This window comes from Astyanax mexicanus, chromosome 8, assembly GCF_023375975.1.
Source record: "Astyanax mexicanus isolate ESR-SI-001 chromosome 8, AstMex3_surface, whole genome shotgun sequence".
Lineage (NCBI taxonomy): Eukaryota > Metazoa > Chordata > Actinopteri > Characiformes > Acestrorhamphidae > Astyanax > Astyanax mexicanus.
In genome coordinates, this window is record NC_064415.1 from 30,182,501 (window position 1) to 30,416,587 (window position 234,087).

The window sequence follows — 234,087 nt, forward strand, 5'->3', positions numbered from 1 at the left end:
TATTGCGATAAAAATAATAATGCATTACTGATTTCAAATGAATTGCGTGCTTTAGCACTTTAACACGACAGCCTTAATATTTCAAAATCATGAGGATTTGTGTTCAGTATATCAGCTTTATAAAGCAATAGCAGCTATTGCCATTAGAAACTACATGTATCAGAGAAGACAGGCTGAGAATTTTGGTGTTGGAAAGTTTCTCATCACTCATTCGTGCTCTCTTTCCTTCTCGTTGTGTGTGAAAGGAAAACGCGGTACAGATGTTATCGTTTTAGTGTAGATCCAATTGTGAGTTAATGTTAACAGGCCTTAGCGTGACACCTTCTCTTCTAGCCTACTGCAAACTGTGTGTATGTGTGTGTGTGTGTGTGTGTGAATGTATGCACCTTAAAATACCTATACTTGGTTCTCTTCTCCTAATGTCTGAGTAGTTGTGGAGGAAATTGAAATGATGTGAAGGCAGGAGCTGGAGGGAGCCGATCCTCTCAGAAGCCCATGTGGAAGCGTTTGTCATTTTCCCCATTAATCTATAAACGTCTTTCTGGGGAGAATTCAGCACACGATGGCTGCTCCTGTGTCCCTGACGTCTGCACACACCCCTCTGGCTCTAATAGTCCAACCCAGTGCCAGATGTCAGACCCACTGACTTGCACATGTGCTTACACACACACACACACACACACACACACACACACGCACCTGTAATCAATCTCTATCTGTCAAGTAACATTGTCATGGTGGGGTCTGAAATTATGGCCGGTCTTCCCACATATTTGGCTAATAAACAGATTAATTACCCACACTAATGTCTTTTTTAGAGCGGAGCAACACGATATGGACAGAATGCCACATTGTGGTTGTATTGCTGGCTGTTGAGAGCTCAGTATGCTGTTCAATATGTTATCACTACTGTTATCACTATGGGTTTAAGGGTGGCTCATCAATTAAGGGCTCTTTAGTATCTTTACTATAATTTCTTTTAATAACATTTTGCGTGTAAGGGGTACATTACTTTGTGCTTGTGTGTACTTGTTTATACACACAGTATCTTGTAGTAGGGTTCTAATACGATGAGTCAACTGATGAGCATGAATGAAGAGATAGGATAGGGGAAGAGATTGCAAAATTCCATGGAAATGCATGAATTCCAGCTGTTGCTAAAAATATCCCTATAATATTCATGTATATTCGCCAAGGGAACTACCTGTGCACTTTCAAAGTACTTAGGGCTCTCAGAATTCTACCAATGAAGTGTGGAGCTACTATGAGATTGTTAAAGGTGTAAAATAGTAATTTCTTTGCATGGGCAAGGCTATGCCCCAATCACTAGCATTGTAAGCCATTGTAAGCCTGAACGCTGGGGGTAATTGAAGGTGGGCTATATGACAAAGGTTTGTAGTCGTTATTACGTTTCACTAAACCTCAAGTCCATTTCACACCAAATTTCTCCTTTAAGGCACGACTTAACCATTTAGCAGTGTTTATTACAGTTACAGCAATACAGCAAACAACTAATGATGTCCAAGACTGATCTTATATATGATACCATACAAATATTTGAAGAGTTCCTTTAAACATGTCTTCATCTGTTTTTGCCAATTAACTCTTCATTTTATGTTCATGTGGATTTGCCATCCAGTCATTTCAAAGCACCTTTCACGGTTTTCTATATTCTTTAGAGATTTTAGAGTCTTATAGTTATATTGGCCAAAAACAGTGAAATCAATTTTAATAAGTGATTGCATTTCATTTTAGTTTTTAAACGACTGAAAAAGATATCGAGACTAACACCTAACAACCCGTCATTAGCTTCAACAGGTGTCTATTTAAGCAATGGAACATGAGAGGGAGCCTAAATCGACCCTACATTTTTATAAAATTCATAATGAAAATGCTTTAATTAATATGGACTGTGCCTTCAGCTCAAAAAGTAGTTCCACAACAAGTGAACACTTCTCAACAAATCAGATTGTGAGATGGGAACTAACTGTTGTATAATTTACTATAACAATAATTTTTTTTTTGATAATGATGGGTTGTGGTAATGATAGTTTTCCCTTTTTTTTTTTTAGGAATTTTCTACAACTAATCAGTTTTTATTGATATACATTACTGGCATGATGGTATGATTATCAGGAGAAATACATGATTAAATTACTCCGTTCCAGACTTCAGATTGTCACTCTTCTTTTACAGGTGATACAGCCTCCAAAAGTGTTTGAATAGTTACAACATAAAAAGTGTTACATTGTCATTTAGTGTTTTTCTTTATTTCTGAATTAAATGTATTTTCTACATTGCAGATTAATATTAAAGATATAAAAACAATTAAGGGACACATGGAATTACGTAGTAAACAGGAAAAAAATGTTTTGGCCTCCTCAATTCCCTGACCTAAACCTGATTAACTGAGATGGTGATCTGGGATGAGCTGGAGCTTCACAGCATGAAGGAGAAGCAGCAAATGAAAATGTAGTTCTACTATAGACTCCAATGCTACGTTACCTAATTACCAATCCAATCAGTTTATTAAGTACCTTTGCTGCCTTTCAGGCTCTTTCTCCCCGCCTCCTTCCCCACCATCTTCAGTTTGGTCCCGTTTGCATGCCAAGTGGGATGGCTCATCCCTGTCTTTTATTTATAATATAGACATATTTTTTTTTCATTTCAACATTCAATATTTCAACTAGTCGTCCGGAGTCGTAATAATAGAACTATTGTTCAGCACCTCCAGGAACTCCTGAGATGAGAAAACTATTTCAGGTGACTCTACCCCATGAAGACACTGAGATACCAATACCAAGAAGTGGGCAAATCTGTCCTCAAAACTTGTGTGCTACTCAGACAAATATAAAGTATAAAACTTCATATTTGGTTTTCTTTAACAATTTCTTTGTCTAATTGCAAATTAATTAAACAAAATTCAGAATAATTTCAAATGTATAGCTGTAATGTCTTCAAAAGTAAATTTACAATGTAAAAAATAATGTAAATTAAAAAAAATATATATACATTAAATGAGAAGAGGTTTAAACTTTTGACTGGTACTGTCCACAGTGAATTTGTTAGTGTTAAATTATTACTTTTAGTGTGAAAAATGCAACACTCACAGATGTATTCTAACACAAACAGTGTTGATTTCACTCTGGCAAATGTGCTGTGCATCTATGAATATATATATATATATATATATATATATATATATCCATCATGCAGCTGCATCGTATGCATTATGGGTGTGAGGAAAGGCTGTGAAGGAAAGGAAAAACCTACTGGAAACACAACACAAAGCATGTGTCACATTTATAATAGGCCAATTTCATGGCAGATTACAAAATGCTAGATTACATCTGTGGTCAGATTAGAGGTGCTGATAGTTGTGTGTGTGTGTGTGTGTGTGTGTGGGTGGGTGTTTGACTGCACATGTGAGTGTGTGCTCATCTGGTCATGCCTCCGCTTGAGAGAATAAAAGGAGGGAATTGATGATAATGGTGGTCAACACTGATGAGATCACACACCTGGACACCTCATTTGACACGGCTGGCGTGACTCCTTACAGTCATTAACATCATCCTGTGCTGATGTTGAGGGATGTGAATAAAAATGACTGACACTCAGCACTTTAACCTTTTAAAACCCTCACTGCAAATCTAAAACCTGAGCCAAAATAACTAAACGCTGCCACTGTCCAAATACTGGATGAATTGAATGATGATGAGTTAGGATAAGTTTGGGATGAGGTGATTAGTGATCATCCAACATTCTGACCTGACCTCACTAATGCTCTTGTCACTGCTTGCAATTAACTGCATGCAGTTACTTCTACAAAATCAAGATAAATACTCTTTTTTTATTCAACTTTATTTCTTTATTCTGTATTTAGTACATTCCAGTACTTTTGAACCAATAACTATTGAAGATTGAAGAAATATGTGCTGTTAACTTGAGGTTTCTGAGGCTGATAACTCTGATCATCCTATCCTGTGAAACAAAGGTAACAGTTCCAGGTGACTCTACCTCATAAATCTGACGGAAAAAAGAAAGCAAAATATTCTTCCTCTTCTGATGAGGATCTTTTTTATTTTATAATTTTATTTCTAATTTTTCCCATTTTCTCCCCAATTTACACGGCCAATTACCCAACCCACTCATTAGGACTCCCCCTATCACTAGTGATGCCCCAACAAACCAGGAGGGTGAAGACTAACACATGCTTCCTCCAATACATGTGAATCAGCCACCGCTTCTTTTCGAGCTGCTGCTGATGCTGTAGCATTGCCGAGTAGCATCACAGCGCGTTTGGAGGAAAGTGCAGCGGCTCGGTTCTGATACATCAGCTCACAGACGCCCTGTGCTGTGGAAATCACCCTAGAAGTGATGTGGGGAGAGAGCGCCATCCACCCACCCAGAGGGGGCAGGGCCAATTTTGCTCCCTCTAACGCCGGCAGCTTGATGGTAATGCTGCATGAGCGGGGGTTCGAACCTGCGATCTACCGCTCATAGTGGCAGCGCTTCAGACCGCTGAACCACTCGGTGCCCCTGATAAGGATTATTTTTGAATAAACAGGAGCATCGCTGTATATAAATAGAGGGGTTCAGCTTTAACTAGGGAGGTCGATGAGTAAATCTCCCAGGAGAATAAAAAAAAAAACCTAAAACAGGTCTAATGATGTCCATGTGTAAAAAAAAACAGTTCTGTTGCATTGTTGTTAACTTCATGGTTAGACAGGATAAGTGTTTGCATTCATAATTAACAAACATTTTATTATGAATTAAATCTTAGTATTTTTTTATATTGTGTTTTGTCAACACTTTACTAGAGTCCTGACATCATAGCATTTTTTTTAATTAATAAAATAAATCTAATTTTACTTACTTTTTTTACCCAATTTGAAAGGTCCATATAAACTCCCCTTATAAATAGTAATGCCTCCCAAATCTAGCAGGGTGAAGACTAGCGCATGCTTCCTCTGACACTTGATGCATATTTTTGAACTGCTGCTGATGCACCATCACTATGCAACCAATGCTCTTGAAGAAAGTGCAGCACCACAGCTCTGATATAACAGCTAACAGATGCCTGTACTCACCAACATCATGGTGGGAGTTATGAGGGAAAAGGGAAAAGATCTTCCTACGCAGAAAGAGCAAGGCTGATGACAGCAGCATGCGATCCTCAATTAATAATGCTCTGATCTGCTGGACCACTCATAACCCTTTATAGCATTTTTTCACCAGTTCAAATCTCTTATGAAAACCTTGGCATGCTGATAAAATCACAGTAGAACAGAAAGCACAGGAGTGTACCCACAAATACACTACACAGAATTAAAGTCTTTGATTTATTTAAAGTTACCTATATACATTTTTTTCTGATTCTCAGATTCATCATTAGAAAGCCTGCTCTTTAAAAGAGTTTACATCCCATAACCTGACCCTAGCATGAACCTCTTTCCATAATCATTAGCATATAAAGACATTCAGCAATAATAATGCAGTTCGCAAACCCCAAACAAACTCATAGCATATGAAGAAACGAGAAGGACACCCAGCGCCAAACATAATGGTCTTCAGTCTAGTGTGAGAAATGACATTTGTTCCGTGCTTGTTTTGTCTGTGTTGTAATTGAAAGCAGGGCTGGGAGCTGAGGGGGGAAACACATGGCAGAGACAGTAAAGCGTGGTAGCCCGGCGTTCGGGGCCTGCAGTGTTGGCTGCAGTGTTGGCTGCAGTGTTGGCTGTCCGCTCTGATCATGTCACAGGCCCACTGCAGCACAGCCTCATCCATCACCGGGCCTGTGTTTCTGTCAGCATCGCAATATTAGCTGTCTTTTCTCTGTGTGAAGAGGAGCATGTAAGAAATCATACACACACCCACAGTGTATATATGGAGCAAGCATGCACGCTGTATATCATCATTGTCGTAAGAAAACCTAGTATCTTCAAAATGCTTACTTTACAAAAGAAGGAAAACCATTCTGAACTGTTTTATTAAACGTTAACATAATGTGATTTTATGTTTATGTAGATTTTGTAAAGTACTTTTGAGCATATATATCAAATCAAATAAAATTGATTTATAATACACTTTTACAACTGATGGAAATGTGATCACATTACAAAGAATCAGACAAAACATTTAACATACAGAACAGACCCCCAATGAAAAACAGAGGAAATAAAAAACATCCCTTAGAGCTTAAGGAGGAAGAAACTATGTTAGAAACCAAGGCTCACATGTCCCTTACACTAGCACAGGGGTGTCCAAACTTTTTTTGTTGGGGGCCAGAAGGAGAAATATATTTGAAGTCACAGCAACAGACTCTGTAATAAAACAAATAATGAAATATACCACTTTAAAATACCACTTTAAATAATACATTTTCCTGATTATTTTCATTTACACACCATTTTACTTGACTTACTATCTTTGTCTATCTAAACTCCTTAATTACGGCAACTTTTAGACTCTTTGGTCCGCTTTTCTGCGCTAAAACTTCACCCTCGCCGCCTTTAGACTCTTTGTCCCGTTTTTCTGCGCTACAACTGAGCACTCTCTCCGCTTTTAGACTTTTTGGACTGTTTTTCTGCACTACAACTTCTCTTTTGCCGCTTTTAGACTCTTTGGTCCGTTTTTCTGCGCTAGAAATGCGCACTCTCGCCACTTTTAGACTCTTTGGTCCGTTTTTGACACCTAGCGTTCAAACTTTGAATCTCACATTATAAAAACCTGCTTAACAGTGGGCCAACTTTCATTCTTTTTCTAAAATACCTCGCCTCGTCATAGTTTGGACATCACATATATTATCATATATACTATTAAAGCTAATATGTAAGGGGGGGACCCATCCTCTTCTTGTCAGACAATTTATAAATGAATGTTAAAAAGTTCTTATACATCCACATGGGTCTAATATCTAAAATCCCCATTCTGTTGGCACATTTGTCAAAAAAGGAACACGTTGTAGAGAATTACTAACAGAGTTATTACAATTTTGATACGACAGCAACAATATATGACTACATTATAGCCATGCCCCTCATAATGCACTGCCATACTGACTACTAGCAAGCAGGAATTTTGAAAAAAACAAACAAACAAAAAAAACACCTTGTTACAGTACTGAAATGACCTGTTTCACAATTTGTACACACTAAGAAAAATAAGCTTGTCTCTGGGGCTGTACCTTATATTGAGGTACAAAAAAGTACCTTTCAGTGAAAGTCCTTTTTTTGTACCCGTGGTTTTTGTGCCAGTAAAGATTATAAAGATTATAAACATTATCATCAACTGAATATGGCTCAAAAACTTGATGATCCAAAATTGTCTGCCTTTCAAATAAAAAACTGTGCAATTAAAATATATATTGTTCTGATACAAAATACTGAATGTACCTTTTGGCTGATTAAATGGTATACATTTGTACTTATTGCTGTTAGGAAAGACTTTGTACTTCAGAGGGAACGATTAACATCTGACCCTGTAAAGACCAATATTGTACCTTTGAGGATACAATTATGAAGAGTGTACCTTTGAGTACAAAAAAGTACTCATATCGTACCTCTATTTTTTAGAGTGTATGTAAAAATTCAAGTGTAAAGCCTGTTATAAAAATGTTGTGTTGAACTACAGAGTCTGTATCAGGTAGGACACTGTCTGCAGGATAATGTCATTTCAAAGCTTTTAGAAAATACTCTCTAAGGACATAAAATAGTGAAAACTTTGTTCTATATTTTCTGTGCTGTATGGACGCAAATATTTTGAAAAAAAAAAATAGAGGGAGAGAAATCTTAGTTTTTATTAAAACTGTGGAAAAGGCTTAACAAGAGGCTTATCTGTTTCTGTTCAAGCTTATTAGCTCTGGCTGTATAGGTAGAATTATAAATACATCTACAGGTAGGCAGGTTAGGCAGGGATTTTTTAATTGATGAGAATACTGTAAGTTTCAGTGGATCACAATAAAATCACCAAACTCAACCCATCCATTCACTGAAAAGATCTTTGAGATTAATTAAAATCAAGCAACTCAGATGACAGCCCTTTTAATCAGCAATTACTACTGTATATCTGATGTGTCAGTCTTTTCTTATCATTTACTTATAAATGCCATATAATGACCTATGAAAAGATGTAGGAAAAGAGCAAATACAAGCGAGTAACTGAAATTTCGAGCTGCAGTCATTCAGTTTGAGTGATGAATAGATCTGTGAACACCATGAAACATGCCTAATTGAGACTGGAATCCTGTCCAAAACGTATGGCAAGGCCAACCGCTACTAAAGATTTGGCGCGGCCGTCGGATGAGATGCCCAAAAACACAAATGAGCATTTTAAATGTCTAATTATTTTCATATGAAATTGTTCACATCAAATTCTAGCTCATTTTATTGTAATTATATATATTTTAAGCACATTTAAATGAGTTCATGGCTCTTATGAATGTAATAAAGGTCATAAACTCTTCTAAACATTTCTGTGCAACAGAACAGTCAATATGAAAATGAAAAACATGAACGTACAGAACTCACTCAGTTTGGACGGTTTGGTACATTACTTTTTTTATTGACAGGCTTTAAGTGTCATTCTACCGTTAAAGAGTTTCTATATAGGAGTAAATTGGGGCATCAGAAACCCTTTGAATCAAAAATGCTCATGCAAGCTGCATAACTGGGAAGAAACAGAGGATCAAAAATAACAAGATCTTTCTTGTTTCTTGACAGGAGTCACGAAAAAAAAAAAGTCATGAAAGCATACATAAGAACTGATGCGATGCCATATGATACATGTTATTTATTTTATTTTAAATGGATATCTGCAAAAAAAAAAAAAGCAATACAAGTTCATGACCTCACCCATGGCTTTGTTTTAACCTTGTGTGCTGTGCTCTGATTGGCTGGAGCTTGTCACTGCTGTAACGTCTATTCAGAACACTTTTCATACTTCCGGATTTAGATAGTTGCAGATAGTCCAGATATTAAACCTGCTAGATAGATATTAAACCCTGTTGATGGCTTGTGACATTTTTTCGCAGCAGTTTTGACATATATACAAAGCTTGTGCCAAGCAAAATGCTGATTTGCATCTGACCCTGGGGGTTAAGTCTGCAATCTCCAAAAAGAGGTGCTTAAAAAACTTAAAAATCAGGGCTAAAATCTTAGTTTAGCTGTTTGGAAAAAGTATGGTGGTCAAGTCTTACAAGCTGAGAAAAAGTAAGTTTACCTGTTTTTATGTGGTACTTAAGAATTCTGTTCTTGGAATTACACATTAGCATTAAACTGTTGCCAAAAGTACTTAAACTGCTGAACAGAAGTCTCTGGACATCACGCTTTTTTTTTCTTGAGGAAGTAATGGAGACATTTAAAAGTGAATTTGAAAGTGAAATCAGTGCATTACATTTTCTTTAATGCGGCTGTAGAAATTTAAATGTGCTAGGAGCCACTGGGGGTTTGTCCTCAGGACCTCAGGAGGCCCCCCATCTGGCCCGGGGTATAGAAGGTCTGCTGGTTACTGTATTCATTGGGCTTTATTCATGGGCCAAACTCCCTCTGCTCTGTATTCTGGCTAGCTTTGCTTCCACCCTCCCGTCCACCTGAGAATCCACCATTCATCAGAAATGAAATTAGCCCAAAGTACAGCGGAGAAACGCAGAGTCGTCCAGTTTCGACACAATTTTTATGGCCCCAAAATGAACGATCCGTATGCCATTGGATACCGCATGGATTACAAGTGGAAACTGTACAACAGTGTGAGAGATGCCACACGCAAACATTCAGCCGTAATGGAGCACCTCATTCTCTGTGCTCTTGTGTGAACCTCTTGAACTCTCTGAGGGATTGGCGTTCCAAGAAAACGGACCCAATAGGTAAAACCTGTGCTTCATTCCTGGTAAAAAAATGTGGTGATGACTGCGGTGATGAAGACTTAAGCACTCTAATTGCCTGTAATGCCCGACCACCCCTCCCTGTGTCCAGCGTTTCAGCGTTCAGCCCCGGTTTCAGGAGTTATACAACACTTTCTCCACACATCCCCCATTTTCCTTCAGGATATCCCAACAAATCCCATGTAGCGAAGCCCCCCTGCCCCTTGGAGGTGATATCATATCCTCCCTGGGCATAATGACTCAAATCAATCTGCTAGAGCGTTCTGAAAGAGAGGGAAAAAGAGAAAGAGAAAGAGAAAGAGAGAGAGAGAGAAACGGACCATGGCTGTAAATGCAGCCACATGTTGGATTGGACCCTGGAGGCCCCTGTGTTGAGGCTGTCAGGCTGTGGGGTTTACAGGATGGCGCTACATTCTCACAGAGAGAGAGAGAGAGAGAGAGAGCAAGCTAGAGAGAGAGAGAGACAGAGAAAGAAAGTGCTGCATGTGGTATTAATACTGTAACACAAGGGGTGGAGGCATGTGAGGTGGGCTACATAACCACACTGAGCTGGAAAAACGCAGAATTACTCCTTACACATGCTGCATTTGTGTGAAAGTTTGTGTTTCTAAGATCTACACTTAGAAAACGGTGCTGAAAACCATAGAAGAACCGCATTAAGTGCCCTAAAGGCCCGAAGCAATACAGCCCAACAAACACCAGCGAATCCAAAAACTTCCTTGGTGATCCATGTGATACTCTACAGTGAGCACATTTCATTTTATTCACACTAAACTAGATTATTTCCCAAAATCACACTGTCTCTTCTACTCAAACTGTTTTTAAATGTTCTCTCCACACATACTGTTCTAGATTAGATTTACTATAAATCACTGTTTTACATCTATTACCTAATCATTTTTTTCTGTTCACACTGTTCCAGGATGTTCTCTCTCCTAAAACAAAATTCTGGAATGGTCTCAATTACTCAAACTGTTTCAAATGCTCTCTCCACACATACTGTTCTAGATTACATTTACTAAACAAGATTATTTTCCCAAATCACACTGTTTTAAATCTATTCCCTAATCCATTTTTTCTGTTCACACTGTTCCAGAATGTTCTCTCTGCAAAAACATAATTCTTGAGAGGTCACTACTCCTCAAACTGTTTTTAAATGTTCTTTCCACACATACTGTTCTAGATTATATTTACTATAAATCACTGTTTACATCTATTACCTAATAAATTTTTTTCGGTTCACACTGTTCCAGGATTTTATCTCTTCAAAAACAAAATTCTGGAATGGTCTCTACTCCTCAAACTGTTAGCAAATGTTCTCTCCAAACATACTGTTCTAAATATATTTACTAAACTAGATAATTCTCCCAAATCACACAGTTTTAAATATATTCCCTAATCTATTTGTTTCTGTTCACACTGTTCCAGGATGTTCTCTCTTCAAAAACATAATTCTAGGAAGGTCTCTACTACTCAAACTGTTTTTAAATGTTCTCTCCACACATACTGTTCTCAATATATTTACTAAACTAGATTATTTGTCCAAATCACACTGTTTTACATCAATTCTCTAATCTTTTTTTTCTGTTCACACTGATCCAGGATGATCTCTCTCCTAAAACAAAATTCTTCAGAGGTCATTACTACTCAAACTGTTTTTAAATATTCTCTCCACACATACTGTTCTAGATTAGATTTACTATAAATCACTGTTTTAAATCTATTACCTAATCTTTTTTTTCTGTTCACACTGTTCCAGGATGTTCTCTCTCCTAAAACAAAATTCTTCAGAGGTCACTACTACTCAAACTGTTTTTTTTAATGTTCTCTCCAGACATTATTTACTAAACTAGATTATTTTCCCAAATCACACTGTTTTAAATCCATTCACTAACCATTTTTTTTCACACTATACCAAGATGTTCTCTCTCCAAAAACATAACTCTGGAATGGTCTCTACTCCTCAAACTGTTTTTGAATGCTCTCTCCACACATACTGTTCTAGATTATATTTGTCTGCATTTACATTTTTTTTAGAAGGTATTTTTTCCCTGAACACACTGCTCTGCTCTAGAATGTTCTCCCCTACTTACAGTGTCTAATTTTAATTTGTTGTATATTCTGAAGCTTTTCACAATTTTCTTACGCATTTACTCTATTTTAGATAGTTTAGATAATTTAGTTTTTGTGGTTTAATAATGTTTTTCCTGTACTGCATAGTTTTAGAATGTTCTCTGCATTTTCACACTGTAAGAGCAGAGTGTGAAGGTTCAATTAGCAGGGTAGGAGCACAGTTTTGCTCAAAATATTGCAATGCACACAACATTACAGGTGACATACCAGAGTTCAAAAGAAGACAAATTGTTGGTGCACGTCTTGCTGGAGCATCTGTGACCAAGACAGCAAGTCTTTGTGATGTATCAAGAGCCACGGTATCCAGGGTAATGTTAGCATTCCACCAAGAAGGACCAACCACATCCAACAGGATTAACTGTGGACGCTGTAAGAGGAAGCTGTCTGAAAGGGATGTCCGGGTGCTAACCCGAATTGTATCCAAAAAACATAAAACCACAGCTGCCTAAATCATGGCAGAATTCGATGTGCACCTCAACTCTCCTGTTTCCACCAGAACAATAAATTATTGTGGTCTAAAACCAGGTATTTCAGTTTTATTTTCCAACTCCTGTACTTACTTAATTAATATTTTATTTGCCTACTTAGTTAACATTTTGTTTTTGGAATAATTGGGTCCTTCTGATGCCAAAATTTTAACTTTAAAAAGTTTAGTTTTTATACATATTAGGTCCTATTAAATCCAAGTTGCTAGCAGAAATGAAAAAGGCAAACCAAGCAAAAATCTGGGTCTCAAGAGGTTAAAGTACATCGAGGAACATTCAAGGAGGCTTATTGTGCTTCAGACAGACATTTTTCTTTTTCTCCAAGCATCTTAAGAAGCTCCTCCGCAGTTTCAAATTGAATTTGGCCTTGAAGAACCTTTAAACGGGCGATTCTTTTGAGAAAGCGGTTTTGTAAGTGAGATGTGAAGAATTGTTGTAAGGTGAAAGAACTTCCATGTAATGTGCTGTTTCTACACCACCATATACTTCTTTTGTAGAACCACACATCCAAGCCAAGAAGCTTTAGAAACCTTTACTTTTACGGCTGTAATTTGTCAGGAACTGTATGCCTGAGTAAATGCACACTTGTGTCCTCACTGAATTAAGACTGCCTGTGCTGTCCTGTGTTTCTTATGGAGTCTCTCATATTTCTGAATGCCCTGCACCCTCTGTACTCAACATTTAGCCAATCAGAGAGCAGAGGCGTTGACTCTTCGGCTGTAATGGGGCATAATATGACTCCCCTCGTCCTCTGTGCTCCCCCAAAAACCTTCCCATCCATTACAGTTTACCTTAAACCAACCCTCTACGCTAAACCTAATCCACTCCCCTTTTCCCTCGGCCCATAATTGGTTCCAGAATGCTGGCACGCTCTCCAGATAGCTGCTCTGCATCATGGAGATTGAAGGAGAGCGGTTCCTCCCTTCAGCTGGACGAATCCTTTATATACAGTATGTTTATATATGCATATATATGTATAAGAAAAAGTGCGAAAGAGGAATTAAGGGTGAAATAAGTGAAAGGGTATGATCTTAATGCTGTGAATGATAGTATGCTGCATGAAGAAGAGTCTTAATGCTGTATGCAGTTACTGCTACAAAGCAACAGGCCAAAATCCTATTCCAAAGTTTTGCACTTTAAAATGCACCACAGTAACCTTCCAATAGCGAAAAGAGCACAGTCCCAGTGGCAGTAAAGCCTGCCTTGTGGAATACTACTGTATGTTAAAGGTATTTCATAACACGCTATTATGGAACATTATGAGCTTGTGTTCCTCCTTCCTTGGTGAGAACAGAGCTTGGACGGCTCCCCGGAGAGCCAGAACCCAAAATAAAACATGAAACGCGACGGAGGTGCTTTGAGGCAGTGGTTTAGTATAACCTTGGCTTTGATGAGCTGGCGCTAGAACCAGAGCCAGACCAGAGAGAGGCACCGGCGAGATCTTGGCGCGCTCGCGAAGCTCTTGGATGGAGAGACGAACATGCATTAGGAGCTTCCACACTCTCACCCACTCCCATATGGTGTGTGAATCTGGCCTCCGCTCACGCTTGGGAGCTTAAAAAAACATCCCATATGTGTGCCTGTTTCTTTTCATTAGTTCCCGAGCCTAACAGAAGCCCCATCCTCAGCAGATTTAATGACATTTTGCGTTCTGTATGTCCAGATACGTGCGTGCTATTTGCATAAGGATCTGTAGACGTGAGAAATGCGTCAACGGTGTTCACTCTTTGTCCCGTACGCACCGGCTTTGAACTTGGCTTTGTAGATGTGAATGTACAGTAGATGGGCTGCATATCTAGTCGTGTCTGTCTAAGGTTGTTATATAATGTGATATACTGTATATCTTCATTTAGGCATGCACTGATATAGGACTTTTTGCAGAAATCCAATCGTTTCTGATTCAGAATATTGGCAGATGCAATTACTTAAACCTGTTATCTCTTGATGTTCTTGTGCTGGAGACGGCCACTGCCAGACTACAAGTCCAACATTGGTCATTCATAAAACATACAGTCATATTAAAAAGTTTGGGCACCCCTATTAATCTTAATCATTTTTAGTTCTAAATATTTGGGTGTTTGCAACAGCCATTTCAGTTTAATATATCTAATAACTGATGGACACAGTAATATTTCAGCATTGAAATGAGGTTTATTGTACTAACAGAAAATGTGCAATATGCATTAAACCAAAATTTGACCGGTGCAAAAGTATGGGCACCCTTATCATTTTGTTGATTTGAATACTCCTAACTATTTTTTACTGACTTACTGAAGCACAAAATTGGTTTGGTAACCTCATTGAGCTTTGAACTTCATAGCCAGGTGTATCCAATCATATGACTGTAGGTTATCCTGAAATCCTGAGTGCGGATTGAGTATTTGTAGGTGTATGTATGTATATGCGTCCATGCATTGTAATATATATTTAGCAGTTTTTCAAAAACTATAAAATGAATTAAATCAGTCTGATGATTCAATAAAACAAAAATGGTATATGTTAGATAAAATATCATATATATTTTGGAAATTCTGGTCAAATCCTAATATCTGCCCCATGCCAGTACTTTAAAAAAAAAATACACTGACATGCCAAATGTCATGAGACAGAAACTATCCAGTCCTGTATCATATTCCATTACACAATGTCCCACAATGTTTTAATGTCCCATGGCAGCTATAGAATGCTGTACTGGGTTGTGGGATTTGTGTTTTGGGTCTTGAATGTATTGAATGTGGTCAGAGTCATTTGTTTGCACAGCCAATTCTGCGCTGTCCACTGCAGGTGGTAATGCCTTCTATGACACTGTGGATCGAGAATTGAATTCTGATAGTCTACATTGCCTTGCCATGAACACTCTGGCCAGTGTTCATAGCGCTGTTCCGTGACTTTTGTCATGTTGCGGCCGATATGATTTATATACTGATTTGCTATGATTTATATAACTTAGACAACACTAATAATAACACTTATAATAATATATTATAATTATAATATACTCAATAATACTTATTAGGTTAATTTATTATTGAAACTCCACACTTGCACTTTTTTATTAAATTCATCTACATTACACAGTATGTAGGTCTACTCTCTTACTCGCATGAACTGATGCATGAACTCCACATGAACTCTGAAGGTGTCTTTCTGTATTTGGACATTAACCAAGATGATAGCAGCAGATCCTTTAAGTCCTGAATGTGGATGTTTAAAACCTTCATGGATCCGATTAATGAGCCTTGAGCACCCACTGACCCTGTTACTGGTTCACTCGATTCACTGGTTGTCCTTTCTAGGAAAATCATAGGTATTTACTGACCCCTGCATTCTAGGAACACTTCCCAAGACGTCTTACCTTATAGAGATGAAGATCTGACCCAGCCATCTAGCCATCACTATTTAAATCTTATCAAAGTCACTCAGATCTTTATGTTTGCCCCTTTTATCTCAGAACTGTTGTCAATGTTGTTCGCTTCACCTTTCAGTTTTTTTTAATGTTGTGACTAGATATGGAAATTTGCTACTAAAAAGTCAAAATGTATCGGTAATACAGAGAATCAAAAGGATCTGAAAAAAAAAATTGGTGTCAGTTTTCGATACTTTGCTTGAAACCAAATGCAAAGAGCACGCACAGCGAGGTAAAAAAAACCCAGAGGGCGCCATGGTGCACACAAGCAGAGAGCGCACTCAGAAATGCAGTGATCATTCAAATTGTCTAGACACTGACTGATTTAATTAATTTCATAATTTCTGAAAAACTACTAAATATATATTACAGTGCATGCATACATATATATATATATACATACACCTGCAAATTCCCAACCTGCAGTCTATTTCAGGATAACCTATGTTTTACGATTGCAGTAGCTTTTTACCAATGTTGCTGTGATAAAACCTCTCTCTCTCTCTCTCTCTCTCTCTCTCTCTCTCACTCGCTCCTGAGATATTATAACACAGTAATAAAGCAATATTGGTGGGAAAAATATCTGTAGTTTAAACACAAGCAATGATTTTTGTTCTTAATAAAGCGCCACAAACATGCTCACTATTTATTCCAACAAGATATAAAAATATGGAGTTTCTCATGGTGAAAGTATAAGAATGAGATTACTTATGTCGGCTGTTAAATAAATATGTTGTGTAATAATAATACCCAATTAATAATAATTGGGTACAATTTAGAAAAATGTATAGAAAAAATATAGAAAACTATCGACTATTTAAAAACGACACCCAGCTCTAGTTGGTGCACTGTATTTATCCTATCCAACCATCAAATGAACAAATGAGCATAATCACTGTGCCTCTTTTCATCCCAGCTGAAGAGTAGTAATGATATACTGTTACAGTATTGTAAACGCCTATATACCTAATTAAACACATGCAGATTGAATATATTAGAGTGTATACACAGCACATTACTAATGTTTCACACACTAAGCGGCTTTAAAGGCGGTGAATTGCATCCAGACTGTAACAATTAAAGCAGTTTACAAAGCCTTGTTTGTGGGATTTTAACAAATGCATTATGGGCCCATATAGAAACTGACATTACCACAGATTTACCAAGTTTAAAGCAGCTCTTAAGCCTGTGCTTACAAAATAAGTCATCTTTAGTACATTGAGTCATTTTTGCTGTATTTGTTAAATATTATTCTGATGCACTGAACATTTCATTTTGCTGCCAGAAGCTTCCTCCCCGCTTTAAGGGGAAGGCTGTGTGTTTTACGAGGCTCCAAAGTGGGTTGGAAATCCAAACTGTGTGCGTAACCACTGGCAGTGGCGTCAGACCTCATAACAGTGAAGAATTCACCACACAGTGTCAAACACACAGACTTATACGCTCAGCTCATGAGAAACGAAATGATGAAGTGCTCCTACAGTCACACTCACAATACAACACAAACGATCCAATTCACAGAATTGGCTCTAGAAATAAAACAGATCACATAGCGGATGGTTGTTTTTTTTGTATAAATGTTTTATCAGCTAAAAAAGAAGCAGTGTGGGCTGATCTTTTTTGACACACTATTTATAGGCATATTGTCAAGAGTGAGCTAAAACTGCAGTCAAATTCTACTTGAAGTTACGCTTATGACTTAAAGTTAGAGTAAATAAGCTGTTTATTAAACAAATATGTATAAATTAATTTGAGTTATTTTATATAAGGTCCAGTTCTAAATGGTTCATTGTTTTTTTGGAAGCTTAGCTACCTATGCTAACTCATTAGCCTTAAAAATTTCATTTCATTAGCTAAACAAGCTAGCAGGCACTCAGATAAGCAACAGTAATTACTAGGGGTGTGACGAGACACTAATATCACGAGACGAAACGAGACATGATACTGTGTTCCCGAGAGCGAGATGAGATTTTAAAATAAAATTTAGAGTTTTACTTCACAAAAATCATATACGCAAACTTAACAGACTCTGTTACCGTTTATTGTTTCCAATGGAAAGCCAAAATGCAGCCAGACATACAACTTAAAAGTAGCAGGAGCACCTTCTATGCAAATGCCCCAATTTTCCTCTTCTGCTGAGAGCTGCTCTCACTGCTTAGCCACCACACTGGCTGCTATCGCTACTGTGTTGCCAGATCCCACTTAAAAAGCCCACACTAAACTGTTTTTTTTCCCCGCGAGACAGGTTTAAGCTTGACGAGAAATATTGTCACGAGATCTCGTCACACCCCTAGTAATTAGCTTAAATGAAAATTAAATAAAAAAATTAAATTAAAGCTGGTTGAACACTAGTATGATAAGCTTGACAAAATTGGCCATCCAGTATGAATAGTCTGATCCTGAGTTAGTTGACTTTTCTGGAGTAAACTCAGAAAAGGTAACAAAACATTTAAAAAATTTGCAAAAAAAAAAAATCACCTTAGCGCCCTATTGTACACCCTGTTTAAGACGCGTCATGTTGCTCTTTGCTATCTTACACCCCTGCGCGGGCACCGTTCGGATAGCATCGAAGTTTAGGAATAAATCTACACTGATGGGCGTGGTGGTCTGGGGTTGAGGTGTGTTTAGGTACATTTCTAGAATGTTGCTATTTTGGCAGCAGAAAACACAGGTGCACCACTGACTGAAATGAACCTAGACAACAGTCAATCATCGGAGTCCATTCCTATAGAATAGAATAGAATAGAATTCAACTTTATTGTCATTGCACATGTCGCAAGTACAGAGCAACGAAATTCAGTTTGCATCTATCCAGAAGTGCTTAACAAAAAATAAATTTGAATATCGCAAATGTACAGTAAATTGCTGAATGTGTTGTAGCTATGTATAAGTATGTACAGGTTATGAATATGAATATATAGACTATAACAGATTATAAACATGAAGTGGTATAAACAGAATAGGTTTATAGGTGCGCTATGTACACGTACACCCCGACTCGTCTCACACAAACACACAGATGTGCTGCAGTGCAAAACCCAACTTTTAACAATAAACAGAATAAAAAAATATAATAACATTGTTGCTCCCTTAAATCAGAACAGGGAAAATCTGCGTTTAGCTACAGTGCACCAGCGAACTGGAATTCACTACAGGAAACTCTAAAGCTCAGCTTGCTGGTGTCACTGAATCATTATAAACTCCTAGTCTCTAACCACCTTCACACAGCTCGCCACTGTTATAGTTGAACCTTCCTTTTATAGTTTCTTTTATTTATTGTTTTTAGTTGTTTAATTTATTTTTACTCTTTTATCTTCTTAGTTTTATTTTTTCAGGTGTAGTTGCAGTCTTAATTTTTTTATGATTTTTATTATTTTATTATTCCTATTAAATTCATATTTTTTCAATCTTATTTGTTTATACCTAATTTAAAAATATCTTATGTCTTTTTTAAATTTCTGGGTCTTTTTATTTATTTATTCTTTTTCTTTGACAATCCATTCCCTATATATTGGCTCGGCTACATTGTAAATGAGGGCCACCCTTAAGTTAGTCTGCGTTTAAATAAAAGTTGATTGATTGTTTGATTGATTGATTGATTGATAGACTGAAATTAACTGCTGGTGTACCTTTACAGTGTGAACATGCAGGTCAGTATCCTCTGTCGAGATGCGCAAAGCACTGCGCTGTTAAGATGTGAACGTGCCAAAGTCAGAGCGCACCTGCTTCTTTTAGGCAATGTTGATTGGCACACTGATTGGTTTGATTCCATGTTACGCCCAAACACACCCATAATTAATTAAAATAATTAGTACATGACTTTTGTGTATTTTGAGCTTTGCATATTTTTTGCGCCCTCACGAAACCAAAGGCACACTAACACCCTAAATCCAACTGCACAATGCGCAATTGACCGGTGTGTTCAATTGATCCAATCAGTCATAAAGTACCTCAGACAGTTGTAAGATCAGCAAGTCCAGTGGTTAAAACAAAAGCCATCGATTTAAAACCACATTAATCACATGACAAAACCAAGCCATTCTTTTTATATAATTAAATACTGTGTATTCAATATCTAAAATGTGAAAGCAATTGCCATAACAAAAGCAAAGACAAAAGGCCTTAATTTGCATGATCCTTATCTAAATTGTATTCAGATTGTCTGCTCTGTTCTCAGAGACACAGCAGGAGAAATGTTTGTTCACTGATCTGTTCTGAATCCCAGCTCATTTCATATCATATATTACACTATACAAACACACACATACTGCAGCTCATATCATTCCAAGCCTGAGACATACGACAGATTTCTCTCCAAACAAACACCAAATGTGCAAAACGGCTTCAGTGTATCCAAATCTTAAAAAGATAACACTTGGCACACAATAGAGAACTGTAAGAATGTTAACATTTTAATAAACATTATTAACGTGGGATATTTGTAATAAAATTCCAGTGTGCTGGATAAAAAACATTATACAATGTGACGTGTATTATGAGCAGGGATGTATATTAATAATTAAGGTAAAACTACTTCACTACTAAAGTACTAAAGTGCTGTACCTGTATTCATCTCTATTAGAGTATTATTGTTTTTTATCCATCTTCCACTTTTTCTTCACTGTATATTTTCCATGAGTTTAATACTTTTACTATGGTACAATTGGATGTGCTGCATCCTTAGAATTATAAAAATGTTAGAAATCATTCCTAACCCACATTATTACTGCCACACCGACACCCATTGACACCAGGTTTGATGAAGCTGCTCATCATTGAGCGAATCAAGCGATCGTGCTGACCTTACAAGAATACCTTGCTGCTCTCATTCTGCCTTTCACTCTGCAAACCTTCCAGTGGTTTCTGTAATAATTTCAAAACACAGTACTGTACTTTTACTTTTCAGTACTTGAGTAGTACATTTTAGAATAAACTGCTTGCAATATTGAAGTACAGAAAATGTTGAATACTTTAGTACTTCCACTTAACTGTGGTGCTAAAAAAAACCCTTAAACTTCTACTCAAGTCACTTATTTGATAGAGCGCTTGTACTTTTACTCAAGTCTGGGTCTCTAGCACTTTATACATCTCTGATTGTGAGCAATCGAGTCATTTTTTACTTATTTAATAAAATTGCCATATTTTTCAGACTATAAGGAACATTTAAAAATAATAGTAGGCTGCTGCTAACCCTGGCTAGCACTGCTGGAGCAGCATTAGCATTATCCGCTAAGCACTAGCACTTTCGCCATTCAGAGGTGAGTATTAGCGACTGCTAACCCCGTTGTTTATAAAAATAGACCAGAAAATAGACGTTTGCACCTTATAACACGGTGCGCCTTCTAGTGGGAAAAATACGGTATACTTCTACAGTTTCCCATTTTCATATAAATTCAAAACTGTGAAATATGCCTTCCAGATATTTCAGTGTGATAAAATGAGGTCCTCTACTATGCTAAATGCCCGCTATCGAAGAACATTTTAAGATGCCATGAAAGAGAAATGTTACAGAACAAAAAGAAAACAGGCACTGATGAAGCTACGCTAGCTCTGACAACTCCCCCTAACTCTCCACCCTTTTTCCTTGTAGAAACAGTTTTTAGTGGTTTCCAAGAGGTATGACAGCATCTGACTGATTTAAAAAAACATTGAAATGTATAGAACATAAAAGAATAATGTGCCAGAAAAAACATGTTTGATAAACAGCTCTGCACACTGAAAGCTTGTACAAGTTTACACTGATCTCCTGTCAGTCATTTGGTGATATACTACACTCATCAATGCCCCATGACTCCTCCTCCACCTCTGGCTGTTTCTGTAGAAATGATGGTGGAATATGAAAGCTACCCACATCGCTGTGGGCAAGACAAAACACAATATGCTGCCAAAGCCTGTGACAATAAACATGAGTAAACAAGAGTAATATTCCACACAGAGGAAACAAAGTTTAATGGAAAATTAGAGATATTATAAATGCTGTAAAAGACAGACTTAGTATACAGTATTAGATGGCGTAGATACATATTTTTTCCCATAGAAAGCTCAGTAAACGAATGCTTTGGCTGAATCAACTTCAGCGAAAAATATACGTAATACTAATCAGCTACAGGTAACGATGCCCCCTAACACAGGTAGTGACTGATAAACTCATGGGTGGTCATTACATTGGATAAATCTTATAACAGTTTTATTATTAATTTCACTTACAAGAAGCTACATTTTTCCTCATGTTAATCATTACATTACATTACATTTGGCAGACGCTTTTGTCCAAAGCAACTTACAATAGTGAAGTACAAAAGTAATAGAAATTAAGGTAAAACATCTTTAGACAGGGCCTAAAGGAGGTCAAATTGAAATAATGGGAAAGAGGAGTAAAGGAGGGGAAGAAGGAAATGAGGTTAGAAGTAGTTAGTGTGTTAGACGTGTTAAGAGAGTAAGTGCTCTTTGAAGAGCTCTGTCTTCAGGAGTCTCTTAAAGATAGTGAGAGATTCTCCTGATCTGGTAGTAGAAGGTAGTTTGTTCCATCATTGGGGAACTCTGTATGAGAACAGTCTGGATTGCTTTGTGTGAATGTTTGTTTGGTAAAGCGAGGCGACGTTCATTGGAGGAGCGCAGCGGCCGGGAGGTAGCGTAAGCCTTCAGGAGTGAGTGCAGGTAGGAAGGAGCTGTTCTGTCATCACCTTGTAGGCGATTGTAAGAACTTTGAATTAGATGCGAGCATCAACTGGTAGCCAATGGAGCTCAATCATCACATCCCTACAAGTAAGGTAGTGATGATGATTATGGTAGTGAGGGGATTGTGACTAAACAATCTCTCTAAAATAGAGATTTTAGGGATGAACGTGTTATGTTTTTTTAATCTTATTGTAATGATCCAGACTGAACTCAGATGCTTGCAATAAAGAGTAAATGAGGCTTTAATACTAGAGGCAAAAAACAAGAGTTTACATCAGAGCCAAAAACGTTAGACAAATAGAAAACCTGAGCCATAAACACACTCCAAAAAAAACAGACAACACAGTACAAACAGAGCAAAAGGGCTAGCCAAAACTCTAAATCAAACACGAGAGAAACAAGGGTCAATGCATTGAAATACAATCAGAAAGAGAATGCTCGATATGTCGCTGGATAAACAGGGGCAATATTTTGCGAAAAACCATACAAACAAACAGGTTTATATACACATACAAATTAGTAACAGCTGAAAACAAGTCTAGAGTTCCGGGGAATATGAGCGTGAGAAAGTGATGTGATGTTGTCAGAGGCATGCTGGGGATTGTAGTTCTGGAGAGGCGCATGCCCATTTACAGGAAGGGGAATGGGCATGCGCCTCTCCAGAAAATATATTGTGTTTGGATTTTACCATGTTATCTCAAAAAAAAAAGTGAAATATTTCGTTGATTTTTCCTTAATGAGGGCGTTTAATGGATAATGTTTCTGTTTAGCACAGTAAAGATTTAAATAGCAATTGTGAATGTAACTTTGTATTGTTGTACTACTTTCCTAGATTTAAACAGAGGAAGCCTCATATTGCATTCTTCAGCAGCACAACTCTCTGCTACAGTTGAAGTCACGAACAAAACTTTCCACAGGTATAAAACTCCAAACTTGACATGAAAACTGACTAATGTCGTTGGTCAACGGATATGCTGGTCAGGCTCTGCAGCACATTGCTGACATCATGTAATGTAGACCTCTAATGTATGCGACCACTGTAAAACATCCACTGCTGCCCTCATGTTACCATAAACAATGCAGTGAATGGGATGGTGCATACTGGGCCAGAACTTGATCAAATCATCTGTGGTGTGTGACCACATCTTCAAACCACATTGAGAAAATTCTACAGGGGCCCTTCAAAACCCACACAGCACAGGCTGAGGACAAAAGCTGCTGTTCAATCTGTCACCGCACACTTAGGGAAAGAGCGCTGCGGTTGGGTGAGTCATAAATCTGCTCACAGAGAGCCAGAACTCAAGTGGAACCCCCTAAAGCGCCCGTGGCCATTTTGTCCTGCATATTGTACTTAACTAATCTCCGGCCTGGAGGAAAAAGCTCGTTGTTAGACATGGGGTGCAACACGGAGCTTTGAGCGGAGCAGTAGCAGCCGGACCGCCAGTGTGTGGAGATTACACACTGATCCCTTCAGACCGAGCCTCTGGCCATCACGCTTATGGTCACAGAAAAGAGGAGAAATGGCAAGAGGGAAGAATGCGCTCTTTCTCTGGCACTCCTTCACACTCTCTGTAGAAGCCGCATTGTTGTTTTTCCTCTGTGGCGCTAGCCTGTGGGTGAACTTCCCCGCCATGTAGCAGACATACCATGCTGGAGCCGTGCCTGCTTGTGGTGGGCCGGAGTTGAGGCGGTAAGCGAATAAAGCATGATGGGGGTGGAGTTCACTGGATACCAATTTGTCAGGAGTTACAGACATAAAACAAACAGAAATCAAACACATTCTATTTATTTTGTGCATATTTATTATGTTCTTTATGTACTATGTACTCACCATTTTAATGTTTGGTTGTTGACATGTCAAGATGTTGAAAATGTAAAGATGCTCCAAAATAAAGAGGCCACACAATGTAAAGATTGTATAGTAGCTTTATTAGTCTTCAACCTTCCTTCTCTTCCTGACCTCTATGTTCCTGCAGGTTTCACTGCAAATAATTACATGCATTATTACAGTGTTTCTTTACATTTATTTAGCCTTTTCTTGAATAATAACAGACAGCGTACATCAGTTTTTCTTTGTTTTTTTCTGATCAACTTCAATCTGTTTTTTTTTTTCTCAAATCTACCCATTCATGTACATCAGAAAGGCTGGAATAGTAAAGCATGTACCAATTTCCAATGTAGTCATTTTCCTTCTCACAACACTTGATGTTGATGTTTTGGCACCAAAGATACCAAGCGCTAAAGTGTTTCGGGTGGGGGAAGAACTGCAGTCAGGTCAGTCCAATACCCATACACTTATCTTCTATCATAGACAGACCTTTATAATATGTTCAGCATGTGATTTTGCATTGTCTTGTTGGAAAATACATATGCTACTCTAAGATCCAAATGTGCTTTTCTGCATTAATGCTAACATCACAGTAATTTTTTTAATTAGCATTTGGGAATGTAACTCCATGTCGCAGTGACTGAAGTAATCCCTTGCCCACGTGTTTCTATAAACTATTGCTGAAGGATGATTATTGATGCAGTGCTCTTGCCTGTTACACTCTTGAATAACTTAATAATACATTTATCTAAAATCCTTCCAATTTTTTTTGAGGATCATTGTTTTTAAACATCAATAATCGACACATTTGTTGGCAAACTAGAGATTCCTTGCACCTCTTAGCTCCTCAAAGACTCAACATTTTGTGGATACTGCATTTGTATTAAATCATGATTACCATCACCTGTACATGTCACTATCATTTTTTTGTTTACCTTATTACTATTCCTTTTGACACAAATTAAGTTTGGAATGTCTAGCAGGCCTAAAATGCAAGAATAGATGTATATTAACTAATGAAATTAAGTGAAACAGAAAAAATCAATGATGTCAAAATTCAGTGTGAATGTAAGAAATACTGCATTGTTCATTTTTTTTCTCCATACTGTACCATCTTATTTGTAGATATACAAGTTATATAAAGATTAGAACTGAAGTCTAAAGCATTCCTGGCCCCTTTTTAATATTTTATAGCTTTTTCCTAAAACCATCCCTTTGAACCAAGTATTAAACTTTTAGGAAGTTTTATTTTATTTTATTATTATAGTATTTTGGTTACCAGTTTAAATCAAGATCATTTCCTACCCAGTACTTAGGTCTCCATCTATCACATGCTGCTATCAAGCTGGACAGATGAAGGCTAGCATGTGCTTCTTTTGAGTCACACGACAAACTACCTCATCTTTTTCCAACCGCTGCCAGCACAATGTCATTGGACAGCTCGACGTGTTTGGAGGGGAATGCTAACTGCCAAAAATACATCAGCTAACAGACACCCACAATGGCTAGCATCATGCTGAGCGATGGGAAGAAAGAGCAGAAAGCCAATTATCCTTTCTTGGACTCCCAGCCGACTGGCTGACTGGGGCACTGCTGAGAATTGAACTCACAATTGTGCTTTTCTAGAGCCTGGGACCTTTATTTTGATAAGTTTTCTAAGTAGACAACAAAACACTTCTGTTCGTGGCTCTGGATTAGTGCATCATTCGCTATAAAATTGATTCCATGGCTAAAAAGATTAATTTCTTTGAAGATCTCAGCGTAAGCTGTCCATGTTGCTCTCCTGAACTCTCGTTGCCTTTCCTCTGCGATTCTGAAGGAGCACTTAGCAACATGCTAATGTTCAAGACCGTTGCCAGGTCTTGCAGACCATGCTCAGCCTTGTTTGTGGTGCAAGCAAAGGCTGACTCTGGAACTGTCGGTTTGGCTTTGATTAAAGGGAACCCCCGGGCTCGTCACTTACCCCCACACACACATACACACTCACACACACGCGCTCTCAGTCTTGCTAACATCCTCTCCTGGCCGAGGTTCGCGTCCAGCCCGGGATGGCCCCCTCCAGCCAAGAAATGGAGGAGCATTGATGCCAAAATAAATGATTTGAGTGAGGGAGAGCTAATCCATTAAATAACGATTCCACGCCACCCAATCTCACACAGGCACATCAGAGCTGGAAGCGTGGCGGTATTAAAAAGCACGAGCCAGGCCACATCTGCAGAGTCATGATTAACAATAGATTAACTTCTAATGTGTTCTCGGCTCTTTGTGACCAGCCAGCACTGACTACAGCCTCGCTGGAGGAGATGTTTAGTCGTATAGACTTGGTCCATAACCAGTCACAACTGACTACAGCCTTGCTGGAGGAGATGTTAAGGCTTGTACACTTGGTCGAAAAAAAGTCAGCACTGACTACAGCCTTGCTGAAGGAGATATTTAGGGTTGTAAACTTGGTCCATAATCAGCCAGAACTGACTACATCCTCACTGTAGAATATGTTTAATGTTATAAACTTGTTTCATAACCTCTTAAACTGAAAAAAGATTCCTATTATATATAGACTATGTTGACACTGCAGACTAATTGGATTTGTTTCTCAAATCAGATCTGTTGAGATAAACTTCTGAACCATTATTTGCAAGTGCTCAGATTGGATTTGTTTCTGGATATCTGGTAAAGAGGTCGGTATTTCGATTTTCTTGGACCCCCACACTTCTGTCACTTTGGATTTGACGAAGTTGTTGTTTGTCGCATTGCAAGTGAAGCAAAAGACAAATTGAAATCTGATTTGACAGAACAAATCTAATTATAGTCTGTCATTTTAAACCACCTCCAAAAGTCGTTTGGATCTGATTTGTAATGCTAGGTCCAATTGGATTGGTCAAGGCAATACTTATTCATCTCATTCTTACACAGAAACAATGTTTTCAGGTTGAAACATAGAGTTTAATTCTACATGCTACAGCCAGAATTAACTGTAAATACTAGGCCTGTCAGTATTAAAACATTATCGACTAATCGTACAGCATATTGGCATGTCATGGTGAGCACAAAATTGCAGACATGTGCAGATACTGATAAAACAATTCGTTTATTATAAAAATAAACAGATGTAAGACGTGGTTGATACAGAAAATGGGTAATCACCAGAAACCAGAGCAATGTAGACAAAACCATACCATAAACGAGAGACAGTCCAGAGTTCATACACGAGAGATCCAATGTCAGAGGTAATCCAAGAGGCAGTAGTGAAAACACAGTCCAGGTAATACACAAGTAATCCAATATCAGAGGCAAAGGCAATAATCGGCATCGAGAAAACAAAAGCAAGGTCATACACAAGATAAACTGAGACAAGAGATAAAAGTAACGCTTTGTAATGAGGAGAACCTACAATACGCGGCGTGGGTGTTTGTGTGGAGTGCTCTTATATAGTGCCAGTAATCAGTATTCGGGACTTCCTGGAGGAAGCAGGTGAGGTATCACGTGATCAGGTGAGTGCGTGATGTCAAGCGGGTGGTGCATTCTGGGTAATGTAGTTGTTGACCTGAGAACCTCCATTAGAGCTGGGTGTGGAAGGGACAGAGGAGCTAACAGCACCAGACGTGACATGGCAGAATATCAATCATTTTATTTACAGAAATTATTGAATGTAATGAACTGGTATGTCAACAACAAAACACTGGTTTAGTTTGCTTTAATTTGATTTATATAAGATATAGGCAATATAATAATTAATAAATGTCATTTTAGCTGACCTTAATATCACATTATATCATGATTTTCTTAGCCAGAGGAGCAGAATGTTCACTTTAAAAACTGTGGTTTCATTTTGATTATGCGTGTTTTTTTTTTTACTATACTTTTAAAAATGTTTCATGTTTCAGTTTGCATGTCTGAATTTTCTTACAGGTTGAAAGTTCATTACTGTTGAGAACTAAAAAATGTCATTTTAAGTATGACACTATAGAATTTTCATTATATCAGTGGCATAAAAGGGTCTTAAAATGACAAAATTATCATTCTTATTGCAATTTTTTATGGAACAATATTTCTTCCATAATTTTTTTATCATGACAGGCCTAACTCTAAGTGGTTCTTTTGGTGGTTCATATTACTGTACAATAAATACATATACAGTTGTAGTCCCAATCTTATTTAAAAGTAACATTCACTTTATAGACAAATCTCTTGGGACTCATTTATTGTTTTGACTGAAATAAAGTGTATTTAAAAATAGATTATCCTGCTTTTACTGAAGTAAATGTTTCTACTGGGAATCCTCCAGGGAATAGTTTTTACTTGATCTTGGAGCATTGCTGTGAGGATTTAATTGCATGAACATCAACTTATTCCCAGTGGTTGGTCGGCAGCGGTGGGGGCTACTTAAGGCCTTACTTAAGGCCCTAACAGTGGCAGCTTGGCAAACTTAGGCATGGAACCCATAACGCTGTCATCAATAACCTGGTTCACTAACCACTGAGCCACTACTGCACAGATTTGGATGCATCACCATCATTCCAGAGAACACAGTTCCACAACGTATTGCTGGGTGGCTTATATCATTCTAGCCCACACCTGGCATCAGATGTCCATGCAACATGCATGTGCACATCTGTGTCAGCAATGAGTGACACCTAAAACAACTGAAATGCGTTTATTAGAAAGTGTGTTCACAAACATTGTGGCATATAGTGTAAGTATTGGGAAAACACCCAAAATGTGGATTTGATTTTGTAAAGAAAGTGTTAGAAAAGTTAAGACTGGGGGCTCAGAGTGGCCCAGCGGAGTAAGTGCTGCCACTATGATCAGAAAATAGCTGGTCTGAATCCTGTTCATGTAGCTTGCCATCAGCTTCCGGAGCCTAGAGAGCACAATTAGCTTTGCTCTCGCTGGGTGGGGGGATGGCGCTCTCTCCGAACATCACTCCAAACAGTGATGTCGGCAGTACAAGGTGTCTGTGAGCTGATGTAGCAGAACCGAGTCACTGTGCTTTCCTCCGAGCACACTGGCTACATCTGCAGCAGTTTGAAAAGAGGCGGAGTCTGACTTCACATGTATCGGAGGAGGCATGTGCTAGTCTTCGCCTTCCTGGTGTTGGGGCATCACTAGTGATAGGGGGAGACTTAATGTGTGGGTTGGGTAATTGGCCTTGTATATTGGGGAGAAAATTATTTATTAGAAATAAAGAAAAGTTTAGACATTGAAAAAAAATATAGCACATAAGTTCAATAGTTTCACGATAACTGAACATCTCCCTTCATATTACCTTCATGTTCAGCATAAACTTCTAGCAATCAGGTGTTTTTTCGAGTTTTCTTTCGTCCAAATATTCAAAAGTTTCATGCTGCTATATTCATAACCCACATTTCTTCAATTTTCTACATATTTCAGAAAATACAGTGTTAGCTTCTCACTTGTATTTTTAAATCAAAACTATTTGGCCCAGCTTAGCAGAGTACGGCATAGCGGATAGGTGTTAAATCTAACATAGGTTGATGAAGACTGGCTTCAAAAATGCCACATGCGTGGGCATGAAGGGGGCTATGGAGTGTGTTAGCATGTGGGGGTGGCTTCAGCGAGATGCCAGTCAGCGAGCACATTATATCCACACACACACACACACACACACACACCTCCCCTTGAGGGAGCCATGAGTTCTCCACACAAAGTGTTCATTGTCCGGGTGCCTTCATTCATATGCAGCCATCATTAATCAAACAGGAGCCATGTTCCCAGAGGAATGCCCACCACACACACACACACACACACACACACACACACACACATGAACAAACACTGCCACAACCAAGCTCCCTAACACTAAGACAGGTGACTGACAGGCCGTGTGATACGAGCTCTCGCTAACACTGTCACTTTACATAAAGATGGAATGGCAGATATGTCCCATATCAGTCAAATCTAAATCCCACAGGATTAGGATTAATACGTACATGTCATAAAGCTGATATCTGATACAGTATTTAGATAATCTGACATAGACAGCTGGGTGAACAGGTTACTGCTGTTTTATGAACATGGAAAGAACTTATCTATTAAGTTATGTAAAGTTTCTATGTAAAGTTACTTTGTAAAGTTTAAAACTACATGAATGAACATGTTTTACTATATAAATGTACCATGTAAACGTAGCATGTAAAGTTACCATGTAATGTTACTATATCAAGCTGCTATGTTAAGGAACTTTGTAAAGTTACTATGTAAAGTTACCAGGTAAAGTTGCTATGTATTATACTATTACCATAAAAAGGTTGCTATGTAAAATATCATTATAAAGATATCCTGTGATGTTACCATGTAGTTACCATGTCTATTTAAATTGTATAGTTTCTATCAAATGTAACTTTAGAAAGTTACTATATGAAAGAAAATTATTTAAAAGTTGTTTAAAAGTTTAAAGCAGATTAACAAACATTTAGGTTGATAGATCATACACTTTATATATAATACATATACACAAATACTGTATGTGTAGTTGCTATGTAAGTTAACTTAATAAAGATGTAATTATGTAAAGTTACTATAAATACTTGCTTTATAAAGTAACTTCATAAAGATAGTGTTACCATGTAAAGTTTCTATGAAAAGTTACTTTATAAAGATACACTTTCAAGTTACTATGTACAGTAACTATGTAAAGTTGCTAAGCAAAGTAACTAGGGCTGCCACGATTAGTCGACTAGTCACGATTATGTCGACTATTAAAATAGTCGACGACTAATTTAATAGTCGATTAGTCGTTTTTTTTTTTTTTCTTTGTTTTTCTCTCCAAACTGCTGCGACTGCCTTTCTGTCCTGGACGCACATGCGCAGTAGTGGAAACCGGGGTAGGTAGTGGACGACATCTCAGGACATTATACAGACAGGCTCTGGTTTCATGGCTACCCCGCTACAGAACTCAAAAGTGTGGGATCACCAAGAAAATAAAAGTGAAACGCGTGCAATGCAATATCTGCAATGAAGAACTTGCCTTCCTCGGCAGCACAACCGCGATGCACGAGCACCTGAAAAGGAGGCATGTTGTGGCTGATTAAATGACGAAGAAGCTAAATTGCTATTTAGCTGCTAAAATTTGCGTAAACAGAGCGTTAACTTAGTACTTAACTTACTCATCTTGATAGCTTTAAAACAGAGGTCACTAATAGGCGGACCGCGATCCGGATCCAGACCCAGACGTTGTCACAAATGCCGTCCCAAACCGATAAACTACAGAGAAGGATTTCATTCTGACAGTGGCTTCTGTTTTCAGTGCTTTTCGGTGCAGTAAACTCACAGATCAGTCATGTGTGGTGTAAAATCACCAAACGCTCTCCTCTGCCAATCAGATCTGTGCAGACCGCTGCCCTGGCTAGTGAATTGGGACGTGGACGGGGAAAAACGCCTTTATAAAGAGATAGGGAGCCCAAGAACTGGCAGAAAAACAAGATCGGGCAGAAACTAAAGACACACTGAGTGCGACAGAGAGACGGTAATGTACACAATATCTGGACAGAGAGGCATTTTTTATTAATATACTTTTTTTCATAATAGTTCAAACAACCTCACAGTTGAGATGTTTCATAAATGCCAGTGCCTTATCCTTATTTTACACAGTTGTTTACACTTTATGCTAAACAGTAAAATAATTGTCTGTTACAACAAGCTGCATATTTCATTAAAGGTTTAATGAACTATGATTTTAATTGTTTTTATTTTTAGTTAGCATATAGCTGAAATCTAATGTTGGTTGTATAATAGCAGCTGCATTCTATTGTGATAAACTGTGTTTTATATTCAATTAACGTATGATCCGATTAGTCGACTAATCATAAAAAATAATCGGTGATTAGTCGACTATAAAAATAATCGTTTGTGGCAGCCCTAAAAGTAACTATAAAGTTATTACATGAAGTTGCCATGTAAAGTTATTATGTAATGTTACTGTGTAAAGTTCAAAGAGTATGCATATGCATAAATGTTAATACATAATACAAATATATACACAATTCTTATGCACCACATTGTATAATTGTTATGTAAAGTAACTTTAATAAGATACAATTTAAAGTTACATTGCATGTATAGTTACTATGTAATGTAACTTTATAAAGATGCCAAGTAAAGTTACATGTAAAGTTACTATGAAAAGATACCATATACAGCTACTATGTAAAGTTGCTATGGACATGAATATGAACAAATGTTAATACATAATACAATTTATACATAGTGCATATACATAACTATGTATAGTTGCTATGTAAAGTTACTATGTAAAGATACAATTAAATGTGCATAACTATGTACAGTTACTTTGTAAAATTACCAGAGGTGGAAAAAGTACTGAAAAATTGTAATTAAGTAAAAGTACCTTTACTTTGCTAAAATTCTACTCAAGTAAAAGTACCCATCTAAAAATCTACTCGAGTAAAAGTAAAATAGTACTCAATTTAAAATGTACTTTGAGTAAAAGTTAGTTCATTTTTTTTTTTTTGTAAAAAAGTAAAAACAAACCATAAATGGCTTTTTATGAACTATTATTCCACATAATTTGGATCTTTTAGGCAGTATTTGTTCAGACCACCCCATAAAACAAGAGGCATAGGTTTCTATCATACATTTTTTTCTTTACTGTTAAAATGTTATGGTCATATATGTGACTATAAACTGTAATTTTATAGTTTTACAGTTCATTTTTATTTTTTAACTTGCAATTGCTCTGCTTTAACTGCTATTTACATGTTTTTCTTTACATTTAAGCAGATTGTTTAATGATAAAAGTACTTACACCACATGCTTTTGCAGGTTTGATGTGGAAGTTTTGAAAGCTGACAGCTCTGTCCAGTGGGGCACATTTTGTATTGCATGAGGGCGTTATTGCCTCATTATTCCACTCGCAAGCATCCGCAATTTTTTTTTTTTATTTAGACAATTGTTTTTTTCCCCCAGCATTTTATTTTTTACTCAGTAATTGGGAGTTTTCTAATGTAGCACAGTAAATTACTTGTGTCAAAATGTACTTGAGTAAAAGAAAAATTACCTATTTTAAAAACTACTTTAAAAATGACAAATTACTCATAAAATCTACTCAATTACAGTAACTTTAATGTAAATGTAAATGTAATTCATTACTTTCCACCTCTAAAATTACCATGTCAAGTTCAAAGTACAAATACTACAAAGCGTCAAATGTGTCAAATCAGGAACATTCTGGAATGCAAACATCCAGTTTACTCCATTCTCTCTCCATCATTCTCCTTGTTCTGCTTAGACTATTATGCTCAAATGCCACAGCACTGACAAACATCTCACACAACACACACACACACACACACACAACACACACACACACAAAATGAAGATAAACCTGAGAGATCCGTCTGCACAAGCTTAAAGCCAGGATCATTTTAATGCCCCCTCCCTGCTTGCTCTCTCTCTCTCTTACACACACACACACATACTATGCCATATGAGGTGAGGTAGCGTATGAGGGCGGAACCCCCATCTGCTGAAGGCCTGTAGTGGCAGAAGGTGCTGCTAATGAGGCCTGATCTGCTGCTGCACCTGCCACTGATTTCAACACACGGCCGCTCGCTCCCTCTCGCTCTTGCCCTCTCTCTCTCTCTCTCTCTTTCTCTGATTCTCTCTCTCTCTCTACCCTCCAGGTGTAATCATTGCTTAGCTTAACGGGGAAAGCCCAGGATTCTGACCTGGGGAATTCATTACTGGACGAGGGGGGCTGCCAGAGGTTCAATCCCACTGACCTAAACCTCTTTCCTTTAGTGTGTGTGTGTCTGCATGTGTGTGTGTATGTGTGTGTTGGAGAAAGGTGGTGTGTTGGGGGAATCTAAACAGAAGCACAAAAGCTTCCTAAATAGCCTCACTAGAACTCACTTTAGATTAAGTTAGAAACTGTGAATAACAGTTCTGAGTTGGTTTGCACATTTTAGAAATGCTTCATCTATCTATCTATCTATCTATCTATCTATCTATCTATCTATCTATCTATCTATCTATCTATCTATCGTTGTAAGAAAAAGTATGTGAACCCCTAGTCTAATGACTTTTCTAAGAGCTAATTGGAGCCAGGATGTGACAAGATTGGATGTGTTGGTTAAAGCTGCCCTGCCCCATAAAAAACACACCAGTTTTGAGCATTGCTTGATGTGAATCATGCCTTACACAAAAGAGCTCTCAGAGGACCCACGTTCAAGAATTGTTGACTTGCATGAAGCTGGAAAGGGTTACAAAAGTATCTCTAAAAGCTTTGATGTTCACGGTAAGACAGACGCTTTACAAATGGAGAAAGTTCAGCATTACTGCTACTCTTTCTAGGCGTGGTCGTCCTGTAAAGATGATTACAAGAGCAAAGCGCAGAATGATCAATGAGGTGAGGAAGAATCCTAGAGTGTCAGCTGAAGACTTACAGAAATCTCTGGCACATGTGAACATTTTTGTTGACAAATCTACAATAAGAAAAACATTAAACCAGAAAGGAGTTCATGGGACATGGGAGGACACCACAGAGGAAGCAATTGCAGTATAAAAAAATAAACATTGCTGCATGTTTAACGTTTGCAAAAGAGCAACTGGATGTTTCACAGCAGTACTGGCTAAATATACTGTGGACAGATGAAATCAAAATTGAGTTGTTTGGAAGGAACACACAGCGCTAAGTGTGGAGAAAAAAAGACACAGCACACCATCATCAAAACCTCATCCCAACTGTGAAATATGGTGGAGGGAGCATAATGGTTTGGGGCTGCTTTGCTGCCTCAGGGCCTTGAATGATTGCTGTCATCAACGGAAAAATTAATTCCCAAGTTAACCAAGACATTTTGCATAGACAAAGTTATTTTTAATCCTCTGGTAAGTAAATGTAAGAGAAGTGTGGGACTGCCATACAGATTGTATTGATATTGATTTTTATAGTCTGGACAATTCGAAACCACATGAAATCTGATTTATGCAAATCAGATCTTAACCGCATTTAAATGTGGTCTGAAATGCTATTACAATTGGATTTGTACAGATGCATTCACTAATACTGAACTCATTCCCACAGCAATCCATTCAGATTCTTTTGTGATGTTCAGACATGTAAATATGATCTGATCTCTTGCAAACAACACTGCAGACAGTCATTTCAGCAGATCTGAATTAAGAAACAAATCCGATTTGCCTGCAGTCAGAACACAGCCTATGAGCTCACTGCTCATCAGGTCACTGAAATCAGACTTTCTGCTTTTCTCTCTGTTCTACAGCTTTTGTTTACTGTTCTTCTAGCAGCTCTTCAGATGAATAAGCTGTAAAGTGCAGTCTTGGAATAAAATGGCTTTAATAAGAGTTCTTCCAGCCCATAACTGAACCCAAGCCCATTAGCCCACATCAGTATTTTAAAACCTGCAGTACTCAGCCTAATGAGGGCACTTACCCTTCTCCTTTATAGACTACATCAACAAACAAACAGACAGATAGATACACTACTGTACAAACCTTCAACACAATATGTCCCATATGCTAAACAAACCCAGCTTATTTTTATTTAAAAAAGAGTATTTTTTATTATGTCTATTAAGCAAAAAATATTTAAAATGTCTGAGCAGTAAAAAGTTGTAAGTTCCTTGAAACTATGTTAAGATTCCACCATCAAATCAAGAGGATTAGTTTTATGTTATGACCCTTTGTTGATAAAGTTCCATTAGTATATCAGATTACTTTATATTAGATTATATTGGATTCAATTTATAAACAGGAAATTCATTGCTTTTCTTCCTTTAAAAAAAGGGACAACCATGCCAAATTACAAGAAATATAAATCTGGCTTTTATTATGTACTTAGCACATGGAATGTAATATAAATATTGTAATTTAATATATGTACATTATCAGTCAAAAGTTTTAGAACACCCACATTTTTTTCTTTCCTTTACGTTTTTTTTTTGCCATTTAAGCTCTTTAGGTCCAGTGAATAATCTGAAATGATACAACAATTTATTAAACCAAAAAACTATTTTACAGTAACAGCCAGAGGTGGAAAGTAATGAATTACATTTACTCACATTACTGTAATTGAGTAGATTTTATAAGTAATTTGTTATTTTTAAAGCAGTTTTTATATAGGTAATTTTACTTTTACTCAAGTACATTTTGACACAAGTAATTTACTTTGCTACATTGGAAAACTCCCCATTACTGAGTAAAAAATAAAATGCTGTAAAAACAATTGTCTAAATTAAAAACATAAATAAATGGCGTGGAAATCTGGAGAAATCTAAGCTTACTGTAAATAAACTTGTCTTATTTGTGCAATAGAGCTTTTGAGAAATATCTTTTTGAATACTTAAACATTGAGTATTTTAGGTCAATTTATAGTGTTTCAGGAACTATTTCAAATATTTCGTTTTTAAATAATTGGTGCGGATGCACCGTCGTACAGATGCTCGCGGTGGAATAACGAGACAATAACGTCCTCATGCAATGCAAAATGTGCAGAGCTGTCAGCTTTCAAATCTTCCACATCAAACCTGAGAAAGCATGTGGTGGTGGTAAGTATTTTTATCATTAAACAATCTGCTTGAATGTTAAAAAAAACATGTAAATAAAAATATGGTTTATAGTCACATATATGACCATAACTTTTTAACAGTAAAGAAAAAAAAATGGATGATAGAAACCTATGCCACTTGTTCTTGAAAATGGTTTATGGGGTGGTCTGAACAAATACAGCCTGAAAGGTCCAAATTATTATGTGGAATAATAGTTCATTAAAAAACGATTTAATTTATGATTTGTTGTACTTTTTTTACATCAAATAATTAAAAGTAACTATGTAACTTTTACTCAAAGTACATTTTAAATTGAGTACTTTTTTACTTTTACTCGAGTAGATTTTTAGATGGGTACTTTTACTTTTACTTGAGTAGAATTTTAGCAAAGTAAAGGTACAATTTTTCAGTACTTTTTCCACCTCTGGTAACAGCTTACAGCAATTTACAATAACTTACTTGTCTGTAGCAATGGAAGTAACCTGGGGATGTAAAATATTACAATGTACAAATCCTTTGTAGTAAAGCAGTGTTGGAACAGATTATGTTACTACACTCTCTATTGAAGCATTTTTTTACAACACACAGCACATTCACACTTTAATCACAATAAGTAGAAACAGAAACACAGATAACTCTGTAACTATTAAAAGTATAAGTTAGAGATATAATAGAAAATACAAATAAAGCCAGGGTACAAAGAGTATGGTTGTAAACTGGAGAAAACTGGTACAGAAAGAGGTCCGGCTGACCCACATGGAAACAGCACCTTTAGCTCTGCTTAACTTTGGACTAAGAATCAATTTTAGCCTCGAAGGGAAGCTTCACGTAATAATAAAGCTTGTTTTGGCTTTATTATGCAGGGTTCAGTTTATGGTAGTGGATAACACTGCTGCCCAACCATGCTGACCAATAATAGAACTTTTTTGGTGTTATATAGAGTAATTTTGCAAGTATGGGCCATGCCCAAAAAGATAGAACAGTGAGGTGAAGATGATTTTTGGGCTGGATTTTAGGGCGCTATTTCGCCGAGATGAGTATTAAGAGAATTAGAGGAGGTTGTTGGTAGGTGTTGGTTGTTTTTAAGTATGATGAGTTATGATAATGGGGGTAAAATATATACATCATCTTAACTCACCCTTAAAAACAGGACTGGTGAGGAGTTTGAGGCATGGTCCATCTCCCAAAAGTCAGTTAGAGGGTAACTGGTTCTTTGTTGCTCTAAGGTTTATTGTTATTGAACTATTGTCTATTTTTATCAAAGAACCCTTTTTAAGAGCGTAGCTAAGACAGGCACATGTGTAGCACACCAATTAGAATTCTTGTTAGGGGTACATTCAGTTGCCTACATGCCGTTGTATCATGATTTAAATGACAAAGCGTTGTGTATGTCCGATGCTGTTATAGTAAAAAATATAATGCATATGCTTTCATAAGAAAAAAAAGCTAGATATTTTCAGAATGATTTCTTACATTTACTTTCTTTTATATTAGTTTTATTGTTAATTACTGTAACTTTTATTTTGTCTGCTCAAATTCATTTCATTTATTAATATACATACATAAATTTATGCACTTCAGACCTGCAGCTTATTTCAAACGCAATTGGAATGGGACAGTTTAGTGATGTGATTTCACAGATGATGTCAAACAATCCATTGTAATCATGATTTGGTCCAGAGGCCAGGATCTGTCATAGTATAGTATTGTGGTAGAACACTTCTGATATTGCAGCATCAGTGCAAAAAAGAACATTCAGCAATATGCCACATTTTTCTCAGGGATGTTCATGCACTTTTCAAACGAAACAATGCAAAACCACATGCTGCACACATTACAAGGGACTGCTTGTAGAAGAAAGGGGTATGGGTACTAGATAACCCTGCCTGCAGTCCTGATCCGTCCCCAATTGAGAATGTGTGTAGAATTTTCAAAATTCCTACTCCTACTAAATGTGTTGCACACCATAAGACGTGTTTGCTGGAAGAATGGGACAAAATAACACTTGAAACACTTCATCTCTTGGAATAGCAACATTACGAGGTGGTAAATGCTTTGCTGTCCTTTTTTTGGAAAGTGTTTCAGGCATGAAATTCAGAAACTGAAACATATCAAAACATAAAATATCTTTCATATGGATCATATGGTTTTTATTATTAAATGTATTTTTATAATTAAATATTAAACATTGATTCAATAATTATTGTATAAAAAGAATAATATACACACATACAAATAGACAGCTAGAAACACTGTTGATTCCAAACTAGTTCCAACAGTCACCGAAAGCTGGAAAGCCATCACCACAGTCTTCTCCAGCGTGGAAAGATCTGACTTTACTCTCAAACCATCACTGGTTTCAATAAATACCATCTCCACAAAAATAAAACACGCGCAGACCCCATAACATTATCACCACATAAATCAAGCGCCTCCAATGACAGCACACAGCAGCCACACTCAAACGACTTGGGAATGGTTTTCAAATGAAGGCGAGAGAGACAGCGAGCCTCAGATCAGCCTCTGCTTTATTTGTTTGCAGTTAAATTCTCCCCCTCTCTCTCCCACTGAAGGGGGGCTGCAGCCTGGCTGGAGCAGAGACCAGCTGTGCCAAGTGTGTGTGAGTTTGTGGAGTTGGGGACTGCCCTCTTCTGGACAGCCTCTGATATAGCCCATTACTTCCCAACATTTCCATCCCTGCAGGACACCAGAGAACAGGGTCTGCAGTACAGTACAGGACAGATAAAGACTAATAAAACAACACAGCCCCCACAAAAAAGCAGACTGTGTTAAATGTGTTAAATTAGTGTTAAAAGCAGAATGTGTTAAAGACAATAATAAGAAATAGTGATTTCTGGGTTTTCCAGATGCAAAACTGGACATCTCGGCTGGATTCACTGCTCTTTCTTATCAGTTATTTTGTTATCAGACGATATCGTCACTGTCTAATGAAAAATATGTATCTCTATTTACATTTAGATAAAAATGGTCACTAAACTTTGAATAAATGTTACTGTAAAATAATATAATAAAGTATATTTCACAAAATTCATAAATTTTTGTTGGTCTACATACACAGTGTAAAGAGGGGCTACATGGTTCAAACGAAGGCAAAAAAAAAAAAAAAATATATATATATATATATATATATATATATATATATATATATATATATATACAAAAATGGAAATATTACACTGTGCAATGTTTTAAATTGGACAGCAGCGACACATATTTACATATTTACAACTTCAGGGTCTTCTTAACCCTCAAGCAACAAACCCATTTTCTGGAGATGTTTTGGGTACTTATTTGCTCTAAAACTGATTATATAAAATCTAAATTTAAGGTTTGCTATATCCACAGGGACTCCCAAGACTCCAAAAATTATATTATCCCTCACACAAAATATAACTGACACCATAGAGGGTTAATGAAATGTAATTAGCTAGTTTTATATAAACTTTTACAGTTAACTCTTCAGAAGTTACACAATGAAACAATTAATTGTTATTGTTGCCTAAATAAAGTACCTCATATAAAATGTGTAATAAAGGGCAATTAATATAACTAATGGTTTGTTAGCTAGCTAGCTAGCTTAACAATTTCGCTTCGGTTGGCTATGAGTGAAAACAGCTTAATTGCTAGCTAGCTGGAATTAGCTAACTAGCTGGCTAACTTACCACAGTACCTTCAGGTTTAAAATTAATTCCAGGTCAAACAAAGAACCAAAAAATAATGTCCTGTAGTGTTAGTTTCATTCTAGTCTAGCCAAGTGTTAGCTAGCTAACTAGTCTAAGTTTAAGAGCTTAACAGACCATGTTACAAACGCAGCTAAATTAGCTTGTAGTTAATGAGGTTAAACAAGCTCATATTACCACAAAAGTGTTATTCCAAGTAAAATATAAAAAATAACATGTGCGCTTTTTGTTATTACCATACAGATGAATGTCCAAAAAAATCATATATTTGACTAATACTTACCAAAATGCTGTAAATAAATCAGGAGGAGGGTGTCTGGGAAGGCAGCACTGAGATAGAAGTGAGGTGAGGGGAACTGCATAGAGTAGAATTTTAACTTTAACTGAACTTTTTGTCAGACATTTATTAACATCTCTTATGCTAACCATACACTAGAGGACTTCAAAACAACTCTGAAAAGACTTTAAATAGTCTGACACCCTCTCACATCTAAAAACAAGTCACAGACATTTTAGTCACAGACCTTTTAGTCAAAGGCTAAGATTTTGCAAAGACTGGGGATCCTGCAGGGTCACTATTTTTCAATACTGCAACTAGATTCTTTCTAAGATTAATTTACTTTTATTATTTTATACTTTTCCACTCTCTCATGGCATAAATTGGAAGACACGTCAAAGAGACACTCTTGTTCACTCCACAGCTCCACCAGTTTCTCCCCCATTTCTACACTCCAGGAAAACCGCGGTATCGCCAGAGTCTCATCCATGTCCAGTTCTGCAAACATTACCGCACTTGCCTTGCGTCTTCCCATAGCTCTCCTATTGGTTGTTGACATTGTTCACGTTACTTTGTGCGTGAACCGAGTCTGAAGACTTATGATAAAATTTAACATGGTTAATTTTATCTGAACACCAGGACAAAAAAAAGACTGACTTAAGCCTTCAATCTTAACCACCTTACACTGAACGATCGAGATGACGCGACCACAACTCAACTTTAGCATGAATTTATAACGACACCGGAAATTTGTTTGCAACAGTGAAATCGCTTACAAATCGTTTGGTATAAGGTCAGTGTTATCAGACTGAGAGCCATCCCCAATAGTTGAGTCTCTATTTAGTGCTGGATTAATTCAGGCAACAGTCAAACTGATGACTGTTCTGCATAAATGCTCCTCAGCACTCGGACACTCCACCCTGTACCTTTATGTGGTCTGGCACTTTGTGTCTGAGCTGCTGTGATTTTTACCACCTTTAAATAATACCTCTCACATCTGATGATGAAATATCTAGACAAGGAGAAATGTCACCAACTGACGTTACTACTATGTCATCCTGTTACAGGAGCATGCTGGACTTCAGTGAGCTCTTTATTCTTTCACTAATGACCGTAAATGCAGACTACATGGATAGCTGCTTATACTAGAGTCTAGATTCTCTATCAAAGCCAGAGCTTGACCCGTTAGCCAACCCGTTTTTTAATGCATTACACATGGCACATTACATTACATAAATTACACTGTGAACATAAAAAGTGTTGCACAAGTTAGAATGTTATTATCATGCAGCACAGACCTGAATTGTAATTATAATATAAATATAATAAGGTTTTAACGCTCTTCTTACAATAAAAGATGGGTTTAAATCAGACGGGCTCAGACAGAATGTGCACAAACTCAATAAAACCCTGGAATTCAATGATTACATCATTTGAGTGTTTGGAACAGTCAGGAGCAATGAAGAAAAAAAGATCAAAAAGGTCAAAAACACCTTGAAATTATTTTACATTGTTTAATAAATGATATTTTATGTTACATAGTCTGTTAAGTTCAACCCAACCACCTCTCACTTACATTAAACAGGAAAAGTTTTTTTTATTTTAAAAAGAAAATTATGTTAATTAGCATGTGTGCTAAATCAGGAACTTGACCATATAAAGAACAGTGACATTTACCACCTCACTGTATGCCACCCCATCACATTTTGTTATGAATAAAAATAATTTAATAATATTTATTTTTATTTCTTAGGCTAAACTAATCTTTTTTATGTCGTGGATTAAAGAGGTGGTTTGCTATTTATTGAAACTTTGAAACAAACTGCAAAGTGGAAATGGCACCTTTTCAACAGGACGTCTCAAATTAGATGTGCGAAAAAAGAAGCTGGTTGACTCAAGTGACTTATCGTCACTTTTACACAAACATTGTGTATCATCATTTTTAAACTTTTGATTGTTTGACATAAAGTGAATCTGAAGTTTCTTCATTTTGGATTACAATTTCATGATGAACGGACCAATAAAAATGCTCCCAAATGGCTCGAAATAAAGTATTTGTACAGTGACTGCCATTGAAAGTTGATGTACTGCCTGTAAAGCTGCTGTTTTGGAAAGTTTTTTGTCCAATAGGAATGGGCATGGATAGAGCAGTTAGCTAAAGCTAAAGTGAGTTTAATTTCAGTACAGTGTGTGTGGTAGTTAAATGAATGGTGTAGATTATGTGGTTGTGAGTCAGGGTTTGGGTTGTAAAATGCTGGATTGTGTTATTATTATTGTGTATTTATGCAGTGTAATATGAGCTCTAACGCTGCAGTGTTTACTCATAGGGTCTGAACTATTAATCTCACTCACCCTCCGCCTCTCTCTCTCTCTCTCTCTCTCTCTCTCTGTTTTTTCGGTGTTGTGTGTTTCAGGTGGAGGCCGGGCTGCACACTGAGCTGCTGATTCTCGCAGTGTGAGTTCAGCTTTTGGCACATTGATGTGTGGATCCTGGGCAGCGCTGGGGAAGATGCTGACTGTGTGCCTGAGCACTTCTCAAGGGCAGCAAAGGACAAAAGCTGCCAGGGGCATAAATCTGACCATCGCCCTCACTCTATCCCTCAGCCTCGCTCATTCATGCTCTCTCTCTCTTTCTCTCCCTCTCTCTCTTTCTATCTCACATACACTCTCTTTTGGCCTTATCCAATTTCTAACATAACCTATTGTACACTTTATCTGTTTGCCTGTTTGTCTCTTGCTTACTCTCTCTCCCTCTCTTTATCAAATACTCACTCATTCTCTTTCCCTTCTTGTACTCTCTTATCTGACATTTACTCTCTTTTCCTTTCTGAAAATTCTGTCTTTCACTCTTTGCACCTCTCTTTCTTTTCACCTCACTTGCAACCTCTCTCCTACTTGTTACACTTTATTTCTTATTCTCATTGTCTTTTCTCTCTCTTTCTCTGTTTCTTATAGAGAATGTTACCTTAACCTTCTCTTGTTTCTTGTTTCTTTTTTCGCTATGCCACTCTCACTTTCTTTATATCATGCTCACTTTTTGTTTCTTTTCTCCCACAGATTCTCTCTCTCATTCTTTTCCTCTTCTGCTGCTTTTGTTCTATTTCTTCTGTTTCTTTCTCTATCTGTCTAGCCCTCTTTTTTCATCACTTCTTTTCCATTTCTCTTTTTGGCCTTGGTTTTACTTTACCTTTTCTGTTTCTCCCTCTCTATCTCTATCCTTTGTCACTCTCTTTACTCTTCCATCTACATCTTTCAATCTCACATTTTCATCTCTTCTCAATCTCTTTTTTTTCCTTTTCTCTCTCTTTCTCTCTTCCTTTTGTACAGGGTCTGAGATAGAGTGATATAGAGTCATAGTGTGTACACGTTTGCAGCGTTGTGTTTTGCATGCGCTCCTGATAGGATACAGATGGTTTCCCTCTAACCAAACACGGTAATAGAACCCGTTTCTGGGCAATTACGCTTAACACTTTTACTGAACGCTGAGAGCTGGTGCTGTAGACCAGCTTTAACTTTATGTTGTACAGCATGTGTTCCTGAAGAACGGCAGAGGGACCAGCACTAAAACATCAACTCCTCGCATCTCCAAAAGCCTCCTGTACCGTGTCTCTTCTCCAAAAGAGCTCTTGAATTACTGCCCCAGCCCCCCATTCATAATCAGCTGCCACTTGGTAAAGAGGTAAGAGGGTGGGACACACACTCGTACACACACACACACACAACAGCTAACGAGGTCTTTGTGGAAGCCTGATCTCCTCACAATGAAAGAAGAGAAAAAACAGATGACTTCTCAGGGCCTGGCTCCTCTGTGCAGCGCTAACGTGCCTTCAGGCGAACGCTCCAAAAACAATCAGGCCTGATTTCCAATTCTACACTCATTAAGACGAGAGTGCGTTCGCACAGAGGGGAGGGCTGAGAGGGTGCTGGGTGGGTGGGAGTGTGTGTTTTGGGGGGGAAAGTGGTGGGGGGGTCTTGATTCATGTAGCTATGGGAATCTTGCAGTGATGAGGTTTACAGGGAGGAGCATGCAGAGTCACTTATTCACGGCTGAACCACAAGTGAACCTGAAGGCCCGGTCTGAAGTATACAAAGTCTCCAGGTGTTTGGAAAGCCATTGGCAGTGATGGTCATTTGGAAGCCTATGCAACTGGTCCATATGGAAGATGGATGATCACAAGCCATCAAACCAAGCTGAACTGCTTGAATTTTTGCATTAAGTTATCCAAAAGCAGTGTGTAAGACCGGTGGAGGAGAACATGCCAAGATGCATGAAAACTGTGATTAAAAAAATGATTATTGCACCAAATATTGATTTCTGAACTCTTAAAACTTTATGAATATGAACTTGTTTTCTTTGCATTATTTGACGTCTGAAAACTCTTTTGTTATTTCAGCCATTTCTGCTTTTCTGCAAATACATGCTCTAAATGACAATATTTTTATTTAGAATTTGGGAGAAATTTCAGTAGTTTACAGAATAAAACAACAATGTTAATTTTACTTAAACGTATACCTATTTATAGCAAAATCAGAGAAACCTTTGTACAGAGCTGTATATAAAACATGCTTTTAAGCTTAATGGAATGACTTTATTGTGATTTATTTTTAAATGACGCAATGTAAAAAAAGCTGCTGCTTTATTAAAATCCAACAAGTAAGAAATAAAGAAATGCAGATTGTTTTTTTGGTATGACAATGCCAGTGTCATTTTCTTTAATTCAAAGTTATTACATTATTATTACAGTCTATATAAAACACATTTAACTCAAGTGTTAACATTAAAGGTTATGCTATGCTATTTTATTACAGTAAGCATTTTTGTGTTTGTGTATTTGTATTATGTAAAGTTGTGATGTAATTACTTATCACAATTAAATCATTTTCTGAATCATTTACAGTAGAATCTGACTTATTTATAGCAGTCACATGATACTTTATAATAGATAAATAATTTTAGCAAATACTGACTCATTAATAAAATAATGAATTGTAGCTACAGAATCATTTACGGCATTTACTAAATCTATATAGTAGATAATGAAAAATAAATACTGCACTGATTCAGTTTACTTGAATCATTTATTACGGTTACATTATCACTTATAATGGATACTAAATCATCTACAACAGTTACTTACTATTAAGAGCATAAACAATCATTTATAGTAAATACTGTCATTAATAAAATTAATGATTTAGATACTGTATGATTTACAACATTTCCTCAATCTCTTAAAGTAGATATTGAAACAATTATATCACTGAATAATTTATAATTCATAATAAATTATATAAGACACTGAATCAATTACAGCAGTTACTGAATCAATTATAGTAGATACTGAATAATTAATAGCAGATTAATTCAAAGTTATTACATTATTATTACAGTCTATATAAAACACATTTAACTCAAGTTTTATCATCCAATGTAATGCTATGCTATTTTATTACAGTAAGTGTCAAGATGAAGGTTAAGGGAAACACACCCCTGCATACATTCCCAGATACATAGCATGTAACTGAAACAACTGAAAGCTTTAAATGCTTTAAATTTAAAAAGTTAACTTGGAATTATTATGGCACTGATGAACAAACAAATTGCAGTTACTCAACATTTTTACATTATGCATTTTTTGTTTGTTTGTGTATTTGTATTGTGTAAAGTTGTCATGTAATTACTTATCACAATTAAATCATTTTCTGAATCATTTACAGTAGAATCTAACTTATTTATAGCAGTTACAGGATAGTTTATAATAGATAAATATTTTTAGCAAATACTGACTCATTAATAAAATAATGAATTGTAGCTACAGAATCATTTTCAACATTTACTAAATCTATATAGTAGATAATGAAAAATAAATATTGCACTGAATCAGTTTACTTGAATCATTTATTACGGTTACATTATCACTTATAATGGATACTAAATCATCTACAACAGTTACTGAATCATTTATAGTAGATACTGAATTATTAAGAGCATAAACAATCATTTATAGTACATTCTGTCTTATTAATAAAATGAATGATTGTAGATACTGTATGATTTACACCATATCTCTAAAAGTAGATACTGAAACAATTATATCACTGAATCATTTATAATTCATAATAAATTATAATAGACACTAAATCAATTACAGCAGTTACTGAATCAGTTATAGTAGATACTGAATAATTAATAACAGATACTGAAACATTCATAGTATATACAGACTAATTAATAGAATAATGTATATCAATTTATTGTAGCTACTGAATAATTTACAGTATTTACTAATTTATTTATAGCAGATCATTAACAGCAAAAACTAAACAGATTTTAACTGAATCACTAATAATAGATACTGAATTAATTACAGCAGTTACTGATTAATATATAGCATATACTAAATAATTAAACAAATAAAACAGCAGATGCTAAATCATTTATGGTAGATACTGATGTAGATACATCAATTACAGTAGACACCAAATAATATATAATAACCACAGAATTCTTAATAGTAAATACTGAATAATTTATAGCACATACTAAATCACATGAGTAGTTACATAATAACAGACCCTTAGTTCTGTAACAATTGAAATTAAAGCTTAAAATAAGTGTCAGGTTGGGCCGGGCAGGGAGACGAGGAGGCGGACGCAAGTGCAGGTAAGGGCATAATGATTAATTTATTAAATAAATAACAAAGATAAACAAATAACAAGCAAAAATGTGAGATAAAACTAACATAAACAAACTGGGAGTGATAAACAAAGAAACAAACAAGGAACAGAAATAAACAAAACTAAACAAGGCTGGGATATATACAAGGAAAAACAACAAGGAGCTTAACTAGACAAAGAATAACTAAACTAGACTTGAATAAATAAACAAGGAAATGAACTAGAAACTAAACACTAAGCAGGGGACTAGGGAATGCGGAAATAAACAAGAAACAAACGAGAAGAACTAAACAAGGAATAAACAAAGGCAATGGCTACAAAAACGAGAAAGCAAACGCGGGAAAGACAAACAACAGGGGTTAGTGCAAAGACCGACGAACACAGATTGAAACACTAGGGCTATATAACACACACGGGAAGTAGAAACACCTGGGGCTAGGGGGCGGAGCTACAAATGAACACAGGTGGAAAGGTACTGACACAGAAACACAGGAGCACAGGTCACGTGGACAGGATGTGACAATAAGAGTAGGGTTTAAGAATCTGTTAAAAGTTTATTCCAAAGAAACACTTGTTAAATACTGACAAATGGATTTGTGATAAACTAATCAATAAAAGTAGGGTTATGTTGAATTTTCCCTTCTCTCCTCTTACTTTACTGTTTAGGAATATTCAGAAAGTTTTCTTACAACAGCAACAACTTTCTCTTAATGCTGTACCTTAAGCTGTCAGCGCTCTATAGCTCACATCACCTCCCAACTTTCAATTACATGAAACCACTGATCAAACCATTACTTTATCACCATCTCTGGTGCCAAGATGTCACCTTCCATTACTGAGCTTCATGCATGGCATGGAGGCTACTGCTAATGCTCAGCTAGTCTAATCAGTGATATTAACAGCGAATGATAAGTGCTGTGCCATCCCTGGCAACCTCCGCTGCATCTATAATATCGTCACCATTGGGCAACATCAGCGAGTGTGGCATTAGTGGATAGCAGAGTGGGTAGCTGGTCCCAGCTCAGTGGCCGGTGACATTGAGGCAGGAACTGGCACTGCGCGATTAGCCTATCTGAGTCTGCAGGGGATGGAAGAGCGAGGTTAGACAAGTGTAAAATGAAAAAAAAAAATGCAGAAGATCTGCTAACATGGCCCCTTCTCTCAAACACACACTCTTACACAAGTGCACCACACAGCTGTTAGGGGTGAAATGCTAACCTTGGAAGTGTGTTTTAAATTGCATTCCTACCATTTTAAACAATTTACATCAGCCCAGAACAATCCAAATTCAACACGTATTGAGATGCATTAATGGAAAACAATAGCCGAACAGCTTCTCAAACTGGGCAGCTTTTACTTTCTGTCATCTTCGGTTTCTACATTCTTGTTTTGACTGTTAAATAAAGCATAATGGTAGTGCCCCATGCTGTGATCACTTTCAGTTTGAATAGGAAAGCAGCTTTCCCAACTGCAGTCATACACTGAAACACGGGGAAGAAGAGGAGCACTGAATAGAGTGAGACAGTGTGTGTGTGTGTGTGTGTGTGTGTGTGTGTGTGTGTCAGATTTGTGAAATATTCTTCCACTGCAGGTTGGAAACATGTTTCTGGCAGCTTGCCTCTTCATTCTCTCACACAGGACAGAAAAGTGAAAACAGATTTAGTTTAGCTCTGGTTTAAACCTGATCTTGTTATTATGTATCAGTTACACACAGACATTTTTATTTTCAAATGTTTAATATATCCAAACTGAAAATTTTACAATCAATTTCCAATAAAATAAATGGGTCTTTTAGTGGTTTGTGCACAGAGGTATTTATCAGAGGTATTTATCAGTGATCTGTCGATTCATCTGTTTAATATATCTGTCTGTCTAATCTGTCTGTTTGATGACATCTGTCTGATTGATCAATTTATTTGTTCTGCCTATCTTGTCTGATTGATCTATTTATCTGTTCTATCTGTTTGATTGATCTATTTATCTGTTCTATCTGTCTGATCAATCTATCTATTTGATCTGTCTATCTGTCTGATTTATTTATTTATCTGTTCTATCTGATTGATCTATTTATCTGTTCTATCTGTCTGATCTATTTATCTGTTCTATCTGATTGATCTATTTATCTGTTCTATCTGTTTGATTGATCTATGTATCTGTTCTATCTGATGTATCTATTTATCTGTTCTATCTGATTTATCTATTTATCTGTTCTATCTGTTTGATTGATCTATTTATCTGTTCTATCAGATTTATCTATTTATCTGTTCTATCTGTCTGATTGATCAATTTATCTGTTCTATCTAATTGATCTATTTATCTGTTCTGTATCTGTTTTGTCTATCTGTCTGATTGATGTATTCATCTGTTCTGTCTTTCTCTCTGATTGATCTATTTATCTGTTCTATCTATCTATCTATCTATCTATCTATCTATCTATCTATCTATCTATCTATCTATCTATCTATCTATCTATCTATCTATCTATCTATCTATCTATCTAATCAATCGATCTGTCAATCTATATTTGTGTAATCTATTAAAACTACCAAATGACCATTTCTGTCAAATTTTATCCCCAGTAATTTTAAAATTGATTAAAATAAAACACATCCAAACTGCATGAGAAGGATTATCTCAGAACACCATTAGGAACCTCTACAACTCTATGCCTCTTATATGTTGCATTTCACATTACACAAACATACATTACACATGCGTTACACACTTCTTCTGTAAGTGCAGCCGATTTAAAAAATGTGTCCAAAAGTTTTTCTATATCAGTATACATTTGTAATAATGTATTATTCCTGATAATCTTTAGCTTCCTTCTAAGTAGCATTGCAATCCAACACTACCTTCTGGGAACTAGCTTTTTTTGGAAGCCATTTCTTTATGATTTATACATGTGTTTCAGTGTGTCTATTGTTGTAAAAAGGGCAATAAAATAGGCCTAATTAAAGCTTAGATTATACACAATTGCTTAAAATGAGTGCTTTTACTTCTACATTTAGAATGTATAGACCTCAATTTCCATCCATGCCTTGCTGCCAGTGAGCATAACCTGGTTGGCATGACCTGTCTGTTATTCTCTGCTTTCATCTCAACACAGCTGCCGGCTGGACTCTCTCTCTCTCTCTCTCTCCCTCTATTTCTCTCTCTCTCACACACTCACGCTGGCAGAAGGTGGCATGGTGTGCCCATATGGCTGACCTGGTGCAGGGGGCCAGATGAAACACTTACATTTGATTGGTTATTTTCCACTCTGCAAGTGTCCCTGTCTGTTTTGATTGGCCATTCATTACACACTGATTTCCCTCAAGTGAGAGAGAGGCAGGGAGATGGATAGATGAAGGGAGGGTGTAGATGGATCAGGGAGAAAAGGAGAGGGAAGGGAAGAAATGAATAGCTGAGCAGTGCACATTTGCTCTTGGGCCCAGTGAGAGCAAAAAAGCTCAGGCACACTGTTTCATTCACACAGCCTGACCCACGCCAGCACTGCTGCGGTCAGGCCCTGATTGCCTTTGAAGGTATTTAATCCTTGTGAGATAGGGGGTTTTAGTACTGAATATGTCGGCCTGGAGTGTGACCACAACATGCGCTCTGTTCTTTGGGGAGAAAAAAAAAATGAAGAAAAAAGAAGTCTCAAATCTTCTTAAAGTTTGGAGTATTGTTTTCTTGTATTAGAAAATGACCATAAAGCTCGACAGCATCGCGCAGAGCACAGCACTAATCTCCAGATCGAATCGATTTCCAGACGTCACAGCAGCAGTAATGAGCACTGCAGAAGGGAAGAGACCATTCATGTTGGCAAAGGTCAATCCAGTCGATGAGGGGACACACCCCTGAGAGCGCTAAGACGTCTCCGAGCGCTTCACACATTGCAGCATTTCACACACTCTTTCAAGTACAGACAGGAGAGGGGTTTCCCCCCAGTGGGGGGTGCTATTGAGAATCACCCCCTATTCTTCCTCCCACCTCAATATGATTCCTGTATAGTAATCTTCTCTCGCTTTCCAGTATAAACCCAGGGAGCTCATCCTGCAAACGAGGAAGGGAAGGAAAAGGAGCATTAAAACTAGGAGCATTAAAAAACACTGTATCAGTGAGTCATAGTTAAGAGTGTAAAAAAAAAAGAAAACTCTAGATGTTTATTACAATAGATCTAGCTTATAATAACATTTTTTTGGGCCTATTTCATAAGCCGATTAAAGACGATTAAGCTGTTTGACCTGCTAAGCTGTTGATCAGCATAGGCTTTGGTTTGGTTTGGTGGTTTAGCTGATCTACAAGCATGATCAACCTGACCAAGCGAGAACCATCAGAATCACCAAGGATCATTGATCATACTGGGAAGGCAATGCAAAATTAAATTTTTTATAGCACCTTTCATACACAGGGGAAAATTTAAAGTGCTGTATCACAAAATACAAAGATACAAAAAGTAAAAGAAATGTGGAAAAAAGCAAAGACAAAAAAAAAAGAATTATTTAAAATCATAAAAAAAGAAAATATAATTAAATAAAGCATTACTAACCAACAAGCTTGAACAAGCTGGTCAACTAGCAAGATCACTCTGACCAACCATCATCACCAGCAAGTCCAGCATCTCCAAGCTGGTTGACCAGCAAGACCAAAATCAAATGCAAAATACTCTGAATATACTCGAAACACACTGCCTGGCCAAAAAAAAAAAAAAAAGCCACCTGCATTTAACTTAGTAAATGATCTGGTGTTGCTGCAGTTGGTCAGGTCTAGGTTCAGCAACAGTATGTGCTGAAAGAATGAGGTCAGCTGACTACCTGAATATACAGAATATAGACCAGGTTATTCCATCAATGGATTTTTTCTTCCCTGATGCACGAGCATATTCCAAGATTACAATGCCAGTATTTATCAGGTTGGATTCGTGAAAGAGTGTTTCAGGGAGCATGAGATCATCATTTTCAGACATGGATTTTTCACCACAGAGTCCAGATCTTAACCCCATTGAGAATCTTTGAGATGTGCTGGAGAAGGCTTTGTGCAGTGGTCAGACTCTACCATCATTAATGCTGCAAGAACTTGGTGAAAAGTTAATAAAACGCTGGATTGAAATAAATCTTGTGACATTGCAGAAGCTTTTTGAAACAATGCCACAGCAAATGTGTGCCCCAATCAAAGCTAAAGACAGTTCAACAAAATATTAGAGCGTGTGACCTTTTTTTTTTGGTGGCAACCTTTTTTTTACCAGGCAGTGTATTTACACTGATGGACGTGGTGATCTGGAAGTGACGTATGTTCAGGTAAATATATGACCTCTTACTATCTTGGAAGTGGGAAATACAGGTGATCCACTGACTGATTAAAACCCTGACAAACACCCAATCATATCTCAGCCATGCAGAAGCTCTGTGTGCGTTGCATGAGCTTAGAATAAAAAATAAAATAATATTGCTGTTCCCTTAAATAAGCTGGCATACTATGAGGTCAACTATGAGGTAAAAGATAATAAGAACAGAAAAAAGTATACTAATACTAATATTGTATACACAGCTCTGGACAAAAATTAAGAGACCACTTCAATTTCTGATTTTGCTATTTATAGCTATATGTTTGAGTAAAATGAACATTGCTGTTTTATTCAATAAACTACAGACAACACTCCTCCAAATTCCAAATAAAAATATTGTCATTTAGAGCATTTATTTGCAGAAAATGAGAAATGACTGAAATAACAAAAAAGTTTTCAGACCTCAAATAATGCAAAGAAAACATTCATAACAAAGTTCATATTCATAAAGTTCAGAAATCAATATTTGGTAGAATAACCCTGGTTATCCACAGTTTTCATGCATCTTGGCATGTTCTCCTCCACCAGTCTTACACACTGCTTTTTAGATAACTTTATGCCACTGCTGGTGAAAAAAATCAAGCAGTTCAGCTTGGTTTGATGGCTTGTGATCATCCATCTTCCTTCCTCTCGATTATATTCCAGAGGTTTTCAATTTGGTAAAATCAAAGAAACTCATCATTTTTATGTGGTCTCTTATTTTTTTCCAGAGCTGTACGTGTACGTAATATGTACAGTATGATTATATATTATGTATGTAATGATGTAGGTGTGTATACGACTGGATGTACATAAACTATTATATAAGAAGTTCTGATCCCCAGAGGGTGTGGTGGTGCACCATACCGTTTACACATACGCAATAGACTTTAAAAAGGAGAACGCTTCATACATTTAACACCAGTCTAATGTTAGTCACACTGGATGATTAGGTAAACAGAGTATAGGACACTTTAAGTATTGCCTGAGAAAAAGCACCCTAATTTTCACACAACACAAACAAAGCTGAAAGTGGTTCATTTGTGCTGCTGTACATAGCGTAAAAACACAATCTGTGGCTGAATGTGGCTGGAACAGAATAGCAATCATTCAATTCTGCAGTGAGACTTGGAGAGGCAATTTACAAGGGAGTGCCTTGAAGCTCTGGCCCATACATTATACAGACACTTGTGCACTTGCCAACTTTAAATAAGCTGCTCCTCCAACTCTATCAGTTATCAGAGACAGGGTGCCCACAAATCGCTACACTGTTTTTTCCCCTTTCATAAATCCAGTTACATAATGTGAATGGTAGTCCCTGTCTTAATTCTTCTTAACCCACTTGCAAGGTATGATGGTACAATGATAGAACCTCCTAATGCTTTCTCAAGATCATGTGCAGCACCCCTACATATTTTAACCAACCATATTTTAACCAGGTAGTTGAGGTATTCTGTTTTCCTACCAACATAAAAAAATAGGCCTTATTTACCAATATCTTCCTACAATATTTAAAAATTCAGAACAAAAGTATATGGGCCCTATTGTATACCCTGCCCACGTCGCAATGCAATTTGCTACCTTAAACCCTAAACAGTTAGCTTAAGGTTTTAGACTTGGTTAGTCAATCATTAGTCAGTGTTCTTAATACGAACCCAGACACAATGTGTGTGTCCCACTTTTTATGTCCAAAATTGCATGATTGATGAAGTTGATAACAATGCATTATACAGTATATTGTGCATCCAAACATTTCCACAGATAGCCATTGGACAGTACTGTGTGTATGACTGATTTAATCAGATATAAATAGATAGAAGTGCTTCTTCTCTCTTTTATCTATTCCATGTTGGAGTCTAAATGGACTTGTGGGGATGTGCAAGTTTAAATTTCCGAATTGGAGCATGGAAATTCCTATGTCCCAGATTAAATGGAACGTAGCATCACATTCAAACAAAATCACCACTGAAAATGTAAGAGCATTACATTTTCCAAGGTCCCCCGGGGGTTGCGAGAGTGATGCTAAATTAATTCTTCCCTAAAAGCGGAAATGGTTTAGAACAGCAAGTACTGAACCCTATATACTTACACAACATACATATGAACAGGCATTAATGAAAACTGATTGGAGGGCTCAACATGCTTGGAGGAGAACTCTAATTGCCTGTTGTTCAACATGCTTTTCAACACATGCCCAGTTTGACTTGCCCCACACTGGAAGTGATGTGGGCTCGAAGAGCAGGGGAGGGTCTTACCCACTGAGAGAGAAAAGAAAATTTCTTCAAAGCTTCTTCAATTTTGGAAGTCCTCCAATCACTCCACACCTAGAAAGGGAGGCTGACAGTTGATGTTTGATGGGTTCCTCGTACGTTCCTCACATTTGACCAGATCTTAGGAAATGTGTGTACTGTTCGTCTGGTTTACTGAAGGCACTTCAATTTAGACACCAGCACACATTTTATACAGCTCTGGAAAAAATAATTAAAAAACATTTTAGTTTATGAATCAGTTTCTCTAATTTTGCTATTTTGCTACGGATAGCATTTCTCTCAAATTCCAAATAAAAATATTGTCATTTAGAGCATTTATTTACAGAAAATTATAAATGGCTGAAATAACAAAAAAGATGCAGAGCTTTCAGGCCTCAAATAATGCAAAGAAAACAAGTTCATATTCATATTCAAGTTTTAAGAGGTCAGAAATCAATACATTTGGTGGAAATTGGTTTTTAATTACAGTTTTTATGCATATTGGCATGTTCTCCTCCACCAGTCTTACACATTGCTTTTGGATAACTTTATGCCACTCCTGGTGCAAAAATTCAAGCAGCTCAGCTTGGTTTGATGGCTTGTGATCATCTATCATGATCTTTCTCTTGATTGTATTCCAGAGGTTTTCAAATTGGTAAAATCTAAGAAACTCATCATTTTTAAGTGGTCTCTTATTATTATTATTTTTTCTAGAGCTGTATATAGGGCAGAGGTGAGTGGGCAAAACTTTGGGACGGTGGGCAAGCTGGTGTTTGTCCAGCCAAGCGTGTAATTGCACTAGACCACAAACCCAGCTATTTGGTGACGTGATCATTTCAAGACTTTATGAGTTGATGTGGACAGTGTAAGCGCACCATTAGCCACTCTCTGACACACACACACACACACACACACACACACACACTCACTCACATACGTGCGCCAACACACTCCTACCCGGCTGGCATAGGTAGGGGACAGATTGGCGAGAGCTGTGCGCGAGTGGGATGGAGGGATGGGGGGGATGGAATGACAATATGTTGAGTGGGAATGAGAGAGAGGGAGAGCCAGATGGCTCGGATGGAGAATCACACGCACGGTGAGAAGAGAGAGAGAGAGTCCCAGGGTCGAGCTTGATGTTCTCCGTCCCCTGGAGCTGTTCCCCCCTCCTTTTTCCATCTCTTTCAAACGTCCACGTGCGAGCTGGCCTCTTTTTTTTTTCCTCCTCTGTCTTCCCCCCGTCTCCCCTCCAGTTCTTCTTCTCTCCAAACGTGGCAGTGGCTTCAAAAGCGTCGTCTAAGCGCCCCTGCTCTCTCTAGTCTAGTCTTCTCCCAGCCGAATTCCAGACATATGTTATCAGATATGATGATGAAAAAGGCTGAAAACACTCGTGCTGTAACATGCCGCCGCCGCCGCCACGGAAAACCAGACGAGGACACACACACGTGTCCATCCCTCGAGCCGCTGAGAATTCCCCTGTTCAAGGTCAGAACTTCAGTGAAGTGGAGGAACTGAATTTTTCAGCACCCCTCCTCCCCCCCTCCTCCTCCCTCAGCACCCCCACATCTCCCCTCTTTTCACAGTGGACATGTGGGATGATAGTAGCTTCTCAGAAAGCGTAGGCCAGTCTGAAGAAGAAAAAAAGAAAAGAAAAAGAAGAAGAAGAAGAAAAAAAAAGGAAAGAGAAATGTGCACCTGTCTTTGCAATGTGTTAGGCTGTAACTCACACCAGATTTATAGCCAATTATATCAGAAAGAGACTTAGACCATCTGGATGGTGAGATTAGGGTTCTGAAAAAAAAATATATATATAAAAAAAAAACAAAAAAAAACATTCGAATTTGGAGTAAAAATATGCTTTGAAACTTCCGATTAACAGCAGGGCAAGTGAGAATAATCCTTTTGTCGAATCCCAGGAACAAATCACTAATTAGCAACAAAAAATTCAGATTCGACACCTGCGCTTGCAGCTTTACAGTGATTTCACCCCCCAAACATTCGTTAATTGTGCGCCTGTAATTGATAAGCCGGGCCCGTTTGAAACGGACGCTGAAGGGAAGGTGTAGGTAGAGACTTTGGCACGGAATCTCATTTCTCATACTTCTCACACTGTACACTTCAAAATCTAGCTCATAAATAAAAGTTCTTTATGTTCTTACACAAATACGCTCTTTTAAATCTATAAAAAAAGTTTCTTTGATCTACGTACGTCATACAATGAGATCAAATTGATATCGTTAAATCGTTGGTTCTTTGTAAGTGATTGTGAAGAACTTTTGTTTGGAAAACTTCCCTATTATTTAGATTCCTAGAAGGATTTTCCAAAAAAAATCTTTAATTGATAGAGAACTCATTTCATCACATTACATTTCATTGTGTCAAGATTCTTTGTAGTTTTTAGTTCTCTACACTTCCAAAGGGTTCTTCTACAGCAACACATAAGAAACATACAATGTTTCTCTTGTGTGGCACCTTTTTTTTGTAAATGTATGCATGTAGACTTAGAGAATTACAACATCTGGAGGGTAAAATTATTGGTTGTATGTATTTAAACAGTAACTGCACTTAAAGATACTTTCCAATTTCTGTTTTTTTTTTTTCAAATTGATTGACCTTCATTTCTTAAAGTATTTTTTTCTTTACTTAGTTGAGTAGGTCTTGCTATAATATGGATAAGAAAATTATTTATTTATATGTTTATTTACTGTATACCAACTCTACCTCTTTACAACTTCACAACTGATGCTCTGAAAAGAAAATCAAGTAATTAACTCTTGATAAGTTCAGCACAGCTGTTAACTGAAAGCCATTCCAAGTGACTCTCCCTCATAAAGCTGACTGAGAAAATCCAGCCAAGATGTGCAAAACTGCAAAACTGTCATCTAAGCAAAAAGGTGCTACTTTAAAGAATCTGAAATATAAAACATATTCATGCAATACCTTATGTTTTTCTTCATAGTTTGAGTGACTTTGGTATTAATTGTTAAACTATCAAATAATGTAAAGCCACTGAATTTAAAAAAATATTAACAAAAACAGCTTTACAATAATTTGACCCCTAAGCATGCAATAATTGGGTACTACTTTAAAATAAGTCTACCCTTATAAAGGGTTTATACATGGTTTATGAATGATTTTTTTCATTATTATTGATAAGGTGGTAAATGCTTTAAAAACCATTGATAAGCAGTTACAACAAATCAGTTGAAAAGGCAACAGTGATTTGATGTTTGCTTATTCATTTAAATCAACTAATTTAAGTATTTGGAAAGGTTTGTTTGACAGTTTGACAGTATAAATAATGTGGAACCAAATTTGAAAAAAATTGCCATTTCTATTTATGTGTTGTTATATATATTTTTAACTGCTTATTAGTGGGTTTTAAAGTATTTGCAACCTTATTATTAATAACCATTAATAAACTCATTCATAAACCTTTCATAAACCCTTTATAAAGGTTATAAAGCTTATTTTAAAGTGTTACCAATAATTGTGTGTCTATAATTGATAGACTGATCCTGTTGTTTGTAGATACGTTGACCTTGATGCTTTCAGTTTTATTTGTGAAAAAGTGTGGATATGTTGTTCCAGTTACTAGTTTCATCTAGGAGAGACCAAAGCACTTGAGTCGTCATACTGTAAAATAAGTTAGGGCCACATCTATGAACACTTAAGACTGCACGCTTTAAAATAAACTTGCGAAGAGTCTTCAAGTAATGTCAGAGAAAGATGACTTCCACCTGTTCATTTGAAGTTTTGCACTTTAAAATGTGTAGTTTAAAATTTAAAAAAATTAGCTTAGTAATATTGTGTGAGCAGACTGTCGTTCCAAGCATTTCACTGCAGGTCATAGTGTGTATTACTATGTATGTGACAAATACATTTGAAATTTGAAATGTTAAAATTTGTCTGTCTGTTTCAATCAGGCAAAAGACAAGAATTCTGCCTGGACAGTGCATCAGTCTAAAAATCATATATTTACACACTCACACCTGAGGGCAACTCACCCACAGTGTAGCCAACTCACTTCTCACAAGTGTTTTTTAGAAGCCTGGATGAAACCCAGCAGACACAGGTAAAACACATTTCGGGAGAACTCCTCACTGACAGTGACTAGAGCAGGAATTGAACCCACACCCCAGGCCGTGGGAGCTGTGCCTCATACGCACAACCTACAGCACCACTGTGCCACCCAAAGGAACTTCTGGTTCTTTAAATATCCTTAAATTTGGTGGTTCTTTGTAAATGTGGTTTTTGTGTGTGAATATAAAAAACTCTTTAAAAAAAAATAAAAAACTCAAAGAACGTCTTCATAATGTAGCGGATTAAGGACTAAGGTTTTTAAAGACTCTTAAAACCTTTTTAAACTGTTTTGTCTTCAGTATCCCTACAACATTCTTTGTGGCATATATTCTACATACATGTAGAGACTTAGATCATCTGAATGGTGAGAAATCTGAAGCATTCTGAAAAATATACCTTGGAGTAAAAAAATATGCTTTAAAACATCAGATTAATTACATTGTGGGGGATCAAGGAAGAACCATTAAATTACTATGGAACATTTAATTTGTGTGAAGATGCTTTTTTCCCTTAAGGCTCCTACACTTAAAAATGGTTCTTTGTATACAGTATCACTACAATATTGCATTTATAGCAGACTTTATGAGTGCAAACAGGATAAGACAATTTGTAATGAAAATCAACCTTCTCTTATTTTTGTAACTATTGGTAACCAAAGTGGTTTAGAATAAAATAAAAGGTCTCTGCTGTGACTGGATGGCAGTGATTGGACTACTGCCCCCTTGTGGTTGAGGCCCCCTTTTTCCCATTAAGCAGTCAAATGTGTTGGACAGACTGGTCATCTCTTTGCAATAATTATGATTATGAAAGACTCTACATCTAAAAAAGACAGTTTTCCTTGTAATATCTTTCACATTTTCACATATTAGGCATATCAGAGAAGTGTAAACAGTAAGTGTTTCTTACTTACATGTCCAAAATTGTCCCAGAAGCCAATGCAATTAGCTATTAAATTCAGCTACTTTGAGGTGCACCCAATTCTCACATAACTGTTCAGTTGTATACAGAACTTTACAGTTATATATTCTACACAGAAAGCTCTTGCCAGCAGAATTTGATGCTCTGAAGCAGCAGTGCATTAGCTTAAGATCACCATGCCCAGTGCCAAGTGGTGACTAGTGGGTTGTAAAGCCCCCCAGTGTTGGACTGCACAGCAGTGGACCCAGGCTTTCTGATTAGATGAAGATTCATCCAATGCCTTTCCAATGCCTTTGGAAATTAATTGGAGTTTAAGTAAAGACAGTTGGTGCCAGATGGATGGAACATTTTATTTCAGTTCCACAGAGTCACGTGTGCCAGGAATATGCAATAGAAGGTATTACCACCCACAGTGGACAGAGCAGAGGGTGGTAAGGATTGTGATGAGAATGGTCTGTGCACAAGTCACACCCACATTCACTTAGTACAGGATTCTTTAGCATTCATGGTACCTCACACAAGTCAAAAGGCATGTGATGATGTCAGGGCCCTGAGCACATCACCATCCACCAAGAACCCCTTATGTACACTGTATTAAGGAAAATATAAACACACATTACCACAGACACTACCACAGTACTTACCTGGCTCCTGTGGAAATGGCGGCGCGTGAGCCACCCAGCCACTTAAGGTCTAGGTAGAGACCAAGAATATAAAAAAATTGTTTAAATGGTTTATTATTGTACCTATGTATATACTTACCTGGATATCCTTCGTCGCATGCATGCCTGTATTGTCTATTGTTTGTATGTCCTGTAAATATTGCGTGTTTGTTTATTAGTCTACCTGCTTGTAATGTAATTTACCTGTTGGTTTAGTCCGGGGAGGGCTATAGGGTATTTAAGGCAGGTGAGCGAACTACCTGGGGACACTGGGGTTAACACGGGACACAGGCGTCTCGCAGACCTAGCCCTCTGGTATTCTCCTGACCTCTCATTCCCACACTACCACAAGACACAATACCAATTCTTGTCCCATAACGTTTGATATGTTAGTGTAGACTACTTGAAATCTCCACTCATAAAAAGCTGAAGAGTTAAACGATTTTGTTCTAACAGCAAAAAGATATGTACACTTGAAAGTGTTAAGGTCCGTTTTTTCATGGGGTGGTCCTGATGAGTGCCATTTTTATCATAATGTTTTAAATGTCTTTGCAACTGCACTTTCAAGTTCTTTACTTAGTTGAGCAGTTCTAGCCATAATATAGATTAGATCATTACTCAAATAGGACTATTTACTGTTTTCCAACTCTACATTTTCACAACTCAACTTTCACATCTTTTTATGATTTTTTTTACATTGTACATCTAATATGGAAGCCTTTAAAGCTATACTGGAACACATGCTGAATTATTTTGTAAATAAAGAGTGTTAACCCTTGTGTGGTGTTCATATATTTGTTACTCGTTTACTTTGTTACTTGTATTTAATTCAGCAAAATTAAGCAATTTTACATTAAAATGCTTTACACATGCTTGCTTCACCTAAATTGCAAGCAATATAAACAGCTTACATGGTTAATATTTGCCCTTTACCTTTCTATGTTACATTTCTTTTAAAAAGTGCTACTTTTATTAGGTTTTTAATAAAATGTAAAAGAAAATGAATTAAACTCAAGATATGAGTAGAAAATTTGTTTAGTTTCAAATTTACAAATGAAGCAATGTTTATTAGTCCTTAGCCAAACATACTGTATGTAATATAAATGTGTGTGTGTGTGTGTGTGTGTGGGGGGGGGGGGGGGGGTACAGTGTGTGTTTATCGAAAATGTGTTTTGATATATGTTTTTCACAAAAAATGAGCCAATTCCAATGAGTTTGAGTTTTTTTTTTTGTATCATTTGATGAAAAATGAAAACGGGTCCCACAGACCAGAACACCACACAAGGGTTAAACAAATCAGAATCAGTACCACATTTAGCTTTGAGGACAGATCTGCACACACCAGGTAGGGTCACCTGGAATAGTTTCTTCAGCTCATCCCAAATCACCTCAAATCACACATCTCAGTTAGGATTAGATCAGGGGATTGTGGAGGACAAACATTTATTTTTTTTGTTTGAATATTAATTCACAATGCAGAAAATAAATTAAAGAAAAGAAAGAAAGATAAACATTGAATGAGAAGGTATCACTGGTACTGTATATCCTCTAAACCCAGAGCACAGTCTCATCTCATCTCATAAAGCCCAATCTTCTAATAGCTCTATTTGTTTAGTTTGAGTTCATGAATAGGCTAAATTGGCCTATTTGTCAAGGCAGTGAAGTGTTAATGGGAATATTTTCAGAGCCTCTTTCCCATGTGTTACCGTATTTGGTAACAGAGAGACATTACAGGTTTTATTTTTTCCAGGCAAGCTCTATTGATAGTGCTTATAATGCAGAGAAGTAGGTCTACCTTAAGGCACTGTGCCTTATTGCCGTGATTAATGGCTGAACGTAAACAGACTAATTAGGCGAGAGCCTTCGTGAACAGCGACACACTCAGAGAACACCTGTGGGGAGGAGAACGAGCAGCTTTGTTTGAGTGCTGGACGAGAGATACTCCACCGTTTACAGCACTTCACTTCAGCTAGGCCATTCAAACGTCCTTTACACTATAGAATAACACAGTTTGGGGGGGGGGGGGTTTGCAGCTCATCCACTCGATGAATTAATTTAAGACTAGTCTTTGTGAACGCATTCATCCAGCGGGGCTCGGTTTCTCCAAAGCCTTGCAGTGTCAAGATGATCTCAACTGGTGGAGAGAGTGTTCAGAGTGATACTTGTTCATCCGTTTCACCATTATCTTTGTGCTGCTCGCCGGGTCCTGATTGTTTGACTGCTTATTAAGACCCGCAGACATAATTGACCCAGACATTGTATCTCCTCATCTCCTCGTCTAAACTAACGCTCTTTAGAACATACTGTGTCTGCATTTAATTAGCTGGTTTTGCTAATTTGACACATTTTCTTATTTTGAAGTGGTGAATCCGCGATGGTCGTGTCGGCTGGTGCCAGACATGAGGACTCGAGTTAAACTCTGCAACTGTGGGGTCGTGTGACTGAGAGTTGAGAGACTGAAGCACTTTATGCAATAAATTTTAAAATAAGACAAAAACATTAAGAGAATCCCAGGCTGCTTAGACTGTAATTTGGATGGTATGTTATCTAATATGATGTCAGTTGGAAAAATAAGCAATATGTTTGTTTGTCTCGAGATTTGACTCAGATTTGCACCACACAGATTTAAGACTTGACATGGAATTGCACTCAAAGCTTGAAATTGGTTTACATTTCAGAGACTCAAGAGCCTCACATCTCAAAAAACTTGAGACTTGACTCCAATTTGCATCTTAAGTGATGTCGCAGACAAATTTCCAATATGGGGATAAAATCATGAGAGTCTTGCTAGAGTCTAGTTGTGGTCGCATCAACTCGATCGTTCAGTGTAAGGTGGTTAGGAATGAAGGTTTAAGTCTTTTTCTCATCCTGTTCAGATAAAATTAACCGTGTTTAATATAATCAATTTCAACAACTAGTATACAAAAACAGGAGAATCTGATGTCTCTTTAATGTTTCTTTATATTTATTTTTCAACAGAGTGGAAAAGATCATAATCTTTAAGTAAAAGACAAAAAAAAATATTTATTAATATTCTCAGAACGAATCTAGTTGCAGTTTTGCAAATAGTGACCCTGCAAGATCCACAGTCTTTGAAAAATCTTAGCCTGTGACTAAAAAGTCTGTGTCTTGTCTTTAAATGTGAGAGGGTGTCAGAATTTAGTCTATTAAAAGTCTTTTCTGAGTCTTTTTAAAGTCATCTAGAGTACGGTCAACATTAGAGATTCAAGACATAACTCAGATTTGCACCACACAGACGTAAGACTTGACATGAAATTGGACTTAAGACTTGACTTGGATTCACACTTCAGAGACTTAAGACCTGGTTCAGATTTGCACCTCAGGGACTAATGACTTGACTTGGACAAACGCCTTAGCAACTCAAGATGTTACTCAGATTTACACTTCAGAGAGTCAAATCTGACTTGAACTCAAGACTTGACTAAGACTCGTATTTTTGAGACTTGACATGGATTCACCTCGAAGTCTAAAGACTTAACTCAAATTTGCACCTCAGGGACTTATGGCTTGACTTGGACCAACTTGGAGACTCAAGATTTACCTCTTCAGATTTGGCTTTGATTTCAATTTGGCTTGGACCCACATTTCAGAGACTTGATTTGGAATCTCTTCTCTAAAACTCAAGACTTGACTCCAATTTACCTCAGAAACTAAAAAAAAAACACTTCAGAGACTCAAACCTGACTTGAACTTGCACTCAAGACCTGACTAATACTCATACTTTAGAGATTGAGACTTGACATGGACTCACCATGGAGACTCAAGATTTAACTCAGATTTGCACTTTAGAAACTCAAGCCCAACTTAGACCTTTACTTTACTCTCAACTAGAACTCACACCTCAGAGATTCAAAACTTAACCCTTATTTGCACATCAGAGGCTCATCACTTGACTTGGACGTGCATCAAAATGGCTCAAGACTTAACATGAACTCACACCTCAGACATTCATGAATTTACACCCTGTCTTTGAATTACATCTCAGAGCTTTAAAACTCAACATGTATTCTAGTCTTGACTAAGATTCACACCCTAGAGACTATTAACCTGGCTTGAACTATAAACATATCCTTACCATAACCTACGAGACCTGGAGTTTTGCTTGGTGTGCATTTTTATGTTTTCCCAGCTATTTATAGGATTAGTAGGACCTGACAATATAAAAACCTGTCTTTGTACAGGAAGTCATTTTGGCAAAAAACAATGTCCTCATTTGGGGACACTAGTTTATTTTTAAATTAAATTATGATCCTTGCCATTTGGGATCAGGAGGAGCCAATAATAAAATTTTCTTTGTTTAGCTCTCTACAATAAGTAAATAAACCTGTTTTAAACATAAAATTCATTGAGAATATTTACTTGGCTTATGTTCCTGTCTGGACTGGCTATAGAAACTGTTGACTGGGATTCCCACCATCTTGTTTTCAATCAATTTACTGTAATACTGTCATGTGTCCACTAGATTGCAAGGGCGGTGTGTCCATATGATACCTCTCTGAAGCATGTGCTTGTTTAGAAATGCAGTTTCTAAATATCACATTTGAATTTTTGAGCAATGTTCTGGAGGGTTGGTATAAGAATTTGGCGAAACCTGGTTTGTGTGCGCTGCACCATATTTGATAATAATGTGATTATTCCTCTCCTCACTCCAAGAAATGATTAGGTTTACCCATATGGATGAACAGCCATGGCCTCCCATCAGTCTGACTCATTTTGGTGAAGGCTGGTCTGCGTTTCTCTAAGAAACATGACTGTTCGTTCTCATCAGGTCCAGCGCTCGATCCCACCATTCATATTCAGGCCAAGATGCCATCTTAGCTCAGATTAATTGTCCATCTGTCAAATTGGCAGCCGTGCCACGCTCGGCGTCTTGTCTTGCATATTCAGATTAGCGCCAAACCCCGAGTGGTATCTTCTCTTGCCCCCACCCCCCCACCCCCACCCCCCATACTGCTCTCCATTGTAATGTCAGTCTTGTGCTGGCAGGTGGATTGTAAGCTGGTAGTGCGGAGGAGAGTTTGTATCTGTGTGTGTGAAGGCGGATCTTCTCCCTTCTCACAGAAGGAGGAACGTCACCAGGGAACTCTGGGATTTGGGCTGTGGAGTAGAATGGAGTGGCATGTGCTGGAATACGGGGCTTAATTTCATCATGTTTATTTCATAACCCTAATTGATGTTATCAGAGGCATGTCAATGCCTGGGTGATGTTGGGTTAGGAAGGCTTGAGTTTATGAACAAATTCCACACAGGGACTTTTATGTAAGTCAGTGTGTGTGGTTGTCCGCTGATCGCAGGTTCATTTTCTAACTTTTGGCAACAATGCTTTGAATTCTGGACTGGGGGAATAGCCTGCAGCTGATAAGTTTATCAGAGAGAGAGAGAGCTCTGCTTCATAGTGAAGCACAACATATAACATCACCTTGTAGACAAGTACACTGGAATTATGACTCTTATGACTTAAGAACATTGATATATCACACTGATTGGTCTATTTAATTGACATTTAATTGTATCAACTTTTCAAATAACTTCATGTTCACAATTAGATCAGACACAACTTTAAAACAACTAAACAAAATTGTCGTCTCACACAATTTTAAATAATATTATTTATTTGTTTTAAAATCAACCATTGTTAACTTCAAAACAAATAAATAATGTCATGGTCATCCTTTAAACAACTAAATAATTTCTTGGTTCACCTTTAAACAACTATATATTTCAATGGTTGTCTTTGAAATGACTAAATACTCTCATGTTCAAACTTTAAAACAGCTAAATAATGTCATGGTCAACTTAAAAAAACTTAAAAAAAAATAATAATGGCATATTTAACCTTAACTCAACTAAATAACTCCCTTGCCAACTTTGACTAACTAAAAAACATCATAGTCAACCTTAAATCAACTAAACAACATCATGGTGAACTTTAAAACAACTTAATAATGTCTTTGTCATCCTTAAATCAGTGAATTAACTTTCCTGGTCAACTTTGAAATAACTTAATGACATCATGGTCAATGTTCAAGCAATGGTGAACTTTGAAACAACTTAAAAATGTCACACCATTCTTACATCAACAAAATAACATCCTGGTCAACTTTGAAATGACTAAATAATGTCAAGGTCAAATTTTAAGACAAATATGTTACTTCCCAATAAAATTAAACTTTCCAGTATTCTGGCATGAAAGCTTAAACACATCTAGGTTTAGGTTCTAGAGATTAAACATTTTTTTTGCCATAACAGAGGATCACATCGATTTCTATTTTTCTTTATATCTTTCTTTCTATAATTTCATGATAGTTTCTACTATTGTACTGTTATTGATTTTAGATTGCCCCTAATTAATTAAGCAATAATACAGGGAGGAAGTACTATATTGTGTAATATTGGCACTGCTGTGCTGCGGTCGTAGTTAAGTACAGCAGTTCTAATATTACACGTTAATTCAGTGTATTATTGCGATTATACCACAGTTCCATTATCACTGTTTATTAAAAGATTTTGAGTTGAAGAGGACGAGAAAATATGATCTTTTTGATTATAAAAAAATGAAAATAAACTGTAAATAAACTGAAGCGCTTTACTGAACTATATAAACGGTTCTGAGAAGAGAAATCTGTGTAGATTTAAGTCCAGTGCTCATTTGCCTTTTTAAAAAATTTTTTTTTAAGAATTAAAGTTTTGTTCACTTTGCAAGACCTTAAGAATCCCATATTTTCGGCCACTCTACATTTAGCTTAAAATACCCTATATTAAATGACAAATATATACACTTAAGCTTTTATTTTAATAATAAACAACTGTTAACCTGATATTAGTGGCTGATAATGTGTGTAATAATGTGTATTTTTGAATTGCTGGAATTATTTATTTGTTTGTAGGTCCACGTCTTTGCCTGCGCCGCCTAACGGAGACATAATGTTTCTTCACTGTTTCTCTATGGGATCCAGTGCCCCTCAGTGGTGTATAATGACATCACATTTGGTTTGTATTTGTTTTGTAAGAGCTACATCGTTGCTAGCTTACCTGTATGTGGCGGAGTAAAACTTGGAGAGCTTCGGTTACACTGCGTTAAATCTCAGCCAATCACATTGCAGGGTCGGAACTAAATGTGGTATAATGCACATTATAGTTAAGAATGTTTTTCTCTATATGACCAGATATTTATTTCCATATACACTAATTTAATGAAGCGTTAAGCGTAATCTGACCACAGTGCTCAGTCTGCACACTGTAGGCTAAGTCTAGTCTGACCCCTGAGACTCAGCCTGAAATTGGAGCAGTAATGGGAATCGTCCTGCTTTTCAGGTCAGGCTGAACTAAATGACCTGGGGACTTGTTATTCAATTTTATGAGCTTAACTGAGTCGACTGCAGAGTGCTCAGTACACAGACAACATAGTGAAATGCTCCAGAGGAATTCCCTCTTGTTAGAGAGATCAAAGAGGCGTGTACGACCCTACCAGTGGGGGCCCTTATTGTGTACACCGCCACGTGCCAAACTTACGCATATGGTGAGGGTGGAGTGAACGTTTGAAATGGAGCGCAGGCTTTCACCCAGCCGCTTGTATACGTGATTAAAATGAGGTAATGTAAGTAATACGCACATCACTGTTTTTCATTTAAACTGTCTAATTCGAATTTTAGACCTGCAAGGCTGTTCCTTATCTTGTAGCCCTTGCAGTCAGTCCAGTGGGATGCATAAAAGCAGTTAATAATGTGAGTTTGATTGTGATAAAATGATTTAATATATGAATTTTCCCATCCTAACTAGTGGACTAAGATATACCCCGATCCAAGAATATTTTCAAGAAATGAAAACTACTATTTTCAGTTTGATCTAGATCCGATCCTTAGTTTTTACCACTTTGTTCTAGCAGAGTGCTTCTTAGCATCCTCAGTGTGCCATTCCTAGATATTATTTGTAGACTGCAGCAGTAAGGAGCATTCTTATAAGATAAAAATGTTTTAAAATAGACCATGAGTATTAAAACAAATACACTTCCGCTACATCTATACTATTGAATCATTTCTAAGACTTTGAGACTACAGCGAACCACAGTAAGAGCTATCATTTACAAATAGAGATAACATGGAAGACTGGTAAACCTTCCCCAGATTGACTGGCCTACCAAAATTACTCCAAAAGGGCATGGACAACTCATCAAGGAGGTCAAAAAAGTAGTCAGAACAACATCCGAAGAACTGCAGGTCTTCACTGTAATTCACTGGAACCATGAATTCTTCTTTCTACCAGAAAATGCTGACATACTTGGGTTCTGCAGCTGGACAATGTTTCAAACATGGACCCCTGCTAGTCTAAAAGGTTAAAAAAATGGTTTTGGAGTGGCCTGGTCAAAAACCCTCCAATCTAGCTGAAATAAAACTTTTCTGCAAAGAAGAGGGGGCCAAATTACTCTACAGTGATGTGAAAGACTCTAGTTACCAGTAATCACCAATGCTTGATTGCAGTGTCATATGTTGTCTAGTTTTCAGGTTTAGGGGCAAATACATTTCTCAGAGGGTAAGGTTGGTTTGGATATTTTTTTCCCCTTGAAATGATCAATTATGAACAGCTTTTTTGTATTTAATCAGGTTACCTTTGTCTTATATTAAAATGTGTTTTTTAATCCAAAAAAAATGTTAGTATCATTCTTTTTTTACAGCACTGTATATATTAGTCCAGAATGTCAAAATTTTTCCTATTATTTTTAAAGAAGGCTAAGTTTGGAAATAAATGACCCCTGGTCGTTTTTTTTTCTTTTGTGTGCCTGTCTGTGTTGTTTGTGTGTGTTTACTTATTAGGTGCAGGACCTTGATTGGCCACCAGGGGCACCCTCTATAAAAGCACCAGGAAAAAACTGCCCCAGGGGTTCTGGGCTCCTACTCTTTCTTGGCCTGGAACAACTCCTGCTCAGAGCAAACTTGTACCTCCATTTTATTTCTGTTTCTTGCTTTAGTTTTTATTACAGTTCTCCTTTTTCTTCGGGTAAAGTAGGCGGTGAGTGCTTTTATGTTTTACTACATTTTCGGGGAGTTAGGGTATTTTCTTTCTTCTTTATTTTGCAGGTTTAGTTAGTTGTTTTTGTTTGTTAGTTGCCTTTGTTAGTTATTTTGGTCTATGCTCACCCCTGAAGCCATATTCTCATTTTTTGTCAATAAAAATCATCCTGGATTATTTCATTTTCTATATTCAGTGTTCGGTCTGGCAGAGGGTCTGGGTGGGGAGTGAGCTTACTCTCATTTTCTCTTGTGGTCTGACTCTAGACTGGGTCGGAGGTACTGAGGCTGTGATTGAGGAGAAACAAAGCTGTATTAGCTTTATCATAGTAATAGTGTTAGTAATAGCTTCTAAATCCACTACTCTCTTTAGACCCTGGAATATTCTGCATTCTATAAGTTCTGTAACGAATAAAATATCAGGATTAAAAAATCAGAAAAGCAAAGTTTGTGTTCACCTCCAGCACCCCCTTTTAAAGCGCTCCAAAACTGTTTGTTTTCTGTTCATTATCACCAACTACAGCCTCAACAAAATATGAGCCAATTATGAATAATCAAGAGCAGTGCATTGTGGGAGAAAGGATTTGGACATGCTGGAGGCATTAGTCAATTAAATGAATGGAATCACTGGCATTGGTTCAGTCCTATATAATAGAGTCTAATGGTCTGTGAGTGTGTTGCTGTTGTTGTGAAAGATGCGGAGCGAGTATAAAGCTGCGCAATTTCAGCGCGCTGCAGAAAGGCTGGCTGAATAAACTAATGCTGATGTGGATGTTAATGTTAATGTCACTTGTTTGTTTAATAAGTAAAGTGAATATCGCTCCTTTCTGCTTTTCGTACACGGTGTCGGCTGTCACTTCTACACCTGGATAGACTTGATAGGAGATGGATCTTCAGTAAATGTGATTGTAAGTATGACAGCACTCAAATTCATACATTTAAAACTGAGAGGTTCATAAATGGTTCTTGGCTTGGATGTGCTGTACAAATCTGAGGGGTGCGCGGGACTTTTACTGATGTAGAACATTTATATATTGTAGATGTTAAAGTTTGAAAAGTCAAGAGCATTCATTTTCCTGTTATGTAAATTTTTCATAATTATGGTTGATCATTGCAAAAAAATGCAGCTTGACCCGACCTGAGCCCATGCACTTTCTGCCCGAGCCTGACCCGACCTGCTCAACCTCATAAACTGTCATTATGAGCCCGATTTAAACCCGACATTTTTTTACTAAGTAGAGTGTTAAAACTAATCTTTTAAAACCATTTTCATGCTGTTTGAATGAGCAAAATCTGTTCAGAATGATGTTAATTAGGAATTGCAACACAAAAGAAGCATAGACCTATTTTTTAAGAACAATGTTTATTAATAACAGCCACACACAGCGCTGCAAGTCAAATACGAACAGGTAGAGGAGCTCCTGTGTGCGCCACAGATCTGCATGATAATAACATTCTAATTTGTGCAGCTTTTTCTTTTTTAAAAACACAGTTGGATTTTTTACTGTGCTATCGTGTGATTATCACGCCATAGCTTCATTTTTATTTAAAAATAAGAATAGCATTAAAAAACAGATGCCTACAACACAGATCACTTTTCTTAAACACACAACCTGACCCGGCCCGAAGAAAAGTGGAGAGAAATCTCGGTTAGACTAGTAGTACTTCTGACTGCTATTTCTCAGCTGGATTCCTTACATATCTCATCCAGCAGTTTTCAAGATATCAACACCTTTCCAACTCCAGATTGTGTGGTCAGATTGTTGAAGTTCCCATAGGAATTAATGGGGTGCAAAAAAGGGATGTCATAATAGAAACTGCCTAAAATACCATAGCAACCATTTGCCTAGCAGCTTGCTACCAGAAAATGCTCAACTATCTTGAACTTACTTTACTTTCCTTTTTAGACGTTTTAACTTTTTAAATTTTAGAATTTACCAGACTGTTTCTGTTACTTTTCTTTAAGACTGATGCATGCAAATGATCTCTGTTCTCACTGGCTTCTTCAGGTTTTTAGAGTACCGGACACTTTAAGTTCAGTGTTTTTTCATTATTTTAATGCATTGTAGATTAATAGTAAAGTCATCCACACTATGCAATTATTTCGTATATTAAAAAGTGTTAAACAAACCACAATATGTTTTATACTTTAAATTCTTTAAAGCAGAACCTCTTGCTTAGATGACAGCTTTGAACATCTCTGTACATTTTCAGTCACCTTTATGACCTAATCACCTGCAATGTCTTTCAGTTAACACCTGTGATGAACTTTCCAAGAGTTAATTACTTGAATTTCTTGCCTCTTAATGTGTTAGAGAACATCACTTGTAAACTTGTGATAGGGTAGAGTTGGTATACAGTGAATAACACTATTTGAATAATGTTTTAATTCATTTTGTGGCAAGAATTACTTAACTAAGTAAAGAAAAAAAATACTTTAAGAAAAAAAAAGAACTTTAAACGTATCCTCACAAAGTGCAGTCACAAACACTATCAAAAACATTATGATGAAACTGGCACTCATCAGGACTGTCCCAAGAAAGGAATTCTAGGAGTTACCTCTGTAGCACAGGAAAAGTTAATCAGAGTTACAAGTCCAATAAATCACAAGTTAAAGCAGCACTAGGTAGGATTTCCTTGATTTTTGATCTTTTTAAAGAAGTAAAATTACAGCTTGAAACTTACTGCAGCGCTGCATTGAGGTGTAATAGGAGGAATAGCGGTGCTCTCGTGTCTGTGCCGGAGCTCCTCTGAGCTCACACCAGACTCTGTAAATTTTCCGAGGCGGCCATGGCCAACGCTCACGAGAACTGCGACCTGCTTTCCGGCCTTTTAGTTCTTAAAGTTCTACAAGGACTACTGGTTCATTCTTTACAAACTAACATACAGATACTCTGGCAGAAGCTGGAAAGAGACCGAATATGTCTGTGAAAGCCAGAAAACGAGAAAGAGAAACTAATCCGTCTGAAACATTTATTACACTCTACAACTGTAGGGGGAGCCCACGAGCACAAAATCTCAATCCTACCTAGTGGAGCTTTAACAGCACCCCAGATAGGAGCCACCTAAATGCTTCACAGAGTATTTTGGTCTATTTAACACTTATAAGTTACAACTTAATTCCTTATGTGTTCCTTCATAGTCTGGATGACTTTATTTTTAATTTACAATGTATGTAGTAGTGTCCAAACTTTTGACTGGTACTGTACAAACATAAGAAAACTTTACCGATGATTTTCTTTTACTTTTATCAAAACTTTAAAATTCAGTTATGCACCATATGAATGCTTTACAATGGTTCCTCAAATCTGCACTTCTCATTCACAATGATGGCTCTTTTAAAGAGTCGTCTTTTAAAAGTTCCTCAGGGAACCAAAAGGAACCGAAACCTTCTCCGATGGCACAGTTCCAAAGAAGCCTATTTGCTACCTTTTTATTTATAAGGGCGTATAGATGAAATGCAGCGAGAACATTTACTGAAGCACTCAGCAGTAACCCCTGGACGAGGCCGAGGCTGAGAGTCCTGTGTAAGTATGGCTTTATTTGCAGGCGGGCGCTGGGCCAGAGAAAGCGTCTTGCCTCTCTGCCTCTCACCTTAGCTAACCTCAGCCCAGGCAGCCTGTCTAAAGCAGTGTCCTCCCCTGCAGCCTCACATGCTAAAGCAATCACCATCAATCCCCGCTCGCCTACCCCACCGGACCGCTCCCTACCAGAGCCCCAGAGGCCCATCCACCACCAGCACCGGGCTGCACTGAAAAACCGGAGTGGAGCCCAGGACCACACGGAAAAGAGTGGGATTTAAGTGTTCGTGTATTTCATTTTATTCCAAATATTAAACATATTACATCAGCGCTATTTTTCCTTTTACTTCGCTAATGTTTGGGTTACTTAGTATGTACAGAACAATGAGCACATTAATGAACACAGTTGAATCAAGTCAAATTAATAGCTGGACAGAGCATCGTCTCTCAAAAGTGAAGCCACCACAGGTCGGGCGCCCCCTGCTGTTCGGTTGCAGAAAGCTGTGTAACCCCACCCATCCCCATAGGTTTCAATGGCAAAACAGACAACTTTCAATCACGTTTTTTCCAATATACTGTAATTCTACCTCCATTATTTAAATGCAACAGCTAGTGTAACCTCTTCTTATATTGTCAATTTTTTATATCCCCACAGAATTCGTTTTTTTTTTAAAGTTATTCAGCTCTATTCAAAAAGGTGTAGTTATTGTAAAAGGACTGGTTATGGGCGGGACCAATAACAGACCGTCAGCTCCGCTCTGCAGCCTGTGACCTCGAGGCAGCCCTCAGGGGCGGGTTTATTTAAATGAGTTGGCTGTCTCTCCACAGTCTTTCTCCCTCCTCTGGTCTCTACTGTGCAGACTCTGGTTTCAGGATCGCCAACATGGCGGAAGATTTTGGCTTCATTTTCATTGAATAAATGGGAACGGTGAAACAGCGTCCATCTTTTTTACAATCTCTGGGTGAACTGGCTTGATATAAAATAGAAAATTAAATACAACAAAGGGGAAAACAAAAGAAAGATATTCCAGATCAAAACAGGAAGTCAAACACAATAAGCATCAAACATCACTGGGCGGCTCAGTTTGCAACAACAGGGTTGGCAATACTTTGCAAAGTTACAATGGAACAGTGTTTAAATACAAACACAGGGCAATTAGATATAAATGTACAGTTTTTTTTACAAACAGGGGATCATGGGAATCATAGTTTCTGTAGAAGAAGGCAGGATAAAGTGTGATGATATAACTTTCAGCTGCAATAAAAATGTATAAAGGTAATTAGCCAAAAGTTATTTGGTACTACTTTTGCCTTTGTTCTTGTACTATTAAACCTATTGTTATACCTGCTATGTCTTGGTGCTTATCCTCACTATTTTTCATGAAGTTACTCCACAATACAATGATAAGTTCAGAAGGTAAGTTTTGTTCAAGTTATGTTCAAGAAATGTAAAGCACAACTGCATTTTTTTTCTAGAATCACTGATAATGCAATTACAGTCACTGAACAGCTCTACATGCTTGCAGGAGAACAATAATCCACAGTTCTGATACCTTAGTTAACACAGGCTTGTGCTGGTTGGTACTGTTTTTGGTAGAGTGGGTGCAAAAAAAATATATATATATATACAGTTGCAAGAAAAAGTATGTGAACCCTGCACTGTGAATGTGAATATGTTGTGTTTAATAAAATCATGCACATATATAATGTTTTGCGTGGTATTAGTTTTAGCCGACTGTGTTTGTCTATTGTTGTGACTTCAATGAAGATCAGAACACATTTAATGCCCAATTTATGCAGAAATCCAAGTTCACATACTTTTTCTTGCAACTGTTTTCTGAATTGCACCATAAACTATAGAAAATACATCTACATGGTCTAAATATATAATCTGTGTTGGCAAAATTTACAAATCTTAAAAAAAACTACTTTGTATATGCTCATATGTTTGTTTCTTTAATTGAAAGGGGTCTACTGATCAATTCTGCAGGGGTTTCACCTAATGTTTGTCATGCTATTTGCATATTGGGTATGTCCTCCTATCTCTCACTTACCATCGGGGTGTAATCATTCTCCACAAGCTGCCTTTACATACTGTATGTGGGTAACACTTTATAATAACTTTCATTAATATACCATTAACTTATGATTAATAACTGTTATTTGTCACATTTTTAGAAACTAAAAAGTTGCTATCACATTTGTAAATACTAAGGAACACATTGGCAACATGAACTGCAATTGATAAACATTTGCCCGGTTTAAAATTCGTATTTACTAGCAAGTTATTAATGTTCAGATTCTGATGAGCTAATGATTTGCTAACAATTTTAATATAAATATCCATGCTGATAAGTGTCATGTGTCAAATTCTGATTAACTACTACTTTGTTCACATCTACTGATCATTAGTAAAAATATACAGTATTAATGAAAGTTATTATAAAGTGTTACCCTGTATGTGTTATATAAAAGGTAACTGCCTGGCCTCAGTGTTGAAGGCTATAAGAGCAAGTTGCTTTTTACAAATGCTTTGGGTTTCTGACTGTGAATATGCTGAATGCTGAATGGGTCCAGCTGCTCATATTCGAATTACCTCAAGCTTATATGATTTGCAATAGGTAAGACAGTTAGGTATGTAATAGTCATAAGTTACCCAGTTACTAACTTAAACTAACAAAATATACTGTTGAGACCACTATATTATTTTATTAATGTAAAACATGTGACTGACACTTATTTTTTTTTATTGATCCTAAAGGATAGTCAGCAGAACTTACAATACACATTTAATAGAGCTTACAATTGGGTTTTATTGTTTATATATAAGAAAGATTAATTATCTGAACTAAAGATTTCTAGTTGCCACAACTGGTTGTCATTTTCATCAAAACGTAAAGGTTTGAGTTTGCCAAAAAATCTCAAAATAGTGCAGTAAGTTGCCTTGATGACATTTTGAGTTTTCTAAACATTTTTATTTTCAGTATGTCGATTAGATCATCACACCACCCATAATTAGGACCCATCCAATAATAAGGTAGTTGTTGACTAATCATTGTGTTTCACCACCAGGTTTAATAGCCATTGTAGATATCAAACAAACACTTTCCCTCATGTGCTTCCAGACAGTCCTAAAAATATACTATCCACAAGCCACAATCTGAATCAACTCAGTTTTTAAAAACCCTCCATTCCAAAGTATCTCCATCCCTTCCGTGAAAACGTGGATGGCTGAAGTGTTTGTCGGGTGTTTGCTCTCTCCCCGTTTCTCTCCCCATGGCTGCTCTGGGTTTTGGGGCGCTGCCCAGCACAACATTATAAGATGAATAATGGCTGACAGAGAGAACGGCGTGAGATGGAGAGCAATGATGGACGTTGCTCACAGGAAATGGCCTTAAAAGCTCATTCCCAGCCAACAGTGGGCTCTTCTCACCACTCTGTCAGGAGCTTGTTCAAAAGAAAATATTCACATGGCGCATATTTATGGTGCAGCTAATGCAGATAGAGTTTAGCTGAGGACTTAGAGCTTTATGCGTTTCACTTATGAAAATGAAAATGATCTACGCAATAATATATTAAATGTATTAGTCAGGCATTACTTTTATGCTGTATATATATTAGCGGGGATTTATTATGCTTATAAACACGAGGGTAAGAGATTGCCGTGCTGAAAGTACATGCTGTAGTAATGCGGAGAAATGTGGGTGAACAGCACAGACTGTGTTCATTTAGTCAGTTGGTGATGTTTATTATGTCTGGGAACAGGATGCACTGACATGGAGAAGATGTCTGTTTTTAAAGCTGACATGTGGAAGAGGCCCGAGATCTAATATTGATGCCAGATTGCCTGACTTTTACAGTTTTTCCCATATGATTCTAGAATGTTTTTATGGATGAGATAGCTCAACTACAGGTGAATGAATTCAACACACTGCTAGAAACACAAAAACACAAAAAAGGTATAATAAAATAGATGGAAATAAGTAGGGGTGGAGTCAGCTAAAATGAGCCCTAATATAAAATCAGTCAGACAAGTTTTTGTAATGTCAAGCCCAAAAAATAAAAGAGCAATAAGCGACAGACAGCACTGGACTGCATAGGTTGCAATAACAGGGTTGGCAATACTTTGCAAAGTTACAAAGAAACAGACAGGGTTTAAATACAAACACAGAATAATTAGTCACATGTGCAAACAAGCTTGAGGTTCAAAGTGTGAAATATACTTTTCTTTAACTGCTAAAGACGAAGAGCACTAAACGCGGATGGATCTCGTGCAACTTCACTGCAGAACAAGGTGCCTGGGTATTAATTCAGTGATCAAAAATAGTAAAAACCAGCAGCACCTGTTGACTGCTGAATTTCCAATTTAATAGAAATACAAAAAATAACTAATGTGTTTCGGCACTCGGGTCTTCATCAGGGTTAAAAGACACAAAGTTTAAAACATCCTAGTTTAAAAATAACCAATAAAAACACTCCAAGTGCTGAAGGTCACATAATTAGCCAATAAGAGGCTGACAGGTCAATTCCACAGGGGAACCACTTCCATTCAAAACGTCCTAAAAGCCCTTCTTTCTTAAAAATGATTCTTCCTCAACAATGTTGGAATCATCTTTGTGTAGTAATGTTTTATGGGAACCCAACCCTGTGTAGTATCATTCTACACATAAAATACTGAAAAATGTACTGAAATATATATTAGAAATATTGTATCAAACCTAAAAATGGATATAACTTTACCTTTAATGTCTGCAACACTAAGTTGGACATTTATGGTGGATCATGGGTAGGTCAGTTCCCTATAAATACTGTATATTTCAACAATAAGGCTTTTCATTAGTTTTGCTTGGTGCTGCATGTTGGTCAAATCCTACTTCAGCAGCTCTGCCTCAATTACTGTAATCTGAAACTCTGAAACTCTAGAAACAATCTCACATTACTCTAAACATTCCCTCATCACCAGCATTAACTCATTTCACATCATTTGGTAAAGGCTGCATGTTTCTCTGGCACTCGTGTTTTGATCGACTTGGCATGATGATGCGCCTCCTTCCACTTTTTCACCTCGGACCCCCGTCCCTCGCTCGCTCAGGCGCACAATGCCTTCACTGTACTGCCGCTCTTTTCCCCCTCCTGGCTCCAGCTGCAGATGGTAAAAGAGCTAGAAAAATATGCGTACTGAGATTATGGCGGCATCTGAACCATCATTACTATACGTCTCTCTAGGGCTGTGTTTTCACACTTACAAAAAGGGTAGTTTTCAAGAGCACTTCTCACAATTACAGTTAAGCTGCGAATCGCACTTCTATTCAGGTGTTCTTTGCATTTTGAAGCAGAGGTAAAGTTGTCAGGGCTTGTGAGCAAACCCACCCACAGACGTAATACAGGTTTTAGATCACTTCAGCGAAAAATAATGGGCCTTGTTCACCAACCAAAGTCTAGAAACAGAATTTTTATACACAGTTTTTATTAAGGGCCCTATTTAACATCCTGCACAAGGTGTGTCACAATGCTCATTGCTATTTTACACCCTGCCAACGGTCTATTTGTACCTACAGTATACAGTATATGTGATAATATTATCGCTGTCCAAGGAAAAACAAGTATCTCTAAACTTTTCAGGAGAGGAAAAAAAACCTTCTAAACGTTCAAAGGAAGTCAATGTAAAAGAGTTGTTTTTCAGATAATTCTAAAGCATTTCTTTTGGTCCGTTCATCAAGAAATTTTGACACAGTGTAGGGAACAGTTTGTGTGTTCAAAATATGTAGTAACATAAAAATGACAACGACAAAAATGCAGATACTTGTTTTTAATTGGACAGCAACAATATATCTACACTAATGGGCGTCATGGTCTAGAAATAAGGTGTGTTTAGATCAATTATGGTGTATTGCCATCTTGGCAACAGAAAACACAGGTGTGCCACTGATTGAAATCAACCTAGGCAGATGTCAACGGTCAGATGTTTACTGCTATTTTGGCAGTGAAGTACACCACTGCCTGTTATGCACACGTGGACACACAGCAGTGCACAAACCCAACTTTTACATCCACAATAAACGGAATGAATGAGTGTGAACAAGCAGGCCAGTTTCCTCTGCATCAGACATGTCCAGGTAGCTGCGCCCCTGAAATAGCAATGTGGCAATGACAGGGCCCCCAGTGTTGTTTAAAACTAATTTTAATAGCTGCATATGATAAAATGATCTAATATGTATAATTATTATTATTTACATGCTTATGGTAGCAGTACGAGTTGCTAATGTTAGCTGACAGAAGCCTTTAGCAAATCTGCAAATCTCAGACAAACCTAAGTATATTCATAGTCTCTTTGCAGTCAAAAGCGCTGCCACTATGATTGGGAGATCGCTTGTTTGAATTTTGAATTCTGGTCATGCAGCTTGCCATCAGCTGCCAGAGCCCTGAGAGAGCATAATTGCCCTTACTCTCTCAGGGTGGGAAGATGGCGCTCTTTTCCTTCATCACTCCAAAGGGTGATGTGGATCAGCACAAGGCGTCTGTGGGCTGATGTATCGGAACCGAGTCACTGCCTTTTCCTCCGAGTGCGCTGTGATGCTACTCGGCAATGCTGCATCAGCAGTTTAAAAAGAAGCTCTGGCTCACTTCACATTAGTCGGAGGAGGCATGTGCTTTTCTTCACCCTCCTGGTGTTGTGGCATCACTTGTGATGGAGGATATACAGCTGAGTAATTTGGAGAAAATGGGAGAAAATTAGAAATAATAATAATAAAGAAAACATCCTGTGAGTGTTTTTTTCGGCTCCTTCACACCAGTTGCTCTGTGCAGCTGATTGGGCTCCTGTGCTCTTTTTCCGCAGCGTCCGTGCGCCGTGCTGCATGCGTATATTTCACTCAGGTATTGTTGTGATTACAGCAGCTGTGGTCTTGTGGTGGGCTCGTGTATGTAATTGGGAGTACATGTCTAATGGATCTCAGTGGTAGGCCCGATGTACTGTGCCAAGAAAGGCGACTTAATTAAAACTTGCGCAGTTCATGACCCCCCCTGTGTATAAACGCACGCAGCAGTCTCCTCCAGGGAAGCACGGAGAAACGTTCTCGGAGTGTGCGCACATTTTGCTAAACGCGTGAGTGTGTGTGTGTGTGTGTATACGCTTTTTCTGTGAGCGCCAGTGTTTCCTGCTCCTTTTGATCAGCCTCCTAAACTCCTAAACTAACCTAATTTACCTGATCTAACTTTAATAGTTGGAGGAATTAGTTTATCATCTGCGGAAAGTGGGTGATTTGCAGCGAGGCTAATGATAGGGACGTCTCAGGGCTAACTGAAAGTCCCCTCATCATGGAGGGCTCGGGAAAGTTCTGGAAGTGATTTTCAGATATCTCAGTAATGACTGCTGATTAGGACAAAATGCCATATATGCGGTGAGGTCATTTGAATGAAAGTGCGTCTCGCGTCGACGAAGAGCTTGCTGTTAACCCTTACTGTTAAATAAATGACTTGAATTACTTGCAGGGAAATGTGTGCTGTAGTTGTAGAAGCTTTGGAAAAAGTGGTACTGGCATGAAATGAGCCTGTAATACTGCTTAGCGCTTAAAATATATATGTATATATATATACATTAATGGCATACCTTTTTATTGCTGCTGGCAATAAAATTAGAAAGTGCTGAAACATGTTCGGATATGAACATTTGGGGACCACATGTTCAGAAAGCCTAGCAGTGACAGGCTAATTTTCTATACTCACTATTCTGAATGTGCAGTATATAAATAGGGGGGAATGTATTCAGTCATTTGACTGTTGTGGTCCTGTTTTGCATCTCTGAAACCAGATGTTTAACTGCCTTTCTGATTAAATGCATGTAAAAAAAAAAGCTTTAAAGTCACGATAGTCGTTGACAAACATCACTTTAAATGGGGCAGGTGTGGAGAAAAGCAGGAGAGAGGAGAGAGTCGATTTATTCATGTATGTGTGAGAGCATAGTATGGGGTTGGCGGCTTTGGTGGGAAGCAGAGGGGGGCTTAAAATTACACCCTTAGCCCCAAATCCTCTTCCCCCAGCATGGCAGAAACAGGCTTAGACCGGGCAGGGACGGATGCCAGGCCTTCTCCCCCTTGGCTTTTGTGTTTTAATTAACCTGCGCTCGGCCTGCTTGCGCTAAATGTGCTTCAGTTGATAAGGTGCCCTGGATGATTGATTCATTAGGCACACGTGCTTCCAATTTCCATAGCATTAGAGCTAGAGTTAGCATTAGCATTAGGCGGCGATTGATGCAGGAGAGAGTTGAGAAGAATTAGCGGCTATGCCGAGTCTGCCTGCGCATACATTTCAGCTGCTGTAGCAGCAACAGCAGCAGAAAAAACAGCAGTGGTATTGGGGTGCAGCAAATACAGCATACATGCATTTTAAACATGGCTGGATCCTTGAATAGAAATGAATCGAAGGACTTGACTGCTTCCTTGAGATAGTATAGAATGTGCTGTAGGCTGGCCAATCAAAAAATGCCACATTAGATACCTCATGCTAATCATGTGGAAATTAAATCAAATCGAAGTAAATAGTGGCAGTGATGGATTTAATTGTCTCACTTTCTCATTAAGGCTTAATCTCAGACATTGGTGTCCCCTGTGCCACTATATGTTCCACTATAGGCCACCAGGCATTAGCCAAAAGGGCTAAATACAGTAGCTTTGCGAACATACATCTCTCTCTCTCTCTCTCTCTCTTATGAGAGACCTATATAGTGCACTACATTAATCAATACATTTTGATTAGGGGATTATTAAGGGATCTGCACACCCAAATATGTATGTATGTATTTATATATGTCCGCACCATACAGGGCCATTTGGGATTTAGTCAAGGCCTGGCTACCTCCCAGTAACCCACTCGACATCTCCATCAGCCCAGTGCTGTGGCAGTGGTGTGATTAAAATGGGTGCCGCTGGCACACCCAGATGGGCCATTGTTCCATATGTGCTCCACCTGCGCCAAACCAATCTGGCGCCAACCTCCGTGGCACTGCAGCTGACGATTGGCCGTCGCCTAGCAACTTCGAAGCCGGGCAACGTTGGGAGGGGGAGTCTAAAAACCATCAACACAGGGGTGTTTTTCGCTCTTCTTGCCACCCCCCCCTCCGCCCCTCTCCTAATAGTGAAGATTGGCACAGGACACTAAGTAAATGAATCACCATTAATAATAATTTGCATATGGTGCCTGGTGGAAGCGCGCGAGTTGTTGGCTGCAGGTGAGAAAAGCTCAGCTTATCAGAGCTAATGCACCAAGCGTGCCACCAAGTGAACATTAGCGTGCTGTCATTAGCTCTGAAAAGAGGGAGACAAATCGAGGGACCCGAGAGAGGGGGAAAAAGTTTGTAAATGCACCAACAGAACAGAGGACTGAGAGTCCTGAGTGTTCTGAGTGTCCTGGGTGTCCTGGGTGTAATGCGTCGAAGGGAGGCGTCAGAGAAATGAAAATGTGTGATTTGTATTTTTGATGTTAGCGAGAATGCTTGCGGCTTTCTATTCTTTCGAACTTCACCCATCAGTTCGTTGCTCAGGCTCAGGCATTTCGCTTGCTTTTAATGACTGATCCCATTAGCGGCGGTGATTAGGTTAAGGAGCAACGGCCTGCGCTCTGGGTTTCCCCTCTTCGTACTAAACCTGTCAGCTTCTTTCCTCCCCTGGCTTCGCGTTTTATGATTCCATTTCTTTGGAGAGTATTTCCGTGGTTTTTCTAATTCCTTGCGGCACTGGAGGGCGATGTGTCGAGGCTGTGTTCAGCACGCCTGCAGGTTTTAATAACGCCATGGCGGACGTCCAGCAGCAGCACGCTCTCGGATTGGACGGGCACCTGCGCGGGGGGGAGGGGCGGGGGTGTGACGTGATTCAGCTGGAATGAGGCTCTCTTCACCTGCATCCGAGTGGAGAAAAACCATTAGAGCTGCCTCGGGCTCGGAGGAACTGGGAAAATATCCCAATCGTTTTATTCCTCACAGATTTTCTTCCCTCTTTTTTTTCCCAAGCCATAAAATTAGTTTTTGAGAATTAATGTTTGGAAGTTTTCGCATTTTGCCAAGCTTTGATCCCGCCGCATTGACAGCGTGTGTTCATCATACAAGATGAGAAAGAGAAAGAGAGAGAGAGAGAGAGGTAAAAGAGACCCAGAAAGAGAAAGATAATATAGGCAGAAACAGAGAGACACAGAGAGACACAGTCAGAAAGAAATACATGATGAACGAGTCTGTGATGAAGTGTATTGGGTGTATTGGGACTTTGAGAATAGTGCATTAGGAAAACGACAAAATGCATTTGCCCCGTCTACACACACAGGCACACATATACACACACACATATATATACGTCTATCCCTCAGAGATGGAGCTGCACTGATTACTGCTCACCGCAGTGAATAGTCCACTCTCAGTCATAATGCTGACAGAGAGCATTCAGGCACACTCCTATTTGATTAGTCAATGCCCCGGCTCCTATTTCCACCACATCCCTGGCACAGGAAGCCCCTCAAGGCAATATTACAGGCGGCTCTCCTGCAGCATAAGATGATGTCTTTATGGCACGATGTATGCAAGGCAGTGCTTGCCAAATCACCTTGATTACTCTATGGACTGGCATTGTGCACTCCATTGGTTGGGCATTGAGTCAAGCTATTATTGCACATGTGTTGGAACAATTAATCTCTTTTGTTGCTGTGAGGAGCGGCGAGGACGCTTCTGCCGAGAGGAGCTTTCAAGAGTACGGGCATATCGCTGTCACGTTTCACGTTGTGTGGTTTTCACGCTTGTGATTTCACCTTTTTTTTCAGGAATACATTGGTCAGTGTGAAGAACAGCTACAGCCAAGTCAATTCCCTGAACACTTCCTTTTCTTAAGTCCTTTAAGTCCTGTTTGTTATTTTAATGAGATAAACATGATGTTTTCATGCTGATTTTGTAGAACATTTGATTCCTTGGTTAAATCTTTTAGGGGATATAAATTTTTTTTTTCATTGGCATTTTTTTATGATGGATGTTATCAACATCAGCTATATTAAAATATATTGGTAATGCTTTATAATATAGTCCGCATTTTAGAGGGTAAGTACTGTGTACTTTTAGAGTAAGAACAGTAAAAATCAGGTGATGTGTGGGCTTATTAACCATTAATATAAAACCTTGTGATGTCTGTGTTATAATGAATACATTTTCTTTAAAATCTCAGCATTACTGATTGTGTTATTAAAGATATATAAATATTAATGTATTTTAGTATTGACAGTACAAACTATACATTTCTTCCTACTCCACCCTTGACAGCTTTAAAAACTTAAATCAAATTCTTATCATCCTAGTTGTTACACTCCTGTTCCTGGTTAAGTGCCTGTAGGATCCGGTAAGTATTTTGAATGTACTGGTTCATCCAGAGAAGTTACACAGTAAGTAAAGGTAACTTACCCTCTAAAACGCAGGCTGTATTATAAAGAGTTACCAATATATCAGTATACATCAATATATGTCTAATATAAGTAACAATATCGGAAAAAACTCACTTAAAAAAGAGATGAAAAATGGGAATTTTTATGCTGCCTATTCTAAAGAACGTCCTGGTGCCAGTTTTCCCTTTTGGAACAAACATTTTAGAAGATTTTAATCTCTATAGATGCAACTTGTTTGGAAATGAAATGGATTAGTCATTGATATTAGTTGTTGAGTATGTGTGTATAGTACCAGTCAAATGTTTCCACACACCTCTTCTCATTCAATGTGTTTTTTTTGTTGTAAACTTAAAGAAACATATGCAGAATTATTTTGCAAACAAGAAGAATTAAACAAACCAGAATATATTTTATATTTTATATTCATACCACACTCATCTTTAAGGACAGAGCTTTACACTCTTGGTATTTTAATCTCAGTGTCTTCATGAGGGAGAGTCACCTGGATTCGTTTTCTCAGCATCTTAAAGGAGTTCCTGGAGGTGCTGAACATTAGTTGCTCCATCTCAGTTGGGTTTAGGTCAGGGAATTGTGGGAAAACCCTTTTTTACAGTTTAATATGTAATTCCATTGTGTCCCTTTATTTGTGTATGTCTTTAATATCAATATACAATGTAGAAAATAAATGAAATAAAGAAAAACACTGAATGAGAAGGTGTGTCTACAGTTGTGACTGGTACTGTATATATACACTGTGACCCCTTTTGATAAATCCCTTTGCTGACACAGATGAAATAGACCCTCAAGAGTTTCTTCTGTTGCACTAGATAAGTTCATCAGAGTTACCAGCCTCGGAAAGTTAACAGCACCCCGTATACGAGTATTTTGATTTGTTTAACACTAGATTTATAGTACGTTTACTACATGACTCCTAATTTGTTCCTTCTTGGTCTGGAAGACATCAGTACTCATTTACAATTTAGGAAAAAAATAAAAACATTGGTGTATCTAAACATGTTACTGTTACTGTATTTCTGACTCCCTGGTAGCCCTTCTAAAACAAGTGTGTAAGGGGTATGAAAGTTGAGAGCTTTTAGTCCTACTTTAGCAACATTCTGATTGGTCACTGCTTGATATACAGTATATAAGGAAACAATTAGGTAGGCTTACGATTGGTGATAACCAGTCCCAAGTGTGAGTAATGAAGTGTGCATTTGAATTGGCAAGGTTTACTGTTTTTATGTTAAATGTTATGTGGGGCTGAATGTAATCAAAATTGGTAAGTGATTGTCCAAGAATGTGTAGTCTTCTAAATTAGCCAATTCACCTCCATATTAGTGAACCGAAACTTCAGGAATTGTTTGAGCAGTAATGGTGAACTGGTCCAACCCCCAACCCCCAGTACAGTTGGTTCCTCCAGCATAAAGGAAGCCACTTTGACACTGTCAAATAACTGAGAGTGGTTAATGCCTCCAAAGCCTTTCAAGTTAGAATGCGGTCTAAGACTCTAATACTTTTTGTATCTCTGCTCGAACAATAGTTTTTGTTTCTGTTACATGTCTTAAGATCCTTTCTCAAGAACAGATGGAGTTCTAGTTGAGCCACTTGAACCTAATAAGGGGGTATTATCTAAAGGGTTATTACTCCCATCCTCTGTAATGTTTGCAGTAAAGGAGTTGGTTTACGTTCCTTTAACTAATGTGAGGTCCAAAAGTAGTGCTTGCTGGAAGCTAGCTTGAGTTTATCCTTCTTTAGCAGGTTATGCAGATTATTTTTTCAACATTTAGTAGTCTTAGGGCATTTTGACACCTGTAGTCCATTTTTATTGTCCGGATCAGTTGATGAGTTTGTTTACTTGTAGCATTTTCTCCCTCTGTTTGGTTTGGTTTTACCAAAATATGCACCAATAAACCACGCAAGCACGTTGTCTCCTCTGATTGGCCAGAGCTGTCTGGCATGGAAGATAGAAAGTAAATATAGCGAGAAGATTTTGTGAAGTTAACACTTTTAAACACTGTTTTCAATGGAATATGCACTGCAGATGTACATGTAGTAAACAGTAGTCCCACAGCTGTGAGCAGTGAATGCAGCACAGACTGTGCATGTAAACAGCATGGAGCAGAGACAGCATTTGTTCATAGTTGTGGTAAATAGTGCTATCCGGCTAATATATCAGATTAAACTGTGCCCTATCAACAGTTTAGCTTAAATAAAAGGAGTATATATGATTTCTTGGTCGGATTGAGACCGGATCACGTTCTCAACACAAGCGAACTGCTCCAGAGTTCCCCGGATGCTCCAAACCAAGACCACCTCCACTGATTGGTTGTTTTGATCCACACTTAAGTGCGATTACTGTTTTTACACCTGCTCAATTGAACTGCAATAAGGGTACAAATGAACTAGAGTCCATTTTAACTGGACCAAATAGTGCTGGTGTGAAAATATGCTAAGGGTGCTTTCTCACCTATCTTGTTTAGACTTTCTAAGCTTTGCTCAGACCAAATTAGCTGGTGTGCAAGGTGTGACCAACAACGGTCTGGACCAAAAGAGGAATAATTCTAAATCATCTTCAGTTGTCTTGCAGTGTAAAAGCACTCTTCTAGATAATTCAGACTTTTAGGCCCATTGCAGGATTCCCAATATCAGAAGAAGAAACTATAACTGTAGATTACAATACATGGAAAGTAACTTGCCAAATTGACAACCTTCCACAAACCAATAGGTGTCCAATATAGTTACAGTAGATATAACGTGTGTAGGTGATGACAGGAGGTAGCATAGTTCTTTAATCTGCTCACTAAAATCCAGTGTGAAAACAAAACAAACCGGAATAGATGTATTCAATGTGCGATCACATGAAACTTGGTTTAGACTCTTGTCCAGACTTTCAGGTGTGAAATGCCCTATGTGAAAGCCAATCCAAGCACTTTTGAATAGATAACTTTCTTTGTCAGCTAAGGAAGATGTTGATATATGATGTAAGTAGACTTATTTCCCATAACATGGATGAGATTCCATGTACATCAGTCTAATAAGCATTCCCCTTGCTCAGTATAAAGTGGTCGAGGCTCATTATTGGGGAAAGTACATCCACTTCTGCACTGGAGCAGAAGAAGAATGGTGGCATTAAAAACCTTGTCATTAGATGCCCCTAGTGGAGAAACATCTAAATCCGATGTTTCCTACATCGGATTTAGCCAGTGCGTAAATCAGCTTTGGACTGTAATCGAATTTGAGTTTAACCGAATGCCTTTTGGACTTTTGCATGTTCCGCATGGTTTCTTAAAAAGGTGACTAAGAATGCATTTGTTCAGTATTTTAAGTTCTGTAATTGTATGTATCTAGTAAATATTTGACTTTGAGATTGTAGCCGCTCCATTGAGTTTATATCCAAGCACCCACTCGCTTCACCACCTTCCCATGACACGTGGCAGCTTTCCAGTTTCCACTAGTCAGTAGTTTTTCCTTTGTCGTTTGCCCATGCATTAACCTTTTTAGCCATGCTTCTAGCTTCCTATTGCATACTGCATGTCACAACACAGCCCCCAGCTTCTCTGATCAGTCCTGCACTCACTTTTACACATATTCTCCAAAGGTAGTCGATGCATTTAGCATCCAATTGCTTTTCCTAGTGGGTTGTGTATGTAAGAAATCAGAATGAATAAATCAGTTACTCTTAAATAGCGCATTTCTAAACGTTATTTACACGTAACATTCATCAGCACACACACTGGTGAGAAGCAACAGCCAATCACACACAGTTTACTCTCAATCGGAAACAACCGTACACCTGAAAGACTGCATCAGGCTCTGACCCAGGACAGCTTTTTTTGCCAATCTATGTCTAGGAAGGCACATGCACCTAAGTATCCATTTTTTCTAGGTAAATTTATATAATTAACCTGATCTCCATGTTTTTGGACTGTGGGAGGACACTGTCCCCAGAGAAAACTCCCTGCAGACATGGGGGAACATCAAAACTCCACCCAGATAGGACCTTAAACCTAAGACCCCAGTGCTGAGAAGTGAACTTTATAACCTGTGTGCCACTGTGCCACCCAAGCAGAACTTAAATAAAAGCAACAGTCAAGACTTTTTCTAGTAGGTCACTTCCATGTTACATCCAACTATGCCAAGGTAAATATAGTTTTTCATTTTAGAGCAACTTAAAAACTATTCTGTGTTCGAATTTAAAGAACATTTTTTACAACTGAAAGAACCATTACAATTCTGCCATAGTAATCATGAGATAAACAATACGATAATTGCGAAATATACTTTTGCGAATGTTTTTCGGACCCTGCCAGTTCACACTGACGCATCGCCCCAAGTTTGTCTCTTGTGGGTGGGTTCTTGGCTGCTTGCCGTGTCATGTGTGGGTGTGTATCGGCATGGCCGAGTCTAATCTAGCAAGCTACCTATTGAGCCATCAGCTGCTCTCATTCATGCTTCATTTTTCTTCAAACTGTCCTGTATTTGAGCAAATCATCTAAACAGGAAAGGAATAATCAGAGGCTATAATCCTCTTTATTGTGTTCAGAACCACACTGCTGGAGATATGAATGAGATATCATCCTAACGGCAAGTCAGTGTACAATGTTGCTTCCCCACGTCATAATTAATTTGCATAAAGTTTAGAAAATCTCAGCTCTGTTTGTTGCTTGCTGCTTTTTGCCATGTCACAGCTACAAATCGCACCCTCCTATAGGAAATAAATGGGTGCCTGACGCTCTGTCGCCTGTTAGTGAGGAGAGACTATTAACATGTATGTGGTCCAGTGTCAGAATTTTTTTAATAATAAAAAGTTCACTGCTCTTTAAAAGGGTTTAATAGCATTTTTATACTATTATACGATCATTACAGTGGCATACAAGGACCTTAAAATTACAATAACATTATTGATGTATTGCAGTTATTGCAGAAATGTTATTTCCAGATCCGTACAGACAAAATTTTATTTATTTTTAAGAATGTTTTCTCCCCCCCAAAAAAAGGCTCTGGTTGGTACAGTTCTCATGATCAAATATTGTGGTGTTCTTTAATTACCATGACTGCCAATCCAGGCACTTCTCTTATAACATGAACAGCAGTGATATCCCTCTGGTAATATCCCTCTATCCTACTAAGATTAAATTTCAATTCTGGCCTTGTGTGCCCTCTTTTCCTTTCACCCTCCATGTTTGTACTATAGGTGGAATAATGAGATTAGTCTTAAGAATCGTGACATTTAACCTGAAAAATGATCTGATTTTGGCATGATCTTAAAGCTGCCGCAAACTTATCACACTCTTTAGCTCTGACACTACACGCACTGTGAAACATGCCTAAAGCGAGGGAGAATCCGTGAGATTTGAAAGCAGGCCAGCCATTCATTAATGATGAATATGCACTGCTATTGACCTCTCTGTGCTTTACAGTGTTTGTCCAAGCGCGAAGACTCTTGCAAAAATACCGTAAATCAAGCGCCCCGATACAAAATAACAAACCCCGGTCCGTCTTTTTCGAAGACACATCGAGCAATCAAAACATCCTTACGAAAACAGAACCGTCAGCTTCAAAGGCTCAACTCCCTCTTGGAAGCATTGAAGTGCTGATAAAAGATAAAGCCTTAAGCCTTCCCTGTATATCAACCCGGCCTTTGATTCAGCCTGAGCGCCGGCTTTGCGGAGTGGGAGGAGGAGGAGGTGGGTCACCGGGACTGTGCCAGGACGATAATGCCCACTCGTCTGGCTTCTCCGCGGCGGATGTGACCTTTTAGGAGCCGCTTGAAAATGCAGAGCCGCTGACCCGCGGTGGAATTAGCGCATCCCCGCGGCCGCAGACAGCTTGACCTCGCCTGGGCGCTGCCGCACAAAAGCCCTTCGGTGAATAGCGCAAGCTTAATCTGCCCAAAGCTCCAGCCCTGGGGCTCCAGGGCCACGGATGCAGGGGCACAGCCTGCACCCTAGGGGCCTCATTTGGCCCCCGATCAGATGATTGAGGGGCTGGTTGGGGCCGCGGTTGCCCCATGTACCCTCGTCCTCTGATGCTAGCAGATGCTACGACCCGGTTTCTTGGGGGGGTAGTGGTGGTGGGCACCAGCATGGCATAGCCAGACACGGATGGGGCTCGCTAAGCTTGAATAGCTGCACCAGAGGAGACGCCCGAGTGATGGTGAACTCTTCAGACAGAGGCTGCTGGTGAATCCTTCAATGCGTGGACCCTGGTCTTCCCTCGCTTTCACGTGGGGCTTACACACAGCGCACAGGCAGAAACAGAGGCCCAGCTGGAGATATCCGAGTAGGATGAAGGGGGATATCATTGGAGACATTTCACTCTGTTCCTGACTGTCACCCTGCTGCTTTCTGCACTTTAAAGCACAGATTTAAAACTTTATGTGCTTAAAATATATACATGCTGTCCTGTCTACCAATGATTTTGGAAAAATAACAACATGCAAGTTTCCAATGAACAATAAATAAGTTCATTTTGGTAAAAAGGACAGAGCTTATTTCAGCAAAACACTTGTTGTAGTCATATTTATGTCACATTTATGTGTAGTATTTAGTGCTATGCTACAATATTACAGTGCTTACACATGTGATTCATCTTTTAAGATTATCTTTTAACATTTTTTGTGCAAATTAATCATTTTACCAAGTTTTGTTCAAGTTTCATCCCATATTTTGCTTTTAATTTTACAGAACCTAAAGAGGTTTTAATGGGTTTATTTCAGGATGTAACCATAGCATCTTTACTTTTGAGTTCACAAAGCAGATTACTAGATTAATTTATGTTTTGAAATATAGATTAAATCTCATAACTACCGTAATTCTCAGGCCTCTATCTTACACCCTGTGCAAGGTGCCTTGCGATTCTCATTGCTATCTTACACCCTGCCAACAGTCTATTTTCATGTCATTTACATACATCGTTTAAATAGCAAGAGTACTTGTCAATTACACTACACCGATGGGTGTGAGGTGTGAAAGCTTTTTTTTTTATAGCTTTCTTACTCACAAACGTATGCATATACACACAGCTGCTGCTCCTTTGTACAAAAAGTCGCTTTTGTAAAAAAATAAATACAAAAAAAAAATATTTTCCTTATATGGGGACAGTAGTTTATTTTAACATTAAAAAAATAATCCTTGTTTTTTGGCTCATTCATTGATATCTTAGAGAATATGGATTAATTACAAGTGTTACTAGAAACAGTGACTCTATAAGTAATCCTCGGCAAAGTTCAAAATCCTTAAAAAATATTTGTTTTCCTCTCCTGACACAAAGAAGTAAGGCAAAGAAACAAGGGTCCATAAACAAGCAATATTCTTTTTTATTTATTAATTTCTCTCTTTCTTCTCTTTTTTCCCCTCCCTGAGTTACTTAAGGGGTAAAGGTTTGTTCTTAACATTTAAATGTGCTAAAACAATAACGATGATGTTGGAAAAATATATAAGTCCTTGCCACTGGTAATTAGGAGGACCCAATTAGTCCAAAAACATAAGGTTCCTACAGTAAGTAAATCGTTTTTAAGCGTAAAATTTGATGATAATTTTTACCCGGCCCATGTTGTGTTTGGACTGGCTGTAGAAACTGTTGACGGGGACGCCATCTTGTTTTCAATTAATTGTAATGTTGACATTTGACCACTAGATGGTTTGGGCCAAGTCTCCATATGTGGCCAAAGGGTCAACATTTTATTTATTTAAGTATCATAGTGCAGAGAAGCAGAAATGTAAAAGACGCAGGGTCTCAAGAGGTTATGGATATTTAATTGTATACCTTTCAGAAACAAAATTAAGAGTACTTTCTCAAGTACAATAACAAAAAGCACAGCAAATATTAAGTTCACAGACTTCACAGTAACTTGTGATTTGGGGTGTATTATATATTTTAAGGCAAATTAAAGCCTTTTTGAGATAAATGTAAGTAAGCATTTTGAGCCTTTTTAACAATCTGAGAAACCCTGTAGTAACAGAAGATTAATGTGAATTTTATTATACAATTCATTGACTCCACTACTACTATATTTCGTCTAATTAGATTTTTTTTTCATATAAAGTTAATAGCTTTATATATATTGTAATCATTTGTACTAACAGTAATTCTATGTGCTCTGTCTTTTTAATAAGCTAGCATTTAAATGAGTAATAGAAGCACACGAAAGCTATAGAAGAAGGTTCCTGGGAAATATCTATCAGGGTATAGTCCAACCTACCACCTGGCTCTTATGCGCCCTGATTGGCAATCACTCCAGCCCTTTCCTGCTGCACTACAAACACTCACAGCGGAGACGCTGCACCATTAGCAACATCCTAATGAAGATGTTTTCAAAGCCCTGAAGATGCATAGCATCTATATGGTAAGTGGTTTGCCCTTCTGGTTAATTTGAGTTAATTTATGGACTAAGCCTGGTTCAAACAAACATCTCCAGTCCTTCTAGGTGCAGTTACCATGTTTACGCTTGTCGTACCATTATTGTGTTGATTAAGGCAAAAGACGTGTTGTATTTTTTTAACCCTCAGAGAGCTGTGTTGAATATTTTTAGAGGTGAGAGGAGTATAATTGGTTGGCTGATGCCATTTATATCCATAACCCCTTAAAACATAGGATTATTATTCAGTTGTTAATCCTAATGAAGAAACTATTGCGAAATATTTGCCATATTTTGTCATAAATCTGGTTTAGCATATCTTGTGCCACTGGCATCTATTTTGGGGTCAATTAAATTCATGTTAAATATGACAGTAATGTAGTTATCAGATTAAAGAACTGAAAAGTAGGCTTAAAAAAGAGGGTCTAAATGGTTAAGTTATAGTAAGGGGAAACATGATCCATATAGGCATTTGAAACTATATTTTTATTGTGAATACTAGGGATGTGCAGTGCAATATTTATCGTCAGTGTTAAATGTTTCGTGAGACTTCTGCAGAGATTACAAAAAAATAGTTTTGTTAACTGCATGGTCCGCCGGGCCTCGTTTTCCTGCCCACACATTTCCACCTTTACTTTTTAAACTGCGGAGGCAACAGCCTGATCATGCGCAGAAGTAATAACTTTAGAGTTTCGGTCATAGGTTGCCAGATCTACATAGAACACTAAAGGATGACTGCCATCCCACCCAGAAGGATCCCTCTTACCCACACTTTTTGTCCCGCTCCCATCAGGCAGGAGGCTGCGGAGCATCAAGTGCAAAACCACCAGACTCAGAAACAGCTTCATTCCAGAAGCTGTAAGGTTTTTAAATTCCACCTAAACAACACACTGCACTGACACTTTACAAGGACAAATTACTGTTTACAAACATGCTGCTATAGGAAACTTGCATTCTGGACTTCATGTTGCTGCTACCTGTCTATTCTGCCTATTTATTCTTTTTTGTGTATTTATCTTTATCTATTTTGTTCTATTCTATATTTTATTGTATTTTATTTTGTATCTCTTTTATTTTGTTATCCTATTTTACCTATATATCTATTCCAACAACAACTCTTGGGTGAAAACTGAATCGTGAGATCACAATTTCGTTCCACCTCATGTACCACATGTGATGCAAATGACAATAAAATCTCCTTGAATCCTTGAATCATGCATGCATTCTCCTTCCCAAAGTTACAACATGCAAGATAAAATATATAAATATAAAAAGTATGAGAGACACTAAATGTACAATACAATAAGTTCACAGATATAGACGTACCCAAGACAAGAGACTCAAGACAATAGTGCATTAGTGATGAGGGAATTAAGAAGAAATGACTAACATTGTAAACAGAACCCGCATAAACATTAGTGCAAAAAGAGGCTCATGTGAGATCATACAGGAGAGAAGTTGTTGGGGGTTCTGGTAAAACCGGCTGCAGTACGTAATGCATACAGTTCTGTTTTTTACTGCATATGATAAATCATACATAATTTATAATCAGATTAAAAGTTGATTGACATCAAGATAAGTACTTACCAAATATATATTTTAAAGCAGTTTTGCATTTTGTGAGTTTTAGTCAAATAAAATATAAAAATTGTATTTTAAATCGTAAATTTAAAAATGAACCCAATATCATGTCTTGTCTCGTGAGATAAGTGCATTTAAGTGTAGACTTAAATATAGTTTCCAAATATAGTATCCCTAGTATTAGGCATTAATGTTTGTATTCTGGAGCATGTTACACACTTAAACTGTAGAATAACCACTTTTGCATCATAGCATTCAGCCTATACAGTATGTATCTTTTTAGTTTTGAAGTCTTGATCAATCAGACACTGCATGCAAAATAAACATACTTACACATTGACACGCCACATGCCAAGAGACAGGAACTCGTGTCATGTCCCATGACTTTTGCCATCTCCAAAAGATGCTAAGGAACACTGGCACACATTAATTTAATCTCTTCCCACAGACAATTCAACCAGACTCCGCCAGTCACGATCATTGCCACTGTGGATGGTAATGCCTTCAATTATGTATTTATCACCTGAACTTGAAGAAAACCTTAATGACACACATTAACTTCATGTACACACTTTGGCATGCCAATGTAGAAATAAAACTTAATATGCTTTATGTATGTATTTATTTATTTCTAAATGGTTCAATACAGAACCAATAATACAATCCAAAGGATCCTATAAACAACAACAAAAAACTATTTAAGCATTCAAATGGTTGTAGGAGTTATTTTGCCATGTGGATTGTAGTGGTGTTACTTGCTATTCTACAGTGCTCAAATGTAGTCTTTAGACACCTGTATCTCTCTTAACATTGTGTTCAGTAATACACACTGCCCCCTCTGAAACAGTGTTAACTAACTTGTTTCCAGCTGAAATATAATCACCCATTATCTAATGGGAGGCTTTTAGCTATTCGCTGAGTTACATTCAGGTGCTAACTTATTTTTGGCCAGGCAGTATATTACAAAAAAAATGCTTTATAAATACAAGCATGTGACACGTACCTTATTTATCAGTACTTCCAAAACTTCAAAATGTGTCACTTCACCAAAACTTTACCTGAATTGCCTTTATTTTTTTTTTGTAAGCAAAGATACATGTAAACTTCCATAATAAAGAGTGAAAAATAAAAAAAACATGAAGCAGTGAACAAAGGTAGAGCGTGTTTAAAAGCTGTTATGCACTACCTATCCTTTAAACAAAAGACTTAGGATCATTTGAGTAACTTATGTTTTCTATGCTTAGGAGAGACAGGTAGTAGCTGGTCATTATTGATAGGTGTTATAACTTTTCTGATGAATACAAAATATGAAAAAAACAACTTAGCTTAGGCAGTAATAGAGACATGATAAAGTGTAATGACAGTGTCCAGAAACACTTGTCTACCACATTTGGCATTCTATAAAATGTTCTATCCAAAAATAGTTGCTTAAAGAACTATTTAAAACATGCATGTTAGGTTTGTAAGAACCTTTTTAAAGTTTATAGAATTTGTATATTGTTCTTTATTAAATGTTTGTCTTTATTTAAATGTTTATTCAGGTCATCTCCAACAGATGCTAAGATATACTGGCACAGATTAATTTGTCTCTTCCCACAGACAACTCAACCAGACTTCACCAATCACAATCATTGCCACAGTTGCATTTGTCATCAGTAAATAGTTGCTTAAACATTAAATATACATGTGAGGTTTGTAAGAACCTTTTTTAAAAGGTTATCGAACATCTGTATATTGTTCTTTATTAAATGGCTTCCCCAATGTGTATTCAAGCCAAGAACTATTTGAGAACTTTGCTTTTTTATACATTAAGAGTGTATTAAACCTATTCTAAGACACATATAAATGAACTCAATGTGCTCCACTTATTGAGACCTGGTTCTTGTGAAGCCCAAGGAACCCTCAAATCAAAGCCCCTCTCCCCAACCGGAGGTGCCCCAACCGTGGCCTCGGCCCTTTCCTGGGGAGGGTCACGTATACTGTACACATGCCGGGGGATTAGGGGATGAAAGAATGCCACTGACTGTGAAATTGCCCGATTTTATCAGGGTGCAGAAAGGGGAGCAGCTGTGCATAATTCGGGGCCTTAATCCGGAGGATGGAGACTGAGCTGGAGGCGTGTGAGTGTGTGCGAGTGCGCCTGTGTGCCTGCTTGAACTGGCTTTAACCAAAGCCAATCCAAATACCTGTGTTTACCGTCCACCTTTTCTCCTCCATCCCTTCGGAACAGCACAGTTCCACCAAGCTTCCAGTTCATGGTAGCCAATCAAGAAGCGTTAAGGTTTTGAATGATTTGGAGGGGACAGTTTGAGTTTTGTGTAATGCCACTTGGGTTGATGAATTCTCCGGTTGCCTCTTGGTGTTGGGAGTGTGCCTCAGCTGCAGCGGATCTTTATCAGTTTGAGGTTTTTGTGACAGTATTGTTGATGCATCTGCATTCTAATCCTGCCCTCCACTCCCTCTGATAAAGCTCTATACTTCGGGGAAGCCTTAATCTTTTATGCTGGCTTTATCAACTCTCTCCCAGCTTGAGAAAAGTAGGAACTCCTGTGGCATCTTTCCATAAGAGGCCGTGGACAAGCAAGCAGTCATTAACTTTGTTCACTGCGGCGACAAACAACAAGCGCTTCTGATTCTGGCAAGAGACAATAGCTGCCTTTGAAGTGGCCTGATTTCGATCGTACGCGAAGGCCTCTCGAACACGGCCCGCTCGAGATCCTGGAGCCGAGGAATATGCATGAAGGTGAAAAGGGGCACGGCAAAGCTGGAGCAGGCCTAGGATCAGGAAGCTCTCCTCGCTCCCAGAGCAGCAGGTGATGGGCAAAATACCCGCACTGCAAATGCCACCAGGGCTGCTGGAGCCGGATCATCTCCAAAGGCGAGAGCTGCTGCTTCCAAACGCGCCCGAGTGCGGGGGCTTTAATACATATTATTCACAAAGAGCATGATTGATCATGCAAACGTGTCCAGCTGCTAACTTTGGCAGGCGCGCCGACTTAGCGGTAGCATCGCAGCATCGCGGCACCCGGGCGCTCGGCCCCCTCGTCGCAGGGCCCCGCTTTAGCTGTCCCCCGACGCCACCATAGCCGATCCGGAGGCTGCAGTGTGTGTCTTCACACACAATCAGTGATCCGTATGCCACTCGGAGAGTCTGCTGGGAAAACTGGGGCGTGCGAGAGCCCTCTCTCTGTCAAAGGGCCTGAGAATTAATCAACACAGGACCACGGTTTTCAGCCTGATCCACATATCTGGTAGAATTGCACCCCCTTGAGGATGTTTTTACAAATACAGCACAGACTTGATGCTTAATATATAGAATAACGATGTGATTTGTCTCTGTTTTCTTATGTAAAGATAACTGTAAAAAGCATGAGAAAGAAGAAAAGCTTTATGAACAAGATAACTTTGGATAATTGTTCTGTCTTTTATTTCAAAATTAAATAGTAACTTCAAGACTGTTTACATTTATATATCATAGATATATAGACAGTTTGTTGTCAAGTATAACTAAAAAGCATAACTAAAATACATAAAAAAGTATAAAAACAGACATACAGTGAAGTAAACAAAGAAAAAAAAAGATTTAACTTATTAAAACAATGTGTAGAAGTTTGTAGATTTTGTAGCATTTTTTGTAGATTCCTTAAATTATATATTTATAAAAAAAGATATCTCTCAGCTAGGCATCAATTTTACAGCAGTACTAGCACATCCTATCCATCCTATTCCAAATCTCAAGTTGTACTTCTCTCAAGTAGTACAATAAGTTCTGGTGTCCTTCTCCTCATCTTCTCCTCATCTTCTTTCCTCCTTTCTAAAAAAGAAAAAAAAAAGAAATAGAAACAGAAGTCTAATGTGTATTCCAATCTGGCAGCTGTTTGCAGACAATCCCAATTCTCCACTCTCACACAGTGCTGCTACTGCAATTAAACACAGTTACAATGTACTTTATAATGTAATACTTTTTAGTTATGATTTCTTTTATTCTCACTTCAGTCAAAAATAATACAAAAAATAAAAATAAATAAAAAATCAAACATTTCTGCAGGAAGTTGCGGATTTGATCATACTCACTTTCACCGCTTGTCTGCCTTCCAAAAGAAATTGGACTGCAAAATGAATAATGACCAAATCAGCTGACTTATTTCATTTTGTACGTATTATCAGGAGAAATAAACAACAATTATGAAATGGAAGAGAGCCAATTAACCAACATCTGCTGGGAGATTAATGCTGTGTGCTTTGAAAGGTAGCTGAGTGTTCCAGAAACTTAATTCAGAAACTCACATTCTGTCCTTTAAGGGGCTTACTGTAGAAATCAGTCTCCGCTTGTTGGCTCCCTCTCCGGCATTCGTCTGTGGTCACAGCTGACCAGAGAGAAAACCTTCATTAGTCTCACACAGCGCAACACGGACGCAGTTGTACTCGTTTACACTGAACATGTCTATTAAAATTCAACTGCATGGTTTTAATGATAAATAAAATGAGATACAGTACATTCTTTTCAACTGAAGTTTGCAAAAATAAGAACTACTTTCAGATTTAATAAGAAAATAAGAACTACTTTCACATTATTTTTTAGCTTAAAATCACATTTTTTTTATTATTATTTTTATAATTTATTAAACATTTTTATCCCATTTTCTCCCTTATTTACACAGCCAATTACCCAGCCCACTCATTAGGACTCTTCTTATCACTAGTGATGCCCCAACACCAGGAGGGTGAAGACTAGCACATGCCTCCTCCGATACATGTGAAGTCAGTCACTGCCTCTTTTTAAACTGCTGTTGATGCAGCATTGCCGAGTAGCATCACAGCGCACTCAGAGAAAAGTGCAGTGACACGGTTCTGATACATCAGCTCAGAGATGCCTTGTGCTGATCAACATTATCCTTTGGCCATGTATCCACCCAGAGAGAGCAAGGCCAATTGTGCTCTCTCAGGGCTCCTGCAGCAGATTGCAAGCTGCATGAACAGGATTCAAACCCACGATCTCCCGATCTTAGTGGCAGCACCTTAATCCTTGGCGCCTTAGAATTTTATGTTTAAAAAGGTGCCACTAAAGGAGGGTTTAATGCCACATAACAAAAGTCTTTAAACCTTGACCTTGAATCCAGTTCCAGTCCCTGATAGGTAGTGTGATGCTTGTTTTGTTTGAAGTAGTCCATGGTCTATATTCTATAACTCTCACTAAGACAAATTGTTTGTACCATATATTTTGCACTATAAGGCGCACTTAAAATCCTTTCATTTTCCCCCAAATCATCAGTGCGCCTTATAATCCCTTGCACCTTATATATGGATTCTATCATTCAGGTTTTAAGCAGCAGTAAAGCCACTCCACTAAAGTACAGAGTTATACAGGAGTTTCAGTTAAGCCAGAGGCACAGAGGCTGGAGCAGTACTAGCATTAGCTGCTAACCATGCTAAGCTCTAGTCTTTTTTGGCGTTCAGAGGTAAGTATTATCGGCCTGTAGTCTGCTGCTAACCTTGGCTAGCGATGCTGGAGCAGCATTAGCATTAGCCGCTAACCTCGCCAAGCACTAGCTTTTTCACTGTTCAGAGGCAAGTATATCAAACTGTAGTCTGCGTGATTACTGTGTTAAAAAACAAGCTATGTGGGACTGAATACGAGAAAAACAACATAGTAACGCCCCTGTTCCTTACTAGAGTGTCGCATAATGTGCCTTATAATCCTGTGCGCCTTATGTATAAAGATAAATCAGAAAATATACATTTATGGATAATCTGCTGTGCCTTATAGTGCAAAAACATAGTATGTATACAAAATCAAAGTGATTTTAATTCTTATTCTGATAAACGGAACTTCACTTTACCCATCAAAATAAACATGGTTGGTCTTAACTTCTTGCAAACCAATGACAAAAACACTGTCTTTCATTAATCAAATGTTCTAAAACTTTTGACGGACAGTGCAGACCCAAGAGTACATTAAAACACTTTTAAAGCAGAGTGTGTTGATATGTAAACAAGCAATATGGCACCTCAAAGAATGTGCTTGTAGGTGTGTGTGTGTACTATCACACACCCTACCTCCCATACACCACACACTCACACACACACACACTGAGGCCTTGTGTGCGAACCTCCTCGTTAACTGCTCCCCTGAGACCCAGAAGTTATACTGCTATTTGAATGAAGGCGAATGCTGAGATAAAATAACCACCCAAGGAGATGTTCTCCGCTCTAGCTTTCGTAAAGAAGCGTAGCAGCGAGGCACTTACATGGCGTGTGATGAACAATGTTGATTTTATCTGTTGGAGAGAGAAGAGGCTAGTTAAGACACTCTGTTGTCGTTGCCCAGTTGTTTTTTCCCCTCTTTTTTCTCCCAAGGTCACGTTCCACCAGCTCTTTCATGTTCTCTGTCTAATCCTCATATTGAAGAATCTATCATCCGCGACTCAGAGAATGTTTTCCCAAATGATGAAGTTCTATTCTCGGACTGATTCATCATCGCTGTGCGTGAGGAACACAAGCTCCGTTTCTGCAGAGAATATGTCTTTTGATGCCACTCCAATTACAACTTTGAAAGAACACTTTCGCCACTTTTCTAGTCGTGATTCAAGCCATCAAAGATAAAGTTGGGAGTCCTTGTACCAGATAAGCATCTTAAAAATGTTGCAGTCCACTAAAGAACCACTAACCACCTGGATAATAGGAAGACGACTAATGACTGAACACAGATTTAATAAAAAATCTATGTTTGAAGACATATTTGCTTGTTCTCACCTCCACCTTCCTGCTACTGGTCCATCTGTATTTGTTCTCTGCATACTTTTTTAGTGCCCTTTCACCCTTGACCCTTTTCTTCAGTGGTCTGGACATATTGTTGGTGTGTTAGTAGTGTAATAGTGTTGTACTGGTAAGAGTGGATCAGACACAGCAGTGCTGCTGGAGTTTTTAAACACCTCGGCGTCACAGCTGGACCGAGAATAATCCACCACTCTACTAACAGCGTCCAATAGATAAGCTTATTTATCTGATCCTGGACAGTGAGTGGACACAGTGTTTATTATCTGATTTTTGTGGTGGTCTTTTTAGGCCATGTCCACTGAGGAACAGGGTGAATGGCAGATAATACAATATGCAGAGAAAGAGATAGAATACAGTCTATAGTCTCTAGAAAAGGAAAAGGAAAGTTGGCTTAAAAACACTGAAAAAAATGTAAAAAAAAAACAAATAACAGGATTATTAAATAAATGGCTTAAATCCAGTGCTATTAAAACAAAAAAATGGAAATAGCGGTTTAAGTAGTGTATAGTCCAAAGACATTTGGCTAAATAGTGGCTGTGTGAGAGAGGAAAAGAAAGAGAGAGAGAAAAAAAAGAAAGAAAGAAAGAGATGGAAATAGAGAGTGTGACAAGTAGCAAGAATGACAGACAAGTAGTGAGAGAGAGACAGAGGTAAATAGAGAGAGAACAGAGAGAGAGAAGTTGGGAGAGAATCCGATTGAGAGAGAGACGAGGAAAGAGAAAAAAATAGAAATGGAGAAAAGTAGAGAGAGAGAGAGAGAGAAAAGTAGAGAGAAATAAGAGAGAAAGAGAAAAAAAGAATGAGAATGACAAGTAGAGAGAGAAGAGAGAAAGAGGGACAAGTAAAGGGAGAGAAATAGAGAAGTACAGAGAAAGAGGGACAAGTAGAGAGAGAAAAATAGAGAGAAGTAGAGAGAAAGAGGGATAAGCACAGAGAAAGAGGGACGAGTACAGAGAGAGAAATAGAAAGAAATAAAGAGAAAGATGGATAAGTACAGAAAGAGAAAGAGACAGAAGTAGAGAGAAAGAGGGACAAGTAAAGAGAGAGAAATAGAGAAGTAGAAAGAAAGAGGGACAAGTAGAGATAAAAAGAAGTAGAAGTAGAGAGAAAGAGGGACAAGTACAGAAAGAGAAATAGAAAGAAGTAGAGAGAAAGAGGGACAAGTACAGAGAGAGAAATAGAGAGACGTAGAGAAAAAGAGGGGCAAGTACAGAAAGAGAAATAGAGAGAGAAAGTGGAAGAGTGAGAACTAGAGAAAAAGAGAAATAAAGAGAGAGAGAGAGAGAGAGAGAGACATAGAGAGATAAAGGGTGAAATATACAGTCAAACCATTTAAAGTTCCCATCCCAATGGTGAAAAAGCCAACTTAATAATAGAACTATAAAGTGCTGCTTTTATAAGCTGAAGAGCGATGGTAGTAAAAACTACAACTAAACTCACCATAGACGCTGTCATCATCTTCTCTGTTGCTGATGATGCTCTGCCGTAACTGCTTAAGCTTCTCCTAGAATGACAGTAAAATTATATACCATCACTGTCCACTTTATCAGAAACAGCTACTTTGTTCTTCTACTCAATCTGTATTTTAGAGGTCAACTTGCTTTATCTGAATTTCTAATTGGTGGACTATTTTAAGCATATAGTAGTTCTCTGGCTTCATCTATAATTTTACTTTTTGGTTAATTTGTTTCCTTTAACCCTTTCAGACTCTGCCTCAATTACAATTAAGCAACACTACACTCGAGGTTTGTGCTATAACAAGTAATATTGGCACTGCTGTGCTGATCTACTGCACGAGGCTGCATGCCAAGTACATGAAAAGTGTACATGAAAATAACCTGTGTGGTTATTCATTTATTTTTTCCTTTTTTCTTAGGTTAACCTGCTTTGAGTTAAACTGTTCTGCAATTGGGTTCAACAACCCTCTGGGCTGGAGAGCTACTAGCCATTTTTTTTCTGTGGCCCGCCAAGTAATGTAAAATATCTGTCAGAGAAGCCAAACTTAATTGCCGACCCGTGCTGTAGGTCCTGTAACAGCACTGTGGATCTTCTTCAGATGTTTCCAGTTATTCGAAAATAACGGCCTACACTGATTGGTCACCTGTTGGATGGAGTCCAGCCCTCGCTGAAGTCTCTGCCAGTCAGTGAATCTGTCCAGTGCCTCGTCCATGCTGAGAGAACCTTTCTTCACCTGCTCCTGCAGTTTGATCAGTTCATCCAGTCCTGGTGGCTGGTTTGGCATGAATGTGTCATAGGTGCAAGAGATGCTGTCCCGACCCCGATCTGTAGCATTGGCACCACATTCAGAGTGACAAAGATTATATTAGTTATATTAGCATGATCTTAGATTGAGGATGTACTAAATAATTTTGACTGTAAATATGTGAGATAGTCGCAACAGGATTCAGTACATTTTTAGAAATAGAAAACAGTGGCAACAACTGAGTAAAAATAAACAGATCAGCCGTAACAATAAAACCACCTGCCTTATAAAGTGTAGGCCTGATTTATTTCACCAAAATCTGCTCTGACCTGTCAAGGTGTTCTGTGGAGTCTGGCACCAAGACATTTCAGTAGCAGTGCCATTTAGTCCTGTATCTAACTTGGTGGGGCCACCATGAATCACATCAATGAACTGTGTGTGGTTTAGGTAGGATGTTTACCATGTGACTCTTGTCACAGACACTCAGATTTTTACATTAGCCCACTGACTGTTCACTTGCTGCCTAATACTGTATGTACATTAGAGTTAAGATTCTCTGCCCAAGCCCGACCCAATGCCCAACCCAAACTCGGGCCTTTTATTTGATATAAAGCTATGGCGTGATATTCACGATATAGCAAGTTAGAATGTTAAAATTACACACAGTGTATGTTTACACATTTAGGCTACATGCTAAAAAAAGTGTTTGTTCAGAAAGTATTTTATATATTCCTAAATATTGGTAATTATTTTAGAGTAGATGAAAGTAATTGTAAATTATGTTATTGTTCTTGGTCTACATCAGTTTAATAATTGTGCAGTGTATAGTGTATTACTGTTTTTTGTATATTTTTGGACATAGACTATATGCTAAATATTAAAATGTTTGTTTGTTCAGATCGTGTTTTATATTCTTAAATATTGCTAATTATATTAGAGTAGATGAAAGTAATTGTAAATTATGTAATTTTACTAGGTCTATTTCACTTTAATGATTGTGCAGTAATTAGCATTTATACAGTTTTTTGTGTGTTTTTGGACATAGGCTATATGCTAAATATTAAAATGCTTGTTTAGAAAGTATTTGATATTCTTAAACCATGTTGAATTATAATAAAATAGAGAAAAGACATAATTCTTTAGCCTAATTTAACAATGTTTAGGCCTGTGGATCATTGTTCACATTGTTTGTGTTTTAATCTTTTGGAGATCTGTTCTTAATAAATGCTTTTATTAAATAAAAGGTCTTCTTAAGTGTTGCATTGATTATTAAAATCATTCTGGACAAATTTTGCTTATTCAATCAGTCTGAAAATGCTCTAAAAGCTCAGTTTTAACGCTCTACTTACTCAAAAAATATTTGGTGTTTAGGCTCATAATGACCGTTATGTACAGACAGAGATATCTGTCTGTGCTGTGTGGTAATTTCATCTGTATCATTTTTCTTTGCGCCATTTAAAGACGTTTACATCATTATTAAAACCCATTTGTCCTTTTGTTGTGCATACATCATTTGTTGTCAAAAATGTTGACTGTGAATTTCCTCGAAACACACACATTCCCTTTTGAAAATTATTTCTATATTAGCTTAGATTTAGTTCATCAAAAACTTTAACCTAACAGCATCACATAAAAAGTAGTGATAAAATACATCTTACTCTGCTTTGTAGAGAAGGAGTAGAGAGTTTCAGAATCGGCCTGAGATTTCTTCTTCTGGAACACTAAAATAAAACAAAAGAATTGAAGTGTGTTTTGAAGTTGTTCTCCTATTTGAATCTCCTCTGAAGAGTGGCATCATGGGCTCATCAATCAAATCAAAGATTGTTCAACATAGTTGTTCAGAGGAAAGATACAAAAAGTTCTCTCAGAGATTTAACCTGTCAGTTTCCACTGTGAGGAACATAGTAAGGAAATGGAAGACCACAGGGACAGTTCTTGTTAAGCACAGAAGTGGCAGGCCAAGAAAAATATCAGAAAGGCAGAGAAGAAGAATGGTGAGAACAGTCAAGGACAATCCACAGACCACCTCCAAAGAGCTGCAGCATCATCTTGCTGCAGATGGTGTCACTGTGCATCGCTCAACAATACAGCGCACTTTGCACAAGGAGAAGCTGTATGGGAGAGTGATGCGAAAGAAGCCATTTCTGCAAGCATGCCACAAACAGAATCACCTGAGGTGTGCTTTTGCCACTCTTCAGAGGAGATTCAAATAGGAGAACAACTTGCAATTGGCCTCCTTAAATACCTTTTCTCATGATTGGATACACCTGGCTATGAAGTTCAAAGCTCAATGAGGTTACCAAACCAATTTAGTGCTTCAGTAAGTCAGTAAAAAGTAGTTTTTATTGAGTATTCAAATCAATAAAATGATTAGGGTGCCCATACTTTTGTTTTAATGCATATTGCACATTTTCTGTTAGTACAATAAACCTCATTTCAATCCTGAAATATTACTGTGTCCATCAGTTATTAGATATATCAAACTGAAATGGCTGTTGCAAACACCCAAATATTTAGAACTAAAAATGAATAAGATTAATAGGGGTGCCCAAACTTTTTCACATGACTGTATATGGAGCTGAAACTAATGTTAAACAAATGTTAAACATTACAATTTTAATATAACATTATAATTATTATGGCTTTAAGAAAATTGTGTTAAGGATAATACTAAATGGCATTATTTGCCTCCAAATTAGTTGTTAGTAGTTTTGAACGCAGTAATTTTACACTTTTACTTGACTAAAAAACTTGAGTTGATACTTTAACTTCTACAGAAGTGTTTTAAACCCTAGTATCTATACTTCTACCTGAGTAATGACAGTTAGTACTGTCAGTACTTTTCACACCTTTGTTAAGCATCAAATAATTGTATTCTCATTAGAAAATAAGTGCAGATTTGTACTAAAAAGAGTATAAAGCTTGTCGCTGGTGCTGTAGCTTATATTAAGGTACAACAGATAACCTTTCAGTGAAAGCCTTTTTTTTTTGCACCCATGTAAAGATTATAAAGAATATAAACATTATCATCGACTAAATATGTTTTAAGAACATGATCATCCAAAATTGTCTGGCTTTTAGATGTATAAAATGCAAAAATATATATAGTTTATTAGTGCAGTGATACAGAATACTGAATGTACCTTGTGGCTGATTAAGTGGTACCAATCTGTACTTCCTGCAGTTAGAAAAGACTTTGTACTTCAGAGGGAACATCGGACACTCTAAAGACCATTCTTATATATTTAAGGGTACAATTATGAAAAATGTACCTTTGAGTACAAGAAAGTACGGTAACACTTTATAATAACTTTCATTAATTTATTTTTAAATAATGATCAGTACATGTGAACAAAGCAGTAGTTTGTCAGAATTTGAATATTAACAAATGCTCAAACATGACACTTATTTATTAGCATGGATATTCATATTAAAAATGTTAGCAAATCATTAGCTCATCAGAATTTGAACATTAATAAATCGCTAGTAAATGTTCATCAAATGCATTTGATGTTGCCAATGCGTTCATTAGTATTTACAAATGTGATAGCAACTTTTTAGTTTCTTAAAATGTGAAAAATAACAGTTATTAATCATTAGTTAATGGTATATTTATGAAAATCATTATAAAGTGTTACCGAAAGTACTTTTATAGTGCCTCTGTTTTTGTTGTCAGTGTGTGTCAACAGCACAAACTATTATGGCATTATTCCCAGTCTACCACCAGAGGGCACCATTTAATAAAGAACACTTCCTTTAAAATGGGCCGATCTGTTGCTGTTAAAACCTGAAGGTCTGAAAGTAAAGCCTCACTAGACAAAAAGAACCCACTAAAATAACACAATTTGGCAGCAAACATGAGCATAAGCACCAGTAATACACTGTAAGAGGCCTCGGGTCTCTTGTGAAGGCACTAAGACGAAGGATAAACAAGAGACGGGGCTCTTAGGGATCAATGAGGGGAAGAAAATTGAATTAAAGTGAAGAATACTCCTGGTGATAGTATTGATTGGCTGGTAAGTGCTCTAAATGAAACGTTGCAGGCTTTTCGCAGTTCACTCTAATGTCTCCACACTACCCAGCCACACCTCCTTCTCTACTCTTCTTCCATTCACACGTTTTTACGGGCTGATTTCTCTGTTTATATGTCGCACCTTTGGAGTAAGGACCACGAGAAACGTTAGCCCTGTTCCACCCTGTTCTGCATCCACATTTACCTCATTCCAAAAGGCCACATGCTGAACATAATCCCGCAGCTTTGTGGCCTCGACAATGGCTGGAAATTGAACACAAGGAGTTGAAATGATTTCAGTGTGCTCTGGCTCCTCCCCCTCGCAGCTCCCCAAACATTGTGAGTGGGCGGAGAAATCCGATCAGTGTGTAGGCGGAAGATCCCAGTGTTGAAGGGGGTGGAAAAGTCTCTCTCTCTCTCTCTCTCTCTCTCTCTCTCTCTGTAGTTTTAATGTTGTGGGATGGGTGAGGTGGAAAACATGTGTAATGCATGATGCCGGCAGTGCTTGGCCCCCTCGAGCTGCTCAGATTGGTTGCAGATGCACAGAATCGTGGCTTGGGTGCTCTTGTGCTCTCTCTCTCTCTCTCTCTCTCTCTCTCTCTCTCTCTCTCTTTCTCTCTCTCTTTTTCTGGTGAAAGGCTCAAAGGCATCCCTTATATTATCTTGATTTTTCCTCCTGGGAGAAAACTAGCTACTTGGTTGTTCTTTGCTGGAATGGTCTTGTAAGTAGTTGAGGTTTAACTGATCAGCATAACTATGTTTGCAAAGCAGATTTTAGTTTCTGACTCCCATTACTGTTATACACACTCACTGACGAATAAAATGCTGCAGAAAACAGCAGAAAACTTAGATGTACAGATATAAAAAAAAAGATAATATTTCTGATTTTCCTTTATACATCATTGGTCGTTCATATCAGCAATTTTAATTAAATATATCGGTACCACTTTAAAATAAGACTGCCTTTATAAAGGGTTTATAAGTGGTTTACAATTAGTTTATTAATGGTTACTAATTAGGTTGTAAATGCCTTAAAAATAATTAATAATCAACTAATAACACGTACGTAGAAAGGGCAAAAATGATCTGTTGTTTGTCAAATAGTGAACACACAGCCATCTATACTGTTGCCCTTTCTACGTATTATATATGCATTGATTATTAATGACTTTTAAGGCATTTACAACCTAATTAGTAATCATTAATAAACTGAAACATTGTAAACCATTAATAAACCCTTTACAAAGGTAGTCTTATTTTAAAGTGGTACCAATATATCATATAGCACAGGGGTGACCAACCTTTCAAACACAAAGAGCCAGAAAAAAAAAACCCAAAAACTCATTACTACCAAGAGCCACATGTTATGATACACAAATATATGCAAACAAATATCTTACTGTCTAACAACAACCACAACCGATTATGACCATTTTTCAAAGTCTTTTCCTGCCTGTCTTATACAGGACTTGGACAATGAAACTGAAACACCTGCAATTTTAGTGATTTAGAGGCTTCATGGCTAAATTGGAGCAGCCTGGTGTCAATCTTCATTAATTGCACATTATTGCACCAGTAAGAGCAGAGTGTGAAGGTTTAATGAGCAGGGTAAGAGCACAGTCTTGCTCAAAATATTGCAATGCACACAACATTATGTGTGACATACCAGAGTTCAAAAGAGGACAAATTGTTGGTGCACGTCTTGCTGGCGCATCTGTGACCAAGACAGCAAGTCTTTGTGGGTAATCCAGGGTAATGTCAGCATACCACCAAGAAGGACCAACCACATCCAACAGGATTAACTGTGGACGCTGTCTGAAAGGGATGTTCGGGTGCTAACCCGGATTGTATCCAAAAAATACATAAAACCACGGCTGCTCAAATCACAGCAGAATTCAATGTGCACCTCAACTCTCCTGTTTCCACCAGAACTGTCTGTCGGGACAGTAAATTATTGTGCAAGAAAGGGTTAAGGAGCCAATTGCAAGTTTTTTTTCCTCTTCGCATCTTCTCTGAAGAGTGGCAACATTGGAGCCTCAAAAGTAAACTCTTAAATGACCTGAAAACAAATATTGTTCAACATCATATTTTAGGAGCTGTCTGTTTGCACTGTGAGAAACATAGTGAGAAAATGAAAGACCACAGACACAGTTCCAGTTAAGAATCAAACTAAGCAGACACCCACTTGATCTTAGTCACCTGACTATTGATTGTTTTCACTCATTTCCCTGCCTATATTATACCCTCTCTTTTGTTCAGTTCACTGCCATGTTTTGACTAGCCCACTAGCATTACTAAGCAGTCTTGTCATTTTTGTTTGTTTTCTTATGTATGCCCTTAGCATCTCTTTTTGATTCTAATCAAGGGCATAAGCAGACGTGCTCCGTTTTGCGTATAAAAGTCGTTAGTTAAGCAGAGCTGCTGCTGGAAAGACACAGTGGAGATTTGGGCTGGTCTGCAGGAAGGAAAGGAAGTGAGAGATGTGCTGAAGGTAAAGATGGATCAGAGCAGGATCTGAGGAACATCTGCAGTGCAGTGGAAATTGTTTCCATCCATCATCCGTTTTAATGAAGTTTCATTTTCAGCCGTTCTTCCCTCTGAACATGGTGGTGCTGCTGGTTGAGACTTTGACTGAGTCAATAAAAAAGCAATCATTCTGACTTCCAGCTCTCTGCTCAAACGCTCAACCCAGAAGATAAACACAGACACTGATCTTTCAACTCAATGATCAACCCAAGAGCAATACGCAACACTTTAACAGAGAGAGAAAAATCAGAGACAGAAGATGAAAAAGAGCCACAGAAAGACAGAAAGAGAGGAGAGAGAATGAGAATAAAGAAAAAGAAAAAATCAGACATAGAAGATAGAAAAAAGCAACACAAAGAGAGACAGAGAATAGAAAGAGAGAAAGAAAGAGAAAGTCAGATATAGAAAATGAAAAGAGCAACAGAAAGAAACAAAGACAGAGAGAAAGAAAGGGAAGAAAATGTCAGATGTTAAAAAGGCAACAGAAAAAGAGATAAAGAGAGTACAATAGAGAAAAAAATTAAAAGAATAAGGCAAAGATAGAAAAATAGGAAGAAAGAGAGGAAGAAAAAAACGTGTGACAAAAAGAGAAAGAAAGAGAAATAAATGATGAAAAAGAATAGGAGAGAGAAAAGAGAGAGAAAGAATAGGAGACAAAAGATAAGAAGATAAGAATGTGACAGACATAATGAGAAAAGAAAGAGAGATTGACAGAAAAAGAGCAGGAGAAAGAAAAAGAGAGGGACAGAAAGAAAGAATGAAAGAAGAAAGGAAGACAGAAAGAGCAAGAGACAGAAAGCTCTGGAGAAAGAAAGAAAGAAAGAAGAGGAGAGAGTAGGGGGAGATTAAGTGACTGAAAGTATGGGAGAAAAAAAAGAGTGACAAAATAAGAGAGAATGGGAGAAAGATGATACAGAGATGATGTGACAAAAAATGAGAGACAAAGAGAGTGGACAAAAAGAGAGAAAGCTCTGGAGAAAGTAAAAGAGAGAGAAGAAACAGAAAGAAGAGACAGAAAAGGGAGGCAAGAGTTACAGAAAAAGTAAGAGAAAGAGAGAAAGTGAATGAGATGTGGAAGTAAAGAATTACAGATGGAGATGGAGGGAGAAAAGAGTTACAGTAAGAGTTAGAGAGAGAGAAATTGAATGAGAGGGACGAAAGAGTTACAGAGTAAGAGAGAGAGAGAAAGTGAATGAGAGGGACGAAAGAGTTACAGAGTAAGAGAGAGAGAAAGTGATTGAGACGGAGGAAAGAGTTACAGACAGAGTAAGAGAGAGAGAGAAAGTGAATGAGACAGAGGAAAGAGTTACAGACAGAGTAAGAGAGAGAGAGAGAGAGAAAGTGAATGAGACAGAGGAAAGAGTTACAGACAGAGTAAGAGAGAGAGAGAGAAAGTGAATGAGACGGAGGAAAGAGTTACAGTAAGAGTTAGAGAGAGAGAGAAAGTGAATGAGATGGAGGAAAGAGTTACAGACAGAGTAAAAGAGAGAGAGAGAAAGTTAATTAAATGGAGGAAAGAGTTACAGACAGAGTAAGAGAGAGAGAGAGAGAGAAAGTGAATGAGACGGAGGAAAGAGTTACAGAGAGAGTAAGAGAGAGAGAGAGAGAGTGAATGAGACGGAGGAAAGAGTTACAGTAAGAGTTAGAGAGAGAGAGAAAGTGAATGAGATGGAGGAAAGAGTTACAGACAGAGTAAAAGAGAGAGAGAGAAAGTTAATTAAATGGAGGAAAGAGTTACAGACAGAGTAAGAGAGAGAGAGAGAGAGAAAGTGAATGAGACGGAGGAAAGAGTTACAGACAGAGTAAGAGAGAGAGAGAGAGAGAAAGTGAATGAGACAGAGGAAAGAGTTACAGACAGAGTAAGAGAGAGAGAGAAAGTGAATGAGACGGAGGAAAGAGTTACAGTAAGAGTTAGAGAGAGAGAGAAAGTGAATGAGATGGAGGAAAGAGTTACAGACAGAGTAAAAGAGAGAGAGAGAAAGTTAATTAAATGGAGGAAAGAGTTACAGACAGAGTAAGAGAGAGAGAGAGAAAGTGAATGAGACGGAGGAAAGAGTTACAGAGAGAGAAAGAGAGAGAGAGAGAGAGTGAATGAGACGGAGGAAAGAGTTACAGTAAGAGTTAGAGAGAGAGAGAAAGTGAATGAGATGGAGGAAAGAGTTACAGACAGAGTAAAAGAGAGAGAGAGAAAGTTAATTAAATGGAGGAAAGAGTTACAGAGAGAGTAAGAGAGAGAGAGAGAGAGTGAATGAGACGGAGGAAAGAGTTACAGTAAGAGTTAGAGAGAGAGAGAAAGTGAATGAGATGGAGGAAAGAGTTACAGACAGAGTAAAAGAGAGAGAGAGAAAGTTAATTAAATGGAGGAAAGAGTTACAGAGAGAGTAAGAGAGAGAGAGAGAGTGAATGAGATGGAGGAAAAAGTTACAGACAGAGTAAGAGAGAGAGAGAGAGAGAGAGAGAGAAAGTGAATGAGACGGAGGAAAGAGTTACAGAGAGAGTAAGAGAGAGAGAGAGAGAGAGAGAGAGAGAGAGAGAGAGAAAGTAAATGAGACGGAGGAAAGAGTTACAGACAGAGTAAAAGAGAGAGAGAGAGAGAAAGTTAATTAAATGGCAGAAAGAGTTACAGAGAGAGTAAGAGAGAGAGAGAGAGAAAGCGGCTGAGACAGAATGAGCGACAGAAGGAGAGTAAGAGTCAGAGAGAAGGAGGGAAAGTGAGAGGGGGATCAGATGAAGGACAGCTACGGCACTGCTGGTGTTTTCATTGCCCCTGTATTAATATATGAGAAATGAGCTTTTCACGAGACAGCCGTAGCAACACGAGCTAGTAACCATCTGTTTGGTGGAAAACAGCATCTGATAGAGCTGCAATAGATCTCACAGTGGGATCCAAACAACACATCAGCTGGCTCTTCTCCACTAATATAACACACGCTATAGGCTGTTCACTGCTGAAACGTGCCACGCTCCGGCTTCACGTTCAGAGCAGCGCTGCATAAACACATTCTCTTTATTTGTTAACTCTTGTGCGATCTTAACATTCTGTTTACTCCCCTTGTCCTTTGGGTCAAAAATGACCCACCCTACCAAAGCCCCAAAATAAAGCAGCCCCAAATTTCCTCCAAATCCTCCAAATTTGTTTCTCCAGGATGATTTTTTGGATGGCTGGTGTGATGAACAGGAGAAAGGTGGATGGGATGAAATGTGTTGGAAATGTGCAGGAAGGCAGAGTTGGACATCCAGTGCGTCCAGCTCCGCCCACTTTGTTAGCGTCATTCCACCTAGTCCCGCCCATTTTGTCAGCATCATGTCTTAGCTCCGCCTCTGAACGGAAGTAAACTATGTACAGGGCAGTAAGCGGACTTTAAATATAATAATGTGTTGCGTCGTTCGGCTTAAATACTGTATATACACTACAAGCTTGCGATACTGACAATGCGTGGTGTGGCGTGGACAAAGTGGGTGGGACTGGACGCGCTGGACGTCTAACTCCGCCCTCCCGCAGGCTGCAGTCAGATAATTGGTTATTTTTCTTCTTCTCCTGCCATTGGCTCTTGAGGAACGCCTGCTCAGCTTCCTGTAATTGGTCCGAAAGTTCGAACCATCCAGAAATGCGCTTCCACACTGCAGGCGAACCGGACCATGGTTCAGAAGATTCGGACCGAGACCACCTCTCTTGGTCGGACCAAATCTGGTCCTTTGGTCCGGACCGTGGTTTGCAGCCCCTTTCACACCTGATACTTTGGTTCGGACCAAACTGAAAAGTCCGAAAGTCCGGACCAAACGAGGCAGGCGTGAAAACACCCTCAGAGAAAGTTTGTTTGTGGCCTTAAAACTTTTTTCTAGTGTTTAAATGCTTTTATAATACATGGGTCAAAAATGACCCATAAGACAATTTTGGTATGGAAACATAAACAAAAACAAAGTATCACTTTTTTTAATGATGGGGTGTCTTTAGGAAAAGTCATAAAATTTCAAGTTGGAAAAAGATAGTTTAAGGTATTTTTTCTACAGCTAAACATGGTGGTAGCGGGTCACTTTTGACCTGCAAGACAACACAAGGGTTAATAAAAGAAACTGTGTTATAAAGAAAGGATTGACATCGATTTTGGTTGTATAGTTCAGGCAAGGGTCTTACTGTCTCGTGTATAAAATGTGTATGCACTGCCATCCCCTCTCTCTCTCTCTCTTTCTCTCCGTCTCTCTCTCTCTTTCTCTCCGTCCCTCTCTGTCCCTCTCTCTCTCTCTCTCTCTCTCTCTCTCTCTCTCTGGCTTACAGGCTAGAGATCAGCAGAGTCTAAATGATTTATAAAGCTCTAACAATACAAGCCACTTGGCACCTTCATCTAGCTGAATTATTAATGCAGCTGAAATTGAACATTTAAGAACTTGCTGCCAAATGATGAACGGTGCAAATCTGGGTCGTACTTTCCCCGGCTACCCTATTATAGGAGCGCAGACTAAGAAAAAGCGCTTATTAAGTATTTATAAACAGTGATTTCTGAGTCGGCCGGACAGGCGTAGCACTAGAATCCGGCGCGGTGCGAGGAGCGTCTATAATAATTCCCTGAGATTATTTTATTATATTTTACTGCAGGCAATCTGAGGTGACAAAAGTGCAGTGTGATGCATTTTAGTGCATTTTATTCAATATACGTTTTTACTGTTTGTAAATATGTGTTTTTCTTAAGTGTGTTTTTACTGTAGATTCTGCCCACAAACTCAACAGAGGACTGGGTGTAAAGTAAAGCCCCTGCATCCTAGTCTAAGTCGACATGGCTGTTATGATACGTGTCCACTAGCACTTTTCTTTAACACACTTTTCTTTGCTCTCTCTGGGTTGGTAGATGACGCTCTTTCCCCTCATCACTCCAAAGGGTGATGTTGCTTAGCACAAGGCGTCTGTGAGCTGATGTATCAGAACCGAGCTGCGTTTTTCTCCGAGTGCGCTGTGATGCTACTCTATTTTTTAATACTGCATCAGCAGCAGTTTTAAAAAAGAGGCTCTAGCTGGCTTCACATGTATTGGAGGAGGCATGCGCTAGTCTTCACCCTCCTGGTGTTGGGGCATCACTAATGATAAGGGGGAGTCCAAATGAGTGGGTTGGGTAATTGACTTACTAGCAGGTGATCATAGTGATATGATCTAGCTCTTGTTAATGCAAGTCATACCATAGCACTCAATCAGACTTTGACTAGGCCACTCAAAAACCTTGACTGTCTGGTGGGCTTTTGATCATTGTCCTGCTACAGAACCCAAGTACAGTCACAAAGTCACAAATTCATGGTTCCATCATCTATAGTAGTGTCTATGTTCTAAAACTGCAAAGCAGCCCAAGACCATTACTCTAGCAGACTGATAGATGTCAATTACTTTGTTTACCCAAAGTCCTGCGGATAATCAAGATGTTTTTAGGTAAATGTGAGATAAGCCATTGTGTTCTTTTTGGTCAGCAGTTTTGTTTTTTTTTTGCCTTAAACATCATTTTTAACCAGTCTCTTTCTTATTATTGAATCATTAACACTGACCTTAACTGAGGCAAATAAGACCTGTAGTTCTTTAAATGTTGTACTGGGTTCTTTTGTGAGCTTTGTCAGCTTTATGACGTAGACACCTGGAATCTCTTTTTGAATTCTAATCCATATTATGTCAAGAACTACTTAACTAATTAAAGAAAAAATGATTTTAAGAAAAGAAGGTCAATCAGTCCAAAAGATTTTTAAAAACTTTGAATGTATCCTCAAGTGTGGTCGCAAATTCCATCAAAGCATTATGATGAAACTAGCTCTCATCAGGACTGCCCCAGCAAGAGAAGACCAGAGGCCCTATCTTACTCCCTGCCAGCAGTCTATTTTCATGCCTTGCGACTGCCTCGTTTAAATATCAAAGGCACTTGAATATAGTGAATATAGTGTATCTACATTGATGGTCGTGGTGATCTGGAAGTGAGGTGTGTTTAGGTAAATTTCTAGTGTATTACTATCTTGGCAATGGATAGAAGTGCTGCACCATTAAAATAGCAATCCACCAAAGTCAGAGCGCACCTGACTCTTAAAGAGAATGTCAAGTGACACGCTGATTGGTTTTTTCTTATTATATCAGGGTTCTTTTATGACCTCCTGGATGAGTTGTCCATGCCCTTTTGGAATCATTTAAAAGCTTTAGAAACGACTTTGTAACTTTCTCCAGACTGACAGATGTCGATGACGTTGTTTTCCCTTCCTTTTTTTTTATAAAGTGTTGTTTTTGAGATCTTTTATCGGCTTCATGTTGTCAGACAGGTTCTATTTAAGTGATTTTTTTGATTCTACAGGTCTGGTAGGAATCAGGCATGGTTGTGGCTAGTATTGAAATTGAACTCAGCTTTCAAAAAATGTTGTTAATCACAGTAATTTATGGGTGATATTTTAAGTTTATTTGATAATCTGAATGAAAAATGTATGTATAACCAAAAAAGGGGGCAATTCTTTTTTTCTGTAAATATATGAAATATGCATATTTATGCATATTTTATATATGTACAAATATGCATATTTATGCATATTTTATGTATTTGCAGTGCCGTATAAAAATTAATTGACCCCTTTTTTTGGTTAGACAAACATTTTTCATTCAGATTTGCAAATAAACTTTAATATCACCCATGAAGTTATAACATCTGTGTTATTATCTGTGTTATTACCAGTAATAACAATGACTGCTATGCTTTCTTACCTTGTGCTATGAAAGGCATGTTGTCCTCCTTGGCTGGGAGGGTTTCAGGTCGGGGGGTGGGTGCAGGGGGGCGGTTGACTATAGCCACAGAGCTGCCGGAGGTGAGGATCGAGTCGTACTCTTCATCATTTGCTCCCAGGTGGGCGTAGGGGTCCTCCTCTTGTTCTACAGGCTGTTTATCATCATCATCTCTCGCTTCTCCTGTCTGAGGCTGGTCGTGACTGTGGGAAACCTGCAGACTTCCTGCAGAATGAAGCAGGAGAAGCAGAAAACACGCTGCTGATATCCTCTCCAGAATCCTCCTCCATGCTGTATTGTATTGTTCAGTATACAGTTTACTACACACCACTAATAATACAGCATACTAATAATACATATACAGCTTACCAGCACTGCCCATCAGCTCATACACACTCGCATCATCACTGCAGTCGTCTGCGCTGCTCAGAGCCTGCAACAGCACAGTCAGTCAATTAATCTGATTACAACTTAATTAATTACACAATGTTTATGAGAGGCTTGAGTAATAGTAACAAATTCCACTGCAGACTGATTTCCCTATGATCTGATTTTGAAATGAATACACAGTATACATTAAATCTTCAAGGTGTAGGAGTTTCGGTAGGTTTTGATTTCCATCCCATACAGTAGCAGTCAAAAGTTTGGACACACCTTAAATGTAATATTTTTAAATTATTTTAAACTTATCTGCATAGTAGATTAATACTAAAGTAATTCAAACTATGAATAAAAACATATAGAATTATTTAGGACACAAAAACGTGTCAAACAAACCGAAATATGTTTTATTTTTAACATTCTTCAAACTAGGCACATCTTACTTAGATGACAGTTTTACACAGCTTAGATTTGAATCCATATTATGTGAAGAACTACTCAACTGATTAAAGAAAAAAATAAGTTTACGAAACGAAAGTCAATAAATAATAATAAAAAAAAAAGAGAACTTTGAAAGTATCCTCGAGTGCAGTTGCAAATTCATCAAAAACATTCGAGGCTGATCTTCGCCATGGTAACCCGCTACTCGCCTCAGCTCACAGAGAAGGCTAGTTTGGAAGACTAGTTTGCTATAAATTAGAGTACAATTCAATTTCAATTTTTTGTTCAGCTCACAATTTTGAGTTTTGAGCGCTGTGATGCTGTAAGCCAATGTTACATCAACAGCAGCTCAAAAAGGAGAAGTAGGTGTGTCATCTAAAAAATATTTACAACAGTAAAGTATAGATAACAAACATTACTAGTTAAGTAAGGCAAAGGATGCTGAAGATAAACGGAGGAACAGCACTGAGACTTCATGTTTATTTTTTTTGTTCTTTAGTTAAAAAGCGTAAAGAACAGACTGCGAGCGAATATTATTAAACGCAGACAGATCGAGTTGTGACAATGACCCAGTCTGAACAGAGGGAGATTGTATCTGATTCACTGATCACGGCTTATAAATGCAGCCCGTTCAAACATGTAATTCAGTCTGTTCAAACATATAATTTAGTCCATGATTCTGAGCCAAGAATCTGAATTCGCACTTGCCAACTGTTATGACTGCCTCTATGGCAACTAAACGAGAGATGTTTGAAATGGGATGTGATTTCCAGGCAGTGTTATTCTTTTTTTTATTTTTTTGTCTCTCAAGGTCGCGCCACTTTGGCCGAGCTTGCAGAACTGATTGGTGAAGCACCAGGAGTGAGGAAGCGAGGCTCTGGTCGCTGTGGAAACAATGGTCAGCTCAATTTACCTCAGAAGGGGATTATGTTGCGTCGGCTGTTCGATACAGAAGCCGGTGGACAATGGTGCGCATTCATAGCTCACGTGAATATCCTGACCGCGGCTCGGCGGAGTTTCACTGTGTTTGAATACAGAGCGGGTCTGCTGAATTGATGAGCATGAGGAGGACCATAGAAAGTACAAGCTTCACCACGGTGCCGATTTCACCCCGCACTGTTCCTTAGCAACCTCCTGCCATTCACTCCGAATAATAGCCCACACTCTTCTTCCCCTTTACTATTGATAACACACATTAGCATTCAGTGTTATGAATATATTCATTAGAGTAGAAAGGGGGAATTAACAGATAGACAAGACAAGCTAATTACGCAGCGCAAGTCGAGAGGGGATGTGAAAGATGGCGACTTTGATGTCCGACATGATTGTTACAATGAGGTTCTCCACGAGTGCTCTTCTGCTGGGATGAATAATTTTAGTGGTTTTCTCGTACAGCAGGGACAATGGCAGGTTTACAGAATGTCCAACATGTGAGGACAGGAGGGAAACTGTACTTCAGGACGACCCTGTTCACTGTGAATTACAAGGCGTGTGCTTCTAATCCATGTTTCCTTTATTACGTCCTCATTCCAATCAATAGGGATGTCCTGATCCCCCAATCGATTCTGAATACATTATTTCCTGACTATTGGCTGATACTGATCTATAATCTTAATGATTTAATTAGAGATGGATCGATCACCGATCACTGATCACTGTCTTTCAGCTTGATTGACTAAAGGCTGATATACCAATCGAGGACGAGGCTGGATGTCATTTCCTGGATGCTTTCCAGGAAAACTGGGTAACAATGCATCGCCATAACAAGGTTTTCAATCTGTCCCAAGACTAAGGGCCCTATTATTTTGTACTGTAGGCAAGTCATTAACCGCGCAGCATGCAGCCTGGTTTAGGGCGTGTTAGTGTGTCTTTGCTATCATAACGTCGTATGCCTTGTTAAATAAAACAAATGTAAAATAAACCAAATCAGCTTGTCACGTGCCTTACATTCCATTTATTGTATTTTTGGGACCAGATTATAAGGCGCATCCTCAATAAATGTGTATTTTCTTGTCTATTTTCATACATAGGGTGCACCGGATTATAAGGCGCATTAAACGACACTATTAAGGATGCCTACATTGAAGTGAGCGAGGGTGTTACCATGTTTTCTTTCTTAAGGGGAAGTGCATAAGTAAACAAAACTGTAATTCTTAAAAACAAAAAATCTTTCAAAGTGAAAATGAGAGCTGTCCAACATGTCCAATCATGGGAGAATTCAGATAGATGAGAAAATTAAGTTATTCAATACAGTTGCCAGAAAATTACTTTTGTGTTTTAGTGTTTAATGGAATATATTTAGTCTGGGTTAGTCAGGAACGTGTGTTTAAACAACACTTCCATTTTTTATGTCACTACAACTCAATAAAACAATGCATGAAAATAAAAATCCTGCCAAAATCATATAACTTATTATTATTTTTTTATTATCTTACAACAGGGTATTTATGTAAGTATTGGCTAAAGGCCATCAGAAATATTTTTTGGAGTGTGAATATATGATTTTTGTTTGTTTAGTGAGAAAAATAGCTTAGATTTCCAATATTTTGTCTAAGTGTACGGGTTTTCAGTGCAGTTTCTCCAGCACTAAGGCTGGGTGCAGCAGCATTAGCATTAGTTGCTAACTGATAGCACTAGACTGAGGAACCCTGAGTGTTCTGGTAAGCCAGGGTGCTATCAGCTAGCGGTTTGTTCCAAGTAGCTTGTTTTAACACGGTACTACAGCACGCAGACTACAGTCCAATATATTCACCTCTGAACAGCGGAATAGTTTGCGGTTAGCGGCTAATGCTAATGCTGCTGCACCCAGCCTTAGTGCTGGAGAAACTTCACTGAAAACTCACACTTATGGCACTGTACTTCAGCTGCTTTTTTAAAACATGACTCGTAGAGTTCAAACGTAAGGAGCACCGGATTATAAGGCACATTGTAGATTTTTGAGAAAATGAAAGGAATTTTTAGTCCGAAAAGTGCAGCAAGTGCCAGGTTTGCTCAGACTTTGCCTGATTGCTTTTTGTAAGATAGGGCCCTAAATATATTTTACATTTACAAGTATCTGCAGTAATTTGGACTCTTTTACTCTTTCACTGCAAAGCTGGGCAGAATGTCTCACTTGAGCTGAGTTGACACATGAATCAGAGGTGCAATTGATTCATTGAGCACTGACTCACTGGGCTTAGTTTAAACACACACACACAGATGCACACAGCTGGGTCATTAACACTGACAGACCTTCTGCAGACAGTCACTGTCTCTGAACGTCTGTGCCACCGACAGAACACATCAAAGCATCAACCACATTTATAGAATTTAACCACGAGAACCTTCACCAGCCGCGCCCAGAGTTCCCCACAGCTGCAGCCTCCATAAACACACCCCCAGAGAACAACATGGACAAAAGTAAACAACTTGAATAGAAGAAAAAATAGAAGTGTGGGGACTGATTTATTTTTAATGAAAATCTGAAATACATTCAAGACATTTAAGTCTATCATTGCTGTCCAATGAAAACCAAGTATCTCTATTTTGGTCGATTTTTTGTTTACTGCATAATTTGAACACACAAACTGTCCCTTAAACTGTGCCAAAATTTCTTGATGAATGAACCAATAGAAATACTTCAAAATGACTTAAAATAAACTCTTTTTACATTGACTTCCATTGAAAGTTTAGAAGGTTTTTTCTCTCTTTTGGAGATACTTGTTTTTTATTTGACATTGGTGATACACTAAAATTAAACTACCTGGTTATTTATTGTTTCCTAATTCTGCTTTTGCTGTAGTAACCATCTCTTCTAGAAGACTTCCCACTAGGATTGAGAGATTTGAGGATTTGCTCGCATTTAGCAAAAACAAAAAAAAGAAAGAAAGAAAAAATCATTTAAAAACATTTATGCGGTATTTTTACAATTCGGCAAATCTCTCTGACCACTCAGCAACACTATGCAAGGTTAAAACATCACAATTTAGTTCCAATTCATTCCAATGCATTTTCACACAGGCACTATGTGGTCGGGTTAAAATGGACTGGTTTGTATGTACCCTTAATTTGGTTCGATTGAGCAGGTGTGGAAAACAGTAATCACACTCGAGTGCATATCAAAACAACCGAACCAAGATCAGTCTGGTCTCAAAAGAGCTCTGGGGCGGTTCACTTGTGGTGAAAACGTGATCCACTATCAAATATACTCCTTTTAATTGAGCCAGATAACGCTAATTAGTTACTACAGCTATGAACAAACGCTGTCTCTGTTCCATGCTGTTTACATGCATGGTCTGTGCTGCATTCACTACTCGCAGACGCACGACATTTTCTACGTGTACATCTGCGCTGCTCGTCCCATTAAAACACTGTTTGAAATTGCAGCATTCTGTGTTAAAGCAGCTTCTCATTGCACAGATATACACGCTGAACCACAGAATCTCCTCACTATATTTACTTTTGGCTCATGTGCTAGGCTTAATCTCTGCACTGGAAACTTTATCTGATGCTTTGTCTTTGATATCATAACAACGGGACAAGTACGCCTTGCGCAGCTCAAAACGTGCAAAAGGTATGTATTGACCTTCTTAATTAATCATGGTTTTATTTTGGGCATAATGTGAAAAAAAAAACAATCTGTGTGTAAACTTGCCATGGATTCCCCTAAAGAGATTTGACTTTGCAGGAATGGTATTGTAAGATTGGGCCCTGAATATATTGTACATTTTGGAATCAAACACATTTAAAACAATGTGAATATTGAGTGAGCCTGTAAATCACTGTGTATTGCCAATACTTGCCAATAAGGTTGAGCCTGTTTCTCTACATTCTCTCCAGTAATTACTAGATGAAGATAAGCGAAGGTTTAAAGTCTAGGTTTAATCCCTGCATAAGAAACTAACCTTTAGCTACACCTCTGACATTTGAATGATCCATTTAAATACACCTATGATCCATTTAACCGCAAAAAAGCATTGGTATTAATATCCAAAACTTCTGGTCGTCTAGAAATGTAATTTAAACTGTCTTATTATGATTCATATCCTAATACACATTGCTGCATTATTTTTTTTCTTTCCTCCACCTCGCGGATTAGCTCCCTCTTATCCGGTGTAGCCGTGCTTTAATGAAAGGCAGCTGGCTTAAGCGCCGTTTTTGTTGCATCATGCTGCTGTTTCACCTTAACAAGCCTTTTAAAAATGAAGCGAGTGTCAGACACGGTTTTGTGTGTAGCTTTACTGATTCTAATGGGAGCGTTCGGGTTTTAGAGTTATCGCCAATTGCTGTTGGGACATGATGTTATTGGTTAGAGCTCTTTTTTCTGCAGGCTTGTAACCTGTTTTTGTCAATCTGGCTGCTACATTTTGACAGCTGTTGGTTGTTGCTAGATTTCAGGCAAATGAAGCAGAATGACACGGAATGACTGAGATTCATTCGGATTGCAGTTATGGTTATGGGTAAACATACAGTAGAAAGAAAACATTAGGTACAAAAAATAGATTTACAATACAAACAAAAGTTAATAATACTCTTTAATTATGACTATTGGTTGTAACATTATTTTCTTTTTTCCCCCTGTTTTTTCCACCCAATTTTTGTGGCCAATTTTCCCACCCATGCCTCAACACAAGGAGGGTGAAGACTAGCACATGCCTCCTCCGAAGGAAAAGCCTCTTTTCAAACTGCTGCTGATGGAGCATTGCCGAATAGCACACCTGACTGAAACTCAGAATGTCTAAGACAAATGGAGGAAGTAAAATAAAGACTTTTAACACGACTACCTGGATACCCCTCTTCAGAGTACACCACAAAACCCAGCACAGAGAGTGTCAGATTGCAGCAGAGCTAAAAAAAAAAACACCACTTACCACACAACACAGCAGGCAATGCAGACCCTATTTAACCAAGAACTAAATTGATAAGAATGCAAACTATGAGCAGTAGCTGGTTTATCCAACAGCTCCTCCACACCCACACACCCACACACACACACAGTACTGAAGCGGGGCAGACAAGGTGTTCAGCTGGTGTTGGGCCCAATTCATTCCTATGGGGGAAATTCTTGTGAAAACTGTACGAAAACCATACATCAATATTGATATGTTCTGAAAGAATGCAATACATTTCATAAACAGTCCAAATTTGGTATTCACATCAAAAAAAAAATGTGGCGTACATGGGCATGCAAATTTCTCCCCATTCATTCCTAATGGACAACAAATCAGACATTAACGAAAGTTAAGTTTTTAATGAATAAAACCGCTGCCCAAGTTAACCAGACAAAAATAAAAATAAAATAGAAGAAGACTTAACAGTACTTAACACTACTTAGATTGCCTACTGTAATCACATTAATAAAAAAAAGAATATATTAACATATCTTTAAATTAAATCTTGTCTTCATATCAAATATTTACAATATTTTCACAAATTCCACCTGAAGAATGACTATGATTATTGGCTTAGTTGGTAAGTTTTCTATTGTAGTTTTTGCTCATTATTTTTATTTATTTTATATTTCCTGAGGTGACACTGTAATATAATACTGGCACTGTTGTGTGTTGCAGGTCTGAGAGGAGATCCCACTCTCGTATCCTGTTATAGCCTGACCTTAGACCAGGTTGTAACACTGTCAGAGATATCAAAGCTAGCAATTAATGGAATAATAAATAATATGACCATTATTAAGTGTTATGCAATCTACAGGATTCCAGTAATCTGTAATAGAGTGTACTGTGTGGTTTCTAACACTGTATAATATGGTTATGCATGAAATACAGAATCCTGAATTTTACAATGCATAATGTCATTTTACTCAGAGTTGTTATTTTATCTATATGGAATGTAGCGAATCTGAGAAGGTCAGCTTAGTACTCCTTAGTATCCTTACAGAAGCACATGTGCGCACACACACACACACACACACACACACACACACACACACACACACACACACACACACACACATTCAGACTTACACAACAAGTGACCTTGCTTTTCCTTGCTGAATGGCAAACTGCATTCCAACCCCTTTTAAGACCTTCTGACTGCAGCAAAGAACCAAAGTCAACACGCAGCACACGCTCTTTGATCTGACACGTGAACCATATCGCTCTATAACGTTTGCTCTTTATCTTTATCTCCGCGTGCGCCGTTCATTTTCTCCCTTCAATAAATAAAGACAGCATTGTCTGAGCAGCGCGCCAGAGCGACTGTGGGCTGTTCCTTCATTTGAAGCCCTGCAACCAAGGGCATGGATATCATGAACTGCTTAAATAAAGTGGAACAAATGTGGTTTCTCATACGGCGTCTCCCTGATGTATCGTGACGCCCGCCTGCATGCGCAGTAATATTCATTAGCATGCAGAAACCAATGGAGCGCCATCTCAAATCATCCAAAAGGGCACTTGTCAACAAGAGGCGAGATGACGGTCCGCTGAGATGTCGTGAGTGTTCCGTTCGGGGCAGGGGATGGCGCCGAGAGCGCTTCAAAGCATGCAAAAAGGCCTCCGATGCGAGGGAGCGGAAAGCTCACGCTGCATTTGACTATCACGCGCCCACTGAAAGAGCCATTGTTACACATTAACGCGGCAGACGGAGAGATGCTAGCATTCAAATCTCAAGCAAATCTCAGAGCCGTGCCAGCTCTATCCCGCTGATAGTCGTCTAGTTTGTGGAGATGCATGCTTGTGCTAATAGCAGGATAGAACCTGCACATCAAAGCACAACATTAGCATGTCTGTTTTTCATAGATGCTGATGTGTCAATCAAAAAGAACCTGCTTATACTTCTGATGTGGTCTTTCAATCATCGCCAAGGCCAGTGTGCACGGCCCAGCGACCAACACTGACCATCTAACGCTGGAATATCATTAGAATATCGTTGAAAAGTTCATTTATTTCAGTAATTTAGTTCAAAATGCAAAACCCATATATTATATAGATGTACAGGGGTTGGACATTGAAACTGAAACACCTGTCATCATTTTAATGTGGGAGGTTTCATGGCTAAATTGGAGCAGCCTGGGGGCCAATCTTCATTAATTGCACCTCATTGCACCAGTAAGAGCAGAGTGTGAAGGTTCAATTAGCAGGGTAAGAGCACAGTTTGATGCACGTCTTGCTGGAGCATCTGTGACCAAGACAGCAAGTCTTTGTGATGCATCAAGAGCCACGGTATCCAGGGTAATGTCAGCATACCACCAAGAAGGACTAACCACATCCAACAGGATTAACTGTGGACGCTAGAGGAAGCTGTCTGAAAAGGATGTTTGGGTGCTAACACGGATTGTATCCAAAAAAAACATAAAACCACAGCTGCCCAAATCATGGCAGAATTCAATGTGCACCTTAACTCTCCTGTTTCCACCAGAACTGTCGCCAGTCCGTCGCCACAATAGAATTATTGTGGTCTAAAACCAGGTGTTTTCGTTTCATTGTCCAATTCCTGTATTACACATAGACTGATCTATTTTAAGCATTTATTTATTTATTTTATTGTTGATGATAATTATTATTGGCTTACAGCCAATGAGAACCCAAAAATCAGTGTCTTGAGAAAAAAAAATTAATACTATATATAAGACCAATGGGTACTTTTGGCAGTGTGGGCAGTGTGCCAAATCCTGCTGGAAAATGAAATCTACATCTTCATAAAAGTTGTGAAAGCAGAGGGAAGCATGAAGTGATGTAAGATTTTGTGGGAAAACACTGCACTAATTTTAGACTTTAGACTTGATAATAAAACACAGTGGATCAACACCAGCAGATGACATGTCTCTTCAAACCATCACTGATTGTGGAAACTTCACACTAGACCTCAAGCAGCTTGAACTGATAGAAATAGAGAAGAGCATTGATTCCAGAACAGCATCAATAGAGGAGAGTAATCTAGAAATCTACTGTCAATAGATAATTGTTGAGTTCTGATGAAGATGTGAACAAAAAAGAATATTCTAAAAATGTTAAAAGATATGAATATTCGAAAATTGAAAACTGTGCTTATGCAAATGGGATAACAAGTGATAAAGTTTTTTGGGTGTTGTTGTGGGGTTTTCTATTGTCTTCTTCTCCCTGGAAAAGATGTCTTGAAGGCAGCATTAAGCATTAAGTTGCTTTAAGACACAACAGACCCTGACCTTTGGAATTGGTGATAACAGTCTGGAAGGTTCTTTTTGTCTTTGATGAGGCACACATGAGATTCGTCTCTCTCTCAAATCTTAAATACTGATTGTTCTGACCAAGATAGATGTTCTTGATTGTAAAAAAAAAAAAAAAAAAGTAAAATCATTTATCTGGGCACTTGGGTTAGTTAGAAGTTGAACATGCCTTGAAACTAACAGAAATGCAAAATAAAATGTACCTCAGGAAACAAATTAATTTAAAGACCAGAATCAAATATCAAAAATAAACAATAGCATGTTTATTGCATGTGGCGTAAAGTGCACTCAGTGCCTGACATTTTAACAAGAGTCAACAAGATGCACCTGCTCACAAGAGCCTATACTTTATTAAAGCCTGTGTGTTAGAGGAGTAAATATAAGTGTAGTCGGTCCAATCAGTCAAAATCTGTTAATATATCCACACACATGCTCTTTGGCAGGATTGGTGTGTGACTGCAAAACATTTTCCAAAAATTGATTTTGCCTAATAAGAAGCTTTATCAGTGTTTTTTTATGTTCATCATGTAGCATTTTTCATTTTCAATGAATAATACTTAATTCATACTGATATTTTTCAAACTCAAATAATTATCAAAGAAACTTTAATATCAGACAAAGATAGCCTGAATAAATATAACAATTTTTTTTTTTATTCAAGAAAAAAAAAATATCCAAAGGACCTGATTGGTTTGGATTTTTTTCCCTAATAAGTGCTTTTATTATTTTTTACTCAGTTTTTTTTTTATATTATTATGAAGTTTGTTTGATAATCTGAAAAATGTAGGTATGACAAATGCAACTTGGTCAATTAATCCAAAAACAAATTTGATGAACATTCTAAAGATTTTTTTTGTGTGTGATTGATTTAAATGAAATAATATCAGTTATTTGATAGTAGTTTACTTGAGAAGATAATTTGTGTAAAAATGATTTGAAATCCACAGATTTATGACTTCACATCCTGCATTGTACACAGACACACATTGATGAAGTAAGCAAATGGAGCTATCTGTGCCACAATTATTTATTTATCATTATATTTTAAATTATTGTAACTACCTCCTTTTATTGTCAGATGGAAACTATATAGAGCAGTCTACTCTGACGGATCTATTATTCAGATTATGAACTGATTATCGGGCTGAAGTTTAGCTTGGTTAGTGATAGTTTTGCTAATATAAGCCTAAAAACAATTAAAACTACACTCAAACAGTTTAACATTAATTTGAGTTTTTTTTATATATATGTTTGAAACTACATCAACAGTCCCTATGAAAGAATGCTTCTCTCTACTCAGAACCAGAACCTCATTGTGGAACTGTGGAATTTTCCTTGATATACTCTGACATGGACGAGTATATGGAGCAGATGTGTGGGCACGAGTCTGCAGATAAATTCAAAAGTAGTAATTAAGGTATTTCAGTACATTTCACAATAGATTTCAACACGTTTCATCATGAGGAGTCAAATACTGGAAACTGTTGTAGAGGAAATCTCTGGTTGACTCCCCTACAATACAGCAACTGCAACAGAATTCAGAGCAAAGATGTTTCATATTACTCAGACTCCACAGATGCTGTAACTGCATTAATCTCACTATAGCCAGCAGTTTATTAATAAAATTCATATTGTTTTCATATTGTTTTTTACACTCTAAAGCAAACTTAAACATGTATAAATTTTACCAGTCAGGTTGGAGCAGTTGGAGCAATAAAGCTAATCGTTATACAGCTTTATACAGGAGTTTCAGTTGGAGCAGGGTTAGCATTAGCCGCTAACTGCGCTAGCTCTAAAAGTGCTAGCTCTTTTACCGTTCAGGGGTGAGTATTATTATCAGCTTGTTGCCTGCTGCTAACCGTGGCTAGCACTGCTGGAGCAGCATTAGCATTAGCAGCTAACCGCTCTATGCGCTGGATCTTTTGCCATTCAGAGGTGAGTATTATTATCAGCCTGTAGCCTGCTGCTAACCCCGGTTAGCACTGCTGGAGCAGCTTTAGCATTAGCTGCTAACTGTGCTATGCGCTAGCACTTTTATCGCTCAGGGGTGAGTAATATTGTAGTGAACTGAAGGGGCGGGGAAATGAGTGAACACGTGTTGAAAATATACTGGCAATATAAGGAACACCCAAGGGGTCCTCAGCAGGCGCGGCCAGGTAGACGCGAGAGGAAGCGCGTGCTGCCGGATGAGACGCTGGTGTGGCGTGCTCTGGGAGAGTGCGCTGAACTCTGTTTGCCTCGGCGTGAACCAAGGAGAAGACTGAACTTTTAAGGGACTTTGATGAACTACAGCGAGTGTGCGCTCCGGACTCTGTATCTATCGCATCTGAACGCAAGTGTCTATCACTCCCTCTCTCACTACTGTTTGAGCTCTGGCCATTGTTACTCTAACTCACTATTATTTTAGGATCATTCTGACTGGTCTAGTTATTGTAGTTTCTCGTGTGTTTATGCATATGTCTTTTTAGCTCTTCAGCCGTGTGTTATTTATTCTGTGGATAAACTAGGTACGATTGCTGTGCTTCTCTGATTGTGTGGTATTAGTGAGTTATTTGATGAAAGATACGTGTGAGTTTGTACTAGAGTGGGTTTATTTCACAGTGTGTAGTTTCTAAGTAACCCGTTATCTTTCTATGTGAATTAATTAACGGTGCTTCTCTGATCGTGTAATATTAGTGATTTACTTGATGAAAGACACGTGTGAGTTTGTACTAGAGTGGGTTTATTTCACAGTGTGTAGTTTTTAAGTAACCTGTTACCCTTCTATGTGAATGAATGAACTACATGGGCTGAGTACTTTTTTAAATAAGTCTATTTTTATATTGGTCATATATAGGAGTGTTTATTTTTTATAGCTACTTTATAATTGGGTCTAATAAAATAATTGAACGTCAGGTTCTGTCTTCAGACTTTTTGTCTCCCTCTAACCGGACCTCCCCGGTGAAACAAAGGTGGTGGCAGCGACCTGTTTTTTTAAAACACCTTAATTAATTACCTAGCCTCGCTCGGCTGCGGGTTCGCCACACTGGTGGCAGCGGTGGGATTTTTCGTCCAGTAAATTTAATACTCCTATTTTGTTTTTGGAGGGAGACAGAAATGTCTGAGGAGGATACTGGGCATGTTCAGGCTGGTGGGCATGCTGTAGATATGGCTATACAACGACCAATTTTTATGCCTGAGGTTTTTACTGGTGAGGGACGTGAGTGGAAAGATTGGCTAGAGCAGTTTGAGGCAGCAGCAGAAATAAATGGTTGGGGGGAATTAGAGAAGCTCAAGTTTATGACATTACTTTTATCACGTAGGGCACGTGAAGTTTATCGTGGTCTCCCTGTAGAAGACCGTGCTTCTTTTTGTAGATTAAAGGCAGCAATGGGGAGGTATTTGACTAGGTCAGAAAGCTCAGAGTGGAGTAGGATCGATTTTTCTAATAGACATAGACAGCATAAAGAATCTGTGCGAGACTTTGGAAATTCAGTTCGTAGGTTGGCTGAACAAGCCTATGCCAATCTAGATGTAGCCACACGGGATATTTTAGCATTAGATCATTTTATTATGCATGTGGGTGATGGGGATCTTCGTATACAGTTGCGTAGTGCTAAACCAGCTAGCTTGGAGGATGCAATTAATTTAGCAGCGGAGCTGGAGCTTATTAGAGATTTTGAGAAGCGGGCATGTGATTCTCGAGTGCGAGGAGTGGAGTTAGATAAGGGGTCAGTGAATAAAAAGTTTCAGGACAATGAAATGCTTGCAGTAGTTCAGTCTTTAAAGAAGGAAGTGCAGGAGTTAAAAGAAGCTATTGACCAGTCGCGTACTGTTTTAAATGGCCCAGTTGGGCACCCTAATGCTGTTAGGCGACCTAGCTATGATGCAGTGAGACGTATGGGTGATGAGGTACATTCAGATGGGTTTAGAAGGCCACAGCCTAGGGCAAGGGAGCGATATGAGGCCAGGGCTTCAAAGCTGTGTTGGGAGTGTGGGTGTGATCGACATACTAGGCGTAATTGTCCATATGTGTCAGGAAACTAGAACAGGCGGCCGATAGGGGTCAGTCGTCTGCCTGTGATATTTCTTGTCCACGACCCAAGAAAGTTTTGTCTTTTGTCCAGTGTGGAAGTGGTATTTACTTGGAAGGAGAAATAAAGGCCATGAAAATACCGCTTTTGTTAGATACGGGGGCCCAGGTTAGTTTAATGGATTTTGAATTCTGGCAGCAGTGTAGAGATGGGGTAAATGAACTGCGACAATGTTCCACTAGAGTCTCGGCAGTTAATGGACAACAGTTAAAAGTGGAAGGCCAGTGGTTAGGAGTCTGTAGGTTTGGAGAGTTGGTGGTAGATATTAGCTTTCTGGTGGTTCATGGTCTTAGCCAATCAGCTCTGCTTGGTATAGATTTCATGAGGCAGTATAAAATGGAGTTAGATTTGCCTTGGAATAGGTGTAAGCTAATGGGCAAATGCTTTCCTTTGACGTGCTCCTCCACAGATGAGATGGTGAGACGAGTAATAATTCAGGATGATGTTAGCATATTACCCCGAACAGAGCGTCTTGTGTTTGGGAAAGTAGAAGGGCTGCTGGAGACTGAAATTGAGGGCTTGGTTGAGCCATGTCTTAGCTTGTCTAAAAATTGCAATGTGCTGATAGCTCGTGTTCTTACCACTGTGAAGGATGGTGTCACCCCCTTGAGGCTGATTAACCTAGGTGTTGAACCCCAGTTGTTGCATAAGGGCACTAAGGTGGGTGAACTTAGTGTGAAAGCAACCATTGTAAGTAATGCTACCCCTGTAGGTGTAATTGATGAGCAACAAGAACAGGTGTCAGAATTATTACAACAGTTGGGTGTGCATGATAGGGGCCTTTCGCAAAGACAATTAGAGGCTGTAACATAACTCCTTCACAAAAACCTGGCTGTTTTTAGTAAGGGTGACCATGACTTGGGTAAAACTACTGTGCTTCACCACCAGATTGACACTGGTCTGGCTCCGCCTATCAAGATGTGTCCTCGCCGTGTTCCAGTTCATCTCCAGGGTGAAGTTGCTGTACATCTGCAGGATATGGAGAAGAATAACATCATTTCTAGGTCTCAGAGTCCATGGGCAGCTCCAGTGGTGCTGGTCCGGAAGAAAGACGGTGGGTTGAGATTTTGCGTTGATTATAGACGATTGAATGAAGTTACGGTGAAAGATGCATACCCTCTTCCACGGATTGACGATACATTGGATGCTCTGGCTGCAGCCAAGTGGTTTTCCACTTTAGACTTGGCTAGCGGCTACTGGCAAGTACAAATTGATCCACAGCATAGAGAAAAGACTGCTTTTGCTACCCGCCACGGGCTATTCCATTTTAATGTTCTTCCATATGGATTATGCAACTCCCCAAGTACCTTCCAAAGACTGATGGAGTTGGTCCTGGCAGATTTACAGTGGGTCACATGTTTAGTTTACCTGGATGACATTATAATTTTTGGATGGACTTTTAATGAGCACCTAGTCCGGTTGGATGAGGTGTTACAGAAGTTGTGCCAGGCTAACCTGAAAGTAAAACCTGCTAAGTGTCACCTGTTTGCAGATCAAGTTCAGTATCTGGGACATATCATCTCAGCTGAGGGGGTAGCTGTCGATCCTGCCAAGACGGAGGCGGTGCAAGCATGGCCGGAACCAGTCAATGTCAGAGAGGTACGGAGTTTTGTTGGACTGGCCTCTTATTACCGCCGCTTTGTTTCAGGATTTGCAGAATTGGCCCGGCCGCTGCATAAGTTGACTGAAAAGGGGGTATCATTCAAGTGGACTCAGGAGTGCCAGACTGCTTTTCAGACACTAAAAGACAAACTGGTGAGTGCTCCCATTCTAACCTTCCCTGATCCGGGGCAGACATTCATTCTTGACACTGATGCGAGTGATGTGGCCATTGGAGCCATTTTGTCCCAGAAAATAGATGGATTTGAAAAAGTGGTGGCTTATGCAAGCAGAGCCCTCTCGAGACAAGAGAAGAACTATGCAACAACAAAGAAAGAACTGTTAGCAGTAGTCCATTTTACCTCTTATTTTAGACATTACCTGCTGGGAAGGAGATTTTTACTCCGGACGGACCATAGCTCATTAAGATGGCTGCATAATTTTAGTCAACCAGAAGGTCAGCTGGCACGCTGGCTGGAACAGTTGGCCCAATTTGACTATGAAATCGAACATCGCCCAGAGAAGAAACATGTTAGTGCCGATTCTTTGTCACGACGACCGATACGGCCAGCATCATTAACTTGTACTGACGAGAGAAATCTTACGAATGAGCAGGAAGGAGGGAATGTGAATGTGTACAGGGTTGTCTCTTCTGTTGTGTCTGCAGAAGCATCTCAAGGAGCAACAGCGCAACTTAACTGCTCGTCTATCGAAGAGGCTAGTGGACAAAATTACACGTCTGTACAGGAACATGTGCAGGAGTTTACTCTTTCTGCAGCATGCCACGTACAAGAGGAGCAAGTGGAAGACTGGGACTTGGCAGGTGCACAGGAAGAAGATGCCGATATACAGAAACTTAAGCACATGAAGGTAACTGGCAATAAAGAGGAGTGTGTTACAGGAACTCCCACTCTGAAGCGGCTGTTGGATCTGTGGGGTCAGCTGGAAGTAGAGCGGGGCCTGCTGGTGCGATCTGGTGGAAGGCCAGGCTACGTAATTGGTAAGCAGGTGGTTTTGCCTAATTCATGGGTCCCGAGGGTTTTATATAGTCTTCATAATACACTAACCGGTGGGCATTTAGGAGTTGCAAAACTTAGGGATAAAGTCCGAAGACGGTTCTTCTGGCCTGGCTGGAGTAAGGATGTCAAGGAGTGGTGTCGAGCCTGCGAGGTATGTGCCACATACAAAATTGTTGGGAAAACCCCTAGGGCTCCTTTAATGCCATCAGTGGCGACTCGCCCTTTTCAGCATATTGCGTTAGATATTGTTGGTCCTCTGCCAGTTACTGCTACTGGTAATAAATACATTTTAGTGATTGCTGACTATTTTCCTAAATGGGCTGAGAGCTATGCCATACCGAACCAAGAAGCAACTACAGTAGCAAGAGCTGTGGTTGACTTCCTTCTTAGGTGGGGGATGCCCCAAGTTATTCACACTGACCAAGGCCGAACATTTGAATCATCACTGTTTAAGGAGCTTTGTAGGCTGTTAGAAATTGATAAGACACGTACCTCACCTTATAGCCCTGAGTCTGATGGGTTAGTCGAAAGACTTAATCGTACAGTAATTGGCATGCTAGCATCTTTTGTAGAGGCTAATCAAAATAGTTGGGACACACTACTTCCTTTTGTTATGATGGCCTATCGTAGCAGTTCTCAAGCTAGTACGAAGTTTAGCCCCTACGAAGTTTTGCTGGGTAGGGAAATTCGGCTTCCTATTGATGTAGTCTTGGGTCTGGAACCAGAGAAAGGCTTCTCTTTTGTTTCAGAGTATGTACAGAGTTTGGGTGTTACACTTAATTCTGTACATACAGCGGTACAAAAACATCTAGGTACAGCTTCTGGTAAACAAAAAGAGTACTATGATTTGAAAGTGAGTGTACAACAGTGGTCAGAAGGAGAGAGAGTTTGGGTACGTAACACTACTAAGACTGTAGGAAAGTGTCCAAAATTTCAGAAGAAGTATAAAGGCCCCTTTGTGATTGAGCAAAAGATCTCTGATGCTCTTTACCGGATTAAAGGAGAGGGACAGCGCAGTTTTGTTGTTCATCACAATAGACTGAAACCTTGCTTTGATTCAGGTACGTTGGGAACTGATCCTGTTGAAGATGAGCTGGGGACACAGTTACTGGAGGAAACAGACCTCGTGAGGACCTTCGCACCCGAGCAGCCGCCGAGACAGCCGTCCAGGTCCTTCGCACCCGAGCAGCCGCCGAGACAGCCGCCCAGGTCCGCCGAGATCCTTCGCACCCGAGCATCCGAGGCCCCCGCTCGGGCCCTCCGAACCTGAACATCGGCAATCGTTGCCCAAGTCTCAGGTAGATGGGCAGCAACAAACTGGGAGCCCTAGAGTTCCTGTATCATGGTGGCTGCAAGCACGGCACCATCATTCACAGGGGATGTTCCCCAATAGTGCTGAACAGACAGTTACGTTTGGAACTGCAGGAACAGGACAGCGAACCGAGCCGGTTAGGCCAGTAGCACAACAGCCACCTCGAGAGCAGCGTCCGACACGTGAACGTCGTCCACCAAAACATTTTAAAGACTATGTCTGTAATGCAGTTTTTTTTCGGGCATGGGGACATGCCTCTGCCGAAAGGAGGAGGTAGTGTAGTGAACTGAAGGGGCGGGGAAATGAGTGAACACGTGTTGAAAATATACTGGCAATATAAGGAACACCCAAGGGGTCCTCAGCAGGCGCTAAGTACTAGTTCTTTCACTGTTCAGAGGCAAATATATATTAGACTATAGCCTGAGCGTTTACTGTTTAAACAAGCTACGTGGGACGAACCGCTAACTAATATCACCCTGGCTTACCAGAACACTCAGGTGCTATCAGGTGGCATTTACTAGCGCTAACCATGGCTAGTGATAGTCGCTAATGCTAATTTTGCTGCATCTAGTCTTAGTGGAAATCTAAGCGCTTTATTCACCCAAATACACAGGTTTTAGGAGAGAAATCTGTGTAGATTAACATCCAGCACTCGTTTGACTTTCAAAGATTTTTTTTTTTAAGAATAACAGTTTTGTTTACTTAAGGTTACTTAAGGTTAAGGTTACCCCCCACCACCACCCAGTGGCAAGACCTGCTGAATTAGAAGGGAAATATGGTGACACCCTTGTTCTTTACTAGTGTCACATAATGTGTCTTATAATCCGGTGCACCTTATAGTGCGAAAAATATATAGAAAAGAGCACATATACAGTAAATGAAGCATCAAATTGCAGACGAATGCTTTAGATATTGTGCAGGGAGGCTCAGGCCTGCACTGTAGAGAGTGAGAGAGAAAGATCCTTGAGCTCAGCACATAATCTGCTCTCGTCCAAAACCTCGGCGTTACACATTCTCAGCACAGTACGTGAGAGTCTACTGTTGCTGTGGTTACAGACTTCAGTGGGCCAAGAGAGCCATGAGGAGCGGATCAAAACGGGGTTACAGCAAGGAAACGGACTGGAAAAGCCGAGACCGGAGCCGCTCTGATGTCCGTTCCAAGCGTCATCCACTCTTGCTGTGGGAGATGAGATGATGGTATTAAAGATACAAAAGAGCTGTCCAGAAAAAAGTCCCAGCAAAATAAACACAGCCTGAGTGAGGAGTGTTGGAAGATTTGAAAAATGAATGTAAAAATGAACATCATGGAATTGAGCGTCACTGACTGGCAAAATTGAACTTTTATGAGTGTGATGATTAACGTCAGTCAATAATGTTTTAAGAAATTGTAGGGTGAATGAAATAACTGTTAGAAGCATTTCCTAGTCACAGAGGAAGCCTGGCTAGCACTGCTGGAGCAGCATGAGCATCACGCACCACACAGCTTGATTTAGCAGATGGCAGTGTGTTTGTTTGGTATCGTAAGGATGCCAAAAATATGCCTTGTGCAGCTTGAAACACGCAAAAGGCATGACCTAATTCTCTTAATTAATCATGGCAATGACATGAAATAAACCAATCAGAGCATCACTCGACATTCCCTTTAAGAGCCAGGTGTGCTCAGACTTTGGCGGATTGGTATCTTAACAGTGCAGCTCCTGAGCTGCTCATTTACGTTGTTAAGCTGAGCGAGCAGGTCATTTATTGGATCAGCAATGTTATTTTATTGTCTTCTGTTTATTGTTGATGTAAAAGTTGGGTTTGTGCACAGCAGCACAACCTTGTGTGTATGTAACGAGTGGGAGTGTACACACCTGTGTTGCCTAGATAGCAATGAACGTCTGACTGTTGTCTAGGTTTTAATCAGTCAGTGGTGCATCTGTGTTTTCTGCTGCCACTTCCAGACCACCACACCCATCAGTGTAGATTTGTAAACTCTGTCGCTATTTTAAGGATGCAGGTGCAAGGTGTGAAAAAAATATACTATTGGTGGGGTGTAGGATAGCAATATCTTATAGTACCTCATATCTTAAATATCACAGTAGGGGTTTGATGAGACACTTGATATCTCAATATTGGGTCCACGAAAACGAATCTTAAAATATATGATTGAAAATAATTTATTTGACTAAAGTAACAAAGCAAAACTGCAGCTAATTCTATTACAACTAATCATCTTGAAGTCCATAAATTTTTACACTGATAATAATTTATAAATTGTGTTCAATTTATTATATGCAGTAAAAGACAGAACTATATGCAGTAATATTGCAGCTGTTTTTATGAGAATCCCAAAACTTCTCTCCTGTATGATCTAACACGAGTCTCTTCAGACCTTAGAACTATTGGTAGAATCCCCAGTGAGGGTTCTATATTTAACTGGCAATCCCCCTTGACAGTTCTATCCAGACCTGGCAACCTATGACCAAATCTTTGAAACGAGTTGCCTCTGTATGTGTACAACGTTTTGCATCACTCTGCAGTTTAAAATATGAAGGTGTGAATGTGTGCTTGGGAAGTGTTTTAAAGTCAGCAAAGAGGCAAGTGTGGACATTTATTTTTGTGTAGGCTTTCATTGATCCACTGATACATGATCGATTAAAACCCCTATATAATGTTAATATCTAAGCCAATTAAATGTTTTTTCCCTTAGTATACAGCTAAAGCCAATAAGCATTTAGTTTCTCATTAAAATGAAGCACTTATATAAGCTCATAAAGTACAGCAGCTCATGCGTGTTTTGTTTCAGCTCTGCAACCAGCTGTACTGGCAGGCAGCCGCAACAAATGTTCAGCTTTTCTACAAAGGAATGAGAAAAGCAAACGTTCCAGTTAAGAATATTAACAGGACAGAACTGTTCCAAGGGGAAATGCAGATCGACGCCAAATAAAACAATTATCAAACGAGAAGGAATCAACGTGGTAGCGCGCTACAGGCACAGCCACATCAAGAGCACGGCCGCCTGCTGTTAGAGGAACAGGAACGGCCGCCGTGCTCGGTCGCTGTTACCGCTGGTTTCATCAGACTCTCCTAAGCAGCAACTGCTGACCCGCTGTGGAGCACAAGGTGTTTAGAGCTGATCCTCTGGAACACGGAGCCGCTACTGTACGATTTTGGCCGGGCGAAGTAACTCTCAATGCCTGACTCGATCTATTTATACACCAAGTGATTGATCACACCATCTATTCACTGCCGCTGCCACTCCAGATCTGTCGTTCGCGGCGAGAAGCAAATCAAATGATTAGATTTCAAGTGACACGAAGCAGTGGCCCATGATTCTTGCTTTTTTTTTTTAAATACTCTTTTTAATAAGTCTAGTTTAATGTGTCCGAACTTTTTTGTCAGAAGTTTTACACCTTTAAAACATTTTTTTTTAAAGGATTCTTGGCTTGTCTATGTGGTTTGATATGATGTCGATGTGATTATGTGGAGCTTCCTTATTGTTTAGGCTATTAAAAAAAAGCTTTGGTAACACGTTATAATAACTTTCATTAATATATTTTTAAGTAATGATCAGCAGATGTGAACAAAGCAGCAGTTAGTTCATTAGAATTTGAATATTAACCAATGCTCACATATGACACTTATTTATCAGCATGGATATTCATATTAAAAATGTTAGCAAATTATTAGATCATCAGAATTTAAAAATTAGTAAATCGCTAGTAAATACGAATTTTAAACCAGGCAAATGTTTATTAATTGCAGTTCATGTTGCCAAAACTTTTTAGTTTCTTAACCCTTGTGTGGTGTTCATATTTTTGTTACTCGTTTACTTTGTTACTTGTATTTAATTCAGCAAAATTAAGCAACTTTACATTAAAATGCTTTACACATGCTTGCTTCATCTAAATTGCAAGCAATATAAACAGCTTACATGGTTAATATTTGCCCTTTACCTTTCTTATGTTACATTTCTTTTAAAAAGTGCTACTCTTTTTTTATTAGTTTTTTAATAAAATGTAAAAGAAAATTAATTAAACTCAAGATATGAGTAGAAAATGTGTTAAGTTTCAAATTTACAAATGAAGCAATGTTTATTAGCCCTTGGCCAAACATACTGTATGTAATATAAATGTGTGTGTGTGTGGGGGGGGGGGGGGGGGTGTACAGTGTGTGTTTATCGAAAATGTGTTTTGATATGTTTTTCACAAAAAATGAGCCAATGCCAATGAGTTTGAGTTAGAAAAAAAAAAAATTGTATCGTTTGATGAAAAATGAAAACGCGTCCCACAGAACACCACACAAGGGTTAAAATGTGAAAAATAATCATTAGTTAATGAAAGTTATTAATATGAAAGTGTTACCAAAGCTTCTTTGCATTTTACCAAATGTCTTCAACCAAAAAGCAATTCACTAACAAGTTGTTAAAGAAATTTAAAGTCCTTTTTCAATAGTTCCTGTCACTCCAAAGAGCTTCTATCACTCCCCTATGACATCGTTATTTTTAGAACGTCAACGGCTTTTTTTATTGCGTGTTCGTCATCCGCCTTTTAAAGTGTTTGAAAGTCAGGATGTCCCAGCATGATTCAGGCAGCTTCATCCGAGGCAGAGAGATGACATGTTTATGGGTGTGAGCTGAAATAAGACCCCATCCCAAATGTAGACGGCTCACAATAGAACCACCCTATTAAGCCACGCTGACCTTTTCAAGTGGACGTCTTTGATTTGCTTCATATGTGAGCAGGGAAGCTGACACTGGTGTCTGTTTCGCTCAGGAAAATATCTTGACAAAGTGTTTCTGTTTCTGCTGTGTAGTTTTTTGTGTGTTTGACTGATGGAGGCTTTTTGTGGGTTTAAATCTGACCAGGAAATGTGTGTGGGAACGTATTTATGAGCCCCGGGGGGAAGGGAATGGGGTGAAAGGTATTATAACCCTGACGCGATTTGGGTTAAGTGCTTTAGACAAGAGCAGAAACTAAAGTACCCAGTAGGCCTGAACCTTAGAACCTGTGAATCACACTGACAGAATAATACTGACACTGAGCATTCAGCAGTGTTCAAAAAAAAAAAAAAAAAAAAAACTGGAACCAAGGCATTTCAGTGAGGGAGAAACCCATTAAAGCATCAGTCTGTAGGTTTTAGTAAATTGGGGATCACTTAGAGACCTCTCTGGTGAGAATGTGATTTGCACAGAATATTCATCTTTGAATACATTGTTTTGCTCATTTTGTTCTTTTATGAACTTGTTCTTGTTAAGATGCTTACATTTTTTTTATAGTGGATATTTAAACGTTAATAAAAGAATGAACGTAAGAAATGTAAAATGCAATTATATTATATTATATTATATTAGCGGCGTAGATTAAAATGCTAGTATATACTTGTATGTTTGAGGGGAGATAAAGCCAATGTGGGGCACTGGAATAAAGAATGCATGTTAAATTGGGGGAAACAATATTTAAAACTTTATTATTTAGTTGAACTTCAAAGTGCTATGTGTGGCGGAAAAAGTAACACTGCTTGTCATCCTGAACACACCATACCCACTGTGAAACATGGTGGTGGCAGCATCATTCTGTGGTTAGGCTTTAATTCAGCAGGGTTTGGGAAACTGACCGAGTTAATAGGAAGATGGCTGGAGCTAAATACAGGGCAATCATGGAAGAAAACCTGTTTGAGGGTGCAAAAGTTGTGAGACTGGGAAGGATTCACATTTCATCAAGACAATGACCCTAAACATAAAGCCAGAGCTACAATGGAATGGTTTAGATCAAAGAATATTTATGTGTGAAAATGGCTGACTTAAATAATGTTGAGCATCAGTGGCAACACATGAGACTAAGCTATTTTGTAAATGAAAATGGGCAAAAATCTCAGTCTTTAAATGCATACATCATTTTTCAATTTATTGTAAACGTTTCATCTTGGTTTGTAAAGTTGTAAAGTTTTTAAAATAAGAACTTAATTTTCGTTAAGTCTAAAAGAGTCTAAAAGAGCGTTTTCGCACCTCAATGCAACAAAATGCTCTGCAATAAACCATGTGAGCACATTGTCTCCTCTGATTGGTCAGAGCTGTCTGGCGCAGGAGCAAGAAAGTGAATATAGTGAGCAGATTCTGGGTTCCAGTGTGTAAATACTGTATCTGTGCGGTGTGAAGCTGCTTTAACACAGAACGCTAAAAAAAATGCCACTGAGCTTTTAAACAGTGTTTTTAATAGGATGTGCAGCGCAGATGCGAGCAGTGAACGCTACATATTACTGAATGTGTAAATAGCATGGAGCAGCAGAGACATTGTTTGCTCATAGCAGTATATTATCTGGCTAATCCTGAAAATCACCCCCACATCATAACCCCCCCCTCCACCAAACTTTACACTCGTCCATCAGATTCCGGATGGAGAAGAGTAGAATCAGTGTATACATGCCTGATTTTATACACTTGTGTGTATCGAAGTCATCTAAAACATCTGAATTCAATTATTTGTATGGGTAAGTGCATACTTTTGGCAATGTAGTGTACAGTATATGCACCAAAAGAATGCCAGTCTGTGACAAGTCTGACAAGAAAAAAATGAAAGAAAGAAGGCAGAATGATTAGAGAGGTAAAAAGGTACCCTGTAAAACCTAACTGCTTTTCTTACTGAACTAATTAAGTTAACATAACTTAAATATTACAGAAACTCGGCATAATTATGCTGATGAAGTCAAAGTAACTCAAAAATAATTTGTTGCATTCTTGCATTTATAGCTGCTCTGTAAAAAAGTGTTTGTTTTAAGTGTTTAATTTGAGTTAGTGTTACTTAAATCATTTAAGGCAATCTGTTTCCTCAAATGAAGTAAGTTGAGGCTTTTTGATATAAAGTTTTTATAACTACAGTCTACTCTCAAACATTTGAAGAAAGCATAATATTAATGTAGTTTTAATATATTTTAAGTAAGCACATAAATCTGTTAGTATATTAACAACATCCTTAGACGTTTCTCAATATGGTTGAAGTACAATTATTATTATTATTTTTTTTTCACCAGGAATGTTACTTTTGTATTGCTTATATCTTTATACCTCTTATTTTACAAGATAAAACAACTTACGGGTATTTTGAATAAACATGAATGGGAATTTTTTTCAGTCTTTCCCTGAGGTAACAGTTCATGATCAGTTTACATACTGCTATCTCATGACTTCTGGCATGGCAGTGCAACAAGGAGTATTTATGCAAAACTTGTTTTTGAATACCTTTGTGCTTTAATAAACAAATCCGTTTATCCGCGCAGTGCGTGCGAAGCGGTACAGGTACAGTGAGTGCAGTGTTCTTGCCTAGTCGGGAATTATGTAACTCATTATGCTTTACCAAACACATCTCAAAAAAACAAACAGTAAAGACAACGTTTAGCTGCTCTGCACTCTGTTCACCTGCTGAAACGACGTGACACGACACAGACTGATGAGTCGCATTAATGTCTGCGTATGTCTAGAGCGATTCTGCAGTGTGAATTAGCATTTCACCTTTCTCACGAGGGTCTGCGTGAAGAGTAGATTTGTCATTATGTTCCATTATGTGCTGTATTCTGTTGTTCTGAAGGTTAGGAAGAGATGACTATGGTAAACGTATGTAGGTGTTGAGAGCATTTTCCTCCCACGGCTAGTAAAAAAAACGAAAAGCACACAGGGGCTTGCAAAAGTATACATACCCCTTGAACTTTTTCACATTGTTTCACCTTACAAACACAAACTTCTATGTATTGTATTGAGATTTCAAGAGATAAACCAACACAACATATTGCAGAAGTGTGAAGTGGAATTAAAATAATACATGGTTTCATGCAAGAGTATTTAGCCGCTTTACTTTTGAAGGCCTTGTATAAAATCTAGTGAAATTGATTGCCTTCAGAAGTCATTTAATTAGTGAATAGAGTCCAGCTGTGTGTAATTAAGTTTCTTTATAATATATTAGGGTGACCAAACGTCCGTATTTCCCGGGACATCTCCGTATTTCACGTCCTGTCCCGGGCGTCCCGGGTTTTTTTTCAAAAAGTGAGGAAATGTCCTGGTTTTTAAATTACCTTCATTGGACCATTAAATTTACAGGCACTAGGGCACTGCGCACGACGCTGCGTGTGACATAATCCCTGAGTTGCATCAGTGAGAGCAGCCCTGTTCTTAAGGGGGGTATGCAGCCTAGAGGGGGCGCCAAATCAAAGCTCCACATAAATTTCCTCTCCGGATAAACAGCTTTTTACGTTTTAAGAAAACGTAAAAAAATTAAATAAAACAAACAAAAACCCTAAAAAAAAAAACGTGGAATAACAGTTCAGTCTAACTGCTGCTCTTATAATAAAATTTAAGATCATGGCAAAAAACTCATTTATGTAAGTCACATAAAAGTAAAGTTATTGTAAAAAAGGTGACGGCCTATTTAAAAAGCAACAGATGTTGTTCATTTGTATCAAATTTAACATATTTCATGTTTTTTACTCACTTTTTTCACTCCCACAACCTTAATCCTTTACGGCTTCAAAAACATATATTATGCAAATTAGGTGTTGACGTCATTTAGCCAGGTGTCCTGGTTCACCCAAATAAAAATATGGTCACCCAAATATATATATATATATATATATATCTGTACTGTGAAGGTCGCAGTGATTTGTTAGAGAACACTAGTGAACAAACAGCCTCATGAAGACCAAGGAACTCACCAGACAGGTCAGAGAAAAAGTTGTAGAGAAGTTTAAAGCAGGGTTAGGTTATAAAAACATATCCCAAGATTTGAGCATCCCGAGTTCAATCCATCATCCAAAAATGGAAAAGGTATTGTACTACTGCAAACCTACCAAGATATGGCCATCCACCCAGACTGATAAGAGGAGCAGCCAAGAGGTCCATGGTCACTCTGGAGGAGCTGCTGAAATCCACAGCTCAGGTGGAAGAATCTATAAGTTGTGCCCTCCACAAATCTGACCTTTATAGAAGAGCGACAAGAAGAAAAGCATTCTTGAAAGAAAGACATAAGCTGTGGTGTTTGCATTTTACCACAAGCCTTGTAGGAGACACAAGAAACATGTGGAAGAAGGTCTTGTGTTCAGATCAGACAAAAATTGAACTTTTGAGCCTAAATTCAAAGTGCTATACGTGGCGTAAATGTAACACTGCTCATCACCCTGAACACACCATCCCCACTGTGAAACATGGTGGTGGCAGCATCATTATATGGTTATGCTTTTATTCAGCAGGGACAGGGAAGCTAGTTGATGGCAAGATGTATGGAGGTAAATAAAACAGGGCAATCCTGGAAGAAAACCTTTTGGAGGCTGCAAAACAAGTGAGACTGGGAAGGAGATTCACCTTCCAGCAAGACAGTGACCCCAAACATACAGCCAGAGCTACAGTGAAATCAAAGGTTTAGATCAGAGAATATTCATGTGTTAGAATGGCCCGGTCAAAGTCCTGACCTAAATCCTATTGAGCTTCTTTGGCCAGACATGAAAATTGCTGTTCACAGGCGCTCTCCATCCAACCTGACGGAGCTGTTTTGTAGAGAAGAATGAGCAACATTCTCAGTCTCCAGATGCACAAAGCTGCTAGAGACAAACCCCAAAAGACTTGAGCTGTAATTGCAATAAAAGGTGGCTCTAATAAGTATTGGGAATATGGGGTCTGAATAGCTTTTGCACATCACACTTTTCAGATTTTTCTTCGATTTAAATTTTTAAAACCTTCATTTTCATTTTCGTTCCACTTCACAACTACGTGCTACTATGTGTTGGTCTAAAATACATTTAGAATTGTGGTTGTAAGGTGACAAAATATGAAAAAAGATTTAAGGGGTACGAATACTTTTGCAAGCCACTGTGCACAATGAATACTATTACTGTAATGAGTCAGTAAAGTGTTCTTCAAACATTCAGTGGTGCCATCTGATAGTTATTTATTTTATTATTTTTTTTTACTTTACAGGAGTGTAAATTATTGTCTAAATACAATCAAATATGCTGTTTTTCTAATTTTGCGATCCCATTACTCCAAATCCCTAAAGTAATATCATTTGAACCTTACATGATTAATAATATGAAAAGTTTTTTTTAAGACTTTAATGTTTTCATTTGATAACACTTTGACTTTCTTCTTTAATAAGACTTTGAATTGTGGTCTATAGGTAACATAATGTTTAAAATATAGTGGATTTAACCTGAAAATGGGTGTTTTTTATGTTTAATAGGAGAAAGGTCTGTATTTCCACTGTTCCACAGATAGGTGGTTGTCTTTGTGGTGTATATTTGTTGATTGGATCTGGTTACATTATGTTTATTTTCCGTTTTCAGTCTCTGAAAAAAGATGTGCGTGCAGCTTCTCCCCAGCTCTGCTGTGCAAGCGGCTACCGTAATACAGGGTTAAGATGCGCACACAAACTTTCACACAGGAGATTAATCTATTTCCTGAGAAAAAAATAAATAAATTCTGCTTGTATCTTTTGACATGCTTTGCACATGTTTATTTTAAATACGACGTTATTATGATTACTATTATTATGATGATTTTTCTTGAGCCTGATTTTTTAGAGCCCCCAGGCACTTGGTGCATGATTCACATGAACAGAGAGCTGGTACTGATTGTACCGAATGTTTCAAACTAAAAATTGACCAAACGAAAGCATTTCTCTGCATCAGGCCGTACGAGGCCACTGACCCTAGAAGTGCCGGGAAAATGCCACAGCATTAGAGAGCATAGCTAGAAGCTGAAACTAGAAACTGTGATGGAATATTGATGAGGAAGGGGAATGCAGAGGGCTGGCATCCAGTGATGATATATAATATCAAAATAACAGCACACAATTAAAACCAGCTAATTAGCTCTCTGCTTTCTGCCTTGTTGTTTGTCAAGCGTATCGAGCTTAATTAGACGGGCAGAGGCCGACGGTGAGGCCGGGGCGCAGTCATCGCTCTTCTAGCACGACCGACACAAGCCTCTGGGCTGCTTCCACATCGACTTCCCATGAAAGCTTTCCTTTCTTTTCTTTTTTTTTTTTTTTTTGGCCGATGTTACATAATTAACATTTATTGATATTTCCATTAAAGATTCACTGCAATTTTTTTTCTGAGCATTGAGGTATTTTTTTTCAATAATGTATGCTTCCAAATAATTTATGCGAAGGGAAAGAAGTGAGGTTTGCAGGTAATGACCCGATCTGACACAGCCATTCATCACCTCTGATTAGAATGTACTCACGATTTAGTAGAATGTTAATTTATCTGCTTTTTAACCTTTTTTATAGTTTCTTTTATTTATTTAATTTTATTATTTTCTTCTTTTATTGTTTTAAGTTATTGCTTATTATATATTTTTTACTCTTTTATGTGCTTCGTTTCATTGATTCATCTGTTGCATTCTTATCATTTTTATTATTACCTTTGATTTTCTTACTTATGATTTTATGATTCTTACTAACTTCTTATTTTTATCTTATTTCTTTTAGATCTTATTTTAAAATATCTTATATATTGTATTTTTCACACTATAAGGTGCACTTAAATTAATTACATTTTCCCAAAAATCGCCAGTGCGCCTTATAATCTGGTGCACCTTTTGTATGAATTTTCCCAGTCAGGTTGTAAGGAGCAGTAAAGACACTCCGCTGAAGTAAAGCGTTATACAGGAGTTTCAGTTTCCCCAGCAGCGAGACTGGAGCAGTATTAGCATTAGCTGCTAACTGCACAAAGCACTAGCTTTTTTGCCGTTCAGAGGTGAGTAATATCGCACTGTAGCCTGCTGCTAACCTCAGCTAGCACTGCTGGAGCAGCGTTAGCATAAGACGCTAAGCTTTAGCTCTTTCGCCGTTCAGAGGTGAGTGTTCTCGGCTTGTAGCCTGCTGCTAACCCTGGCTAGCACTGCTGGAGCAGCATTAGAATTAGTATTAACTGCACTAAGCACTAGCTCCTTCACCATTCGGGGGTGAGTATATCGAATTGGAATCTGCATGTTTACTATGGTAAAACAAGCTACTTGAGAGAAACCGCTAGCTTATATCGCCCTGGCTTATCGGAACACTCAGGGTTCCTCAGGGTAGCGCTGTTGGATGGCATTAGCAGTTAGCTGCTAATGCTGCTACACCCAGCCTTATTGGAAATCCAGAAATCTAAGCTTACTGTAAATGATTAGAAGCACTTTACTCACCCAAATAAACAGTTTTCAGGACAGAAATATGTGTAGATTAACATCCAGCACTCGTCTGACTTATAGAAAATGTTATTTTTTAAGAAATACAGTTTTGTTAACTTAGCTTAGCTTTACCAGTGTCGGCACCCTGCGGTGAGACCTGCTGGATTAGAAGGAAAACATGGCCTTATGTATGAAAATAGACAAGGAAATAGACGTTTATTGACAGTGAGGGTGTTTTTATTTATTTATTCTTTTTCTTTGACAAACCATTCCCTATGTATTGCCTCGGCTAGACTGTAATTGAGAGACAACCTCAGTGTACTCCGAGTTTAAATAAAGGCTGATTGATTGATTAGATCTGGGTTGCATATTGAACCTTCAAAATGAAGCTCTGGAGGCCATTAATCCATTGGTTTTGATTTACTGACCTAATCACAAACGCTGTGTAATATCCTTTGGCTCTCTCTTGTCGGTATGACGAGTTGCAGAAGTAGGTAAAGACAATCAGCCAATTTTAATCCAATTTTGCCTTCATAATTACAGTATTCCCATAACGACCATAGCTGAGAGAGGATTAGGTTAAGTCATTTCATTTTCACTCCCCTGTGGTTGAGCACTCGCTAGGTGGGTGGACTCGTAGCTCATTAGTTACAGAGATGAAATGAGCCTGTGTGTGTGTGTGTGTGTTACCGGCGTCTCTCAGTTCATTTCAGATAACATAAGGCCTGTGGCAGTCACACCTGCTATTGACAGAAAGACCCCCCCCCCCATTTAAAGTGATAAATTACATACTGACTAATTACTGGACATACAAATAAGTTATGTGTGTGTACATGTGTGTGTAAACACACAGGTGGAGGCATATCAGCCTGGTGTCAATATGTTAATAAGCCAACATAACTCATATACAGTATATATCACGTTCTGATACTCATATATGGCCTGAGGGTTATTAATAACTGCAAAGGCCACAATAACTGTAAATATTTTATGAATATATTAATTAATATGCTTTTGTTTTGTTGTCAGTTGTGTCCCGTGATTCTTGTCATGTCCAATGGAAGCTAAAGAACACTGCACTGACCTGCAGCATATGTGTGTGTGGGGCCTCTTGCACTGAATGAGAATGTGATACTGACGCACTCTTTGCATGGACAGTTCTGGCCAGACTCAGACGGTCACAATCATTACCACCCACTGCCATTTCTGTCCACTGTAAGTGGTAATGCTAGTTAGTGTTAACACAAATAAGCTAGTTCATGCTTAACTGAGATAGAAACACAAAACTCAATATTTGAAAGTTCCTATATCTCTCTGCTGACATGGACATTAGGTACAGATCCCTCCATCAGAGGAAGTCTGCTAGCTAATCCTGTTGTGGTTTGTTATTTGGCAATTTCTTTATTTCTTCAGCTGATCTAGTGGTTGGGGTGCTGGTGGGGGTTGACAGTTGAGCAGTGGCGCCAGGGGGGTTCTTTCCACATTTCCTTATTGTGACCTTACAGTAAGAGAGCCATCCAAAAAGCTCATAAATACATATTTAATTCTGACACCTGACGACTCATTTAGCTGATTCACAGAAAACAGATGGATGGATTTTTTCTTTGAATTTGGAGTGTTTATAGGGGAGTCGAGACCAAAGTGGAAATACAAAAGTATAAAAAAATGTTGCGTAAGATGTTCCTTTTAAATGCACATATGTGAATGAGCTATTCTGGCTGTTGTATTGTTTTTAATAGACACACAATATCAATTTGACACAGTATAAGACCTATGTAATTATTTTTAAATACCAACCTCTTTTGGAGACACTATCACACATTTTAAATACCACAGTCTATAGTACTACTGTTTTACTACCCAAGCTTACAACACAGCAACTGCTAAAAAATCTCATTTAACTCAAGGCGAAATCAAAATACAGACATATATTAAGTGTAACAAATTCGAAATGATAGGCGAGTGCAACTCATACTATTGTGAGAGATCAGTTATTGAGCACATCAGCATGGAGGCAAATTCTTAAACAATTACTGTAATTTCCATGCTGCTTCAATTAGCCACAGCTCAGTAGTTTATCTTTTTACATTGCAAATGTTATGCAACCCAACTAAACTCCAACCCAAATGTATTCAAATGAATGGAATATTTGACGGTGTTGTGTAGAGCTTGGCAGCAGTTGCCGAGTAGAAGAATACATTAGCGGGGGACGCCAACTCTCATGCATTGGCTGAGAGACTCACGCCATTGGCTCTAATCTCACGCCGTCATGCCACACTTGGCATTTCTCACGCATTTTTAACTACCTCTCATTTCCCTCCAAAACAACCTCCGGATGAATTTCACTACAGCTGTCGCTCTGGATTTCACTGATTAAACACAGTCCGAGCCGGCAACGGCGACCTTCTGAAGGCGGGAGGGAAGAAGAGCAACACCATCCACCCACATCCCCCAACCACCTCCATCCTCCCACTGCAAAAAACACCCACTCAGCCAGGCAGACAACTAGCCAACTGTATAATACATACCTCTCCTCATCCTATCACCACCTCTACTCAAAACAACCTCAATTGTAAAGATTGACATCCCTGCATTATTGGTCTGACTAAAGGCCGATTTATACTTATGGCTTAGCTTACACCAGGGGTTCTCAACCTTTTCTACCTTACGGCCCACCTGTTTACAACTTAAAAGCGTAAAGGCCCCCCTAATAATAATAATAATAATAATATCTAAAAAAACAGAGTATAATAAACTAAAATTGCTACCATAACTTTACCCTGAAATGGTGATTTAGGCTTTCCAAATATAGTACATGAACTTCTTACTGGAAACATGATCTAATATAGTGCTTCTTTTGTATTTTTACCTTTAAATATACAAATAGCAAGAGTATAGCAACAGGGTAGCACAACTCGACAGAACACCTCCGTGCGGGTGTATCCGTGACATTTTTTTTAATTCAAATGAAGCAACAGGTGTCGATCATAAGTTTAATATTTTTAAATCAACCTCACTGTGATCTATAGTTGTATAAATCAGTTTTCAGCTTCTCCTCCATGTTGAAAGGCAGCTGTTCTGCGTGTGTGAGGCTGGTATGTGCCTCTCTCACACACAGCTGAACTTTTAGACAGAGGGCGGGGCTGCGCTCATGCAGAGGCTCTCTCTATTGAAATTAATAGGATGTGTTGTGCTGGCGGACGGGGAGAGGGTGCGTCTTTCTTGCGGGCGCACCACACTAACACTAAAATTTGATTTCAAGTTGCGGGCCACAAAGTTTGAGATCCCTGATTTAAAGTGCTCACCACAGACTACTGTCTCCCTCTGAGGATGAGCTTGCGGACCCCTAGAGGGTGCTTTGCAGCCCCCTGGTGGTCCGCGGCCCAGAGGTTGAGAAACCCTGGCTTACACATCGTTGCGCATCCTATGCCATAGCTTGACGCACACCTCCACGGAAATGTATCTACGCAATGTGGATAGCCACGGCTGTGATCGGTCTGCCGGAACTCACGTTTCTGCCCACACATTCCCACCTTTACAAAGCTGCTGATACGCACACGCAGAGGTATAAACGTGTTCTGCTGTGTAGCACACTCTAGTTTTGATGCAGAAGTATAAACTATAAGAAAAAAAAGTATAAAAGGCCCTATCCCATTTCTTACGTGTACCCTACCCTTTGTTTTCAGGTGTCACCCTTCCCCTTGGAACCAGATCACAAGAGGAAGTGGTTGAAATCCTCCCCTTAGGGGGTTCCACCCTAATTTCTCGGTGATACGCAGCTTATTACTCTATATTGCAACCCAAAATCCTTGGGTTGATATTCAGATTTCATGATGCCTTGCACAGTAAAGGCACCAAGTGCCAGAGGCAGAGAAACAACCCAAAACATATCTGAACCTCCACCATATTTAATTTCTTTGTAGGCTTCATTCCATTTTCAGCAAGCTAAAAAGATGTAGAATTATACCGCTGACACTGATGCACCCTGAGCCCGCAGGACTGCTTGAATTTCTTTGAAAATTGATTGGGTCTGCTCATCCACAATCTGCACTATCCATGGGTTGTAAACTTCTTGATTAGGTTGCGCACCATGGAAAAAGAAATATGACGATCTCTGGCGATGGACTTGTAACCTTGCGATTGTTGATATGTTTCCACAGTTATTGTTCTCAAGTCCTCAGACAGTTCTCTTCTTCTCTTTCTGTTTTCACACCATGCTTAGTGTGGCACACACAGACACACAATGCAAAGATTGAGTCAACTTCTCTCCTTTTTGTCTGGTTACAGGTATGATTTTTATATTGTCCACACCTGTTACTTCTTACAGGTGAGTTTAAACCAGCATCACATGCTTAAAACAAATTTATTTACCTACAATTTTGAAAAGGCCCCAATAAGTTCGTCCGGCCCACAAGTTTTATGTGAAATTATGTCATATTTGCTTTTTTTTCTTTGGTTATTGTGTTGTCTTTTATTACACAAAAAGTAACTGAATAGATATATCACAAAAAAAGTATAATTTAAATCCTTTTCTGGAAGAAATATTTAATGTTTAGGAAAAATGTCAGAAAAGTGCCAACACTTTCGGGGCTGACTGAACATTTCACATTTATATTGGCATTTAAATGTTCCCACATTTAGCTGTTTCTATCGTTTTTGAAGCGGTAGAGAAAGCTAGGATCAGGAGCCGTATCCATATAAAGCAGAGAAAGAGGGCATGGCAGAAATAATCATTGACAAATTAACTAATTGTAAAAAATCATTAGTTGCAGCCATAGTCTATGACTTTATTGTTTGCATATTTACCATATGTCTGGTACAAAAAAAAAAAAAAGCTGGCAGATGGCAAATTTCTCACTTTTTAAAATGAGTTCTTTAATCTTCATGCTCTCCATTCTGAATAATGCCCAACAAAAGAGCTGAAGGCAAATCACACGACAAATTAAACCTAATTAACCTTCATTTGCAGTGGCTTGTAAATAAGCAGACCTGAGTGTGAGTCAGGAGTTAGTCTGTAGCAGATGCTGTGGTGTCAGATTCACCGAGAAGAGGAGCAAAGAGCAAGCTGAGAGACATCAGAGCACACACACACACACACACACACACACACACTCCGTCAGAGAGGCAGCAGTGTTTACTGAGACCAGAACCAGTGAGATGAAGCAGGCAACCATGGTTTACACATGTCACAACAATCAGTCTGTATTACAGGGCACGGGCCTAGCCTTAAACTAAGCTACACAAGTAAAGACAATGCTCTGCTGGTGTAGCTTGTCTCAGCTTTAAGCACAAGCTTAAATGCACATTTTTAAGCCTTGGAACATTAGATGTTTTGACATTTATTAATTGTATTAATTTGTTAATAATTTGAAGTTAATAAAAAAACTTCATATATGCTTTGTTTTTTCTAAAACAAAGCAAAAAACAGAGTTGAAACATTGTGGCAAAACCTGAAGAAGAGTGGAGAACGGTGATAGCCAATATGGCACTGTAGTTTTTTGTTTTTTTTTCATTCTGAATGGAAACAATAAAAAAAGGTGAAATTTTGTTTTATTATTGTGAATTATTCTATTGTAGTAAGTGGGGCAGCTAGATATACTACATATTTAAACACTAATTTGAGGACACCGCTTCTAATGAATGCATGCAGCACATTTTGTTTCTAAACTGAAAGCAGAAGCATTTGAGTGGAGAAGGGATAAAATCTTGTGTTTAATGGTACCAGTGTGCTGAAACGACCATCTCTGCTGAGCCTGATATATTCATTCTAAAAACTGGGATGTCGGGTCGCTTTTCGCGGGAGTTCTTCTGGCTACATCACACGTCTTTACGTACTTACGTCACACGTACAGCCTCTAAAAGGCGTGTGATCCGGCTCAGTTTTACTGAACGTGAGAGGCTGATGGTGCAATGGAGACTTCAGAAGAGGAAACTCAGACCTCAGAATCTGTGAGATAGCAATGGGCATAGCAATTCGCCTTTCACAAGGTGTAAGATAGGGCCCTTTTGGTCATATTTTTGCTGTAGAGGTTCCTAAAGGTTTTCTGTGATAATAAATTCCATGCAGCTTCAATGTTGTGCAGTTGGTTCTGGTATACTATTTATGTTTTCAAGAAAAGCTCTTGAGGCAGAGTGTGTGGACAAGCATTGTCCAGTTGGAACAGTGCACCAAAGAATGTGTTCTAAAAATGTAGGGCCACTGGTTGCAGGAACTCAATGACGTAATGTTGGGCTGTCAAAGTGCCTGTACTGAAAAAGGTGATTTGGCCTCGCAATAATTGTTTCCCACATCATGACACTAGGCTTAGGTGAAAGAATTGCCAGTGAAGATAACCCACTAAAATTCTGAACCTTGCCAGTATCAGCTGTGAGTCAGCTAGTGGGAAGGAGTGTTTTTAAATGAAATTATTAAGAAAGCCTGCTGCAGAAGGCTGGGGTTCCTCTGGGTTTTGCTTAATGCATTCACTGATACACACTTGGATACCTGTTAATTGCTCGCCATTAGTAAATAAATACGCACTCCTCAGTGCTTTCATCTGGATAGCGGAGGAGGGATCTTAACAAACCAAGCTTTTACCAAGGAAAGAGCCTTAAGCAAAACAAATCATCATGAAATTTTGACCATAGCTTTCTCCACACACACCTCACCCCACCACCCACTTCTCTTTTAGAGATCTTTTACCACAGTGCACCTCTGTGCATTCTGGCAAAGAAACGGGTTGTTTTGTACTTTGTTTTGGAAAGAAAAACAAATCTATTAGTGGGGTTATAGAAAAGAGCAAGAATAACAGCAGCTAAGATGCTGCTTTTCAATGCTAATGAAACACGGAGAAGCATCCTCGGCGGAAAAGGAATGTTAGCGCTTACAGTGATGAACAGTGGGATGACTGGGGCCAGTGTGGTAACCAGACTGTCTCTTAAGGGCCCCAATATAAAAATCACGATGAATGTTTTTAAAAAAGAGTGTGATTTGCTTGTTTACTCAGTGTTATTGTGCATGGCCCACATTGATGCTCTAATGTAGGCGAATGATTGAAGTGTGTTGTAGATATCCATGAGTCATATTGTAGTTATTGTAGATATTGATGAGTCATAGTTGTAAAACTAGACAATGAAGTTTCTGCAGAAACTGTGAGTACAACTGCAGCTCAACAGTTTGAGTTACTAAGATTGACCACATAGGTGGTTTCTAATGTGCTGCTATCTGGAAACATTTGGCTAAACTGTGGAAAACTAATATATTTGTTTAAAATAACTGTTTCCACAAACATTTGACTAAACATTGGAATCTGGAAACATTTAGATAAATGGTGGAATGGAAATACACTCTGTAGATCCAACTCTGTCCATAACCTCTGTACAGACACATACAGCTATGGAAAAAAATAAGAGACAACTTAAAAAATATGAGTTTGTTTGATTTTACCAAATTGAAAAACTCTGGAATATAATCAAGAGGAAGATGGATGATCACAAGCCATCAAACCAAACTCACCAATCAAACCTGCTTGAATGTTTGCACCAGGAGTGTTATAAAGTTATCCAAAAGCAGTGTGTAAGACTGGTGGAGGAGAACATGCCAAGCTGCATGAAAACTGTGATTAAAAACCAGGGTTATTCCACCAAATATTGATCTCTTAAAACTTTATGAATATGAACTTGTGTTTTATTTGCATTATTTGAGGTCTGAAAGCTCTGCATCTTTTTTGTTATTTCTGCCATTTCTCATTTTCTGCAAATAAATGCTCGAAATGACAATATTTTTGGTTGGACTTTGGGAAAAATGTTGTCTGTAGTTTATAGAATAAAACAACAAGGTTCATTTTACTTAAACATAAACCTATAACTAGCAAAATCAGAGAAACTGATTTAGGAACTTATTTTTTTCCAGAGCTGGAGATCATAACGATTTCCAAGGGAGAGTTTTGGCCACAATAATGTGTTTCGGAAGCCTACTGTACGAATACATTTGTATTTATATAAAAGCTGTATACAAGCCCACATTGTATTAATATTACATACAAATCAAAGAAGAAGAAGAAGAAGAAGAAGAAGAAGAAGAAGAAGAAGAAGAAGAAGAAATAAAATTAGCTATCACAGTAATGATGTAAGTCGGGATATAAGGGACCTGTTAAAGATGTTAAAGGATGTTAGCTGGCCAATTGCCACATCCCCCCATAGAGCTCCAGGCTCTAGTTCAATTCCCCATCTGTATAGCCTGTATTTGTTAAGCCAGTGGATGTAAGAACAGAACAAAGAGGTATGAGAATAAAAGAGTGTACACAGCAAACCGTGTTGACCCGAGTCTCAGGAGCCCCACACCTGCCTGGTTGAAGCCAGCCCTGCTCGCTCTCCAGCCCTTATTTATGGAGCAGCGTCCCACCCTGCAGGCCCCAGAGAGGTTGTAAATACCCTGCTTGTGTGGATCGAGGTTGGCTAGCAACCACAGATGTGTCAGTCATTTGTTTGAGTTGAGCTTAGCTGCAGAAGGAGAGCTGTGATTGCGGTCAGGAGATTCGGTGCTCTTTAGAAAATGGGAACGCGAGGAGACAAGGAGAGAAAGAGGGAAAAAATGCTGGATTCATGTCTCCATAACAGTGATTCTGTTTGCTGGTGGAGATCTCAGCATGTTGAACATTGAATGTTTTTGCAAAGAGACAACTAAAGAGAACAGGATGTTTTATGGTTCAGACAAAAAGCTAGTTTGCAGGAGTGTGATGATTCAGATGATGTGTTTTTGCACAGAGCTGAGATTCCATTACTTGTTTATTATATTAGCCTTATAGCACCAGTGCAAAAATGAGGAAGCAAACGCGTCTGATTGGCTACAAACTGGATGAGATAAGAGGATTTAAACTAACATTCCTAACTACTTAAAACTTAAAAAAGTTAAGTAATGGGTAATGAAATTTTAAGTTAGCATAACTTAAAAGATATTACAACTAAAGGAAAAGCAAATTTTACTTTTTTATTTCTGTTATAATGTAAAACTGAATAAGTTGAATTTACTTAACTTTTTTAGGACAGCTGATCTGCTCAAATTTTTTACTTGAACTTACTTTGAAAAAATTGAGAAAAAAGGTTGCCTTAAAAATTTTAATAATAGGAAATGAAAACTTGAGTTTGCATAAATTACCGAAGGGGAAGTTGATTTATTTCTAAGGTAGCTCAGGGGGAATCACTACACACTGATGGTGAGTGTCAGAAACTTTTGGACCCACCCAGTATGCAAATAGATTGTGACAGAAGCCAATGGAAAATAAGCTGCCAATGACAACAGACTGAACTCAGTTAAACCCAGAAGTTGGTTGAACTCAAATAAATTAAGTCTGTTTTACCTAAAATAAACATTACTCAACAATTTTGAGTTAGTTAAACATTCGTGGGAACATATACACTTAAATTAAGATCTTTGAGTTGAATCAACTTATAATAACTGAGTTTAGTCTGTTTCCATTAACAGCTTCTTTTCCATTGGCTTCTGTCTCAATCTATTTGCATACTGGGTGTGTCCAACAGTTTCTGAGACTCACCATCAGTGTGTAGTGATTCTCCCGGGGCTACCTTAGGTAAACTTGTAGCTCACATATTATGGTTAAATGCTTGGTCTTTGTGTTGTTGGCTGTAGAACAAGCATCGTTTACTGAGCTGCAGTAATTCTGTGTTCTCACTGTGCTCTTAATTCTTTACTGTTTTCTTCCATCTACTTTTCTATGAGTATTTTAAAAAAAATGTTCAGTGCAACCAGGAAGAAGACTAAATGCAAGTTCAGGAAACTATTTATTTTAAATGTATATCTATATGTATTTGTTAAGTGCACTGTACTTAATTATATTACATGAACTTAAAATTTATTAGGTAAACGCTTACAACAAAAGTTTTGAGTTTAGACAACTTATCAGTTTTACAGTGTAGGTAACAAAAAAACTTGAGTTTGCAAAAATTAGAACATCAAGTTATTACAACTAAAGGAGAACCTAATTTATTTCCAATTTAGCCCAGGAGGAATCTCAGTTATTATAAGTTGGTTTAACTCAAAGATCTCAGTTTGAATGTATATATGCCCAAAATGTTCAACTAACTCTAAATAGTTGAGTAATGTTTAGAAATATCCACTTTTATGTAAAACAGACTTTAACAGAAATCATTTGAGTTCAAACATCGTATGGGTTTACAGTGCACCTCTTGAACTTTGAGGTGATGAAAGACATTTAAGTATTAAAAAAAATAATAAGAGAGTTTTCAGCGTATGTTTCAGAAAAGCTCAGTAGTGAGTTAGTCAGCGGCGGCTGCCTGTATTATCGAGAGCACGACTAACGAGTAAAAGAACCGGGATCAAATTTGGGCATTAAATAGCCTAACAATATCTAGATTGGCCGATGCAAAAATGATGGATAGTTCGTTCTACTCTGCAATTGGTCAATGCAAAATTTGACTGACAGCTAGGCCAAGAATTTAATTGGTTAATTGGTTCATTTTGACAAGCTCATGTCTCTCTCAAGTCCTCGCCCATTTACTGCAAGTCTCCGGTCTGCAGGATTACCCTTCTCCTTATTGGTTCTTTGCATTATTTATGTAAGTAATGGGCGTGTCCCCACCACTCTCTCACCATAAGTGTGTAGTCTTGCCCACCAGGGCTACTTTGCTAGTGTGGAGGTGTGGACTAGAGCTTAACATTTTAAGTTTGCTTTACATAAAATACTTGTACATATATGAGCGTGATCTCACCAAAAGTCAGCTGACTCTTAATTCCAATGATACACTTACTTTTTTCATTATTACTCTGAGTATTGAATGAGTGTGTTCAATAAAGATGTGGTATTATTTTAGGCACATTATATTTTTCAATACCCTTGAGGAAGCCTTAGATGAAGATCAGATTACATTTTATGACACATTTATTGCAGAAAACCTTATAATATCTGCTCATAAAAATTATATATATTTATTGGCTTGACCTAACTCAGTCAAGTCATCATTTTGCTTTGACTCGGTTACGTTGTTAAGATCTACAATTTTAAGTTTATTTAACATTTTAAAATGTCTAGTTGTGGTCTCTAGTATAAATGAATGCCATGTGAGCCGTTTTTTTGTGAGAAAAAAAAAAAAAAAAAAAAAAAAAAAAAAAACGTGCTCACGTGTTTCTATTTAGCCCAGCTTTAGATCACTGAAGACAGGTTTTGGCTCTTGCTCATGAATATTCACACATGCAAACATAACACCTCTGATTGGCTAACAGCACTGCAGCAGAGAACGAGACCTACCCCCCCAATCCCCACCCCAAACCGGAGATCCGATTTAAGTCTATACTTACTTATACAAGATACCTAACACTAACTGTCTGTGGGCGGTCCCGAGCTGAGGTGGGCGAGGCCATGAACTCGCAGGATGACACCTAACATCACTCTGTTTAACCCTTTTTTTTGAGGATTTTTTTCTTAGCTACTGCAGATAGTGGAAGCTGACAAACAGTTTCATGTGCCGCATCATATATAACTTTCAACAACAACTTAACTAAAGCTTTTTTTTTTTCTTTTTTTTACATACATATATACATACATTTACATATATATATACATATACACACACACATAAGGATAAGGTACTTTTGGGCAACAGACAACACAAAGATGGTATAAGTAAGGGAGAGGCCACACCCAATATTCAAATATACGGTGCCAGGAGCCTTATGGGAAAGCTGTATGAACAAACACTGTAGAAAGAGCATTGACGTGTAGTATAATGAAAGTTGGTTTAAATCACATTTTTAATTTTGTTTTGTTTTTTGGCTCAACAAGTATTTTTAAGTTTTCAGGTTGCATTTCTCTGAACTCAGTTTATTGAGTTGTACTGGCTGGTAAATTTGTTCAGATTGATAATATTAGTTCTCCAGACTAAAACACAAAATCACTGTTTACAGTGTAATGGTTCACATGTGTTTTCTTGCCACTTTACGTGAGCATGAAATGAAATAAAAAGAACACAGTAAATGAGACTCCTTACAACCGTACAGACCTTTTGGGCCACAAAAACTGCTCTTAATTTAGCTAACGCTAAACAGAACAGGATGTTCTGTGTGTAGTTTGTGTATACTTTCTGTGTCTGATTCTTAACATGAATAAATTCATGGCTGTAAATAAATGGTACTGTGGATTATTTTTATTATATGTCCCTAAAATGTGATCACACCTCAGCTTTGTGCACATCTTTCTTTTTACGTTCCATTCTTTATTCTTCCTTTTGTGCAAAGGAAGGCTTACTTTCATCTCTTGAATTAGTTATGCTGCTTTCTCGCGCTTTTGGAAGCAAGAAGATTATATTTGCCTCCCACTGTGACTCCCCACTGTGGAGTCCCACTCTTCCACTCATTTGATCCGTCTCCTGAGATGACTGACTGCCACTGTACTGCACAACAGCCCAATATGCCAGACTATTCCTCTCTCAAATCATCAGCTTTAGCTCCAGACTGATGGTTGGATGTTTTGTTTTAACCAGTTTACAAAGGTAAATAAAAGCAGGTACCTAAATGAGACAGTTCAGTGGATCTCTAACTGTGCAGCGTGTACTACTGGTAGCACAGCTCTCAGTTTCTGAATTAGTTTATCTGATTTTGCTATTTATAGCTATAGGTTTGAGTAAAACGAACATTGTTGTTTAATTCTATAAACTACAGGCAACATTTATTCCAAATTCCCCCCAAAAATATTGTCATTTAGAGATTTTATTTGCAGAAAATGAGAAATGGCTGAATTAACAAAAAAAGATGCAGAGCTTTCAGACCTCAAATAATGCAAAGAAAACAAGTTCATATTCATAAGGTTGTAAGAGTTCAGAAATCAATATTTGGTGGAATAACCCTGGTTTGTTTTTAATCACAGTTTTTATGCATCTTGGCATGTTCTCCTCCACCAGTCTTACACACTGCTTTTGGATAACTTTATGCCACTCCAAGTTCAGCTTGGTTTGATGGCTTGTTATCATCCATCTTCATCTTGGTTATATACAGAGGTTTTCAATTTGGTAAAATCAAAGAAACTCATCATTTTTAAGTGGGCTCTTGTTTTTTTTTCAGAGCTGTGTATCAGTATATTAATCATTTAAATTATTTTGAATCTTTAAAGTTTTTACCTGTTATTTTAATAGTTTTATGTTTTTGTTAGTGTTTAGAAGTAAGCTACTAAATATTCTACACACAACTTGACTTTCAAAATCTTATTAAAATAATGTAGCACCATTTAACCGTTAACCCCTGCATCTTTCTTACTGGTTTCTGGCATCATTTATTTACATAATGGGTGTGTCCCCAAACCATTAACTCACCATCAGTGAGTAGTCTTGCCCACAAGGGCTACCTTTCCTGGTGGGAATAACTACACCATCATTTCCTTAGTGGTGTTACATTTGTGGATTATGTTTGTTTTGTAATATATAAAATATATATATATATATAACTTCACATAAACAAACTAAAATTGTCTTTTTTGTTCCTTAGTAATGTTACACTTGTGAACTATGACTTGTGTATGACTAAATATACATAAATAAGTTATAATGTCTGCATATATAACTCTTTCAAGATGTTCCTAAAATAATGTCGCACCTTGTTAACCTATGCATCTTCCCTATTGGTTCCTGGTATAATTTATTTACATAAGGGGTGTGTCCCCCATAATCACTTATAATCAATGTGTAGTCTTGCCCACCAGGGCTATTTTACTCGGTGAGTAACCCTGCGTTCACGGTGGAACGCATTGCGTCGCTTGTGTCGCTCAGTGTTTGTTGCTTGTGGGCGTGTCAAGCTCAACACGTTTGTGTATCATGGTCCAGCCTCCGACAAGAAAAAAGGCACAAAAAAGGAATCACTTGGCCACTTTATTTTACAGCTATATGTCCCAAACTTGCTGCACTCTTGGCTGTTTCTGTGATTTACCTGCTCTGTAAACGCAGCCGTTCCCGCAGATCGACGTGGGTCCACCCCACTCAACTGAATGAACAGGGGAAAAAACTAGAAATTCAGAGAGCAGGAGCTTGAGGACGTCGGACCGCCTTGTATGTGATTGGTCCAAAGAAAAGCTAGAAGCCAATCGGGTTAGAATGTCGTTTCACCGCGTCATAATTCATTTGCATAAAGTTGAGAAAAATTCAGCTCCGTGTCGCATGTTGCTCTGTCGCTTTTCTTTCGCGTGTCGTGGCGACAAATCGCGCCCTGCCATAGGAAATGAATGGTGACTTGTCGCTTTGCCGCATTCCAGTGTGAACGCGGGGTTAGACTACACCATTATTTCATTATTGAAGTCACATTGGAGAACTTATTCTATAGTATTAGTTAGGTTCTAATTTCACATGAATGACGTATATGACTTAATGTTCTACACTCAGCTCTATTAACCCATGTGTCTTCCCTATTGGTTACCGGCATAATTTATTTGCATAATTGGCATATCTCCACCGCTAACTAACCATCAGTGTGTAGTCTTGCCCAGCAGGGCTACCTTTCCTCGCAGGAAAAGGTGATATTTTTTATGCAAGCTAAGAGTGAACAAACTTTGAGCTAGCTTAATATTCCTTTATAATACCTTTTATGCTATTTTGCATGAACCTTTTAACACTTGGAAAAAACATGGACCCTTGATCCCCAAAACACGCGCGCGTGCACACACACACAAAAAAAGGATGATGTAAAAACGTTCAAAAAAAGAAAAAAAACTGTTTTTAAGTTGTCAGTGGTGTGAAAAGAGGTGTTTTATTATGTATTTTTTTTTACTCAATTTTATTTGTTTGTTTTATTATACTTTTTAAGGGAGTTTAATAAAAAATACATGGGGAAGGGAAAATATGTTTTAAAAGGTACTATGTGAAAAGGTTTTATGTAACAATTCTTGTTTTGATTTTATGAATGTATTGTTTTTAATGAATGGAAATTTTTATGATGTTCATGTAATGGTGACAAATTGTTTTTCGAAAGAAAAAAATATTCCTTTATAATGGAAAACCAAAAGGGTTCTGAATAAGCTAACACACACACACACACTTGCTTTACCTAAATAAATAACTGTTTTATCTAGCCCTGTTTAGGAGTAAATAAAATATATAAATATTCCTCTCTTTTCTTTCTGTCTAAAGCTTTCTGATATGTTTTTGTCAGTAGGCATGCTGCACTGACCAGAAATAATAATCAATAATTTAGAGATCACAAAAGCAAGCAAAGCCCACGCAGTAGAATCAGTGGGTGGTACTTGGAGAGTTTAGCTTGATCATAGGTGCTAAAAGTCTCAAAAGTGTAAAAAAAATCACTGAGATAAGATAAATACACACATACAAACTCTCCAAATTCTCTCAAACCGACAGTTCCTGAAGCTTTTAAAGATAGCACTCACCAGTGATTCCTGCAGGAAGACGTGGAGCTGGGAGTGTCCGTATGAATGTGCCAGCACTAGAGGGGTGTGTCCGAGGCGGTTCCTGGTTCTCAGGGCCTGCTGGGCTCCAGGACACTGCAGGACAGCGCTGGCCAGATCTTTGAGACCGTGCTGAGCTGCAAAATGCAGTAGAGTGGGGATCTCCTCAGAGTGTGAAGCTGCAGGGGACAAAAAAAACACATCCAGTTAAAGAATATACTTAAACACACCTAAGAAGACGCTTTTCGGCAGGTTGCAGGTTTAAACCCCAGCTCATGCAGCTTTGCCATCAAGCTGCGGGCGCTCAGAGAGAGCAAAATTGGCCCTGCTCCCTCCGGGTGGGTAGATGGCGCTCTCTCCCCACATCACTCCTACGGTGATGTCCACAGCACAGGGCGTCTGTGAGCTGTATCAGATGTATCAGAACTGAGTCGCTGCACTTTCCTCCAAGTGTGCTGCATCAGCAGCAGCTCAAAAAGAAGCGGTGGCTGGCTTCACATGTATCAGAGGAGGCATGTGCTAGTCTTCACCCTCCTGGTGTGTTGGGGCATTACTAGTGATAGAGGGAGTCCTAGTGAGTGGGTTGGGTAATCGGATGTGCTAAATTGGGGAGAAGATGGGAAAATAATATATGTAAAATATATATATGTAAAAAAAAAAGAATAGACACTTTTTATGAAAATTGCAATAAAACTGGAAAAAGCAGGGAGGATTCTAGGATCAGTGTTTCAACAAACCCAGCCCCACCATCCTACATTAAAAAAGTTCCCAGGAGGGGTGAGTGTCTCATATCAGAAATCATAGAATCATTTAGGTTCAAATCAGACACACAAACTACACTGTAAAAAAAAACTCAAAAATCTAGAAAACTCAAAATTTCAAGGCTTCAACTTAACTTATAAATTAGGTGAACATTTGTGGGCATGTATACATTCAGTCAGAGACCTTGGAGTGGAGTCAACCTATAATAATAGAGTTTAGTCTGTTGGGACAAACTATTTGCATATTGTGTGCGTCCTCCAGTTTCTTGCACTCAGCATCAATGTGTAGGCATTGTCCCCGGGGCTACCATTGGAAAACTTTTAGATTATATATTATAATTAATCGTCTAGCGTCTAAATTCACCTTCTCGCCTGAATATAAATAAAGAAAATACTTAAGTAAAATGGAGTTCAAAAGAAAAGCAAGAAGCAATCAACATTTTATTTAATTTCAGCACAACATACTTTTAGTTACTACACGTCAGTGCTCTTTCTACAGTGTTGGTTCATACAGCTTTCCCATAAGGCTCCTGGCACCATATATTTGCATATTGGGTGTGGCCTCTCCCCTACTTACCATCTTTGTGTTGTCTGATCCTATGCATGCATTAGTGGAATATTTGGATTGATTGCTGGGTCTCAGTGTTGTAGGTTGTAAGAGCAAGTTATCTTTATTCTGTGTTCCTAGGTTTTATGAGTTACAGAGTTCACTCTTTATAGAACTCATTCTTATGCTGCCCCAGTGTTATGCTGTAAGTATTGGCACTTCTATAAATATATATATATACACATATGTAGATTAAATTAACTAAATTCCTTAAGTCCACAGTATTTAAAAAAAATGTTGAGTCAAAAAATTGTTGTGTGAAAGAAACTCAGTTAAGTTAAATAAACATAAAATGTTATATATTTACAACTTAACTGTGATGATAAAATGATAATTTGACTGAATTAAGTTGAGACACTGAATATTTTTTTCAGTGTACAGTTTTAAGTTTATATAACTTAACTGAGTTTTGTTCACACAACAGTTTAATTACTCAATAGCTTTTTTTTCCAAATCACACACATATTTTGTATGGAAAACATACAATTTTAGGGCAGAGACAAGGGTTAAGAAACTCATTTAAACTAAGTACAATACTAAATTCTGGCCATCCTCAATATCCAGCTTCTAGCTAACTGCATAGCTAAATACATTTTCGTATTTCCCTACTAGCCTACCGCACTCCGCAAAACCAGCAAGCTGATTGGCTGTTTCTCCTGAAAGGCAGAACTTTATCCTTGAACTGACTCCGTGATTCGCATCAAGAGATTTTCCACATTTTTCACAGTGAACAGCGGTCTGTCTCCTCACTAATAATACAGCTGAGCTGAGCAAAACGATTCGGGGCTACTAGAAGCCCAGGCCGAGCGACGCCCCTGTGCATTATAATACATGAACAAAAAGCTCTTACAGAAAATGCCAACTAGAAATAATTTTCCAGCATCGATTTGGCACCCCCTCTAGTGCAGCGCCCCTATGTGTCAACTCATATTATACTAATGCATGACTAGGATAAGGTAGCTTTGGGCATCAGACAACACAAAGATGGTGAGTAAGGGAGAGGCCACACCCAATATGCAAATATATGGTACCAGGAGCCCATGGGAAAGATGTATGTACCAACACTGATGAAAGAGCATTGACAAGTGTAGTTTACTAAAAGTTGGTTCAAGTAATGAGGAATAGAAATTTGAGTTAGCCTAGATTAAAACATCAATTTATGACACCTAAAGGGGAACTTGATTTATTTGTAAGGTAGCTCAGGGGGAATCACTACACACTGATGGTGAGTGTCAGTCAGAAACTGTTGGACACACCCAGTATGCAAATAGATTGTGACAGAAGCCAATGGAAAATAAGCTGTTAATGACAACAGAATAAACTCAGTTATTATAAGTTGGTTCAACTCAAAGATCTCAGTTTGAATGTATTTATGTGCCCACAAATGTTAATCTAACTCAAAATAGTGAACTATTGTTTAGAAATATCCAGTTTTATGTAAAACAGACTTAAATCATTTGAGTTCAAACAACGTATGGGTTTACAGTGTAGGTGACAAAAGGTCTCAAAAGTTTAATAATCAGGTAAAGCCGACCTTACACCCAACGATTTCCAAACGATTTCTCTGTCGAAGACACATTTCCAGAAGGGATAAAATAACAAGAGTCTGGCTGGAGTCGAGCTGCAGTCGAGTCACGGTTGCGTCACCTGGATGGTTTAGTGTAAGGTGGTTAGGACTGAAAGTTTTAGTCAGTCGGGTTCATGTCCTCGTGCAGTTAATACGGCTTATATGGTAGGTAGGTAGGTAGGTCGGTAGGTAGGTAATTAATAAGTTAACTTAATTTTCTCAAGTAGGGCTAACATACTTTTTCAGGTAGTGTCAACTTAAAAGAGTCCATTGACACTACATGGGAAATTTAAGTTTTGTCAACTTAATTTTCTCTTGTACACTGCTGACTTAAAAAGCAGAGTTAACTCAACTTAAGTGTTTAATGATCTGTTTAGTCAAATAAACTAACAATTCATCTGTATTTTAACACGCTCTTTCAAGTTAATAAAACTTTAGTAATATTCACATAAAATCACTAATGCTCACTAAGAACACAAAACACAGTTAATGTTTTCTTACAGCTCTACAACACTGAGAGTTGCCAATCAGCAATAATGTTTTAATTACTGCACGTCCAGGATAAGGTAGCTTTGGGCAACGGACAACACAAAGATGGTAAGTAAGGGAGAGGCCACACCCAATATGCAAATATATGGTACCAGGAGCCTATAGGAAAGCTGCATGAAGCAACACTGTAGAAAGAGCATTGGCACAGGTAGTGACTAAAACCCTCGTAAATATAACAAGACTTTAGTTTGTTGTGCAGGTGTACCTAAAAAGATTTGTTGGGATTACATAAATAAATTATATTAAGGAAAAGATACACAATGTCTTTTATTTCGAACAAATGTGGAGTAATTAAAAAATAGATATATTCATGTAAAGGTAGAAACATATTTTTTGTTGTTAATAACACAAAATAACAATAATAATAATAATAACATTTATTTTTTTCAGTGTGCAAGGTACAATGACATTGATTATTAAAAGTGACTGATGTGCCATAGAAATATAAATATGCATATGTTACAAAATAGGTCTGACAGTAACTGTACTTGAAAGAAAGTGAGGTTGAGGAAGTGATAGTGTAAAAAAATGTAGAATTAAGTGGTTGAATAATAATGTCCATATGGTGTGACTGGGTTAAACTCAGCCGGCAGCAGCATCCCGTCCCCGATGGGAAGAGTTAAGGAGTCTGTGTACGGCACATGTGCACTTCAGTGTATGTTTACTGTAAAATTCAGACCGTAATCCTCTTAAATCTGACTCTTTCTACTGAGATCTGTTGCAAATTGCTTACATTAGCTGTGCTTACATTACATAAGATTCTGATACTGTAATAGTTCAATAATTCAACTGATATATCTAACACCATAAGAAGTTCTTAAATAAATATATGTTTATAAGACACTGTACTCTTCCTGCAGCCTCAAAACTTTTATATTTATCAGTAAGAATATGAGTTTTTTTATTTTATTTTAAAGGTGATTTGTATCTCAAAACAACACCCATGCAAAAACCCACTTATCATAGCCAGAAGACACAAACAAAGAGCTCAGAAAAAAAAACCAGTAAAATCCAGTGGACAGTCATTGATTTTGAAAGTAACAGCAAGGGTAAGCTTGTTCCACGGCCTTCATTGCCGATTCCAAACTCCAACTCACCGCGTGGGCGTTAGAACAGCAAAGACAATACAGTATTTATGAGTGGGCACTGTGCTGCTGCACATCTACATTTTAGAGTGGGCTTTATTGTACCAAATGGCAGCTCTGGATGAAGCTACAGTGTTGTTGGCTGCGTGTGGATGAAAGAGAAGTCTCCTCCAGTAACTTTCTCAACAAGAAATAAAAGTCTATTGTGCCCAGCTTGTAAAATGAGTGATGAGCTGAGGCAGGCCTGGAGATTTGTTATGGTAATTAGGAACAGTACCAGCTGCTAAACTCTTGCTTGTTATTTAGGACCAGTTTTCAGTGATGCAAGATCAGGTTAAGCCCTCAGAGAAGAATCAATCGATCACACTCTAAAAAGTGATTTCTTGTTTTGTTGTCAGGAGAAATAATATTATTAAGTTGAGTGAAATTACCGGCCAGAACAACACAATAAAATAAGTTCAGAGAACTTCAACCTGAAAATGTAATGTAATGTAATGAAATGAGCCAAAAAACAAATGTAATTTCAACCAACTTTTAGTAAACCACACGTGTCAATGCTCTTTTTACAGTGTTGGTTCACACAGCTTTCCCATAATGCTTCTGGCACCATATATTTTCCTATTGGGTGTGGACTCCCCCCTACTTACTATCTTTGTGTTGTCTGTTGCCCAAAGCTACCTTATCTTATGCATGTATTAATGAAATATAGGTGGTGATGGTCAGGTCTCAGTGTTATAGAACTGCGGAGTTTGTTCTTATTCTGCCCCAGTATGATGTTGTCATTATTGGCAGTTCTATAAGAATATGCAGAATATGTTGAGACTACCTAAATTCTGTAAGCCCGCAATACTTGAAAAAAAGCAGTTGAGTTAATTAAACTATTGTTGTGTGAACCACACTCAGTTAAGTTGAATAAATTTAAAATTGTATATATTTACAACTTCACTGAGTAAGTAAAGTTGAGCCAATGAATATTATTTTTCAGTGCAGGGGTGAATTTTCCGATAATGAACGATTTTAGTGAGTTATGTACAACTTTAAGAACACCAATTTTACGCCTGTTTCCCAAAAGTCTTTGAGGGGTTTTCCCACCTGTAGTTTGTTTCTCTGGTCTAAATCAGTTGATAAGTTTGTTTACTTGAAGAGTTTCTTCTTCGGTTTGGTTTGTTTTCATACAGGCACAAACCTAAACGCACCAAAATGCTCCCCAACAAACCATGTGAGCATGTGGCCTCTTTTGATTGGTCAGAGCTTTCTGGCATGAAAACAAGGAAGCAAACATAACTACAACAATGAAAAAAAAATATTATTTGGCTGAACTTAAGTCAGTCAAGTTATCATTTAGATTTGACTAAGTAAATTTGTAAATACATACAATCTTGTCTTCAGTCAACTTAACTGATTCAAAGATAGATGATAACTTGAATCAGTTAAATTTATTTTTGTTTACACAGAATATGCAAATGTTTTATTCAGATCTGCCACACTCTGATACTATTTCATACTATCTGTTCTCCATATATCCAGTTAAAACTAATTCCATCTTTCTGCCTTCCTCGGAGTAACTGACTACCCACCTGTCTGACCCAATACCGATGGATATTGGACCCTCAGGCTCTCTTGTCCTCTTTCTGGCCAGACTGATGGAAGTTTCAGGAAGTCAGGCTTCCCCATCCATCACCCACCACAGATCAGCTGCCCATCATCCACTTTTTGCCACCTGCCTCTGTTTAGTTGCTTACTCTCTGCTACAGATTACATCAAAGTTTACAAGAACTCTGCTTCCATTGTTGGTGTTGCTATACACCTGAATATGTTAGACCTGTGTGGATGTATATCGGTTTTTAACCTTCATTTAAAGCTTTTTAACCAGTGGTAGGATGGTCCCCCCTTAATTGTGAGCCTTGGTCCTCCCAAGGTTTCTTCCTCCTCCAGGCAGCTGTGAGCAGTGAATGCTGCACATAATCCCGTCAGTGTCTAAAAAGCTTAGCAGAAGGAGCAGAAGCAGAGACAGTGTTTGTTAATGGCTATGGTTATTACTTAGGTAATAAATCAAGTTAATCTGCACCTGAACAGTCGTTTAACTCAAATAAAAGGAGTATATTTGGTAGTTGCTTGGATTGAGACTGGATCACATTCTCACCACAAATGAACTCTGTACGGTTGTTTTAGGCCAAACCAAAGTGTGATTACTGATTTCACACCTGCCCAAACAAACCACAACAACAGTGCAAATGAACCAGAGTCTGTTACTAGAGAAGTTAAGTACTTCTTTGTTAACTAACGCTGTTAATCTGCGCTGAAAAGGCACCACCAATCAAAAACTGAACTACCAAATTAATTTGTACAAAAACTGTCAAATTTGTGTACAACAAAAGTATTACTAGGCATGTGTTTATTGTAAACATTAATAACAGATAAGTATTTGAATTGAACTGGTCCTAATATATATAATTGCTTCTTAATAATTCATTGTTTTGAAACACAGCCTATTGTATGGACAATATATGGACATGTTTTTATCCAAATGTGTTTATTTATGTTTGCTCTTTGCCTTAAGAGGGTTTCGGGAAACGCACCCCACGCTGTAAGACCTGATAAGTTGAAAATACTTAAAAAATTTGAGGAGACCGGTTGCCTTAAAAAAGTTAAGTAATGGGTAACAAAAACTTAAGTTAGCGTAACTTAGAACATCAAGTTATTGCAACTAAAGGGGAAGATGATTTAACTTTTTTATATTTGTTATATTTGTGTAAGACCTGATAAATTGAGTTTGCTTAGAAAAATTGAGGAAACCACTTGCCCTAAAAAAGTAATGGGTAACAAAAACTTAAGTTAGCATAACTTAGAACATCAAGTTAGTACAACTTAAGGCAAAGAGGATTAAACTTCTTTATTTATTAAGACCAGATAAGTTAAGTTTACTCAATTTTTTTAAGTAACGGGAATTGAGAACTTGAGTTAGCATAAACCAAACCATCAAGTTATTACAACAAAAATGGGACATGATTTATTTATAAGGTAGCCCAGGAGGAATCACCACACACTGATGGTGAACTTCAGGTTTCAGAAACTGTTGGACACACCCAGTATGCAAATAGATTGTGCCAGTAGCCAATGGGAAAGAAGCTGTTAATGGCAACAGACTCAGTTATTATAAGTTGGTTCAACTCAAAGATCTCAGTTTGAATATATTTATGTGCCCAAAAATGTTCAGCTAACTCTAAATACTTGAGTATTGTTGAGAAAGATCTAATTTTATGTAAAACAGACTTAAATCATTTGAATTCAAACAACGTATGGCTTTACAGTGCAGTGATTTTGGGGCTGATCACCAATCACCAGCATTGTTTTCACTACCACCAACCAGCAGAAGTGCGAGACCTGTGGTGGCTTAACATTTAAGAGATGTTGCCGTGTCCACACCGCTGGACTCACCTGCTGCAGGCAGGGTAAAGCAGGGTAAAGCATGGTAAAGGAACAATACAGTATGTGCTGCTACTATCAGAACACAGCAAGCTCTAATTCTGCACAGATTCATGAGAAACTCACATAAAGGCCCTTCTTATACCCTGAGAGAATTACAGCAGTGATATACTGCTGTCACTGCTGTAAATTCAGACTGATCCTTATGTAACTGCTGTCTAATTAGGGACCCTTTCTATGTTGCATAATGTTTTAAAGCATCATTCGAATAACTTAATATAGATCACTATTTCCTCCACCACCTGTCACCTCTTGACCTTAGACCTTGTCACTGGAGACTTACTCCGTGACCTTTGACCTAAGACCCGTGGGAAAGGTATGTGGAGGATCTGTGTGAGTTGAGAATAGAATAAGGTATGTGGTAGGATTTGCGTGAGTTGAGAATGAAAAATGTAAATTTACATCAGGAGTTTACAGCCAATACAGACCAACCAGGTCTGTTCCATAAATAAAGCTCATCCCAGATCACTCATCTCAGTTGGGTTTAGGTCAGGGGATTGTGTTTACTACGTAATTCCATATGTGTCCCTTTATTTGTTTTTTTATGTGTTTAAAATTAATTTAAATAAAAATAAATTCAATAAATAAATAAAAGAACGTACCAAGAACTTTTTTTGGGTACAGTAATTCAAAGTAGTACCAATATATAAAGAACAGACAATGTTTTCAAGTGATCTAAAAATGTAAAAGCTAGTAAATAAACCTACTACTGACTGCAGCCTGCGGAAAGCGTGATTGGGCGTCCAGCGCGTCCAGTCCCGCCCACTTTGTCCACGTCACGCCTCGTCAGTCTGGAGCTTGTAGTGTACACGCAGTATTTAAGCCGGACAGCGCGGCGCATTATATTTAAAGTCAGAATGTAATTGTATTATTAATCAATAGAAAAATGCAACATTTTTGTATACTGGTTAAACATCCAAACAAATCTGAATAAAAAACAGCCGCAAACTGCCCTGTTCATTGTTTACTTCTGTTCAGAGGCGGAGATTAGACATGATGCTGACAAAGTGGGCATGCCTTGCCAGCATGACGCTGACAAAGCGGGCGTAGTTAGACACGCTGGACACACAATAACAATAACTTGCTCTCCCAGCCTACAACAGTCTAGCAATCACCACATACACTACACTAATCATGCCTAGGATAAGGTAGCTTTGGGCAACAGACCACACAAAGATGGTGAGTAAGGGAAAGGCCACACCCAATATGCAAATATATGGTGCCAAGAGCCTATAGGAAAACTGTACGAACCAACACTGTAGAAAGAGCATTGACACGTGTAGTATACTAAAGTTGGTTGAAATCACATTTTTTTTATTGGTTCAATAAGCATTTTTAAGTTTTCAGTTTTAAGTTTTCTGAACTTATTTTGTTGAGTTTTACTGACCGGTTAATTCACTCAACTTCATAATAATAGTTCTTCTGACTAAAACACAGAATCACTTTTTAGAGTGTAGAGTTTAGGAATAGATCTATGCTGATGGGTGTGGTGGCCTGGAAGTGAAGTGTGTTCAGGTACATTTCTGGTGTGTTGCTATTTTGGCGATGAAAACACAGGTGCACCACTGACTGAAATAAACCTAGACAACAGTCAACTATCTATAGATCCATTCCTATAGGTGCACGCTGTGTGCACCCGGTACTTGTACACTCCCCGCTCGTTAAACACACACAGGTGCACTGCAGAGTGCAAACCAAACTATACTTTACATCAACAATAAACAGAATAAAGAATAAAATAACATTGTTGTTCCCTTAAATGAGCTGCTGGCGTATCTTCACAGCGTGAATGCACAGATCAGTATCCTCTGCTGAGACGCAGAAAAGTGCCTTGCTGTTAAGATACAAACATGCCAAAGTCAGAGTGCACCTGCCTCTTAAAAGGAATGATAACTGGCACACTGATTGGTTTATTTCCCATTATGCCCAAAACCCACACATGATTAATAAAGAGAACTAGAACATGCCTTTTGCATATTTCAAGGCATATTTTTTGTAGCTGCGTGATCCGAAATTGACCAGTGTACTATAGATCACTAAAATAGGGCCTTGGGTCTCACTACCATAGACAAACAATTCTAGATGTTTTAAAGAATTATAATAAAAGCAACTTTTATACAAAATATGACTTACAAAATGTTAACAATAGTTACATTTTCCATCCAGATAAGTTCTTGCAAATTTTAAAAAATGAGCAAAAAAAGATGTATGGAAAAAAACATTTTTTTTTTACATTACGACAAGGTGTAAAATAATATTGCTAAAAATAAACTGTGAAAAGAGTGATGGAAAAGGATCTTTATATAAATAAATAACAATTATTTTATCCGAATACACAGGGCAGAAGTGACAAGAAACTCTGCCCTGCTCTCCCTGAACTGTCTGGTGTGTTTGTGCTCCCACATTTTTGGTGGAAATCATCAGAGTGGCACAGAGAATTCATCGATCATTAAGTGGGTCTCTCATTCTCATTGTGCACAGCAAATAACACAGCCATAATTAAAAGAACTGCAGACTGCTGTAGCCTAAAAATACTATGCGTATCTGTAGTAGATGGAAACGAAATGACATCACATTTCCCCTGCATGTAGAAATGTAGAAATTGTAGAAAAAAAACACTTGAATTGTCACCAAGCTAACTAATAATAACAATTATAATATAATTCTATTATAAGGTTTGTACAACAATCTCACAATGAGAAATATTATATATTTCATTGAGATTTAAGAGGATTTCGCTATTTTCTAGCTTTTCTAGTCTTCTAGCTCCATCCTGCCTCTAAACCTCATAAGCAGTCTCACCTGTTGCTTTTTTAAAAACTCACACATACTGTTTATATACCCCCTGTTTTTTCTCATTCGTAATACTGAAGCATCCTCGCTGTTGTCCTTGGTTTCTCCCGTTAGCATCTGGTTCTGTTACCTTGGGTTTTAATAATGGATTTGCTGTGTTTGCTCCAGCCTGTGGCTTGACTTCTGCTTCTAATGACGAGTGTTGGAAAGTCTCAGCCTATTTTTCTCACCAAAATCCAGCAAATTTTCTGTATTTAATATAAGAACACAATAATGTAACCACAATTTTGTATTTTCAAAATTATTGGTGCTACTGCAAATTTAATGAGACGTTATGTAATTCTCCTAAAGGCCAATTTATATTTCCGCGGCGAACCTACATCATAGCCTACACATATAAAATGCGAGTGCGCTACGTTTATATGTGTGCACATATCGGTGGTTTAAAACGTGAAGGCGGGAATCTGTGGGTGGGAATGGAAAGACATAAAATCAGCAGGGAACGTAATATATTTATTTTGGAAGTAGCTGTAATTTTGCGCTGGTGATGTACGAGTAGAAAGGGGTTCTATTGAAACAGGAAAGCATTTAAAGCATTTAAAGGACCAACTTGTAGAAAATGAGAGCAACTGTGTGAAACAGCTACAGCAGTCCAATTTTGAAACAGCACAGAGAGTAGTCTGCTCTGCTCTTCTCTCCCCAGATGCAAAGCTCACTCTGGTTGCCGAGCTGAAGAGGCTAAATCTACACAATCCGGTGCAAGACGAGTTCAGTAACTTCTAACGTGGCAAGCAGCGACCGGTCGTACTTCATTTTACACAAGCCCACAATACTTCAAAAAATAAAAAGAACTGTTGAGTTATTTAAACTATTGATGTGCGAACTCTTTCAGTTCAACTAACTTAAAACATTACGTATTTACAACTTAACTGAGTCAAAGCAAAAAGATACCTTGACTTATCAACATAACACAGCAACCAGGAACACATAATAAAGATAATTTGCTCTCAAAAAGCTACAACATATATTACACTACTTCACACCTAGGATAAGGTAGCTTTGGGCAACAGACAACACAAAGACGATAAGTAAAGGAGAGGCCACACCCAATACGCAGATATATGGTTCCAGGAGCCTATAGGAAAGCTGTGTGAACCAACACTGTAGAAAGAGCACTGATATGTGAAATATAATATAAAAAAGCATTTTTAAGTTTTCAGGTTGACGTTCTCTGAACTCATTTTATTAAGTGCACTCAACTTCATAATATTAGTTCTCCTGACTAAAACACAAAATCACTTTTTACAACTTAACTGAGTCAAAGCAAAATGATGACTGAGTTAATTTGAGCCGATTAATTGAGAAATTAGTTGAGCAAACTGGACATCCACATGCATAACTCTACTTCACGATCGCTGAAGTTTTAAAATTTTGCAGGCTGCAGGAATCACAAACCTGTCTGGCTGGCTATTGTCAGCAACCACACTATGTTGAAGTGATTCGATAATTCAAGTTTGGCTAACATTTAAGAATTGTTAGGTCAACTTAATTTTGTAAATGCAGAGAACAAGTGAGCCATAAAGTTGTACTAATTTAAAAATGGCCAGGAAATTAGTTGCTTAATGATTTTAAGTGGGAGTCACTTTAATTTTTTTTGAAGTGTAGTGGGAGAGGTCCCCTTGAGGGGTATTTTAATAACAGTGTACTTTCTTGCACTGAACAAGTTTGTCATTGCATACAACTCATCAGTCAATCAGTCATTGTCTGGCTATCCTAGTCCTGTACAGCTTGTATCGTTTAGATGGAAAACAGCAAGTCTATGAAGAGGTAGCAAACTGTAAACTAATACCAATCGTAATAGGTGATGCTGAACACTTTTTTCACTTTATTTACTTTAATTTAAGTGATTAGAGTATAAAATTGAACTTGAGCCAGCCACTGCTGCTAATAAATGAACTGGAATGTAATTGAATTGCCTTAAAATTAACGGAAAACACAGAATAGGATGAATATTTTCTAAACATCATGTCCTCATGAGAAATATTAGCTACTTTACATTGACTAGATTTAATATCATTTCATTTACAAAGACAGTATTTTCAGTATCAGTGTTTAAATTTAGCTTTTCCTTTGATCATTTTGATTCACGACTATGAAACAGTGTCAAAACCAGTCTATCAAAAGGCCAGATCTGATCCGCATGCAGAAGTTCCCACTTGGATTTGAATGTGCAGGAGGATCTCAGAAGCAGGAGGAGTCGTATGAAGAGGTGCATCGCAAACATCAGTCAAGCAGAACCAAAGGTCAAATTAAAACTGACACGACTTCCCCCACTAGACTCATATTGCTTTCACGACACCCTGCTGGGAAAGTGCAGAGAAGTCAAAATATTCATAGAGCTGCAAGCGAGCGAGTGTCTGTGAGTGTGTAGAGAGAGAGTGAGAGAGAGAGTAAGAGTGAGAGAGTAAGAAAGAAAGGGGGAGACAGAGACAGAGAGGTAAGAGAATGGGTTAGAGAGAATGAGCTCAGAAAGGGACACAGCGAGAGATTCAGATGGAGAATAAGTAATGCGCACTCCGCGGGGAAAAAACAGAAAGAAACTACTGAAGAAAAGAGTAGTGAATAATCGGGGGCTACATGAGGTCACTCACCTCATCTGCCCCTCCCGTGGAAATGGAGTTCACTCCAGGATATGAACGGCATAGAAGCAATCTGCAGTAATTTATGACTCTTTACACCAAACACACCCAATGTGATTAGTTCTCAGCTCAACGTGAGAACCGCATGTTTTCAAGAGTTTCTAAAGTAATATTTTAAAACTGGAACTGAACTAAACTTTCATATTCCTGCTTATGACACTGAGAGAAGATACAATATAACAAGATAAAGCTGGTGACGGAAACTGGTGCGGTGTATTAAAAAAAAAAGAAAGAAAATAATTTTAAGAAATGGAAAAAGTGTTTTTTCTCACAATAAAACTAAATTGGAAAAAAGATGAAAAAAGGACTAAAAGGATTAAAAAGGATGAACTAAAAAAAATAAAAAATAAGTATGTGCAGAAGTAATCCTATTTTGGGATACTAAGTGACATGGTAAGTCGTTATCCTAGGATGCTATCTCCTTAGTTTGAGATACTAAGTCATTATTTTGCATTACTGTCTTGTTATTTTGAGATACTGTTACATTAGTTTTAGATATTGTCAGGTACTTTTGATGATATAATTTTCAAATACTATCTCATAATGTGAAGATTTTTGAGGTACTAAGTCATAATTTTCAGACGCTATCTCATTATGTGGAGATACTAAGCCATTATTACGCAACAATAAGTATGTATTTTAAGATACTCATTATTATTTTTAGATATTGTCTCATTGTTTTAAGATACTGTCCCATTATTTTAAGATACTAAGTCAGTATTTTGAGAGACTAATCATTATTTTGAGACGTCATCTCATTATTTGGAGATACTAAGTCGTTATTATGCAATACTAAGTCGATATTTTCAGATACTTCCTCATTATTTAGAGATGCAAAATCATTATTACGCAATAATAAATCATTATTCTGAGATACTGTCATTATTTTAAGATACATTTGAATTTTTTTTTAAATATTGTCTCATTATTTAGCGAAACTGTCACATTATTTTGTGTTAATATTAATGAGATAGTAATGTACTTAATAATAAAAAAAGAAAGATGTTACATTATTTTAGTATTTGCTATATTAGTAGCAGTAATGGGCTTTCATAAATGGTGTCTTTTAACTGCCTCTTCTACATCAAAACACTGGACAAGCTATATTCTATTACATTATAAATGACATTCTCTGATGTTCATTTATTGTTTATTTATTGTTTGTGTGCGTTTATGGTATGCTTTGTGTCTATGGATTTAAAATGGAATGTCATTAAAGCTCCTATAGGTGCCATTTTCTATATAATGGACAAAAAATATTAAGATACATTCTAAATCAATTCATTGTTACCTTTTTTCCTACAGACTTTTTAAATTTTAATTGTAAACCAGTTCATTGAATTTCTCAGTCATTATGGAGTACTATTGCCGTGCTAAGCTACATTCAGATGTGCTAAAAGTTAAGCACATCTTTATCATTTAAAAAATAAAATGATACAAAACTGCTGTATGATGAGATAAAGACACTTAGAAAATTTGTTTACCTCACATGATTAAAATAAGCACAAAAAAATGTGTAATATTGTCATGTGGTGTTAGCGATAGCATTAGCATGTGTTTAAGTGCTTTGGAATTAGGTCATGCTGTGTTAGAGGAAGGAAATGCACGTCAGGGGTACAAGCCTACAGTAATGCACTTCTGAGGGCCGAGGCGGCTTCCCTCCATCATTTATTCATTAACAGCAGGGGGAATAAGGTGGCAGGAAAGTTAGCCTGCATTAGCAGATCAGGGATCAGTGAGTAGCACTTATAGAGACTGCATGAATGTAGCTTTTTCTTCCTTTGAACTGAGTTGTAGTCAGTGCTCTTGATGTGTGATACTGACCCAAAGAATCAGCACCTACCAGCAGCCGCAGTCTGATCGTTCAGCAGACCCTGGAAACCTCCGGCAGGCATCTTCCTCATCAGACTAGAAGCCAGAATTTGATCCAGTTCCTCCTTGGAAGACACACGAAATGCCTGTAGGGAGCAAGAAGATAAATTATTGGGGTAAATTATTATGGTTTATGAAATCCGGGACATTTTTTTTTTTATTTAGAGCAACAATCTTTATTTTTATTTATTTTTAAATTGAAAGTAGTAGTATTCCTCAGTGGAAAGAGGAAAAATATCCTAATTTTCTTTTCTTTTTTTTTTTTTCTTTTTTCTCCCAATTTTAGACCAATCGTGCCACCCCTTCAGGTGCTACTCAGCTGTATATCCCCCATGTGCCACAACGCAAGGATGGTAAAGACTAGCACACGGCTCCTCCGTCAGCCACCGCCTCTTTTTGAACTGCTGCTAATGTATCATTGTCGAGTAGAATCACAGCACACTCGGAGGAAAGCGCAGCGACTCTGTTCTGATACATCAGCTCACAGACGCCTTGTGCTGATCGACATCACCCTTTGGAGTGATGTGGGGAAACAGCGCCATCTACTCACCCAGAGAGAGCAGGACCAATTGTGCCTGTGGTGCGCTCTCAGGGCTCCAACAGCTGATGCCAAGCTGCATGCCTGGGATTCATACAAGCAATCTCCCGATCATAGTAGCAGCACTTTAGACTGAATTTTACTTCTATATCTGCTAAAGCACTCATTTTAGAACTTAACTCCATTAACTAAATTAGCTGCTATTTCCCTTTTTCTTTAGTGGAAATTTTCTAAAGGTTGTTTTAACAAATGTCAAACAAACAAGTTTCAGCAAAATCCATTTCTGTGTTTTATATAAAGCATTACGAAATCTAATCTAATGTGTAACTTCTATTTTATACTTTGCATAATATTCATAAGCCACAACATTAAATGCAGCTCTGTATATACATTACACTGTTCAGCCATAACATTATAACCAGCTTGCCAAACTATTACCCTTAAAAAATTAATCCTATATTTTGTATGCTCTGCATCCTTGTGTGTGTGTGTGTGTGTGTGTGTGTAATGAGCGGGGTGTGTGTTAATCAAGCTTGTGCGGCACACCTGCATTGCCAAGATAGCAATAAATGTCTGACAGTTGACTATTACCTAGGTTTTTTTTATTCAGTGGTGAACCAAGGTTTTCCAATTCCAAGACAACAATACTTCAGAAATTTACTGTACATCAGATTATACGGTGCACTATCAATAAATGTCTATGTTCTAATCTATTTTCATAGACCTGTTAAGCTAAGCTAGGTTAAGTAAACAAAACTGCAACTGAACAGTAAAAGAGCTAGTGCTTTGCACAGTTAGCAGTTAATGCTAATGCTAATCCTGCTCCACCAGTGCTAGCTGGGGTTAGCAGCAGCAGGCTACAGTTGGAAGAAGGTGTAGGTGGGGTGCGCAGGGTGTAAGATAGGGACCCATGTGTAAATACATATGATTGAAATCTTATCATGATACAATACTAGTAGCAATACTAGTAAAATCAAGTAAGATGTGAAGTGATAATGATGGTTTACACAGTGCTGAGAAGGAGGAATTATGAGCTTGGACCATCTCCTAACTAAGTTAAACTAAGTTGAAGTCCAGATTATCAGTATAAAAATGCATGTAAATCCTAAAATGCATGCATATGTATCTGCAGATTCCCTGTGTTTGCTTTGTCTGCCTTCATGAGTATGATTCAAACTCAATTAGTGGGGTTAAGTTGGCATGAAAAGGGATGTGTGCATGGCTGGCTGCACTCTTAATGTCCCTGCATCTCTGATGTGGCTGAAGGGTGTGAGAGCGCTCTTGCATGAATCCAGCAAAACCTCATGAACATTTGTCTCATTGATAATTAGATCAAAGCCCTCGGGACAGTGCTGCACACAGAATGCACACTGAAGATTCCTGCATGAAGCCTTACCTGCACATAAATCATTATTATCATTTAGAATTTATTAATGTTTAAATTTAAGGCTGAAGTCTTCACAGTCTGTTGGGTTTACACTCTAAAAATAAATTCTGATTGCTTTTAGCCAATACTTACCTATCCTGTTAAAAAAAATAAGTGATGTGAATTTGGCAGAATTTTATTTTTTTTTTAGTGTTGATTCAACACACTTTCCTGTCTAACCCAGACTAAATACATTCAATTAAACACTAAAATACAAAAATACAAATAAAATAAAATACAAAAGTCATTTGGACATGTTGGATTTTACTCTGCAGAAGCAGAGAGGCTCCACCAGGAACTAATTTTAAGTATGTGAGAGATGAGCTGTGTGAGCAAAGTTGATCATACTGTGGCGGCTCTGGGTTGTGTGTGTGGCTGCCTATAGGCATGGTTCTGTTCTCCTGTGTGTGAGGATGACAGGGGTGGGGCATCTCCCTTGGGAGGGGTTATGCAGAGAGGGTGGGCACCACTCTGCCATCTGGGGTTGGTGGCCTTTGGGCTATTTTAGCTCTGTGGGTATGGTTTTAGCTCTCCTAGTCTTGTTAAAGACTATAAGTGAGTGGCAAGCCTGTTCAATAAAGGAGCTGTTGAGCATTCAGCATGAGTCTCACGGGTCGTCCTTCCTCTTCCACGCCACATTTGGTGTCAGAAGTGACCCTGCTGGAAGATATTGAGCTGCTGGCAGGGGAAATCGAACGGCTGAGGAGGAAGACAGCGGACCAACGGACTAGAGGCAAGGCTCTCCAGCGGAGTGGACTCGGACCTGACGGAGCCAGTGGGCTGTTCGGAGGTCGTGGCCGGGGAGAGGACGACTGGACGGACGGACGCCAAGACGGCAGCCAACCTCTGCCTCTGCCTGGCGCTGCGGAGCGACGCGCTGAGGGTACTGATCGAGCTCCCCGCCGAGTGCCGCTGCGAGCTGCCTGAACTGACGCAGGTGCTGAGAACACGTTTCAGCCGCCAACCATCGGAGGCGGCCGCCAAAATGCTAGTGGCGGACAGACGCCGACAGCAGGAGGAGACACTGGGCATGCTGGCATCGGAGATGGCCCTACTAACCCGCCAAGCTTACACAACGTTTCCGCGAGCGGCCCAGAGGAGGCTCGCGTTGGATCACTTTCTGCGCGCCCTCGAGCCGAGCGAGCTGCGCAAACACTTGAGGCTGGCCGACCCACAGACCCTGGAGTCCGCGGTGGAGGTGGCGGAGCGGTCCGAACTCATCCTCTCAAGCCATCCTGGACCGTGGGGGGCGTCGCCGGTTGCCCATGATTCGCAGAGGTGGGGTCGGAGCCGGTCTGATGCTCTACTGGAGTGCTGGCGCTGCGGGGGGCGTGGCCACAGGCGAGCGCACTGCAGCCGGCCGGGAAACGGAGCCGGGACCACCCAGTGAGGGTTACGGTGGCCCCAGGAACGCTATGCTTACCCTCGGGATCTGATTCCGGAACTGCCGGACTCAGCGGCTATTTCCTGAAATGCATATTGAATGGAGTGACGGTGAACGCGCTGGTGGACACGGGCTCGTCAGTCTCACTGATACGGCCCGAGCTAGCGATGGAGGTAGCGGCCGAGTTTGTGACTGACAACAGCCAGCGCATCGCTCTCTCTTCAGTCACCGGGGATCCTATAGGTCTCCTTGGATTAACGGAGTTGACGATTGATGTCGGCAAGGGGCCCTTTCAACAACAGTTCTGGGTAGGACGCATCAACGACCCGTGCATTCTGGGCAAGGACCTGCTCTCACGCGTCGGAGGTATCATTGACTGTGCACGGGGCTCGGTGCTGGTGACTGGACTCCCTGTAGAGATACGCGACGAGTTAGGGGTAAGTGAACTGGTGGGAGGGAATGTGTGTGATTCGGTGCGTGATACGGTAGAGGGTCCGCTGGATGCGGGGTTGAGTGTAGATCCGATAGAGGAGATTCTGAAGCGCACTTGTGTGGGTTTATCTGGTCCCCAACAACTCCGTTTGCGCGAACTGATCGGCCGTTTTCGCACGAGTTTCGCTGTGTCTGAGCGCGAGTGTACTAAAAATAGCCTTGCGGTTCATTCGATAAACACGGGTGACGCCCAGCCCATCAGGCTGAGGCCGCACCGTCTGGCGTTAGCAAAGCGCGTAGCGGCGGAGCAGTTAGTCCGCTAAGGCAAACCAGCGTCTCTACTTTCTCCGCAAGCTGAGAAGAGCTGGAACCCCCACCCCCATCATGACCACTTTCTACAGAGGGGCCATTGAGAGCATCCTGACCAGCTGTTTCACCGTGTGGTACGGGGCCTGCACAGCATCCTGCCGCAGGACCCTCCAGCGCATCGTGAGAGCAGCTGAGAAGATCGTTGGCACCTCTCTCCCCTCCCTTCAGGACCTGTACAGCTCCCGCCTCACGCGGAAAGCCCTCCGTCTGGCAGGAGATCCCTCCCACCCACTACACAGCTTCTTCAGCCTGCTGCCATCAGGGAGAAGACTGCGGAGTCTCGGGTCTAGGACCAGCAGACTGCGAGACAGCCCCATCCATCAGGCTGTGAGGATGCTGAACTCTCTTCCCGCACTACCCTCCATCCCAATCCTGCCCACAGCACACACACTCTCATCATCCTGACCCCACATCCTCCCACCAACACAGTACTGAAACTCTGCACTAGAACACACACAGTACTGTAACTTTTGTAAAAGGACCTGCACTACACACCCAATACCTGCACTACTGTTACGCTGCACTGTCATACACACTTTAATTCCCCAAGAACTGGGAACTTTAAGAACTTTACCAGCCTTAAGCTAGATACAACATTGCACTACTGTTATACGGGTTCTATTTATATTGTCACTTGATCTTAATAACCATTAATATTGCACTATTATCTTCTGTCTCACAAATGTCTATTGTGTTTTTGTTGTATTGTACATATAGTGTCTCCCAATCATTTAGATTTAGATTATATATTTATTTCTTTTTATTTCTATTTATATATCTATTTCACCCCCACCACTACTGCACCTTGTTCTGTCTCATGTATGTCTGTGTCCCTGCTGCTGTATTGTACACATAGTGTCTCCCCTTTTTCTTTATTTTTCTTTATTATCCATTATCTGTACTTGCTGTAAAATTGGGAAGGAGAGTAACGTAATTTCAATTCTATGTATGTCCTGTACATATGCAGCATTGACAATAAAACTACTTGACTTGACTTGACTTGAGATGGCGAGTACGGGCATTATTGAGCCTTCGAGCAGCCCGTGGTTGGCCCCGGTGGTCCTTGCGAAAAAGAAGGATGGAAATTGGCGCTTTTGTGTGGATTATCTGCGACTTAACGCTGTCACGAAGCTTGACTCCTACCTGCCCCCCAGGATCGACGATATGCTGGACCAGCTGTCTGGCTCAGCCTGGTTCAGCTCGTTAGACCTGAGGAGCGGATATTGGCAGGTGCCCCTCGCGGCGGGGGATAGGGAGAAAACCGCTTTCTCGCTCGGCTCAGCCCTATGGCATTTCACGGTGCTTCCGTTCGGATTGTGTAACTCGCCGGCTACTTTTAAGCGTCTTATGGAGCGTGTTTTATGCGGGGTTCCGCGGTCGTGCTGCGTCGTTTATTTGGATGATGTCTTGGCGCACGGAACCGACTTCGACTCCGCACTGTCTCACCTTGAAATGGTGCTCGGCGCGATTCAGGCGGCTAACCTGAAGCTCAATCCGGCAAAGTGTAATCTGCTAAGGCAGCGCGTGAGCTTCCTGGGCCACGTAGTGAGCGGTGCTGGCGTGGAAACCGATCCCAAAAAGACGGAGGCGGTCCGTGACTGGCCCACACCGCGAGACGCAAAAATGGTTCGCAGCTTCGTGGGGCTCGCCTCGTATTACAGGCGGTTTATTAGGGAGTTCGCGGACGTGGCAGCGCCGCTTCATGCTCTGACTAAGCCTAGTGTGAAATTCCGCTGGTCTGACGAGGCGGAGCGGGCATTCGAGGAGCTAAAAAGCCACCTGTGCAATGCTCCGATTCTAGCGTATCCGAAGGAAGAGTTTCATTGTGGATACTGATGCGAGCGACCACGGCCTCGGAGCAGTCCTGTCGCAGGTTCAGGACGGCTCCGAGCACGTAATAGCGTACTATAACCGCCGCCTGGACAAGGCGGAGCGCAACTATTGCGTAACGCGCCGGGAACTACTCGCGGTGGTCGAAAGCCTTAAACATTTCCGAGCGTATGTGTATGGGGTGCCCTTTCTGCTGCGCACTGACCACGCCTCGCTACAGTGGCTCATGTGTTTCCGCGAGCCCGAGGGCCAACTCACGCGCTGGTTATCTAGACTCCAGGAGTTTCGTTTTGAGGTTGTGCACCACCCGGGCCGTGGCCACAGTAACGCGGATGCTTTGTCACGCCGGCCGTGTGTGGAAGAACTGCACAGCGACCAGGGGAGAAATTTCGAGTCGGAGGTCATGGCGGAGGTCTGCCGCATCCTGGGAATCCATAAGACCAGGACGACGCCCCTTCATCCGCAGAGTGACGGACTGGTGGAACGTTTTAACCGCACGCTGGTGGCGCAGTTGGCCATGGTGTCGGACAAGAACCAGCGTGACTGGGACAGGCACCTGCCGGTAGTGCTGATTCACGCCGGCTCTGCTTATGTTCGGGCGCGAACTGAGGACGCCGGTCTCCCTGGCTTTTGGGGCGCCTCCTGACGGGACGGGTACGCTCCGGACACGCCCACTTTTGTCTCGGACCTTATGTCTTCGCTGGAATTAGCACACCGTCTAGCGCGCTCCAACCAGTCTGCTGCCGGACAGAAGCAGAAGCGTGCATACGACACACGCTGCTTTGGGGACCCGTTGGCGGTGGGGGCGAGGGTTTGGCTATATAACCCTCAGCGGAAGAAGGGACTGTGCCCGAAGCTCCAGTCGGCCTGGGTGGGTCCGTGCTTGGTGCTGTCCAGGCTGGGGGAGGTGGTGTATAAGATCCGGTGGGGCAGACGCACTATGATTGTGCACCGTGATAGGCTGGCCCCCTATAGGCCGAGACTGTCGGACACTGTGGACGGTGGTGCGGAGCCTGCCGGCCTTGCACTTGTGCCTGATCTGAACTCTGGCTCTTCGGAGCCGCTGGCAGGCGGTGCCGTGCCCGGCCCCTCCAGGCTGCCGCGGGCACGGAGGCCGCCCGCCCGCCTTAATGACTTTGTTTGCGACTGATTGTGAAAAAAAAAAAAATGTTCTGTTGTACACGGGGTTTGTGTTGGGTTGGTGGGGTCGCCGGGACGGCTGACCCTTGGGAGGGGGGCTATGTGGCGGCTCTGGGTTGTGTGTGTGGCTGCCCGTAGGCATGGTTCTGTTCTCCTGTGTGCGAGGATGACAGGGGTGGGGCATCTCCCTTGGGAGGGGTTATGCAGAGAGGGTGGGCACCACTCTGGATCTGCCATCTGGGAGACACACAGCTGGGTTGGTGGCCTTTGGGCTGTTTGAGCTCTGTGGGGAATGGTTTTAGCTCTCCTAGTCTTGTTAAAGACTATAAGTGAGTGGCAAGCCTGTTCAATAAAGGAGCTGTTGAGCATTCAGCATGAGTCTAACGGGTCGTCCTTTCTCTTCCACGCCACAATACTGTTGAATATTAATATTGTTTGACTTTATTAAGACAACTTTAGCAAAACTGACATTATAGGGGCAAAAGAGTAAGTTAAGAAAATATATTATATGAATCAACAAGATCAACAAGATTAATAAATCAATACTACACTAAAAAACAAAACTTAAAATTGTTCTCATCAAGGTGATTTTTAAGTCAGCTGAACAAGAAATATTGAATTGCACCGTAACTACAGCAAACTAGTGGCCTCAATTAACATTATTACGTTTTTTGTTAAAAGTTGGCCTAAATAAATAATAATTTGTTTTGGCAAAATTGTAAGTTCGAATTGTAGTTAAACTCCAGTTGAGGCCAAGCCAAATATTCTGCTCTACTGCACATGCTCGGTTTGACTTTTCTACTGAGCAATTATGCAGGGGTTTTAACCTGATGTTGATCATGCATGTATTTGCATATTGGGCGTGTCCTCCCATCTCTCACTCATCATCAGTGTGTAGTCATTCCCCATAGGCTGCCTTCTCTTGGGATTGGCATGTGTGTTATGCCTGGTCTCAATGTTGAAGGCTGTAAGAGCAAATTCCTGTGTTTTGTGTTGCTATGTGTATATAAGCTATATCGTCACTGTCCAATTAAAAACACTTATCTCCATTTTTGTCCATTTTTAGTTATTACTACATAATTTGAACAGACAACCTATCCCTTACACTGTGCCAAAAGTTCTTGATGAACGGACCAATAGAAACTCTTAAAAATGACCTGCAATAAACTCTTTTTACATTGATTTCCATTGAAAGTTTACAAGTTTTTTTCTCTCTCCTGTAAAGTTGCTGTTTGGAGACACGTGTTTTTCATTGGACAGCGACAATATGCTGTCTGGGGCCAGCTGGTCATATTTGTGTTACTGTAATACTTATATGACTGACAATAAGACAGATATATAATAGTAATGAATTCTCATTTGCTAACAAAACAACTCAATGTCTATTGTAAAACTGTTGTGTTGATTTTTTTTTTAGAGTGAATTAATTCTTTCTCTTACCTTTTTTCCCTCTGTAACAATAATCTATTGTTATAGCTACTGTATAAAACTGTATCAGGATGTGCCAACTACAGTAAATTCCTTCCATTTATATGTATTTGATTATTAGCTCTCACTTGGCAAATGCAATATCAAGAAATGCAGACGGGTGCAGCATCAGCATGTGGAGTCTGTGTGTGAGAAGTTAAGCTTTTCAGTGTTTTGGCCACTTTAAATTGTTAATTTTGTTAAAGGATAATTTTACTAATAGCTGACTCACCTCAATAATAAGAGTAATGGGATTCTGAAGCAGAGTAATGTTACACAGATGTGATGAACACAGAAGTAAACTGGCTCAATAGAACAACTGCAGAGTGAATTAGATGGCTTCTTACTGAACACTGAAACATCTGCCAGTGAGAACTGCAACAGCTGCTAATGAATATGGGCTATAAAGTAAAAAAAAACAAAAAAAAAAACACAGAACAACAAACCTGCCTGCTATGTGTTGCAAATAAAAACAACAGGATCAATTTCCTAAAGCATTAAAGCCACAGTCAGAATGCTAATTGTCAGTCGGGCAGTGTCACCCTATGCTATCAATAAACCAGGCTAATAAAACCTCTCAAATAAGACCATCCGGCACAAAAAAGATTAACTGGAAATGCCTAAAACTGGATATTACAATGATTTATTTCAAATGCAATCACTGTGTTGGAACAGTGTTCGTAATTTAATTGAATGAATCAATGAATAACAGCGTATTCTTATTTTTAATATAATTTTATTTAAATATTTTCCCATTTTCTCCCCAATTTACACAGCCAATTACCGAACCCACTCACTTGGACTCCCCCTATAACTAGTGATGTCCCAACACACCAGGAGGGTGAAGACTAGCACATGCTTCCTCCGATACATGTGAAGCCAGCCACCGCTTCTGTTCGACCTGCTGCTGATGCAGCATTGCCGAGCAGCCAGCGCACTTGGAGGAAAGCGCAGCGACTCGGTTTTGATACATCAGCTCACAGACGCCCTGTTCTGCGGACATCACCATAAGAGTGATGAGGGGAGAGAGCGTGCCATCTACTCACCCGGAGGGAGCAGGGCCAATTTTGCTCCCTCTGAGCGCCAGCAGCTTGATGGCAAAGCTGCATGAGAGTGGGGGTTTGAACCTGCAACCTACTGCTCATAGTGGCAGCGCTTTAGACCGCTGGACCACTTGGCAACCCATAAAAGCATATTCTTAACCAAAAAAAAGATTGTCCACCTCAAGAACTACTGTACATTAAGTAGTAAGTGCTTTGACCCAGGAGTTTCATTCCCTATCAGGGCCTACAGACATACAGGCACATACACCAGTTTAGATTACCATATATTTGGGGCTATATAAGCCGCAGTTGTCCACGTTTGTAATGGGTGGGGAACAGTAGCTCTCCAGCCCAGAAGGTTGTAGAACCCAAGTGTAGAGCAGTAGATCTCAAAGCAGGTAAACCCAAGAGAAAAAAAAGGAAATAATAATAATAATGATAATAATAATAATAATTATTATAACAATAATAAAAATAAATATAATTATTATTATATGTAGTATTATAATAATAGTTATTATAATAATAATAACAGTAATAATATAATTCTTATTATTTAACCCATCAACACAGATGGAAAACAAAGATCCGAAAACAGGCGGGAAACAAAACCCCGAAAACGGGTGGAGACCTGAGAAGGGGCGCAAAAGAAATCGCGCCGCGCGTGAGAACGGGTGGAGACCCGAGAGAGGGCAGAAACAAACTCACGCCGAGCGCGAACAAGAAGGAGAGTAAATAAAGCTGACCAGAGAAGCTTGGCCGCCCCTTTTAAGCCGGGGGAGATAGCGAAACCGAAACAAACGGATTTTCAGAACTGAACAGGGAGTGTATAAGGTGGATGCCTCAATCGGGGATCAGCTCTTACAATGTTATATAACATGATATATTTACACAGGAATATGTTACACAGAAACGTTTGATTAAATAGGCTACGTACACAAATAACGTTACATACTGCAAACAGTGCTGAGATATTGCTGGTTAAAAAAAGCAGTCTACCAGGAAAAGTCATGAGACTAACCTATAGCCTAGGTTTTGGAAAATTATTTCTCGCAGCTTTTTATCCAAGCCTTCCACTCAGTTAACAATGATGTTGAATAGCTGCAAATACTTTGTTGTCCTGATGAGCCATGGTCATGATCCACACATATCCTGTGCACCAGAGATAACTCTTGGTCTTCCTTACCTGGGTCAGTCCTAATAAGAGCCAGTTTTACCATAACGCCATAACATTTTTGATGGTCTTTGCGAATGCACTTGAAAAAACGTTTAAAGTTCTTGAATTTTTTCTGATTAACTGACCTTCATTTCTTAAAGTATTTTTTTCTGTTTTTCTTGAGTTTAGTTAAGTAGTTCTTGCTGCAATATGGGTTAGAACATTACTGAAATAGAGCTACTCACTGTATAACAACTGTATCTCTTCGAAACTTTACAACTGATGCTCTCAAACACAATAATGGACAAGAGGACAAGAAATTCAAGTAATTAACTCTTGACGAGTTCAGCACAGCTGTTAACTAAAAAAGCCATCATCGAAGCAAGAGGTGCTGCTTTGAAGAATCTAAAAAATATAAAACGTATTCTGCTTTGTTTCACACTTTTACGATTGTTTATTAAATGATTACATATGAATTTCTTCATTGTTTAGATTATTTTGGTATTAATCTACAATGCAGAACATTTTAAAATAATGAAAAAAAAACATTATATTATAATTATAGTCGTGTATTACATTGGTGGTGATCCACTTTAAGCACAAGCGAATATGGCAATATGTCAGCATCCGGTTTGAACATTTCTCAGTGCCGCTAATGAGTTATGAATAATCATCAAATCAGAAGTATCCAGCTGACAGTGGTCATGTGTTCAGGAACTGAAAGTAATAGCTGTGGAGGGAAGTGTGTATGAGCCGGACGGATCTAAAAAGGTGGTAATTACTGATTCTGAACTTTTCCCATCACTGGTCGTGTTTGTTTAATGGGGTCTATAGCATGTGCATGTTTCAGGCAGTTTGTGTACCTGCCACATGAAGTTCATGGGGTTTGCCGCCTGCTTGAGGAGGCGTTCGATCTCTCCCATCCTGCTGTAGTAATACAGGCTCGCCTTGGCTTTGATTGCACCTCCGCAGTAGAGTGTTACACCCACGCTTCCTGCAGGAAAATCTGTAACATGCAATTAACATCATGTTCACCAAAACAAATACCATCCATCCGTCTCCACACCGCTCTGCTCATACGCCGAGCTCTCAGTTTATTACATACATACACTTCCTGTACTGAAACATTATGCAGTGTGTAGGTCTGTGTGTTGCTGCACAGTTTATAAACCCCTCCCCCACTCTTTGCTGTTTCACAGTGGAAAGAAGACGCCAACATAAGGCCACTTCTGATCACGGATTATACTGGTGGTGCTGGTCTGGTTTTCAGCACAGCAGATACAACACCATGGAAGCAGTAGGACTGAAAGCATCTCAGTATCACTAATGAGTTGTAAAAATAATCATCTGTCCAAAAAATATATATATAAAAAAAAAAGTATCCAGCTGACAGTGGTCCAGTAATCAGAAACTGACCACTGATAAGAGCTAGAGGATAATGAACATAACGTGTGTATGAGCCGGACAGATTTAAAAAAGACAAAAGAGTGTTAATTACAGACAGTCTGGCACATTTCATGTAACAGGTGCAACTTTGTGATTATCAGTATAAACCCCCCACAGCCCAAAAGGAACACATGCAATCCAGGATTCTTAGAAATCCTGTTTCCACTACAGAAGAGAAAAAGTGTTTCAGCTTTCACATTTACAGTACATGCAGTTATCTGATTATTCCAGTGATCACTAACACAGCGTACTCTTCCTTAGGTCTAATTAAGTCATAGAAACCTGATTTCATCATTTTAAACTTTTAGTTTCTAAACACCACCAGAAATTCTAACTGTTTTAAATGAAGTTTTTTTTGTTTTTCTTTTTTTTCTTTTATTTACTTTTATTTATTTATAGCCACTTTTTATTTTTTTTATTCTAATATTTTTTATTTTGATTCTCATGTTCTTAGTTCATTTTTATTCATTTTATCATTTCGTATCATTTTTATCATTTTACTTTACTTTTACTATTATCTCTTTATTTATTTTATATTTTATAAATTCTTTACTTTTTATTTGTCAATTTGTTTTTATGGTCTTTTAGAATTTTCTATTTTAATATATTAAATGTTGATTTAAAATTAGTATTTTTTTTAATTTTATTCCTTATTATTTCAATTTTCTTTTTAAATGTTTTCAATCCCTTTGATGCTGTATATGCTCGGCAACATTGTAAGTGAGCGTCACCCTCAATGTTTTCCTGAGTGAAACTAAAGGTTTATTGATTGATTGATTGATTGATTGATTGATTGATTGATTGATTGATTGATTCATTCATTCATTCATTCATTAAACTAGACTGCAGTTCCTGCAGAAACTGTGAATGTGATTGCAGTGCTGATTCTTGGCTGGTTGCTATAGTATTGCTATGGTGTCCGTGGTGGTTGCTGAGGTTGTCTATTCATTCCAATTAATGAATTAAAGGCAATAATAATTAATCTATTATCTATCTATCTATGTATCTGTCTGTCTGTCCATCCATCCATCCATCCATCCATCCATCCATCCATTATTGCAAATTCTAACAACAAGGTACAGTACCAAAAGTTTGAACCAGTCAAAAGTTTGGACACACCTTCTGGTTCAATGTTTTTTTTTTTTTTTCTTTTTTTTATCTACGTTGTAGATCAGGGGTGGGCAATTAAGTTTGGTCGCGGGCCAGATATTTTCCAAGCCATTTCGTGGCGGGCCACAAAAATCTGTTTTGGAAAATGAAGTGTAATGGGATGGAGTGCTACAGATTAGTAGCTCTCCAGCCCAGAGGGGATCAATTGCAGAACAGTTGATCCCAAACAGGTAAACCCAAGAAGAAAGGAAAAAATAAATAAATGAACACACCGCTCTTCACGCGGGATTAAACCCGTGTCGTCAGGGTCACAGGCCAATACACTATTGCTGCCCCTGCTAGTGAATTGAAACACGGCTGGGGAAAAACACCCTTATAAGACAAAGAGACAAGGGAGGGATGTAAACAAAAGCTCACCAGAGAAACATTTTATTTAAGAAAACTATATGAGGTGACTCTACCTCATAAAGACACAGAGATTAAAATACCAAGAGTGTGCAGATCTGTCCTCAAAGCTGAATGTGGCTAATTCGAAAAATCTAAAGTATAAAATATATTCTGATTTGTTTAACACTTTTTTCAGTTTACAACATAACGCTGCATGTGTTCCTGTATAGCTTTAATGTCTTTAATATTACATTTACTATTTACAAGAAAGAGATCACACTGAATTAGATGATGTGTGTGCAATCTTTTGGCTGGTATTGTATGTGTCTTATACTGCAGTGTACAGAGTGTAAAGGTGCACAGGTAGAGTGATAAACAGTTGAGAGTTTTTGTTTCTTGCTGTTGTTTGGCGTGGGTGAAGAATAGTCCTCCTAAGATCTGATGTCAGCTCATTTCTTGGCTTCCTACAACTCGTGTTCTAAAAGGCCTCAGGTGCCCATCATAACCACGTTCAGCTGGGAGTGTGTCTGTTACCTGCAGCAGCTACACTGAGGGTGTTCTCGTTCCAGCTCGCTGCCTTTACTCTCGCTCTCTGCTTGCCCCCGCTGAACTCCACTTCACACTCTTTACTGCCCACTGGCTTCTGTAGCAGCAGAAACACCACCCCAGGATTCTGTGAAGATAGAGATTACAACAGTAACACTTCTAACCGTGTTTAAGAATGAAGCACAACTGTTGCCAACTCCTCAGTAAGGAAAGTAGCTATTGGCTGTCCTAAAAGTCGCTAAATGTCGTCATCGTCTAATTTGCATAATGCATGTTTTTGAAGCTGTAAGGATTAACGTTGTGGCAGAGAAAAAATTGAGTAAAAAACACCCTAAATATGTTAGAAATGTTACAAATGAACTCTAACAAAAATAGAAAATTACATTAATCAGTTTTTTGCCGTGTTGTTAAATATTATTATAAGAGCAGCGGTTAGCCGAAAATGTTATTCTACGTTTTTTTCAGGGTTTTTTGTTGTAGTTTATTATTTTATTTTTTTTGTTTTCTTAAGTTTTCTTTATTTTTAAACCTATTATAGACAAATTGTTTTATGTTGAGCTATAGAGGCAGACACTGTGGAGGAGGTGAGTGATAGCGCTGAGGAGAGTAACTGAAGAGCACGTGTTCATCTCAGAGTCTCAAAAAGTCTCCAGTCACACCACAAAAAGTCGCTAGATTTGTCACTAGTCGCTTTTTTTTAAACAAAAAAAGTCGCTAGAGGGTCTAAAAAAGTCGCTAAATATAGCAACAAAGTTGCTAAGCTGGCAACACTGTGTAGATTTGTGGTTTAAACTAAATGCAGCACTGAGACTGGAGCAGTGTTAGCATTAGCCGCTAACCACAGCGCTAGCTCTTTCTCCGTTCAAAGGTGAGTATATCAGACTGTAGCCTGCGTGTTTACCATGTTAAAACAAGCTACATTCTACAGTGTAGTGCTGTCAGGCAGCATTTACTGATGCTAAGCGCTGCTAACCGTGGCTAGCGCTCCTGCTAACCTCACAGTTAAAAAAAAAAAGGCAATCTAAGCTTACTGTAAATAACCGAAAGCTCTTTACTCAACCAAAAAAACTCTTTTCAGGAGGGAAATCTGTGTAGATTTATAGTTTTGTTTACTTAGGCACTTCTCCAGCTTCCCCATTAGAAGGGAAACATGGCGACACCCTTGTTCACTTACTAGTGTCACTTAAAATGCACCTTATAATGTTTAAAAATACACCAGAAAATAGATGTTCATTGATTATAGTACAGTGCACCTATCATATATGATATGGTACTTATTAGAGGGAGGTGATATGTCTCTAAAATAATATCACAATATTCCAGGGTGTTTTTGCAATAATTCAATTCTAGACCATATGACAAAACATTGACAATAAAATGAACACATTTTAAGAATAGATTACTGCAACAAAATAACTATGTAGGTTTTATGTAGTATAAATATAAGAGTTTCATACATTTACTAGAAACAATGCAAATCTAGAAATGTACATATAGAAATTACATAAAAAGTAACTTGCCAACACTCTGATTTGGTATAAAATAATAATAGTGTAGCAAAATAAAAACAAAACAACAAATCAACACAAAACTCTAAAAGTCTAGTATATTTAGTGCACACGTGCAACCAAACTGCAAACAAACTTTAAAGTAATTAAATAAAAATAGCAAAATAATAATAAGAAAATGGTCTGTGTTGTAGGAATTTTTAATATTATTTTTATTTTATATAAAGCTGAATACAGCATAGTAACAAATCATGCTGTTTTAAATAAAAGTTGCACAAGTTGGAATGTTAAAATCACACACACTTCATTCCTTCATTGTCCGCATTACACACTTGACAGCTTTGTGCAGCTGTTCCTAAATAATAGGTTTATGCTTCTTTAGTGTTGCAGTGTTAATTAACATCATTCTGAACAGATTTCGCTTATTCAAACGGCCCAACAGGATTTTTTAAAAGCTCAGTTTTAATGCTCGAATTACTAAAAAAAAGGTGGGGTTTAAATTGGGCTCATAATGACAGTTTATGGGGCGGGTCATATTTTTTGGGCACAAATCAGCTAATGCCCATATGATATAAAAAATCTGAACAATGTATAATGTTAAAGTATCAATATTTATTTCTAACTCAATTTTTGTATGTAAGTAGCAATATTTAACTGTATATATATATATATATATATATATATATATATATATATATATATATATATATATATATATATATATCTTGTGGAACTGGGTCAGTTTAAGTTGCATTTGTTTTGTTATACACTCACCAAACCATTTATTACAAATACCTGAACATCTACAGCACCTATATATTCAACCAACAATCCAATCATGCAACCAGGTAGCAGCATGCAGAACATAAAATCATGTAGATGCATAACAATGGTTTTACAAGCATTCAAAGGCCTTTTCAATCATCAGATCTGAATCCAATAAAACACATAAGGAATGTTAGTAAAGTATAAAATGTGCAGCATGAATTCCTCCCAACTGTTCGAAACAAGCATTTCAGGTATATCAAAACCCAGGCCAGTTTAATATAAATACACAACATGCAGATACTCACATCAGCTTTTAAGCTCCATATATAAATAAATAAGAATCCAAACTAACACATTTGTAGTTTATGTTGGTGTTAACTGGATAAATACTTAAAGCTCACCTTCCGTCGTTTTTTGTTTCATTTTAAAATGTCTAGTTGTGGTCTCTAGTATGAATGAATGACATGTGAGCCGTTTTTGTAAAAAAAAAAGTGCTCAGGTGTCTCTGTATAGCTCTTTTTTAATGGACTGTTTTAGGGGTGTGTCCAAAATGACCGGATTCCAGCTTTGCTCATGAATATTCATACATGCAAACAGAATGCAAATATCTCTCCTCTGATTGGCTAGGAGCACTGCGACGCCCCTCCACCGCTCTGCCGCTCACTGCCTCCCACCTGCTAACTGATGAGCGGTGATGTTGCGTCGCTTCAGCTCCGCCTCTGGGAGTTTCTCGAGCCAAGGTGGGCTGGTCTGTGAGTTTCTGCCTACGTAGGCAGAAAGATAATTCAAAATTCACCCGTTTTTCGGAGGGGGGGAGGGGGGATTTCTTTGCTTAGCTCCTGCAGACAATGGGGGCTGCAAAACAGTTTAATGTGCAGGTGTACACATTCAACTCGGAGAGACCTACTGTATTCCACAAAAAACAAGAAAAATCGGATTTTCGCGGAAGGTGAGCTTTAAATAAATACTTTACAGTTGTTTCAAATTAAACACTAAAGCAAAATGTTAGAAATAATTCTGACCCTCTTGGTTAAACTGTAAAAAATCATTTTAGAATAAAAATAAAGCTGATTAATCATTAATGTCCCTACAACCCCTAAACACACCTGCACACACTCACACTTTGTGAAGTGAACAAAAGAGCATGTGAGAGAGAGCAGAGATTAGTGTCCCTCATCTGATTTGAATATGGTTGTTTTCACATGACTCAGGGCTAAACAGTAACAGCAAGATGCATCTGCATTATCTATTTTCACACAGTAAAGAGTTTGGAACACTTATTAACTTTCATTTACTCTCATTACAACGATCTGTACGTTACACATTAATGATAGCGTATATAGTAATATAGTCACATTTCTTATAAAGCCCCACAGCTTTTGAATAACCTTCCAGAAAATGTTCAGGACTTTAGAACGTATTTTTTTACACTACTGTGTAAACCTGTAAGTTGTTTGAACTCAAACGATTTAAGTCTGTTTTACATCAAATTGGATATTTATGAACAATACTCAACAATTTTTCAACTAGTTAGTTGAACATTTGTGGGCACATTTACATTCAAACTGAGATCTTTGAGTTGAACCAACTTATAATAACTGAGTTTAGTCTGTTGAATTAGGCAGCTTCTTTTCCATTGGCTTCTGTCTCTATCTATTTGCATACTGGGTGTGTCCAACAGTCTCTGACTAACACTCACCATCAGTGTGTAGTGATTTCCCCTGAGATACCTTAGAAATAAATGTAGTTCCCCTTTAGTTGTAATAATTTGATGTTTTAATTAATGCTAACTCAAGTTCTCATTCCCTATTACTTAAAACATTTGATCAAACCGGCTGCCTTAAAAAAGTTAAATAAACTCAACTTATCTGGTCTTACAGTGTAACTAAAATCGAAAAGTTAAAACAACTAACCCTTTAGTTGTAAAATTCATTATCCGTTATCTATTACTTAACTTTTTTAAGTAAATTCAACTTATCCGTGCTTACAGTGTATAAGGTGCACTTAAAATCCTCATCAATTTTCCCCAAAAATGTCTTATGTATGAATTTTATCAGTAAGGTTGTAAGAAGCAGTAAAGCCATTCTTCTGAAGTGCAGCATTATGCAGTAGTTTCAGTTTAGTTCTCCAGTGCTGAGGCTGAATGTTATTAGCATTAGCCGCTAACAGTGCTAAGCACTAGCTCTTTCATTGTTCAGAGATGCTAGTGCTTTTTGGTCTTTTCACACACTGTACATGGTCAATAAATCAACTGACAAGCAAGAACAACACTACAGTTGATACGTCACTTAAATATTCACATTAGTTTAGGATTGGAGTTGGTGTAACAGTAGCTGGAAAAACTATCTGTACACTTTTAATGCTTCCAGTGCTTTGTTTTAAATGTCAGGACCCTCAGAGTTCTACCAATGAATAGCAGAGCTACTTTGAGTTTGTTAATAGTGTAAAAATAGTGATTTCTTTGCATGAGCAAAGCAATGCCCTGATCACTAGCATTGAAAGCCTGTTGGGAGCATTGGCTAAAAGCACTTTATTTCAGAATGCTAGGGGGGGAAGGGAGGTGGGCTATTCGACAAATATTTGTACTCGTTCTCATGTTTCACGACACCTTAAGTCCATTTCACACCGGATTTCTCCTTTAAGAGTGCATAACATGACTAAACTGTGATAAGTGTGCTCTGGATAAGAGTACTTTTTAAATGCTATTACCTTTCTATGCTTTCTGTTATAGACACTGTTTACACTTGTTCACAAATGTTTTTGAAAGTGTAAATATATTATATAAGGTTGAATAAGGTTTAGGGACAGCTTAGATTTAACTGTTGGAGTTTTGTCTTTTTTGTGAAAGTTACATCTTTTTGATAAATAATAAAACTGATTGCAGTCTGACCCTCACCTCACATGGAACCCGGCTGGGTAGGATCAGTAGAGAAGGTTTTTCATTTGAAGCAACAGCAGACTGTTTTCTCTCCAGTTTTATTCTGTTCAGCTCTTGTGCTGGTCTTATGTCTGATGTCTGTCCACCTAGAAAAGTCATAAAAAACAGACTTTATCATTTACAATATATATAACTAGATTAGAATATCATAATCATAACAATAAAAAAAATAGCAAACATTTAAATATATACGGTAACAGTCAAAGGTTTGGACACACCTTAAATCCATTAGTTATAAACAAAAAGCATATGGAGTTAAATAAAATGAAAAAAAGTGTAAGAGGTAATAATAAACCAGAATATGCTTTATATTTTAGATTCTTTAAAGTTGCACCTCTTGTTTAGATGACATCTGCCAAATGTAATGTAACATCTTTGCACATCTTGGCATTTTCTCAGTCAAAAGCTAGAGTCAGAATGGCTGGAATGGCTTTCAGTTAACAGCTGTGCCGAACTTAATTACTTGAATTTCTTGTTTTCTTAATGTGTTTGAGAGCATCACTTGTGTAGAAGTAGAGTTTGTATGTAGTGAATAACTCTATTTCAGTATGTTCTAATTCATATTATACCACAGTTAGTTCCAACCCTGCTATGTGATTGGCTTGAGAGCCATTCTGTGAGTGCTGTTATCAGCTAGTAATGCACTCTCCATGTACTACTCGCCACTACAGGTAACCTAGCAACGATGCAACACTTACCAGCCAAACAACTCAGCTACAAACAGAGCAGCAATGGAACTATTTTAACTTACAGATTGTATTTTTCCTGTCCTCTTTAACTCAAAATCTTTTATTAAACAGCAATAATGGAACTGTGGTATAATCAGAATAATATACTCAAGGTTTGTGTATTATATTGCTTAATTATAGCAAAATCTACTCAACTAAGTAAAGAAAAATGTGAAAAATTCAAGAACTTTGAAAGTATCCTCAAGTGTAGTCCCAAAGACCATCAAAAACATCATGATGAAACTGGCTCTCATCAGGACCACTCCACGAAAGGAAGATCAAGAGTTGCCTCTTATAAGCCGTAGAAACCTCAAGTTAACGGCACCCCAAACAAGAGCACCTATATTCTTTACAGAGTATTTTTGTTTGTTTAACACTTTTTTTAAATTTACTACAGAATTCTGTTTGTGTTCCTTCATAGTCTGGATGACTTCAGTATTCATTTGAAATGTAGGGGAAAAATTTAATACATTAAATGAGAAGATGTGTCCTGTTAATTAATATTGTATATATATATAGTTTTTGCCTGCAGTTGGCTTCTAAACCAGCCTTCTTTTTTCTATTTTATCTACTGATGTTTTGGTAAATGTTAAAACTTTTCTCTGATCTTGATTTTGAGTAGTCGTTTTCACTGCACAGTTAAAGGCATTTCTGTAGGGCAGGTGAGGAGATGTGTATTTGCATACTGAGCGATAAGCGGGAGTTCTGACGTATGAGGAAGACTGCACATTTGCATCGGACTCGCCTCAGGCTGAAACACACAAATGCTGAACAACAGCTTCTGGTCATATCTGATGATGTTTCCACAAATGAAGAATTTACTGGCACATGCAGTGTCCTCAGTAACCCACGACATATGCTATTTATCCAGATAAATGGACTCAGCTACACTAAGCTGTACCTATTGCTCACACTGATGTGCAATAACAAACACACAGCTTGTCTAGGGCATCTCACAATACAATATTATCACAATATGTTGCTCACAATAATAATAATAATGATATCACGGTACTCTGATTCTGCAATACTCAATATATTACAGGACAATTGTCTACGATGTGTCTGTGTTACTGAAGAGGATATAAAACTCCTAAATAAACAAATACCAGAAATTTATTTATATATGGATTTATTAGTGTCAATTTCCTAACTAATATATTTCACAGCAGGTTTACCCTAATCATTTGATTTGTGCCAGCAAAGAGTAATGGGGTAATAGCAGTAACTTTAATAAGTCAAATTGGAAGTTTAGAGCACCTATGTTTCAATAAAAATAATGATATTTGACACAAGGCATCAATAATACTAGTACATCTTAAAATAAAATTAATATAATAGAAAAGTTTAGTGATCTATCTTAAGCGTTTAGTAATTATGGCTTACAGCCAATGAAAACCCAAAAATCAGTGTCTCAGAAAATGTGAATATTACATAAAACCCATTGGTACTTTTGGCAATGTGGGCAGTGTGCCAACTCCTGCTGGAAAATGAAACCTGCATCTTAAAAGACCTCATGCAATTTGGACTGTGTTTCTCTCCACTCTTCCTCCAGACTCTTTAGGTCCCTTGATTTCCAAATAAAAAGCAAAATTTACTGATGATCAGAGATGGTTTGAAGAGACATGTCATCTGCTGGTGTTGATCCACTGTGTTATATTAAGTCTAATGCCAGTGCAGTGTTTTCCCACAAAATCTTACAGCACTTCATGCTTCCTTCTGCTGACAACTTTTAAGATGCAGATTTCATTTCCAGCAGGACTTGGCACACTGTCCACACTGCCGAAAGTACCAATCGGTCTTATATAATATTTTAATTGTCTGAGTTTCACATTTTGAATTGAATTACTGAAAATAAGTAACTTTTCAAAGATATTCATTTTTTTAATGCAATGGTATATTGCATAGAAAGTTAATACAATATATCCCAATATCAGTATTTGTCCCATCTCTACTGTAGAGAAGTACTGCCAATGCAGTAAAACTCTATGGAGCAGATATACATGAAACTATTGGCTAGAGGGGTATAAAGCCCTGCAGCAGTTTCCATCACTGTAACATGATAGAGGCTAATCAAACAGATCATAACTGAAGACTAAAGTAACATAGAGACATCATACACAAATTCCTATTAAACAGCAGGACTTACTCTATCTAACCAGATCAGCAACATCATTCTGATATCAAAATCCAGTGATTGATCATCTCAGAATAGAGTTAGTATCTGGGATAATATAGGTTTAGCACTTAGCTAGCATTGTGCCAATATAATCCACGTATCATATCAAATCACATAACCTACTGATATAACCAGCACAGTGCCATCCATCTGTTATCAAAATAAATTCAGCTCAGAAAACAGTTAGCACCGCCAGTTAGCCGTTAGCCATTATGGCTAATCTGCCATTTTTGGCTTCATAATAAAAGGCCAGCTTTATTCTATTCATTCAAACATGTAAACTACAAATAATACAAAAAAACTTTTTTGTACATTTTATCTTGACTATTATGTTTTATTTAGACTTTATTAAGTAAGCTTTTGATCAAAATATCTAAATATAAAATATCTAAATTCTTTTAATATTTGCATCTAATTTTTAAAGCATGCATGGTTGGTAGCCTATGTTTTATTATTGCAGAGCAACATATTTCGTATATCTGTGGCATATTTTATTGTAATTTTTAGATGAATAAATGTAAATCGAACTATAAAAAGTATTAACATGGATATTTTGAGTCTATGCCAGTTATTCATTTGCACCTCAGCTAAAATTCATTTGAATTGTACAGTTTAAAATTTGATTTTAAATGAATTAATCACAGAGCATGTAATTATTATTAATTTATTTTATAATCACTTGACAGCACTAATCTCAATATGTCTGTATATAGAGTATTCTAAGATTATAGTAAGAAACAGTGCTTTGTGTGCAGCATTAAATGCTCAGCAACAATGCAGACTGGGATATCAAATCATCTGTAATATCAAATCATTATGATGTTCAACAATGTATATAAAACAATGCAAATAAAAAATGCAAATTAAACCATGACATCATGACATCATTTGCAATGAGCACGCTAATACATTAGAGCTTAGCGACGGCATTATCAAGCACATCAACAGTGATTTCTATCAGGAAACACAAAACATTAAACAAATGTGTGCAGAAACAAAAGGACAGTGTATGTTTTATTGTTATAGGCTACATATGTTTATTTGTTGAGAAGCGCAGGCTGGACACGGTGGCCGCAGCCCTGCGGCGCTGTGCAGAAATTTCAGTGAAAAACTGTCGGTGCAAATAAAGGGTGCGAGCTGTCAGCGCTAGTTCCACAGGCATCAGAGCGGCGCGCAGTGTTCTCATGGAAACAGGTGACAGACTAAGCAGGCTTTATCATGGCAAAATGGAGCTGTTGAGCTGTGAGAGAATGAGCCGGAGAGCTGGTGCATAGGTTACTGCTTCAGAATCCTGCTCCATTGTTCAGTATATATTTGGAAACAGTTACTGTAAAGCAGATAGAAATGTGGATGGACTACTGCATTTATGTGGACTCACAATGCTCAGTATTTTAGTGCTGCATTCTATCTACAGCAGTGTTATTTAGACACATTTAATTTAGTTTTAATTTCAATCTTTTGACTAAAGTCTATAATATTTGTATTCACATTTTAGTCATTTAATTATTATTGGTTTTAGTCTAGTTTTAGCTAGACAGATAGAATTAATTACAGATAAAAATTACAGATAGAATTCCTTTCATTTTCATGTATATTTGTTTAATTATAAGCACTATTTCCACTCCAGCAGTTTTACAGTCACTTCTGTTTACAGCCGCCAGCTAGCTGGGAAATAATGACAGAATACCCTGAGAAAGCTGCAGAATTCTGTATGGGATTAGAATATGAGCGCAAGGGAGATAAAATCACGTGTCCTGTAGTGAAACAGGGGATACATTATGTGGAACTTATGTAAACTCCACACAGCTAAAAGTCCATTTAAGTTGCAGCATAAGAGCGCTAACTATGATTACCTTTACCAGCCAAAGAAACCCATAAATGAAATATTTTCCTTTTTAAAAATGATCATGAATACAAGCTTAATGTGTAGTTTCAGTGTTTTATGGCCGTTTTCTTCATAACAATCATAAACAAATCGTTAGTAGTTCATCTCAGTAGCTAGCTAACTTTCCCGTTCCACCTTGAACGGTGCAACAGAAGGCAGAGGCTGCAGCGTTTAAAAAGAAAAGAAACTAAAAGTTATAGTCTAGATGGAAACAGGGGTCCACAAGCACATAGTTTTTTTTTCACCACCTGTTTTTTTTTTTATCTTTAAAATGTCTATTTTAAAAACCTATACAGACAAAGGAGCACATTTTTCCATACAATTCTGGGCTAGGGAATTCAATAGAATGGTTATTTTTATGTTTTTGACACATTTTGACTTAATTCTGGGACAAAAATATAAAAAATGAGCAGAAAATGTTAATTTGACTGTATGTTTTCACAATATACTAAAATCCTGTGCATTAAATAAAAACATCTTAAGATTTTTCTTAATCTTTAAAGTGTCTACTTTAAGATTATGACTAGTAACAGGACAAAAAATGTCCTGTGGGGCTTATTTCTAACCCTTTAATGCATCTATCCCAATTTCGAACCTGAAAAAATTATGAAGAAATTGGCATAGCTCCTTAAGTTTAAAACATATACAGACAAATGAGCACACTTTTCCATACAATTCTGGGCCATGGAATTCAACAGAATGGTTATTTTTAGGTTTTTTGACACATTTTGACATTTTGACTGGGACAAAAATATCGAACATTAGCAGAAAATGTTAATTTGACTGTATGTTTTCAGATTATACTATATTAATAAAAGTTCATTTCAGCTCCTCATCCCATGCCCTTTTTCTGCAGACAAACATGATGTTAACTAGTTAACCAGCAGCTAGGTTGCTGAACTTTAGCGCTCCATTGCAGTAGTTGTTATATCTGTATCAGGTGCTTAAAGGGTTGTTCCAATTCTGAGGGGGAGAATTTTACCCCTACATTTTGTAACTCTGTTCCAAGGGGATGCATTACACTCAAAAACAAGGTGTAGGAGTACAAAAGATAAATGGGTTTGGGCCAAAATCATTTATCCCATCCTTACCCAACAAGTGAATAAAGCATTATTTTATAATGAAGAACAAACAGCCACGAATAAACAGAAAAAAAAAAAAAAAACACTATGTACACTCGCAGAACAGCGGAGTTGACGTCTGTGACCCGCAGTACATTGGGAGGTTACTGTGCACCTGAATGTACGTCTGAGTGTGAGTGAGGGAAAGAGGAGTCAGAGGCGTGTGTGTGTGTGTGTGTGTGGGAGAGAGAATGCACTAGTGAGGGTTCTGAACAGAACACTGTGTATACGCTGCCAAATGACTGTGTGCGAGTGCGGCGAGAGAATGGAAATGTTAATGAGAACGGCTGTGTCCTAACTTGTTCTTGAGAGGTGGACCCGCTGTGCACAAAAGGCAGCGGCACTGAGCGGAGTTGTGATAATGCTCCAGCAATTACCGCACCTCAAAGGCCAAACTAACACTCCGCAGTGTGGTCAGCCTTAATCAGCTGTTAATTACAGCAGACTTTCACGCTTCAGGCAGAAACGCCTTATTCACTGCAGACAAAGCATTGTGGAAGTGCATCTGCACACAGAGCAATCAACAAGAAACAGGTTCCACTGCTGCGCTGTTGTAACGGTTGAAAAGCTGAAATGAATAGCATATTATAAAGGCACTGTTACTGAATAGAAATGTATAATAATATAATTAGCGCTTTTCAGATTGTACAGTGCGGGGTGTGTGATTTTGCTTATTAGCTTTACCATGTGCTTAAGCTGGCAGGGTACCGGTATGTTTCCAGCTCCCTGTTAACTAGCGTTAAACTGCTGGAGTTCTGTATTAACCTTAGCTTAGCTAAATAACAAGAGTTCATAGACGGTTGTCTTTCCACTGAAATGTAAAACTATGGTTGCACTAAATATACAACACACGTCAAAAGTTTTAGAACTCCCCTTTATATTTCTCTTTATTTTTGCCGAGCTCTTCAGGTCCTGTCAATAACCATAAATTGTACAAAATCCAGTGCAGAAAATTTAGCTGTAAAATTTGGGGGTTAAGTTAAAATTTAGCTGTAAACTGCCAGGGCCTTTAAAGAAAAACAAATGAACAAAAAACTTGAAAATAATTCAATTTAGTATTGTAAAACAAATAAAAAATAAAAACAAATCATGACAAAAAATCAATAAAGTCTCATTTAAGACAGATATACCTCAACTGATTAGCTGGGTCGGATCGAGACCAGATCAAGTTCTCACCACAAGCAAAACGCTCCAAAACGCTTGATTTGGGACCAAATCAAGACAACCTCGACTAGCTGGTCTCAGTCCAGTTGTTTTAATCTGCATCCGAACAGGATTACTTTTTTCACACCTGCTCAATCAAACTTTGAGCAAGGTGTGAAAACAGTAATCACACTCAGATGCGGCTCAAAACAACCACAGAAACTATATTAACTTTGACCAATCAGAGTAGACAATGTTCTTGCGTCGTTTCTTGATGCTCATTTTGTTGCGTTTAGATTTATGCCTGTGTGAAACCAAACCAAACAGGGGGAGAAAATCCTCCAAGTACACATACTCTATAACTGATCTGGACCATAGAAACCTAAAGTTGTAAAATTTTGCTGTAAACTGCCAGGGCCTTTAAAGAAAAACAAATGAACTAAAAACAGAAAAAGGTTAATTTTAATATTGTAAAAAAAAAAAATCATGACAAAAAATCAATAAAATCGAATTTAAGACAGATATACCCCAACTGAATAGCTGGGTCGGATCGAAACACTTCAGAGTTCATTTAGGACCAAATCAAGACCACCTCGACTAGCTGGTCTCAGTCCAGTTGTTTTAATCTGCACCCGAACTGGATTACTGTTTTCACACCTGCTCAATCGAACTGCACCAAGAATACAAACAAACTTTCAAAAAAAAAAAAGTCTTTTTTAACCGGGCCCACTAATGCTGGTGTGAAAATGCTCTTAGTGCGGTTCGGTTGAGCAGGAGTGAAAACAGTAATCACACTCAGGTGCCGCTCAAAACAACCACAGAATCTAAATTAACTTTGACCAATCAGAGTAGACAATGTGCTCGCATGGTTTATTGATGCGCATTTTGTTGCGTTTATGTTTATGCCTGTGTGAAACCAAACCAAACAGAGGGAGAAAATCCTCCAGGTAAACAAACTCATCAACTGATCTGAACCTCAGAACAAACTACACTCTTTTATTTTAGCTCTTTTTTGGGGTTGGCTTGTGAAAAGCACCATGCATACACTAGCCTAGCTATAGGGTAGACTGAAGCTAAGCTATAGTTTTTGTAAATAGGTGTGTAAAATAGCAACTGGTCATTTTTCACCCTAAACAAAGTGTAGTACATGAAATAACTTAACCTTCGTCAATAACAATGGATATCATGTAGTTTCTTCTTACAATTGTTTTGTTGAACAGAACACTAGTTGAGACCTGTTGTCCTTTAGAATAGATCATAAACCAGCCAATGAAACAGTAGCTTAGCCCCGCCCACTGCAAAAAAAAAAATCAACGTAGACTTTAGGGCATTTAGAACCCTTTTTTCATGTTTAAGAATAAAATATTTTTGGTTAATTGGATTTATTTTAATATATATATTTTAAATTAGGATAGTAGTGTAGTTTTTTGTGTGCATCACAGACAGAAAACAGCATTCTTATATTTTTCCATCTATGGAACATAATTCAGGTCTGATACACTGTAAACCCAGAAGTTGTTTGAACACAAATAAATTAAGTCTGTTTTACATAGCAATTGGATATTTCTAAACATTACTCAACTATTTTGAGTTAGTTGAACATTTGTGGGCACATATACACTTAAACTGAGATCTTTGAGTTGAATCAACTTATAATAACTGAGTTTAGTCTGTTACCATTAACAGCTTCTTTTCCATTGGCTTCTGTCACAATCAATTTGCATACTGGGTGTGTCCCCCAGTTTCTGACACTCACCATCAGTGTGTAGTGATTCTCCCGGGCTACCTTAGGTAAACTTGTAGCTCACATATTATGAATAAATACTTGGTGCTCTCAGTACTTTTAATTCTTTACTCTTTTCTATTTAAAAAAATAGTTGAATGAAACCGGAAAAAGACTAAATACAAGTTCAGGAAAATATTAATTTGAAATATATATATGTATATGTATTTGTTAAGTTTACTGCACTTAAAAATTATATTACACGAACTTAAAATTTATTAGTTAAATGGTTACAACAAAAGTTTTGAGTTTAGTCAACGTATCAGATTTTACAGTGTAGGGTTTAGTTAAAATGCTGAACAAATGCTTTCTATAGAATCTTTAGATTTATGCTGTCTTGCAGTGCAGTGTGACAGTCCTCGCTCACACACAGATCAGATTGCCTTTGTTAGCTACAGGTTGTAAACTGAGGTAAACAGAGAGAGAAAACAGTTCCAGTTGTTCAGTTGTTTTTTAATATCTGCTTCTCGGATGTCCTGGGGTTATTTGAGAGGAGGTTCTCATATACAGGGTTTATTGAGAGCACTGTTTTCAGGAGAGATGTTGGAACTGTGTGTGTGAGGTGTTATGAGGTGTTATAAGCACTGAGAAATTGAGAAGTAGTGAACACCTATCTGTATCTGCAACTAATCTTACAGTACAGTTACTCTGTCTCATAATATCGGCACTATATTGCCAGAACTACCTGCTTGCCTGCATTGCATTTTGGCTCAGCCATGGAAACCCAATCCATGAAGCTCTCTATGCTCTACAGTTCTTGAGCTGATCTGAAGGCCACAAGAAGTTTGGAGGTCTGTAGTGATTGACTGACTGAAAGTCGGCAACCTCTGCATATTATACAACAGTTAGTTCCGACCTCACAATCTGATTGGTTGAGAAGTGTTCTAGCCGTGATGATATTTGTGATAACAGCACGGCCTTCTCACGCTAAACCTGTATCACTCCTCCTACGTGTTGCCGAGTAACAGCGTATATACACAGTACAGCTTAGACTCATCACCTCCAGTGACACCAACAGCAGCGTTAGCTTAGCACAGGCTAGCGTTCAGCCACAACACGCTCGCCCGCAGCGCTGGCTTGTCTTTTGTGGAAAAAGGGAAAGAAAATAACTAGGCTAATGCCGTCTGACAGCCAGAACGGTAACTTAACCAGCCAGGCTAGGCTAAGCTAAGTTAATGCTGAGCCAAAGCAAGCTACGCTAACCTAACCACAGTCCAGCCAGCTAGCTAAAACCAACACCACCCAGCAAAACAGGCAGAAATGCTTAAAACACGCACAGCTTTCACCTGAAGACGACTTCACTGAGCAGGAGAGGAGAGTTTAGCGTTATTTCACGCTCCTAACGTTTACCATCTTCACTTATTCCCAATTTTGATTTCAAGCTAACGTCCGTGGTGTTACTCTGTATGAACTATACGCCGTTTTGTGGTTAAGTTACAGTTCTGTTACAGATTTTGTGGAACTACTTTTTGGCGGAAGGCACAGTCCATATTAAATCATATTCATTCTGAATTTCTTAAGGTTCTTCGATTTATTTTATTTATTTATTTTGTAAAGCAATAGAACACTCGAGGTCACCTTCGGCTCGTGCCTACGACCAACTCACAGCCGTGATGTTATTTGCAGTAACACACTCCCTCTCGTGTTCTATTGCTTAATTATGCACCATATTGACACCAAAAAATGTGATTATTTAATTCCAGTTATAGTCAGGTTTTAAAAACAAGGCTAAAATCATTCCTCTTGTTAAGACTTTTACCCACACTGTAAAAAAAAGTGTAAAACAGATATAAACCGTAAGAATACAGTTATTGTCTTTACTATGATTAAAAACTATTACTGTCATTTTACAAAAAAATGTCCTATATTTACACGACATCTTTCACTTTTAACATATTTTAATTCTTAAAAAAGTATCATATATTTCTTAGAAAACAGAATAACTATTAATTTTACTAGAAACTGTCCTATAATTACATGAAATTTTTTATCCTATGCTGGGGGAACAAGATCCTAAGTTGTGGCCACAAATTAGCAAGTAGTGGGAACAAGATCCTAAGTTGTACCCCCAGCTTAGTTAGCTTAGGCATGGAAGTGATATCTTTAGATGCAGGAACATGATCCTAAGTTTTTTCCATAAATTAGTAAGGGGTGGGAGCTAGGTCCTAAGTTGTGGCCACAACTTAGTATGGTATGGGAAGGAGCAAAGTATCCCAACACTTAATTGAATTCTGAAAGTTCTAACATTAAAAACGAGGTACTGAGAACTTTTTTTAAATTTTAAAATACACACAGTACCAACAGGTAGTGTTCAGACAACTTGAAATTAAATCATGATATTTTGATCTAATTATTTTGAAAAAATATCTGAGGACAGTAGTGAAGGATAACTGTACAAACCATAGACTGTATATAGCTGGACAGAGCATCGTCTCTCAAAAGTGAAGCCACCACAGGTCAGGCGCCCCCTGCTGTTCAGTTGCAGAAAGCTGTGTAACCCCACCCACCCCCATAGGTTTCAATGGCAAAACAGACAACTTTCAATCACGTTTTTTTCTAATATGCTGTAATTCTACCTCCTTTATTTAAATGCAACAGCTAGTGTAACCTCTGCTTATATTGTTAATTTTTTTATTTTTTTATTCGTTTTTTAAAAACATTATTCAGCTCTATTCAAAAAGGTGTGGTTATTGTAAAAGGGCTGGGTTAGACTGTGTGAGCTCTGTGGAGGCAGCTCTCAGGGTTGGGTTTATTTAAATGAGTAGGCTGTCTCTCCACAGTCTTTCTCCCTCCTCTGGTCTCTACTGCGCAGACTTGGGTATCAGGATCACGAACATGGCGGAAGATTTTAGCTTCATTTTCATTGAAATGAATGGGAACAGCGACACGGCGTCCATCTTTTTTACAGTCTCTGGTACGTACATACTATTTGATTCAGTTTAGTTTACCTTAAAAGTAAATACTTTACCTGTCAGAAAGTTATGTGTAATTATTATTTGCTAGCTATTAGCTTGTGACATATTCACTGTAGTTAGCTAAAAGTTAGCTTAGCTAGCTACTTAGCTAAATCCATTGGTAGGCTATTTGACAAAGTAGTTCGCTTAGCTACAAAGTATTTCTGCGAAACGATAAAAGTTTCTAACATTCAGTAGAAACTTAAAAAAATCTGTAAACCTTTGTACATTTTGTAAAAAAAACATAGATTGTGTATAAAATAACAATTATGATAAGAAATAATGTAACAAAAATGTACCACAAACTGCAAACAAACAATTATACAAAAATACTTTTAAAGCTTCACAGAAAATAGCCTTACAAATACAAAATATATTTTATGAGAATGCTTTAGAAATCCGCTGTTATCACATTATGGATTTTTTAGAGGTTTAACAACAAGCTAACTACTTTGATAAATAGGCACCATTATACTTAGCCACGTAGTTATAAATAAAACTACACTAAAATCTACAGTAGATTTAGCTAACTTAAATAGTATATTTCAACAGCTAGCTAGCTAATAATTATGTGTAGTAAAATTATCTAATCTTATATTAAAAATGCTTCATTTAGACTCCCTCTACCTATAGAGTGGCAAAATGACAAACGTCGCAAATACTAAATAAGTGTTTGCCTGCACGCACAGCTAAAGTAACTACTTGAAACTAATGATCATAGTAAAAAAGTTACTTTATTTTATTTTCCACTTTGATAAATGGGTCATTTTGAACCATGTGTGTAAATACAAAAATATATTTTTGTCCATAAATTATTTTAAGTATTTGCTAGTATTTCCTATGTCTTGGACTGGAATGAGAAGGGAAAGGGGGGGGGCGAACTCAGAGGATTTGGGCAGGAGTTTGGGGGAGCTTCGCTGGAAAAGCATGAAGCTGAAGCCACCCTACACACGAAGAAGAAAAGAGAAAAGGAAGAAGGAAAGAAGGAGGAAGATGGGGAGGAGGTGGGTGCGAAGTTGTTCGACATGCAGGTACAGTGGAAGTGACGTTTTAATGTAGGGCGGAGAGCGAGAGGAGTAAGGGCGTGGATCAAACTCCCAAATTTACTTTATATTTATAACTCCACAAATGAAAAAAATTATCTGTGGCACTCAAAAACAAGATATTTAAAGATACCATTGAATATTTAATCATAATAATAATTGATTTTTTAAAAGATAGAACAAAGAAAACCTCAGTCAGCATTAAATAAGCTAGAAATCAATGCGGGTTGCTCATTAAAGGGTTAAAGTAGATTACACTGGATTTTTTATTTTTTTATTTTAAGATATGTGAAAATGTTTAACCCTGCAGCTTCTGAAATGTTCCCAGAGTATTTTTTTTGTGCACACTGCACTGCGCTGCGCTGTGGTGTAGTTACAGAGGAATCGTAATTGTCTTGTCAGGTCTTGGGGGATAATGAAGATTCAAACATGTGGAAAATGGCTCCCGCTCTGGTCCCCTCCCCACTCACACTGCTCTGTAATTACAGTCCTCAGGATCACCAATCACGTTGGCGGAATGTAAACCTGATTAATTTCCTCTAGTGCTGCTTAACCTGCTGCGCCAAGTTATTTAGCACAGTGAGACTTCTGCATCGGGAGGGGGGATACTTCCTTCAGCTGGGTGGAAAGGAAATTTAATATGGGCATTTAGTGTAATTCAGTTGGGTTTATTATTAAATTGAACTTCCTCTGCTTGTGTTTCAATATCCAGAGCGGAGTCTACTGTTTCTCTAATGTACCCTGCACACAGGTGCACTGCTCTCTGCTCCCTGGCCTGCTTAATATATATACATTACTAATATGACTAGTCATAATATATGTATAAATGACTAAGGACGACCAGTGAATGTTCAAAAACAACAATAAAAAACTGAATTGATGATTAGGGACTTGTGTTGCTAAATATCTGTCCCAAATTGTAGTAAACTTGTTATGTCTTGGCGTGCTCTCCACCAGTCTTTCACACTACTTTTGGCTGACCTTATTTCCCTCCTGGTGCAAACTTTCAAGCAGCTCAGTTTAGTTTGATGGCTTGTGAACATGCATCCTTCTCTTGATTACATTGCAGAGGTTGCAATGGAGTTATATTTGGTTGAACATCTCTCAGAATATTAGTATTGTTGTTTCTAAATAAATATGAACGTTATTTGAAGTCTTAAAGCACTGCATCTTTTTCATAATTATTACAGTATTTTCATTTGTAATTGTAACAACAAAATGTTCATTTTATTCAAACATATACCTATAAATAATAATATTAGAAACTTATGTGGTCTCTTATTTTTTTCTGGAGCTGTATGTATTCCCTGTTCACATGGAATTAGTGAATTAAGCCTATTAGCTGGTGATACTGTTTCTTATCAGCTGAGAAATTAAATACAAATGGTGCATTTTTTAGTTGGGGTGTCACAATGCATTTTTGCAGTCCTCTTCAACTTTATATGCAATACATTCCCATATTAAGCAACATATTTCATTCATTCTTATATATATATATATATATATATATATATATATATATATATATATATATATATATATATATATATATATATATTGCAGCAGCAGTAGCCCAATTATATTCCCAAAGTTTTGGTGGATTTTTTTTTAAATGCCATGAATCACGATTACATAACTTATGTAGAGAGCTTTTCATTTGAAATATTGGATACAGGAAGTGACCCCGATGTCTTCCTGCCTCCTTGTATGTACCTGTCACTACACGATTTGAACTGGAAACCCGATTTGTACTACGCAAGTGTGGTACTGTAATGTATTTTACTCACTTCACTACCGCTACTACTTTGCGTTTTGTTCTACACATCCGATGTGTACTACACATGTGTTGTTAAAGTAAACAGTTTTAAACAGCCGGTTACTGTCTGAGTTAGACAAAGTGTTCCAGCGGGTGTCTGCTTGAGTTGTCTCTTAAATTTGTTTTTGGTGAAGAAGACAAGGTTTATATACTTATTAATTTATATAACTTATTAATGAGGCGTTTTAGGGACAGAGTCGTCCACATTACACACAGATGTGAATGTGAGCCGACAAGCCAAATCTGATCTGAGCAAAAAATCGGATTTGAGCAATATGGCTTGTAATGTGAGCAAAGCCTAAAACTAAAATGTAGCCTTAAAATTTTGAGTTTTTTTCAACTTCTGAATGTTTACAGTTATGGATACTATTACATTTGCCCAAACAGACTCAGCAGAGTGTATTTTCTTTTTTTGTGTGTTTCAGGCCTCACCTCTGCGGACGATCTCGGCCACTGCCGAGCGGTACTCCTGTGCATCTTGCTCACTGGATATCAGCAGGCATTCTTCTCCCTTCAGCGGGATGAGCTCCAGCAGGGGCGTCAGGCTGTCCACCCCACACAGCAGCACAACCACCCGTGCCTCGGGCCGCAGCACGTGGGCCAGGAAGAAGCGGCGTAGCTGGCACAGACCCTCCAGCATCCCCCGTGACAAGATAAGAAGCTTGCACTTGTAGTTGCTCAGCTGCAGGAAGTTGTCCCGGCGACTCGTCACCATGCCGATGTCATAGCAACAGATTCCGGCCTCTGGAATGGAGTCGGCCAGGAGCGAGCGCAGGTAGGAGGCCCACTGCTCCGCCTCAGACTCGTAGATGATCAAGAGGTCCTCAGCTAGAGCCGGAAGGGATACAAAAGGTGAGAATGGAGGTCGGCGGCTGAAGGGTCGGAGTAATTTTAAATCATTCGCACTCTTGTTCACCTTAATTAAGGTTGCTCATCATCATGGCGGCTTTGATTAACCCTTTAACCCCTAAGGGCCTGTATGCGGGTCCACGTTTCATTTCCTCGCTCTCATAGCTACATAACTTACATATTAGTTTCACAGCAGCTCCTGAATTATGTATGCCTCTTGCTGAATAACAGATTTTTAGATACACACACACACACACACACACACACTGGGCACCCATAACATTATACTGTAAACTCGCTGTCCACTTTTTATTAGCTGCACTGAGAACTGTTTGTCTGCATACTTTATTATCCTGTTTTCACCCTGTTCTTCAATTGTAAGGACCTCACAGGACCACTGTATATGGTTTTGCACAGCAGGGACACGAGACGAGACGTTTCTATGTCCAAAATTCCCATCTCTTCTACGCTAGTGGTGGTGGTAAATAGTCCAGCTATGGTTAGCAACCTTACTGGAGCTCAGTGATTACCTGTTTAGTAGAAACATAGCTTGCCAGCTCGCCTATTACCATGGCTACAGAACACTGTCTGCATGCTATTGTTTATACCTGGCAACCCTGAGTGTGGAAATGGGACTGGGGTATAGGCACAGGGCAGATTCGGAGACCAAACCCACACAGATTACCATGACATACCACACAGTTCAAATAAGAAAATACTGGCTGAAGCTTTGCTGTCACCAGCTGCCAGTGCTTAAACACTGCATGTGTCCTTAATATCTGATGATACATCTTGATCAAGTAAATCTAAAAATATATTGCTTTGGCATAATTGTACAAATGTCATATATGACATATTAAATGATATTTCATCAGATTTGTTTTTTAAATATTAATATTATTTAAGACTCTTCAGTCCCGATTTCCCCAATCTTCAGTAGCTGTTCAAATAAGATCGAGTTACTGCAGTCATGTGACCAATTGTAGCAACAAAAGAACTGTCAGGAAGTATCATTCAGTTCAACACAGAAATGTAATATTGCTGTTACTTTTTCATACAAACAAGGTTATTAACAGAGTAAATACAGTTTCTTCTGGGCTTAAAAATCTTTAGTAAGAGATGTTATTAACCCATCAATTTGAAATGGCTAAGATTGTTCTTTATATGTGTATTTCTTCATAAACTAGTCATTACACTGATGTATATGTTTGTGTTCTTGTTATTCTTGTTATTTGTCAGCAACACTGAAAATATTAAATAAACAAAATGCTGAGGAAGCAAATACATAATTACCTAGATAACACATTTGTGCACAATATTAAATAAAACATATATACAATTTAACTATTTTGCGTTTTTTTTAATGTGGTACTTAGAACATCCTTTTTATCTTTCACCCATAAGTGTGTGCTGATAAGAGTGAATCAGAGACAGCAGTGGTGCTGGAGTTTTTAAACATCTCAGTGTCACTGCTGCGCTGAAAATAGTTTAACAAACAGATATATTCAACTAACAGCATGGAAGTCTGTATCTGACTTTACATCTACAAGGTAGAGCAGTTAGATAAGAATGTCTTATAGAGTGCACAGTGAGTGAACACAGTGTTTAAAAACTCCAGCAGCACCAGCACCGCTTGAACCGGGCCACCCTATACACTCACTGTGTGCATGCACGATTAGCCAATGAACAAATGTGATCTCAACCAACTTTCAGTGCTCATTCTACAGTGTTGTTTATTACAGCTTTCCCATAAGGCTCCTGGCACCATATATTTGCATTTTGAGTGTGGCCTCTCCCTTACTTACCATCTTTGTGTTGTCTGTTCCCCAAAGCCACCTCATCCTAGGCATGCGTTAGGCATGGATTGGTCAACTTAACCAAGTAAGATCGAGCGGTCGTGCAGCTGTTACTTTAACTTCAAAAGTTAAGTTTCAGCTACACCACATTTTGAGTGTAAAGTACTTGTGGTTTGTATGTTGAATTTAAAAATGAACATTTGTTCAACTATATACAGTATTATAAATGACAAAAAAATGAGTTTTGAAAACTTGAATTATCGCAAATGATTTGAGTCAAAGTCAATGATTTGAGTCATTGTTAAAAAAGATGGACGCCGTGTCGCTGTTCCCATTCATTTAATGAAAATGAAGCCAAAATCTTCCGCCATGTTGGTGATCCTGAAACCTGAGTGTGCGCAGTAGAGACCAGAGGAGGGAGAAAGACTGTGGAGTGACAGCCTACTCATTTAAATAACCCCGCCCCTGTGGGCTGCCTCCACAGAGCTCACACAGTCTATGATCTCGCCCATTCAGTCATTGGTCCCACCCCGGCTAGTATAACCCAGCCCTTTTACAACCACACCTTTTTAAATAGAGCTGAATAACGTTTTAAAAAACGAATTCTGTGGGGATATAAAAAGTGTACAATATAAGCAGAGGTTACACTAGCTGTTGCATTTAAATAATGGAGGTAGAATTACAGTATATTAGAAAAAAACGTGATTGAAAGTTTTCTGTTTTGCCATTGAAACCTATGGGGATGGGTGGGGTTACACAGCTTTCTGCAACCAAACAGCAGGGGGCGCCCGACCTGTGGTGGCTTCACTTTTGAGAGACGATGCTCTGTCCAGCTATACACAGTCTATGAGTTGAGTAGACTTAACTTATTGGGGTTTACAGCAAGTTACCTTATTCTGTGTTCTTAATGCTCACAGTATGTTGGCTTGGAAAACAGTTCTGTAAAAATATGCTAAATATGTTGAGAATACCTACACTGAAAATAATTATTCATTGGCTCAACTTAACTCATTCAAGTTTTCATTTAGATTTGACTCAGTTAAGTAGAAAGTATATACAATGTTATGTTTATTCAACTTAACTTATTCAAGTTTTCATTTAGCTTTGAGTTAAGTTGAATAATGAGTTTTGTTCACACACCAATAGTTTAATTAACTCAACTGTTTGTTTTTTTCAAGTATTGTGGACTTAAAGAATTTAGTTTATTTAACACACACACATTTGCTCTTACAGCCTACAACACTGAGGCATGGCAATCGAGAGGGTACTGACTGCAGCCTGCAGGAAGACGTAGTTGGACATCCATTGTGTCCAGTCCCGCCCACTTTGTTAGCATCATGCCTTAGCTCTGCCTCTGAATGGAAGTAAACAATGAACAGGGCAGTTAGCGGCTGTTTTTTATTCAAATATATTTGGATGTTTGTATATTGTTTTAACGTTGCACATTTTCAGTTAAAAGTACATTTTTACTCAGATTTTAAATATAATGTGCCACATCTTCCAGCTTAAATGCTATGTGTACACCACTGGCTTGTAAGACTGACAAGGCACGACGTGGAAAAAGTGGGCATCCAACTCCACTTTCCTGAAGGCTGTAGCCAACAGTGATTGCAGTAATCAACACACACAATAAAATTAAGCATGACTAGGATATAGTAGCTTTGAGCAACAGACAACACAAAGATGGTAAGTAAGGGAGAAGCCAGTATGCAAATATAGTGTGCCAGGAGCCTTATGGGAAAGCTGTATAAATCAACCCTGTAGAAAGAGCACTGACGCGTAGTGTAATGAAAGTTGGTTGAAATCACATTTTTTTTCATTAGCTCAATAAACATTTTTAAGTTTTTTGGAACGATGTTCTGTGAACTCATTTTATTGAGTTGTACTGACCAATAAGCTGACTCTACTTTATAATATTAGTTCTTCCGACTAAAACACAAAATCACTTTTGGTAGTGTTTGACAACCAGGAACACAGAACCATAGTAGCTTACTCTTACAACCTACAACATTGAAGCCTGAGAATCAACATATCTATTACATTAAACCGTGCCTAGGATATGGTAGCTTTGGGCAACAGACAACACAAAGACAGTAAACAAGGGAGAGGCCACACCCACTATGCAAATATGTGGTGCCAGGAGCCTTATGGGAAAATTTCAGGTTGAATTTCTCTGAACTCGTTTTACTGAGTTGTACTGCCTGGTAAGTTCACTCAGCTTGATAATATTAGTTCTCCTGAATAAAAACACAAAATCACTGTTTAGAGTGTAAATATGATCAGTGGAGCTGAATAAATTGGACAATAAGAGTATAAACAAGAAGGTGGTGTTCTTCTTGTGGCTGGTTGGTGTATAAATGAATAACAAGCCTATAATATTTGCTCTTTACTACCATTCTGTCTCTTATTCCAACTTTAACCTTAACCCAAAACCATGTTCTAACATTAGGGTAGAATAGATTGCATTTTCCTGACATATTTTCTATATGTTCAAGCTCTCCACACCCATGCTAAATTAATAATCACAGAAATTTTGTATCTAACATAATGTAACATAATTAATCAGTACTGAATAAGAACTGGTTGAACTGATTGAACTGATTTCAGGTTTCTATACAGGACTGAATACCAGTAAACTACATGAAGCCACAAATTGCTGACTGAAAAATACTCCTCTGAGGTATATTTGTAATATCACGTTATTTTGATAGAATATTTTCTTTTTAATGCCTTTTATTTAATGAAATATTTCTTAAATGCACTTTACTTATCCCTGCCTCAAACACTAATCATGAATCTAACCTTCATCTTGTTGAGAATCCTCATCTGAATTTCACCAGATAAATTTAAATCTGTAGATAATCTGCAGAACTTTTAAAGTAACTTAAAAAAAGCTTTCACAGTCTTTCCCTGTTTTGTAGGATCAGTTAGTTTCATTTATAGATCTTCAGACAGCAGCTTAGAGAATCTTATGGGACTTGAGTTTTGAAGATTCAGAGATTGTTTAATCACTTTCAATCAGGAGGAAATTCTGGAAATGTCTAAACAGTTTACAGTTTGAAAATGAATTTAATATTACCTATTGAAGATTATGCCCAGACTTCTATTTGGGTTAAAAAAAGTCTGAAACAGGGACTATATGAGCATGGATGCCGTATTTAATTGTTTTTCTATTTTATAAAGCCCAAAATATCCATCATATTGTCAAATCTGTACAGTAGAGTCTATATCAGAAGCGACCAGAATCCATACTAGTCTTGCCTTTACAAAGTTCAAACCACTCAGACTGCCATCATTGAGCTTATAGCACAGTCTAAAGGACCAGAAGCTACATGTAACATTTTTTTTTATCTTTACTGGATACTCAGTTTGTCATTTTATTACCAAGCAATTTACATTTGCATCAAATAACAGTATCTGAGCTCAGCTCTGTCGGCTCAGTTTCCTGCCGAAACTGCTAAACGTTATAACTGAAAGTGTGGCTAAATGTTTACTATATTTAAAAAATTATTTTAATATAAACCATTAAAAAATGCCCAGATCTTTGCTAGGGTTAAAATGGTCTGCATCAGTGATTGTGTGTATAAGCATAGATGCTGTGGTTTAATTTTCTTCCATTTTATAAAGCCTCTCCCTGTACACTCTCACACTGTGCCTTGATTATTACTTTATGTTATTGTACAGCATAAAGTTTTACGCTAAGGTTAAATAGCTCTGCTCCTCATAGTCTAAACTCTTCTGTTCTGTTTTGTTCTGTTTTAATTTGACCTAATTAAAAACCTCCGGAATATAATCAAGAGGAAGACGGTTGATCACAAGCCATCAAACCACCAAGCTGGACTGCTTGAATTTTTGCACCAGGAGTGACATAAAATTATCCAAAAGCAGTGTGTAAGACTAGTGGAGGAGAACATGCCAAGATGCATGAAAACTGTGATTTAAAAACCAGGGTTCTTTCATTTATTTAAATAAAAGCCTCACCCTGTACACTCTTACTCTTTGCCTTGATTATTACTTTATGTTATTGTACAGCATAAAGTTTTACACTAAATTTTACTAACTCTGCTCCTCATAGTCCAAACTCTTCTTCTGTTCTGCTGATAATCCTAAGCTGCGGATCAGAAAAGCGTAAATAGAGCTAGAACTCACATGCTTTGCTCATCTTTGCGCGCGGGCGGGCGGATGCAGGCGGCGGCGGCGAGCGCTGCAGAGGGAAAGGTGTGTTTGAACACACACACAGGTTCCTTTGTGCTGATATCTGCTCACAGGCTGGGAGTTGCCGGGTCACGGAGATAGAGGGATGTGTGCATGATTTGGATAAAGACAGGTTAAGACCACAGCTTCCCTCTTCACAACTATAAAGACCCGTAAACACCTACACACGTATACAAATACACTGTGTTTTATGTCAACTTGCAAATATAGTAAAATCACCTGCTGTTAATCAATACATTTGTCTGAATTGAAATCCTGATCTGAATATCTGTCACTGAAAAATGAAAAAGATCACAACTTAGTTTTTTTTTTTCGGTTCTTCTTTAAAAAGTTTGAAAATGTTATTTTGTAATTTATTTATTTATTTATATAGTGTAAAAATGTTATGATAAATGACCTAATATAGGTAACAGTTTCTGTAAATGTCATCTCTATTAGACTCTATAACCACATTCATAACATGTTATAATGCATTCATAAGGAATTATAAACATGGCTATAAATATTTATAGAAATGCATAACCCATTATAGCCATGTTTATTCAGCATTATGACTTGTGATCATAATACATTATAAGCGGTGTTTATAATATATATGTTAAAATAGTATATAGCTATCGTTAATAATATAGTCCCACAATGAAAGTCTAGCACTTTACTTAGAGCGCACTTTTTTAATTTAAAATATAAATGTACATATATTTGTTAAGTTGACTGCCTGTAAAAATGATATTAAATGAACCTAAAATCGGTTACAACAAAGGTTTTGAGTTTAGTAAACGTATTGGGTTTTATAGTGTAGGGATGCACAATGATATCGCAATTATATCAGTATGAAATCGGCCGATATTGACCGATATAACCAATATTTTAAACCAATACTTACTGATGGCTGAACTACTACAACTGGCCAACAGTGGTTGCACTCATTTAAAAGTCATTGATTTAATTAAATTTTGTATTTATTTTTAGTAGTTTATAAAGTTATACAGTGGAGTCTAGCCTCTCTGTGATAAGTTGAAATAGTGTAAATCAGCATCAGTAGATATATACATGTGTAATATCGGATATCCGCATCTGCCCAGAATACGGTGCATCCCTAAAAAAACATCACGCTCATTTACATGAATAAAATGAAAGTATTTTGTTTCCTTCTGTGTTTCTCCCGGTGCCCATTTGCATGCTCTTCAATTTCATCAATTTATTTCAGGTTTATATCAGGTTATTTCAGGGTGTTTTGCGATAAAAAAAAAATATTTTTGGCAATACGGCAATGGCAATATACAGCTCTGAAAAAAAAAATAAGATGAAAAAATAAGTTTCTTTGATTTTACCAAACTGAAAACTTTTGGAATATAATCAAGAGGAAGATGGATGATCACAAGCCATCAACCCAAACTGAACTGCTGTAATTTTTGCATAAAGTTATCCAAAAGCAGTGTGTAAGACTGGTGGAGGAGAACATGACAAGATGCATAAAAACTGTGATTAAAAACCAGGGTTATTTCACCAAATATTAATTTCTGATTTCTTAAAACCGTATGAATATGAACTTGTTTTCTTTGCATTATTTGAGGTCTGAAAGTTCTCCATCTTTTTTCATTATTGTTATTTTAGCCACTCCTCATTTTCTGCAAATTAATGCTGTAAATGACAATATTTTTATTTGGAATTTGGGAGAAATGTTGTCTGTAGTTTATAGAATAAAACAGCAATGTTCATTTTATTCAAACATATACCTATAAATAGCAAAATTAGAGAAACTGATTCAGATACTGAAGTGGCCGCTTAATTTTTTACATAGCTGTATCTATAAACAGACTTCTTTTACAAATATCGCAATCATAATCATAATCATAATTAGGCCGAATTACGTCTAGTAATTTATACCCTTGTCTGGAACAGAACATCTGCATTACATGGAGTAGCTTGGTTGTAGTTAAACTGACAGGCTAATAGGTAGTTAATCGTAACATTATTGGTTATGTGGTGTTGGCCGCATTAATAGCCACTCAGCACCGAGTTCTTTGCATTTTATTTTATTTAGACATGCTAGACTTTGTAATATTTGTACTCTAGTGTCAATGGTCTGTGCTGACCTTTTCACAGCAGCTCAGGATTTAAACTGGACTGTAGTAGCTTTGGTTTGTCTCAGCGACAAACAGATACTGATACTGTCAGATACTGTGTCATTTGATGGAAATATAAATTGTTTGAATAAACTGGGAAATGATTTGCTTCTGGTTCTTTAGTCTGAGCTTTGAGCTCAATAATGGCAGTCTGAGATGCTTGGTCTGGTGAGACTAGTGTTGCCTCTTCTCTCTGCAGAACAGACTCTGTCTGCAAACTCGATAATATGATTATTATTGGCTTTCTAAAATGGAAGAGAAATAAACCACAGAATGAAACTAACTGATACTACAAAACAGGGAAAAACTAAAATTTTTTTTTTTTTTTTTTAGCAAGAACTTGGCAATTGGATACGAATCATAATAAAAGGGTTACAATTTAATGTATCACAGTTCCCACTAAACATTAGACGTCTTATAGACGTGCAGATCATGTCTATATTGCGTCCGTCGGTCCAATACCAATTCTGCACTTCTACACGCCGTGCAAACTAGGTCTGCTATTTGGACGTCTAACTATGATCCTAATTGGACGTCAATATAAGCAGTTAAACATTTGAACATCGGACCAGGTAACTTTTTGGACGTCCTCGGGATGTACATCATTAAAGAACATATTTATTATTAATTAAATTAAATTAATTTATCAACCTTGTTGTTATCAATATCATTGATCAATATGAATATATATTATTAATTATTAAGAATTGTTTGTTACTAATTACATTATATTTTTGTATCTATTTAAGTAATAACATACTAAATATGTTGAGAACACCTGTGTGTATATATATATATATATATATATATATATATATATATATATATATATATATATATATATATATATATATATCAGATAAGGGTTAATTCTAGTCCAAATTAGGTCGTTGCAGACATCTCACAGTCTGCACCTTCAGGAGACCAAAATTAGACGTGCAAAAATTACCTAGAAAATATGTTGTTTCAACGTCTCTCTGTTTAGTGGGTTTAATGCAATGCTGTAAGCAAGCCAATATATTATGATTGTTTAAATCAAATTTTAGAAACAAACTGTCATAGCATAAAATACATTATATTTCTTAAATCTGAATAAAAGAAAAGTCTGACGCCAATCTTTACATGTAAACTAATAAAATTAAAAAAGAAAATGTGTTTGTAAAAAATCTATTTAATACTGAAAAAAATATTGTATATATACAGTGATGTCAGTATTTTCTTATACCCCAGTGTGCTTGTCTTTTTTTTTTTTTTTTTTTTTTGCTAATTTGTAAAAAAAAAAACTGTGTACACAAAAGAGTGAGGTGCCACTATTATGAGACCAGGCATGCAAATTTTAAACAAAACTACCTGCAAAATACGGATGTAACAATTAACAATGTCAACAGTGTCACCTTTTGTTTTCATGCTGAGAAAAAACAGTAAATTGCATTGTTTTTGCATGTGTATCAGATGTCCAAATGTTTCTGAGCATTCCTAATAAATGCATCCAGCTACTGTGGATATATGTATAAAAACTGTTGTACTATCATTGTTTTAGAAAAAGCAATAAATGAGCAGGTGTTCCACTTTTTGCTCTGGATTTTTGGAGCACTATACTTACTGGTAATTAGCCTTGTTTTGTGGGATGCATTGGATTTATTTAGATTGTTTGACCTGTTCAGACCTTCAACCCAGTGGACATTTTGTAAATAGATATATTTGAGTTATATACCTTCTATACACCCTAGTAATGATCTCAGTACAGAAACCATGCAGTCATGTGTTTTATATGAGTGGTAATGAAAGCATGTTGTGATGTAGCCCACACCCTGTCTTAGTGTGCAGTAAATATACACTGTAAAAAAATAAATTGTTGGGAAAACTAAAAAGTGTACGGCAACATTATACTTCAAGATTTTTTAGTTCAGTCAACAACTGTGCTGTTTGTCATTTTTATAGAGATGTATCTGTTTAGCCAACTTATATTTGCTAGTTGACATAGATCTGATTATTTTTTTCAAGCTATTTCAAGCTACTACAATCTTCAAGTAAGAGAACTACAATATTCCTGTTGAGCAAGTGATTGTTTTTGTGTTTGTTACACAAAAAAATTATTGATCATCAGAACATAAAATCTTAATTTCTCTAAAACAATAGGTGTTTTCAATATATTATTAACTGCCAATACTGGCAACTAGGAACTCAAAATAAAAGTCTCTTAGCCTTACTCTTTTAGCCTACAACACTGAGACCTGGCAACCAACGTATATATTTCATTAATACACCTCTAGGATAAGGTAGCTTTGGGCAACAGACAACAAAAAGATGGTAAGTAAGGGAGAGGCCACACCCAATATGCAAATATATGGTGACAGAAGCATTATGGGAAAGCTGTATGAACCAACACTGTGGAAAGGTTGAATTTCTCTGAACTCATTTTATTAAGTTGTACTGGTTGGCAAATTCACTCAACTTGATAATATTAATTCTTCTGACTAAAACACAGAATTACTTTTTAGTAATGTTTTAGTCATGTTTCATGCGGGTGCCTATTGCCGGCCCCTGGCTTATATATACAACTATATACAATTTATCTAATAAGTAATTCAACATAGTAAATACCTTACCTACATGGAGAAGCATATGCCAGTGCCTTCAAAACTTAGCACAATATATACGTGTGACATCTATTGGCCAGACATGATTTTGTATGTTTATGTGGAGTAATTAACATTTCGTTGTTGCTGTGGCTCAAAAATGCAAATAAAGTGAATAAAAGATAGTTGCTGTTTTTACAGTGTAAATATATTTGTAATAAGACTTTATTTTGATTGCCTAATTTACATTTATCACCCTTCTTGTATCTACTTCATACACTGCTCACTGAGAGGCAAATGAATTTCACCAGATGATTGTAAATCTGTAGATAATCTGCAGAGCTATTGAAGTAAAGTAAACTTTGACATCTGTTTGCAGTCTTTCCCTGTTTTGTAGTATCAGTTTCATTTCTAGATCTTCAGACAGTTGTTTAGCGACGCCTATGGGACTCGAGTTTTAAAGATTCAGAGATTTTTTTTAGCACTTTCAACCAGCCTGACCAGTTGTCAGAAGTCATATAAAGCCTGAAGCGTTTAAAAACGCTGTAACTGTGGCCAAAACGTATTTCTTCTTTTTAAAGTGAATTTAATATAAGATTTTAAATGCCCAGACTTTTTTATGCCCAGACCTCTAGTTAAAATGGTCTGCACCAGTGACTGCATAACCATGGATGAGGTTTAATTCTATTCCATTTTCTAAAGCCAAGGGGAAGGGTGAAAAACTGCACAGTTTTGCGCAGATATTTCCAGGTACATCCAAAATCATGTTTTTAATCCCAAAAAAGTGCTCTTATTTACCTTTTAAAAGGCCATTTAAATGCGTAATTATCGTTGTTTTGCTGTTTTCCTCAGGTTTTGAGCGCATGGCTGACTCTAAAGCGCTGACTCAGCTCTCGGTCGGCCCAGATCTCTGTTGTGAGACAGCGCATGGGTGGGGGCGGGGCTGGTGACATCACGGGTCCTGCATTGTTTAACATTGCAATATATATAAAGCTGAGAACAAAAACAATGCAATGTCAATTTTTTCCGATATCACGCAGCCCTACTCCAATCGATTTACTTTTCCATCAAATGACAGTGTCTGAGTTCAGCTCTGTTTTTCTGCTGAGACAAACCAAAGCTACTACAGTCCAGTTTAAACACCAAATGACCAGATAAAGAATATGATGAGAATAGGGTTGTCACGATACCAAAATTTTGACTTCGATACCGATACCAACTGTAGTATCACGATTCTCGATACCAAAACGATACTTGGAAGAAAAAAATAAAAATAAAAATATCTGAACATAAAATGTTTATTTTTGACTGAACTGGATTGAACACTGAACAATCGGTGCAAACGTTTTTATTCTAAAATGAAACATTTGAACAAAAAACAAGTTTCGTTATTATAACCTTAACTATAACATAATTATCTAAACACTTCCTAAAAAACTAAAACCAGAGGTAATGGTAGCCTGACTATGTGAACCTGACGGGCGGGCAGAAGTTAAGTTCTGAATAAGGAAAATAAAGAGACAGAAGAACATTACAATGTTATGTTCATTTTAACACTCACTGCTCCGTTTTATTAATCAACCGTTCACCGTTTTTAATAAGCCCATGTTCAGTGTAACGATCAAGCAGGCTACGTGCCTGACCACAGATTTGCGATGGAAACTATTATTATTATAGAACTATTATTTAATTAAAATGATTTTTAAGAACAGCTAAACACAGTGCTGCAGGTCAAACGCGGAGGCGTTCACGTGCGAGAGAGACAGAGAGAGACACAGACAGAGAGAGAGACACAGAGAAAGAGACACAGCGAGAGTGAGAGAGAGAGAGATTTGCGTGTTCTGATGTGAGCTACTCCGAGGTAAAGGTTCTCTTTTATCTCCTTGTGCTCATATTCTAGTCCCACACATAACTCTGCAGCTCTCTCAGTGTTTTCTGTCGTATTTTGCGGCTAGCGCGAGCGCTTACAACTAACACCGCGGACCGCGAGGTGCCGCCGCACTTGTGCCGAATCCGCTACTGAATCCGACTCCCGCTTCGCGGACAGAATCGGCACAACACCCCCCGCTGTACAACTGCGGGAGTGAAAACAGCGCTAATAAATAAAGTAGTTTAGTTTCACTTTCAGTTTTCGTTATTTTTGTTATTTTATTTAAAAATAAAAATATAAATAAAAAACAGATGCCTACATCTCAGACTATTTTCCCACAATTCACTCCCCGCGCCCGTTTTGTCCACAAGTCGCGGACGAGAGACATCTGTTATTTTAGCCATCGCCATTCTACACTCGCTGCTGCTCTGCTGGCTTGCGCGTGAATCGATTCATTTGTTCAGAACACTAAGTTTATCTGAATCCTGCCACACCGACTGCTGCGGTGTGAATCAATTTTCTTATGAACTGAATCAAATCGCGCCTACTAATTTGACTCATTTGAAGCTAGTGACTGGGCTATATACAGTATCGAAAGCATTGAATGCTAAAGAACCGAATCGTTTGTGATGACGTAGTATCGAAAAAGAATCGAACCTTCGGTACACCGTGCAACTCTAGATGAGAATGTTTCTGTTCTACTCTCTGTTCTCTCAGAGCTACACCTGCTCAAACTGCATCCATTCCCCTCATTAAGCGAAATCCTCAGAGAGAAGACCACCCGCCCGCCTAATTGCTAAGGATGCTTTTTGTTTTTGTGTCATCTCTGTCTCTCATTATTGAGGTAAAATAGGAGGAAAACGATGTCTGTGTCATCTTTAAATGAGTGCAACCTAAAAATGACTGGGACTATGTGCAATACTTAAACAGATCTCAGCCTGGGCAGCTCATTTATAAAAGCCTGGCTTGTAGGAATCCGCTCTTATAAGGAATGTGTTAAAAAAGTGTGGCCCCTTGGTATTCCCACTCTTACCACACATCAATCAGTGTCGGTTTAAGGCTATGAAATGTGCTGCTTCCTTTGTTTGATGTGACTGGAGGCCTGACAGTTAGTGAAATGATTCCAGACAAGTCAATCACAGCCTCGTTCAGGACCTGCGGCCACAAAACAGCCAGTAACCCACCTTCAGCATCTGAGAGGCTTTAGCCTGTGTCTCAATCCAGACACTATGAACTAGTTCAGTTCATACATGCTCAAAGTTCAAAGTTCACAAATTTAATTCTGAATAGTTCAAAGTTCAGTTCATTTTACTTTTTTAGTGAAATATTCAAATAAATACTTTTTTTCACACTACAAGCTAGAAATCACTATACGTTCTTTGAAACTGCTCATTGTAGTCATTTGCTCATGACACTGCAACTGTGGGTTTCTTACCAGGTGATAAAATGTTCATAAGGAGAATCGATGTCTGTCTCCGTGCCATCACTTTCACTAGTCATTTTTTTTAAATTGCAGCGCTTTCTCTCACTCTCGTCATTGGTCTCTCTCTCTCTCTCTCTCTCTCTCTCTGTATCTCTCTCTCTCTTTCTCTCTCTGTATCTCTCTCTCTCGCCCTCGCGGTCCGCGTCGTTGCTCCTCTCTTTCACTCTCTCTCTCTCTCTCGCCCTCGCGCTCTGCGCTCTCCGCGTTGTTGCTCCTCTCTCTCTCTCTCTCTCGCTCTCGCGCTCTGCGCTCTCCGCGTTGTTGCTCCTCTCTCTCTCTCTCTCTCTCGCCCTCGCGCTCTGCGCTCTCCGCGTTGTTGCTCCTCTCTCTCTCTCGCTCTCGCGCTCTGCGCTCTCCGCGTTGTTGCTCCTCTCTCTCTCTCTCTCTCGCTCTCGCGCTCTGCGCTCTCCGCGTTGTTGCTCCTCTCTCTCTCTCTCTCTCTCTCTCTCGCCCTCGCGCTCTGCGCTCTCCGCGTTGTTGCTCCTCTCTCTCTCTCTTTCGCTCTCGCGCTCTGCGCTCTCCGCGTTGTTGCTCCTCTCTCTCTCTCTCTCTCTCTCTCTCTCTCTCTCTCGCCCTCGCGCTCTGCGCTCTCCGCGTTGTTGCTCCTCTCTCTCTCTCTCTCTCGCTCTCGCGCTCTGCGCTCTCCGCGTTGTTGCTCCTCTCTCTCTCTCTCTCTCGCTCTCGCGCTCTGCGCTCTCCGCGTTGTTGCTCCTCTCTCTCTCTCTTTCGCTCTCGCGCTCTGCGCTCTCCGCGTTGTTGCTCCTCTCTCTCTCTCTCTCTCTCTCTCTCTCTCGCTCTCGCGCTCTGCGCTCTCCGTGTTGTTGCTCCTCTCTCTCTCTCTCTCTCGCTCTCGCGCTCTGCGCTCTCCGCGTTGTTGCTCCTCTCTCTCTCTCTCGCTCTCGCCCTCGCACTCTCTGCGTCGTTGCTCCACGCTCTCCGCGTCGTTGCTAGTTATTAACTAGCCAATGTTCATTTACAGTGATGTCTGCCGTTATGACACATAATGTGAAATAATTCACGTTCAAGTTCTTTATTAAAAAATGTGTTGCGTTCAGTTCAACGTTCACGAAAAAATTAGCGTGAACGCGTTCTTTTGAACTCGTTCACGCACAACACTGTATTCACTAGATACTTACACTAAGAGCCATCAACAGCAATGTATTAACATTTTTCATTTTCTGATAAATCTATTGATTTTCTAAAATATTTTTTTTGGCTTGTAAGAAGAAAAAAAAAGCTCCACTTTTATTGGCATGTTTTTGGAACCTCAAAGTGCTGGAACCCACATAACTTAGACTATAGCCAACCATAGCAGAGCCTAGCTTAGCTTAGCTATGCTTAACACTGTAACGTTCCCAAAAAAATAAAACACTGACACAAGTGACGTTGCTGTAACATTACCATAAAAGAAAAACCTAAGAACCTTTACAGAAAAACTTGACAGATTGATCAGATTAAACATTCAAAGAACATTAACTCTAATAATCAGACAACGTTTTACTAACCAAAAATTTGTAGGTAGATATACCTTAAATCAGTGGTTCCCAACCTATGGGTCGCGACCCAACCTATGGGTCGCCAAAGATCCACGATGGGTCGCGAAGCCCTCTTGATTTTAAGGGGTTTCATTTTAATACTATATATAGTCTAGGGTAAGCAAAATTCGCCGCGCTGCGCTGCGCTCTCTCTGTCTCTCTCTCTCTCTGGCGCGCGCGCGGGCGCTCTCTCCGGCAGCGCGGATCTGAATTCAGCGCGAGGCTGAATATAATAATATAATAATATAAGAATATAAAACTCAGTTTAGTTAAATAAATGAAAATGAGTGAGGGCCTGTAAAGTTAATCAATTATTGTCCAATATTTGGACAGGTTGAGGTTTTGGTGAGCTGTTTTACTGATTTGAAACTGAAACTGATATTATTCTTTTTTTTGTTTGTTTGTTTTTATATAAATTATTTTTTATTCATTTTAAATAGTTGTATTATTTTATTGATCTAATTATTTTTTTCTTCATAATATAAAAATTCCTTATGTTTTATGTATCAATTTTTCCTTTTTTACGTGTTTATTTTATTAATCTATAGTAAATGTCAGTTTTTATTTGTCATTTCTAACCCCCCCCCACCCCAAACCAATTATACACTTACATCTTTTACGTTTGGGGGGGGGGGGGGGGGGGGGGGGGGGGTAAAAATGGTAAAAATATGGGTCCCTGAAGAAAAAGGTTGGGAACCACTGCCTTAAATTACAGGTTGACAAAAAAAAATCAATTTAGCTTAGTTCTTATTGGTTGACAGTCTTTAAGGTATGTTGAACCAGAGAATTTCCATTTATCCCACACTAGAGCAACGAAGCACAACCAGGACTACAGGTTGGATTATAGACACCCCACCCCACAGGATAAGTATGATGGTAAGATCAATGTTTAAAATCAACCTGATATCTGTATACATTTTGCAGTTGTCTGAAGGAAGCAAGTCTGCCTCACAAGGCTAAATTTTCCTGGCATATTGCAAGTAAAGTGTGGAAATTATAAAATGATTAAAATTGATGTTTCCTTTGACTTTTTTAGTTACATAATTTGTAAACATTATAAAATGACATTGATTAAAGAACCGCTCAGTAATAAATGTCAGTGAGTGTGTTAAAATGGCAACAGCAGTCCAATTTCTAGACACTGGATAAAGTTTTCTGCCCCACCCACACACAGTGGCAAGTGGCGATGAGTCTTTCTTACTCTGTAGCTGATCATTGAATATATACGTTTCAATGTCTCCATACGCTAGAAGTGGGGATAATATACCCAGCTGTGGTTAGTGAACCTTACTGAAGCTCAGTGATTACCTGGTCAGCAGATAAATAGATAAATAGTTTCCATGGCTGCAGCACAATCTTTGAATGCTGTTGTGTTCTATACCTGGCAACCCTGAGTGTGGAAATGGTAATAGGAAAATAGCGGTGGGCAGATTCTGAGGCTACATCCCACATAGATTTCTGTGACAGACCACAGAATTCAAATGAAAAAAAAAATATACTGTCTGAAGCTGTCGGTGCTTTAACTCAGCGTGTTTCCATAATATCTGATGATACATCCTGATATCATTTTATGAGTTACTACAGAAAATATAATCCTTAAAGTTGTATATGATGCTGCACATGAAACTCTTCCTCAACCTCCATTGTCTGCAGTAGCTAGTAAAAGATAATATTCAGGAAAACGAGTCGATCAAGAAAAGCACTCGTGTCTACACCAACCAGTGAATTAGTATTCATGCCCTCCCCCACCTTGGCTCGCAACCACCCACAGGAAGTGCTGAAGCCGGGAAACCAGGCACGTCTTTTCAGATTAATAGAGCTAGGAAACAACATGGCAGTTCGTTCCTGTGTTATTTGTGCAAATAACACATCGGTGTTATATGCTTTGCCTAGTAATTCAGAGCTAAGTCTATGGAACACCACCAGCAAAGTACAATTTAGATAGAGGTAGGTGTATGTTTAAAACAGTTCTGTTTACACTAGTTAAGAGAAAACTTACTTTCTGGACCTGGACTACCCACCTCTGTGTGCGTAAGTAACTACAGGTTTATATAGGATCTCCGGTGGATTTGGCATTTTACAGAGACTATAAGACTAGGTCAGTGGCTGACCTGCACTTAGCAGGGCATAACACATGTTACAAAAAGTAACATAAGACATTGCAAAGACTTGTATTAGTGTAGAAATGTCTTTATTTTAAAACGTTTCTAACTGTTGTCCGTCTCGCTGCCTCCTGGTGTCGCAGTGCTGTTAGCCAAACAAAATATTCATGAGCAAGAGCTAAAATCCTATTGTTCTTTCACCCTTACAGCTCCTTCCCCCAGACTAAAGTAGCATTATACCGGATCACTGGAACACTTTTTTTTTCACAAAAAACAGCTCACATGTCATTCATTCATTCACTAATTCTAGAGACCACAACTAAAGATTTAAAAATGAATGAAAAAACGTTGGAATGAGACCTTTAATGCTCCTTTAAAAAGAAATCTACTCATTTATACAGCTACAGAAGTGTTTAGCTTGAGACACGGCTGTAGTTAGTATAATCAGTTCTCCTCCTTGAGATCTCAAGACTGTTGAAATTCACGTCCTACAAAACTGGGGTCGCATAAGAACTGCATGCACAGGAGAAAAACGCTGCAGTGCAATGGGGAGGAACAACAAAGACAAATCTGCTTCGACAAAGTCGTTCAGAAATCTTTGATGTCAGACCATAACATGAATTTTTTCACTCGAGAGAGTCATTGCGCCGCGGCCTGCGAAAAAAAAAAAAAGCTTCTAGAGTGGTATAAATATGGGCCTCGAATAACATGTCAGATCCAGTGGAGCGTCTTCGGCTGCTGCGGCGTTTCATTTCATCTTTATTTATCGGTCTGCTAATTTGTTTTTAATTGGATAACTTGGTAAACATGTCACAAATGGTGTGAATTCCGACTCGTTTGGGTGATTCGTGTATTTCAGTGTTCATGCCCGTTGCAGTGTGAACACCACTGAGGAATATCTAGGAAAGAAAGCAGCCTTGAGCATCGCTACTGAGAATACAGTTCTATATTAGCCTGGTGAAGCTAATTAGCTGTGTACTTTTTTTGTATTATTATTATCCAGTCTCAGACACGTACAACTGTTTTCTATGCTGCTGCAGTTGCGCAAGTTAAAAACAACAGCGTATGCAGCAGCTTCTCATTAAAACGAGCCTCAATTCTGACCACGAGCAGATGTGCTAGGTAGCATTAGCGCTGCTGTCGGCTGCTGTTTCTCTCTCATTTAGATGAACTGTTTGATTAATGCCCTAATATATGTTCACTGTTTACTGAAGCAGCAGCATCAGTGGTGGAGGAGAAGAAGAATCATTCATAAGAATCCACAGAGTCCAATTATGATTAATGAATTATGTTCCAGTGTTCCATGTCAGTCTTAATTAAGACATCAATAAAGCACTTTATTTGATTGATTTCTTCATTTGGTGCTCATTACCATTTATAACAGGTAGCGTCTTCTCTTCGTAGCAACACGCAGGATGCTCCTTTAAGCTCTGGACGCACAAAAGCCTCGTTCCGACTCTTGGCGGGTCATAGGGCAGGAGCTGGAGGAATGGGAAAAGTCAGGGCAGGATTGGAGATGAGATAAGATGAGATTGCCGTGGTAACAAGGCTGGCCTGTCAGTGATGTCATGCGGATGACTCAGACACCAGCCCAAGGGCAGGCTCATTATGTCAAGCTGTCAATCATGCGCCACTGCCGAAGAGTGTCACATTCTTCAACACAGAGTCAATCTGTTCCCCAGCTTTCTCTCTCCACCAATCAGGAGCGAGGAGAAGAAGCTGAGAAAAGGTATCCGTGCAGGACTGGCTGGGTGTGCCTCATGAGGATCCGTGGGAAGATATTTGGCACAGACTGGAGAGCTGGCATGTTTGAGGAGAGCGTTTGAGTAGTAAGAGCAAAATGTCAAACAAAGGCCTTTGTAATGCTGAAATCACTGTTACTACTGGCAACAGTATTCAAATTTAAATGATTAGTGCATAATTAGTGCAGTAATGTAATACAGTATGAACACATGCATTAATGTTCCCTGCTATTGCATATATTTATTTCAGAAAATGATTTTTAGATCTTTAAATGCACCTAGAAGGAACTGTTGGAAAGCAATGTAGCTTTTTGTGCTAATGTTATAATGGTATACACAGCTCTGGAAAAAAAAAATAAGAGACCACTTAAAAAATAGAATAGTTTCTTTGATTTTACCAAAGTGAAAACCTCTGGAATATAATCAAGAGGAAGATGGATGATCACAAGCCATCAAACCAAGTTGAACTGCTCAAATTTTCGCACCAGGAGTGGCATACAGTTATCCAAACGCAGTGTGTAAGACTGGTGGAGGAGAACATGCCAAGGGTTATTTCACCAAATATTGATTTCTGAACTTGTGAACATGAACTTGTCTTCTTTTCATTCTTTACACTGGATTCGGTTAACAGCTGTGTTGAACTTGTCAAGAGTTATTTACTTGAAATTCTTGCTCTCCCAGGGCCCTATCCTACACCTGCGTTGTGATGCTCATTGCTATCTTACACCTCGTCAACAGTGTATTTTCACAGCCTGTGCCTGCATTGTTTAAATATTGTTTAAATAAGATGCTTGTAAAACAAATTCTCCACTGATGGGTGTGATGGACTGGAAGTAAGATCTTGGCAACAGAAAACACAGGTGCATCACTGACTGATTAGAACCTAGACAACAGTCAACTGTCAGATGTTAATTACAATCTTAGCAACACAGGTGCTCAACACAAGCTCAGAGCGTATACACAAAGCAGTTCACAAACCCAACATTTACATCAAATTGAAAAGTGTGACATCATAATGGTTTGCTTCACAATGTTATTAGAACGTTGCTCACAAAACGTTCCCAGCTAGATAAATATTAATGTTATAGAAACTTTAAAAAAGGATCATTCCCAGACCTAAAATTTAAAACATTGACATTGTAAAAGTGAAGTTTGCCTTTGTTTAAGATAGAATTCATGCAATAAAGAACATAATTCTTGCAAAATGTGTATTCATTAAACTTGTTTGTATTAAAAATTACACTGCACAAAAAAAATCATTGTGCAAAATAAAATAAGTTTAAATATAATGACTTTAAAGTGCTGCCTGTGTTTAAAATACTGTACATATTAAAGTAAGAACCATATAAGACATATTAACTGCAAAATGTGTCCTTTTTAAATTGTTTGTCATGTAAAACATTCTTGCCTTGCAGCTTCCCATAGATCTCCTATTGGTTGTTGACATTGTTCATTACACTTTTTGCGTGAGGCGAATCTCAAGACTTGCGATAATATTAAACACGGTTGATTTTATCGGTGCGCGAGGACGCGAACCCGACTGACTAAAACTTTCGTAAAATCGTAACCACCTAACGACACCTAACCACCTAAAAGCCTGACTCTAGCCAGACTCTCATGATTTTAATCTGGAAATTTGTCTGCGACTGAGAAATCGCTTGAAAATCACTAGGTGTAAGGTCGGAATAAGAGATATTTCTAACAATCTAGCGATCTTTCACCAAGAGGAACACTACCCAAAAGTAGCCTCTGAGAGCT

General features: G+C 38.3%; 1 protein-coding gene across 2 annotated transcripts; it reads right to left on the reverse strand.

The window, feature by feature from the left end:
• Window positions 1-98,196: 98,196 nt before the first annotated feature.
• Window positions 98,197-218,983, reverse strand: LOC103021992 (B cell scaffold protein with ankyrin repeats 1). 2 transcript variants are annotated; one of them, XM_007255763.4, is made up of 16 exons: window positions 218,824-218,983; window positions 212,462-212,857; window positions 197,336-197,463; window positions 192,152-192,290; window positions 189,538-189,680; window positions 177,861-177,975; window positions 162,453-162,649; window positions 117,342-117,405; window positions 116,955-117,197; window positions 105,363-105,425; window positions 103,603-103,784; window positions 102,942-103,005; window positions 100,973-101,002; window positions 99,012-99,091; window positions 98,799-98,833; window positions 98,197-98,538 (listed from the first exon to the last, which is right to left on the reverse strand). In XM_007255763.4, exons 1-15 carry the CDS (start codon window positions 218,834-218,836, stop codon window positions 98,801-98,803), a joined length of 1,890 nt encoding a protein of 629 aa, XP_007255825.3. In that variant the 5' UTR covers window positions 218,837-218,983; the 3' UTR covers window positions 98,197-98,538; window positions 98,799-98,800. The 2 variants fall into 2 exon arrangements, with proteins under 2 accessions (XP_007255825.3, XP_022533942.2); XM_022678221.2 differs by lacking the exon at window positions 100,973-101,002.
• Between the last annotated feature and the right edge of the window lie 15,104 nt (window positions 218,984-234,087).

Bases quoted from the DNA above. Each gene is read 5' to 3' on its own strand.
- LOC103021992 (XM_007255763.4), bottom strand. The intron at 103,785-105,362 runs GTAAGATGTATT...CCAATGCTACAG, and splicing joins CTCCTTCTCTACAAAGCAGA to ATCGGGGTCGGGACAGCATC. The intron at 103,006-103,602 runs GTGACCAATCAG...CTGTCATTCTAG, and splicing joins GGCTGGACTCCATCCAACAG to GAGAAGCTTAAGCAGTTACG.